The 288,358-nt window shown below is 44.0% G+C and overlaps 1 protein-coding gene across 2 annotated transcripts; it reads right to left on the bottom strand.

The window, feature by feature from the left end:
- Nucleotides 1-50,431: 50,431 nt before the first annotated feature.
- EXOC2 (exocyst complex component 2) lies at nucleotides 50,432-192,450 on the bottom strand (the record flags this gene model as incomplete). Of its 2 annotated transcripts, none has more annotated exons than XM_080710817.1 (27): nucleotides 50,432-50,525; nucleotides 53,279-53,338; nucleotides 56,089-56,150; nucleotides 60,114-60,236; nucleotides 62,693-62,748; nucleotides 92,206-92,347; nucleotides 99,796-99,912; nucleotides 104,494-104,560; nucleotides 106,195-106,256; nucleotides 107,011-107,070; nucleotides 107,723-107,803; nucleotides 111,807-111,868; nucleotides 113,177-113,298; nucleotides 115,109-115,266; nucleotides 115,673-115,738; nucleotides 125,743-125,867; nucleotides 132,376-132,501; nucleotides 148,725-148,843; nucleotides 152,420-152,522; nucleotides 153,278-153,359; nucleotides 153,496-153,641; nucleotides 162,181-162,261; nucleotides 171,946-172,070; nucleotides 173,604-173,717; nucleotides 185,890-186,016; nucleotides 189,352-189,528; nucleotides 192,333-192,450. In XM_080710817.1, 27 exons carry the CDS (start codon nucleotides 192,448-192,450, stop codon nucleotides 50,432-50,434), a joined length of 2,775 nt encoding a protein of 924 aa, XP_080566943.1. The 2 variants fall into 2 exon arrangements, with proteins under 2 accessions (XP_080566943.1, XP_080566942.1); XM_080710816.1 differs by having other exon boundaries at nucleotides 132,376-132,523; nucleotides 148,741-148,843.
- Nucleotides 192,451-288,358: the final 95,908 nt, after the last annotated feature.

Below are 288,358 nucleotides of genomic sequence, written 5' to 3'. Positions count from 1 at the left end.
GGGCCAGGGCCCCAGACAGAGGCTTGAGCAGAGCTGGACATTTGGCGCTGAGGTCTGAGAAAGCTCGTCTGGAAGCCAGCGCATGGGAGCCTTTGAAGCTGGTTCTGCTGGGCAGAAACCAGGACGCTCCCGCATCTGCGGTGTTGGGTGCATCTCTGCATCTTTCCTGGTGTCAGGAGGAGGTAGAAATGGCGGCGGGTGGGTTTCCTGGGAAGCGAGTGCCTCCTCTTTTCTGTGTGGAGGCCCCTCCATCCTGCCTCCGCCAAAGAGCTGTTTGTTATTGTGGCCCAGCTTCTGCCTCCTGCCCAGCCAATCGAGCGGGACCGGCCACTGGGGGCGGGGCCAAGTGCCCATCTTCCTGTGGTTGTTCAATAGAGCCACTGTAAAAACTCAGTTACATAAACTTGTAATATATTAGACACAAAAGGAACAAAAACACAATATACTCATGACCTCCTAAGATTTTTACTACATATTATTATCATCTCTGCCTCTTGCAATTTTTTCTTTTTTCCTCGGCACTGGGGACGGAACCCAGGGGCATTCTACCTCTAAGTGACACCCCAGCTCTATTTTTTATTCTTTATTTTTAAACAGGGTCTCACTGAGTTGCAAAAGGCCTCGCTAAATACCTGAGGCTGTCCGCGAACCATGATTCTCCTGTCTCAGCCTCCCGAATGCTGGGATTATGAACGTGTGCCACCATGCCTGAGTCTACATTTTTCATTTTAATTTTTTAATCAACACATAAAAAATATTGCTGGAGTTTTGTACAATGTCTCAGTACAGGTATCGCTGAATAATGTTATCAGAGTAAGCATATCTATCTTCTCCAATATTTGTCATTCAAAATCCTTGCTTCTAGCTTTTTGTTTATTTGTTTGTTTATTTTGTACTGGGGATTGAACCCAGGGCCATTGTACCTCTGAGTTTTACCCCCCTTAGCCTTTTTATTTTTATTTTTTTTAATTTGAAACAGTGTCACACTAAGTTGTTGAGGGTCTCACTACATTGCAGAGGCTGGTCTGGAATCTTTGATCCTCCTATCTCAGCCTCCTAAGTACTGAGATCACAGGACTGTGCCAGCACACCTGGCTCTTCTGGCTTTTTTGAAATATCTAGTGCATTATAATTATCCCTATTTCCCCTACTCATCAATAGCATCCTACAGAACTCATTTCTGCTAACTGTAACTTAATACCTCTTGACCAGCCTTTCTCCATGGCTCCCTCTCCTGCCCTGGCCCAGCCTCCGGTGACCACCAATTCTACTCTTGATTTAGAAGAGCATCTTTCTTAGATTCCACATAGACGTGAGAGCACGCGGTCCTTGTTTCTGTGCCCGGCTTATCCCACTCAGCGTACCATCCTCTGGCTCCATCCCTGTTGCAGAGAACAGCAGGATGCGGCCCTTTCTTTGCGGATGCTTGCCTACATCGTAGTGAGGGGATGCTCCGGTGGCAGCGGGTCTGCAGCTGGAGGCTGACCGTGGTTGGAGTGCTTACACCGCAGGATTCAGTCCACACCACAAATCAGGGCTTCCCCTCTTCCTCCGGCTGATAGCCGGTTGACAAGCCCTTATCAGTGGCACTGGCTTTGCTATTTCTCTCCTATTCTTCCTGCTTTAGCTGTTTTTGGCGTCCTAGGGTGGAGTTAGTACTCAGAGAAGGCAAGGGATGCTCAGTCTTGGGTGACACTGTAGCTCAGACTTGCCTTGGTGAACCCCATGGCCAGAGGCACCCAGTGCTGGCCAAGAACGAGTTCCAGGTGAGGGAGAAGAAAAGTCACTGGGCCCTTGGTTTGGGGACAGGAGGGGAGCTCACGTAGCGTCTGTCCTGCAGTCCCAGCCCAAGGGGCTGGTACTGGGGCTGGCCCGGTGACTGCGCTGTGTCCACTTTTGCCAGGGGGACAGTGGCCACCCCCGCACTTGCCTGTGTCTCACTGACCTGTCGCTTCAGCCCTCCTGCACACTTTCAGGCGAGTCTGCAGGTAGAGAGATGGCCATGTGTTCTGCCTGCTGCATGTCCTTTGGGGTGGCCCAGGAGGAGCAGGCCACCCACATGGCCAGCGCCCCTCACCAGTGAGAGTCTCCGAGCCCCTGGCCCTCCGTGAAGCCAGATTATCTGCCTGGATAAGAGCGGAGGGGTCTGACCTCCGATCACCTTCAGATTTCTTTCCAACGTGACTTCTCCTGCATCTGTGGCTTTGGCTTTGGGACATGGCATGTGATACCCAAAGAAGAACTCAGGCTCTTTCTCCATCGCCGCACACCACAAACACAAAAGAGGCTTAGAGGTGGAGGGCGTCTGTGTCCGCTGCCTGCTTCTGAGGCAGCGGAGGATGCCTGATCAGCAATGGTAGGAGGCTGCGCTTTTCTCTCCATAAAGTGAAGACTTGAATACAAGGTGCCCAGCTGCAGGCTTAGCCGACATGATGCCCAGGAAGCCTTTTGCACATTACTGAGCACAAAGGGATGCTCCATTAACTGTAGCCACATCTCCACATCACCCATCAGAGAAGGGGCAGCTGAGGAGGAACGTGGCCGTGTTAGTGTTGCTCCTTCGGGGTGTGGAGTGCTGCGTGGGTGCTCCTGTGAGCACCCTGCCACACAGTTGGGGTGAAATACACACCCAAATGAATTCCACGCTCGTGCTTCACGAGTCCCTGAGAGCCCCTAGAAGAGATGGCCGCGTCCCTGCAGGTCCCATGGTCCCCAAGAGAGGAGGGGCCAAGCTGGTCTCTCTTGTCTGATGGAGAGAGGGTCCCAGTGAGGTCAGAGGGCAGGAGAGGCTTGAGAGTCCAACAAACCACCCTCATAGGAGCTCTTAGGATACGTCATGCCTGTGTCTTCTGTTCCAGCCAAGCTTTCCTTTCTCCAAACCTAACACTTCAGCCTCATCAATAACAGGGCAGGGAAGCCAGGCATGGGGGCGCACACCCGTAATCCCAGCACTGGGGAGACTGAGACAGAGGATCGCAGGTTTATTAACAGCCTTAGCAACTTAGCGAGGTCCCTCAGCAACTTAGTGAGGCCCTGTCTCAAAATATATAAATCTATAAAAAATAGGGCTGGGGATGTAGCTCAGAGGTAGAATGTCCCTGGATTCAATTTCTAGTAATGCATACACACACACATGTCCCTGGGTTCAATTTCAACACACACACACACACACACACACACACACACACACACACACCGGGGAGAAATCAATGATAAGCAATATTAAAGCAAAAAGTGTGGCCCGTTTGGCAGGTTTGACCCCATTACACACGGCCCCATTAATTCACCTCATTGAGGATCTGGTCTGTTTATCCTTTTTCTCATGCATGTCTAGGCTTAAGAAAAGCTCCTTTGATATCACAGAAGTCACATAGAAATGAGGCCCTGAGTTGAGGGGCACACCCTTGCAGGGCAGTGATGGTCTCAGACCCGCGTCTTCATCGGTGATGGAGTGGACTGTGTCAACGTGGCCCCTCTCTCACATCCTGACCCCAACCCATCGAACAACAAACACAGTCCTGCAGGTGTCGTCGACTGCCCATACAGGGAGAGTCTGTCACCTCGCCTTTTCTAGACACTTCATTTCTTCCCCAGCAGTTAAAAAAAAAAAAAAAAAAAGTTCAGAAGACTGTGTCAGTGGCAGTCGCCTGTTTTGGAAGGTCTGCGACTGAAAATGAGCAGAAAAAAAAATGTTGTAACAGGTCTAATCTGTTGTTCTACATCTTTATTCCAATGATGTCGCCGTCTTAATTTAGGCATCTTAAATTTCAGTTAAAAAAAACGTGCAGAGGACCGTGTTAATGGAGGTCACCTGATTTGGAAGTTCTGACTGGAAATGAATGGGAAAATGTTTCCATGGGTCTAAGATGTTCTTCTACATTTTATTCCAATCATGTTGCTCTCTTAAATTCAACTGTTGTGTCACTATTAGTAATTGCGATTTCTCATTGAATTTCCATGCAAGATAGGGCTTGCCTGTAAACACGCATTGATATCAACAGCCGCCTATATTTAGTGAAAGAGATGCTATCTAAAAATTACAGAGAAGTGATTACATCGGTGTCCTCGGTTGATGAGTTAACCCACAAGAAAGAAATGGAGAAGAGAAAAAAAGACAACATCCTCAGAGTCACTGAGCAGCGACATGGCTGACACTCGCATGTGCCAATCCCTCATTCGCAGGTGTCTTCCCGGGACATGCGCAGTCTGGCCTCAGCGCCCTTTGGGGTGAAAAGGACCAGCAGTGGCATTACACTTTGTCCTCTGCACCCCGAGACAATGGTGATCTTCTTTACCTACTGTTTCATCTCGGAACCACAAACCACCAGCAGAGCTGGATGTTCTCAGGAAGGACAGGAGTGGGGTGAAATGTTCCCTTGGCTCCCCCAAAACCTAGGATCGGAGAAGAAGCTTCCTGCTACTAACCCAGGCCATCTTATCACTCTCCTAAAAAGGGAAACTGAGGCCAGAAAGGGCCTTCCCAGGGCAGCAGGTCTGTCCAAATTGAGGTTATTTAGGTCTTTGGCATCTCAGACGTGTTCATTCTCTTCAGATTATGGAGCACATTGAGTTTCTCCTAGCAGTTAAAGTGCCCCCAAAGAAACACAAGACAGCCTGCAAATATGAACCACGGCTGGGATTTTAAAAATCCTCGTAGCCACATTGAGAAGCAAAGAGAAATGAGTAGAATGAGTTTTAACAATATATTCTATATCATCCAATATTATTCTTATTCCATGTGTAATATGAAACAGTTATCGATGAGATATTTTACATTCTTATGTGTGCTGATTTGAGCATGTATTTTATACTCATTGCACAGCACAAGGCTGGCTGGCCGCATCTCAGGGGCTCAGTGGTCACCCGTGCTTGGAGAGCTGGTCTGTGAAGGGACAGAGGTAGCTCTAAGTCAAGAGTTGCAACCCTAGTTCTGATTCTTAGGAGTGTGTACGACTTGAAACAATTGCCCATCCTCCTCCAGTCCAGGTTTCTTTGGGCATAAAATAAGGACATGAATACCTATCCCACTGAGCATGCAAACTAGGAAATGCCATAAAGCCCAAGACATCTAAGGGTTAGGGTTAGGGCTAGGGCTAGGGCTAGGGTTAGGATTAGCATGTCACTGTCAGTAGGAATAGTATTGCTCATTAGCCAAATTTCTTCCAGAGGTTCTGGGAAATATATCTCTTTAGGACCACATGCTGGTGGAGAGCACCGGTGGTTAGTAACCTGGTTAAAACAAAACCACCCATGGAGAGCCTCTCAGGCAGCAGATGCTGGGCTTGGATATAGCGCCTTGATGTTTCAACAGATATGGCTTGAGGGGAGTGGGTGGGATGTGGACAGAAATACACCAAGAATTGTGTGCGTGTATGTTTGTATCACTGGCTCTCATGATGATGCGGAATTGCAATGCACTAATGAGAGTATAAATAACAAATAATCAATCAATAGACATAGCTCCTATGGAGAGGGGAACTTGGTACTTTCTGCATGTCTTTTCTGTAAACCTAAAACAGCTCTACAATATAAACTGTAGAAGAATTAAAATGACTTTGCAGTTGATTGCAATCAGTACCAGTGTTAGCCTCTCTCTGCTCCCGGCTTCCATGATATGAGGAACGGGGCCTGTGCATTTTCTCTCCACCCCTCCCTGCCGCTCTGCCCTGACCCTGGCCTCACATGGACTGAACACAAAATTTCCAAAAACCCTGAGGAAATAAATCTTTCTTCTTCTAAGTTGTGTGGTCAGTCGTTCCGGATTATATCAGTGAGAATGTTGACTAAGACACGCAGGAAGATGATACTCGTACCTGGCCTAAGCAGTTATTTTCTCAGCAGCAGGAGGCCTGGGGTTCCTTTGGCCATGACATGTGTCCAGATATCCATGAAAACACATAGTTCAAAGATGGCTGATCCCTAGTTGGTGTCCACTGCGCATTGGCTTTCTGGGTCCCATTCACTAGCCAAATGAGAGCCTCCCTCAGAGCCGTGGAGAGCAGCCACCACCCACCAATACCAGATGCATCTTTCCTAATGAGTTACAAGAACACGTGACAGAGGCAGCCAGAGCAGAGGTGGTACCCTATATTTACGTCCTGCCTACAGGGAAGGACAGCAGGAGAAAGGGAAGTTCCAGAGCAATGCTCAGCCCTGAGCTTCATCAAGATGGGGGTCACATCTAGTCACTACCTCCAACCACGCCTTCACAGGAGGCTTTGCAAAGAACTGAGAAGAGAACGTGGGTGTGACCACATCGACCAGAGGTTACACTCACATCCCAGCCCTGCAAGGGAAACGTCAAGCTGCCACACAGCAAATCAGGGGCTACCTCACCACGCTCTCGGGGCCATTACAGGACGTGGGATGAGGAGCTAGCTCTGGGTAATCGGTGATGACCTTCATTTCCATTGTATTTATTTTCCAGAAAAATTTCATTTTCATCTTCTCTGCCTAGCTCTATTATTTGTGAAAACCCAAAGAGCAGTAAATTAACACATTTATGAGAATTACATCTAGCAACTTCAGAACAGTGGCTAAATTGTTCAGACATTAATAATGAGTGGGCAGATGGACACCTATTTCATTTGTATGTTTGAATTATTTTATTAGCAACTGAACCCCACCAGAGACAATAACACAGACGGACAAGAGGGATGTGGAAAGAGGCTCATTATCATTAATCACTAGGGAAATTCAAACTGCAGTGAGTTCTGTGCTCTTATTAGAATGGCTAAAAGAAGAATAAAAGGAACAATCTGACATTACTGAGTGCTGAGGAGGAAACAGAGCAACTGGAACTCTCCTACATTGCTGGTGAGAGTGCAAAATGGTAAGCCAGGTTGGAAAATAGTTTGGCAGTTTCTTATGAAGTTAAACATACATGTCCTATCTGATCAAAATATCCTACTACCAAGAAAATTTAAATAAACCAAGAAAATTTAAATAAATCCTCACATAAGCAACACAAGCATCTTTTTTGGTACTGGGGATTGAATCCAGGGCAATCTACCTTCAAGCTACACCCCCAGCTCTTTTTATTCTTATTTTGGAACAAGGTCTCACTGAGTTGCTGAGAGCCTCGCTAAGCTGCTGAAGCTGGCTTTGAATCTGTGATCCTCCTGTCTCAGCCTCCTAAGTACTGGCATTACAAGTGTGTGCCACCATGTCCAAATGGCAGAGTGTTGTTTTTATTTTTTAAAGGAAATCAGTTCAGTTCACTTGTGCCCCACAAGAAACTGCAGGGACCCTTTATGTGTTTGTGCTACCCAATGTTTACGAAGTGGAATGACAAAGTATTTGCTCCAGCCCATGGGGCCATCATGGCTGTGCCGGGCAGCGAAGGCAGACACATGAAGACCATCAGGCCAGACTGCAGCAGAGAGGGCCAAGAGGCAGAGCGCGCCGTGACTCATCTTCCAGTCTATGCTCATTTTTTCATTTTCTGAAGGCTTGATCAACTGTCAGCTTCTAGGGGGAGAACGCCCAGGTCAGACACAGTTCTTCAGTTATTAGAAATGCCGTGTGGTTTCCCCAAATCCTTGGCCTTTACCACTGTCATAAACTGAAATATTAGAGGCGATTTGCCTGTACTCTGGCCTCATTTGTTTTTGATTAGAGCATGTTAGTAAGGGAAAGATTCGAGTCTCTATCACTTCAAGGTATTAATTGGTGTAGGCTTGAACAAATGGCACAGGGTGGATTGCCAGCCCTGGGGCTTAGATAGGGCAGAGTTGGGGCAGTCCATCAATCTGATCTGTGCCACCACCCCGTGCTCTGGGATCTTTGTAGGAACAGAACTTCAGAGAAGTTCCCTTAGAGACAGGCCCAGACTTTATCCTGCTCATGAACTGGGAATCCCTCCAGAAAGAACCCGGAGCTTCTGGCCTCTGGCCCAGCCCAGCACCAGTCCAGACTCCAGGCTCAGGAGATATCTGTTGCCTGAATAGTACTGGTAGCACTGCTGATGTTTGGGGTGGTCAAGGACGGAAACGCCAATTTCTGAGCCAGTCCCCGTCTGTTGACTTGCCCCTGACTAAGGTTTGGTTCTTTCCCTACATTGGTTTAATTGGTGGACTGTTGTGAATATTCACGAGAATGCGTTACGTTCCACTCCGCAAAGAATTCGAGAGCGCCAGGCTCAGAGCTGGGTGCAGGGAATAGAAGATGACGGAGACGTGGACTTCATTTTTTTTTTTTTTTTTTGGTGGTGGTACTGGGGTTCCTGGAAGTCCTTCTACCTCCGGGCTACACTCCCAGACCTATTTTTTACATTTTCATTTTGGAAACATGGGTCTCCTAAGCCAGCACGCGCGGCTGGCTTCGGACCTGCGCGATCCTCCTGTCTCCGCCTCCCAAGCGCGGGGATTACAAGCGTGCGCCACCACGCCCGGCTTCATTTTTTATTTATTTGTTTTTTAGTGTACATGCAACATAACATCTGCCAGCGAAACCATCTTTAAGTTGAGCAACATTAAGTAGATTCTCATGACTGAAGCGTCACCGCTGCCCATCTCAAGCCTTTGAATCTTCCCAAACAGAAACCCTGAACCCACTAAACGACTCCTCGCTCCCCCTTCCCCAGTCCCTGGAAACCCCCATGCTGTATTTTCTTTCTGTTCATTTGACTCCGTAGCCCCCTGTGAGTGAGATCACGCAGCATTTGTCCTTTCCGTGGCGGCTCTATTTGGCTTAGTAGATAAATCCTCCAGATTCACCCATGTTGTAGCATGCACCTGAACGTTCTCTCTTTTAGAGCTGAATAATATTCCACCGTGTGGATATGCTCTTTTGTTTATTCATGTGTCCACTGATGGACGCGTGGGTCGGCTCCACCTCTGGCTGCTGTGAACAGTGCTGCTATCATCACGGGGGCCCAAACCTCTCTGTCCCTGCTTTCAATTCCTTGGGGTGTGGACTCAGAGGCGGGCTAGCTGGATCACATGGCAATTCCGTTTTATCCCGAAGAACCTTTAGAGTGGTTTCCACCGTGGCCACTTCATTTTACACTCACACAATGCACTTTGCTGTTGTTAACGATGTGAGGAAGTGTAGAGTTATGATTTTAACCAGAGTCTACGCAAAGCAGAGATGGGTGTGGGGATCTCTGGGGTGCAGGACCGGAGCGCCAGCCTTTATGAATTTTCAGGGCAGACACCATCAAAGTGGGGCATCCTTAGTCCAATATTTTTTGGAGGGTGGGAGTGGGTACTAGGGATTAAAATTAGGGGCATTCTACCTCTGAGCTACACCCTCAGCCCTATTTTATTTATTTTTTTCTTTTGAAACAAGGTCTCACTAAGCGGCGAATGTTCTCACTAAGTTGCTGAGGTTGACCTCGAACCTGCGATCCTCCTGTCTTAGCCTCCCAAATATTGGGATTAGAGGCGTGTGCTACCATGCCCAGCTTAGTCCAATATTGAAAAAGGGCATTTTGGTCCATAGCAGTGGTAGAAAAGTGTACTCGGCCCCAGGTCCCTGGGGTGTGCACAGTGAGGAGCCCCTGCCTTCATTTCTCGGGGGACAGAGCGGCCAGTGATCCCCACACACAGCGAGATGTGGTGGGAGAGCTGTGACAGCTGGGACCTGGTCAGAGCTGAAACATTTGCTATTCCTTTGGGACAGCTCAAGCTTTTTCTCTTGGTAAGGACAGTAGATGTAGGAAAATCAAATAAAGAGGTGTTGAAATATGCAGCCATAAAACAAAGGAGTCCTGCCAGCTTGAATTCAGGCTGCCTCCAGGCTAAAATCCTAACAACATAAATAGCCATCCCTTACTGGCATTACTGATGGTACTCCTGATTCACTAAGACCTTGAGGATGATGCTACATCAGCATCCCATTTTATAGGTTTGATACAGAGAGGTCAAATAAGCCACCCATCATCACACGGGTTGTAAGAAGGAACTCGAAGCTGGGTGTGGTGCACACCTGCAATCCCAGTACTGGGAAGGCTGAGACGGGAGGATCGCAGGTTCAAGGACAGCCTAAGCAATTTAGCAGGATCATGTTTCCAAATAAAACGTGAAAGGGGCTGGGGAGTCACTCAGAGGTAGAACGCCCCTGGCTTCAATCCCCAGTACCTGGCTGCAGGCTTCATGAACTTTCTGTCCTCTCTGAACAGAAAAGAAAAGTGTGTTGGGCAACCAGGGTGCTTGTAGTGTGGCTATGAGTACAGATAAGAAATAAAGCCGAGCATGTTGGTGCACTCTTGTAATCCCAGTACTTGGGAGGCTGAGACAGGAAGATCCGGGTTCACAGCCAGCCTCAGCTACTTCGTGAGGCCCTCCGCAACTTAGTGAGACACTGGTTAAATACCCAACACCACACACACACACACACACACACACACACACACACGAAATAAACAAATAAGCATGCACATCTATGACTGGCCCAGGAGGTGGCTAACATTTTTCTGTGAAAGAGCGATCGCTGCCCCAGGAAAATTCTACATAGAGAAAATCAAGCGTACAGTGAGCCCGGGTTCAGGTGCGGCTGGCACATCAACTCCTTTTGGGTCGGTGGATTTGTTCATAACTATCTGATACCTTCTCAGGGCTACACACTACAGACCATGGAACCGTGCAAGAGGGTTTTTTTCCCCCAACAATGAAAAACTGCAAATTATTCTGATCTCCAAGCTATTGGTCTCATTTAAACATGATAGGCTGTTGGCAGCCTCGAGAATCATTTCAGTGCCTTACATTTCAAGTGCTTTGCAAATAGGCCTGCTCAAAGTGTAAATAAAATGATGTTTGAACCATTTATCATACTTCAGACGCATACCAGAGAACACAGGACAGTGCTGATCGCTGGACCCAATAGTTCTCAACTTCCCGCCAGTATTTTTTCTTCGGTGACCTGCCCACCACCACTCCCCTAGGAGTATTTGGAAACAAATTCTAGACACCATGCCAAAGGAACAAATCGATTTTGAAAGCACATATGTCTTGGAAAACATTCTTTTTCTTTAATATTTATATTTAATATTTATGTGAATCAATTAAGGATTGCATTAACTATCTATTATTTTGCATTGTTTTAGGTTCCTCTGAATTTACCAGGAAAAAAAAAAGAGCCCACATTTCTTGAGATAAATACATCTTACTGATCTAGTTGGATTGACAATCAGATTTTTTCCATGCATATTCATCATCCAAGAAAATAAATGGCCCAAAAGAGCATCACTCGATGTTAGAAAACATAGGAAATTTAATTTCCCAGGAGAGCCCTATCGATCTGCTGATAAGGGTGTGACAAGGCCACTCCCTGCCGGCGAGGGCGGTGGACGCTGAAGGAACTGAGGAGAGGGTGTTCAGCAGCTGCTCTGCAAAGACAGTGAGACGGGAGGACCCAGCCGGGCCACAGGCAATGCCCTGCCATCAATTTTGTAATAATCCGCGTTCTGTAGCCTGGAGCCTGTGACTTCCAGAACAATAATGCTTCTGGCACCTGTGCAGCACTTTCACTCAGCCAAACCTTTGCCGTCTCACAGTGCGTCTCTATTTACCTGCTCTGTGGATCGCAGGACAAAGCCCGTGAACACAACTGCGGTCCTCGGTAACACAGGAGCCCTTGGAATCAGACTCTCCTGTTTGTTTTTGTTTTGTTTGTTTAATTTTGGCACTGGAGATTGAACCCAGAGGCATTCTACTTCAGAGCTACATCTCCAGCCCTGTTTTATTTTTAATTTTGAAATAGGACCTTACTAAGTTGCGAAGGCTGGCCTCAAACTTGTCAGCCTCCTGTTTCAGCCTTCTGAGTAACAGGATTACAGGCAGGTTCCATTACACACGGCTCAGACTTCCCTGTTTGAATGGCTCCTGCTCCCCCTGCTGAAAATGGCCTTTCTTATCCCATTTTCACGGTGAACAACCTTTGCCCCAAACTCCAGGCCAGCAGAAGTGGTCTTCATCTTTCCTGGCTTGAGACTGGAGCCAGGCACATCACCAAGGTCTTGGAGAGGAGTGATTTGGCCCCGAGCGGCATTCCTGGGCTGGAGTTCAGTGGGGCGACCCCTGCACGAGAGCAGACACCCCACCCGGTCCCATCATTCCATCCCGTCCTCTTTCAGTCTATGTCATATTCCTCCAATCCCTTCCTGTCCATCCCATCCCATCCCATCCCATTCCATCCCACCCATCTCATCCATCCCATCATCCTATCCATCCCATCATCCCACCCATCTCATCCATCCCATCATCCCATCCATCCCATCATCCCACCCATCTCATCCATCCCATCATCCCATCCATCTCATCCATCCCATCATCCTATCCATCCCATCATCCCACCCATCTCATCCATCCCATCATCCCATCCATCCCATCATCCCACCCATCTCATCCATCCCATCATCCCATCCATCTCATCCATCCCATCCATCCCATCCATCCCATCCATCTCATCATCCCATCCATCCCATCATCCCATCCATCCCATCCATCTCATCATCCCATCCATCCCATCCATCCCATCATCCCATCATCCCATCCATCCCATCCATCCCATCCATCTCATCATCCCATCCATTCCATCATCCCATCCATCCCATCCATCCCATCATCCCATCCATCTCATCCATCCCATCATCCCATCCATCCCATCCCATCCATCCCATCATCCCATCCTTCCCATCATCCCATCGATCTCATCCATCCCATCATCCCATTCCATCCCATTCCATCCCATCCCACCCATCTCATCCATCCCATCATCCCATCCATCCCATCCATATCATCATCCCATCCCATCCATCCCATCATCCCATCCTTCCCATCATCCCATCCATCTCATCCATCCCATCATCCCATTCCATCCCATTCCATCCCATCCCACCCATCTCATCCATCCCATCATCCCATCCATATCATCATCCCATCCATCCCATCATCCCATCCATCCCATCATCCCGTCCCATCCCATCCCAACATTCTATCCTTTTTCCATAATAGAAGCATAAAAAATTTAAAGGCCTTGGTGTATCTGGATGTGCCAAGAGAAAGGGTGTGGGCCATGAAGGAAACACTGAATGCTATTCTGGTGCTTCTCTTGGGAAGAAATTTTGGCTGAGTGAGGCTGGACTCCTTGCGGGCCCCAGATGAAGTGGGGGGCCCAGAGGCCGGGGGTGCTGGGGAGGGTGGCACAGACCCGCCTGGGTGCAAGGCCAGAGAGAGAAAGTGTCTCTGCAGACAAGTTGGGCCGCAGTAAAAGGCTCCCCTGAGAGAGAACTCAGAGCAAACGCAGGAGCTTGAGCGAGAGGTCCAGGCAGACGGCGGGCGGGCAGCCAGAGACTAGAGAACCCGGGTTTGCTTTTCAATGAGCAGCTTGAAAAGGACCCCAAGGAGCCAGAAGGTCTAGGAAGGGAGTTGCGGGGATGACCTGAAGGAGGCGGCATGTGCACCTGTGGCCCAGCTGCTGGGGGAGAAGGCTGAGGACGGAGCGGCAGGGGAGCCCAGGGCTTCAAGGCCAGCCTGGGCAGCTATGGGGACAGAAAAAGAAGAAGGAGAAGGAGAAGGGAGAAGGAGGAAGAAGAAAAGGAAGAGGAGGAGGACAAGAGGAGAAAAAGGAGAAAGAGGAGAAAGAGGAAGGAAAGAAAGAAGGAAGAAAAAGGAAGGAAAAGAATAAAAAAGGAAAGACAAGAAAAAGAGCCAGGCATGGGTGGTGGCGCACGCTTGTAATTCCAGCATTTGGGAGGATCGCGGTTTGCAGACAGCCTCAGCTACTTACTGAGGCTCTTTGCAACTCAGTGAGACCCTGTTTCAAAATTAAAGAATAAAAAAATAGGGCTGGGGGTGCCTCTTGGAGGTAGAATGACCCTGGGTTCCATCCCCAGTACCGCAATAATAATAATAATAATAATAATAATAATAATAATAATAATAGAATAAAAAAATAGGGCTGGGGGTATAGCTCAGAGGTAGAATGCCTCTGGGTTCCATCCTCAGTACCGCAAAAAAAAAAAAAAAAAGAAAAGAAAGGAAAAAAAGAAAGAAAGAAAGAAAGAGAGAAAAAGATGGTGCTTGGAGCCCCCGCCCCATCCAGGCCCTCCTGCCCCCTCGGGGTGCAGGGACTGACCATGATGATGGGTCCAGGCACTGATATGGGGCTGGGCCTGAAAAATGAGGGAGAGCGGAATACTGAGGGTGTCTAGTGCAGGAGTGGTGTGGCCAGAGGGCAGGAGGGAACATGCAGCCTGGTCCTCTGCAGCGCTGGGCTGGCCCGAAGCCTGGGGAGGGGCCTCAGGAGGACAGCAATGGGGCGGGGCGGGAGGACGGAGCTGCCACTGAGTCCGGGGACCTTTAGCGTGCCAGCAGTTAGATAGAAGTCAGGGTGAGTGGGCGGTGAGCTGTGGACCTCGCCTGCTCTGGGACGGAAGCACTGTCCACGCAGCCTCTGTCCATGGGAGGATTCTGATGGTCAGAAAGCATCTCCTTTTCTTGAACTGAAATCCCCCTCTTCCCTACACATTCAGCCCACGGGGTTTAAATCATCTCTCCTTCCAACATGAAACCCGTCCCAATTGCCCAGACCATGATAGTGCCCAGGAACCACGCTCAAAGGCCCCTTGGTGCGTGGACCCATCACAGCGGCTGGCTTGGGTTTGGTCTCTGCGTTATTCCGTTATTCGACTGTGCGTGTCTCGACTCCCTGGTCTCATGGTGAAGCCTCTGTATCGCCTGGGTTCCGCAGCTTACAGGGCGGACGCCTGGGGCCGCCTCTTAAGTGGGGATGGTGGTGCTGGGTGCTTTTGCTCATGGGTCGTCAGGAGCAGTGAGGGAATCGGTGTGGTGCAAGGCCGTGGCAAGTGCTTGTCAAAGATTAATTCTGCAGCGGGGCAGGGTGGCGATGACTGTAACCCAGTACTTCAGAGGATCGCAGCTTTGAGGACAGCCGCAGTAACTTAGCGCTTAGGGAGACCCTGTCTGAAAAGTAAAGGCCGGGGTATGGCTCAGAAGTTAGAATGTCCCTGGGTTTTTGGTCATTAGTACTAAGGAGGAGGAAGAAGAGGAAGAGGAGGAGATAGAGGAGGAAGAGGAAGAGGAGGTGGAGGAGGAAAAGGAGGAGGAGAAGGAGGAGGAAAAGGAAAGGAGGAGGAAGAAGAGGAGGAAGAGGAAGAGGAGGAGGAGGAAGAGGAAGAGGAAGAGGAGGAGATGGAGGAGGAAGAGAAGTAGAAACAAAATCAAATAAACCAAAATGTTAGTTGTGAGCTGCAGCTGTATTTTTCTTTCTTTCTTTTTTCTACTTCGACCCACTGAACAAGCACTCCCCCAGGGCCTGCGATGCGGCCCGGGCAGCAGCTCTGTCCACAGGGACCCCGGCCCTCCTAGGGAGGGGGATGCTGGCGGAGCCCGGAGGGAGGTGCAGCCAGGCGCGGGGCCTTTGGGTGCCCAGGTGGACACTCTGCAAGACAGACTTCTCAGGAAATATTTGATGCATTGATTTTGTAACGTGCTCACCAAAATTTTGCTGAATGGATGTTGAGTGAGGTTTGAAATCAAAGACGAAACCACAAGGCCCGAGAGGAGGAAACGAGAGACGGGTCTAGAGAGGGTGAGGGCTGCGCAGGGCAGACGGTGGAAGAACAGCCACCCCGCTGGGCTCACAGTCTCCAGGCGTGGGGCGTGTGTGTGTGTGTGTGTGTGTGTGTGTGTGTGTGTGTGTGTGTGTGTGTGTTCTTCCTCTAGTTTTTCAGAGCTTGAAACAATAGGTTGGAGGGAGATTCAGCTGAATCACTGTAAATAAACAAAATGGAAAGTCCATCCCCATGACCCAATAACTTTGTTTTTTTGCGGGTTTATTATTATTCCTGTTTATGTGTGTGGTATTAAGGACTGAACCCAGGACGTTCTACTATTGAGCTATACCTCCAGCCCTTTTATTTTATTTCTTACTTATTTTGAGACAGGGTCTCTCTAAGTTACTGTGGCTGGCTGTGAACCTGTGATCCTCTTGTCTCACCCCAAATCCTGAGGTTACAAGTGTGTGGCACTGAGCCCAGTAGTGTGTGTGTGTGTGTGTGTGTGTGTGTGTGTGTGTGTGTGTGTGTGATGGGTGTAATGGGGATTAAACTCAGTAGCATTCTGCCTCCCAAGCTACACCCCTGCCCTTTTGATTTTGCTGTTTTGTTTTGAAACAAGATCTTGCTAGGTTGCTGAGAGTCTAACTACATTGCTGAGGCTGGTCTCAAACCTGCAACCCTTCTATCTCAGCCTCCCAAGTGCGTGTGCTGCCGTACCCATTGATCTATGGTTTTTAACTTTGGTGTTATAAAACGGAGTTTCTACCAGGCGTGGCGGTGTAAACTTGTAATCCCAGCATTTGGGAGGCTGAGACAGGAGGATTGTGGTTCAAGGACAGCCTCAGCTACTTAGTGTGGCCCTCTGCAACTCAGTGAAACCCTGTTTCAAAATAAAGAATAAAAAATAGGCCTGGAGGTGTTGCTCAGATGTAGAATGCCCCTGGGTTCCATTCCCAGTACTGCAGAAATAAAAAATAAATAAATAAAATTTAAAAAATAAAATAGAGTCTCTGGAATATGAGGTGATTTAAGAGTCATGCGGGGCGCCCAGCTGTGGGCCTTCCAGAAACTACCTTAGGAACGGTTCAAGAAATTGTTGGAAGGGAAATCCAGGCACAGAGGTTCACGGGTCCCTGAAAATAAAAATGGATTGGCCATGAAAAAAATATCTTGCCTATAATAAAAAGCACAGCACCCCGCTGGAGCTGGGATTCAGGTAGAAAAGCAGCAGTGGGCCAAGAAGGACGCCCCCTAGTGGCAGAGCATCCTGGGAGCATAGCCGGCCTTGCTAGGAGAGTGGCCACTACCCCGAGCAGTCAGGATGGATAGTCTTCTTCCAGCTCCAGAGCCCCGACTGGCTCACCAGCGTCACAGGAAGCCCGGGGCAGCAGATGTCTTTGGGATTCATACAGAAGCTGGATGTGGTCTCCGGAGCAGCTACCCCTCCAGGAATTTCCAAAGGAAGTGGTACCTGTCGCGTGCACTGGTAACCTGGAAACACTGGGATTGCTGTGAGCGTTCTGGAAGGCCAGGAAGGAGACTAAGGCATAGTCTGGGCGATCAGAGGAAAGGGAGACAAAGACGGACCATCGAGGGAAGCAGCAGCGGGCGGCCAGCCTGGCAGGGCCCTAGGAGCTGCCACCCCACCCGGCATGGCAGGGCCAGGGCTTCTAACCCTGGGCTCTGGCCGCTGAGGAAGCCCCTGTCTGCCAGGGGACCTGGCTCTGTGCCAAGGCACATTTTTTTTTAAAAAAAATGAAAATATTGAGGCTCTTGCCTCAGATTTTAATTCTTGTTTGTTCTTGGTAGTTCTAGACCTTCCAAACCTCCCCCTGTGATTTCCAGGCACCTGTTGGCAGGCCTCTGCCCAGCCCGATCCATCCGGTTGAAAAGGATGAGGGGTGGGGGAAACGCTTCTGAGAAAGGAGCTGAGGTAAAAGGCGGGGTAGCTCCTGGAGGGGAAGTAGAGGCAGATGGCGCCATTTGTGGCCACGGGGGAGGACCCTACACAGGACCCAACACAGCAGACATAAGGCCTGTTGCAGAAACTGGGTACTTCTAGAACACCGAACCCAGCCAGAAGAAGGGCTCTAGGCTTGGTGACAAGTTGCCCATGCGGCCTGTCCACTCCCCTCTTCCAGCCACTCCTGCTCATCTTCCGCTCTTTCTTGGAGTTTTCCGACTGAGACTGAGACGATCCTTTCCAAGAATCTCCGGAGTGACGGGGGGCTGGCGGGACCACCAGGGCCGCGGACAGGACGGCGCTGAGCACGCCCGCCGCTCTTCCTTTCACCTACTTAGTGACTGATGCAATGAAGACCAAAAAGCCCCCAAACCAAACAAAAACAACACAAAAGCCAACCCACAGTCCTCTGGAGGCTGCGTTCAGCCCGGGAGAGCGGGTGTCTGAGTGGAAAGAGTGATGCGGGCTCCTATTTGGCAGGAGGGAGGGCGGGAGGGAGGGAGGCGCGCCGCCTGACTCACTGGGAAGGAAGTGGTGTGTTTCCATCGCAGAGCTCAAAAACAAGGCGGCCTGAGGAACGCTTGCGTGTCGTTTGGCCTTTCCCTGTTGTGTTTGTGAAGTAAGGTGGGAATAAACTGTGGGGTTGCTTACTTGCAACCTCGTCTTTTACAAGAAACCAACCAGCCCCAGGTAGAACACAGGCAGGTGGCCGGGGTGGGTTGGAGGGCCGGGGAACCTGCCAGCGAGGGCAGGACGGAGGCCTGAGATGAGCTGTCTGCTCCCCAGCACCCCATTTTAAGAATGAGAACCTGGGGGGCATCCTCTATCTGCCCAGCTCTTCTCAACATAAGCCACTTCTTTCCCTAGACTGGTGCTGAGTGCCCAGGCCCAGAGGGGCGGCAGGGCCCGAGGGAGGGTCTCAAGATGGATTTGATGGAGGCACGCTCGGATAGTCCCAGCTACCCGGGAGGCTGAGGCAGGAGGGTCACTGGAGCCCCCGGAGTTAGGCCCTGTCTCCAAAGAAAAGAAAAGAGTAGGAAAGGGAAGTGAGAGAGAAAAGAGGAAGGAAGGAGGGAGGGAGGGAAGAAGCGGAAGGGAGGAAGGAAGGAAAAATAGAAGAAAGAGAGAGAGAGAGAGGAGAAGAGTCTGGCATGGTGGAACATGCCTGTAATCCCAGTTTTTGGGAGGCTGAGACTGGAGGATCGCAAGTTTAAAGCCAGCCTCAGCAATTTAGAAAGACCCTATTTACAAATAAAAATAAAAGCCGGGCGTGGTGGCGCATGCTTGTAATCCCAGCATTCGGGAGGCTGAGACCTGGAAGATCGCGGTTCGCGGACAGCCTCAGCTACTTAGTGAGGCCCTCCGCAACTTAGTGAGACCTGGTTTCAAAAATAAAGAATAAAAAATAGGGCAGGGGGTGTAGCTCGGAGGTCAAATGTCCTTGGGTTCCATTCCCAGACCCACAAAAAATAAAAAATAAAAAATAAAAAATAAGAAAAAAAATAAAATAGGACTGGGCATGCAGCTTGGAGGTAGAGACCCTGGGTTCAATCCCTAGCACAAAAAAAGGAGGAAGAGGAGGAGGAGAAGGAAGGAGGAGGAGGAAGAAGAGGAGGAAGAGTAAGAGGAGAAGGAGGAAGGAAGGAGGAGGAGAAGGAGGAAGGAGGAAGGAAGAAGGAGGAAGGAGGAAGGAGGAGGAGGAGGAGGAAGGAGGAGGAGGAAGAAGAGGAGGAAGAGTAAGAGGAGAAGGAGGAAGGAAGGAGGAGGAGAAGGAGGAAGGAAGAAGGAGGAAGGAGGAAGGAGGAGGAGGAGGAGGAAGGAGGAGGAGGAAGAAGAGGAGGAAGAGTAAGAGGAGAAGGAGGAAGGAAGGAGGAGGAGAAGGAGGAAGGAGGAAGGAAGAAGGAGGAAGGAGGAAGGAGGAGGAGGAGAAGGAAGGAGGAGGAGGAAGAAGAGGAGGAAGAGTAAGAGGAGAAGGAGGAAGGAAGGAGGAGGAGAAGGAGGAAGGAGGAAGGAAGAAGGAGGAAGGAGGAAGGAGGAGGAGGAGGAAGAGGAGGAGGAGAAGGAAGGAGGAGGAGGAAGAAGAGGAGGAAGAGTAAGAGGAGAAGGAGGAAGGAAGGAGGAGGAGAAGGAGGAAAGAGGAAGGAAGAAGGAGGAAGGAGGAAGGAGGAGGAGGAGGAAGAGGAGGAGGAGAAGGAAGGAGGATGAGGAAGAAGAGGAGGAAGAGTAAGAGGAGAAGGAGGAAGGAAGGAGGAGGAGAAGGAGGAAGGAGGAAGGAAGAAGGAGGAAGGAGGAAGGAGGAGGAGGAGGAAGAGGAGGAGGAGAAGGAAGGAGGAGGAGGAAGAAGAGGAGGAAGAGTAAGAGGAGAAGGAGGAAGGAAGGAGGAGGAGAAGGAGGAAGGAGGAAGGAAGAAGGAAGAAGGAGGAAGGAGGAGGAGGAGGAGGAGGAGGAGGAGGAGGAGGAGGAGGAAGGATTCGCACACAGAGGCTGTGTGAGCCCCCAGCACACGCCTCATCCCTCCAGAGCTGAGGTCCCTTCTTCTGAGTTGTGTCCACCTCCTGGAGGGGTGCTCACAGTTGCTGCCGCACGGGGTGAGGGCCATGTGGATGAGAGGTCCCTGCGACTGCCCGGGATGGACAGGGTGGATGTGACACCTTGGGAAGGCAGGGGGCTCTTGAGGCAGGATCTGGGATAAGAGAGAGCTGGGGCCAGGACATGGCGGGCTCCTCCGTCCTTCACAGGAAGGTCCCGACGCGTGCAGCCCCAGGGAGGAGCAGGCTGGCCTTGAAGCAAGAGATGGGGGGCTCATTTCTGTATTTAAACCAGTGGAAGGAAATGAGCCCTAGGAGAACGTGCCCGGAGACCAGCAGATACGGAGGAAGCGTGGCAGGCGGCGGGCGATCGGCTCACCTGCCTGGTGGCCACCAGGCGGCAAAACACCGGGAGAGGAAAATCCCCCATCTTCACAAGGAGGTTTACTGGAAAATCTTTTATTCAACAGAGCACAGCAATCTTGAAACCACCTTCTCATCATTCATATGTTGTTTTTAGAATCCGCTTTTGCTTGTCCACTGCCGTCCAGGCCTGAGCTCTAAGTTACACACCCCTAGCCCCCGTCCCCGTCCCCACCCCAGAGGTCACATAGCTCCGTTCCAGGCTGGAGGACATTCTTATCCATTCTGGGCCGACTTGAGTTTCTCTGAATCCCTCTGTTTGAATCCTAACCCCCTAGTGCCGGCAAATGTGACTGTATTTGGAGACCGTGTCTTTCGAGAGGTTAAAATGAGGCCTTTGGGGGTGGGCCTTAGCACACAGACATGCAGAGCAGAGCGAGAGGACACAGGGAGAAGATGCTCACCTACAGGCCAGGGAGATGCCTCAGGAGAAACCAACCAGCTTCCAGGACCATAAGAAATAAATTGTGTATGTGGTACTGGGGATCGAGTCCAGGGGCATTCTATCTCTGACCTACACTCCCAGCCCTCTTTGGTTTTGAAATAGGGTCTCATTCGGTGGCTGAGAGTCTCACCAAGTTGCTGAGGCTGTCCTTGAACCTGCGATCCTTCTGTCTTGGCCTCCCGAGTACCGGGATTACAAGCATGAGCACCAGGCCCGGCTAAGTAGCAGTTTTCTAAGCAGCCCAGTCTATGGTGCTTGTTATAGCAGCCAGAGCATACTAATACAACATTTTTCTAGAGTTTCTCTCTGTCTTCCCCACCAACACATTTGGAAATCACTAAGCCTGCATCCTTATTTTATAGTTGAGCCTCCCAGATCCCCAAGCTGGGTCACACAGCTCAAGACAGCTGATGACATGTCCTGAATCATCAGGAGGTGCCTGGCGCTGCCCTGCCTCCAGGGCCAGTCAGGAAGCATGGTGTGTCTGTTGCGAGGTGGTGAAGCGGTTGGTCCCTGGTGAGTTCCAGAAGCCAGGAAAGGGGGGGGGGGCGGCTGGAACGGAGCCCGAGGAGAAAGGGAAATAAGGTGATTTCAAGCGGATGGAGAAGACAGATGGGATGACCGCTGTTGGGCCCAACCTGACCTACGCCGACTTCCCCTACTTCACACCCTCATAGAGGAAGGGCCAGGATAAAGGTCCAAACTCAGAAAGGGGCCGTGGTGCTAGGGAGCAAAAGCTTTAGTGGAAAGGGCGGCGGTGTTACGAATGGGGCTGGCCGCGGAGCCCCCCTCCCCAGTCCACAGCATGGCTGGCCACGGAGATGGATCTGAAGCTGCGTTCCCCACGTGTCTCCAGGGGAGCCCCTTCCTTTGGGCCGTCAGATGAGCCCCTGTAAGGGGACAGTGAGCAGCTTGTCACAGCCTGCAATGGCTAAGGGTCATGCGGGATCCCAGCCAGAACGGGGATGTTCAGAGTACAAGGGTGGGCTTTGGGGGCTGCGTTCACTGGGGGGCTGAGGCCCCCACCTCTCGTCTCTCTGGTCCCTCATCAGAATGATCTATATTCCCAGTAGCGACTTCCAACACTGCCGTGGACCTGTGGTTGTTGTGGCTCTGCTGGGAAACCTCCCAGGGTCCCCTGTGGCCGAGTTAAGTGCAGCTTCCAGTAGGATTTGAAAACGGCTGATCTCCGGGAAGGGTCGGACACACAGCGGCCGCCTTTTGAAACACAGCTGGACTTGTCGCTGGCCCCGTTTCGCCTTGTGTGTCTTCAGGAGCAGAGCCCAACATGGCTGTGGGTCGGGGTGCTTGTTTCTTAGTCCTTCAAGTCATGCCCCCCCCACCACCACTGACCCTCCCTCCAACCTGGAGACGCAGGCGTTACTGCCCAGTTTCGAGACCAGGATACAGCTGCTCTGTGAGGCCTGTGGGTTAGCTGGGGCCGCCCACTGGGGAGCAGTAGAGATGGAAGCCACGCTCCGGTCAGACTCTCATACCACTTGTATCTTTTACCAGTTGAGATGTCGGTACAGTAGGGGTTTTTATTTTTTGTTTTGTGGTACTAGGGTTTGAACCCAGAGGCATGCTACCTCTGAGTTCTACCTCCAGTCCCTTTTTTTTTGTTTGTTTTATTATTTTTGTGTTTTGGAACAGGGTCTCACTAGGTGGCTGAGAGTTTTACTAAGTTGCTGAGGCTGTTCGTGTACCTGAGATCTTCCTGTCTCAGCCTCCCAAGTACTGGGATTGCAAGCGTGTGCCATCATGCCCGGCAACCATTTTCTTTTCTTTTCTTGCAATGTCTAATTTCCTGCAATGTCTAATTTTAGTATCAGGGTGATGTAGGGATTGGACAGTGAGTGGAAAATGTTCTCTCCTGTGTTCTGAAAGAGATCCTCTAGCTTTCTGATACTGTCACAAACACCTGAGCCGACCAAGTTATTTAGAAAAAAGGCTTATTTCGGCTCACAGTTTTTGGAGCTGCTGTCCATGATGAGTGGGCTCCATTGCTGCGGTCCTGTGGGCAGAGAAAACTGCTCATGGCTGAGAAGTGAAAGAGAGAGTGGAAAGGGCTGAGCTCCCACAATCCCCTTCAAGGGCACATCCCCAAAACACTAAGACTGCCCATCAGGCTACTCTCTCCAAAGACTAAGACTGCCCACTAGTCAGTCAGTCAGTCAGTCTCTCTCTCTCTCTCTCTCTCTCTCTCTCTCTCTCTCTCTCTTTCTCTCTCCTAGGAATTACTGAAATTGAAATCAGGGGTATTCACTGAACTACATCCCAGCCTTTTTTCCATTTTTAAAATTTGAAACAGGGTCTTACTAAGTTATACCATCCTGGCCTTGAAACTGTGATCCTCTTGTCTGAGCCTCCCAGATACGGAGATTGCAGGCATGTGCCAGCACGCCCAGATCCCACTTCTTAAGCTTTCTACCACTTTCCAGCAGTGCCAAGCTGGGGAACCAAGCCTTTAAACACATGGGCTTTCCAGCAACATTTCAAATCCAAACTATAGCAAGTTATATGTTCCAAAATAATATAATTAGTCTTTAAATGGTTAGAAGTTACTAGTAAAGACACCTAGGACTGGAGGATTTTAAACTAGAAGCCCAGCCAGGCATGGTGGCACGCACTTGTAATCCCAATACTTGGGAGGCTGAGACAAGAGGATTGCAGGTTCAAGGCCAACCTCAGCTACTTAGTGAGGCCCTCCACAACTTAGTGAAACCCTGTTTCAAAATAAAGAATAAAAAATAGGGCAGAGAGTGTAGCTCAGAGATAAGATGCACCTGGGTTCAATCCCCAGTACAAAAAAAATATTGTAATAACAGGATTATTGTAGTAACATTCCCTTGTTATCCTCTTTTTTTTTTTTTTTTGCGGGTCTGGGGGTGGAACCCAGGGGTATTTGACCTCTGAGCTATATTCTTTATTTGGAAACCTGGTCTCACTGAGTTGCCTCACTAAGTAGCCGAGGCTGTCCGCAAACCGCGATCCTCTGGTCTCAGCCTCCCGAATGCTGGGATTACAAGCGTGCCCGCCACGCCCGGCCCTTTTTATCCTTTTAATGACTAGAACCAGGAGTTCCCTCTTACCCTTGATACTCATCTTCTGTATCTTTTTTATATCTCTCTGGGTAGGGACTTAGGAATTTTACTAATTCTTGTGGAGAACCAGATTTTTAGCTTTACAATTTCTTTCCCTTTCGCCCTTCTTGTTTTTGATTTCGTTCATATTTGCCCTCCTACTTGGTGACTTCCTTGTGCTCTCTCTGGATTTAATTTTCTCTCTTTTCTTATTGAGGTGGAAGCTTCGAGTATCGACTGGAGATGTTTGCTGTTTTCTTGTGAAAGCCTTTATCATTTTTCCTGCCTTTCAACACAGCTGTAGATGTGTCCCACAAATTCTGATATATTGTATTTCTTTCACTTCAAAATACTTTCTAAGTTATCTTGTGATTTTTTATTTTGACCCAGGGGGATATTTAGAACTGTGTTGTTTAACTTCCAAATAGTTGGGCGCTTTCCAGCTATCTTTGTATTTGAGATTTCTAGTTTAATTCTTTTGGGGACAGAAAGCATACTTTGCATGAGTTCAGATATTTCAAACGTGTTAAGATTTATTTAATGGACTAGCCGAGCTTGCCTGATCTGTCTTGGTGAATTTCCCGCGTGCATTTGAAGATCGTGTGTACTGTGCTGTCTGGGGACGCGGCCCACGCATGTTGCTGAGGCGAAGAGCGTTGATGGCGGTGTTCAGGTGCTCTCTGTCTGTACTAGTTTTCTGTCTCTTCAATCAGTTGTTGATAAAGAAATGCTACAGGACCCTCCTAGATTGTAAATGTGGTTATTGCTCCTTTCGGTTTCATCATTTTTGTTTTATGTGAGTTGTGGGTTTCTAGTTGTTGTTGTTAGATATGTATTGATAGATATATATGATTACAGCCGGGCATGGTGGCACGTGCTTGTAACCCCAGCGCGTGGGAGGCTGAGACAGGAGGATCGCAGGTTCAAAGCCAGCTTCGGGTCCTTAGTGAGGCCTTCTGCAACTCAGGGAGACCCTGTTTCAAAATAAAGAATAAAAAAATAAGGCTGGGAGTGTAGCTCAGAGGTAGAATTCTCCTGGGTTCCATCCCAAGTTCCACACACACACACAAAAGATATATATTATTACTATGTCTTATTTATTTATTATTTGGTACTGGGGATTGAACCCAAAGGCCATTCTACCTCTGCGTTATAATTCCAGCCTGTTTGTTGTTTTTGCGGGTCTGGGGATGGGACCCAGGGGCTTTCTACCTCTGAATCTGGCTTTATTGTTGCTTTGAAACAAGGGTTCACTAAATTGCTGAGGCTGTCCTTGAACCTGTGACCCTCCTGTCTCAGTCTCCAGAGTACTGAGATTACAAGCATGCACCATCACGCCCGGCTTACCGTGACTTCTTTTTCTCTTTTTCTGTGGTCCTGGGGCATTCTACCTCTGAGCTACACCCCCAGCCCTATTTTTTTATTTTGAGACAGGGTCTCACTAAGATGCTGAGGGCCTCACTAAGTAGCTGAGGCTGGCCTCGAACCTGCGACCCTCCTCTCAGCCTCTCAAGCATGGATCCCTTTGTCATTGTGCAAAGCTCCTTTTAATTCCCAGTAACGGCCCTTGCTCTGAAGTTTGCGTTGTCTGAGATTAACAAAGACACTCACTCTGTCTTCTGGTTAGTGTCTGTATATTTCTTTATCTTTTTATTCTTTTTACTTTTATAAAAAAAAAATTTTTGGTGGTACCAGGGATCGAACCCATGGGACATTCTACCTCCGAACTACACCCTGTCCCTTTTTATTTCTTGCTTTGAAACAGGGTCTCACTAGGTTTCTGAGGGTCGCACTGAGTTCCTAAAGCTCTCCTTGTTCCTGCGATCCTGTCTCAGCCTCCTGAGTACCAGAATTGCAGGAAGCCTTGGGGATAGGAATTTGAAGTCTGGGAGGAGAAATGGGGAATGGGGTCTCAGCTCAGACCCCTTGCCACCTCCCATACACCCTGCCAGTGTTCGAGCAGACGCTCTCTTGGGGTGAAAACCCGGGAATGGCTCGCACGCACGCACCTATGGGCGGGAGGTGGAGAGGAATGCTTCCGAGAGAAAGAGCAGGGTGTGGTTTCAAGGAAGCCAGGGCGCAGTGGGGTCAGGGGCCGAGGGATCCTAGGAGGTAGGAAGCCTGTGACTTCACTTGGTGAAGTCAGTGGCCTCGCCTCGAGCGTATCCAGTGTTGCTAGAGTCTCCCAACAGCGGCCGTGAAGACACGGAGACAGGAGTGCAGCGCCAGCGTCTGAGAGCGAGTGACCAGGATTCGGAGGCAGCCAGGCTGGGGACAGTGTAACGCGTGGTGCAGCGAGTCGAAATGAGCAACAGAGAAGGAAACTTCCCTGAAGATGTCAAGATGTCCCAGGGCCTCATCAGGAAGGCGCGGGCATGATCCCACCGTTTGGAAGCTATCGGCCATCCCTGTGCGGGTAGTTCCAGGGAGCGGCCTTCAAAGCACGGGGCATCACGAAGCCAATTCACAGGTGCTGGAGTGCAGCTGCAGGTTTATGGAAAACATTTCTAAGAACATTAAACCCAGGAGCGAAGGAAAGTCACCGTGGTTAATGCAGCGTGCACTGCCCAGGCAGCAGAACGCTCCTTGCCCACAGCCCTCAGGGCAGACGAGCAGAGACCGCCGCTCGGAGGGAGACATGGTCTCGCCATGGTGACCCTTCCTGGTCACCTTCCCGTCCCCTCGCTGCATCTCCTCTTGGGGTTCCCCATTTTTCACACCCACCCGGGAGCCAGAGTGTTGGAAGCCTGGTTTTCAGCTCTTACAAGGTTGGATTCAAGGTCTGGAGCAGAGTCGAGGAGCCAAAGGGGTCAATGGAAACTGTCCAGCTTTCAGAGCATGGTTTAGGATCCGCTGACAGACAAAGAAAGCGGGTGATTTGGTGTTGACAAGATCCAGGAAAATTTAGGTGTTAGGATGTTTGGTAAATCTTTGAGGACGTCCAAATGGCGGGAATGAGGTGGATACGATGGCAGGAATCCCTGGAAACCTCCCCGTCTAATATCCTTCCAAGGAAAGGAGAGAAGTCAACCTGGCCAGTTAAGGAGAAGACAGAAGGGAGTTGGCTGGTTTGCAGAGCCCGCGCGGGTTGGTTGGGCTCACGGCCTATCAGTACGCGGCGGGGACTGTATGTGCTCACCCAAGTGCTCTTTACTCTCCAGGGCACATATTCCCAACTCTGCTGGCCGTGGTGCAGGTGTGAGGTGGGGCGAGGCGCTGAGCTCCGGCTGATGGATTGTGGGCAGGAGGGAACACACTGTATCCTGGGCAACGTGTCCAAATGGGGTGGGGAACTAGCCGATTCCCCAGGCTCCATGATGGGGAGCATGAGCTTACGGACAACCTCGTGCCCTGAGCCAAAATTTCACCAGAGAGACAGGTCCAATACTGTCCCAGCCCGGCTCGGAGAAGCCCTCCGTGCGAGCCTGTCCTTCCCAGTTTGCATCTGAGGATCAGGTGGAAAGTGTTCCAAAAGCCTCAGGATGGCCGCGTCCCCTGAGGGGAGCAAGGAGTCATCTCGGAGGGAGAACCTGCAGCGGGAGTGGGCGTACCCGGCCAGGATCACCGCACTGCACTTTCACGTGAGCGTAAAAGAAACATTTATTGGATCAAGTCACCACTATCGACATGCTGATAGAACGGTCAGATTTTCCTGGGTCAGGTTCAAAAACAGATGATAAATGGCCAAATCCAAGAAACCTCATATAAAAAAAGATAGGCAGGAGATGGGTGTGGTGACATATGCCTGGAATCCCAGTCCCTGGGAGGCTGAGACAGGAGGATTGCAGGTTTGAGGACAGCCTCAGCACCGGAGCAAGATTCTCCACAACCTAGGGAGACCTTGTTTCAAAATAAACACTTGAAAATAGGGCTGAGGATGTCGCTTGGAGGTAGAATGCCCCTGGGTTCCATCTCAGTGTCATCAAAGAAATAAAAAAAAAAAAACAAAACCAAAAAATGGGCAGGAGAGGGAGAGAAAGAAAAGGAAGGTGGTAGAAAAAATTAAGAATATTCAAGATGATGTGGGCCTTGATGGCAAAAAAGAAATGGGGAGAGAAGAAAAGGAACGTGGGGTGGAGGAGCTCAGCTCTAAGGCTCTGCAATGCTGCCAGCTGCCCAGCCTGCACAGCGGCCGCAGAAAGAAGGGAAGGGGCTGAATGCGATCTCACAGGCGTGCGCTGGCCGCGGAGTTCACCGGGGGCCACACGGTTGGTCTCTGAGTCACAGGGAAGTGGTGTGGTCGGGGACGGTGGGAAGGAATCAGAATGAGCCAGCCCACCAACCCACAGTTAGGAAGCCGCCGGCAGCACGTGGACGCCCGGCTCGCTCTGGACCAGCCCTTTATTTCTGGCCACCACGAGACTTTCTATATATGGCAGCCACCGACAAAGTGGCCCCTTGCTCCGAGGACCTGGGAGAATATCACCTGGGCTGCAGTGACATTCTGATCCAGGCCCGAGGTTGTCATCCACTGTCGTCGCAGAGCCTGGGGAAGCTGTCTGGATCCCGGTCTCAGCTGGGCAGCATTGAAGCGGTTACATTAAAGGCAGATGAGGGCCAGGTATGGGGGCGCACGCCTGGAATCACGGTCCTTGGGAATCTGAGGGAGGAGGATCGCAAGTTCGAGAGCAGCCTTGGGAACTCAGTGAGGCTCTCAGCAACCTAGCAAAATCTTCTTCCAAATAAAAAACAAATTTTAAATGCAATAGGGGTGTGACTCGGAGGTAGAATACCCCTGGGTGGGTGGGAGATGCTCAAGGGCTCTGGGATTGATTTCGTCAGAGTAGACAGAGATGAGCTGGGTAGGGATGGGCCTTCTTTAGCGAAGTTCCTAGAGCTAACTGGAAGAGCGTGACCGACATTCAGTCCCGACCTCCTTTTCAAATCCCCCTTTTTGCTATTCGGGGCTGGTTCCTATATCAGCCCCTTTCACTTTAAAGTTCTTTAGAGGAAGGACTGCTTAAGGCAGTGCTTGAACTTCTAACAGGCTGAAGAAAAATCGTCCTGAAATTTTTTATCCATTTATTCTGAAATCATTTTAGCCTTTTAGGAGAGTTTGCAAAGATCAGGGTGGCTCTACACCTTTGAACGGGTTCCCTTAATATTAAAATTTTATCTGAACAGGGTCCGGTGATCCGAACTGCGGAATGAATGCCGCTCAAGCAGATTCCTATTCCGATCCGCCTGGCGGTCTAATGAAAGCAACTGTCACGCCATCTGCAGGGAGCTGAGAGCCATCGGCAGCCACCAACGGACACTCACCAACACAGAAAGGTCGACAGAGAATTCATCGACACAGAGTGCCGAGTGCTGGCCGCCTCTTGAAGCTGCAGGTGCAGCGAAACTGGGTGGAGGGAGAAAATGGAGGGTCTTGGAACTGCACAGAGAGAGGGGGAGGGCCAGCACCCACCTGTCACCTCTGCTCCCTACCCCTCCCTCGCTCACCCCCAGCTGAGGGTGAAAGTATCAGCCGACCAACTCCACCGTGGGTTACTGTGGGGAAAGACCAGCTACCCGATAGAGCGATAATGGTTATGGGGCACTTTACAGTTTACAAACATTTTCATGAAATGACTAAAGGGTGCCCAGAATGTGTGACTCACTGGGGTGACTCCTAGAGCCCCGAGGAGCCTCTGTGGTGACCTGGCCCAACTCCACTCAGGACCGAACTCAGGCCCGGGGAGAGAAGCTGGAGGTTGCTGGGGCCGGGTCAGAGCTGAGGGGGGCAGCCCAGGTTCTGGCTTCCGAGCCCGGGTTTGTTCTACTGGAGATTTGAACTCTCATCAACGAAGGGCTACTGTTAGAAATGCATTTCTATATCCCTGCATTCGGGAGGCTGAGACATGAGGATCCCAGTTCTCGGCCAGACTCAGCTACTTAGTGAGGCCCTCTGCAACTCAGTGAAACCATGTTTCAAAATAAAGAATAAAAAATAGGGCTGGGGGTGTAGCTTGGAGGTAGAATGCCCCTGGGTTCTGTTCTGTTCCCAGTACCACAAAAAGAAAGAAAGAAAGAAAGAAAGAAAGAAAGAGGAAATTTCTATAGCGTCTTAAGAAAAGACACATGTTCAAAAGTGGCTCAGCAAAGCGATTTTAGTTTTTGCAAAAAGTGATGCTACTGTCAGTAAAGTCAGGCGGGCAACAACAGCGGGTGGGAACCCGCTGGCACTTTTATTCCCAACACAAAGCTCCTGTGCTGTGCTCCTATTGGTGGGAGCATCGTAGCCTTCACGCCATTGGCTGGAGGGGTTGCCAAAGGAGAGGTTGCTAGGGGAGGGGTTGACACCTGCAATTTCCAAAACCAATGCTAACTTCACAAAATGATAGTTTTACAAAATGGAGCTTAAGTCAAGCTATTCCTTTAATAGAAAAGATTTAATTATATTCTCACAGTGCCCAGTCCACGAGGTGAAACTCCCATCTAAGAACATAGAAATAAGTTGAATGTCCTTCACGGCGTCGCTTTGATTAAGAGTATCAGGTTGGAGCCCAAGAGAACTCAAGATACATCGAGGTCACTCAAAGCACCGAGCCAAAGAGGTGAAAATTTTGTTTTGAGCCAAGAAAGTTAAAGCATTTCTGTTTTTCTTTTCCTTTCTTTCTTTCTTTCTTTCTTTCTTTCTTTCTTTCTTTTTTTTTTTTGGCCGGGGGGATTTGTTTTGTACTGGAGATTGAACCCAGGGACATTCTACCTCTGCACTACACTACACCCCCAGCCCTTTTTAATTGTTTTGTTTTGAAAAGGGTCTCACTGAGTTGCTAAGAGTCTCACTAAAGTTGCAGAGGCTGTCCTTGAACCAGCAATCCTCCTGTCTCAGCCTCCTAAATACTGGGATCGCAAGGGTGTGCCACCACACGCAGCTCCATTCCTGGTTCTGGATTGTAGAACTTTAATCCTTTTATTCTTTCTAAAGCCACATGCCCAGGGCTGCTGGCCTGGAGAGTTTCTGACCCCCTGAACTTGCGTAGGAAGTGTGCAGCCTAAGGAGTTTTAGGGGGGGTCATTGTTTTTTGACGTGTTCTTTAAATGAGTATCTTTGTGTTCTTCAAATATTCAAAATTACTTGAGTTTCATCTGTGAGGTAAGTTATCAAAGGTATCATCTATTTTTATAAAGAAACGACTTTTTTTTTTCTGAATGAAAGCGATTTATGGGATTTTCTGACAAATGAAAAAGCATTGAGGTTTCCTGAAATGAAGCGGGAGTGGGTCTCGTCTGGCCTCCAGACAGCCTCCTCGGCGCTCAAGTCACAGCGGGGGCTGGGGAGAGACTTCTCAGGATCTGCCAGGGGGTTAGGGAGAAACCTGGGACCCATAAGAACAGGCTTAGGCTCATTCCTTGGTTCCAAACGGCGCGGCACTGGCCTGATCCCCACGGCTCCCCATCAGGACCTGGTTGGTGCTGGGAAGACAGCAGAGGCCGGGCCATTGCGAATGTCTACGGGACGTCAGCAGGCTTAATGGCGGGTGGTCGGCCAGGGAGACCCTCCCACCTCAGAGGATTTAGCTGGAGAAAGTACTGCAGACAAAGGCAAGTTGGATTTTTTTTTATTGAATCCCAATATTTATTTATGCATTGGTACTGAGGATGGAACCCAGGGGCCTTCTACCTCTGAGCTATACTTCCGGCCCTATTTATTTATTTACTTATTTATTTATTTTTGTGGTACTGGAGATGGAACCCAGGGGCATTCGACCTCCAAGCTACACCCCCAGCCCTATTTTTATTCTTTATTTTGAAACAAGGTTTCACCAAGTTGCAGAGGGCCTCACTAAGTAGCTGAGGCTGGACACGGACCTGTGATCCTCCTGTCTCAGCCTCCCAAATGCTGGGATTACAAGCGTGTGTCACCACTCCTGGCTTACTATTTCATTCTTTTGTTTTAAAACAAGGTCTCCCTAAGCTGCCAAAAGTCTCACCATTGTTGAGGCTGGTCTCCAACCTGTGATCCTCCTTTCTCAGCCTCCCAAGTATTGAGATTACAGGCATGCACCACCACACAGCGATTGGAGTTCTTCAAGGGGATCCATGGTATAACTCAGCCATTCAGAGTAACACTGAGTTGTATGGTGAAAACCAGCCATGTAACGCTGTTTAGGGGTAAAAGTCTAAAGTAGTGTGACTCAGTTCCCTTGTATTTTACAAAATGATTTTCAGGGCCTTTCTGAAAATTCAAGCAAATGAAAATCAAAAACACTATTTTGATATTCAGGCACCAGCGTGGTGAGCTACTGAGGATGTATAATTTATCTTCATAAACAACACACTGCCATATTGCCTTTGAAACAGAGCCCCCCAAAACCATGTCACCTGAAGCCTACCTACATCATCCCCAGCTGGCACAGAGAAGATAAGACTGTTTTCTTACACAGACCCAGTAAATACCATGATCGCAGCTACTCAAACTGATTTCTACATATCATCATGGCCCAAAACGTACTGAATCTTTCTAATTAAGCCCCAGATGACAGGGAGGGCAGGCTTCATTTGGATTCTAAGTTTCTATGTGAATTTATAACCAATGTCTCTCTGAAGACTCCCCTTCCTCTCTACGGGGAAGGTCCTGAGGTTCCCAGGCTGCAGGCTGGGGTGTTGAGTTGGTGCTCTGAGGTAAGAAGCTGGTCAGGAGAAGCTGGTACAGCCACGAGCAGAAAAAGCTCTACCCGGTCCCCAGCGGGTACATATGAAGCCAGCAATGGAGGCGTTTGCCTTACGGCTCAGCAGGTCTTGTTTTTTCTCTCATGATTTTCACGATCTAGTTTATGATCGTAGGTAAAGTGCTACTTTTCTCCCAGCCTCAGTTTCCTCTGTGGTAAAACCCAGATGTGAAAAATACTAATTCTAGCCGGGCATGGTGGCACACACTTGTAATCCCAGTACTTGGGAGGCTGAGACAAGAGGATCGCAGGTTCAAAGCCAGCCTTGGCAATTTATCGAGGCTCTCCGCAATAGAATGAGACTCTGTTTCAAAATTAAAAAAATAGGGCTCAGAGGTAGAGGTAGAATGCCCCTGGGTTCATTCCCTAGTAACACACACACACACACACACACACACACACACACACACACACTTAATTTTGTCTACTTCGGAAAGAATAAAACATCTTGTATACAAAGGCTCTTGGAAAAGCACCGTGAGCTCCACCTGAGAGGCGGAGTCGTGATCGGAGGTGGAGGGATGGGGCAGGTCCACCTGCAGACCTGCGGGCAGGGGCTGCTCTCTGCCCTGTGTGATGATATCTGCATTTTGTGTTCTGTGCAGCTGAATCATCTGCTTGTTATCATAAGAGCAAATAGCCCTCCTGTGCTAAGTGCAACAGCACCTCTCCCGTGATTACTGGAGACAAATTGGTTCAAGATAAATTCACATCTTGGGGGGAAATTGGTTTGGAGAAATCGCCCCTAAAAATTTAGGACAAAGATCTATCTGCCCAACAACCAAGTTTGAGCACATTTTCTAAACACTGGACTATGATGTAGCACTTTCCTCTTGCGTTTGCCGCAGAGCTGCTGTGCGCCCTCTCTCAGCAACCCTGGCCTCTGTGACCTGGCTCTGCAACCCAGAATCCCATGGAGTTTTATCCTGGGCCCTTCTCTCTTCTCATCCGATATAATCTCATCCGCCTTCTCCACGGCGTTGGCTACCATCTATGACGTGACTGTGGATTCTCCTGGTCCGTACAGCCATGGGGATCTCTGAACCATTGGTCCAATTTCTTCAAACCCAAGCAGACGTATCGGGGAATTGGGGAAAATAGTCTCACCCAAATCTTTCTGCTTTCTGTGGTTAAATTCCTTCCCTCTCTTTCTGTGACCATGGACTATGTGACGAAGGCAGACGGTTTTTTGTCTCCCTGGTGCTTGGACTGCCTCTCGGCAGAAAGCACATGTGACCACAAGTCTCCCCAATCCAGCAAGTGTCACCCACCCACCCAGGGCTGCCCCTCACTTCAGCTGGCGAGTTATTTTGATTTTCTCATGTGTAGAAGAGGGATGACAGCCTAGATCTGCTAAGGTTGTTGCGAGAAAAACTGCAAAAACAAGAAAACTCAACACAATGTCCGGCAAAGAGCGAGCGCTCAGTGTCACTGAGGTCCTAAGGGAGACCCCAGGTGACCTGGCAGAGACGCCGGGAAGGGCAGATGCTGGGGACCTCCGTCATGGGCGCCCAAGAGCCACCTGGGCCTCTCCTCCAGCTGCAGCACAATTGGATTGAGAGTCCAGGGGGATGCCAGTGCCCTGTATCGTTTGAGAACCATGTCCTTAGACAAAACTCCGGGATTATTCCCTTTCAAAGCAAAGTCAAAGCAAGTAACCGAGGCCCATCTTTCCCTGTCCTCGCCTCTCGCTGGTGTGGGTTTGTGGAGGAGCGGCTCCTGAGGAGGGCCAGCGAGGAAGGGGCCGCGAGGTCCCGAGGAGCTACAGCTTGGAACATCATCATTTGCATGTTGGGAAGCGACAGGAAGGAAATGGCTCCGTTCTTACACACCCTGGCATTTTGCAAGGGCTCTCTGATTAGAGACATACATTTTCAAAACCCATTTGTCACTCAAAATGTCACTGGGGATAATATCGTACCCATCAGCTCTAACATAATGGGATTTCATGTTGTGATTTGGTACTGTCAAACAGGGGATAATAAACCTTTTTTAAAAAAAGCGCCCTCTCTCTCTCTCTCTCTCTCTCTCTCTCTCTCTCTCTCTCTCTCTCTCTCTCTCTCTCGTTTTCTCATTCTCAAGAGAATCTCTTTTGAGCTTTTGAGGAGGCTCTGGGCTGAGAGCTCTGTGTGGTGACAGGCAGGATTGAAGTGGGGTTGGGGTGGGGCTCGAGCTCCAGGTAGCTGAGTTTCCTGTCTGGTTAGGATGGTGGGAGCTCTGAGAAGCAGAGGCAGAGAAGGCAGAGGGTCTCTTCGGATACCCACACTTCATGCCCATCCCAGACTGAGGTCCAGGTCTTCAGCTTGCTGAGTACAGGGACTGTTTATTGTAGAAATATCTTTTTTTTTTTTTTTTTTTGGTGGTACTGAGGTTCCTGGAAATCCTTCTACCTTCGGGCTACACTCCCAGACACCTATTTTTTATATTTTTATTTGAAAACAGGGTCTCTTATACCAGCGAGGCTGGCTTCGAAACTGTGCAATCCTCCTGTCTCTGCCTCCCAAGTGTGGGGATTACAAGTGTGCGCCACCATGCCCGGCTAGAAATAACTTATCTTAAAAAAATAAACAAAAACAAGGTGGGCGTGGTGGTGCATGCTTGTAATCATAGTACTTGGAAGGCTGAGACAGGAGGGTCACAGCTATTTAGTGAGGCCCTCCTCAGCTTAGTGAGACCCTGTTTCAAAATAAAGGATAAAAAATAGGGCTGGGGGTGTGGCGCAGAGGTAGATGCCCCTGGGTTCATTCCCAGCCCCACAAAACAACAACAGCGAGTGTTTGCATTTGTCTTCCTCGCTGTTCCTAATATAAGGGCTCGATTTCTTCTTTTGTTTTCCTTTGATCTATTTAGCCAGATTTTGTCCTCATTTCCCCTTTTTTCTCAAAAAAACCCCCACAAAACTTGATTTGATCTTTCTCATTGCATCTGTTTCCTAATTTCTTTTATTCATGTTTTCTTAATTTTTTCTTTGATCTCCTTCAAGATCATCATATTATTGTGCGTGTGCGTGTGTGCGTGTGTGCACGCGTGTATGTGTAGTGTAGTACTGGGGGTAGAACCCAGTGTTGTTCTACCACTGACCTACCCCCCCAGCCCTTTATATTTACTTATGTTTTAAGTTTTGAAACATGGTCTTGCTTAGTTTCCTCACGCTAGCCTTGAACCTGTGATCCTCTGTTTCAGCTTACCGGAGACAGGGATTACAGGTGTGCCCCACTGTGCTCAGTTGGGCTCATTTAAAAAAAAATTTTTTTTGGAGTTTGTTACCTAACTCATGTGCAACCTGTCCTTCTCTTTAGTATAAACAATGAAAGACACACACACACACACACACACACACACATTTCTCTCAAGCTGTTTAGTTGCATTCCACAGTTTAATGTGAATTTTATTTTATGTTTTTGTGTGTGTGGTGCTAGGGATTGAACCCAGTGGCATTCTATCTCCGAGCTACATCCTTAATCTGATTTTTTTTATTCTTTACTTTGAAACAGGCTCTCAAGTCTCACAGAGTTTCAGTAAGTAGTTGAGGCTGGCCATGAACCCCGTTCTTCCTGTCTCAGCCTCCCAAGTACTGGGATTGCAAGTGTGCACCACGCCCGTCTGAATTTTTATTTTTATTATTATTGTTCAGCTCTCAATTTTTGTAATTTTTGTGATGGTTTCCTTTTTGACTAGTGTGTTATTCAGAAGTCAGTTTTAAAATTTCCAAACCTAGACAGGGTTTTAAAAATTATCCTTTTGTTAACTGATTTTTACTGTAGTTTTATTGTAGTCAGAGAGTTGATACCAGTTATTTGGTATTTCTCAAGACTTGCTTTGTGGCTGGTGTGTAGCTGATTCTCTATTTAAAGGTTTCAGGGTTCAGTGGAGCATGGTGGCACAGGCCTGCGATCCCAGGACTTGGGGGCTGAGGCAGAGAGATGGCAGTTCCAAGTTTGTCTCAGCAACTCGAGTGAGGCCTTCCCCCACTTAGACCCAGTTTCAAAATTAAAAAAAAATTAAAAATGGGGTGAGGGGTTTAGCTCAGAGGTTGAAATGTCCATGAGTTCAGTGTCCAGTAAACACACACACACACACACACACACACACACACACACACACACACACAGAGTAATTCTGAGCCAGGATGGTCAACAGGTCCAAGAGAAGACTCCCTTGGTGGCCACTGGGGATAGCAGAGTGTGAGGATCTGATATTTATTGCTATTTAGAAGAAATAGTAGTTATTCTCTTTCAAGTTTAAAATTTTCATGATGTGCTTTCTTCTGAATATTAAAACCATATTGTAAAGTGTCATTTTAAGAATCCAAATATCTTTTTGGAAAAAAAAAACAACAATATCAAGAAACAACGGGCAAATCAAGCCTGCTCCTTTGTTAACAGTCTTCCTTGAAACTTATTTTGCAGCAGAAAACAATTGGCTTTGCTGAGTACCCGATTGAGTCTTCAAAATAATGCACACAATTCGTATGGGGAAAATAGACCCACAGAACAGAGATAATGATTTTCCAAAGGCCTCAGGAGCAAGTCAAACAGAAATCCAGCTCAGAACCATCACCCTCCAGTTTGCAGACTACCTACCTGCACATGTTCACCCTGGCTTGATACGGAACATTGCTTTTGGGAGTCACACCTAGGTCCACGGTATATATTCCTTTAAGTATTAAAACAACACAAGCCAGGCGTGTGGGTGCATGCCTATAATCCCAGTACTTGGGAGGCTGAGACAGGAGGATTGCAGGTTTGAGTAGCCGTGGCAACTTTGCAAGATTGTTAACAACCTAGTGAGATCCTGTTTCAAAATAAAAATGTTTTAAAAAGGGGTAGGGAGTGTAGCTCAGAGGTAGAATGCCCCTGGGTTCAATCCCCAGTACTGTGTGTGTGTATGTGGCACACACACACACACTCAAGTTAATTACCATTATGGATTGTAAGAATAAATACTTGGACTAACCAAGTGTGGTGGCACACACCTGTAATCCTGGTACTTGGGAAAGTGTGGTAGTGCACACCTGTAATCCCGGTACTTGGGAGGCTGAGACAGAAGGATCACAGGTTCCTCAGTAACTTGGTGAGAACCTTTTTGCAAAATAAAAAGTAAAAAGGGCTGGAGGAATAGCTCAGAGGTAGACTCTCCCTGGGTTTGATCCCAGTACCAGTACTTGGGAAAGTCTTCTTTGAGGCTTTACTGACTCAGTATATTTATAGAGTAACTGCTCTCTAGTACAAGCCTATTTTGAAAATTCCACGAGCTTTGCTTTTCTGCTTCTACAAGCAATAATCTGAGCTCTCTGTGTACCATCAGAGTCCAGCTGACTTAGCACATGGGTGGGGGGTAAACAGATGCAGAAGCTCAGTAAGCAACCAGCAGTGTGTGAGGGTGATGTGGGGGCTGATGGGAGAAACCTGCTCAGGACCTCTCCATTGCACTCTCTCTATCACTCATGTATTTTCTATTTCAATAACTTCTGCTCTTATTTCCTTTCTTTTACTTAGTTAGGCTTGGGATTTAATTTGCTCTGTTGACTTCTTACCATGAAACCTTGGATCACTGATTGTGGCTCCATTTTCTTTTCTGACAGAAACATGTATGGTTATAACTTTCCTCTAAGCACCCATTAGCTGCATCCCTCAAATTTTGCTGTTATTTTATTTTTCATTCAGTTCAAATATTTTCTAACTTCTTTGGAATTTTCCTCCTTGATTCATGGGTAATTTTTTTTTTTTTTTTTTTTTTTGCAGTACTGGGGATAGGACCCAGGGCCTCATGCGTGCCAGGCAAAGGCTCCCCACTGAGCATCACCCTAGCCTCTTGGCTTATCCAGAAGTGTGTTGTTTAATTTACAAATATTTAGTGATTCCCCCCCCCCCTAGATATTTGTCATTAGTTTCTAATTTTTCTCTCTGTGGTCAGAGAGGAAACTGATTTTATTCTTAACTTTTTGAAATCTGTTTTATGGTATGGCATGACATCTCTCCTGGTAAATGCATCATGAAACTTTTTAAAATGTACTTTTAAAAATGTACTGGGGATCGAACCCAGGGGCATTCTACCTTCAAGCTATACGCTCAGCCCTGTTTTTTATTCTTTATTTTGAAACAGGGTCTCACTAAGTTGCTGAGGGCCTCGCTAAGTAGCTGAGGCTGTCTGCGAACCTGTGATCCTCCTGTCTCAGCCTCCCAAGTACTGGGATTACAATCATGCACCACCACGCCTGGTGTAAGAGCACTGATCTTAAGAAACACCCCTCAGCTCACGTCTGTTTGATTCCATCAGGACCTGAAGACAAGCGCAGCTGGTATTTCCCATGCCCTTTTGCTTCCTGCTGGTGTCTGATGCCCACTGATGTCCCAGTCATCCTTTTCCCATCAGAAAGGACTGGATGCTGGCTTCCTACATTTGAGTAGTGGGCTACGCTTGAGTCTATGTGAGCTGGGGTCCTCAGTGTCAGCCTTTATATGTTTCTCTGCTTTCTAGAATTTTCATTATGTAAAATTTCAAATACATCAAAAGTGGAGACGACAAATACAATGAATCATCCTCTACCTGTAATACTGAATCAACAGTGATCGACCCAGGGCCTTCCTCACCTCATCTATAGCCTATATTTCTTCCTTACCCCCAGATTTTTTAAAAGTAAATTCCAGACATCTTATTACATTCCTCATGATGAGTTTAAAAAGAAAAACATATATACATCTGTAAGACAGTTCCTCAGTACACTAGAAGGTAGGGGGATTGGTTCCAGGGTCCCTCGTGGATACCCAAATCCAGACACTCTAGTCCCTTACATGAAATGGCATAGTCTTTGCACAGGACGTATACGCATTCTCCTGGATCCTGCGATCATATTTAGATTTCTTGTAATACCTCATACCATGTGAACGCACCCGGCAAAGGCTAAGCTATACACTGCACCAGCACGACAGGAGGTCAAACGATGCTCAGGGACTGAGGAAGAGAAGCTGAGGGGCTGTGGAACCCGAGAGGCTCGGGCAGGGAGCGCCTTCACATTCTCCCACCGGTGTGGCTTCAGCATCGCACTCCGTCTATGAACACTCGAGTTTCGCTCAAGTTTGGAACCTTCTGGATTTTGCTTTCTGAATATCTTCAATCTCTAGTTCCTTGAATCCCTGATATGAAACCAGGGGATGGAGAGAAGATATATTCTACTACTTTGTGTTTGAGGTTCAAAGCAAAATCGAGCGGGAAGTCCAGAGTTTCCATATACAGCCCACCTGTACGATGCGCAGACGCTCCGGTCCACACTCCCCGCCACGTGGTACACGTGGCAACCGCTCGACTTCCATGCGCACGTCATTATCTTCCACGTTCAGAGGGTACGGGATTCGTTCTTGGCGTTGTACGTTCTAAGAGCTTTGACAAATGTTTGGTGGCAGACACCCACCTCTGTGGGTGGAATCACGCAGAATGTTCAACTGCTGTAGAAATCCTGTGCTCTGTCCACGCCTCACCCCTAGTCCTTAAAAAGCATCGGTTTTCTTACGGTCCTCACAGGGTTGCTTTTCCAGGGTCTCATGCAGCTGGACTTACACGCGTGGCACTTGACCTGCACAGAAGGGCCCCCGTGTCTTTTCAAAGCTTGTGCTTCTCTTCAGCGCTCCACAGTTTATCCTTTTACTTTCTAAAGGGCATCTTGGCTGCTCTGAAATTTTGGCAACTATCAATGACTACGGTTTGTAAAAGGTCGTCACCACAGCTGAGGTCGTATAGATTTTCTCCTGGAGTACGTTCCTAGGAGTTTTGGAGTTTTCCCATGTTACATTTAGGATTTATGATCCATTTTGAATACGCTTTTGTGAAAGGGGAGAAGTCTGTGTCTAGGTTTACTTTTTGCACGCGGATGCCCCATTGTCCCGCATGATTGAAAGACTCTTTTCCCCGACGTATTCCTTGCCTTTGATCATTTGTCAGAGGTCATTTGACAGTGGCTCTGCTTCTGGGTTCTGTATTCTCTTCCATGGATTTGTTTACCTTATGTTTACTTGTTTAGGGGGCAATGCCATACTATCTGGGTTACTGTGGCTCTGTAGTGACATCTCCCATCACATGTGACCATGTCACTTATGATTTTAAAAATCATAACCACATAGCATGTTAACATCTAAATGATCAACAATAATCCCTTAGTATCATCAATATTGTCTAAGTGTTGATAAAACAATCACGTTTAATTCTGCCTTTATGCATTAGGAATTGAATCCAGGGGCATTCTATCTCCAAGCTACACCTGCATTCTTATTTTTTGGTGGTACTGGAGATTGAACTGAGGAGTCTTCTACCTCTGAGCTATACTTCCAGCCTCATCTTATTGTTTTGAAATGGGGTCTCACTAAGTCGCTGAGGGTCTCAGAAGTTGCTGAGGCTGGCCAGGAACCTACGATCCTCCTATCTCAGCCTCCCAGCTACTGGAATTACAAATATGCACCACCATGCCCAGCTTATATTTTAAATTGCTGAGGCTGACCTTGAACCTGTAATCCTCCTGTGTAAGCCTCCCACCTTGGTTTCCCAAGTACTAGGATTAAAAGCACGCACCACCATGCTTGCCCGGCTGATATATATATTTTAATTATTCAAGAATAATTTCTTGCCGGGTGTGGTGGCGCACGCTTGTAATCCCTGTGCTTGGGAGGCCGAGACAGGAGGATCGCGCAGGTTTGAAGCCAGCCACGCTGGCTTAAGAGACCCTGTTTCCAAAAATTTAAAATAGGTCTGGGAGTGTACCCCGGAGGTAGAAGGGCTTCCAGAAACCCCAGTACCACCAAAAAATAATAAAAAAAGAGTAATTTCTTGGTTTGATTCAGAATCCAAATAGCACCCATATAATACTATTGGTTGATGGATTTCCAAAGATATCCTCTGGACTTTCTCTTTTTAATTCTCATTTGGATTTTCCTTTTAATTTCTTCCTTGAAGAAATGTGATAGCTTGTTTTAGGGCATACTAAATCCAAAATTATTGGCACACCAATCCTTTTTCAGAAAAAAAATTACTCAGCATCCCCTGGGCACTACCACCACCCCCTTATTTTTTCTAAGTGCCTCCCTCAATTACACCCAAAACTACTACCACCCTCAGGATCGGTCCAGCAACACCAAGCCCTCCCCCAAAGGGCAGTATCATTGAATTTGGGAACCCAGGTGTTATAACTAGATACAGCACAGCCCCTTGAAGAGCTGATAAACTGCTCTTTGGAGTTGATTTCGCTGAGTCATGAGGATTGAAATCGCAGCAGTAGATGAATCCTTTGTAGATTTACCTGGCTGGCACCTGGTAGCTGGTAGGCTGTGCTGGAGGTGGATTCCTGAGGATGCAGCCATGGAGATTGTATTTGGTTCCTTCTCCCCTGGCTCCATCTCTGGCTTCCAACCTCTGTGATGTGAGGAACACAGCCCACGTGCTTTCCCTCTCTCTGTTCCCACCTCCATGCCCTGAATTCTTGGTCCCCGGCCTCATATTGTCACACCTGAAACTATAAGAAAATAAATCTTTCCTCTAAGTTACGTGGCCAGGTCTTTAGATTATGGCTATGAAAATACTGACCGGAATACCATGCATTAGAGTTTCTTGCGATATTGATTTCATGCAATGCCTCCTGACATGTCTTTCTGTTCTTTGTCCTTCTTACAGATGATTAAGGTTTGGATATCGGCTAGACTACTCTGCTGCTATATTCCAAGTTTTGTTTCTGCGGAGGCACGCAAGATGACTTCCTGAATGCTGGACTTGACTGGGCGTCTTTGGCAACCAAGGACAGAAAGTGAGTCCAGAAGCTCAGATGACCCTGATCACCGTCTACTATTTTCAATTTTTAAGGTTACAGTAAATGGTCATATCTTAGGGCAAACCTGAAGACTACGCACGCATAAGCATTCTTAGTGTTACGATTCAATAAAGCAAGCAGACAGTTCATCTGAACTTTCAGTTGTGATGGCAGACTGAAACCACACATTAACCTTAGCTCTACCTAAGCTCTACAAAAATGACAGTGCAGGGTATGAGTGTGTGTGTGAGTGTGTGTGTATGTGTGTGTGTGTGTGTGTGTGTGCATGTACTATGTGAAATATGTATACTGAATGTCTATGCACACAGTACGTGTGCTGTGCATGTAACATTTATACATACACAATACAGTTAAACATTTCCAAAAGGCATAATACACAAAGAAAAAGAGAATAGGAGAGGACATTATAGCTTGAAGAGTCTGACAACTCCCAAGTTTGATGGGTGAGTGGAAACGAATTCAGCAGATCTACCCAAGTTAGACCCTAAACTAGCAGTATTGAAAACACAGCTGCGAAGCCGGGCGTGGTGGCGCACACTTGTAATCCCAGTACTTGGGAGGCTGAGACAGGAGGATCGCAGGTTTGCAGCCAGCCTCAGTGACTTAGTGGGGTCCTCCGCAACTTAGTGAGACCTTATTTTAGAGTAAAGAATAAAAAATAGGGCTGTGGGTATAGCTCAGAGGTAGAATGCTCCTGGGTTCAATCCCTAGTACCGAAAAAATAAGTTAAAAAAAAAGCTGAGGACAGAGCTGGGATTATCACCAAATGATTAGAGCTGGGGAGTAGCTGAGTGGTAGCTAGGTGTTAGAGGGTTCACCCAGCAGGCATGAGGCTCTCTGGAGGGAGACAGAAGGTATCACAGGTCTCCTTTTCCCCACACAGCTGGGCACTGCCCCTGACCTTCCCACCTCACAGAAGCTAGAGCTTTCTTCTCCAGGAGGGCGAATTCAGAAAGTTGAGGAACAGCAGCTCCAGCCCTGAGCAGCGGTGCAGCCTGCCGAAGCTGACCCCTGGCCCTTCTTCCTCCGCTGGTGCTGACCGCTGCTACTTGGCATGAGATTAGAAGCACCTTATCTGGGGCTGAGGAATCTGACCCACATATCAGGTTGGGGATTCCTTGAAGTGCCTGGTGGTGAGCCCCACCCACCGCATGGAGCCCAGGAGTCCGGTCAGCTTTTGAGTTAACTAGGAGGACATGCCTGAAGTCCAAGGGAATGTAAAGAAAGCGCATGGCGTTTACGTGGGCATTGTGAGGTCTGACTGTGAGGTCTGGCCATGAGGTCATGCCGGAGGAGGACCGAGAACAGAGGAAGAAAGAAAGAGAAACATGAAACATCCTCTGACCATTGCCCTGCCCTGAGATGACCTGGGCACTACCCTACCAACCAGTGGCTCACAAACCACTCCTGTCTCCCCCCTTCCTTGCCCCATAAAAAGCCCCTGGCCTGTGAGGAGGTGGGCTTCCTGACTCTCCTGGGCTCTCTCCCTGGTCAGATGCCTTAGGTTTTATTCCTAAATTAAGCCTGTTTCTTGCTGTTGGGCCGTGCTTTCTTTGCCCTCATATACCCCAACAATTTTATTCCAACATACAGTCAGAAGAATAGAAAACTAGAGACTGTGCAGAAAGAAAACAAAACCCTATCAGATTATTATTGCTATTCCCAGAGAAATAAATAAGACCACAGACAAATGTTCAGAGAACAAAACAAAACAAACAAAAAAAACACCTTCTTGTAAGTTAAAAAAAAAGGCAGAAATGAAAAACTCAATAGAAAGATTGAATGGTAAATGTGAAGACATTTCTTAGAAAGCAGAATAAAGACAAAAAGATAGAAAATAAGAAGGAAAAGGTTTTTAAAAATATAAAGGACTAGGACGGTACTTCAAAAAAATTTCCTGGAATCTAAAGACGTTAGACTCACCAACAGGAATAAAAGGGAATCACACCCAGAATTGCATCATGAACTTTCAGAAAACCAGGAACAAAGGATTTGACACATTGAGAGAGAGAGAGAGAGAGAGAGAGAGAGACAGACAGACAGACAGACAGACAGACACACACACACTCACTAGAGGGCCACAGTGCGATGGGGCTTCTAAATTCAGAGAAAAAACAACTTCCAACCTAGAATTCCACATCTAGTAAATATATCAATAAAGATTTTCTTTCTTTTTTTGCGGTATTGGAGATGGGACCCAGGGGCATTCTACCTCTGAGCTGCACCCCCAGCCCTATCTTTTAGTCCTTTTTATGTTTGAAACAGTACCTCACTGAGTTGCAGAGGGCCTAAGTAGTAGCTGAGGCTGCCCACGAACCGCGATCCTCTGGTCTCTGCCTCCCAAATGCTGGGATTACAAGCGTGCTGCCCGGCAAGATTTTCTTCAGATATTAAAAAAAAAGCCCATCTTCCCATATACGCTTCTCTCAGGGAGCTACTAGAAGCTGAGTTCTACCAAGGGAGGGAGCCAACCCAGGAGGAAGAACGACGAGACCCTGAAGTGGCTGATCCAGCACAAAAGAGAAACAGGGGTGCTTCAGGCAGATGACTACAAAAGGGGTCCCACATGTGAGGCCGGCCAAGTGAGCACCCCAGCCCAGGCTGTGACAGCCTGAAAGCTGTGGGTGAGGATAAACTCGATCCAGTGTTTATATGTGCAAACATACTGCAGGGATCTTTGCACATTTTGGGGATAAAAACAACCTAGAGCCGGGCGTGGTGGCGCACGCTTGTAATCCCCGCGCTTGGGAGGAGGAGACAGGAGGATCGCGCAGGTTCGAAGCCAGCCGCGCTGTCTTAAGGAGACCCTGTTTCCAAATAAAAAGTGTAAAATAGGTCTGGGACTGTAGCCCGGAGGTAGAAGGGTTTCCAGGAACCCCAGGACCGCAAACAACAACAACAAAACAAAAACAAAAACAACCCCCAAAGAAACAACCTAGAGAGAAGACAAAAAGCGCAGGAGGAGAGCATCAGTTGAGCCCTGGCTTAGCACGGACTGGATAGGCACCGGCCTAATGATCTGGACACAGAATATGGATCTAGCACAAACGCACACATGGGAGGAAGGCCATGGCTTTTGGTAAACACCAAAAGAGGAAGATGAGCTCTCAGAACTAAGAGTGGACGGCTTCCAGGAGCAGGGGGCGAGACTGTCCTAAACCAACTCTTTGAAACCATTTGACTCTTTTTACGAATTCAATTGAAAAATATAAAGATGTTATCTGATATACCGACTAACATAATCGCATCAATAACATTCAGAACTATTTCCGGAGAAATTACTCAGTACCAGCTGCCGTGCTGGGACCCGAGTCTCCACACCAGGGTGGCCCAGGACTAGCTGTGGTGCATGAACTCTGGTACACACGAGTCGGGATGGACACAGGACGGCACAGTAAATGCCCCGTGGCCCTCTGACATCCGTATCTACCCAGTTCCAGGAGCCGGGTCCCTGTGCACGAGCATCTCTAACACTGCAACCAAGAGGCAGGGGTCGTAGTGGGAAGTGGTCAGACGCCAGGAGGAGAGCTTCTGTCTGTAGGGCAAGGGCGCTGCGATTCTTCAGGAAGGGGGAGCTCTTGAGAGAGCCCCACCGCAAGTGGGGGGAGCACTCGGAATGCCCAGTGAACTTTCCCAGTGCTCACCCTTTTGGCATCCAGACCCTTTGACCTCACCGACAGTCTGTTTCTTCTTGTTGTACTTCCTGTCCTTCTCAGGGACCAGATGACAGTTTTCTTCCCTGGCTTCCCTACTGGGCTATCATGTGACCTTTGGGACTTCTTCAGCGGTCGGGGCTGAGGCTGCAGTCCTGGTTTTCAGGACGGTGGTGCCTCGCTAGACGCTGTGCAGGCAGCTGGGTGGGAAGGATGCTCTCAAAGTGCATCAACATGACGTACACAGGTGAGAATATCAATGCCAACCTCAACATCATGTATGCGGGTGAGGGGGATGGGGCAGGAGTGGGGAAAGCTCACCAAGTGCTCCGTGCACGTACGCCACATCACTACGAACCTCAGGAAGTGAAGCTAGAACGCACCAGCAAATGCATAAAAACTGCCGACAAAATTTTAACACCACGAGGATATCAATGACGACCACAACGGTCAGTGGGATTGCGTTAAAACACCGAGGAACTTTGGTTTCCATTCTTTTGGGCAGATACTCAGAGGTGGTATTGCTGGATCATGTGGTAGGTTTGTTCCCATTCTTCTGAGGATCCTCCATGCTGTCTTCTGAAGTGGTTGCACTCATTTGCAGTCCCACCAACAACGTAGAAGAGTTCCCTCTTCTCCACATCCTCGCCTCTATGTCCACAGCTGCACAATTCAGCATTGCCAAACTATGGTACTAGCCAAGATGCCCATCAACAGATGAATAGATTATAAAACTATGGGGTATGTACACAATGGAGTTTTACTCAGCCATAAAGAAGAACAAAATTACACCATGTACAGGGAAATGGATGAAACTGGGGAGCATGCTAAGTGAGAGTAGTCAGTCACAAAAAGTAAGAAATCAAACGTTCTCCCTAATATGTAGAAGCTAGGGAGAAGAAAGGTCATAGCAGCAACTCTAGTTGAAGGAGAAACCAGAGATAAGCAAATAAGTTGACCTGAGGGGGATAGGAGGGTTTAGAGGGAAATTCCCTAGTGGATATGATGTGTATTCACGAACACATCAAAGTCAATCATTAAGCCAAACATGAGGAGGGAGGGAGGAGGGATTAGGGAAGGGATAATTGAGTGATGTGTGCATGTATGCCTCTACCATCCTATACCTCATTAAGATGTATGACTACAATGCACTAATAATAATAAAAAAAAGAGATAAACACACAACTGGCCCCGGGGCTCACCTTGCCGGGGGACATATGTGTGGGAGAAGGATGCTCCGACTGCCTATGTGATATCACTGGCCACACTGAGAACAGGTAACCCAAAGACCCGGGTCCTGTTCCTAAGGCATTTATTATGTATTTATAATCTGGTCAGGTGTACAAAAAGGCTTTCCAGGGATACATAAAACTCAAATGTGTGTGCTGATTTCATTTCTATTGTATATATGTTTGCACATATGTGTGTGTTTGCAATATATGTGTATGTATGTATATGTATACACACACACACACACACACACACACACAAATATTTAAAGCCAAGTGGGAACCATTACAATTGCTTCTCTGAGGAGCGATAATCTTTAGATTTTTGGACTAGTTTATAACTCCATATGCAGATCTTTATAATATCGATAGATAAATACTGAATGACAAAAATGTATGTACTACGTGTGATTGTTTTAAGCATATAAAATATGATACATGTGTGACCTGATTATTCTTATTGTAGAAACTCCATCTTGATTTAAAACTAGTTGAAATGTGTAACTTTACAGAAAACAAGTCTAAGTACTCTTGCACAACTTATAGACTATCCCACGGCCCATATACTAACCAGAAACACGCACTACTCCCTTGCACCCAAACCAGAATTAAAATGTAACCCCAGTGCAGAGGCAGGAAGGTTGGTGAGCGGGGCCTCTGGCGACGAGGCTTGTTTTGCAGTGGCTAAGTCATTTCCAGAACGTGCCACTTTCATGGTACATTGATATAGAGAGTCTTAGTAAAACCAAATTCTTTCTAATAGTCCTTGAGCATTTAAAGTGAGGCCAACCAGGCACGCGTTTTGGGTGAATCCAGGCTGACCCACACGGGCGCGGATCTGCTAAGACCAAAAGGTTCCCGTGGATGACCGCACTGGGAGCACCTCCTTCCTCCCCCTCGCTGCCTCTTGGTGTGACTTGCTCTGCAGCCTGGTATATCTCTCAAAATTTTTCTTATTCAGAATGTCATGTTCTTCTGTCTCCCCTTAACCACTAAATTCGTCTGCAACTCAAGTAGCTCTTGAAAGCCCCCTTTCTTCCAAGAACTTCCCCTGAGTTGGTGGCAGAGCCGTCCTTGAACTCCCTCATTCCGGTATTGGCTTTCTAGGCCGCTACCTACCATTCTCGGAGTTGTGAACACGCACGTGTGCCTGTGTGGCTGAAGTGTATTATCCTCTGGCACGTAGGCGATTTCCCTGAACTCTGGCCCCGTGGGAGGATGGCAGAAGTGTGTTAACTGAGAGGCAGTGCTGGGCAGTGCTGAGGCCGGGGAGCCAGACGGCAGCGCGTGGGAACACAGGCCCTGTTCCTCCCTAGTCCTCCAGCTTCTCTGGGGACAAAGGAGGTGACCCGGGCCGGACGGTTGCCATAAGCTTGTAGTGGTTAAATGGGGTGACGGAGTGCAAGGCCTCGCCCATGGCAGCCCCTAGTTAAGGACTTGCGGGACACCTGGTAAATACCTAGGAACAGTGACTCCATAAACACAGGGCCAACGAGAAACAAAGTGTTTATTTTGAGTGTTAAATAAGACATAAACAGTCATATCAATGCGGCTAATATTGAAATAAAGACACTTTGGGAAAAATGGCCTCCAAATCACGGTTCACAATGAAAACAGATTCTTTAAGGGTCGAATGCACTGTGCCCGATGTAACGCAAACATCCGGGCCTGCGGTCTCAGGATGTAGTTCACAGCATGCTGGATACAGGGCGAACACGCTCAGGAGAGACGACGTGCTACACGCTGCTTTATCGAGCACATTTGTAAAAGATTAAACCTTCACTTCCAGTTACTGTGAGTCCCCCCTCCACCGCCAGACACTAGACAAACACAACATTTACTTATTTTGAAAAGCGGAAACTGCATATGGCTACACCGTGCTCAAAATTACCTATGTTAAAAAGAACATCCATTTCGACAGTTGAGAAAGGGGATTCTATATTGCCCATAGAAACTTTTGAAGACACCTGCAAGCCAACTACACCCCGGGGCTGTGCTTGGCTTTTTGAAGCCGAGGCTAAGATGGAGTCAGGTTCGGGGAAGCAGCCTTGGGAGGTCAGGCTGACCTGAGTCAGCTCTGGGAAGTCTGCTCGGCGGTGAATCACTGCCTCTCACCCACGGGCTTCTCGAAGCTTCAGAAAACATAGGCTGTGCCAGAGAGCATCCTCTTAGTGAAAGATGTGGCTGGGAAGCTGACCTGGCATCAGGAGCACCAGCCAGGCCCCGGGATGGCTTGCTCTCTGGGTGACACTGAGGGCCGGCCGCCCTGGCAGCGCCCGTGAGCGAGGCACAGAGCCCAGGATCCACCACAGGTAACACATGGGTCCTCGGGAGCGGCAAAGCACCGACGCAGAGTGAAAACCAGCAGGTTAAAAAGAGTGGGCGAGAACAAGGAAATGATGTGGGAAAGGAGCTCAGGTTGAGCGCATTCAGCGCTATGAAAAATAAAAATCAGACAGGAAAACGCAGTCATATGAACGCTATGGGCATCCGGGCCACAAAACAATCTATCCCAATTATATCATTTTCTAAAAACTGCTGACCACAACTGTTCTCCAAAACCTACTTGAACCAAGAGATTCATGGCCATTTGCGTGAAATCAGGCTTCTAAGTACAGTTATATGGTTGTCAATAAACATCCAGAGAGATCTAAATAGAAGTTTCCGAATCTCCTCCTGTGTCCTGTGAACAGCCAGCATCAAAGTTTACTGAGACACTGACAGATACACGATTTCAGAGGCGCCACATGCTGTCTCTAAGCACCCCCCAAAGAAGCCCCTCTCCCTGCAACACTCACCACACCCTGTTTAAGTAGGAAAAGAAATGTTTTTTCAAAGTACATTAAAGAGTCATATAGGACCTACTCTAACAATAAATGGCAAAAATAAAATAAAATAAAATAAAATAAAATAGTGCTTGGGCTAAATAGGGCCATTTTGGTTGAAATAAAACAGGGACTTGACAACTTTCTAAACTACCAAGTCAAGAGGAAAAAAGGGAAGGAAAGAGAGGAGATGCAAACCCAGCGCTTCCTACAGTAGTATCTTGAGGGCACGCTCAGGGAGGGGAACGGCCTCGTGACGCGTCCTCTCGGGACTGCCCGCCTTGCAGGAATCTACGTCTTCACCATGGCCGGAGAAGCAGCTTGGAAGCAGGTGAGCTGCAGGTGCATGCCGCTCTTGAACGTGTTCAGCAGCTCTTCCAGCAACCTGCGGAGGACACAAGATGTCACGGCCTGACGGCGAGGCGTCCTGGCGACCGAGCAGAGGCGCCGGAGCCGACCTGCCCTTGCCTCTCGCTCGCTGTTTTTAGAAGAAAGCTGAAGAACTCAGTACCTGTGGATGCTTAGGATAGCAACAGAAACCACCCGACAAGGGAGCTAGTCAGGTGAATATATGGGTATGCATATCTATGTTGTTTTTTTGTAGTTCTGGGGATGGAACCCAGGGACCTCTACCTCCAGGATACACCTCTGACCTTTTTTTTTTTTTGTGGTACTGGGGTTCCTGGAAGCCCTTCTACCTCCGGGCTACACTCCCAGACCTATTTTTACATTTTTATTTGGAAACAGGGTCTCCTAAGCCAGCGCGCGCGGCTGGCTTCGAACCTGCGCGATCCTCCTGTCTCTGCCTCCCAAGCGCGGGGATGACAAGTGTGCACCACCACGCCCGGCTCACCTCTGACCTTTTTTATATTTTATTTTGAAACAGGGTCTCACTAAGTTGCTGAGCGCCTCACTAAGTAGCTGAGGCTGGTTTCGAACCTATTACAATCCTCCTGTCTCAGCCTCCCAAGTACTGGGATTATAAGTGTGTGCCACCACGCCTGGCTCGTATCTATGTTTATATTTAAACATTTCCTTCCTGCCCCACTCCCTGAGAATGGATTCCTCCCTAAAACAGAGTAATATTTGGGCCTATTCTTTTTTTTTTTTTTGGTGGTACTGGGGTTCCTGGAAACCCTTCTACCTCCAGGCTACACTCCCAGACCTATTTTATATTTTTATTTGGAAACAGGGTCTCTTAAGCCAGCGTGGCTGGCTTCAAACCTGCGCCATCCTCCTGTTTCCACCTCCCAAGTGTGGGGATCACAAGTGTGCGTCATTACGCCTGGCTTTGGGCCTATTCTTTTTAAAATTTATTTAAAAAATTGATAAATACCCAAATTTGCTTTTTGTCCTATGAATGTTGGCAAACATATATGGTAGTGTAAGAAGCCCCTCAATCAGGAGATAAAACAACCCCATCACCTCGATTTCCGTCACCTGCCATTTCCTTCTGCGGACCCGTTAGCTCTAGCTCCATCCCCAGAAACCTTTGCTTATTTGGGTTATTTTCTGTCCCTCTAATCTTCCCTTTTGTCTTCAACAAACCCTGGAGGGTGGACAACAAAACTAGCAAACTAAACAATGGAGAAGGCAGGGTTGGCTCAAGCTCCGCCGGAAAGCCATTCTGCTCCTCAGTGCTCAATCTGTGCACTCAACTGGCCTGAGCCATTCACAGACTTTTAAAGTCTGAAAAAACCTTAGGGCTCATCTGCTGCGGATGAAGTAACCCAAGAACTGGATTTAATGGTGCCGAGGTCAAGAGATTGTACCGTGATTGAACAATGCCCAGGATTACAGCGCTCTCCCCCTGGTGCATCTAAAATATAGTCCTGACCTGGGATCTTGTCAGGGTGTCTGCTCTTGACTCTCAAACGCACCCGACTTTGAGCCACGCTCAACGTGTTAAAAATAATACGGACTACTTCAATCTTTCATCGTATTTAAAGAAATGGATAGGGGTTGGAACAGATCCAGAGAGAGCACAAAGCTAGATAGGAAGGAAGCAGGAGGCTTCTGCGAGGGTTGCTGGTGTGGTTCTGGCGGCTCAGCCACCGCGCGAGGACTGTGCCTGACCCACACAGGTGGGAGCTGCTCTGCTCCCCCTCTGCCACGGCCGATTTGCTCTCAAACCATGTAACGCTCCTCCCTTTGTCCATCCCGGGTGCTTTCTCTGAGATCTGCTTTTCTACACCATTCCCCTGTGCTTGGTAATGGCACCCAGCACTGGGCATTACCCACAGTCCCCTGGTCAGATCACATGCAAAAGAGAGGAGGGGTGGACTTCAGCGCCCGCCGGGAAGGAGCAGAGGGCTGCACGGGTTCCCTCCACCGCGGTGAGCGAGGCCAGGCATTCATGAAAATGCACGGCCTAGGTTTTCTCTGGGGTCAGAATTCCCTGTTATGTGCAGTCAAGCTTCAACACAGGCTGAGATCATACGGTGGCAGTAGGAAACATACGTGATTTTATTATGCCAGATGAACAGGTCTAGTCTTTCTTAATATTTCGTAAAAAACCAAAGTGTACGTTATTGAGCTAGTAGTCAAATAGAAAAAAAAATCACCCTTACATTTTACTATGCTGTTCTCTTTATTAGATAATAATATGCCAGTAATATAATTTACTGAATAAGTCAAATAAGCTTTCTTGTTATATTTCTTGTACTAGTCAGTTAAGACTACAAAAGATGTACTTTCTAAACTATCCTAAGCCTACAAGAAAGATCTTACCTTATTCTGTCTCTTGGAAGCTAAGCAAGGGACCAGTAACATGACGTACCTATTCAGGGCTATCAAGGACTGCTTCTCCTTAAATCCAAGTCATTATTATTATTTTAATTTTTTAATTTTTCGGGTCTGGGATGGAACCCAGAGGCATTTGACCTCTGAGCTACACCCCCTGTCCAATTTTTTATTCTTTATTTTGAAACAGGGTCTCACTGAGTTGCGGAGAGTCTCACTAAGTAGCTGAAGCTGTCCGTGAACCGTGATCCCCCGTCTCAGCCTCCCAAAGGCTGGGATTACAAGCGTGCGCCACCATGCCCGGCTCATTATTATTATTATTTTTAAAGATTCTTTAGGTACAAAATCTTGTTCAGTGTACCCGATGGGCTCCCGTGGACAGCACGGGGAACTTACTTTTTATCCGCTCCACTGGCCAGCTGAGGCAGGGCTTCCAAAGCCTGTTTAAAGCTGGACCTGGAAAACAGAGGGTGACAAGTGAGGCCCCACAGTTCAGCTCACTGCTCTACGGGGGACTCATTGAGAGAACTGATAAAAAAAACCCAAAACATTATTAAGTATATCTTAACTATAAAGAGACCAACATTAGCCAGTGAAGCAAGTGGAAATATGAGAAAAAGTAAAAGTGAAAAACAAAAGAAAAAGTAAAAGTAAAAGTGAGGCGACGTTTACCCGACTGCACTCTGCAGGAGAAGGGCAGAAACACTGAACTGGGAAACGCGATGCAGCCCCAACGAAGGGAGCTGCCGGCAGCAGTCGAGAGTGGACACGTTTGGAAAATAAATTTTTTTTTTCTCAGAACAACAATAACAAAAAACCCATAGACAAACCAACTGGTATGAGAGGGAGGAAACTAAGAAGAAATGGGATGAGGTCTGTGATTACAGTACTGATGCGGAGAGGGCCTGATTTACAGTCAGCCCTTTGTAATAATGGACTATGATCTTTTCAGGATTTAGCTATGATCATGTAGAACACTGGTGAGAAAGCGGGAAGAGGTATCTATATTGAAAAATTCAACATCATGTGTTGACACGTAAAAAGATAAAAAGAGTGAATCTTAAAACCATCTATTGGGTACGTTTAAGTTTTACAGGCAATATCAGAAAAATTAGTGAACCAAATAGAAATCATCGGAGGGGAGGTTACCTGGTGCTAATAACATGTTCTGTTCCTTAATGCACAGGTGTGAATTTTTTAAATTTTATTTTTATTATTATTTTTTTCTTGGTGGTACTGGGGGTGGAACCCAGAGGCTTTTCTACCTCCGGGCTATACTCCCAGACCTATTTTCTATTTTATTTGGAAACAGGGTCTCACTAAGATGCTGAGAGCCTCACTAAGTAGCTGAGGCTGGCTTTGGACCCGTGCGATCCTCCTGTCTCAGCCTCCCAAGCCCGGGGATTACAAGCGTGTGCCACCACGCCCGGCTCAGGTGTGAATTTTTTTTATTTCTTCTTTTGTGACTAGTTGAGGTGAAGAATTAGATGTAACTGTTATTGATTTTAAGGTGGCCGATGACTTCGTATTGCAAAAACATTGTAATCAATGTACCAGGAAATGCATTTTTGAGCCATGTGTCTCAAGCTGGAGGCTGGTGTTAGAACGATATGAAAGGGTGAAAAGTCTGGCTCTCCTGTTTCCTGAAGCAGAGGGAACGTCCTGCCCTGATCTCCATCCATTTATTTCTTCCTCCTTTTTGTTTTTTTTTGGTATTAGGGACTACACCCAGGGATTTTCCTTTTCTTTGGTGGCACTGGGGTTCCTGGAAGCCCTTCTGCCTCCGGGCTACACTCCCAGACCTTTTATTTATATTTTTATTTGGAAACAGGGTCTCTTGAGCCAGCGAGGCTGGCTTCGAACCTGCGCGATCCTCCTGTCTCAGCCTCCCAAGTGCGGGGATTACAAGCATGCACCACCACGCCCGGCCTCACCCAGGGATCTTCTACCTCTGAGCTACACCCTCAGTGCTTTTCATGTTGAAACGTTATCTCACTAAGTTGCTGAGGGCCTGTCTAAGTTGCTGAGGCTAGCCTCGAACCTCCTGTCTCAGCCTTGCAAGAACTGGGATTGCAGGTATGTGCCACCGTGCGTGGCTTCTCAACTTACAAAGTGCTTCTCCATTAACGGAAAGAAATGTGATATTATTGTTCTTTATTGCCATTTTGACAATAATGGTGATAAAGATTTTTACTACTTATGATTTTTAGGGCACCAACAGTTTAAAAAAAACAGTTTAGGAAGCGACTTGATTCATTCTGTTATTTAATCCCCTCAAAGTTGCCTCGGCGCTATGCGGGTCGAGTATCCCCAGGTTAAGTTCCTGGGGCGAGACGGGGGCTCACACTGAGCCGGTATATGGATGGGTCCTCGCTGTCTTCTACACAGCACCGTGTGCAGAGAGTGACAGCGGAGGGAAGGAGTGGCCAAACGGGGAACGTGGGCCTCATTAAGAAACGGCTTCTGGTAAACAAGGACAAACAGGAAAGTCTTCTCAGTTGCAATGATGGCAGAGAGAAGGAGGGCATAAGTGACGCGCTCAAACGCTGGGCACCAGGGCAGAGTCTATCGCGGCATGGCGTCCGAGAGCGTCTGATGTGCACCCTGCCTGGCTTCTCAGGCATTCACGGCACAGCCCAGGACTTCCTAAGTGATTTTGTGAATGAGGTCAATATTTTTGTATGGGCAAATAGTCATTCTGTTTCAATTCTACAGTCAATGGTAGGAAATCCTGACTTTCATTCAAAACAGCTAAAAGTTATCATCAAATTTCCACTACAAAAATTTTGCAGAGAAACCACAAGGCTTCCTCTTACGCTGGTATTTACAACACTTGAACTGTCCTTCGTGTGTGCTATGAATAGACTAAGACTCGATTCTTTTCCTCCTCTTTGTTAAGAACTAGGTAATATTGTGCCATGTTATCTCAGAGAACAGCATTTCTCAGTAGTGAGGAGGACACAGAGAATGAAACTCTTTTCCTTTACATTGTGCTACAACGAAGTATACTTCAGGTCTTTGGCTCATAGTGGGAACATGCTTTTTAGTTTTTAGTTAAAAAAAAATTGGTCAGATATAAAATTTATCACAACACAAATTAATGAGCAGAAACTCTGATCAGTTATGGTTATGAAGATCACAATGCACCGGCCAGTGAACCTTTGTTTTGAATAAAGCACTCAGAACATGAGCATTTGCCATCTTACTTGCTTTCGGACGTCAGGTAAACAGCCACGGTGTCCCTCAAAGCACAGATTTCCAGTCTCGCCTAAAGATGAGAAAAATAAAATGTCAGCAGGAACAGGCACCAGCGATCAAATACCACACGAGTGCAGAGGGGAATAGGCTCCGGCCGGCGGCCTGCAGAGCAGGAAGAGCATCCTGCCACCCGGTGACGATTAATTGTGAATAGATGTTCTAAAATCAAGTCCAAAGAAACCGTCTACAGCAAAATGTGCCTGTACCGAAATTAACTGACAGTCAAGTGGAGCTAGATATCTTGATATATATATATAACAGGATAACAGGCAGTGGTTTTCTAGCAATCTGTGCTTACTGTCTGACTAGTAATGTGCCCTGTAGTCTGGTGCTGAGAAGAAGGAAACTCTGAAACACTGGTCCTGACCAAAGGGTCGCAGGCTTGCTTCCTTACCTCTGGGCCCTTCCAGGGATAGTGCCTTTATCAAAAAGCTAAACTAAGCTCCACAGAGGCAATACAAATTTCTATTAAAATCATGTTTTTTTTTTTTTTTTAAAAAGGAAATTGACAAGTTGATTCTAAAATTCAAATGGAAGTGCAAGAGATATGGGATAGCCAAAAGAATCTTCAAAAACAGTAACACATGCAGGGTGTGGTGGCGCACGCTTGTAATCCCCGCGCTTGGGAAGCAGAGACAAGAGGATCGCGCAGGTTTCCAAATAAAAAGTATAAAATAGGTCTGGGAGTGTAGCCCGGAGGTACCGGAGGTAGAAGGGCTTCCAGGAACCCCAGTACCACCAAAAAAAAAAAAAAAAAAAATAGCAACACATTGGGAGAATTAACTCGCTTTCCACTTTCAAACTTACTAGCAAGCTACATTAATCAAGTCAGCGTGGAGTAGCACACGCATAAACAGATAAATCAATCGAACAGAACAGAGAGCAGAAGTAAACCTCTTACGTCCGTCCGTCCGTCCGTCCGTCCATCCATCCATCCATCCATCCATCCATCCATCCATCCATCTATCTGCAGTACCAGGGATGGAACCCAGGGGCAGTCTACCTCCAAGTTATATTGCCAGTCCAATTTTTTATTCTTTATTTTGAAACTGGGTCTCACTGAGCTGCTAAGGGCCTAAGTAGTAGCTGAGGCTGTCTGTGAACCGTGATCCTCCTGTCTCAGCCTACCTCTTACATTTATTGATTTCAATAAGTGGAGAAAGGAGAATCTTTTTCACAAATAATGCTAGGGCAACTGGGTATTTGCATGCAAAAGAATGAAGCTGAATCCCTTCTTTAATACACAAAATTAGCTCAGATTAGATAACTAATCTTAAGAGAAAAGACAAAACAACTCTTAGAAGAAAATAGCAGTGAATCTTTGTGACCTTGGTTTTGGCCAAGCTGCTTAGAAATACTGTCAAAAGCACAAAGAGCCAAAGGAAAACAGGGGTTGATAAAAATTAAAACCTTTTGCACACCAAGTGGATACCATCAAGAAAACAAGAAGACTCACAGAACCAGAAACCACGTCACACTCACTATTATGGCTATAATCAATGAGATAGGTAATGAACAAGGCTTGCAAGGATGCAGAGGAACCGAAATGCATGTAAAATGATGGCGGGGATGTAAAACGGTGTGGCCATTTTGGAAGAGAGCCTGGCGTTTTCTCAGATTACACAGAGAATAAACATGCGATCTAGAGATTCCACTCCTAGGTATATACCCAAGAGACATAAACACATTTATCCACACATAAAATAGTACACAAAGGTTCACAGAGGCACTCTTTGTATTAGCTAAAAAGTGTGTGTGGGGGACTAAATGTGCATCATCTGAGAAACAGATAAATAAATTATTTATCTGTAAATATTTATACGATGGACTTCTCTTCATCCATAAAAAGGAATGAAGCGCTGGCCCACGGCACAGCGTGGATGAAACTTGAAACGGGATGCTCAGTGGAAGAGGCTGCTCCCCAAGTCCCTATTTGTATGATTCCATTTATACGACGTTTTCAGAATAGACAAAGCATAGGAGTAGAAAGCTGCTGGTGTGTGTAGCGGGGGCCTAGAGGACACTGTTGGAGTGACTGCTAGTGCGTGTGGGGTTTCTTTTTGGAGTGATTTGGCAGACTCTAAAAATTGATGATGGTGACGACTGGGCAATTCTCTGGATGCACTACAAATCCTGGAACTGTATGCCCTTTTTATACTGTCGGCAAATAATATAAATATTAAACAGTATAAATATTGTATGTGTTAAACAACATTAAATAATATAAATATTATACATATATGTGTGTGTGTGTATATATATATATATATATATATATATATATATATATATATACACACACACACGTATATACACATGAATATATTGGCATAAAACAAAAGAAATCTAACCTCAAACATTCACTTCCATGCACTGTAAGGAAGCATGACCTGACATACAAACCTGGTTTCCCTGAATTTAGAATTTAGAAATTCTGTAGAAAAGCCGGGCGTGGTGGCACATGCTTGTAATCTCAGCACCTGGGAAGCTGAGACAGGAGGACCTTTGCAACTCAGTGAGACCCTGTTTCAAAATACAGAATAAAAAGATAGGGTCTAGGGTATAGCTTAGAGATAGAATGTCCCTGGGTTCCATCTCCAGTACCGCCAAAAAAAAAAAAAAAAAAAAAAAAGAAATTCTGTAGAAAACCTAAACGAAGCTGATTTACATCACAGACAGATGACTCAGGTGATTTCTTATCTGTCTGGAAAGAGACTGTTCGGCCTCATTTTGCTTTTCAAAAGCCTGAGAAACCGGAGGGCAGAGCTAGGACAGTTTCTGTCTTGTTTATATTCTAGTATAGGCAAAACAAACAAACAAACAAACAAAATGATCCTGGGAAGAAAACATCACATGCACACAAAAGTAAGAACTTTTAGCTGAATATCTCAGGAGAAAGATTAAATCACTGTAAAACTAGTCTTACGGTAGAAATTTCACTCAATCAAAGTGACAGGGTATTTGAATTACCCTGTGAATTATGCCAATTATAAAATATACTTTTCCAATTGTACTGCCATAAAATATAATTATGCCAATTATAAAATATAAAAAACTACTTATATAATACATATGTGTACCACTGTGAATCTCGCTATGATGTATAATTATACTAGTCAACACTTAAGATAAAAGGGTGTATATGTAAAGATAAATGAAAGCATGTGTTAGATTTTAAAGCTAGAAAGGAAACGCATTCCCAAAGCTCCTAGTCCTCCAACAGTTCCCAGGTGGGAGGTCTCTCTCCCACTCTGCCTGCACACCTGAACTCCTGGCAGCGGCTTACTTGCACACCGAGAATCAACTGGTTTCTTTGGTGGTACTGGGGTTCCTGGAAGCCCTTCTACCTCCGGGCTACACTCCCAGACCTATTTTTACATTTTTTTTTTTTAAATTTGGAAACAGGGTCTCCTAAACCAGCGCGCGTGGCTGGCTTCGAACCTGCGCGATCCTCCTGTCTCTGCCTCCCAAGCGCGGGGATTACAAGCGTGCGCCACCACGCCCGGCATGAATCAACTGGTTTCTTTACAGCAGCTATATTTTGTTGTCATTATACATCTTAAATCCCCAGGACATACGCCTCTATGAGTACAAAGAAACAGCTCTTTTTCCTTTCTTTGAATACTGCATTGCACGTTTTGGAAAGACTTGTTAAAAATAAGTTGCTGAAAGCTTCCCATGAAACTGAATATAGTAAAGACAATAGAAAATAAAAACCACAGGATGTTCTGACGGAATTCTGCATTAGCTTCGCTTAGACGAGTCTTTAAGGTCTTGCTCTACTATCAAGGCTGAAGCAGAAACCCTGGAGCTCGCAGTGCACCATGGGTATGGATCACGGGAGGAAGGTGAGGTACATTTGCAATCAGTAGATTCGTTTAACAAATGTCTGGGTATCTTAAGATGGATGCCTAAAAAAGACAAGTGCATATTTTGAATAAAAGAGGAATTTTAACGTGGAACTCGAGGGTACCTGCAGCGCTCCATTTCGGCTGAAGGAGGAAGCACATTGCATCAGCCGACTGAGCTCTTCAGACACGGCTTCTACCACCTTGGACAGCACTCGAGGCACCAGGTCTTTGGAAATGGCGAACACCTGACGGAAGGTTGGAACGGAGAAGAAATGATGCGTCACGGGGCTTTTCCTGACCCGAGTTTGCTAGAACCAAAGCAACATGCGAAACAGCAACGAAAACCGAGAAGTTTTCCAAGTCTTTTTTTTTTTTTTTTTTTTTTAAATTTCTCTGCAGTACTGGATGGAGCCCGGGGGCATTCTACGTCCGAATGACACCCCGGCCCTATTTTTTATTCTTTATTTTGAAACAGGGTCTCACTGACTTGCAAAGGGCCTCGCTAAGTAGCTGAGGCTGGTCATGAACCTGGATCCTCCGGTCTCGGCCTCCCCAATGCTAGGATTACAAGCGTGCACCACCACACCCGGCTTACCGAAACATTTTACTCTAATTTATAAATTCAAGTAAAGCATATTTTCAGCTGGGTGCGGTGGCACATGACTGTAATTCTAGTACTTGGGAGGTTCAGACAAGAGGATAGCGGGTTCAAGACCAGAGTCAACAACTTAGCGCGAGAAAAAAAAGTCAATCATATTTTCTTTTTAGCTGTTCCGTTTCTTCAGATTGAGTTAGTAACAGTAGTTAAGCCTTGGGGCTAACCCAAACGTAACTTGAGTGCCCCAAGAATTTGGGTCACGTGGTCAAGAGTAAATATGATGAATAAAATTCTACTTTTAGCTCAACATGCTTGAAAGCAGAATTTTGGGATAATCTAAAAGGGAACTTGAAAGTTTAGGACTTATGAATAAATACTCTCACAGTTCCTGATAATGGAGATTAATAAAAGCCACCTGGTTAGGGACCACGGCAACCACTCAGGAATCCCACGTATTTTGTGACTCCTTTGCTTGGCTGCACAGGAGGGTTCCCACCCACTGAGAAGATGCCCCCTATAATCTAATTTCAAAGAAGGCTAACCAAAGGAACGCTTTTATCCTTTCGGTAAAATCACAAATATGGTTGCTCATTATAAGATCTAATGTGATTAATTCTGGCCTGAACTGAATCACGTAAAGACTTCATTTCTGCAGTGGCACCTATTCTACAGTTTGAGGCCTGAAATCTCGGTACTTGGGAGGCTGAGGCAGGAGGACCGCAGGTTCGTGGCCAACCTCAGCAAGGAGTGAAACTCACAAGTAGCGAAATTCAACCTAGCGAGACCCTGTTTCAAGAACAAAATAAAATAGGGCTGGGCGTGTAGCTTGGAGTAGAATACCTCTGTGTTCAATCCCCAGAACCCCCTACATACACAACACACACACACACACACACACACACACACACAGAAAAAACCAATTTATAAAGAAATTTATATGCTTCCCTTTTACTAAGAAGTGAAAACAATAACATATTATATCTGCTCTAGCTGCTTCAAACTTAGAGCCAAATTCAGAAGCCAAGTCCATGGTTTTTGTTTCCTGTGACCATGCTTCTGTTTTAGCCTTAGTTATCCTCCTTTTTCCTTTCCCAGTTTACCTTGACACCCTGAGATACTTCTGGGAGGTGGAGGGGTACAGACCTGGGCCACCTATGTGGGTCCCTGCAGCTGGGGAGGCGTCTGAGCAACGGTCGCGGTCGTTATCGAATGGCAGCCTCTCTGCTTTGCCCCATTTTATCTGGTTTCCCATCACGCTGCAAGCCGCAGCCACCCCGAAAGTGTTGGCAAAGCAGTGAGTAATGGGCTGTGAAATTACTGGCTGCCAGCGGTGTCACAGCGGTGACCACGGTGGCAGCTGCGGTACCCATGGTGGCGCCTCGACAGCCCTCAGCAGAAGCTGCCTTCCTGCGATGCCAACGCAGGATGCTAGCGTGAAGTTTCACACGATAACGTGTCCAGGGAGCGTGTGAACCAAAGCAGCGACCTCGGCGAGGACCTAAGTCCACAGGACTGTGAGGACAGCGTGCACCCGCTTCCTTCCAAGTGCAGCCTGCCCCGGGGGCTGTCCTTCCAACAAGCTTCTACTTTCCCGGAATCCTCCTCACTATGTGGGACCACGCTGCTATGCGGATGAAACACCAATGCTTATTTGGATTCTGGCTAACAAGAAAATAATGAATTATCTCCGGGCTACACTCCCAGACCTATTTTATATTTTTTTATTTGGAAACAGGGTCTCTTAAGCCAGCGAGGCTGGCTCCGAACCTGCATGATCCTCCTGTCTCCGCCTCCCAAGCGCGGGGATTACAAGCGTGCGCCACCACGCCCGGCTAAAAAACGGCCTTTTAATTTTATCCTGTCTTTAACTTTCAAATATTACTGACTTTAGTTTAAAGTAGCAGAGAAAATTATGTACCATTTCAGAAAAAAAAAGATTCAGTCACATACACATACACACATGAAAGCTGAGCTGTATTTTATTGATACCCCAAATACATTCTAAATGGGAGAAGAAAAAACACACTACCATAAAAATCAAACTGCCTCTTTTTTTTCTTTTCAGTTGTCCATATTTCTTAGGGCTGTCGGATGATAGCTTACCTCTGCGTGCACAGCAATTATATTCACCAGTGCTTCTTTTAAATAGTTTCTGACGCCTGAAATCAAGAGGAGGGAGGAAAAGGCATTTAGTGGAAACAGGCCAACCCCCCTCCCCGCCGCATCACAGCGCACAGAATTCTAGAGGCTGAGCTGAGCTACTGTGCTGGGGAGAAGCAGAAAGTAACACCACCACCGGCTATTTCCTTTTGAGAACCAAGTGAAAATGTGAAAATACTATTTCCATACAGGACACGTGTGCACCTGCACGCGTGCACACACACAGGTTAAGTTAGGAGTTTTCTTTCATTGGTTTTCATTTCTAACACCGTATGCTATTAACTGTTGGTCAGTCGGCTTCAAAATTAAAATTTAAAATGGGCTTCTATTTCTTCACATACATGTAAACAGTAACACAGAGGACAGAAGGAAGATGTTTAATAGTTTATCAAATGTGGGGCTGGCTGGGGACATAGCTCGGTGGTAAAGCATGCGTGAGGCCCTGAGTTCAATCCCCAGCAACACACACACACACACACACACACACACACACACACACACACACACACAGTTTATAAAATGTATGTTAACTATCTTTCATAGTATCACCTTACTTCCAAAGGTGAGTGTCAAACTATTATCCCGAATGACTATTTTGATCTTAAGAAATCACTGTGAGTGGAAACCTCTCCCTTAAACTTTACTGACTAGGATTCTGTAAAGGAAGTTAGAGATTAGACAAAATAAGAGATTTCGGATATAGGAACAGGATCAAAGGACACTGCCCTGCTCCACAGCAGCACCCTGAGATGGATAGGTACAGGGTCTGAGGTCACGTTTCTGGAGTCGAACTCCAGCTTCAACACCTGCTAGCTGTGACTTCTGGCGAAGACCGTGAGCCCCAGAGGACTCATCTGTCAAGGAGGAGAACTGCATCTCTCTCTCTCCAGCTCGCTCTCTCCCTCCCTCGTGAGGGCCCAGTGAGGACCAAATGAGAGGCTGCACGGGCAGGTCCTGGTATTCACGCGCTCCTTAGGAACAGTCATCATCTTTATCACTATGATTTGCAAGAAAAAGTACAAAAGCAACATGCTGCTGCTAAACTGCAATTCCAAAATGGCTACTTTCATGTGGAGGGACTATGTAGAATTCCTTCTTGAATTTACCACACACACAGAGAATCCTTCTGCCAGGGAACAGGGAAAATCCTCTTTGTGCAATCATGGATGCTAACAGTCATGACAGTACAGACAGGCTTCCCTCAGAATGTCATCCATGCTTCTGAATACTTAGAAAAGGTGACACAGGCACCGTGAACTATAATCCACTTTTTGAGTTGGTATTTGTACACTCAAAAGTGTACAACTGGCTTCTGAGTCAGTTATATACTCTGGTGTATAAGCAAGTGCGCTGGGCTTCTTTGAAGGAGCCAATTTCACACATATTTTTTAGGCCGTGAAGGCTCAGGTGTGGTTAATTCTATTTTGTGGATGGGATAGCTGAGTGAAGAATATTTGCATGTAATCCAATTACTAATGCATTCTTTCTGAGAAGAAGGATAGGGACGAGGAAAAGAGACTGCCAAAGGAATGAGGCTGGAGGACCTATGCAGCCTGTTATAGTGGAGGCGAAGCTGCTAACTTGGAGACCAAAGCAGCTTTCTTCCTGTCAGAGGAAAACCACATCACAGAGGGGCAGAGGGGCTCCCTGGGGCTGCGCCCTGCTACCGCCAAGGCACAGGGGCTGGTCTCCTCTGGCAGCCACTCTCTGGGCGGGTACTCCAGCGTGGGTGCAGGGGTCACGGCTGCGTATCTCTGACCGGAGTCTTAATCACAATCTCTTGGGCGACTCCCTTGTATATATTTACATACCCAATGCAGAAGTCACTAAAAATGTTAGCACAATATAGGTTAACAATGCCCCAAGGAACCAAAAGTTAAAAAAATTCAGTAGTGAATTTTTTCATCCCCAGTGAAAATCGGGGTCCTGTTAGTGTTAAGAAAAAGTGTCAGGGGTATGGATTCTCACGATGCTCCAACGCTGGTGTCCAGACACAGGAGGGCAGCTCTGAATTCTTAAATTTCTAAAGAGTAAAAGAAAAAAAAAATGGGGCCAGCCTGCTGACTAAAAAGCCCAAACTTTAACTTTGCATCAAATGATACGATGTCACGTGCTCGGTGACCTAAGTGAGGAGCTCGACTCCCCCTCTGACCTTAACAGGAGAAACATTTCCTGGCAAAAACCATTAGACTAAGCATTACCAATAAAACACCCTTTTGAAAGAACAAATCTAAATTAGTCAATACAATTCTAGAGACCTAGCTGTGAATACAAGCAAAGGCTACTTAAAAAAAAAGTATTTCTGGCAGAAAATTTGAAAAAAAAAATTGTCAAGCTTCCTATGTAGGTTGACCACAGGTTTTGCATGAATAATATATTTAAGAAGTGTGTAGTCTTAACCTTGGCTAAGAAAGAAAATTTTATATTTCTTGGAGATTTTTTTCTTTTCTTTGTGGTACTAGAAGTTGAACTCAGGGGCATTTTACCTCCAAGTGACATCCCCAATCCTTTTTATTTTAAAAATTTATTATTACTTTTTATTTTTATTTTTATTTTTCTGGTACTGGAGATTGAACCCAAAGGGCCATTCTACCTCCAAGCTACACTCCCGGCCTGATTTTTTTTTTAAATCTTATTTGGAAACAGAGTCTCACTAGGCTGCTGAGAGCCTTGCTAAGTTGCCAAGGCTAGCTTTGAAACTGTGATCCTCCTATCTCAGCCTTCCAAGTACTGGGAATTAGAAGGTAGCCATCATGCCCAGCTGAGATATTTTTTATGACTAGAAAAAATGGGGAAACATATGCCTCCCTCCAGAAACCCCCTCCACAAATAACTGTTTCAAAAGGTAGGTGGTAAGGTTAGAGAAAGAGAAGAAAAAAATGTATGGTCCCAGGGAAGGACAAATGCAGGGCTCCTTATGGTCAAGTAAGATTCCGTTGTGTGCACATCCCATAGTTTTATAATCCATGCATTTGTTGATGGACATCCTGGCTGGTCCCTTATCTGGCAATTGTGAATTGTGCGGCTATGGACATAGATATGCATGCGTTAGTTTGGTAGTTTGGGTCTCCATTCTTTTTGCTGGGTCATATGGTAGGTTCGTTCCCATTCTTCTGAGGATCCTCCATGTTATTTTCCAAAGTAGTTGCACTCATTTCAATCCCACCAACAATGTGTTAGAGTTCCCACTTCTCCACAAAAATGACATCATTTACTGGGAAATGGATGGGACTGGAGAACAGTACGCTAAGTGAGATTAATCAGTCACAAAGAGTAAGAAATCGGTGCTCTCCCTAACATGTGGAAGCTAGGGAGAAAATGGGCTGTAGGAGGAACTCTGGATGAAGAGGAAACTACAGATGAGCAAATAAGGCGACCAACTGAGAGTGACGGCCATGATGTACCTTCATAAACATATCAAAGTCAATCACTAAGCCAAACACGAGGAGGAGGGAGGGGGAGGGAACAGAGAGGGAACTGAAGGGCTAAGTGAGCAATGTGTGCATGGATGCCTCTACTGTCTGGTACTCCACCAAGGTATACAATGCACCAATAAAAAACCAACCAAACAAACAAAAAGAACAGGGCTCCTACTGCGGCTCTGCATGTCCAGCTGGTGAGGGTCAAAGAGTCAGAATGAACCCGAAGGTCTCTGAGGAAGGCACGCCAGCTTGACCAAGTGGCACTAGGCAAAGCACTAGTTGGAACCTCCCAAAGCAGCGTACGTGCCGACACTATGAGTTCATAAGATAAAACCTGAAATGTAAATCACTGATTGCCCCTCCCAAAGAGCGACCCACCGGATTAAACATGAAAATATGTTTTACTGCCTGTGGGAATGACGTTGTTGTTCTTCTAAGGGCGTGGCTGAAAGTTTCCACTCATTTGTTTAACGCAAATTTGCTGAGGCTCCGCTACACGGTGGACGTATTATCGGGTCCTTCAAGTAGGATATGCACACACCCCTAGAGGTAGGGGACCCTGGAGCGCTTAGATACGTTTCTATATTATGAAAGAACAGTCCTGAAGTCGGGGATAGAGACAGCCCAGGCAAGGGGCTGGAGACCAGGCTGCGCCTGTTTGGGAAATTGGTCAGATCCCAGGTTAGGAATTTGGATCCCTTTCTCTGTATACTCTGTAGGAGCCAGGTAGCAAGTGGCTTAACCAAGACTACCACACACCCTTCCTCCCCCCTCCTGCTGCGCCCATCCTTGGACAGCCAGGGCCCACAATGGTTTGCATCTACACCAAATATGCACCGGCTTCTTGCCTGTCGTTATCCCCTGAACAACACAGTGCAATGACTATCTGCGCTGCACGTTCTCTGTATTAGGTATGATAAGAAATCTAGAGATGACGTGAAGCAGATAGGAAGATGTAGTTTTATGCAAATTCTATGCTGGTGTCTATCAGGGATGTGAACATCCGTGGATTTGGATGTTCAGGGAAGATTCTGGAATCCCACATCCCCCCAGATGCCACGTGGCTACTGCATATGGAAGTCACTGCGAGGTGACTGAAACTAGACCAGGGTATGGGAATCCGAGGGTGGGTCTCGCCTGTGCCTCGTTGGTACTGACTGACCCAACCTTCTTGTTGAAGGCAATCACTTCCTTCAACGAAAAGGTTGGAGGAAGAGAGAAAGACAGAAACATGGAGGAAGACGTCAACTGAGAAGGACCCAGGTGCTGCCGGGGACCTGTCCATGCACCTGGCACAACACACGCCCCGCCTCGGAGTGGGAGGGAGAGCAGTGCAGGATCGTTTTCAGGACCTTGGTTGCCATTTCCAGGGGCAGGCCAGGATGTGACCTTTGGTGATGGCGCTGTCTCTGAAGGGCTGTGACTGTGTCAGAGGGAGCTCGCAGTAGTTAATTCGGGTGGTATAGGTTGCTATCTCTTCCCACTGCATTTGATTCTAATTTTAATATTATTAATAGCCATGCTTGATAATTACCTTTATTTTGGCACTGGGGCTTGGACCCAAGGGCATTCTACCTCTGAGCTACACCCTCAGTTTTATTTTATTTATTTTTTTTGGTGGTACTGGGGTTCCTAGAAACCCTTCTACCTCCGGCTACACTCCCAGACCTACTTTCTATATTTTTATTTGGAAACAGGGTCTCCTAAGCCAGCAAGGCTGGCTTCGCACCTGCGCGATCCTCCTGTCTCCACCTCCCAAGCGCAGGGATTACAAGCGTGCGCCATCACGCTTGGCTGCTTTATTGTTTATTTTGAAACACGGTCTTGCTAAGTTGCTGAGGCTGACTTTAAACCTGTAATCCTCCTGTCTTAGCCTCCCAAGTACTGGGATGACACACACCTGGCTTGATAATTACCTTTAAGTTCCTTGAGGTAGGTGACAGAGAGGGCGTTTAAGATCTAAATCCTGGCTTACTTATATAACTGCAGACCACTCGGCCCACCTTTTAGATGATTACCAACTCTGTCACACAGATCACAGTATCTGCTTCTCTAACGAAGCTGTTATGAAAATGCCCGTTTATCCCTTGTTCTTCAGTAGCTGAGTATCGGCCAGGCGCTAGGCACCACCCGGTGGCAGTGTCCCAAAGAGAGCAAAACAGATACGACCCACGGCCCTGTCAGCTTAGACCTCAGAGGAAAGGAGCATTTTGCCAGGTCTCAAGCAGGACACATATTTCAGGTGTTTACTTTTTATTTATTTATTTTTATTTTTTGTGGTACTAGGGATAGAATCCAGGGGCATTCTACCTCTGAGCTACACCCCAGCCCTATTTTTTATTCTTTATTTTGGAACAGGGTCTCACTGAGTTGCAGAGGGCCTCACTAAGTAGCTGAGGCTGGCCGCGAAGCGATCCCCCTGTCTCAGCTTCCAGAATGAATGCTGCGATTACAAGTGTGCGCCACCATGCCCAGCTCAGGTGTTTACTTTTTAGGTAAACACATCAACAGCTAGCTGAAAGGCATAAAGGCTAAAAAAAAAAAAAAATACACAACTTTACTTTTCTGAAACATGGTCTATACATTTGCATAATATAACCCATCAAGACTGTCACCTAGGCATAGGTGACGTTCCCACGAGTGGTCCAGGAATCACTTAACAGTTGAATCTGCATAAGAAGAGTCCATGAAGCCGGGCGTGGTGGCGCACCCTTGTAATCCAAGCATTCGGGAGGCTGAGACCCGGAGGATCGCCGTTCGCGGACAGCCTCAGCTACTTAGTGAGGCCCTCTCCAACTCAGTGAGACCCGGTTTCAAAATAAAGAATAAAAAATAGGGCAGGGGGTGTATCTCGGAGGTCAAATGCCCCTGGGTTCCATCCCCAGACCCGGAAAAAAAAAAAAAAAAAAAGAAGAAGAGTCCATGAAGCGACAGCAGAGCACCCAGCCAAGGCGTCATGGTATGCTAAGGGGAGAGATTTGTCTTTGACACAAGTGCTCACTTTACACTGAGTTCACACAAAGTTCTTTGGAAGCTGGAATCTCAGTGCAAGCCCGCCGTCACACTTTGCTCTGGCTTTGAACATCAAGTGGGAGTGAGATCGTGAAATGAGGAGGGCTGGGTGTCACAGGCTGGGGATGGTCACGGGGTGCGACCTGGGCTGGGACCCAGCGATGAGGACCCAGTGGGCCCAGGGCGCCTTAGACTGTGACCCTGAATGCACACGCTACACATTCATTAGTCACCTTAGGGCAAGTTTCTGAACTCGGATTTGAAACTTGCTCTTTGATAAAACAAAGGTAATATTTATAAATAAAATCTTTTTAAGAAGTGAAGGGCACATTTCCCCGACAGTGGGCAGCCAGGGAATGGGAGGTGCCACCAGCCCCACCCTGCTGACCACACGCACATGGACCGCCCAGCACATCCTCCTGGGGAACCGTGACCCTTTCTCCCACCGACGCGTCTTTACATGCATTTGTATGACTGCTTGATTAATATCTGTTCCCTCTACCGTACTATCAGGTCCATAAGCACCGGGATCATTTCCTTGACCTTTGTACCCTCAGGACCCACCACAGTGGCTTGCTGGCACACAGATGTTCAGACAACGTTCACTAATTAAAGAGTAAAAGGAGGCCAGACCACATCTGTCTTGCTCACTATTAAGCCCTTAGGACTGAACTGTCTAAATAAATCGGTAAGTAAATCATGACAGAAGAAATATGTTAGAAAAAAGAATCCATGTAAGAGCGCATAGTGTCCACAATCAAATGGCCCTGGAGCCACTTGCTAAAGCTGTAAGTGAAGTGCCTCTGTGCACGCAAGAGGGAGGAGTTCTCTGGCAAAGTGTCTCTCATTCACAGAAGGAAGGAAAACAGCGATAGTTTTCTTGAGACTGGGTGTCAGGATACATTTGAAAAACACAACTTGGATAAAGTACAGCAGAACAGAGTGCTCCTGAGGTTACGTCTATTTGCTTTCCAGATATGCTTTATTTTCCTAGGTCTATTCTTAGGCTTGTTCCAAATCATAAACCACTCAAGTACTGGCTGGATGCTCACTGTGTGCTAGATACTGGGAAGATGCTCAGACATATTATTATATAACACAGCAAACATGCACTGAACGTGTTAGGAAACCAGTGGCTATAAAACCACATGTGTGGGAGAGAGGCTCTTAGAGAAGGAACCATCAATGTGGACCGTGGCAGAGGAGAAAATAAGGCAAACGGACTTGCTTCTTAGAGTTGCCAACAAATTCTACATTATGATGATGTAGTAGTGAGTCCTGTTTTTAAAAAGGTTGCCCTTAGATAAACCCCCACAACTTTCCATACTATTTAAGTGAGGGAATGAGAAAGAGCTTCTAAGCATTTAAAATATGTCTCTTCTTTACTCTCTGAATATGAAATTAGAATGTGTCATGATATTTGACCAAGAAAGTGTCCCCACCCACACAGTATCAGCCCAGACTGTCACAGAGCTATTAATCTAGTGGCCCCGGGTGGAAATTCCCCATGGAGAAAACAAACCTCATCTCTCTCTGAGCAAGGACTTGTAGGCTGTTTCTTGTAGGGTGGGCTTCCTGGAAGTCAGCCGGCACAACACCACGGCTGAGGGTGAGGACCCGGTCCTTGTGCAGCAAATGTGGAAAGACGCCTTCTTGCTCTCGGTACAGTTGTGAGTGTCTCCTTTTACTCAGGCATGGAGGTCCCTGGAGTTTGGACCTGGCCCATTACTAAAATTATTTTTGGAGTGCCTATTATTACTGTAGGTGCCGGGGATACGATTGTGGCTAAACTGATAACACACACGGGGCCCTCCCTCCCTGAATGGAGCTTCCGTTCAAGTGGGAACATGCACAGATGTGATTCCACAAATGCCTGCCTTGCACGCCCGGGAGAGAGGAGCCTTCTACCATCCCCAAACAGAACAGTGACTGCACCACAGAAAATTATTCGGGTAAACAATAAAACCTGCCTTGGCAAAGACAAATCTCTTGTTTAATGAGACTCTGCAGCACCATTGGTAAAAAGGTGGCCCCATGATGTGTGGAAAGGGTATTAGCGTTCCCTTTGTGTCTGTCTCCTGAGTAATTCCCAACAATAACTTGTAGGAGGTAACGGACAGCCTTGTATTAGAATGGCTGGGGTTTAAATCTTAGCTGGAATATCAGATAATGCATTTAAGCCTCAAGGTCTTATTGTTTATTTGTTTTTAGTGTATGGGAAAAGGCTTTGTAAATTATAGGATGTGATATAGACAGATTTGACTCTTATTAATAATTTGGACAAATTACTAGGCAAACTGCTTAAGGCCACGTCCACATTAAGGGATAAAATACTGAACATTCTGGGTGAGCAAGCCATTTTTTCTGAGTTTTTGTTTTGAAAATTAAAAAGCTAGATGCCCACTGAAACTAAAAAATGCAAAGTGTAAACTTACATAATAATAAATAGTCCAATAAACTCTTCCTTTATCATTCTCCCCAGGAGAAACCATAATTGAAAGCTTGGTATATATTCTTTCAGATCTTTTCCTATGAATATAATTTTTTTTCTAAAAAATGAGATTACACTACATACTCTCTTTTTAACACTTATTTCCTTCCAGAATATTTCATATTCTTTAAAAAGTATTTTATTTTTGGGGGAATGTCAGGTTCTTAGCAAAACTGAGAAGAGAGAGATATCCATGTCCCCCCTGCTCCCACACCAGCACAGCCTCCCCATTATCTCCATGTCCCACCAGAATGAGACATGTGACAGAGGGATGTACCTACAAGGACATATTTAAACACCTGAACCTCCTGGCTCCTGGTAGGGATCACTTTTGGTGTTCTCCACTCTATAGGTGTAAGGAAACGGTACAATGACATGCATTCATCATTATAATATCTTACAGAGTATTTCCACTGCCCTCAAAATCCTTGGTGCGTACTCTGACTATTCATCCCTCTCTCTCCACTAAGCCCTGACGACCACTGGTCTGTTTTTCTTTTCACAGTTTCACCTTTCCCAGAATCCATACAGCTGGAATTCCAGCTGGCACTTTCCAGATTGGCTTCTTTCGCTTAGTAACATGCACTTGGGGCAACTCCCCATCTTTTCACAGCTGGGCAGCTTCTCTCTTTTTAGTGCTGAGCAATATCCCATTATTTTATTTATCTATTTACCTACTGAAAAACATCTTGGTTGCTTGCAAGTTATCAATAAAAGTGCTCTGAGCATCCACATCCTTACGCGTAGACCCAAGTTTTTAGCTCCTCCAGGTAACTACCAAAAAATGTCATTGCAGGATCTTATGGGAAGAAGAATTTTAGTTCTGTAAGAAACCGATAGTGGCTACACCATTGTGTGTTCATCATTTGGTGAGGTGGTGCCAACTTTCTAGACCTTTGTCATTCCAACAGATGTGGAGTGATAGCTCACTACTATTTTCATTAGCATTTCCCTGATGACGAGAGGTTTTGAGTATGTTTCCATATGCCGAGTTACTATCCTGAGATCTCCTTCGGCAAGGTGTTCATTCAGGTCTCTGGCCCATTTTTTATTGGGAGGTTTGATCTTCCAGGTACACATTTCTACCTTACGGCTCTCGGTGGCTTCCCAGCATTTTATAATGTGGTTGTGCCATGGTTTATTTGGCTATTCTCCTACTGTTGGAAAGTTATGTTATTTGCTATTATAATTCCTACTGCAGCGAACACAGACTCGTGTACTCTAACAGACTAATTTATGTATTCTTCCTGGAAGTAGAATTACTGAGTCCAAAGGCTTCCAGTCCTGTTAGATTCTGCCAAGCTATCACTAAAGAGGTCACAGAAAATTGTACTCCTACTTCTCCACGCGTTTTAATGTTAACTTATATTCCCTGAGTGCTATAATTAATAGACTCTGAGGCAGGTTCCTCCTCAATTATGATAATCCACTGGAAACGCTCTTAAGCAGGTATTTGACAAAATTTTCCATTAAGACAAAATAAAATTTTATGCAACATGCAAATGTGAAAGGAAATTTACTGAAAGTTACAGAAGACATAGACTTAATTTGGCTGTATAAAGAGTACACAAAAAAGAGTTGAAGAGGAAGAATGTTGTGTAATAACAGAAAACAATCTCTACACCACTTGAACCTACACCAAGAATGTGAACGTTTCCATGAAGTGTTTCCTGTCACAGCTGAGCAGACAATTCCTTGCACACAGGCCAGCCCTGCTCAGGGTACCTTGCCTAGTGTTGTTTTGAAACATGATATTCTTCAGTCGATACTACAAGAAATCAAACTCTGGAAACTCTGGGGATTACTGCCTACTTTATAAACCACATTTCCTGTTTTTAACCCCTATGCCCTAAATCAGTTATCACTCCTAGTCTACTGATAAAAATAGATTGAAAAATACTATAAATATCCCACAATGTACTTTTTAATTGTCAAACTGAAACGATACATGAAAGAACTCTGGGTTATTTTTTTCAAGGAAATTATTCAATCGTACTCTGAAAACACATCAAGAAGACTGCTTATTAAAAAAACAGTAACCAGAAACCATACTAATATTGACAGAAAAGATAGGCTCAAATATTTTTGCAACACAATTAGCTTTTGTTGGAAAAGAGTAAGGGTTGTAAGTCTTAGGTCTTCATGTTTTAAAGTATTCATTACCAAAGTGATACATGTCTTTTGCTATATCAAAGATATTTTATTTTAATAATAATAATAATAATAATAATTATTATTATTATATTATATAATTATATTATTATAAATATTATTATAAATATTATTAAATATATAATTATATTATATAATTATATTATATTATTATTATTATTATTATTATTATTATTATTATTATTATTATTTTGGTGGTACTGGGGTTCCTGGAAGCCCTTCTACCTCCGGGCTACACTCCCAGACCTATTTTTTTTAATACATATTTTTTTGAAACAGGGTCTCTTAACGCCAGTGCAGCTGGCTTCGAACCTGCGCGATTCTCCTGTCTCTGCCTCCCAAGTGTGGGGATTACAAGCGTGCGCCACCACGCCCGGCCTATATCAAAGATATTTTAAATGAGCATTTGAGGGCCGGATATCCTTAATGCGTAGCCTATGAATAACTTCAGCCTCTATGGCCTTCTATTTCCTTTCCAAGACCTTCTTCATTTTCTTTAGCCCATATCCTATGGATCAAGAGGATCTATCTGAATAGGAAACCTCATTCCTTTGAAAGTAGAAAATACCACCAGTGATGAAATGATTTTATTGCTTATTTTCCCCATCTGTGAAAAGGATTTACATTCTAAGGGTTCAGCACTCGTAACGAGCATGACCCCCCCACACTCATTTCAAAAGTTAAAGTCTGATGTGTTCTATAGACTATGAATTACATGGACATGTTACAGAATACAGGTTTAAAATGGCAAATCAGGCCGGGCGTGGTGGCGCACGCTTGCAATCCCCGCGCTTGGGAGGCGGAGACAGGAGGATCGCGCAGGTTCGAAGCCAGCCGCGCTGGCGTAAGAGACCCTGTTTCAAAAATATAAAATAGGTCTGGGAGTGTAGCCCGGAGGAAGGAGGGCTTCCAGGAACCCCAGTACCACCAAAAAAAAATAAAATAAAATAAAAAAAATAAAATGGCAAATCAGTTTCATAATTCGTAAACTTGAATAGTTAATTTAATGAAAACTGACAAACTTGTTTGTTTCAATTTAGTCTCCCCACCCCCACAAATTTTCATTACAAGGTGACTTTGGAAAAGTTAAAGTGACAGGAAAGTGGGCTTTATTCTCCATATGCAAATGCAAGAATCTGATTTCTACTGTGAAGTACACTTCTGCGCATACTGTTGCACAAACGTGTGGTGTGGGGCAATTGCTCAATTTTCAATGTCTCAGGGAGTCTTTTTTTTTTTTAAAAAAAATAAGGATGGTTTTACTGAAATGAAATCATGAATGCTTCATGAGAGAAAGAGGGCTGTGAGTCAGGTTATGTAGCTGTGTGGTCTCTGTGACAAAAGGAGCAAGCGATGGAAGCACTTCCACCTGTCAACGTCACAGACATGCCAGTGGTTCTAGTGTCTTACTGTGCGGCTGGCACAGACGTCTGGCTAGAAATACCACTGGGGCACAGGACAGGGAGTAAGGCACAGCCTCAGGCTCAGGACACGGCTCCCTATGCAAATGGGGACACCCAATCACACCAAAGGAAGGATTTTAAGTTAAAAACAAGTTTGAGTCTTAATAAAAACTGAAGGCAGAGAAAACTCTTGGGAAGCCAACAGTAACTGAAAGCTTAAAGGCTCATTTGCCTAGTAAGAAATCGGGGGGGAAATGCACAGCTCTCAGAAGCCTCATGTTTGCACATGACATACAGCTGTTCAGAGCAGTCAAACCACAGAGGGCTGCGTTTGCGCCCTGGAGAAACTGATGGCCAAGGAGAAAGGAAGGGCGGCCGCAGCGTTTCAGCACAGCCCCCAGTTCTTGGGCAAGCTCTCCACCTGCAGGATACTGCACCTGCCCGGCTGCACCAGGCCCTGGGGCTGGTGCCGAGGATGCCCACCACAGGCGCAGGAGTCAGGAGGAGCGAGGGCGGGCCAGGAGCGGGCCTCGCTGCATCACGGGGCTTCGCTCCTCTGACGCTAGAACGAAACCTTCATTCAAATATCGGAATTCTAAATTGCTTGTTATTTCTCTTGAGAATTCTACTTAGAATTACTCAGCGGCTCACTTAGCTTCGGTATGAATGCTTGCTCTCTTCTCACTCTATTAAAATGTGTTGCTAAGTGCCCTGGTCCACCTTCATGCAGATTCTCTATCCCCAAATAAATGCAACCCCTTTAGTCTTCCTGGTCCTCCTCTCATTCCTAAAAGGGACTGAGGAACGTGATAAGGCACCGTCTAGGAGGAGACATTTGTTTGTTTATTTCTTAGTTATTTTGCAGTGCTGGGAATGGAACCCAGGGGCATTCTACCTCTGAGGTACACTTCCAGCCCAATTTTTTATTCTTTGGTCTGAAACAGAGTTTCACTAAGTTGCGGAGGGCCTCATTAAGTAGCTGAGGCTCATTGTGAACTTGCCATCCTCCTGTCCCGGCCTTCCAAGTACTGGATTACAAGTGTACTGGATTACAAGTGTGTGCCGCCATGCCTGGCAGGGAGGAGACTTTAAGTTTACCAGATAAAAGCCGGGCGTGGTGGCACATGCTTGCAATCCCCGCACTTGGGAGGCGAGACAGGAGGATTGGGCAGTTGGCTTAAGAGACCTTGTTTCCAAGTAAAAAGTATAAAATAGGTCTGGGAGTGTAGCCCGGAAGTAGAAGGGTTTCCAGGAACCCCAGTACCACCAAAAAATAAAAATAAATAAATAAATAAATAAATAAATAAATTTACCGGATTATGAAAACCATAGGTTGATGAAATCGGAGCCTTCTTGATGGCTGCATGTGTATTTATATATAAATATTACATATAAGAACATGCATGATGTAAACATAGAATCTCTATTCTATATGAGTATCATGTTAATACTTTCTGTAAATTATAAAAAATATAACACAAATGTACAGAACACATTATGTATTCCTACATTATCAATAAAACAGAAAGCGAAGCAATAAAGAGAAAATAAAGCCTATTGCATGATCCTGTATAAGCTAGGTCATGCCAAAGTTTAAAAAATGGCTCTAAACTACCAGCACTGTACAACAACAGCCCGTGCACTTCTCAGTCATGCAATCTGCCCCGTGTAGGTCACAGGGTCTTGACCACTGTGGCCAGCTGGGTTTAGGTTCATGGAGGAGGCGCCATGGTAACACACACCCCACTCACAGATGTAGAGAACAGAGCAGGGAGAAGCAGGAGCCTGCCAGCTCTCCATGTTCTGACTACAGGTCACCTGGGCTACACCCTGGTGCCAGCTCTGGCTTCAGTGGTCAGGGTGGCAGAACTCTCTCTCCGAGACAGAAAGGGGACGGACTCTGGGGGCAGTAATGCAATCTGCAATTGTTTGTAGTAGAGTTTTACATTTTGTGTCTTTGAATTGAAATTAATTTGAAAGTTCACTTTACTCTGATACTGGTTCTCATACCTGAGGCGTCATTACACAGAGCAATGGGAATGTATTTGGAAGTGGGCCATACTGGGCGTCACTGAACTCAGTCACAACCATTCCAGTGTTAGGCTCTTTAGGTTTACAGTGTTTCCCACTCCCTTAATTTTTTTTTTTTTTTTTTTTGCGATACTGGGGATGGAATCCAGGGGCATTGTACCTCCAAGCTACACCCCAGCCCTATTTTTTATTCTTTATTTTGAAACAGGGTCTCATTGGGTTGCGAAGGGCCTCGCCAAGTAGCTGGGTCTGTCCGCAAACCGCAAACCACAATTCTCTGGCCTCTGCCTCCCGAATGCTGGGATTGCAAGCATGCACCACCATGCCTGACTTCCTTAAGTTTAACTCACACACAGTGAACTATGTAACCCCTATGTGTAGAACTTGATGACAATTTTTTACATTTGTGTACACACACACACACACACACACACACACACACACCACTCCATAGCCAGATCGAGGTATATAACCTCTCCTTCCAGCTGTCTCTGTTCTACTCCTTCCCTATCCAAAAACTAATCACGATTTCTACCTCTGTCTCCCAAGATCACTTGGGCTCACTCTCCCACAGATGGGACGCTGAGACTTTACAGACACAGTGGTATACATTTGTTGAGAGCTGGCTTCTCTTAACGTTATGTCTCTGAGAACAAGCAGGTTATTGCATGGGAAGGGGCTTGGTCATTCTCATTGCTGTATGAAATTTTGCTGTATGACCACACCCTGACTGGTCTATCCATTAAATCTGTTTCCAATTTTGAGCTATTTCGATCAGAGCTGTTATACTTGTTCATGTTTGCTGGTGAGCATAAACACCCATTTCTCTTAGGTCATCTACTGGACTAGAACTGGGTCACTGCAGACACGCATACAGACCCTTGGTGTGCCTGGCCAGTTTTCTAGTGGGGGAGAGAGCAGGAAGAACTGCGGCCCCAACAGAATGCAAGAGAGTAAGCCACAGCACAAACTAAAGGGCGCGGGAGGGAGGAGAGAGAGACCAAGAATATACACCGATTGTTCCTTTCATTAACACAACCCACCGTGGAATACAAGAATATTAATTTCTTTCATATTCATCATATTTAAAGTCTGTGAAGGTGGCTTTTTGTCATTTCATAAAACCTGTTATTAAAGTCCCTCAATACACAGACTTGCTAAAAGTGACAGGCCTTCTACATATAATTCTTAAAGCCCTTGTTACTATAATCTTAGGTTGTCATGCCATTTGCAACCAGAACTGACAGCAATTTCAAAAATGAAAAATGGGTTTTCAAGTATATCATATTTATGAATTTACTTTGGTTGTCATTGTCACTCAAACACTTTGATTATTAGTATGGTATTATCAGAAAGTTGAAGTAAATTGATAAAAAAATCCATCTTTCTTTTTTTGTGTGTGGTACTGGGGATAGAACCCAGGGGCCTTTTTCTTCTGTGCTACACCTCCAGACCTATTTTTTTTTTTTTATATTTTATTTGGAAACAGGGTCTCACTAAGTTACGGAGAGCCTCAATAAGCTGCTGAGGCTGGCTTCGAACCTGTGATCCTCTTGTCTCTGCCTACCAGTACTGGGATTATAAGTGTGTGCCACCATATTTCAAGTCCATATTTCAAGTAAATCTTGGGCAAGGTGAATGCATTCATCACCATTGTCTTTAATGTGTTCTGCCACACATAGAGTTCTTCAGTGAGGTTTCCTGCTCCAAATACATAAAACCCAGCCACAGATTGTGTTTTATTCCATATATACAATGTAAAGTTTAGGTACATACATTAATTACCTTGCTAATAAATTATATGTTTCTGGAAAATGTGGTCAGAAAGTTGGGGGGGGATTGATTTCAGATTTATCATATATATATTTCATCTGGATCTGAGTTTCCTCAACTATCCAAGGAAGGGGAGTGTTAGATCTCTCAGTTCCTTTCGGGCCTGTTAAGTTTCCCTTTTATTGTGGACTCTTAAGAGATACTGAAGACATGACTCTGAAGATACTCAGAAGTTCTCAACCTTGATGTTCAGAATAAATGACAATCAAAAGGCTCGCTCTCCAGGTGTTGTGAGTGCATTTAGGGGTTGGCTTTTGCTGCTTATTAAGAGAATGTGGTTAAGAAAGGCAGACAGGGGGGACTTCCGGGAAGATGGCGACCAAGAAAAACAGGGCTTAAGAGCCCCGCTAACAACAAATCTCCATTACCACAAAATCAGCGCCTTTCAAAGCCAGAAAACAACATCACCAGAGAAACAAAAAAAAATCACCAGGCTCCAGAGAGAAAGCGGACTGAGAACAGAGCCACAGAGGAGATCCTCACACCTGAGGACGTGGCCTCACGCCCGAGGACGCGGCAGCAGCGCCATACTGCCGGTGGCACCAGCGAATTCACGGGACGGCCACAGCAAGCCGAGGGGAGCTGCTGCGGAACAGCCAGGCGGGATTTCTCGGCGCAGAGGGCATCTAAAGCTCCCGGTGGCTGAGCTCAGCACACGCTGCAGGGATTCAGAGTGGAAATCAAAACCAAGAAAAAAAACGCCAGCCCCACAGCCGAGGGCGTAGCAGCGGCGCCATACTGCCACCAGCGGCAGCAGCACCGAATTCACCGAATTCAGTACAGCTACATCTGCGTACTCAAGAACAGTGAGTCAAATTGCGGGCCACAGCGGAGAAATCCCAGTACTGTACTCACTGGGACTTGACCCAGTGGGAGAGGGGCGGTGGCAGAGATATCACACCATAGGAGAACATGCAACCTGGCACCCCCCACAGTCTAAAGCAGCCTCTATCGACTCTCTGGGTTGGAGACTCTGTGATACAACCCAGTAAAGGAGTAGTGGGGTCTGAGATACTACTGACTCGAGATCCAGAGCACCTTAAGTGAAGTCATAGTGACCCAAGGGAAGAACCCAGAGAAGGCACAAACATCCGAAATCATGGGAAAGAGGAATAATACTGGAGCAATGAATGTGCACAACCCCACAACATCAGAACCTGATAAAACAGAAAATCAGAGATTTCTAGAAGATCAAATCAGGAAAATAACTGTAGAAATAATAGAGGTGCTTCGAAAAGAACTCAGAGAGAGCCAAAAAGAGATAAAGGATGCAATTAATGAAGTAAAGGCCTCAATTCAAAGCACAAACAACCGATTAGACCACATGGAGAACAGAATCTCGCTCTTAGAAGATGATCATTCCAAAAATGAACGCATAGTTTCTAATCTAGAAAAAAATATCCGACAGCAGGAATCTGATATTGAAGAAATATGGGCCCATTTTAAGAGAGCTAACCTACGAATAATTGGAATAGAGGAGGGAAAAGAAAGTGAAACCAAAGGGATCAACAATCTCTTCAAGGAAGTAATAGAAAATTTTCCAGACATAGAGCAAGAGGTCGATACACAGGTCCAGGAAACTTATAGAACTCCCTTTAGACAGGACCGGAGAAGAGGATCCCCACGCCACATAATTGTCAAAATGACCAATGTGGAAGCCAAGCAGAGAATCTTAAAGGCAACAAAAGCAAAGGGCCAAGTGACATTCAGAGGCAAACCAATTAGAATCACTCCAGACAGACTTCCCAAACCAAGTTATGAGAGCCAGAAGGGCTTGGAGTAACATATACCCAATTTTGAAAGAAAACAACTTCCAGCCAAAAATTTCCTACCCAGCAAAACTTTCTATCAAATTAGATGGAGAAATAAGAAGCTTCCATGACAAACAGAAACTGAAGGAATTTATGTCTTCAAAACCAGCACTAGAGAAAATACTCAAAGAGATTAACTACAAAGAAGAAATAGGTAACACACATCAGAACTAGAGAAACAAGATTTTCCATCCAACAGACAACTAAGATTGGTTATCTGTGGAGATTCATTATTTAGGTTAGTCTTTTACCTATCTCTAAAGGGTATTGTTTGCCTTTATTATTGTTAATTTTTAGGATTTCTAGTTGGAATATTAATATACCTTCAGATATAGCATTTGGAAATATTTTATCCCATTCTATTAGTAACTGTTAACTCTGTTTACATTGTCTTTGGATATACAATATGTTTTTTATTTTTTAGGGAGTTTGTATACTCTTCTGTTGCCTGTGCCATTGAAATCATAACCAAGAAATCACTGCCAATTTCAATGTTGTGAGGTTTTATGACCCAGATTTTCTCCTAAAAGTTTATAGTCTTAAGATTTATATCTAGGTCTTTTATCTATTTTGAGTTAATATTTGTATATGGGATTAGGTAAGGGTCCAATTTTATTCTTTTCCATGTAATTATTATTTTTCAACAATATTTAGTTAAAAGATTATTATTTCCACCACCAAATGTTCGTGGAAACCTTGTCAAAAATAACTTGACAATATAGGGAAGAATTTAGCTCTAGGCTTTTATTTAACTCCAATGGTTTATATATCTGCCTTTAGAATAGTACTACACTGTTTCAATTATTGTAGCTTTATATGGTTTGAAATCAGAAAATATATATCTTCTAGCTTTGTTCTTTTTCAAGATCGTTGTGGGTACCTAGAGTCCATATTCCATATTAGGATAGATTTTTTTTCTGAAAAATAAATATATAAATATATGATAGTTTCACCTAAAAAATAGAAAAAACAGATTCTCTGGTAAGAAAGAAAGCAAAAAGAAATATTGAAATGTTATCTTTAAGTCATTAAAAGCTTGGTATCAGACAAATGAAACTGTTATGTGAGATTATCATTTTTAATTTTTGATAAATTGCTATAATACTAGATGTCAATCACTAAGCCAAGCATGGGAGGGAGGGATAGGGAGAGAATGGGGTGGGGATCGGGTGGGGGCTGTCTGGGCAATGTGTGCATGTATGTCTACAAACGTATGTATCCCACTATGATGTATGAATACAGTGCACCAATTAAAAAAAAGAAAGGCAGACAGGTTAGTCCAAAAAATATTTTGTAGAGCGCCTTTGACCTCTGAGGTTCTATGCTAGTGTTGGAAAAGACACAGATGGCAATGGTATGCCTGACCTCGAAATAAGGAAAGATGAAATACAAAAAAAAAAGTTCTGTGGTTTGGTGTTCTTAATAAATGCTGTCAGATACTCAATGTGTAACAAAAGAAGAAGAAGAAAGTAAATTTGGGTAGCTTTCCCACTCCCTGAGCATGGGGCCCAGTTCCTGGTGCGCACCTGCTGCTTCGTTAGGAAGTGCAGGTGAGGTGGCTCCCAGGAGGCCCAGGGGCCAACAAGGGCCCAGGGAGGAGCCCACGCTGGGCAGGGGAGGCCCAGGAAGAGGCCTGGGCGGCCCACGGGGAGCTCCGGGCAGAGGAGGCTCCCAGCAGAGGAGGCAGGGGGTGTAGGAAAGGGAGGAGAGGGGCAGGGGGGCCCAAGTGAGGGAAAAGAGCCCTTGAAAGCGTCTTGAACGGGGGATTACAGGAGCCAACAACCAGATCTGTCCAAAGAAAACAACCTTAAAAAAGAAGGTCAAGCAACAGAGGCTTCAGGAGAACAGTTCCTACAACGTTTCTCTTTCAGTTCTAGTCACAATAAGAGCGCCTGAATGACACTGCTTTTGATGAAACGAAAAACCTATCTTTTATAAAGTGCCTTGCCAGAAATAAACGCACAGCTCTGCTAGGGTCCGAAGGAGAGGACAGGCCGAGCACACAGTTTTCAGTCCCGCTCTCAGAATTATTGTTCGCTTCCCAAAGTAGCAACCAGGAACCACAGCTTATCCCGCAAACACAGAGACGGGCACAAGTGAACACATGTACGTGTGTAGACAGCCAGGGACACACACGCGCACACGTGCGCGGCCTGTGGGTACCTGTGACCAGCACAAAGCGGCTTCTGAGGCTTCTCGTCAGCTTGTCGGCCCCGAGTCTCACTCCTGTTACTTTATCCTCTAGAACCTGTAAAGGAGCTAAACTATCCCGGCACACTTGGTGAAGACTTAAAATTCGGGAGGAGGGAAAGCATCCAGACCTCGGCGCTCGGCTGTGATGCGTGTTGTTAGGCTGAGAGCGAGCTGTCACGGCGCTCGTCCGTGTGGCCCACGGGCTCAACAGCACGCCATCCGCAGTGTCTGTCTGTCTCCCCTATCAGGCGAAGGGCGGGCGTATGAAAGCTGGCCCAGCTCTGCTACAACAGACGCCTTCTTCCTTCACACTAGGAGACTGAAACCTTCCAAACGTGAGCCGGGGCTTTTGTTTTGGGCGGTATCAGGGAACTGCTAGGCGACACTCCGTGAAAACGATGATTCGAATTTCAATGTTTGCCACACATTTTGAACGTTCTCAAAGATGGAGTTTAAAGGGGGATCTCAGCACGTCGCCCGGCACAGAGAGCCCTGTGGCGTGGCTGTCTAGACTGTGTATCCCCGTTCACGAGGAGTGGGCTGCCAGAAACTTGCAAAGACTCTTCAGGGTAGACCCCAGGTTAAAAAGACCCACACACGGCAGGCCCAACACCCTTTAAAAGTTTTCAGAGAGGACTGTTTAAGACAAATACCTATTAAACTTAGGGCTTATGTTAACTCCAAATGGAACCAAGTCCACAAAGAAATAATAAAAATGCCCGGGTTGGAGAAAAGAATGCCAAATGGGGGAATATATCCAAGCATGTTATTTATTACCTTGGTGTTTACTACCACTGAGCACAAGGCTGTAAAGTGTGGAAATGGGTTCTGGAGAGAGATCTATGATCAGACAAACAAAATCAGGTGAAGTGAAGGGGAAACCCCTATGCTTTCCACAGCCCCGTAGAGCTATACGTTCCACATATCGTAATACAGACAGAAAACGACTGGAGAGCACGCTTTTTCCAGTGCCTTTTTCGCTGGAAGAGGCCAAGCTAGAGGCCGCGATTAGAACCGTTCATCGGCTGTCCGACAGGCACGGTGATGTTTCAGAACAGCTCAGGGTGTGTTGACTTCTGAACAGACTCAATTATATCCCTGGAATACAAGACACACCAGGCAACATGACTGCTGCTCGGTCAGCTGTATCCCATGTGGCTTGTTCAATTATAGAAAAGGTGTTTGGATAAGACCTAGAGAGAAAGAGAGCAGTCACAGAAGCTGGGGGGTAGATGGCGAGGACAGAGATACTATGTGGGATAGTACGAGACTTGAGAGAGATGAAGATTTTTCTATTTCCTTTTCTCTCCTTTCCTTCAATGGTGGTCGCACTGGGACAGGGAAGCTAGAATAAGCAGAGGATGTGGCCCCACACGCCAGAGAACAAGGACACAGTGCGAGGCTGACCTTCAGGACCTCAAATCCCTCCCTGGGACTCAGTGGGCCAAGGGGCACACTTTAATTACTTAAAAACTACCAACAGTTATTAAAATGAATTAAACTGTCACATATGTTCACATCATGAATTCATAAAGATGATTTTAAACATCAAAATTATCTTGTTGATGGCCACTGGGAAATGCAAGGAAAATAATTCATTCTAAAAAGTGCTAAACAAAAAGCCGGGCATGGTGGTGCAGGCTTGTAATCCCAGCATTTGGGAGGCTGAGACAGGAGGATCGCACAGGTTCGAAGCCAGCCTCAGCTACTTAGTGAGACCCTGTTTCAAAATAAAGAATAAAAATAGGGCTGGGGATGTCTCTCAGAGGTAGAATACCCCCCGGGCTCCATTCCTAGTACTGCAATAAATAAATAAATAAATAAATAAATAAATAAATAAATAAATAAAGAAAGTTCTAAAAAGAATGGAGCATGGTCACTGCCCTTTCTGTATGAACTCTACTTCAGAGTAAACAAACAGTTGATGAATTTTTTTCAAACTTCTTCAGTGTTCTAGCTAACAATGATTAGCAATCTCTAATAAGAAGTAGATTATGGAAAAAATTACAAATGGTGTTGATACTGCTAGAAAAAAGTTTATGGTGAACTTTTAAAGGGTGAATAAGTTGATAATGTTTGAATACAATCTTTTTTTTTTTTTGCAGTACTGGGTATGGAACCCAGGGGCATTCTACCTCCAAGCTATACCCTCAGCCCTATTGTTTTCATTTTTATTTTTAAACAGAGTCTCACTGAGTTGCAGAGGGCCTCCTCATTAAGTAGCTGAGGCTGGCTTCAAACCTCTGCGATCCGCCTGTCAAAAGCCTTCCAAATGCTGGGATTACAAGTGTGAGCCACCACACCCGGAAGCAATCTTAAAATTACAAAGAGACCAGTGGAAGTAAGTTTATTAAACCTAACATTTAAAAAATTCCTTAGTCACAAGTTTATATGAAACACAAGGACAGAGGAATTTGTTAAATGATACCATGAGGGAGCCGGGCGTGATGGTGCACACCTGCAATCCCAGTATCGGGAGGCTGAGACAGGAGGAGCACAGGTTCACGGCCAGCCTCAGCAACTTAGTGAAGTCTCTGCAACTTAGTGAGACTCTGTTTCAAAATAAGAAATAGAACAGGGTTTGGAGCCCGGTGTGGTGGCACACACTTGTAATCTCAGTATTTGGGAGGCTGAGACAGGAGGATTGCGGTTTGAGAACAGTCTCAGCTACTACTTAGTGAGGCCTTATACAACTCAGTGAGACCCTGTATCAAAATAAAGAATAAAAAATTGGGCCGGGGGTGATGCTCGGAGGTAGCTTGCCCCTGGGTTCCATCCCCGGGACTCTAAACAAAACAAAAGACAAAAAACAAAAAACAAACAGGGCTGGAAGTGTAGCTCAGAAGTAGAGTATGAGAGCCGGTGTGGTGGTGCACACTTGTAATCCCAGTACTTGGGAGGCCGAGACAGGAGGATCGCAGGTTCACAGCCAGCCTCAGCTACTTAGTGAGGTCCGCCGCAACTTAGGAGACCCTGTTTCAACAAAATGAAAAAGAGGGCTGGGGGTGTAGCTTGGAAGTAGAATGTCCCTGGGTTCAAGGCCCAGTAACCACCCCCCTTTAAAAACAAGTAGAATGTAAAGAAATATACAGATCTAAGAACCTAATTAAGAAACTCGAGAGAGGACCCTAAAGAGTTAAAAAATTAGTTAAAAATAAACACTTAAATCTACTTAAGAGATAAATGAACCAAAAGAAGGAAACATATATATTGAGTGAACCATGGCTTGAGCAAACTAATGAGCTCCTGTAAGAATCTGAGCTATGAGCAGTTGATGAAACTAAGGAATTATTGTTCATTTTTTCCAGATCTGATAATGATATTATGATAGGTTATGTTTCTTAAAAAGTCATCAGTCTTTATCTGATTTGTGCATGGAAAAAATGATATAATATCTGAGATTTACTTCAAATTAATAGATCCTGGAGGTAGTGAGGAGTCCAAGGGCACTGATAACACACTACTGGCCAACCTGGTAATTGCTGAACTTGGCCAACAGGTCAATCAGGACTTGATATACTGTTATATTTTGCTTGGTGTCTGAAAATGTCTGCAATAAAAAGTTTTAGATTGCACATTGGTACATTAGCTTATCCTGATGCCAAACAGCATAGTTTACCACTATCAGTTTAATACACAATGAAATAAATGCTTTAAGCCATGCAATGAAGACATGCAATGAAGAAAATATGTGGGCCATGGGCCATCACAAGGTCAATAAATTTCATATTTAAGACTGTTGGAGCCAAAATTTAGCTTTATTGAAAAATGCTTGGCAGACAAAGAAATTATAACCAAATGTCCCAGAGCATTGTACAGATGTTTTTATAGCACTGAATCTAATCTGTTAAACTGCTCATAAATGAGATAATATCTTTTAAAAAGTGAGCTTATAGAGTGAAATTATAATAAAAAAAGATGACCGACTAGAATTATCCTCCTTTAGAAAAAAGTAAAATTGTCCTTTGCTTATAAACAGATGAAATACAAGACTATTAAAATCTACCTCACAATACTTTTTAGCTGAAACTCAGAACAGTCCTGGGATTACAAAAGTGTTTTTTTTTTTTAATTTCTTTTTTTCTTCCAGATGGAGTTGAGTCAAGGCAAAGGTTATTGACTTGGACATTTCTTCAAAGATGAAGTCCAACTAATTGGCATCTGTTCTGATCACAGGCAGAACTGATACAGAGATGAACTCTCTGGCCTAGAATGCGGAGCCTTGCGGGGTGGGAAGGTAGGCGGAGATGACCCCTTCACCCCTGCTAACACAGGCGCCGCTGCTAATTCAGGCAAGAGAACAGATCTTGAAAAGGTCCCAACAAGTGGCACCAGGAATATGATGTTCATAATGGCACCTTAAAAAGTTGGAAAGGTACTAACAGTCTTCACGTTTACGGTTTGGGTCTGAAGTGTCCCCGTGGGTGTGTGGTCAAGGCCGGGTGGCCAGCTCCTGCTGTCTCAGCGGGTGGAGTGACCTTTGAGAAGTGGGGCCTCCCTGTAGGAAGTCAGTCCCCAGGAGCGCCTTTGAAGGGCAGCCCCCAACACACACACCTCTCTCTTCTTCTGGCCACCATGGACTCGGCTGCTTTGCTTCACCATATCCTTTCGCCAAGACATACTGTGTCACCGCAGACCCAGGAATAATGGATCTGGACAAGCTTGGACTGAAATCTTGGGAACTGTGAGCCAAAATAAACCTTGAATCCTTTAGGTTGATTTTCCCAGGTATTTTGTCAAAACAACAGAAAGCGAACACAGAAAACTGGTACTGGAAATAAGGTCATTGCTGTGGCTATACCTGCCCTTGAGGTCTGGTCACAACTGGATTGAACCAGAACAGAACTGGCCACAAACTGAACAAAGTGGACAGAACCTGACTCATCAGATCTGGATAAAGCTGGTTTTATCTGGCTCTGACCGGTTGGACCTGGTTCAATACAGTTTGCTCTGGGTTTTTGTCCATCAGATCTAGATTGATACAGTTTCAACTAGCTTGATCTGGTTACAGACAGCTTCACCGGATATCACCCAACGCTATCTTGTTCAATCCAGTTCTGACTGGTTTGATCCAGTTCAGTCCAATTTTGACCTTATTTTTATTCCTAAAATTAAGTCATTAGTTATCTACAAGATTTGCAAAATTCAGCTTTTGGAGGTAAAACTCTCAAAATGAGCGGGGCATGGTGGCACACACTTGTAATTCCAGCATTTGGGAGGCAGCTGAGAGAGGAGGATTGTGATTCACGGACAGCCTCGGCTACTTGGTGAGGCCCTCTGCAACTTAGTGAGACTTTGTTTCAAAATAAAGAATAAAAAATAGGCCTAGGGGTGTAGATTAGCGGGTAGATGCCCCCGGGTTCCATCCTCAGTACTGAAAAAAAAAAAAAAAAGAAAATTCTAAAGATGATAATAAACTAATTAAAATTATTTTGGGCTGGGCGTGGTGGCGCACGCTTGTAATCCCCGCACTTGGGAGGCGGAGACAGGAGGATTGCACAGGTTCGAAGCCAGCCGCGCTGGCTTAAGAGACCCTGTTTCCAAATAAAATATAAAATAGGTCTGGGAGTGTAGCCCGGAGGCAGAAGGGTTTCCAGGAACCCCAGTACCACCAAAAAATAAATAAATAAATAAGTAAATAAGTAAATAAATAAATAAATAATTTTGGAAGATTAATAGTCAAATTATTTTGGTTATTTTTACTTTATGTGAGTCTCAAGTCAATTTTAAGCAAACTAAAAACATCACTAAATGACTTCACAAGACTGAGGTTCGACTGTACTTGTGAAGTTAAAACTACTCAAAGGACAGAGCTAAAAACAGTACATAAGATGAGAACACAGACAACTTCTTAGTAGTTTTAGAATCTGAGGCCGTCATTAAATTGATGGTGCTATGGTCTCATTTGCTTATGAAACAAAGTATATCTTAAAGAATAGAACTGAGCTAGGTTAAAAAAAAGCCACAGTGCTTAATGTCACGTAGCCAGTAGAATCTTAGTTTTGTGTAAAAAACTTGCATGCGGTTATAAAGTATTATTAAGATCAATCTTACGATTAAATATTTTTAGGCTCTAATCCTAATTCATGTCAGGTGCTTATACGAGCTCCATATCGTGGTTGAAAAAAAAATCTGAAAATAATACAGAAAGGACTCTGGGTATGCTAAATTAAAACATTAAAATGGAAGACTTCCTAGTTCTGTTACCAACTGGACACATGGAGACCTAAGAGCCTCGACCTGGCACCGCCCTCCACACCCTCCTCGCACTCTACTCAGTTCACAGTGAGACACTGTCCCAGGGTCCAGTGGTGACACTCATGGCATCTCAAGTCCTGGGACCCAACACTGCCCCCAGGGAGCACAAGACTTCCGGGAAGCCTCTTCTCCAAGGACACCTCTTAAAGAGGTAAAGTGAAGAGAAAGACCTGAGTTCTAACCCCAAAAGGAAATCTCCACTGTTCGTCAGTATCTAGGAAGTCTTACTGTTTGTTAGGAGATGCAGTAAGTCTCAGAGAGGGCTAGCCAAGAAAAAAAGACTTTCCCTGTCCAGGCGTGGTGATGCACACTTGTAATCCCAGCATTTGGGAGGCTGAGACTGGAGGATCGTGGCTCATGGACAGCCTCAGCTACTACTTAGTGAGGCAGAATGCCCCTGGGTTCCACCCCCAGTACTGCAAAAAATAAAAAAAAAATAAAAAATAAATAAATAAAGGAAAGAAAGAAAAAAAGAAAGGAAGAAAGACAGAAAGACAGACTTTCCCGGAATTGGCACCAACTAAATCCCATTTCTCATGGTCAACTGGAGTTTTTGATGAAAACGGAAACCAACCACCTTTTGTAGAGACTGAAACTTGGTCACTGATCCTAATGTGCTGCAGTAATTATTAAAATGATTATGTCATGTGTATTCCCATTCCCATAGAACAATCACAAAAATGTAGTGACCTTGAACACATACCCAATAATGTTAAGCATCACTTCACGGCTAACAGCTAATGCCTAATACGTGCTAATAATTGAAGGCAACGTGAATTTCAGCAACTCTACTTTATGGCTGGACAATATATTACTTGTTGCATGGTGAGGCTGAGAGTTGCTGATGTGTCAAATATGCTTAAGAGTTGTGTTTTAATTGAAATACAACTGTCCCCAATTTAAGGAGTGCGTGCAGCTGTCCTGTGAGAATTCACAGAAGAGAAGGAAATGCGTGCTTGCAAAGCTCCTTTCAATTTAGTAGGTATGAAGATCCAGAACACGAAACCATTGACTTTCCAACTAGAGAAATTCTGGAGAAGAGTCACTGCAAAACCAGACAGCCAAAGCTGGAGGATGAGCTGAGGCTGCATTGATGGGCCTCCCTTTGCATTCGCTCTGCGCATGCGCACAGAGCAGCTCCTGTGGCAGGCTGCGGTCAGACAAGAACAGGCAACTGCTTCCGGAGCACGAAGCCGGAAGCTCGGCCGCTGATCCAAAGGCAGGCGGAGGAGGCCAGGAGAGCTTCCGGGAGGAAGCAGCTCCTTGGAAGTCAGGAAGTGCGGGAGTGAGGCTGGGGTGGGCGTGGGAGCTGCTAGAGGGCACAAGGAGAGGGCGCTGGGCGAGCATCTCTGCTTGCCATCCATCCAAGCACAGCAAAGGCCTCAGCTCTGCCTAAGAAGAACGCGCTTAGCCAGGGGGAGAATAAAGGTTGAAAGCAGGGGGCCCACAAGATCCAATTTACGTTTTTAGAAGGTGAGCTTTTAAAAATGGCAGAAGTGGAAGCCAGTTGGGGAGAGGCCTTGGGGAGGTTGAGGCCTGGGCAGCACAGCCTTGTAGGTTTTACCATATGATGGGAAGATAGTCTGAGGATCTTAAATGGGGTTCTGGTGGGATCTGATGTGGACTTTAAAGGAATAGCTTTGAGTATGAACTGTAATCTACTCTGGGCACAGTAAAGTATGAACACAGAAAAGTAATGCAGTTTAAGGGGGGAAAGGATCTCAAATGTGGCCAGGTGGAAGAATAAGGCTTCAAAGGATGACAATAAATGCGATTCCAGAAAATGAAGTCACTGGACACACAAAATATTACTGATTCTGCTTTTTGAGTTACTATATATGGACATTATACAATAAAAGCCAAAGGTGTTTAAACAGTAAACAACGTTATCACCATCTAAAGCAAGCTTTATACAATACAAATAGAAGGGGGCTACAGTTTAAAAAATGAAGATTAAGCTGAACAACAATTCGCTGGTACATCTACATATATGTATCCAGAAAGACGGTCTAGTATAAGCCTGACATTCTATAAAAGGCCATTTCCACAGAAAAAAGTAAAATAGATAGCTTGGTTTTATGTATTCCATGTTATTTTATAAAAACCCAACTATCTGATTAATCAAAAAGTTTATCTGACTAAAAAAAACAATGGTTGTTTTTAAATATATGCTATGAAGTGATTTAAATGACTTTCAATTAATATCATAAAGACAATACCAGAACTGTATCCGTCATCCTTCTTGAAGTTGAATTTTCTTTGCTAAATTACTACAGTAACTGCACTCCTCCACATTTTCTTTCAATCCTTCACCTTTTTGGCATCAATAATGAGGTCTTACACAAAAGTTACCAGGTTTTTTAAATAAATTTTCTGATGGTGGTCACAAACTCATTGCATAAAACTGTCCCTCACGGTCATTTTATTAAAAAAAATATCATGGGAAGCGAGCATGCATTATTATTATAAACAGTTATAAGTACCATTAATAACTCCCTGGAAGTATAGAATAACTAAGTCATTGAATATTAATAATAAAGTGAGCTCAGTTGTAGACGGCTTTTCTAGCACGCACAAGTTCCTGGGTTGATCCCTAGCACCACAAAACAAAAGAGTATTGAATGACAAACTTTCCAGAAAATGGGTTTAGGCTAACAAAAAATTGAAATTAAAATTAAAATAAAACTAATCTCCCACCCTCAATAAGAATGAGAAATATGTAATAAAAGTAATTTTTAACTACATATTAATTCATAAAAGCACTATCCACCTCTATTACTCTAGCAGATGCACCACATTACCTTTAGAGAACGCCCGTGACTTTGCTCACCTGTTGGAGGGAGGCAGTCCTTCCAGTCAAAATAGCCTGCATAAATGCCAGGTTCCAAGGAGCCAACAATGGGATCTGCTTTCAGCTCAATGTAATTTTCAAAGAGTCTTTGGTCTAGTTCTTTCAGTGAGGCCATGCTAACCTAGAAGCACAGAATAAAGAGTATGAGTTGTCTATCTGAAGGAAAACTAAAATAATGTAAATAATCAATACTTCAGCATATTTTAAAAACCACTTACCAGTCCTCCTATAAAACTCAAGACTTATATCTACTCCAGTAATAAAGGTCACTCTTATCATAGCAATTTTATAGAATAAGAAATAACTCCTCGTAGACTATGGGTTATCTTTGAGAATACTACACCTTCATTTCTGTAAGCAGAACACAAAGGCATTATAAATACTATTATTATTTGGCTATAAAATGCCCACTAGAAAAACTCATGCATGAGGCAGAGCCTCCAGGCTTGGAGGTGGGGCACAGCCGGGGGGTGGGTCGCGGGGCGTGGCTGTCCGCATCTCTGCTTCCTGGGCACCACGGGGCTGAGGCGAGGGTGGCTTTTCCTCCTGCCAAGACCTGAAGCCCTGCCACCAGCAGTTTCTGCCTTGGAGCCTGCCAACCATGAACTGAAACCACTAAAGCTGTGAGCCAATAAACCTTTCTTCCTCTAACTTGTGCTTGTCAGGTACTTTAGTCACAGGAACAGAAAAGCTGACTAAAACCAATACTGAACTGCAATGGCCAATAAACAACAACACAGAGGGAAACATTTACATACTATAGCCATATTTCCCCATACTAATTGCTTCATTAGAAACTAAACCTGTTCCGACACTCTGCCCAAATGAAGCTCTGAGCGCCTTCCTCCAGTTACATCCCTGCCCGTGTGGCCTGGGAGAGGCGAGGTGTTGTAGGGCACGGCCAGGTCCCACGGCCACTCCACGGAGAGACCAGGCACGGGCTCATTCCCTCGTGGGCCAAACACAGGAGCGCAGGCACAAGTGGAGGCACAGCTCAGTCTAGGATCTGTGAGCTGTGGCTCCCGATGGGATGAGGATACTGGGACAGCTCCACGGGAGCGAGCCTGGTCTCGGTGGCTCGAAGGCCAAAGAGTTGCAAGAGGGCCCGGGGGTCTCTGCAGCGGCCAGCGGCCGGACTGCTTCTGCACTACCGGCCCAGGGCACACAGCTTCTCTCCAATGCCAGACCTGAGCTGAGAGCAAAAACAAGCATATTTCTAAGGGGGCCTGCCTGCTCCGGAGAGGAGCGCCATGCGAGCAGTGACATTCCGCTGCGCGAGATGCAAGCAGGAATCTGAACAGAAAAGTGGTTGACAGCTCTTACGGACTTCATGGAGACGAGACGCACCATTTCCAAAGCCAGTGGCACAGAAGATCAATCGATGGAATTGGTGGTCACCATGGAGACTGAAACGAAGCGTAAGAAAGAACAGAGTAAAGATGCAAAGAGAAAGGAGGAAGTGCCGGAGCCCGCCGGCAAGATTCCGGGTTCTGGAGTGAGGCGTGAGGATGAAGAGTTTTTAACCCTAACGTGGGGGAGCCGCCAGCCTGCTGTCTCTACTGGTCGACCCCTGTTCGTGGGTCAATATTTCCTACCGGTCGACAAGTATGCCTGGGTCAGCATTCTCTATCGCGTGGACACTCCTGGCCAACGCAGCTTCTGGGTCAATCTCGTCTTTATTGTGCCGATGCCGACTTTGTTTTTCCAGAAGTATTTATACACAGCTACAGGTCAATCAACATTCTCGTGCTACCACCACCGGAATACAATACAGACCAATACAAAACACACACATTACAGACAGGCCTATCAGTACCCTCGTGTCATCACCACCTGATCCTGTCTCAGATCTCTTTGAACTTTCCATAACCCCCAAACCTTGTTGACTCTGGGCGAAGGACAGTCAGCTGAGTCAGAGACACCAATCTAGGGGAAGGCCTTAACGGCTCCCAACAAGGAAGGAAGAGACTTTTAAGATAGATCCAGGTGCCCTGAATGGAAAAGACAGAAATTCAAGAAGAGATATATGAGCACTTACAGAAAAGCTAATAATTAAACAATAGTAGAAGAATATTTAATTGGGTCTAAGCTAGAGTTTACAGCCTGAATAGGTTTGCTGAGTTCCACGCTAGACTAAGCAAACATTCCACACACCTAGGCAGATAGTATAAAAGGTCCACATCTTAAAATAAAAAGAAAGAAATGGAGAGAAACTCTTTCAAGCTTGCAGATGAAAATAATACTTTACCTACAAAGTAGAGAGGCTCCGTAGGACATAAGATTTCTCACTTGCAACACTCGAGCCTTAAATTGCTGAAGCAGTATCTACAGGGCTAAAAGGACACTACCCAAGAATCTGTATTTACCCAAGATGTAGCTCTATTGACCAAGTCCAAGAAGCATTTGGGATGCGCAGACATGCAGAGTCAAGTAGACCAGCAGCTGGAGGGAGCAGTCGCGGGCAGTGACATTTGAATTCCCTTCCACCTTCCCCCAAGCTCTCTCTAATATCTATAAACATAAACCTAAATAGGTTATTAGAGGTACTCTTGGCCCATGAGTATAAGTCCTAAAAAAGACTACTCAAAAAGAGGGCTAAGCCAGGCGTGGTGGCGCATGCTTGTAATCCCCGTGCTTGGGAGGCGGAGACAGGAGGATCGCGCAGGTCGAAGCCAGCCGTGCTGACGTAAGAGACCCTGTTTCAAAAAAAAAAAAAAAAAGTATAAAATAGGTCTGGGAATGTAGCCGGGAGGTAGAAGGGCTTCCAGGAACCCCAGTACCACCAAAAAAGAAAAAAGAAAAAGAGAAAAAAAAGAGGGCTAAGGGTGTAGCTCAGTGATAGTGTGATAGTGAGTGCTTAGCATGCAGGAGCTTCTGAAAACATCCCCACATACAAAAAAGAAGAAAAAAGAGGAAAAGAAAAGAAAGAAAGAAACCTTCAATGCGAGGAAGCATTCAAAAGCTATTCATGAGAGCCTAGGATGAGGGAAATGCAATATAATAAAACTGTGGGTAGAAAAAAATTATAGCCATAAATGTTTAAAAGGAAAAGTTTAAAATTCACTTTCTTGTCAGCTGCTCATGGGACTTTCTAAAAAGCATACTTTATTTTAGGTTACAATGCAAGTCAGCAAATATGAAAAAAGAAATCAGTGTAATTTCTTGAATCTTATCAGATCATAACGGAATGAAATTAGAAATCAACAGACAGAAAAGCTATAGAAACTATATAAACATACAGAGACTGAACACTACACTTCTGAATGATGAATGGGTCACAGAAGAAATCAGGGGAGGAATTTAAAAATTCCTGGAATCAAACCAGAATGGAGGTACAACATACCAGAATCTCTGGGATTCTACAACAGCAGCCGGAAGAGTCAGGTTTACAGCTCTGAGCAGTTACATAAAAAATCAGAAAGATGCCAAATAAACAACCAAACGCTGCAGCTCAAGGTCCCAGAAAAATAAGAACAAATCAGTTACAAATCCAGCAAAAGGAAGGAGATAGTAAAGGGCAGAACCGTGACGGTTCTGTGTGCATGGGAGCACGCCTGACACGACTCCTCACATCAATGGCCAAGTTTCAGCCTCTACAAACAGAGGTTGGTTCCCACCGTCATCAAAAAGCTCTAACTGTTCATGAGAAATAGGATTGACTTGAAGTCATTCAGGGAAGTGTTTCTTTCTTGGCTGGCCCTCTTTGACACTTGCTTTTTTTGTGTGTGTGTGGTACTGGGGATGGAACCCAGGGGCATTCTACCTCCGAGCGACACTGCCAGCCCTATTTTTTTACTCTTTATTTTGAAACAGGGCCTTACTGAGTTGCAAAAGGGCCTCACTAAATAGCTGAGGCTGGCTTCGAACTTGCACAATCCTCCCGTCTCAGTCTCCTGAATGCTGGGATTACAAGCGTGCGCCACCGCACCTGGCTTACTTCTTTTAACAAACAGTAAGACTTCTTTGGTGCATCCTGGATACTAGCAAAAACAGTATAGATTTCCCATTTATTATTATTTTTTTATTAATTTTTTTGTGGTATTGAGGATTGAACCTAGGGACATTCTACATCTGAGCTACATCTCCAGCCCTATTTAATTTTTTTATTTGGAAACAGAGCCTTGCTAAGTTTCTAAGGACCATGCAAAGTCCTTAGACCTGCAATTCTCCCACCTTGCAATTCCAAGTACTGGAATTTTAAGCGTGTGCCACCATGCCCGGGTCTACTGACCTTTTTTTAAAAAAAATATTTCCCATTTAAAAGTTCAAATTTGCAATTTAAAAAAATCCTAGTAGTTGGGAGGCTGAGAGAGTACAGGACTTCGTGGAAGTTTCTTTTCCAAAGATATTCCTTAAAGAGGAAAAGGGTAAGAAAGAAGGCCTGTGCCCTATCCCAGTAGAAAATCTGAGGGACGATGAGAAGAACTTAGCTTCCAGCACCTTCTCCGTGAAGGTTACACCACTCCACAGTGGGTTAACATTTCCCTCACAAAAACCAAAACAAGGTTCTAGAGATGAAAGACCACCAGAGTAAAATGTCAATGGACAGCAAATCTCAGCAAGATTAGACACGACCAGGGACAGGAAGAATGAGAAAGCTGGAAAAATTATCCCTGATCAGTAGAGAGAATTAAAGATGGGGGTGAAAAAATACAGAAGAGATGGGGAGGGGGCCATCCTGTAGCTGAGCGGTCTTAGGGGACAGCGAGCCGTTCGCAAGGCAATCTGCTAAGGGCTGTCCAGGGCAGGAACCGCATCTCAGGAAGGAGGAGGATGCAGCCCACTTTGCTCCCTGAGGGGAGAAGGGACTGGGAGAGGCCACGAAAGACTTTCCACAGCAGGAGACACCTGATCTGGATGGCTTGGGAGGAGGATCAAGACCTTGTGGAGACTGACTTGCGAAGCTGGCCTTCAGAGAGACAGCACAGCACGGGCCACAGGTAAATGTCCTTCCAACAGAGCAGGGAAGCCGGTGCGGAATGAACATCTGGTGCAGGAGAAGCGAGCAGGAAAGAGGAGACAGCTGGAAGGATGGCAGGAGCTGGAGACAGAAGAGCCCCAGGAAGACTGCCAGCCCCAGCACCAGCCCGGGGAGGGCGGTGAGGAGCTGCGGAGGGTGGGAAGGGGAGGAAGACCGCATCAGGTGTCTCTGAACGCGCTGCCTACGCACTCTGGGGAGAACAAACTGGAGAGCAAAAGCATTCCCAGGTGAAACCGAGTCCTTGAGGAAGGTCCCACACGGCCGCCGTGGGAGTTGTACGAGGCAAAGGCTGAGCCTGGACAGGGAGAGCAAATAAAGGAAGTGGGGAAGGATCCAGAAGATGGCTCAGGGGCTGAGCAGAGAGGAGGACTGGGCGGGAACTGTCCGGAGGGGCAGGGTCAGGGGTACTGTCCATCGACAGACAAAATATAGCAAATGCAGTAAGATATACAACATAGGATACTGCATATCCATAGAAGAAAGAAGGAAATCCTGTCATCTGCAACAATGTGGAGAACAGTGCATTCAATAAGCCAGGTGCTTTTATAAAAGCAAGCACTGCGTGAAACACTTACATGTTGACTTTCTTATAGAAAGCCGATGATCTCATAGAAACTGAGTAGAAAGGTGGGCCAGCGGCTGTGGGGAGGGGAAAGATGATTGGAGAAAACAAATGTAGGGCCTGAAAGCTAGGAGAGATACATAGGTTAGAGGTGAAAATATCTGGGAACCAGACTCATTAGCACGGATAGAGTTGTGGGGCAGAGGAGGCCACCCAAGGAAACCATGCTCAGTATGAAGAAGAAACACACCAAACACATACCGGAGAACAGAACCACTAACGGGACGTGAAAGGTACTTATACGGACTGGATTTTATCTGCCGAGGCTCAACTAGAGAGGCGGCGATTTTACTCATTTAATCCTGGACTGGCTTTCAACCCGCAGTCCTCCTGTCTCAGCCTCCCAAGTACTAGAATTACAGAAATATACCAACATGCCTGGCTGTACTGTACAAGAAGGAACTTGTTCTCACGAAATAAAAATGCCAAAGAAGTGAAAACAGGAATGCACTCTGTTGATTGGTGTATGTCACTTTGGCCTCTGTAACACAGCATTCAGTGGTAATTCATAAGGTCCCAGTATGCAAATCATCTTGCAATGAACCTGTGATCTCCTGTCTCAGGCTCCCAAGTCCTGGGATTACAGGTGTGCACCACCATGTTCGGCCTCATCCTGCTTCTTAATGATAGAAACTGAAGCTACAGATAGTTCCTACTTATTACTTCACAAAAACCTAGAGAAAAAAAAATTCAAATGTATTGCTTCTGTTATATGCAATTCTTAATCATTTCATATATTTTTAAAATGATAAATAAAATTCCTCCCAAACTATATTCAGGTCACTCTTGCTGTATACAAAGGAAATGACCTTATTCTACAAATAGTAACTTTTTTTTATTATTCTAGGACAGCATCTAGTGATTTTAATACAAGAATTTCTGGATATAAACTAGACATTTGGCCCTACAGCCTAAGTCACCGCATTTCTCATCAGGATGATTAAGCTTTACAAAAAGGCAGGAAATCAAGACAGGGCCACCCACTCTGACATTTTCATTCTTTGAAGAAGAAAAAAATCCCAGTCTTGTTCATGAACTGGAACCCGTGCTTATAAAAAAAAAAAAAAAAAAGTATGTAATCCACTGAGAGTACACTTTGATTGGATGATTAACAAGATCATTATCTCTCTTGCTCTTTGCATGGAGAAAAGTGTACCAACATTAAAAAGTGCTGCTAGCATAGTTTTACTGAGAAATCTGATAAACCTTTGCCCGGGAACTAACCAACCTTCAATAACAAGGTTACTTCATTTTTCCCTTTTGTGCTTAAAAAAAATATATATATACACACACACACACACACACACATATGTGTATATACACACAAACACATACACACACAATAACATTTTTTTTTAAACCCCACCCCATCCATTTCTGCAGGATTCGTTTTGGCCCAACCTCTCTGTAACGCAGGTTCAGAGAGGAGAGCGTGTCCTCCGGGCGAGGAGTCAGGTGCTGCGAGCTGAGCGCAGGTGGGGATGCCGGTGCGCGCACGTGCAGAGGCCCACCCAGGACAGCAAAAGTGTCGCTGTGGTTATGCAGAAAGGAAGAGAGGGAGGAGGGGTGTGGATCGCCAGGAAGCAGCTTCACTGCAGGCTCAGGGTCTGCTGTTGGCTGTAGCTGAAAACTTTAACCTGAGGAGAGTCAAATCTGACACGATTCTCAAAGATGTGGGTTTTAGTCTCTCTCTCCTGCTTCCTCCCTTCGCTTTTGAAGCGCGGGAGTGGGGGGTAAACCCTCGGGCTTTGAGAAAGCTCTGCTCTGCAGAGAAGCAGTCTTGAGGTAGCCAGGATGAGGGATGAGAAGGAAGCGGGTCATTCAAAGACAGCGTGAGTCTGAGGGGGAAGGATGGGTACGGCCGCAAGGAGAGGCACCAGGAAATCAAAGCAAGGTGGGCCCACAAAACGGTCTGGACACGAAGCCGGGGAACAACCTCCTGTCCACTTAGCATCGGCCCATTTACCTGTGTGATTTTCTCAATCCCCTGGAAGTTGTGCTTTTCAAAATGATCTGCTATGTTCAGGAAGGTGCAGCGTTCTAGATAGCAGCAGTTACTCAGGACTATCAAAAGCCGCTGTTCCTAGAAACAAACAAAATATTTAGAAAATTCTATGATAGCAAACAGTGAATCGAACAGCTCTTATCGGTCATTAAGTTTAATCTTCATTTTATAATCTTTTTGCTTGGTAGCATCTATGTTCAATACTTTGAATCTATCTCACTTAACATCTATACTCAATACTTCAACATCTATATTCAATAGTGCTTTTCTTGGAGGCCTCTTTCCTACATCAACAGGGACAGAAATATAAAAAAAAAAAAATCCCACAACTCCGCTAGTTGCTCATGATTACAGGATACCCTAAAGAGTCTGCAGTCAAGTTGAGGGCGCTGCTGTGTGGTAGAACACTTGCCTACCAGGGGAAGGCCACCAAAAACAAAGACAGAAAGAATCAGTGTTTCCTTACATACTCTCCCATGCACAAAAAGGCTACACAAATGGCTGTTTTAAATCACTAAGTACATGAAATGTAGAAGCTATTAGGAAACAGTTTATAATATAATTTTCTATAACTGAAAGAGAATCATCCTGGCATATTATGTTTTGTCCCCAAAGCCTTTAAGAAGTCCCTGTGTGTGGAGGCCCAGCCTCCCTCCAGTGCAGAGTGAGGGTCCCGGAGGCCGAGTGACTTCCAAGGGGAAATGGTGAGGTGAGCCAAGGGGGGGGGCAGAGCCCGGATCACCGTGATATTCTCCAGGGCTCTGTCGGCCTAAAGCGATGTCTTACAAGCCAGACCCCAGTGTACTCATATACAATATCCTCTTACGGTTCCCAGGAACTATTTGTGTGAATAAAATTCCAGGAACAGCCCTGCCATGGCCACTGCGGCCCAGCGCACCTGCAGGTGTGAGGACGTTCAATGGAACAGCCCTGACTCATCTAGGGCCTTCCTCGCTTAGATCCTTGACTGAACGCAAGGCCACGCCGCCTTCCAGGAAAAGTCCTCGCCCACGGGTGGCTTGCTCTTTCTGCAGAGCAGCAGCACACTTTGCAACAAAGGGGACACATGAATTTATAATAGGAAATGTGGAAACAGACAGGTTCCTGCTCTTTGAGGAAGGCTGAACCCAAAGATGAACCTAGCCTTGGGACCCGATGGCCAAGCAAATCTTCCACTGTCTGGGAATTCCACTGAGCTCAGTCGAATGTCCAAAGAGCTTCTACATTGACTTCAAATGTGCCTCGCTTTATTCCTGGCAGCCTATAGCCTCGTCACTGATGTTTTTGGTCATCGACAAATATGAATGAAAGGCCAAGTAATTGTGTTAAAGTAATTCGAAACAAAAGAAAGGTTGCTAGTGGCCCTGAATTAATCTATGGATGGGAAATGGGACATAAAAAGGTTAATTGTGTAATATTAGTATAATTCCTTTTCCACATTTAGTGGATAAATGACCCAAGATGTGAGAAGGAAATCGGTGAGCTAGCCCCGGAGCTTGCACGGGAGAGGCCGGGGAGGGCAAGGCCGTCTGCCTTGGGCCCCCGAGCCTGACGTCAGCATTATTCAGTCTGTTTTTAGAGCATAAAGAATAAAGTACCCTAGACACTTCAGCAGCCACTCCAAGAAACTTGGCTCCTCGGCAACCTCCTCTTGGTTCTTGATTGCTTTTTCCTTTAAGTGTCAAAACTCCTTTACCTCGAAGACTCGGCAGCCGACACCCCTCCACCCTAGTAGTTGACACCTCCGGCCGGATTTCCCCCCAAATGTGCCATGTGTGGATCCTCTTCAAAAAACAGAGAAACTACTGAGAGACTTCAAGTCTCACTCTTAGTAAGTGTATTTTTTTTCTTAAATCTAACCAATCAGATGAAATAAAAGTGGCAAGGACAAATGAACACCACAGTCAAATTCGTACCCTGGGATGATGAATCAGAAGCTCATTGACACCTTAGAGGGAGCCATGTATTTGAAAGTAATAGCTCAAATGATGTAGGGCCGCGCCTGCAGGTGGAGGAAGGTGTCCTGATGGTACCTCTGGTACCCAGGAGCGCGCTGGCCTGGACGCCTGGGGTGTCCCGAGCAGATGCGGGGAGTGAGGCGAGCACTGGGATGCGAACGGGCGTTCTCCGACTCTAGAGCTACATCTCTTTCTTACCATAACTGCCTCCCTTCTGGATATGCCAAACCTACAAGTGTAGATCTGCCGTCTGAGAAGGCGGGCCAATCTAATGAGACCCCTTCCCACAGCGAACAACAGAGGAACTAAATTTGGTAACAAATAATTGTTGGAGAGTAAGACAGGGCAGTCAGAAGATGGGTAGACGAGGAGCAGGTGTGAAACACAGGTGGGGGGTGGGTGCTGAGGGGAAGTGGCCTGGGAGCCAACAGGGTGCTGAGGCCGAGGGGGGGAGGGGGAGGACAGCTGGGTGTTTCCCAGGAGGCAGGCTGTGGGAGATGGCACTGGCTCCCATACCCCACCCGTGACAGGGCAGGCTCAGAGCAGCACCCCACGTCCAGGGGCACACACACATCAGCTGCGGAATGCCTAAACAGGCACCAGGCGTAAGCAAAGAGAAAGGAAGGAGGCAGGACGCGGAGCCTTGGCTTTCAGACAGAGTTTAGAAGTTGCAGGGCACAAATCAGCTTGTTCTAAAAGCCCAGGACAAAGTGAGCATGGCCCGAGGGCTGGAGGCTCCTTCTTCCTTTCCAAGCTCTCTCTCCTGTTCAGCCCCCCCCCGCCCCCGAGCCCCCTTTCTTTCTAAGTCGATGGGGAAAGTCTGGCTTAACTCACTCGTGGGCTTCGGCAGCTCCTGGCACCTTCTTCTAGGATGACTGGCTGTCCTGGCGCCCACGGAGGTGGCCCCTGCACTCGGCATCTCCCCCAGCCCACCGTCCTTGGGCAGCCGGACTGCTCGGCATCCTTGGTTAATACTTCTTCCCACGAGTCCCGCGCACACTGCTCTCCTGAGATTGCCTTCTGGCTCTCCAATTACTTCTTTTCAGGAAACGCCAAGGCTTTCCTGCTGGCCACCCCTTAACTATTGGTACCCCCCAAATTATCTTTATATGCTTGCCACTCTCATTATTTTACTATTATAACATCTTCCAGAACCCCTACATGCTGCATCCTGACCGAGAAATAGTGCCCCGACCTTGTCCTGACCGGGCTGGCTGCAAGTTCCTCCACAGACCTGAACTTGAGCTGTGGTCTTGACCTCTGATGCTGAGGAAGCTCTTCGGGCTGTTGGTCAAAAGCGCCCAGAGAGCAACCAGGTTACGTAACATATGGAAACCGGCCGACCCTGAGCCAAGCGCTATAAACCATAATCTAAACTCCATCAGCCAGGCCGTGTGTGGACTCTCGCTCCCTACTCTGCTGAGAAGAGGCTCTTCAGCTCCTCCCTGGGTGAATGCCCCTAACAACTGCTTTGGACTGATCGCCCTGGCACACGGAGCTGCTGCTTTTAGAATCCCAACCGGCTCTGCCTCAGGATGACTTGGGCATAGCTCCCCGCAAGGACCCCCCACCACTGTTTGGGGGCGACTCCAGCTGCAAGTCTGGCTGGATGGGGAGGGCTGGTACTTTCTTAGTATTCTCGTCTGCTCACAGGCCTTCTGTGGCTTCTGCCTGGCCGAGTCACAGGTCTGTCTCTAGTGTTCTCTTGGGGATCCAGACAAGGACATCTGCCAGAAAAGTCACCCACTGGACAAATCCGCTCCCCAAACAAGCTTTCTTTGGAACCTGTTTATCTCAGTGCACAGCAATATTCTCTACCTGTCCCGCCAAGGAAATCAACTAAGAATAATATTTATAATTGCCCTGGGAAAGTACTGTTGAGTCAGGAGAATTAAAACTATCGCTAAAATAAAGCAGTCTAGCATATAATAAAGTATAAGGAGCTGGGCATAGAAAACCCATTATTTAGGAATTCCTACTTGTAGTAACTGTGGAAATAACATAGGTTAGAAAAACAAGACCATGTTTTTCCCCTCCTTGAGAATCACACACAACTGCAGCGTGCCATCATAAATCAGAGGAAGTGATTCTCTTTGCGGTAGCATGAGTTTGGGGTTTAACAGCTAAGTCTATCCACTTGATAATGAAAATATAACATGTACATTAAAAACATCCGTGCATCTGTAGTGTGCGTGCATGCGTGCGTGCGTGTGTGTGTGTGTGTGTGTGTGTGTGTGTTTGTGTTCGGGAACCTGTGTTCAAATAAAATGTGGAACTCAGAAACGAAGCAGAGAGAAGCAGAGAGCCTCTGGCTAAGGAGGAGAAAGACGTGAGGAAGACGCCCTTGTTTTCTGCATCCACCCCAGAAAATTAAGGCAACTTCCATGCAGTGAAAACTAGCAGCGCATCTATCTCCGAACACTCCAGGACCTAGAGACGCAGCCAGCGCTTGGGACCGCGTGCGTGTGCTCCAGATAAAGAGTGCTTGTGGGCAATGCCCCCCAATGACACTTTCCTCAAGTTTCGTGCAGTGTAACGCAGCCCCGAGTCCTCGCAGACGGGCAAGTAGGGCCTGGGCTACACAGCAGTTCCCCGTTCTAGATGCTGCGAAAACATTCAAGGAATTTAAAGTGGTTTATGAAATAGTCATTCAAGAGCTTTAAAATGTCATGCTTTATTGTCTATCTACTGTCCTACTTACAGAAGTCAAACTGAAGTCTTCGTGGATGCTTCCAAAAAGGTCAGGAGAAGAAACATCAACAGAAAGACTGAATATAGAAACAAGTAAAAGAAGAGTTAAAATTAAAGCACTGAAACTGAAAAATGCAATGAATGATGTGTAAATGTGACTTTAAACGTTTTGGCAAAAAAAAAAAAAAGCTTTCTATAAATTTTAGAAATACATTTAACAACTAATAGCTCCAAAAAGCACTGTGTACTACCAATTAAGATGGGCAATATGAAATCTGCTCTTCAGTCTTCTCAAATGTGGCTTCAAAGGGGGAAATGTCAAATGATACTCAAGTAACTAAGATGATCTTGTCTATCAGAATCTCCAGGAAGCTTCTTGAAACTTGCTTTCATGGTCACCCACTTACGGATGAGCTGAGTTAGGAAATCTGCTGCTAATCCACAAACAACTGGACCATAAGACGGGGGCAGAGAGAAGTGGGTGTCATCATAAACTCACTGATTAATTTCTAGATAAATATGATCATAATATATACTTCAAGCAGGATTTATTTTCTTTAAATTTAACTGATTGTAGAATTAATTGGAAGACTAATTCATATAGAAGAGTAAAATAATGAAAATATCAAATAATGTTAAGAGATGAGCTAATGATTTCTTAGCGTTTTCCATTAAACAGCATTTAAATAACACTAACTGACAAAGTATTTGACTAAATAGTGTAAAAGAGAAAGTTCAGGAAAACATTGCACTATATATTAGAATTCTGAGATGTATGAAACAGGAATTATAACAAAGAAACAAGAAAGACTTATTTCATTAATAATATCAAGGTTCTGATTAACAATACACATTTTCTGGCAGAATAACAAGCTAAACATATAAAATCAACTCATAGAAAATCTAGAAGAATTAAACACTTATTAGGTGAGAGATGATAATTTAATATCATTTAATTGAAAAGCAAAAACCAATTCTAGAATATAGACAAACATGGAAAATTCCCCAAGTGCTAATTTGAGAGTTAGGAGGCATTAATTTCAGTATTTTCTGCCACAGCACAAATTGTGGGTGCATAGAAGTTACCATGTCAGGTGTCATTCAGAAAAACTAGGTGTTAACAAATAGCATTTATTCTTCTGTCCTGTGTAACTACATTGTGAATGGATGGGTACAGAGATTTCTAAATGAAGATTAGGCTGCGTCCTCCGGCTCGGGCTTAGTCCCTACCAAGGGCCCTGGTGCAATTCCTGATCCCCAGAACCATAGAATTAAACAGAGGAGCTACACGTTTAAACTTCCCACCTAAGTTTTACTTTTAGATGCTTTTACGGCTGCATTCTAGTCTCACATCGTAACAGAATTCATGTCTAAGTGCCACGTACGCACACAGCACACGGCGCTTCCCCGCCCCACCTCCTCATTTCCCCTCTTCCCAATCTAAACCTGTCCTTTTGGATAATTAGTGAGTTAATTATATGTTCAACTGGCTCAATGTCTCTAATAAGGCTTAGATGGATTTAAAGGTAAAGAAATTCTACAAGGAATATAGGTCATATAAAACTTTGACTTCAATGGAAACAATCTACTTCTCTTACCTTAGGATAAGGTCAAAGATTTGGTCTTAGAATATAAGATCAAATATGACACTTGGCTGTACATTTTTAATTCCCTTACATACATCACTGAGATTAATTTCGCTTTTACTTACTGAGTAGTGTCTATATCAGCGTCAGGCTTGGTGCTCAGTTGTTCCAGGCAATATATAAAAACCTAAGTAAAAAATGACTAAGTTTCAGTGACATGAACACTAAGATATTCTCCTATTTGGACATTAAAATTATTTTACACAAATTAAAGTATAACTATATGTCTCATATGTAGTATGTTGTGGGTATATTAAGTGTGTGTGTGTGTGTGTGTGTGTGTGTATGTATGTGTGTGTGCGCATGTGTGTGTAATAGAAGTCTATACTTATCCATGCATACTAGGGAAGGGATAGAAAGTAAGAGCACCTATGCTTTGATTAATAAGGTCTTGAATATATTTTAGGAAAAAAAGCTCTTTTTTTTCTCTCACTTCTTCTCAATCGCTAACATGCTCAATTTTATTTGTACAATGTGCCTACAAAGTACAGATGCCAGTCAAAAAGCTTCACAGCTGGGAATGGAGGTCCTGGGTTCTATCCCTAACACCGCAAAACAAAACAAAACCCTTTATGTCCTAGATAAAATGTAAACAATTATTATTTAATTTACTCTTAGACCAAATGGAAATGTATTTTTGAGAACACAAAAAAGGAACATAATATAAATAAAATATTCGGGTATTATTAAAACAAGCGAAATATTAACCCTAAATGAAATATTATTCTATTTCTCTTACTACTGTAAACTATTATGAACATAGATGACGATTTTGAAAGGATCTGTGTTTAATATAGGCTACGCACATCTTACACACACGAGGGGTTAACTGCTAAATGTGAGGCCTGAGGCTTTTCGGTGCTGTTGCTTTCAAATATTACCTGCATGATGTTGACGCTTAGTTGGCAGACCTCCTCCTGGGTTTTAGGTTGTTGGAAGACCTATGGGGAAGAATTCTGATTAAGATTTTTGGAGCCGGGCGTGGTGGCGCACGCTTGTAATCCCAGCATTTGGGAGGCTGCGACTGGAGGATCGTGGTTCGCAGACAGCCTCAGCTACTTAGTGAGGCCCTCCGCAACTCAGTGAGACCCGGTTTCAAAATGATGAAAAAGAGGGCTGAGGGTGTAGTTCGAGAGTCAAATGCCCCTGGGTTCCATCCCCAGACCCACAAAGAAAAAAAAATTTTTTTGGACTTTACTGAGAAAGTAGAACTTCTGGTTCATGAAGTTGATATAGACAGTTAAATCATGGACAGCTATTTCAGGGGGTGGACGTCCTCACTATGAAGATGGCCCAGAGGGGCTTTTCAACCCATAACAATTCTGGGCCTACGCTGGTCGACAATACCCAGGCCAATTATTCCTTCTCCACAAAGTGTCACTATAAGAACTCTGCCCACCGCCCCGCACTCATCCCCAGCCCACCCCGGGACCAGAAATTGTCATGGCTATGTAGTTAAACTAAATGAAACACACAAGCAATAAGAAAAGAAGTTCTTGTATGGCAATGACTCAAAAATGTCCAACTGTGGTTCCCAGCGAAGGACTCCCTCGCAAGACTGGGAGGCAGAGGCGGATTTGAGCAGAAACTCACGCTGGCTTCTCCGGGCTTGCACTCGAGAACGCCCTTCAGGGACTGCAGGGAGTGCACGATGCACTGCTCAAACTGACACGGCTGAAGGGAAAGAACAATAGCTGAAATTCCAAACAAGCACCGGCTATGAAGACGTACCTCACCGACGCGAACACAGCCAAAGAACTCCAGACTTCCAAGACACTTGGAAGGGACAGAGATACAAATAATCTGACCAATAATCTTTTAGTCACTCAGTTTTACACGTAATATTTTTAAAATAGATGAATCCTAAGACTAGAAGAGAACTCAGATGTAACTAAAATTTTTCTTCACAATTCTATCTTCCGAGAGCCAAATGTTTATTTTGGTACTGGAGATTGAACACAGAGGGCATTTTACCTCCAAGCTAAACCCCCAGTTCTTTTACCTTTTTCTTTTTTTTTTTTTTAAATAGGGTCTCACTAAGTTGCCGAGGCTGACCTCAAACCTGCGATCTTCCTCTCTCAACCTCTCAGGTTCTGGGATTTCAGCATGGGCCACCATGCCTGGATCTATGAGCTTATATTTTAAATGGTACATCCCAGGTGTACTCTAGGATGAACTCAGCCTCCCAGATATCCTGTATCTCTGGCGCTATTCATCAGAATGTAATGTTAAGCCAGGTGTGGGAGTGCATGCCTGTGATCCCAGTGCTTAGGAGGCTGACACAGGAGGATCGCAGGTTCTCCTCAGCAACTTAGTGAGACTGATCGGACAGAAAAAATAAAATTGAGCCAGGCGTGGTGGCGCACACTTGTAATTCCTGCGCTTGGGAGGCTGAGACAAGAGGATTGCGCAGGTTCGAAGCCAGCCTCCACTGGCTTAAGAGACCCTGTTTGCAAATAAAAAATATAAAATAGGTCTAGGAGTGTAGCCTGGAGGGAAAAGGCCCCTGGGTTCCATCCCCAATACCACACACACAAAAATAAATAAAATAAATAAATAAATAAATAAATAAATAAAATTGAACTGGGGATGTAGTTCAGAGGTAGAATGCCCCCGAGTTCAATTCCCAGTAAAACAAACACACACACCCCTGCTAAAACTGACCACCTGGAGGATATACAGAATCTATAAATTGGCTAAGTCACTGTAGTCACTGTCTTACACATTAAGGCAGAAAATGAAAATCTGTCCAACCCATAAGTTTGACTGGCTTCTAACGGTACAGGCTTCTGCCTACACCTATGGTGTTATTCTAGGTGATGGGGACATGAGGGTGAGTAAAACAGTTCTCACTAAGTGTTTATTCCAGTCAGGAGACACCACCATCAAAGTCACAGTGAAAAATGTTTTTTTTTTTTTTAAAGCATGGAAATAGAATTGCAATTGTAAGTGATAATAAGCAGCACCATAGAGAAAACAAAGCAGGGGGTTGGAGACAAAGGGTCCTGGGGGGAAGCAGGCTCTAAGTAGGATTCGGAGCCCCAGAGACAGTGGGCATGTGGCAGCTGAGAGGCGCAGGGCTGGACGGGCCGCCCCGAGGAGAAGAGGGATGGGGACAGCGCGCTCTTGGAGGGGGACAGCACGCACAGAGGGGCAGGAAGAGCAGCACAGCACACGGGCTGTGAGCAAAGGGGCCACGTGCTAGTGAGGGGTGAAGTATGTAGGTGTAAGTCAAGGGGCACTGAGCCTGCCTGGGAAGGGTCTGCACTCAACCACCCGGCTCTGAGCAAGAAGCCTGGAGAAAGAATTTTTCCTCAACGAATGCAGCCAATTTCTAAAAGAAAAAAGTGATGGCTGTATACATTAAAAAAAAAAAAAAAGGACAAGTTTATTTTCTTGCAAAAAAGAGCCCCGACTTTACAAAAGCTGAAATAGTACCTTGGCTTCAATGCAACTTTACTGCTTTTTGAAACCACCAGAGGGCGCCATGAACAGAGGGTGAAATATGGATGGCATAGGAAATATTTAGTCAAAATGTTTGTTAGTGGCTAGCATGTGTGAGGGTTCAGTAGTCAGTGTGTTAAAAAAAATACTTTGTTATACCTACCTGCCTGAGAAGGCATAAAAATTTTAAGTGTTTAAATAAGGAGAAGGAGGAGGAGGAGGAGGAGGAGGAGGAGGAGGAGGAGGAGGAGGAGGAGGTGGTGGTCATCGTCCAAAATTCATAATTCAACTGTGGACAGTTAAATGTTAATTTTCATGTTTACTTAGATTTCCTATATTAAGATTTAAACTAGACTTTCTTAATTTCTGCATCTATATTAATATAATAATATAGGATAAGGAATACTAGCCAGCTCAGTGAGTCGTTTCAGTTGAATTTGAAGCAATGACAATCTACATAACTGCTCTTCTTTGCTATAAAGAAAGAAGTTGTACTGTCTCTACATATTGTCAGTGAATCACCCAACTCAGCTGACTATAAGAAGTTATCCCAAATCATCCCAGTTCCTCTGAAAGAAGGAAATTTTCAGAATTATCCAAAATGAAAAAAGGCAGAAACCATCTTCTACACTAGAAGAAAATAGGATACTCTCTGACAAGCTGTTTGGGGCAACTGAAGTGAAGTTCCGATTAAAGGCAAACTTGAGCGGAAGGATGGTCACGTGCAGCGAGGCTTGGAATTCATCTAACATGGTAAGAGAGGTTTCTCTCTCCCAGTCACATGGAAAGAACAAACACTTTTGTCTCAAACAAATGGGACTGGTACCATGGAGCTGTTAAGAAAACATACGTGATAGACCTTGATACTAATGGCTCACTGTATAAATTCTAAGAATTTTACACATGCATTAGGTTGAACTACTCAAAGCTGGAATCTAGATTTGTGCACTCAGCGTTGATTCAACTTTTCCCTTAAGAGAAGTCTGTGGCCAGCAGCTCAAACACGCGGGTCAGCATCATCAAGTTGGCTCACGCCTTCAGAGCCATCTGGCCAAGGTCTTGGCCGAGGCAAGATGTGCTCCTTCTCCCGGGTCCCTCACGCACACGGCCCACAAAGGGGTTTGCTGCTTTCTTCCCTATGCATACTTCTGTGGCTCAACATGAAATTAGATATCTTGGTTACAATTAATTGCACTAGGGAAGTCAAACGTTAAAACCAGACACAAACAAGTTTCCCTGGCAACCATCCCAAGTCATTCTCACAGAGGCCTATCTCCAGTGATCACACAACCCAACAGTCCTGCTAGAGGGCACCTGTCAGGAAAACGTGCTTCGGGCCGACCACGTTCGCTGGACACACAGACTTGGAGACGCTCTAAAACAATGTTCCTCATGTGGCTGGAGACGAAACTTTTTTGTTTGTTTGTTTGTTTTAAACAAAGAACCTTGGCCACTGAGACTCTATTTTTCTCAAACTAAACACAGAACTTTTTTGTTCCCCTTTGCACAAAATTAGCCTGAGACAAGTATCATGAACCAAGCAGGAAAGTGACTTGGTGTCCAATGTGTGCACATCCACTTCATCTGCGCTGAGTTACTCAGTGGGACGTGGTCCAGTGGTCCCTTTGAACCTGTCCTTCAAGTTTGCTATGGTAACTAGGATAGCGTTGTATGAAGGAGTTCCAAGATGCAGTAAGGACTAATGTGAGCTAAGGAATTACCATGGTGGCCCCATTTATTACAAGCATTAACTAAACAAATCAAGATTTTTTAGATAGTGTGTCCAGTGTTTTGCAGTTTACAAAGTGCTTTAGCCCAGGCATCTCATTTCATCCTAACCCACAACACCATGGAGGAGCATTCTGCTCCTTCTTTCTGAAGTAAGACGTAAGAGTGATGCGTGGCTTCTTTAGGATCGGCTCAGGCTCTGCGTCGGATGCAGGGCATCTTCCTCCACCCCAGCACTCTCTGACTATACTACACTGTGAGCCTCAAGCACAAGCCGCAGATGTAATTTTGGATTTTCCACTAACCACCATATTAAAAGAATTTTACTTATTGTTAAATGTGATTTGCATTAAGCAAGATGACTGAGAAACTTTAAGAAAGTTTTTATTTTCAGAAAACTAATGAGAGTTGCAATGTAGTCGGCACATGCACCTTATTAATAAACTATTTATTTCTAACACAATAAACAATAAATATAATGACTAATGATGGAAAAAAATCTTACCAGGGAAGTCAGTCCTTCATTATCTACAACCCAGTCTTCTTTTTCAGCTAACCTCTTGATTTCTACAAAGAAAACAAGCACACAGTCCTCTTTATTTCAATGATCTCACTAAACTTTGTAGAGATAAAAAAATATCCATAATGGGTATTATTTTTAATTGCTTTGTACAGGCGAAAGTGGGGTAGAACAGATTTCAGTAGACTTAAGGACTCAAATGTGTATTTTTCCACTGGATTTTTCTACACTATCAATGTAAATTAAAACAATTTTAACTACATACCCTGATTTGGAGACTTCTAGGATAGGTTTAACAATAATTTAAAATAATGACTGATGATTGAGTATTTTTGATAAAACTAGACATGTATAAAATATGCCCTAGAATATATGTGCCTTAAATTTCCGAGGAACCATTTGGATTCCGTTTGACTCCCATACATTCTTGAAAACAGCAGCATGATCCTCAGTGGTTGAAGGAGTGCCACCTTCAAGGGAAGGAGAGCGGCTCCATCTCCCTGGACCCCATCTCCTTTGCATTTACAGCATCTCAGCGACCATTCTGTACCCGTGTGATCGCCCAGAGTGGCAAAGTAATGGCTGGTGTCATTCATAACAACGTTCTTGACTGTCTTTGAAAATGTTCAATATCCGAAAGGCAACCTTATAAAGATTACCCTTGGGAGTCGGGTGTGGTGGCACACACTTTGAAATCTCAACCTTTGGGAGGCTGAGCTGGGGAGCACAGGTTCATGGACAGCCACAGCTACTTAGTGAGGTCCTTTGTAACTCATTGAGACCCTGTTACAAAATAAGGAATTAAAAGTAGAGGTAGGGGTGTCGCTCAGAGCTAGAATAACCCTGGGGTCCATCCCCAGCACCGCAAAATATAAAAAATAAAGATTATTCTTATTGTTTTTTGCGACTCCTTGTGGAAAACTTGCAATTTCTAAGAAGTATAAAGAGAATAGGAAGTTTCCTTAATTTCCAGTACCCATGGAACCAATACTAATGGTCTTTCCTCAGATTTTACATTGTTTTTTCTAAAAATAATTTAAAATATACACATAGTTGTTTTAAAATTGTATCCATGCTTTATATACATTTTATATCCTATGTTTTCTACTTAATATCTGCCATAAAAATGCTGTTACATTCTTAAATATTGTGGTCTTGCATCACAACTAACCTGATTTGAAAAGATACTGAAAAGGAAAAAAATTTCTATTCAACAGCTGAAAATGAAGCAAACTGATTACACCAGTTTCTCTAAGAGTAGTTTTCTCTTATTTTCGAGGATGCAGAAGCTGGAAGGAGGTCACACATTCAGACAGCTCCTGTCTAGTCATGCTCATGATTTCTCTCCCACACACCTTCTGCTGTATGTTGTAGTGTGACCATTACACATCGCACACGGAGATCCAAAATGAGATCCTGGATCGTCTGCAACACGTCATTAGGAATTTCTAGGGCCGTCAGGGATTCGTAGGTCAGCCTGGGGAGCAGACACAAGTGAGCAGACGGGACACCGGAGTCCCCCAACCGTCCCGTAATGAAGCCCCATGGAGCCCACACGCTACAGCGCCAGGTCAGGAACAGGGAGAAGAGGGAGGCAACAGGGGCTATGATAGAAGAATAACGTGATGACACTAAGCCGGACGTGGTGGTGCACACTTGTAATCCCAGCATTTGGGAGGCCAGGACAGGAGAATCGAGGTTCATGGACAGCCTCGGCTACTCGGTGAGACCCTGTTTCAAAATAAATAATAAAAAATAGGGCTGGAGGTATAGATGGAGGTAGAATGGCCCTGGGTTCCATCCCCAGTACCGCAAAAAAAAAAAATCATCATCATCATCATCATCATCATCATCATCATCATCATCAGAGTTTAGCAACAGGAAAGATGCTCTGTATACAGCATGGCATTCTTTTTCCTACCAACTGAACACTGGGATGTTTAAGAGCTCTGTTGGTCAATGTTAAATGGCAACCAGTGGAGTCAACAGGACAGAGAAGAAAACAAGTAGAACTTCTCCTTCATGGAATGCATTCAACATCATGTCCTATCCTGGCGTGGTGGTGCACTCTTGTCATCCCAGCATTTGGGAGGCTGAGACAGGAGAATCACGGTTCGTAGCCAACCTCAGCTATTACTGAGGCCCTCTGCAACTCAGTGAGACCCTGTTTCAAAAAGAATAAAAAATAGGGTTGGGGGTACAGCTCGGAGGTAGAATGCCCCTGGGTTCAATCCATAGTACTGGAAAAAAAATCACGTCTTATACTGAGGAGGTCTTTTCCTTTATTTTTCAAGAAGCATATATATGCTAGATGTCCATCAACAGATGAATGGATTGCAAAATTCTGGAAAATACACACAATGGATCTACTCAGCAATAGAGAAGAACAAAATTATGCCATTCATAAGAAGATGGAAAGACCTGGAGAGCATTATGTTCAGTGAGATTTGCAAAGCACAGGAGGACAAGAAACATATGTTTTCTCTAATATGCTCGAGCTAGGGAGAATGTGGGGTGCCAGAGGGACTCCAGATAAAGGAGGGGACCCTCAGTGGAGCCAGGAGGAAGGGCAGGGGCAGGAAGACTGAGGTTCATTAAGGGAAATGCTACCTGCGACTATGTGTATACAGGTGAATATACCATTGTACATCTGCATATACTATACTATATACTGCGTATACTGGTGAATATACCATTGTATATCTGCATATCCTATACTATATACTGTGTATACAGATGAATATACCATTGTATATATGCATATACTATACTATATACTGCGTATACAGGTGAATACACCATTGTCAATCTGGACACTCGGTATTGGGAGGGAGGGAAATGGAGAGGTGGGTGGTCACCAAGTACTGTGTGCAGGTATGTCATTGTCAACATGACCTACATTATGATGTAAGACTATAAAGCGCCAATTAAAAAGCATATATATACATATAATATGATTTTTAAAATTTAAGATATTTTTAGATGTGATATATTTAATATATAAAGTATATTTCTCTATATACATATATATATCTATGTATGTAGATTGTATATGTATGTAAAGAATATGTGGTGGGATGCTAGGATGAAGCCCAGGCACATTTTACTTCTAAGTTACACCCCCCCAGCCCTTTTTATGTTTTGTTTGGAGACAGGGTCCCTCATGGTTACCTTAGATTGGCCTCAAGCCTGCGATCCTTCTGTCTCAGCCTCCCAAGTGGGATTCTAGGCGTGAGCCACCAGGCCCAGCTATCTCCACCTTTTGCTGGGCCTGCGTCCATACTTACCTTACAGTCTGGATGACGTGGGCAAGCCACTGTCCGGAGAGCTCGGACTTCACCTCCCAGCCTCCATACTGCCTCCCTCCTCCCTCTCGGATGCTCAGTGGGAGCAAAGCTCCACGGATCAGCTTCACAAGCGAGTGCATTATTTCCTGGATCATCTTCTAGAAAATGGACGAGGGAAACCGCATGAACGCAGAGAGGAGCAAATGAGGCGACCTCACTGAGGGTGAGGGGAGTGGGGAAGAGGAAAATGCCCTAATGCACACGATATACCTTCACGAACCTAAAAAGTCAATCACTAAGTCAAACATGAGCAGGAGGGAGGGGAGGAAGGGGCGGGAACTGGGGAAGGGTTGAGTGACGTGTGCGTGTGTGCCTCTACCATCTTGTACCCCATTAAGATGTAGGACTACAATGCACCAATAAAGAAATGTCATCCATCTGGTCGAATTAGAGAAAAGACTGAGCCTGGCTGATAACAAATACTTTGAGTGTTCTATCTTCTCATAACTTCAGGTGAAGAAATCCTACCCTGGGAACGAGTCCACGGAAGTCACCTTGACTCACCTTGAAATCGTTTTGCCTTTGACGTACGTTCTTTGATCTTTCAATCTGGCCTGACTTCTCAGCAGTCTGAAAATTTTTTAAACAAAATAAAACATATCAGCTGTCTCCTAGAAAGCAATCTATGAAAAGAAATGCTTCGGCAGCTATACACGAGGACATGAAATATAACTTGCATGGATGGAATACTTAAATAATTTTTTTTTCTGATGAATTAGAAATCCTTTCTTATTCCAATAGAAAGTTATTTATCTTTCTAAAACCTTTGGGAATAATCCCATAAAAAAAAAAACCCCTAAGAATTAAGTTAAAACTACCAGGTATCTAGGTGAATTTCATATGCCATTTTCATCAATAATACGATGTCTAGCGATAAAGTATCATATCCATTTTGACATCAAATCTCATTAACTAGGTGAGAAATAAAAGAGTAAACTTGGAATTAATGTACAGTAATCCTATAGTATCCATGCTATTTTTTTTACTTTTTTGGTAAATACTTATAAACATAAGCATTATGTATATTGTTTTATTTTTCAAAAATTAAAAATTCACTTTCAGGAATTTTTACAGAGTAATTTAGGAGAGAATACATTCCACTATCCAAAATAAGTTTTTTTCTGTTTACTAATAAAGCTCAATTATTCTTGACTTAATAATGTAAAAAAGAAGATGTTGATTAAAAGGGAGAGCTATTTAATTATATTTCAGTTACCTTTTTAATTAAAGATTTTTCTAATAATTACAAATTATTCTGTAAAATTTCATGGGAGGGCAAGCTTAGGAAACTTTTCCAATAATAAAGCAATAGCAAATTATACTCTATAAAAGAATTCTGGCATTTCACTGACATGATGTAACCATTATCCCTTAAAATATTCAAGTGTTATTGGTTAAGGTTAAAGATGAATCAAGAGACCTTTTAGGTTAAGAACAGTCACATTATCAATGTTCATGATTTTGGCTTCAGGTTTACTTTAAAATATACTTTATGCCGGGTGTGGTGGCGCACGCTTGTAATCCCTGCGCTTGGGAGGCAGAGACAGGAGAATCGTGCAGGTTCGGAGCCAGCCGCGCTGGCTTAAGAGACCCTGTTTCCAAAAAAAAAAAAAAAATATAGAAATAGGTCTAGGAGTGTAGCCCGGAGGTAGAAGGGCTTCCAGGAACCCCAGAACCACCAAATAAATAAATAAATAAATAAATAAATAAATAAATAAATAAATATACTTTATATGTAGATACATATATGTGTGTATATGTTTTATATATAAGCTAGGGAAATAGTGCATAGAGTTTATATAAAAACATTCTTGATATCAATGAGTCAAAGAAGGACTAGAGTGTTGGTTGTTGTCAACAAAATTATCAGTCACAACTGGTAAAAAGTGTTCAGCACACACATAAAGAGACCATTCAAACTCTAATGATAATCACTTTTTACATTTTATAATTAATGTTTCTTTTCCTTGTTTTTTTTGTGGTGCTGGGGATTGAACCCAGGGGCATTCTACCTCCCAGCTACACCCTCAGCCTGATTTTTTAGTCTTTAATTTGAAAGAGTCTCACTAAGTTACAGAAGGCCTCACTAAGCAGTTGAGGCTGGCCATGAACCCAGATCCTCCTGTCCCAGCCTCCCAGGGACTGGGATTTCAAGTGTGCGCCACCACACTCGTCTCTTTTTTTCCCTTTGAAGAAACTCATTTTTGCTTTGAAATGGTTAAAGTTATGCAAACAACTAAACCCCAAATCCACTTCCATCGTCTTTGAAATGTCAAATCCACTGACCAACAACACTTCAATTTCTTAGTACAGCTGGATGAATTTCCCCCTTCCTTTGTAAGAAGAAGGAGAAGTAATTGAAATATTTTAAGGCATCTAGTGAGGAGGAGGAGTGAGAAGCCAGCCTGGAGCAGGTATATTTAGAAAACCCAACAAACTCAACCAAAAGGCTTAGAGAACTGATCAACAAATTCAGCAAGGTATCTGGATACAAAATCAATCTTAAAAAATCAGAAGCTTTCCTGTACACCAACCATAAATCCACTGAAAAAGAAATTCAGAAAACACTTCCACTCAGGATCTCCCACAAAAAAATCAAATACCTAGGAATAAACTTGACCAAGGAGGTAAAAGATCTCTACAAAGAAAATTATAAAACACTGAAAAAAGAAATCGAAGAAGATCTTAGAAGATGGAAAGACCTTCCATGTTCATGGATTGGCAGAATAAATATCATTAAAATGGCCATCCTCCCAAAAGTGATCTACAGATTTAATGCAATGCCCATTAAACTACCAAGATCATTCCTCACAGACATAGAAAAATCAGTCCTTAAATTTATCTGGAATAACAAAAAGCCCAGAATAGCCAAGGTAGTTCTCAGCAACAAAAACCACGCAGGAGGAATCACAATACCTGACTTTAAACTATACTACAAAGCCATTGTAATAAAAACAGCATGGTACTGGCAAAAGAACAGATATATAGACCAATGGAGCAGAATAGAAGACCCAGAAACAAGTCCACACACTTTCAGCCAATTGATTTTTGACAAAGAGGCCAAAAACATACACTGGAAAAAAGATAGCCTCTTCAACAAATGGTGTTGGCAAAACTGGTTAACCATATGCAGAAAATTGGATGTTAATCCCACTTTTTCACCCTGCACAAAAGTCAACTCACGATGGATCAAAGACTTGGAAATTAAACCAGAGACTTTGAAGTTCCTTGAAGAGGGCATAGGTCCAACACTACAACACATAGGCACAGACAAACATTTCCTCAACAAGACCCCAAAAGCACAACAAATTAAAAGGAGAATCAATACGTGGGATTGCATGAAACTGAAGAGCTTCTGTTCAGCAAAGGAAACTATCAAGAATCTCAATCGAGAGCCAACAGAATGGGAGAAGATTTTTGCCACCTACACCACTGATAGAGGACTAATATCTAGAATATATAGAGAACTCAAGAAACTCAACACTAAGAAAACAAAGCATCCAATAACAAAATGGGCAAATGAACTAAATAGACACTTCACAAAAGAAGAAATTCAAATGGCCAATAAATGCATGAAAAAATGCTCAACGTCACTGGAAATCAGAGAGATGCAAATCAAAACTACCCTGAGATTCCACCTAACTCCAACTAGAATGGCCATCATTCAAAACACAAACAACAACAGATGCTGGCGAGGATGTGGAGAAGTGGGAACTCTAAGACATTGTTGGTGGGATTGCAAATTAGTGCAACCACTTTGGAAAACAGTATGGAGACTCCTCAGAAGAATGGGAACAAATCTACCATTTGATCCAGCAATACCACTGTTGGGTATCTACCCAAAAGAAAAGAAACCAAACTACCAAACTAATGCATGTGTATCTATGTTCATAGCTGCACAATTCACCATAGCCAAACTATGGAACCAGCCAAGATGTCCATCAACAGATGAATGGATTACAAAACTGTGGGATATGTACACAATGGAATTTTACTCAGCCATCAAAAAAAAAAAAAACTCAATTACATCATTTTCAGGGAAATGGATGGAACTGGAGGACATTATGCTAAGTGAGATTAGTCAGGCACAAAAAATAAGAAATCAGATGCTTTCCCTAATATGTGAGAGTTAGGGAGAAAAGAGGAGCAAACAAGACAACCTAAAGGAGGAGAAATGAGGGGGGAAGAGGAAAATCTCTAAAGCTCACAATGTACTTAAACATATCGAAGTCAATCACTAAGCCAAGCAAGGGAGGGAGGGACGGGGAGGGAATGGGGTGGGATTTGGGTAGGGGTTAAATCAGCGATGAGTACATGTTTGTACACACGTTTTTTTACCCCAGTAAGTTGTATGAATATAATGCACCAATAAAAAAAAAATTTTTAAAAAGAAAATGTCAAGAAAAGCAAAAAACAAACAAACAAACAAACAAAAAAAACCAACAAAATTGCAAAGCTGAACGAACACCTGTAATCCCTGTGCTTGGGAGGCAGAGACAGGAGGATCACGCAGGTTCCAAGCCAGCTGTGCTGGCTTAAGAGACCCTGTTTCCAAATAAAAATATAAAAAAAAAAATAGGTCTGGGAGTGTAGCCCGGAGGTAGAAGGGCTTCCAGGAACCCCAGTACCACCAAAATTGCACTGCTGGGTTGTCAAGCTTGCGTGAGGCTGAGTTCCATCCGCAGAAACTCCCCTTCTCCCTCAAATCACACTGCTGGTGACACAGGGCCTCAGGGTAGAAAAACAAACACCTGCCCAGCACACAAGGGGCTTCAGCGCTCTCTGACTGTGGCGGTCGGTCTGCTTAGCCTCGGACATGATTTTTTGACTCCATTCTCTCCTGCTAACACAACCCCAGGTTTCAAGTGTTTCTCCCTTCTGCCTCCCAAATGGTATCTCTGGCCCAGCTGTCTCGTGTGAAACCCAGATTTGAATCTCCAATCCCCTGCTCACTGTCTCTGCTTGAGATTCTCTGGGGAACCTCAAGTCCCACGCCTTAGAAATACTTAAGCCTTTTGGGCTCTGCGGTGGCAAGCCTGCTCCTCCGGGAGCCTGGTCCAACGCTCCACCTGCCCTCGCCTCTCTTGACTCATCCACTGGTAAGACCAATCAACACTGGTCCAAAATAGGAAGCACACCTGCCAATTCTCTCCAACTCACTGGTAAAACCTTTCATCCCAACCTACACTCTTGCCTGCACCACCTCATGGGTGTGCTGCTGGGCTCCGTGACAGCTGACCTTGAACGGGGATAGGGAACAGAGTGATCTCAGCACTGGAAGCGGGCTCCGCCTGCAGCTCCAGCCTCAGCCTCTCGGGACGCATGCAGGCCTGCGCTGGGCACCCCGCTCAATACACCAGACTCCTGTGCTCAGGGTCCAGCGCACGGGCCCCTGCGGCCCTGCGTGGCCATCTCCTGCGTCATCTCTGCAGAGACCTCCCCTCCTCCATAGCCCACCACAGATATTCTTTACCTTTTGGCCCTATTGGGTTCTCTCGCTACTGGTCCCAGAGTTAAGTATTTTTTTTTAACCATTTATTTTGGTTCTGTCTCTCTAGGAAGGGAAAAGAACAGTTTACCCTAGTTATTGTTTCATGTATATGATATGCTTTAGAATATATGTGTGCACATATATTGTATTCACATATATGCCTGTGTTGCATGTATACACCCGTTTGCCAGGTGTATACTGTGTGTATCATATATGTGTGTACACATGTATGTCTATATTGTGTGTGTATACATGTGTAAGTGTACGTGTGTGAGCATATAGTACCTGGCATACAGAGGGCTTACAGAGTATTCAATAAAAAAGAGCCAGGCATGGTGGCACAAGCCTATTGCAGTACTTGGGAAACTGAGACAGGAGAATCACAGGTTCAAGGTCAGCCTCAACAACTTAGTGAGACTCTGTTTCAAAAAAAGAAAAAGGAAATAGAGCTGGAGGTGTTGCTCAGTGGTAGAATGCCCCCTGGGTTCAATCCCCAGTGACACACACACACACACACACACACGAAAATAAAAAAAGAAAAAAGAAAAAGATCCATAGTTAAGAAGGATCACATTAAGAGCCCAGGGGTAGCTCAGTGAGTGCTTGCCTTGCATGCATGGGGCCCTGGGTTCGGGCTTCCACCACCACCAATAAGAAAACAGACACCAAGATTATACCTGCCGGGCGTGGCGGCACACGCTTGTAATCTCAGCATTCGGGAGGCTGAGACAGGACTGCAGTTCATGGACAGCCTCCGCTACTGAGTGAGGCCCTTTGTAACTCAGTGAGACCCTGTTTCAAAAAATTAATGAATAAAAATAGTGATGGGAGTGTTTCTCGGAGGTAGAATGCCCCGGGTTCCATCTCCAGTATTGAAAAAAAAAAAAAAAAAGTATCCAATTCAGGCTATGCTTTGTCAGAGTACTGCTGTGCTAGCACACGTTAGTAATCCCAGCATTCAGGAGGCTGAGACAGGAGGATCGCGGTTCGAAGAAAGCCTCAGCTAGTGAGGCCTTTTGCAACTCAGTGAGATCCTGGTCCAAATTAAAGAATTAAAGGCTGCGGTGTAGCTCAGAGGTAGAATGCCCCTGGGTTTCATCCCCAGTAACGTGGAAAAAAAAAAAAAAAAGAATGCTTTTGTCCATAAAACAGGTGCTCATGAAAGTATGATGACATCCACTGGACACTAATTTTATAAATTTCGGGGACTTATCTCCAAATCTGTGCAAAGGAGAGGCAAGAGGGGGGTCAGGCCAAGGCCCACTGCTTGCAGTGGTGGCTGAAAGGGCAAGTACTTGACGTTTTAGTTTGGCGAAAAGCTGAACATCCCCAACACAGGGAACTGCCATTTTTTTTAATGCCCTACATTAAAAAAAAAAAAAAAAGATCTAATTTTGGATCCTATGGGACATTTTAATATACCTGAGTTATCTGACTTTTTTCAAGTGTTGATTCCTAATATTCAACAATTATTGGGATGCTTTAAAGATTTTATTCAAGAATACAGTGGCTACATTTAAAACCTATCTAAAGGTGAGATATTAATCTATTATTAACCTTTTCGTTAACTAAAAACCTTAACTCTTTCCTGCATACACAGACCAAAACTACTTTGTGGTAAGACCAACGGCTCGATTTCACTGTTTTGATTCACAGAAGCTACTTCACATGGGCTGAACTGGTTTGAAGAACTGACTTGTTCTTCAAACTGTTGGAAACTTCATCAAAATCTTTAACGGATGGATGGACTCTTAATAAAACAAGATAGTCCTAGAACAATAAAAGGGAGAGATTTTGTGTAATTGGTGCTGAGAAACTAGAAAGCTCTCACACGAGATTAATCCAGTGAGTCCTAACTTTTCAGTTTTAAGGGCATAATAATTATCTCAATTATTAATGTTGCTCACTTAAAGTTTTTAGAGGTGTTCCACATGTGGGATGATGGAACAGAACAGGTTAAACACCAATGATCAGAAACCCCAGAACTCTTCCCAGCAGCAACTTGATTACGTTTCTGGATTTCATTTATAGCCTCCGAGGGGCGGACCTACTTCCCAAGCCCTCCTCTCCGTCTGGCTTTCCTTTGGTGTCCTCTGAGTGCTACAAATAGAGGGAAAACCCTTTAAAAACATGCTTACCTCTGTAGAGTGAATTATACTTCATAACGCTTACTATAAATTTTGAAGGAATGCTAATGAACCTCAACAGGCAGGGATGACAGGCACATCCAAGCCAGTGGAATAAGGAAAATAATTTTTATTTCAACAACAATACTGCTCATGAGACCTGAAGTAGGTCGTTTATTTTTTTCAACTCCCACCACATGTTTCATTTATATTTTCACTATAGCTAGGTAGAACCTTTGTAAGGAAAGAAAATATATGCCCCTTTCATGAAGATCCTAGATCAAAAACTCTTAGGAGTTTTATGAGTCTAAGAAGTAAAGCAAACTGCTGTCCAAGCGGGGTGGGCCACTTCTAAGGACTGATCCAAATGGGCTGAAAAAACAGCAGCAAAAAATAACAAGCCTCAAATCCGTTTCCTAGGGGACGACTTCTTTCTTTGAAATGTTTTTATTGGTGCATCATAATCAGACATCAGAGCGAGGGGCAGTCATACAACAGGCACCCAGGTGTTGGTGCGTCCCCAGGGAAAGGTACGGCTTCTTTAGGGGGTTAATCCACCTTGCCGTCATACGGATCTACTCATCAGTCCAGGACTTTTTTTAGTGCTACTCAATTCTGTTCACTGAATATTGATTATAAACCAGGGCAATGGGATTTTAAGCACTGGAATAATTTTTTTCCCACCTTGGGACACTGGGGAGAAAAACCTAGGACCTCTCACATTCTAGAGGTAAAGGCTCCAGCCAGTGGGTGACAGCCACGAGGTGTAAGCGACAGGCACTCGATCCCTGAGAAAACTCTGGAGCGCGGTCGGGTGCAACACAGTACAGGGTGAAAGCGCCCGCCTCTCACAGCCACACACACGCTGGTCCAGAGGCGGAGCCCACTGGGGAGGAAGCGCTGGTCCCAGCTCTCCTCTGCTCCGGCGCAGGTCAAGAGGCCCAACGTCTGTTCCCAGTGGGCAGCACACATTTTCCCAGGTGAGAAGTGTGGACAGACAAACCCATTTGTGACATGCAGGGAACGAGAGACACGTGGATAAGGTCTTTGCAGGACACCCGCACAACTGGCAACTGGCGTCCAAGCTTTCTCCTGCTAAGCCAGCAGCGAGCAAGAACGCGTCTACAAAAGCCAGCCAAGCCCTGCTTCACTGCACGGAGGAAGGGCTCCCTCGGGAGGGTCCACTTGCCGGTGAGTTTTTGCAAAACCACATGAGACATAAGAAAGGCAGAAAGTTAGGTATTGCTTTAGTATTATAAATTTACTTATAAAGCAAATAGTACACTGCTGAGATTTTAAAAATACAAAATGCTTTGGTGAGTCCTATTTAAGCGATGTACTTTTCTACGCCAAGGAGCTGCTTTGCGGGCACTCTGGCTTTTCATGAAGTAACTGTCTAGGTAGAGATAACCTGTCAATCTAGGAGCTAAAAGATCAGGGGAGCTAGGAGGTTTAAAAGAAAATAGATTGTAGGCAAAGAAAATTTAAGGATACAAAGAAATAAATCCCGTCCAGAGCACAAATTCTATTTCCTTAAGAGCACTGTGAAACCTGGCGTGATGGCACGCATTTGTAATCCCAGCATTTGGGAGGCTGAGACAAGAGGATTGCGGTTCGAGGACAGCCTCAGCTACTTAATGAGGCCCTCAGCAACTCAGTGAGACCCTGTTTCAAAATAAAGAATAACAAATAGGGCTGGGGGTGTAGCTTGTTTGCCCCGTGGAGACTGGAAACAGAGCCTGTCTCAAGCTCACTCAACCTGCACTCCAGGAGCCAGAGGCCTTCCGTGGGGGATCAGAAGCGAGACCATAAAGTGCCGGGTCTGATTTCCACGTGTGAAATGCTAAAGTTAACGTCACAACTTTAGGTTCTGGTTTCCCACAGGACAGGTGTTCCTTGACTTCCAGTGGCGTTATATCCTGATGAACCCAGCACAGATGAGAATATCCTCGGTCGAAAATGCATTGCACACATACAGCCTGTGCAACATTGCAACCAAGCCACAGAGGACCTGTGGAGTGCGGGCTGTCCTCCCTAGGAATCCGGGAGATGCCACTCACTGCTACCAACCAGGCTCGTGGGAGCTACGACTCCAGCGCCTGTCACTAGCCGGGGACGCTATCGAGTTCAAGTATGGTTTCACACCATTGTAGAGTTGAACCGCGGTAAGTTGGGGACATCTGCATATCATGATTAAGACATTAAGTCAATGTGTGACTCGTTACCAAGTACTCTTATAAAAAATCCTGCAGGCTAAACAGGAGGGCCAGATTACATGAGCTTTGCATGTGTTCCCACTAAGAAATTCCCTATTTATGTGGATGACTTTAGACCTGTGGATAAGCTGCAAACATCTTTCCTGTTTTATTTTTATTTTTTTATTTTTATTTTTGGTGGTACTGGGGTTCCTGGAAGCCCTTCTACCTCTGGGCTACACTCCCAGATCTATTTTTTATACTTTTTTATTTGGAAACAGGGTCTCTTAAGCCAGCGTGTCTGGCTTCAAACCTGCGCGATCCTCCTGTTTCCGCCTCCCAAGCGTGGGGATTCCAAGCGTGCGCCACCACGCCCGGCCATCTTTCCTGTTTTATCAGTCCTTCAGTCTACCAGACAATAATGCTGCCCACAATTTGGCCTCTCTGAATGGCAAATACTCAATCCTTGAAAGTTCTTTATTTTCTTATTTGTCTTTCTCATTTAATCCTTATAATCACTTGTTGAAATAGATGCCCTTACCCTTCTCTTAGAGATGAGAAAACTGATTCCCAGGGCCCTCAGGTAACAGGCTCTGGGTCATACCATGACTAATATTAGGGTCTGTAGTAATTTTGACTCATGAGTAATATCAAGGTATTGGGCTGCTAAAAGTTTAAAAAAATCACTTGAAAATCTAAAATGTTTGAGACCATAAATTCACAGTGCCTTGGCTCCACCTATGGTCAAATCTGTGTACATACCTCGCTGAAGAGGCTCCCATTAGCATATGAAATCCAGAGTTTCCAGAAGTTGGGTAGCTGACTCAAAACAAGCTTGGTCAACTTGTCAACAAATGCCACTCTGTGGGGAGTTTTATATCTCCATGCTAAGGGAGAAAAGAAGAAAATGCTGTGAATATCCCTGCTGAATCATGAATGAAAACCTATTCGAAAGTATTACTACCCCCCACTACCACGCTGTGTCTAAAACTCAAACACACAGAAGTCGCCCAAATATGGGTAGAAACTCGAGTTGGCCCAGTTTGGCTGTGGAGTTTTCATTTCCCGTCACAGCAGTTTTTCCTTTTCCACATCATCCCTCCTGGGCACAGCAATCGCCAGGGGTCCCCACTTTTCTTGCACCTTCTAAAGTGGCACCGTTGGCATCGGCCCAGAGTGGGGGTCAACCAGGCTCAGGCAGGGCCCCAGCCAGGAGGGCTTGAGAGGAGGGCGCTGGGGCTGTCCAACCTTGCCCATAGGACAGTGTATTTCTTTCAAAAATCATGTCTCTTATCAACAACGAAAGGCCAAGGGAGGGGCTGCTCTGGAGCTAATGATGAAATTCAGGTCCCGTTTCAACCTGCTGGCAATGTCATTATACACCCCAGACGGCAACAAATTCAGTCACGAATCCAGCTACCATAGAGAAATCTATTCAAGTACAAGCACCTAATGAATAGCTCTTTCCATAATAGAGAAATTTAAGAAAATATGGAAACTTCTTTGGTGATATGTCTTTTAATGCAGTGACTGCTATAAACGGGGAATAAGGTCTTGGGTTTCTTTGGGGAAGATTAAGTTCTTGAAGCTAGGTGCTATGATGTACACCTGTAATCCTAGTACTTGGGAGGCTGAGGTAGGAGGATTATGGGTGCAAGGCCCTCTGCAACTTAGTGAGGCCCTGTTTAAAAAAAAAAAATAGGATTGAGGGTGAGGGTTAGCTCAGAGGTAGCATGCCCCTGGGTTGGATATGCAGTACCATGAAAAAAATAAGAAGAAATTCTTGGGAATAGAAACATATGCAGAAACTTAAGAGACATCTGGCCATTTCTGGGCTCTCCCTTTCTTTGTCTGAGGGACTCTCACCTCCTGCCTCTCCTGTGGGTTAGGATTCCTCCCTGCTTCCTGGCACAACCCGCCACCTCACAGCAGCCAGAAGGAGCAGTGGGGCCAGGATCTCACTGAGACTCAGCAACCTCAAAGACACGGCAGACCCAGACAGGGATTCCATAAACCCTGAAGCAGCCCTAGCTTCCGTTCAAAAGACACCGAGGCCAAAATGCGCTGCTCTTACTGATTCCAGTGAGAGAGGTATGGATTTTATTACTTAAAAATATCTAGTACTTTCCCAATACTTGGGAGGCTGAGGCAGGAGGTTGAGGCAGGTTCGAAGCCAGCCTCAGCTACTTAGTGAGACCCTGTTTCCAAATAAAACATAAAATAGGTCTGGGAGGATAGCCCGGAGGTAGAACGTCCCTGGGTTCTAGCCCAGTACCACACGCACACAAAAATCTAGTAAATTTCTAGCTTGATAATACAGGGCTAGAAAACAAAACTTAAACGATACATATTGGAAGCAGCAAACTCCCTGCCCGACCCCTATTTGCCTGCCTCAGGCCCAGCCACAAGGACCCACTGTTGCTGGCTCTTTGGGCTTCTTGGCTAGAAGCTTTTTTTTTTTAAATATGCAAACATAAATATGTACCTTCCCCCTTTCAACTGTCCTTTAAGTTTTTTACACAAATAAAAGCATAGTAAATGCCTTCTTCTTCTTTTTTTTTTTTTTTTTTTTTTTTTTTTTGGTGGTACTGGGGTTCCTGGAAGTCCTTCTACCTCCGGGCTACACTCCCAGACCTATTTTTACATTTTTATTTGGAAACAGGGTCTCCTAAGCCAGCACGCGCGGCTGGCTTTGAACCTGCGCGATCCTCCTGTCTCCGCCTTCCAAGCTTGGGGATTACAAGCGTGTGCCACCACGCCCGGCCAAATGCCTACTTTTGACGCCTGGCTTTTTCCAGGGGACAGTGAGTGGTTCCTGGAGTCTTTCCATAGTCAGACCTAACACACTTCCTCTTTCTCCTGCAGATTCAGAGGATGCAGTGTTTTCTACTATGGAGGTGTTGTAATTAACACATTCTCTCCTCACAGACAAGACTGCGTTCAGTCTTCTGCAGTTAAGATGAATGCTTGAACTCCACCTGTGTACCTATACTACTGTGTACTGTGCATGTACAAAATAAATTCTAGATGAAGAACTGTGTGGCCAAAGGGTACATGCAGTTGAATTTTGTGTGTGTGTGTGTAAGGGGGCATTGGGGATTGAACCAGGGGCATTCTACCTCCAACTACACGCCCAGCCTTATTTTAATTTTGAAACTGAGTCTCACTAGACTAATGAGAGTCTATTTGCAGAGGCTGCCCTTGAACCTGCGATCCTCCGGTATCGGCCTCCCCAGTACCGGGATTAAAAGCGCGTACCACCCCGCCCGGCCTAATGCCCCTATAATTTTGAGAAATGTACTGCGTGGCCCTCTTTTGGACACTTTCACTGGCTGCATGTGAAAGTGGCAGTTTATTATCTCACGACTGAACAACCCAGACACACAAAGCCCCAAAACTAAACAGCAAGCACCGAGCTTCTGCAGGGCTGGTGCTGCTGTCGTGGGTCCTTCCTGCTGCCGTTAGAGAATGAAGCTGAGCACCTACTCCTGTGCACAAGGACCAAAGACGCGTCCTGTTTGGAAGGACACACCCTTAGGGTCTTTTTTTTTTTTTTTGGTGGTACTGGGGGTGGAATCCAGAGGCTTTCAACCTCCGGGCTATACTCCCAGACCCATTTTATGTTTTATTTGAAAACAGGGTCTCACTAAGTTGCTGAAGCCTCACTCAGGAGCTGAGGCTGGCTCGAACCTGTGCGATCCTCCCGTCTCAGCCTCCCGAGCGCAGGGATTACAAGCGTGTGCCACCACGCCTGGCTCCTTAGGGCCTCTTTATTTCTTAGGCAGATCAGCCCTGTCACCATGTTGTAGGGGAAAGCTCTAAACTCATTTTAAAGGATGCAAGGCACGATTCTTTATTTAAGGGCACACTATAAATTCTTATTTACTGAGCCAATATTCACTGAACATCAACTGTGTGCTCACCACGTGGCCACATCAAAGGTCTGTCTGAATTGTTCTCCTGCTAATGCCGTGCAAATGCTCGCGGAACTTACAGCCTAACGGGACGAGCAGGGAAATACAGCCCGCAAGCAGGCCGAGGAGAGAGGAGTGGCTTTCATCTGACCAATGTTTCTCTGGTCACAAAGTTGAGAATGAGCCTGTTCAAGTTTATGCACATCCACAGTTTAGTATTCCTTCACTATGTTCAAATTTCAAGTAATAACTTTAGGGAAATTAAACTTATTTCACTTCTACTTCTAGCATGATGGTGTAAAATGAATTAAACTTATCATCCAGCTATAAATGACCAAAACCCCAGACTCTATCAAGTAGCTGCTCCCTCCTTCTCCTCTTCCTTTTTTTTTTTTTTTTCCCCCCTGTACTGGGTATGGAAACCAGGGGCATTCTTCCTCTGAGTTACACCCCCAGGCCTATTTTTTATTTTTTATTTTGAAACAGGGTCTCACTGAGTTGCAAAGGGCCTCACTAAGTAGCTGAAGCTGGCCGCCAACTGTGGTCCTCCTGTCTCAGCCTCCCGAATGCTGGGATTACAAGCGTGCGCCACCACGCCTGGCTAGTAGCTGTTTTCTGATGTTGGCAGGAGGCAGCACAGGTCTGTGAGCCCTCAGGTTGGGGACACATGCAATAAGCCCATCAGTCGCCCTGGATTTCTGCCTGCAGATGCTTTCAAGACAACAGAGGCAAAGGATGAGGAATAAAAACAAAATTCAGTGGTCTGAGTTAGAAAGATGGAGATCAAAGTTTAAGAAGGCTGAGGTGACTGGAAATTATGGGGAGTGGAGGGTGTGGCTATGTAGAAGAAGAACATAAGCTCAAGAAACCTGCACAGAGGTTTCCTTAGGTTTCTGCTGAGGCCAAGCGTACCTACAGTGACATTTCATAAAACCAGGCAAAGACCAACCGGAGGATTCCCAGCTCAACCATTCCCAGAGATCATGCAGGGCACGCTAATGTTCTGGCTCCCAATAGCCAGGCTATGGCACAGCCTCAGGCAGGAAGAATTACCTGGGCCAGGCACAGGGGGCCTGAGGGATACGAGCCCTGAAGGGAACCTAGAATGAAGCTGCTCTCGAGCTGTTCTATGGAGTCTGAGCAGGCCTGGAAGGGATTAGACTGAGCTAGATGGAAACGCCTGCTAAAACAAAGGCAAGCTCTCTTTAAAGGAAGACCACAGAACCCAGACACTCAACATGGAACACTGATAGTGCGTGAGAAACCACCAAACTGTGATAAGACATGCCCCAAGCAAGATAACGGGAACCACAGCCAGGGGCAGAAGAAAAATATGTCAACGGTAACAGAGCAAGAAATGATACAGGCAATGCAATTAACAGACACGAAGAGCTGGTCAAATAAAGGCATGCGTGAAAACAGTGAGGAGAGCAGGGGGATATTAAAAAGATCAGCCAGCCTGTAGATCAGCAGTAGGACACATGCTTGGCCCTGGGTTCAATTTCCAGCACCCCAAACAATAACTAAATAAAGCCCAAACAGAACTTCTACAGATGAAAAATATCACGGCTCAATTTTTCAGGTTAGACATGAATAAAAAAATCAAAAAAGTTGAAAATGACTCTGCTATGATGAAGCAGAGAGCAGAAAATGTGAGAAGGTAAAAGAGAAACAAGAAGAGACCTCAGTACTATGCGGACTAATCTACAGTCTACACACAGCGCTGCGGTCCCGGAGAGGAAGCGGAGCGCTAGAGCATTTGAGAAAAGAATGGCTGGAAATTTTTCCAAATTTAATAAATATTGCCAAAATTGGGTAAAGTAAGCCTGAGAAGCTTGGTACAATTTGGGTGGGATGAATTTCTTTCTTTCTTTTTTTTTGGGGGGGGGTGGTACTGGAGGTGGAACCCAGGGGCTTTTCTACCTCTGGGCTACACTCCCAGACCTATTTCTATTTTATTTGGAAACAGGGTCTCACTAAGTTGCTGAGAGCCTCACTAAGTAGCTGAGGCTGGCTCTGAACCCGTGCATTCCTCCTGTCTCAGCCTCCCAAGCGCGGGGATTACAAGTGTGCGCCACCACGCCCGGCTTTGGGCGGGATGGATTTGAATGATTCGGGATGAGGACATTCTTTACAGCCAGCCTTCATTAAGCATCAGGCCATCTCCGAGAGTCCATGGCGGTATGTTTTCTTTCACATGTGGAAACTAGAGAGAAAATATTAATCAAAAGGGGCTTCAGTTAAATGAGGAGAGAGACCAGTAGACAGTGGAAGGGGCTTGGGGGAAAGCCGTGGAGAGGAAGAAACAAGGCTGGAGGAAGGGAAGTGCCTGCACGCCGGGATCCCCCCAGTGTCACTCACACAGGGAGGGAGGAGGGGGCCCGGGTGGAGGCCGCGGGGAGCACACAGACTATGAATGCACCGCTTTGATCTCACTATGTTATGTAATTATAATGCGCCAATAAAAATATTAAACATGAGTTTAAAATAGCGAAATCATTTAAAGTATGGTTTGTAATTGATCTAAGCGTGTTAGTACAATGGGAGCTCGTGAACTTAAGGACCAGGAAGGAGTTGGCGCAGGGCTTTTAGGCCTGATATGCCTAGTGCCCTATTAAGGGAAGGAAATGCTTCTTAAAACTCAGAGCAGCTGCACGCCAGGGCCAGAGAGCGGAGCGTATTTACCGAGTGGCCCCTTCGGGACAAGCACCCCGAGGGCGGAAGCACAGAGTCCTGGCCTCAGTCCACACTGGAGTCAGACGGGAAGCAAGAGGGGGGCAGAGGAAGGCGCACCAGCCACCGCGGAGTCCCGCACGCACACAACGAGGCCTCACATTTTAAAGTGTTCTTAACGTGGGCATTCATATTTATTAATGGAACCTTAGGAAAATTCTCTAGTACTTGTAAAAAGTAATAGAAAACATTTAAAAATAAACCTTAGAGGTATTTGAATTTGATATAAAGCAAGGCATTTGTATGACCCTATTTGGATTTCTTCTGTTACTGGTCCTAAACAACCAGTGACTAACGTCCTAACTCAGCACATGCGTGTATTAAACATCAGACATTTTGAGGCTCGTCTAGGTAAAGAGACAATGGGTTAATATCCACGTTGGAAAGATGAGAAAGGTAACACGGTTATGCGATACCTCATCTTAAAAATGGTTAGAAGTAATTTTGCAGCTAATTAACACCTACTTCCTTCCAAACCATGTTTCCATCTCATTAAGTGGCACTGCTCTACCTTGAGATGTAATTATGTACTGTAATCAGGCTCCGCTGCTGCACAGTTACTTAGTAAGCCCAAGAAATGGCAGTTGGCGGTATTCAGAACCAGTTACATCGCTAATCAGGGAATTTTCCAAGAGAAGGAAGAAAGTTTGAAGTCACATGGGTACAAATTCAAAAGACCAGGTAAGAGAGAGAGAGAGAGAGACAGACAGACAGACAGACAGGGAGGGAGGGAGGGAGGGACACCTACTGTCATCGCGACCGGACTGAAAGCTGCTGCCCCTCTTCAGTGAGGCCGTCTGACCGAGATGGCCCAACAGGGAGGGACGCATGTCGTTATCAAGATCCAGCATGGGACTGTGTAGGCTTGGGTTACCTGCAAGAGAAAGGGGGGATTCCTATGTAACCAAGATATTCTTACTTCACTGATATACTGCACTGCTTCTCAGAGACAACTGTTCCACTTTTTAAATTTTTTTATTTTTTTGCGATACTGGGGATGGAACCCAGGGGCATTCGACCTCCGAGCTACACCCCCAGCCCTATTTTTTATTCTTCTTTTTTTTTTTTGTGGTACTGGGGTTCCTGGAAGCCCTTCGTCCTCCGGGCTACACTCCCAGACCTATTTTTACATTTTTATTTGGAAACAGGGTCTCCTAAGCCAGCGCGCGCGGCTGGCTTCGAACCTGCGCGATCATCCTGTCTCTGCCTCCCAAGCGTGGGGATTACAAGCGTGCGCCACCACGCCCGGCTTTATTCTTCATTTTGAAAGAGGGTCTCACCGAGTTGCAAAGGGCCTCACTAAGCAGCTGAGGCTGGCCTCAAACCTGTGATCTTCCTGTCTCAACCTCCCAAATGCTGGGATTCCGAGCGTGCGCCACCATGCCTGGCTCACAATTTATTTCTAAGCTCCTAAACTCCATTCTTTCTTTCTTTGGGAGGTAGGATTTGCTTCCCTATTTTTATTCCTGATACCAGATGTGAAGGGAGGGAGGGAGGAAAGGAAATAAAGAAATGGAACTCCACAGTACTAACGGAGTTTGTCTGCACATTGGCTTCCAGTGACAAAATGCTTTGCCGCTGTGCAGAAGAGCCTGTGGACGCCATTCTAAGCTCTTCAGCTGAGCATTCAAAGACCTCCAAAATAAGCGGAGCTCAACCAACATTCACAGAATCTGGGAGGACACTTAAATATCCTCTGTACAGAAACTTACGGCTGGGCGTGGTGGTGCACACCTGCCGTCCCGGCACTCGGGCGGCTGAGGCAGGAGGACTCCTGAGCCCACGGTGCGACCGGCCTGAGCTCTGGTTTGCCTCCAGAACCGAGGGGGCCTCACATGTCCTCGCCTGCTTTGCTATAAGAATAAGGCAATGATTTTATGCCACCAAAAAAAAAAAAAATGCCAGCCACCCAACTACCTTTAACAGGTATTCAGCGAGCATATCCCATGTACCTGGGGTTGTAGGTCCTGAGAAGATGGGCCCACGATTGATAAACAACTGATCAGCAAGGGGTAAGGCCTTTCTCTAGAGGACTTTCCCTTCTTGTGGTAGAGGCAGAAAATCAACCAACCAACAACAAAGCTCCAGTGTGAGTGCCATGCAGAAAATCTAAAGGATCTACAGAGCAGAGAGACTGGGCGCCAGAGAAGGCCCGATGGCCAGCCCCTTGCTCTCACAAGGCTCTGTACCTGACGCTCGAACAGTTAACTTCTAGGGTAGGTTTTGTAGAAATAGAAAGGATTGGATAGATTTTGTAGTGGAATACAATTTTTATTGGAGACTTTTTTCTGTGTGTGTGTGTGTGTTGCTGAGGATTGAGCCCAGGGACATTCTACCCCCAAGCTACGTGCCCAGCCCTATTTTTTTTTATTCTTTATTTTTTGAAATAGGGTCTCACTAAATTGCAGAGGGCCTCACTAAGTAGCTGAGGCTGTCTGCGACCCGCGATCCTCCTGTCTCACCCTCCCAAGTACTAGGATTACAAGTGTGTGCTATCATGCCTGGATTTTTTTCAATGTATTTTACAAATTATAAGACTGCTTTAATTAATTAATTTTGTGGTACTAGGGATTGAACCCAGGGGCATTCTACCTTCAAGCTAAATCCCAGCCCTATTTTATTCTTAATTTTGAAACAGGGTCTCACTAAGTAGCTGAGGCTTGCTGCAAACCTGCGATCCTCCTGTCTCAGCCTCCCAAGTACTAGGATTATAAGCGTGGGCTACCACGCCTGGCTGAGCCTGCGTGAATTTAAAATGCCACATATTGCTTTTGTAGGTTTTAAGACTACAAATTTTAAACTAAAAAAAAAAAAAACATTTCTTAGTTTCCTGAAAAACACACTGTGTATATTCAGCATACATAAGACAATTATTATTACTTAAGTAGATCCTCAGAAAGTGTCTCTCCCCCAAACTGGTATTTTGACAACATTAATTTAAATGGTTTAAACCTGTATCATTGCTGTACTTAGAGAAAATCTTGAATTTTGAAACTGTTAAAAAGTTAAAAGATTGGTTTAGCTTTTCTCTTAACAACAGAAACTGTATTAAGATTATGGGTAAGTTCTATCAGAAACCCCCAAATCCCAAGCCCTACAAAAAAAATCCCACCATCAGTTTTCTGTAGTCTCAGAGAAAGAAAATTAAACATGAATTAATTTCCTCACTGGTCGCTAGTTGTACCAGCACGGGAGACAGGCATCTGGTGAGGGAGGTGGCATCTGTGAGCTGCGCAGGTGCTGAGTGGCCAGAAGAGGGAGCTGCTCCCCTGCGCACTGGCCAAGGGGCCCGCGCACGGCGGCCTGACCCAGGGCTGTCTCTCTCTCCCTGACGCGATTCTCCTTTTCTCTTCCAATACATTATTTTACAGGGAATTAGGGGAGCTATGCTTTGAAAAGAAAACTGCCGCAGACTTTTGAAATACTGGTTTGTTCTCAGTTATTTACTATCAAGCGTCAAAAAAAGAGAATCTTGATACTCCCTTTGTGGACTTCGAACTATTTGACCTGATATTTTTACTCCACCAAATAATTACAAAGTGGTTGTGACGAGAAGTAAGCATCACCATGAGAGAACAAAACTGTAAAATATAAAATCAGCTAACGGTTTTTGTTTTATGTATTTAGTTAGTTATTATGTCTGCTGGGGGAGGGTACTCAGGCCTGAACCCAGGGGCATCCTGCCTCTGAGATACACCTCAGTTCTATTTTATTTTTTATCTTGGAACAGGTTTTCACGTTTGCAGAGGGCCTCGTTATTAGTAGCTGAGGCTGGCTTCTAAACTGTGGTCCTCCTGTCTCAGGCTCCCAAACACTGTGATAACAGGTTTTTTAATATTCCACTAGAAGCTGGGTATGGTGGTGCGTGTCTATAATCCCAATACTTGGGAGTCTGAGACTGGAGGATTGCAGGTTCGAGGACAGCCTCAGCAAGTAATGAGACTCTTAGCAACTTAGCTAGACCCTGCTTCAAAAATAAAAATAAAATAGGGGGCCGGGGGTATAACTGGGATGTAGAACTGGGTTCAATCCCCAGTGCCAAACAAAGCCACTAAATATCAGCTTATTTTCTTGATTGTTTTACCTTACATGACAGCAATATCTCATGTGCATAAGAGAGACATCGAAAGCTTCAACTAAATGAAGTTACTTTGCATATTTTCCCCGAGAATCTAACTTGTCTGCCGCTGAGAGCCAGCTGGGGACCCTGTTCAGCTCCACTTATAAAACTTTGATTTTTACTAGAATACTGGCTTGCAATGGGACCATTTGTAGGTGACAGAAGATATACTTTTTTTTTTTTAAATAGTGCTTGCTTCTCATTTTCAAACTCACACTGCATTAAGATGGATTCTGACAGGTCAATTGTTTTCTTGTCAGCACATTTTCTCTAGGAACTATTCCCACAATTTGAGAGGAGAAATGAAAAATTTTTTTTTTCAGTGTTGGGGATCAAACCTACAGCTTCTTGCATGCTCGCCAAGTGCTCTACCACTGAATTATAGCCCCAGCAACTGGAAATTTTTTAAAAGCCTTTCGTCAATTGGGAAGTTATTATTTCTCGCCTTAATAAAAAGGTGGTATGTTGTGCACTCAACTGGGCCAATGCTAATTAATTATTCCCAATATCAGAAATAGGGGCAGTGGTTGTGTAGGGCTCTATAGCAGCTCAGAGACACAGGTCTATGCTGTGAAAGAGAGCTCTAAAAAAATTAGTGCCTTAAGCCATGGGATTTGTAGAATCTTTTTCAGCAGTGAAATTCTGCTTAAAGTTAGTCTCTGCACACACAGAACAAATGGGGAGACGCCGCCTTCAAAGGAAACTGTATCCCCCAAACATTAAAGGCAACGAAAAAGCAACAGCAAAAATTTTATGAGACGTTTATAATATTTGTTATGGACTTCACTGCTTGCTGTTTTAAAGACACAACAGTAAGCAATAAATATTCGCAAATGAATGAGTGCTTGTCAAGTCAAAATTATTTCATTACAATCCGTCAAGGTTTTTCTGAAGAATAATGACAGGGCAAAGATTACCCTGGAGACAAAATTTCAAACTGGCACAAGGCTCGAGAGCATGAGAAATCATCAGTATAGTATTTTAGTTCTAAAATTCTACCATGTGGTGTTTATAGGAAAAATGTACTAACAAAATTCTAGAAGTAAATGTACCTATGCTCTAGTTATTACCTTTTAACTTCTACAAACTAGTGTTCGAGTTACAATTTTAACAATATAAATCACACATTTTTATCTATAAATGGAAGAAAACATTTCTTTAGGTATTTAACATTAAGACACAAATATACAACTACTCTTCTTAATTAATGACAGGCAAGAGCCAATCTTATTTCTCCAATTAAATAAAATTTCTATAACTTATGCCAGCAACATTCTGAAAAGAATTGTTTTCTAATTGCGAGTATGAAGATACATTTGACAAATTGTAAACAAACATAACATTAGGGAATTATTTTTTGAAAACTTTTATAAATACAGAAGAGAAATTTTGTTGTAAGAAGAGAAAGGCAGCCAGAAAACTTCATTTTTAGAAGCTGCAGAAGCTATTTTCTTTAGAACACCTATGAAATAATCCTCGTCAATTTAAAATATTTCATGATTTGATAATAAAGTCTGTCTACTAGTGTATATGAGGCCCCAGGGTTCCACCCCCAGCACCACCACCAAAAACAAAACAAAACAACATAAAAAAAACAAATGGAAACATTTGCTAAGATTTCCAATAACTGTGATATTTCTATTAGATAAATATCTCGGCTTTATGCTAATCTATAGATCTGGAAAGACTTCCAGAAAAGCTCACAAACTTGAGGATTTATACTAAAACTCTGAATCCTGAAACAACCAGTTTCAAAAGAACAGATAAGACTTGAAGAAGACTTTATGGCGAATGCTTATTCCACCTAGAACTCCCTGAGACTTCCAGGAAACCGTGTCAAGCGTCAGTCCAGGCCTTTCAACTCAGGCTGTGCGCGGGTTTTCCCTATTTTAAATGCAAATCGCAATCAGTATTTGTTTAACGGGCTCTGGACAGCATGACGGGCAGAAGAGACTTTCTTGGAGCCGGCCTGCAGATGGGGAGCCAGGTGGATACGTTCGCTGTGCTCTCTCATCCTTCAGACCCGGTACTGCGAGCTTTCTCACAGTCTACAGTAGACGGATCTGTAGCCCCCGGACTCTCAGAAGGGCAGCCGACTTCCTCGCCGCCCCTAGACACCTTTGAACACATTTTCCTGCGCACAGCGGGCCCTCGTCCTGTGCGGCAGCCCGACCACCCACTGTTGCTTGCTGACCAAACACGCGGGGCCGGGAGCCTCCACAGACGCAGGCAGGATGGGATTCCTTTCAAGCACACCACACCACACCACACCACACGGAAGAATTTCCATGCCAGAGCCGAGGTGGGGGTGGGCGTATCAAGGCAGAATTACAAATTCCTCATGAATTAGACCTGTGTCAACAGATAAAAATGCTTTTTGATCTTCTGATCCTCTCTCTCTCTCTCTCTCTCTCTCTCTCTCTATATATATATATATATATATATATATATATTTATATTTATATTTATATTTATATATACATATATATATTTAAAGCTGCAACAGGGACATTTCCTCAATTTAAAGGGAATCATTTAATCCAAATTAAACCAAGAGAGTCATAGTTAATACATCCTGGTTAATTCACTCTGCTTCGTACCGACCTTAGCAGGTTCCGGGCCACATTTCTGGTGTGTATTTGAACATCATTCATAATAATAGTTCAGAAAAGAAAACGTATTTTAAAAGCAAAACTATAGGTGTAAACATACAAGAAGCATGTCTGAACTAACTGGATATGGGCAAGAACATCGTATTTTAATCACGTAAAGTGGATAAGGAAAAAACCAAAATTATGTGTGCATTTATTCAGTTCCTATACTTTTTAGCAGGTATATGCAGATTATGTAAAAAAAAATCACGCCTAGGATACATAAGTAAAAGAAGTTTGATTAGAGAATTACAATCCTGGCAACGTTGGATATTTTTCAAGTAAGTTCCTGGGAATGCTAGCATCCCATGTGTACTTGACATTCATTGTCAACATTTTCTTTCTACTGAGGAGAGACGAAGGGGTTAGACGTGAAATGACTCCCAGCTGCAAGGAGTCTTCTGCCAGATGTGCAGTAAGCCAGGGCGGTGGAGAGGAGCCAGCTGCCAGGGCAACCCACTCAAGGCCCTTCCCGTCGCCTTTGGGGCCTGTCTGATCTAAAGGAGATCACTCACCGTAGGTGAAGAGAACCTACTACAAAGTGGGCGATACTAGAGGCCCTAATCCCACTCTTCCCTGGGACATTCGACAGCTGCTCTTTTACTAACGCAGGATTCAAAACATTATTTCAAAAGTAAATCAAATCCTCCAATTCTAAGATACTGACTTTAGGGGCGGAAGGGTCTAAATTACCAGGACTCATTATTAGTCTTAACTTGAATTCGGAGGGTAAAAATTGTCCTTTCAAATTATATTTTAAAACAATCTACAATCATTGTGTGTGTGTTTTTTAAATAGCCTGTGGATCTACCTTCTGGCAATTAAAACTGTTTATACAAACTTTAGCAGAAAATAAATTTTGACAATGAATGCCAAGCATAAAAAATACAGTGACCATTTCTAATGGGGTGCATTTTAAATCTAATTCATGGAATATTAGGTCTCGCCAGGGCTTTTTTCTCTTTTGAAAAAACAAAAAAGGACAAAAGAGAAAGGAAGCCCAGACCTTGCCCTGCCGTGCGGAGGCCCATCTTGGTTCCAGTCATAAACGTGTACTTGGGCTCTGTCGCTTTTCCTTTCCTGACTCTGCTCTCCTCTGTATCCCAGTCAAGCTTCCAGATCCTAAAGCAGGTAGGCAAAATCCCACTGGGCATTTCATCTTCCTAGGCCGATTTTAAAAAGACTGTGTGGTCACAGTGTGCCAAAGAACAAGCACTCAGGTGAAGCTACTGGCAGAAGTCGCCGGCTGACACAGCCCGCAGGTTGCATGCCTGGTGCTGGCAGGGACTTAGGTGCGAGAGACCCATAGAAAACAACCTGATGTCTTACATCTGTACTTACTGCAACTATGCCTCTCCTTTTTTTTTTTTTTTCCTTTTAAACCAACCTTTACCATTCCAGATTCATGCTATAATAAATATTCAGGAAACTTAATCTGTAGAAAATCAACTCCATAAAAGAAAATATCTAGTATATGGCCTCATTATGATTGCTTTAACATAAAAATTATAATTAAAAATATTTAATATGCGTATAACATCCTGCTATTGTTTTTAACTATGGTAATATTTTATAGTTTTACAGAAAACTCAGTGAATCTGATGGCAGCTATAATTTAATCTAGCATCTAGGAAGTCTACTTAACTCTGTATTAGGGTTATATTAGAATTATATATCAACCATTAATAAAAATATACATATACATAAAATATGTACAGAAAGGTCATAGGTATATATTTAAATATAAAAATTTGGTTGTTATACTGTACATTTAATAAAATTTATACTGTAAACTTTACAAAACTGTAAGTCAATTTCAATGGTATAATTTATGTCTATATTTTATGAGCTTCCGTTGAAAATATGTACATATTAAGTTCTCTGGAGAAGCAATATTTTAATTTTTTCAGCAGGCATTTAACAATTTAATGTTTGAAATAATTAAAAAATAGATATTTAAAATAGCCTCTAATAGTTTTCTACCTACAATAAATCTACCCTTCTGAAGGTTCAGAATAAACAATTCAGGTGTGATATACTGTCTCCAAGTTTTCAAAGAAAACTTGATTCTTGTATAAATGTCTTCCCTTCTGTTCTGTGACTATTTTTAAGGATTCACTGCTTGCTCAAGTTATGGACCCTATTCTCAATGTCTCTTATCGGGACCCAATTCTAAGATGTCCTTTTGGGAAGCTGTAATAAAGTACATATTTGGAAGAGGGTACTAAGTCGGGCGTGGTGGCACACACCTGAAATCCCACCTGGGAGGTTGAGCCGGGGATCACAAGACTGAGGCCGGCCTCAGCGACTCCGGGAGTCTCTCAGCAACTGAGCCAGACCCTGTTTCAAACTAAAAAGGTCTGGGGGTGTAGCTAGGAGGTAGCATGGCCCTCGAGAAGAGAACAATTACCATGTGAACTAATGACTTTTCCCACAAGTTATTAGACATAGCCAGTCTCTATCTGAAGAGTTAAATTCATTTTCAGAACAAAGAGAAAAATACCTTTGAAAGCCACCTTTAAAAATCCTGTTTGAGAATGCCAGTAGGGGGTTAACCAAAGGCTTTTCCTGGCAGGAAACCTGAAGGCTTACTCTAATTTTGGACCTATTTCACAGGAATTTCAAGAAACAAATGATAATTCTTGCAAGGCAGTTAAGAACGTGTGCAACGATTCAGGGCCCAGGGCTGCTCTGAGCGCAGCAAAGGGGCCGGCAGCAAAATGGTTACCCAGTGCAGGCTGGAAAAACACTGCAGTCAAACTCATCCATCAGCATGGAAGCTTTCAAACTGGCTCTTTTAAACGTTCACCTTAGAAACCAGAAGCTCGCGTCTGGGCCTCAGTGTCAGGGCCCGGAAGACGGGAGGGACATCTGGGGCAAGTGCCAGGTGCGCTTCAGGTGCAGGGCGACCTCCTGCTCCGCGGCCTCGGTGGTAACCTGAAGACCAACATCTGCTAGGGTCGCTGTATATTATTACTGTAAAAACTGGAATCCGGAGAAGGGTCTAATGCCGTCCTCACAGGAATAGCCACCTTACAGCCAGCTCTGCCGCCAAAGGCTTCGTCGACAAGGGAGCCTTTCTTAGAAAAAGGCAGCTTTGTACGTAGGTCTGCCACCTCTGAAAATCCATCACCATCTCTGCTCGTGAAATGTTCTCTGAAGACAGGACTAGATGCGATGAACACTTCCCCCACGCCGCCACGCACAGACGTTTAACATATATGCATCTGTTCACGGAAACGTCTTGGATTCGTGCAGGATGACCAGCTAGCGTTACTTAAAAAGACACAAAGGATTCTTTTCCTGCTGGACATATTTATAATTCACCCACTTAAAACTGGGTTTTATTTCACAAAAACAGTCCCAATTCATACCCATTGCTCTGCCTCATGGTTTACTTAAACAATTTTTTTTCTTAAACCGTTTTTTCTCCAGTGTTAACTGCCCAAGTACAGTTATCATCAAAGAGCTTAAAATATACTTTCTTTACATTTGGAAAGTAAAAAGATTTCATTCTGACAGCAGGCTCTGGGGAAGACGCTAGTAAAATCAGTGTGGCTTTACGACAAAGTGCTAGATGAAATACTGGCACTGCCATTTGGGGGGAAAGCATTTCTTTTTTTTTTTTTTCCTTTTCTTTATTTTTTTGGTGGTACTTGGGGTGGAACCCAGGGGCTTTCTACCTCTGGGCTATACTCCCAGACCTACTTTTATACTTTATTTGGAAACAGGGTCTAAGTTGCTGAGAGCCGCACTCAGAAGCTGAGACTGGCTCTGAACCTGTGCGATCCTCCTGTCTCAGCCTCCCAAGCGTGGTGATTACAAGCGTGCGCCACACGCCTGGCGGGGGTAAGCATTTCTAAGCCATATCTGACAGAACATTAACTGCCTATTCAAAAGCTCGAGCCTTCAGCGGACAGCTACGGGCAACTGGCAAGCAAACAAGCAAACACTCTGAGCAGCGAGCTCAGGTGGAGACACACTGGCCCTGCCTCTCTCCGTCCCCAAAGTCCTTGCAGCTCTGGTGGGCCAGAGCCGGCCTTTGCCATTGCACCCTGATATTTCCTGGGATCCTTTAGACCACTGGAAGCTCTCTCGTTCACCTCTGTTTTTCTCAACTCACTGATTCTCAGAGCATTTATCTACACTGCATATATAGTTTTAGAGGTAATTCATTCACACAGGGGTCACTTGTATAAGCAAAAGAGCATCAAAAGTAACACAGAGAGAAGTGGCTCACCTGGCTTAGTTTCCGGCAGCCTGCTTCAGGAGTTACCTACCAAACGTCAGCTTACCTCGCCTGCCGGGCAAATGCCGATGTGCTTTGACATCACGCCCCAAAATCCTATCTGATCAAATATCTGCCCAACGATGTACCACGAGAAGGTGCTGTATGACTTCTTTTCGGAACTGAATAGCCAGGAAGGGGCTGCTGGGCACTCTAGTGGGATGGAATCAAAACCCCTGCTAATTCCTCCCATGCTCAAGACGTAGAGCGTGGGTCTGTCGCCTGGCTTCTTCAAGAAGAATGGACCTCAAGTTGTCTACTGAACTAGACAATTTCCCTGGTTTCTTCCAATAGAAAGGCCGGATGATATTTGGTGGATTTCCCTATTACCTTACATTTATATTATATATAATTAGGAAAATCATCATAAAAGAGCCATCTTCAACAATAGTTATAAATTACATAAATGAAAAAAACTCATGCTTATTCCCAGAAAATTTATCATTAAGGCAAATATCTTACATAAAAGCACCTACACAAACATATGCATACAGCATAAATAATTATAGCCCTGTATAAATGTAAGTAAGTATGAATTAAAGAGATAACATGTGTCCAGTGACACATACAGATATTAATGATGATGGACAAAAATGTTGAAGTGCAAATTGGTCAAAGTGGAACGTGCTGCGCCAATGGCTGATTTTTTTTCCACTCTAGAAAACAGATACGCTGCCTATATCTCTGGAATGCCTACCATTTGTCTTGGTAAAAATATAGGATAAAAAGTGATGGAACCAAGCTAGCTGTGGGGGCACACGCTTGTAATCCCAGCATTTGGGAGGCTGAGACAGGAGGATCGCAGTCCCTGGACAACCTCACCTACTTACTGAGGCCCTGTGCAGTGCAGTGAGACCCTGTCTCAAACATGAAGAAGAAAAAAATAGGGCTGGGGGTGTAGTCTGGAGGCAGAATGCCCCTGAGTTCCATCCCCAGTACTGAAAAAAATAAAAAAATAAAAAAGTGATGGTATCAATGCACTTTAAACAGAGGAGGAGAAAGTAAACTGCTTCTGATTTTGAGAGTGAACTGAATATTTAACATTGAGAAATTATTGGCAATATGTCAAGCACTAATAGTAGCATTTTGATGACAGTTTTTAAAGAGTCCTTACCTCTGAAAATTATATTCTGAATTAATTATGAGTGAAATGATGTGAACTACTTCAAAATCATCCAGAATGAGGATGGGGAAAGAAATAGTTGAAGATGAAAAAAAAAAAAAAGATTGGCTATGAGTTGGTCACTGCTGAGGGTAAGGTAGGCGCATGGGAGATCATTCCACTGTCTTTTTGGCTTTGAAATGTCTGGGGGGCTGGAAGGGTAAATAAGCGGTACAGCACTTGCCTAAGTATATGCAAGACCCTGAATTCAGTTTCCTGCACAGTGCAAAAAATAAATAAGAATAAGCTGTGTGTGTGTGTGTGTGTGTGTGTGTGTGTGTGTGTGTGTGTGCGCGCGCGCGCCTTTGAACACCTTTGCCTGGAATTCTCCAAAGTGAAAATAATTAAACTGCCTCCGACTGGAGGTCAAATGGCCACATTAATCTCCCAATCAAGAGGCTCTTATGCTAAGGTTATCTACATTATTTATATTAGTCATATGTACTGACAATGTAAAAGGGCACAGCTGAGCATGCTCTGAATGTCAAAGGCAAAATTACGTTAATGAATTTAGGAAGTCTACGCTGCCCAGTCATGAAATCTGTAGAGTAAACGCAAAGCCAGTAAAGGCGCTGTGCATTTCTTTCAAGGCGAAGACCACCTAACTGAGGCGGCTGGGAGGGGAGGGAGGAAGAGGGAGGCCTGATGTACATTCACAGACACAGCAAAGTCAACCACGAAGCCAACATGAGACGGAGCGAGGGAGGGGAGGGGCGGGACCTGGGGAAGGGCTCAATGAGTGGCGTGCGCATGCCTGCCTCTACCATCCTGTACCCCATCAAGATGGATGACTACAATGCACCAATAAAGAAAAAATTAAAAAAAAAAAAAAAAAGGCCAACTTAGGAAAGTAACTTTGGGTAAAGCGTGCCGGTAACACGTGGGTCTGCTTCATGTCCGTACTCTTCTTATTTGACAGGTGATGAGCAAATTCTACAACAAGCTTACTCTGAGGGGAAGATAAAATGTCGCTGATGCCCATCCTCCTTTGTCTTCAAGAGTCAGACCTTTGATGATGGGATATTCCTTATCAGATATGGAAGAGATATGATAATAACATGCGTGAAAATTTCTGGAACTTTTTCCAATTTCATAAAGTGTATATATTGTCTTTTATATGTAACACACACATCCCAGAAATTCAAATATTTTTATACCAAATTATGTATTTAGATTGTTTCTTACAAGCCTACATAGGAGATCCTGTGTCAGACCACATGGCCTCTGTGTAATTCTGCAAATGCGGCCACATTTATCATGTCTTTAGTGGAGAGAGATGGCATTTACTGAGCACCTAGGAGGTGCATGTAGTATTTCTCCACACCTGTCTAGGGAGTCATGTAGGTTCAGCTGAGACATTACCATCTCTAGGAAATTTCCTTGTATTCCCCCAACCAACCAAAGTATTCCTGTAATATGATTTTATAAAATTCTGTACTCTTCACACAATACTTTTTATAATTATAATTAAACATACATGATTTAAAAAATCATATATCCAGCCAGGTGTGGTGCACACTTGTAATCCCAGTACTTGAGAGGCTGAGACAGGAGGATCGCAGGTTCACGGCCAGCTTCAGCTACTTAGTGAGGCCCTCCGCAACTTAGTGAGACCCTATTTCAAAAGAGAGAATGAAAAATAGGGCTGGGGGTATAGCTTGGAGGTAGAATGCCCCTGGGTTCAATTCCCAGTACTACAAAAAAAAAAAAAATCATATATCAGTGAAACCCTGTTTCAAAATAAAGAATAAAAAAATAGGGCTGGGGGTATAGCTCGAAGGTAGAATGCCTCTGGGTTCCATCCCCAGTACTGCAAAAACAAAAACAAACAAACAAAAACAACATATGTCCATAAGAGCAGGCCATAAGCTCCAAGAGGCCTGCTCACTACTGCACTTGCAGCGTCTAGCACGCAGATGACCAGCCCAGGTTGAGCGGACTCACCTGGGAGCACACAACAGCATGGACTCTTCCTCCACAGTCTAACACAACTAATAGGGAGGGGGCAGAGGGCAGGAACTGAAGGTGTTCAAAACACCGTAGGGATTTGGGTGTGCGCTCAAATCTGAGAGCCTACTGAACAGAACAGACGCAAAAATTACCAGCTGAATAACAGAGACATTAATATGTTAACACAATTAAATATCCTCACAAGCCGGGAGTGGTGGTGCACGCTTGTAATCCCAACATTTGGGAGGCTGAGACACGAGGATCGTGGTTCCAAGACAGCCTCGGCTACTTAGTGAGGCCATTTGCAACTCAGTGAGAATCTATTTCAAAAGAAAGGATAAAAAACAGGGCTGCGGGTGTAGCTTGGAGGCAGAATGCCCCTGGGTTCCAGCCTCAGTACTACAAAGAAATAAATAAACAAATTAATAAGTAAATATTTGTTCCCAGAGACTAAAGACAATGTATATCATTTGCTGTCATTTTCCCTTGCTACAAAATAATTAGTGATATTAATAGGAATTTTGATACGGCATCAATAGAGAGATACTGGTGTTTTCTGAACATAGGACAGAATCAAAACTGAAAAGTTCTCAAATCTGAGCCAATTAACTCACGACAAAACTCTGCCATGAAGAGACGCCTCTCTGCTGTCTTCCCAGGAGGGTTCTAGGTTACCTCACCCAGCGCCCTGGGCCTGCCCAGCCCCACACCCGCCTTCACAGCACCCACTCAGGGCCCAGACCAGCAGCAGCTGCTCCAGGCTCAGTGCGCAGGACACCTGGCTCTTACCTCACACTCATTATCGCGAGGCCCACACCCTGCTCTCAGGTTTCCCCGGGACCTGTGGGTGCCCTCAGCCTCCTCTGCTCAGCCTCCTCTGCTCAGCCTCCTCTGCTCAGCCTCCTCTGCAGGATCCCCGTCTCCCGCTGGCTCCGCAGGAGTCTGTTCTTGGTTTTCTCTTCTCATCTTGAATGAACCCATCAACTCCCAGGGACCATCTGTGCGCAGACCACACCCAAATCCCTCCCACCCCTTTCCCCCCACAGTATTCACAGAAAATGTTGATTCCATCCCGTCATCAAATGGAAACTGCACCTTCAAAAACAAGAAACTCTCTAAACCTAGCTACTTGGTGGTCATCTTTATCTCGACTTGCAAGTCCGACAATTTCAAATCCACCCGCTCAAGAGAACAGGCCAGGGGGTGGGGGGGTGTTGATCATTTCCCCCTCTCAGTCTCCTAACTCAAGAACTACCCCAAGACACCTGGCAGTCAGCCCTCCTCCCTCCTCGCTCTTCCAAGACCCAGGTCTGTCCGCTCTACTTTCTAAACAGCCCTGGAACCTACACACCTCGCCCTTCTGCTGCCTCTACCCTAGTGAGATGCCAGAATTGTTCCGCCAGCCTCCTAACCAGCTTCCCCACTCAGGTCTTTTGTCTCTTTCATCCATTCTCCACATGGAAGCCAGGCCACCATCTTGTAAAAAAATAAGTCTGATCATTCCTTTCCCTGGCTGGAAGTCCTTCTGCTGCCCCGCTACCCTCTGGGTAAAGAGTGACCCTCAAGGCAGCGATGGTGTCCTTTATCTGACTCATCCCAGTTCCAGACTCACCTCCGCAGCCTGAGTCGCATTCTTTGCTGAGGCCACACAGAAGCTGGTGGCTTTCCCTGGCTCAAAACCCTCTGCTCTTCATAGAATGATCTTACCTCATTCCTTCTCTATTTTAACTCACTAATAGATAGCCCCAGCGATTTTTGGTTTTTTAATGCTAGAGATTGCACCAGGGGCATTCTACCTCTGAGCCACACCCCCAACCTTTATAAAATTTGTAACAGGGTTAAGTTTCTGAGGCTGGCTTTGAACCTACGGCCTCCTGTCTCAGCTTGCCAACTACTGGGATGTGCATTTTATCATGTCCAGCTAGCCTTCGGGTTTCAAAATAGATGTTATTTCTTTCAGAGCTTAGACTATCACTTCCCTGACCTCAAACCCCTGAACTAGGTTCTGTTCCTAAGTACTATCTATCACAGCACTCTGAATATCCCCATCTTAGAAAGCAGTTTACTGTAGTTTTCTAATCTGTCTCCTCCACGATGCTGATGTTGCAGTCCTGAATGACCCGGATCTTGTCCATGGCACTGACCACTAACAGTATCTATAGGATAGAAGGCACTCAATACATACGCCACGTGTTGATGGCAGGACCATACAAATAAAAGCCAACACAGCCGCATGCAGGTGCAGCTTCAGCTCCTCTCTTCAAGCCCACCCCAGGGTCTTGGCCTAAGTTCTTCCCTCTCTCAGGCTGCAGTGGGCCTGTAAGCCACTTCCAGCTCTCAGCTAATATGGCGCATTCCTGAAATAGCTTTCAAGCCAGCCACCCAAGCACCATCCTCAGTTACTCCCCTTTGGAATACCCTGCTATTTTTTTTTTCTCTTTTTCTTTTTATCACTCATCTCTGGTTTCCCTTTGGTTAGTTACACGTTTGACGTCTTTTCCTTCCTCTACCGGTGAACCCCAGGAGGCAGGGCCTGGGTCTGCCTATCCAGCTCCTTGTGTCTGCCTGGTTGGCAGCGGCACCCAACATATACTTGATGAAACAATGAGTGGGCTTAGCATTTATCCGGGACTGACGGTCCTTTCTACTGCATTGTGTTGCCTCCGGTGAACTTTTAACTGTTTTCCACAACAAACCTTCCACGGTACTGTTCATCGATCACAAAAGCAGGCAGATTAGTAGAGTTCTGTTGCCCACGCCGAAGTACAATGCTAACTAGTGGACAGAGAGCCGTGAAAAACGACGACGACAAAGAGCTGAGTATGGATATCGAGAAAATTAGGTCATCGCACCCTTGACCACTGAACATCCCCCAGAGGCATCAGAGGGAATGAAGGAGCCGCACGTGGGCAGAAGGGAACCTTGCCTTTCTGGTGTTTCACGTGGCTCTCCTTGCAGTTGTGCATGAGCTGAAGGATCCACTTGTGCTGGGCTCCGATACACTGCCACGCAGGGTCTCCAGGAGCATGAAGGTCAGACAGATACCTGAAAAAGCAAGTCCCAGGCCTTCCCTGTTAGGTGGCAAAAGGAAAAGCCTGAACATTTTTAAACCATTCCCCTTTCTTTAAGAAAAACTAAAGCCAGATCAGTTGAGCAAAGCACTGGGTAGTATTAGTCTTTAACAACCAGTTCTCAATAAAGTATATGCAAATTTATTTCATTCAATAATAATGTTCAAAACAGTTTCCTTGGTAATTAGTTCTTTGTAGAATGACAACTAAAAAGACAAAGACAACCTGACAACGACCAGGTATTCCTACTGACTTGCTGAGGACTTTTCTTGGTATTTGTAGTTAGTTTTCCGAGGGTTTCTACTTAGTTGGGAGTCATCATATTAAACACAGGTGAGAACCAGCTGTTTTAAAAATTCTTAGTGATGTAAAGTACCGCCACTAGATGGCAGTGTGACACCATTTACTAAGAGTTGCTAAATCCTGGGCCCTGAAACCAAAGGCTGCGATTCTTATGTAAGAAGAGATTTGGTGACACCCTCTCAAGTCTAAACTAATTTCTGACTGAGAAAACATCGATAACTGAGAATATGCAGTGCAGATGGGTGTTTTCTTAGTTCTTAAACAGTTAGCACATTTAAAGCCTTTCTGCCTAAATTACTAAGATCCATGTTAAAAATTAAAAGATGTCAGTTGAAATTTTTTCTGTCAAATATTATTCAAGATGTGGCCCTCAACCTTCATATAACAGATAAATATAACAAGTTAGATCCAACTAAATCAACCCCAAAAGACTGTTCAAATGAACTTGTTGTCTTAAAATTCTTCTTCAACCATGAACTGCCCTTGTGTCTCGGGTTTGTGGCCAGTGGTTGATGTTCATCAGCGGTCACAGGCAGTGACCTCCGGCCAAATATGAGTGATAAGGGACACGCCCGATGCTCCCATCCCGGTTTCTTTGGCAGCAGGTGCTTATTACTCAGACGTCTCAATTAGCAGCTAACGAGGGGAGAAACAAATCTATGTTGTAATAAGTTAGCAACAAGTAAGATGCTGAGAACTCCGACATGGAGCTTAAGGGCCGCACAAGCCAGCAGGGAGCTGTGTTTTGAGATCTGACCCACAGCACAAGGAACACTGGAGGCAGGGCTCACAGTGACGGGCTGCCTGCCCAGAGGCACAGTATTTTAACGTTAGAATTAAACATATCAGCTCTTTGCTGGTGTGATTTTTTTTTTTTTTTAACCATGACCAGGAAAAGGATACGATGACTTGGGAGAGAGTAAACAGAGCTGTATTTCTTGCTGGAGCTAGCTCATTCCCTACCAGATGGAGCCAGAATGAGGAGTGAAAATGGTCGGGAAGTCTTGAGATAAAATAGAGAATAAAAGGCAAGAGAGGGAGAATCGGATTTTCATTTCTCCATGCACGGCACGATCGTGTGAGGCTCTGCTAAGGCCATGGCTTTTGTGGAAGATAAAGCTCTCTCCATCCCCTCCTGGTGCTCACAGTATCTATCAACAGCCATTAGATACTTGACCTGGTTCTCACCTTATTTTTCTACTCATTAATGGCTAACAATTTAATCTAAGAAGGTAATCAAATTACTCAGTCTTCTCAAAGCATCAGAAATAAAATAACGATTAAAAAATAAGTGAACTACTGCCGACATTCTTGTTATTTTCTCTTTAAAATGACAGGAGAAAAAAAGCAATGAAATAGCCCATTTCTTAAAGCATCTTTTTTTTTTTACACTACCATCTTTTAACTGAGATTCAGTTAAGATGACTCAGTCACGTGAACTTCACAGTTGTTTTTCTTATAGATGACGATTAACCCATAAGGAAACGGCACACTCAGTACAATTTAACATAATAAACACCTACGTGACTCCGCTGCGCATGCGCAGTGGAGCGGCGGAGCACGCAGAGGCAGGAGTCGCGGCCCTGGCCGCTCACTGCCGCGGTCCTGGACCACACGCTCCGTCCGCCCTGCGGAACTCTGTTTCTTTAAACGTGGAAAATAAAGCAGTGGGGTAACTAGCATGTCCTTTATTTCCAGCCTTAGATGTCCACAGCTCTACAGGCCAGGAAAGTCCCCTGCATACATTCCTTCCTTCTGGCGGTCTTGGAGGAACGCGAAAGCAAGCGTAGGCTTTGAAAGCAGGCAGACAGGTGTCCTCCTAGCTGGATGGGCTGGGCCAGCGTTCCTGGCTTTGCACGTAGCCCTTGGTTAGAGAGAAAACAGACGGGGCCTCCCCAGCACAGTGCCTGGCTCAGTGCACAGAATCCGTAGTGGTAGAGATCAGCCTGACTGCTCTCCTGACCGCCCTGCCTGCCGAAACCCGCCTTCCTCCTGGGCTAGCATCTGTGCTTGCTACCAGTGCCGGGGCCCAGCCGCCCACCATCCTCCTCATCACTAGGACAAGGTCTGAATGGACACCTTCAGCTCCTCTACCACGACTCTCATATCCGCTTTCAGCCAGACCCTTGTTCCAGGCCTGGAGATTATTTTCAACGACCACATGGTGACCGTAGCCAAATGCATAAATAATATATATGTGTCTGCTATCATCTTATACCTACTGCATATTCAACCAACTTCCCTAAAGAGAAGTCATGAACGTGTGGAAAAAATAACAGCTTATGCTGAGAAAAGAGGCCACAGCAAGAGAATCCCAGCAGAAAATAAAACTGATATTTTTAAATTACAGATACAAAAATCTCAGGGTATATGGTTTGTCTCCAAATCCGGATAGAAGTGGCACATGTACAAAATTTCTGACTACTTTTTATGTGGCAGGTACTGCGTTAAATCTTCAAGTGTATTCTTATCTTTGCAACTACCCTGAGAAACGGGTCATATTTCTCATACCCATTCTACAGATGAAGAAACCGAAAAAGAGAACTCTAAGGTGCCCACAATGAACAGCAAGCTCCCATCAGAAGATCCTGCTTCCTTCCACGGCCTTTTCTTTGTACCCTCATGTGTCCATCTCTTTTACTATTTATTATTGATACTGTGTGGAGCCACAGAACACTCCAGCGGCCCGAGGAAGTCCCCACCCCAGGCAGGGAGTCCCGAGCCTGTGGATTTCCAACACCCAGTGAGGTTTTTTTAACCCACAGGAAGAAGCAATGAAGCTACTTTTCCTTCTGCCAAACTAGCAGGATTGTCTTGCCTTTAAAAAGTGAGTACTCCAGGACCACTCCCACGTCATTAGTATTCAAAAGAGCTTTCTGTTGGGTATGGTGGTGCACACCTGTAGTCCCAGCAACTCAGGAGGCCAAGGCAGAAGGATCAAAGGTTTGAGGTCAGCCTCGGCAACTTAGCAAAACCTCGACTTAAAATTAAAAAATAAAAAGGGCTGGGGATGGAGCTCCGTGGTAGAGCATCCCATAGTTCAATCCCCAATACTACAAAAAAAAAAAAAAAAAAAAAGGAATTTTGGTGTCCTATATCAAATATCTCTACACTTCAGCCATTCGTCTTCCCTTTCTCCAATTTATCTATTGCACTTAATTTCTCCCAATTTAGCTTTATAGGTAATATGCTCCATGTAACACCAAACAAACATACATGATTCATCAAATTCTTGCGCAAGTGTTACCTTATATAGCGCTTTTGGTCGTGTAAGGTTGATGGTGTCTCGAGCAACTTGTCCAGAAGTAACTCTTGCAAAGCTTCAATTCGTGTTTCTACTTCAGCATAATCTATTTTTTTTAAAAAAAGAATATACAATACTTACGGGGCTGAAATTTAAAAGCAAGCTTCAGAAAGCAGAGCAGTAGCTGTTTGAGACTAAGAAGGTCCCTTCGTAGAGACCTTTGTGAATTGGTTTAAACGAGCTATCTTGAGGACGTGCATGAGCCTGTGAATTTGTGAGAATCTGCCGACCTGGAACATTTGCCTGTGTATTTCATTGAATATAAATTTTACTACAATAAAGAAACAAATTATGGTTTGAGGACTTTCAGATTTCACTGTGAAGAAACTCGGTGACATTTCTCTTAACTGATAAGGTTTTAACCACAGGCATTTTAAGCTTGCCTTATTTTCTTTAACTCGGATATTGAAAATGATTTCAAAGGGTGTTGGGCTTCCTTAAGATTAAGGTTAGAATATAAATTATATTGTTTTCTGTGAATGGGGAAGAGACTGAAATGCAGGTTTCCATGTGTATTAAATACCTCTCGCTGCTTTTTTTCTGGAGAGAAAGATTTTTAACAGCTTTGTGGTTAATAGCAAAGAACGTTTGAAACCAACTTACCATCGCGGTTGCTCATGATAACTACATCTAAGTAAGAAAATGCCTAATGCTATTTTTGAGAGAATTGTTTTACATTTTACAGAGGACACCACATAAACAAATGTAAAATGCATGTAACATTCTTTGCGGACTGAACAAATTACACATTCTTCCTGTCAGAGGAACGTAGAAGATGTAAAAGTAATAAGCAAACCTTACATTTCTTGAAAACTTGCACCTCCGTCTTCCCAAAGAGTGATTTGGCCTTTTCATAATCATTAATAACCACATCATAATCACCCTTTAAAATAAAGAAACATTTGCGAACCAGTCATTAAGCATCATGAAGACATTTGGCTAACATTAAAAAAAGATCTTAAATCTTTAAAGTTTATGACACCTCTAACCGTCCGTACATAAATAAATGTGTACTCTACCTTCTGCATATTCCTTTCAATACTGAGAGGGAGATTGAAGAGAAACTTAAATCGCTGGAGCACGTTGAGTGCGTTTCTGGTGGAATCTGCCTTGTCCTTCCGACCTAACACTTCTTGAAATAATGTGTCTGCAGTGTTACTCGCTCCTATTTTAAAGAGAGAAAAAGAAACTTAAAAGCTCATTTTAACCAGAAAATGTGCAACTAAACACCAGAAGCAAAATGTTGGACCGTGATTGCAGTTTTACAGTAAAACTCGATAGACTGCTTTTTAAAAGTCAGCTCTTCAGAGATCTGTGATGATTTACTAAAATAAAATTTCCATCTTGCCTACTGTCTTTTCATACATTGAGAGTGGTATCCAATTAGATAGAACTATACTGAGCGCGCTCAAGTTAAGTTCTCCATCAGCAATCTGTATCTGTTTTAGTTACTGTTCTAAATTTTCTAGCAATTATGAGTCCTTAAGTTGGGCCATTACTTTAGACGACAAGGGTAAAACACACATTCATGTATGTACACACATGTGTACACTAGTTAAAGTCCGTGGATTCAGTATCTACATATGGGGTAATAAAACAATGAAAATGGTTTTAATAAAAGTTATTCAAGAGAAATACTTTTAAACTTATCCTATTTCTTGACAAAATTATATCCTTATTTAGCAGGCACAAAAATTACAGAAACAACTTAAGTGACAAACTTTATTAATAGAGTATCATTAATATTTCTTTAATTGACTAATTCTTAGGAAATTATACATATGCAGGACATTTCCTAACTTTCCCCCTTCCAAAAAAAGACTTCAAATTATATATATATATCTCAGTAATGAAAGAGCTGCTTTATCTAAAGTAAAATTTTCTATCTACAGAAACGGTTTAAGTTTTTTCAACTTGTGAATTATTTTTAATTAGCCACGAGGAAAGAGGAGAGAAAGGATAAACTGTTTTGGGCTGTTTGATCGCTGCTTGTAAAAAGTTTCTACATTATCTGGTCTAGTGACTATACTTTAAGCAGAGATGAAGAAATCACCTCAGTCTCAGTGGGTGGCTTGCCTGTCATAGCCTCTGCTCCACACGGTGGGTGGCCTGATCGTGTTAAAAGTCGCCTTTGTAACATGATTGTTTTATCTAAATAATGTTTAAATTCTGTTGAAATTTTAAAGGCCCGATATAAAAACTATGTTTGGTCAGGATAGCTGTTTTCACCACATGTCATTTAATGTAGACTACTAAATTTCTATTATAAGAGGAGGAAAAATATATTCTCTTCTCGCCACCAAACCACATAACGAAGGCTAAACGAACATTTGAAAGCTGATCGGGGTTAAAACTTTTTTTCTTCAAGGAAAATTATTTTAAAATATTTGCTTATCATTTTAAAAACATAAACTTCATGAGCTGAGGCTTCATAAATGAATAGATATGTAAATGAGACTGAGTATTTTTTAAAAGTTACCCACATGTGGGGTTTAGATGTTAAATCACCAAGCCCTGTGTGTGTGTGTGTGTGTGTGTGTGTGTGTGTGTGTGTGAGCGCGCATGCACGTGTGTACTCTGAGCACACATGCAATAAAAGAATTTGGAGCAAAGAGTAGAAGTATTCAGAATTAGATTTTTCTTATTTTATTTTGAAAGTAATCAAAAATACCAACTCATAATTTTAACTCCTTTGAAAAGTATGAAAAGAAGTACCGTGAGAAAGCATAATTAAATACAAACATTTCTGCAGAAAATGTTATAGGCAAAAATCATAAACTACAAAATTATACTTTATATAGAAATGTAGGGATTTATAGAGAGAAGATTTAAATGTATGTGACACTGAGAGACTGTATGGACAACTTCTGTCAGTAAATGATTATTCTGCCGTGAACTTTACTGCATTCACAATAAAAGTGTAGTTCATGGCTCTGAGAACAAGATGATACATGCAGGAGCTAGACATACGAGAGCCGTGAAACTCAGTCTTGTAGAGCAGATAAAAAGCAGCAGCAGCAGCTCATGCAATGCACCATCTTTCTTCTTGAGGGCAAAACAAAAATACTAAACCAAAGGGGTGCCGACGCCATGGCTAAGGGCCACCAGCGGAGCGCCTGCAGGCACCCAGTAAACCCCCCACGGGTGTGAACCCACACACACCGCCCTCCACTCGCTCACCAAGAATACCCGATGTGAAGGCAGCTGGCCAGGGCCTGAACATTCAGTGTGTGACCACAGAATAAATCTAAGCCGCAGGACCATGGGAACCTCGACTTGGGACCTGTGAGCCACTGACCGGGCCCTGGTTCTAGACTGGTAACTCCTTCTTTTCCCTTTACTCAGGAATGGTCTCCCCACCAGCAGCATGACCATCCCTGTCTCATTTACACACAAGTCCCAGGAACTAACAGCGATGGAACGACGTCCCCGCTGCCACCCGTGTGCTGGGCCACCAGCCGTCAGCAGTCCCCGCGGGGAAGTGTGGTTGTTGTTTTTTTTTTTTAAAGCCACTTTCACATTGCACGCCAACGCCCCACTCTTACCTGCCCACTGACCTATCCTTAACACACACGGGAAATTCCTACTTGTGCCAGGAACTCCAGTCACATAGAAAATCCAGTCCTGTGCTTCGAACACTATCTTATGTAAGTTCAAGATATATTTAAAGTAAACACTATGCTTTTTCTTATTTCCAAGTGAACTTGTGGGTCCCCTGCTTAGAACCGACACTAGAGACCTAGAAGAGACCTTTACTCTGCGTTCCCCTGGGTCACAATCGCAGGCTCAGGGAGCAGGACAGAGGAGACCCCACCGAGATTCCTCCCACAAATAGGCAGGCTGAGTGAGGCTAGAAAACAGAAACGTTAGGGCACCTGGAAGAATGCTCTAAAACGTGTGCACAAACGCAGGGAAATCATGAGCACAGAGGGAGACCTGACGTGTGTCTCCATTTCAACAGATTCTAGAAATGACCACAGAGGCAGCGGCTCAACATAATGATAAAACGCGAGTAGCGCTGCAGACAAGATTTAATGCTTGTCTACAACCCCACGCCTGACACTGGCATAATACAGCTCTACAGAGAGCACACGACACTCGTATCTTGGGGTCATGTTGGTTGCGGTGGCACGCACCTGGAATTCCAGCAACTCAGGAGGCTGAGGTAGAAGGATTGCAAGTTTGAGGCCAGCCCCAAGACCCTGTGTCAAAGGACTGGAAGTTGGGCGCAGTGGCACACACCTCTAATCCTAGTCCTTGGGGGCTGAGATGGGAGGATCGCAGGTTGGAGGACAGCATCTGCGGGTTAGCAAGATCCAGTTTCAAGATTTAAAGGGGGGGGTGCTGGGGTATGGGTTGGAAGTAGGAAGCCCCTGGGTTCAATCTCCAGTACCACAATGAATGAGTAAATGAATGAAGGGCTGGAAGTATAGCTCAGTGGTAGGGGGCCTCTGGCTTTAATCGCCAGTACCAAAATTAATCATGAAATAAGAAAAAGCATCCTTCCCTTACTAAGCTCCTCTGATGGCTGTACTGTCCAAGCTACAACCTCTGAGAAGTAAAGCACAAGCTCTATCTTTATATTCCTGGGATGAAACAAAAATATGCTCAGTGAATGTTTATAGAGCAAGAACTAAAAAAAATCAGCCTATCGAATCAATGAACAGAACAGTGTACTTATACCCAGGGAGTTAGCACAGCGCGTCTGTACAGGAGGGCCTCGCTTTGTGCAGTGTGGGGGACACGTCACGCACGGGCTGAAACCCAGCAAAGCCATCTTAGCAATCAATGGTAAAATCACTGAGAACCCCCAGCTTTCAATGGCTCCCCTTAGCCAGGCACGAGGGTAAGCGACCGATTAGCTCCGGCAGCCTGTGTTCCAAAGCTGGGACGCTCATCGGGTCAGGTGGAATGAATGCAATCCCGACTCAGGATGCGTTGATGAGGGTGTGACTTCATCCTAAATCAAGGTGCGTTTCTGCAGTTTTCCATGACTTCTAAGAAAGTTTTGATAAAACACTGAAACTTACCATTAGTTATAAATGAATCACATTTAAAAAGTATAGAATAAATATTAATTAGTACACTACAATTTAAAATTTGAGAAACAATGACAATTACAGCCCTTTATTTCGTTTTAGAATTTACCAAGAATTCTAGTTTGCTGTTTTGGGTTGGTTTTTTTTTTTTTTTTCCTTAAAATTTACAATATGTATCAAACATGTCTCTATGCTTTGACAAATTATCATTTCCTTTCTAAGTGTGTAAGTCAGTTTCCCACATTCTATCTTTGGTGCTTTCAATCTCGTGAAGCATCTCTGGGGCACTTGCATGCATCGCCTCCTCTGGGTCATATCGCTTTCTTTATAAACATCTCTATCATGTATATTGGTCAGATCACCTTCGCCAAGTCCCTCTAGAGGCACATCTCTGGTTTCCAATGGCAACGGGCCCACATTCCCACCCCTAGCTATCTTTAATACCTTTGCGTAGGACGGATCTGAATTTCACTTATGGCCGGCTGATACATTTTCATCTTTTGGGTCAATCCCCTTTTGATTATACATTTTTTAAAATGTCTGATAGGAGATGAGGAGGAAGCATAGCCACACGCTTTGCTGTCTGAGCTGGATCTGAAGACCGGGTGCGATGGCCAGCCACGGATGGGCCTGGCAGCAGGAGGCGCGACGTGGCTGCATACTGCTCATCCTGAGCAGCTGCTAATCACACGGTGAGAGATGGCTAAGGAGCTGCCAGGGAAGGTTATACTTCACACGGCTACCATGAGCACACTGTGGGAAATGAAATCTGAACTGTGTTGTTTAACTGGACTGTGCTACCCACACACTTCAACGACTGCCTGTAGTCTACAGTACAAGTTTAGAACCAGATTTCTGGATATATTTTTCCAGTTCTGCCACTTATTATTTATGATTTTATACAGCTACTTTAATGTCCTGGGCTTCAGGGTTTGTTTTTTTTTTTAATCATTAAAATGGAGATAAGGGAACAAATCTCATAGGGTTGTTAGGAGGACTGCATACACATTGACTCTTTAAAACAAAATCTGATTTTTAGCAGGCACTGCCTAAGTGTTGTTGCTATTATCGACATAACTACTACAAATACTTAAGCTGCACTGTCTAATCCTTTAGCTCCCCACGACCTAGGACTGCTGCCACTTAGAGTTAATGCTAGAGTTTGGATCTTCAATGGCCCCCAAAGGCCCATGGGTTCAAGGCTTGGTTACCAGCCTGTGATGCTACTGTGAGGAGGTGGAACCGTCAGAGGCGGGGCCTCAGGAGAGGAGGTCAGGTAATTGGGGGAATGCCCCTGATGGAGAAGTGAGGACCTTCGCCCCTTCCTCTTTTTCTTCTTGCTTCTCAGCTGCCATAAAGCAAAGGTAGAACACCTGAGTACCACAAAATTAAATTAATTATAATTTTAAACTCAGGGTTGCTGATGAAGCTCAGTGGTAGAGTGGGACCTAGCTTACCTAAGGCCCTAGGTTTGGTCCCAGTATCTGGGGAGACGAATTCAATTCTTCAGTTATTCTAGCCATATTTCAAGGGCTCAGTGGCCGTATTTCTTCACTGCAGAAGTTCTACTGGATAGTGCTGTTCTTAGATAAGTATATGTGATGTAAATATATTAACATTCATCACTGGCTTGAAATCAAGATGAAATTAGTAAATTAAGGGAAACAAGAGAAATATGTCAATAACAAACAAAAACCAATTTTAATAAAATGAATCAAGACTGATGAATTTTGAAAAAAAAAAATTGGCAGAGTTCCTTGTTATCCCTTAGAAACTTAAAGGGAGTAAAACTGCCTAAATTAAAAAGATAAACACTCTCACTTTAAATAAGGAGAGAAAACTCCATTGCAAATAACATATTCCTATATTGAGATAAAAGCATCAGTAATTAAGCAAACCAAATTATACTTACACACATTTATTCTTTAAAAAAAAAAAACTTAAATGTTCAATAGTCCCCCCTGGTGATTTTTCTTGCTGTCGGCTCTGTGTTTCGCCAGCTCTACAGCGCGGGCCCTGGAGGTCCAGGACGGGCCCGTCACGGCAGAGCACGCTCTTGCAACACTCGCGTCACCTCCCTTCCGGCTTCCCTCCCAGGCTGTCTCCGCCAAAGTTAAATAAACGTTTGTCACGCTGACCTGAACTAGCAAAACCTCCCCTCAGATAGCGAACATCCACCTCATGTTGATTAAAAATGTTTCTACAAAGAGGGCTCTAAGAAAAAATTTTACATTCAAAAGTCCTGAGGGTCTTATAGGGAAGTAACCATTTATGTTGGCAAGCTTGACTTTATCCAAAAAGAGTCAGGTTCAGTAGGGAGTTAATATGACAGATTTCTAGAAAAAGTTAATGGTTAGAAAAGAAAATAAGTAAAACCATTTCCCTTACGATCTTCAATACTATAATTCCCAAGGAAGGTTTCCTAAACTATAGTTTAAGAGAAAAAAATTGTCATCACATGATGCTAAGCGTAACAGACGAAAGGAACCTTAGTATATTCCGAACACTAACCAGTATCTCCTTTACTGATCTAATGGTATATATACTCAGCTATTCTTACAAGTCACCTTCTAAAAGTTACTGAAATCACCTCAGATTTTTTTTTGTATAGATATCATAGTTTGATGACAAATTCTATGTTGCAAGTAACATTCCTCAGTAGAAAATATCCTTCTAAAACCTTAAAATGTCTGACTCTGCCAATTTAAAAAGAGCTCCAGTAACTATTTGTTCAGGTAAATTAATAATATATTCTTTTTTGCGGTACTGGGGATGGAATCCAGGGGTATTCTATCTCTGAGCTTACACCACCAGCCCTATTTTTTTTTTTTTAATTCTTTATTTTGAAACAAGGTGTCACTGAGTTGCAAAGGGCCTCACTAAGTAGGCGAGACTGTCCACAAACCGCGATCCTCCGGTCTTAGCCTCCCAAATGCTGGGATTACAAGTGTGCAACACCACACCCTGGCATATATTTATTTTTAACAAAATTAGTAACTCGGTTCTCAGACACGAAAGCAAGACAAAAATCTCAAGGCAAATAATAATAATAATAATAATAATAGCAAAAGTGATCAGAGGAAAAAATTTTAAAATGCTACAAAATTTTTAAAAATTAGAATGAAATCCAAGTTTTGTACTTCTACAATTAAGGCGAAAGCGCTCCCTCCTAAGCAGAACCTAGGGAGAGAATGGGACACAGGAGGAACTCCAGACAGAAGAAGAGAAACCTCAGTCCCAAGGGAGGGACCTACCCGAGAGAGAGGAGATGGAGGAGGAAGACTGGAAGGGGAAACACCTCAATGGACATGACGTACGTACACACATGTCAACACCAATCACTCCGTTGAGCACGGCAAGGTGGGAGGGAGTGGAGTGGGAACTAGTGGAGAACGCAAAAAATACTGTGTGTGCGCCACTACCACCCTGAACTCATCAAGATGTATGATTACAATGCACCGATTTTAAAAATAATTTTACAACCAAGGAAAGCCCACTCCAAATTGAAGCTGCTACCACTGATGCTTCAATCTCGCCCTATCCCTCCATCCTGGGAACTGGACTCAGGAACACTTTACTGCTGAGTTATAGCCCAGCCCTTTTAATTTTTTACTTTGAGATGGGTCTTGATAATTTGCCGACGCTAGCCCCCAACTTTTGATCTCCCTGCCTTCACTGGAATTACAGGCATGCGCCACTGCACCCAGCTAAAGCTTCTTTCTAGCAAATACTTTCTTAGTTCCCCAGGTTTATGAACAGATGCTTACATAAAGGATCAGAAAGTTCTGCTCATGGTACTAAATTAAGCCAGAAATACAAAACTAGCTTCATGGCACAGTACTGCATTCACAGGATCTTTAAAGAGCTAAGGTGAGGCCTTCCCATCTTTCTTCTTAACCTTGCTTTATGAGGAAATCATATCCTATATGACATGACATTTTACAACAAGAACATTCCTGTGGCATCGCTATGCCTATCAAATGTTCACGACATGTATAAAACAGGAAAACTTACTCTTAAGATACTCATATTGTAGTAAGGACTAATTTAGCAGTGAGTTTATTGGAAATCAGTAGGATGAGTACCTAGGACCCAAGATGTCAGAAAAAGGAAAAAAGAGGGGCGATGGGAGATGGGACCCAAAACTTTGCATGCATCGTTTTCTCCTGGGCCTACAATTTTTACACAATGTCTCAGAATTGACACACTCAGACAGCTGCCCCTGAATTCTTTTTGGAAAATTGCAAGCATCTGTCATTCTAGTAGCTGAGGTTACCTGCATTAAACGCCAGTGGACATCTGAAGTTTGCTCCTGCAGGGTTTTGGTCAATGACAGTACTAGATATCGATTTCAGGGCTAGAAATTTCTTTCTTTAACGATGCTATTTATATACTAGTCTGTGTTAAGGTAGCAAATTTTATTTCTTAAGAAGTCAAATGGCTTATTTTCAAATTCTAATTTTCCATAAATAAAATGCAAATGGAACCAGCATGCTCATTTTCAATGTTTTTATTCCCCTTTATGTTCATTAAATCAATGCTATTTAGAAAGGATTACTGAAATGAAACTTACTACCACCTTGCCCCGTGAAATAAGGTCCAAGAACTATACTGAAGCTTGTTATAAAGTCCATAAATAGTTTGGGGTGGTAGAACAAAACTTACTGTTCAAAACACTCTCCAGTTTCTGCGTCATGGATCCTTCTACTTTTTCCGTTCCGTCTGCTTCTAGTTTTTGATGGATGGCTGGGAAAGAAAAAAAAAAATGTAGTTAGAGTGCTGGCCATTATTAATAGGTGGGAAATACATTATATCAAAATGACATTTTTTAAATGGCTTTTTAAAATGGTCATTGCAGCTTTTACTGCTGGAAAGGAGCAAAAAAATGCTCAGCAGATGCCACCTAAGCGATCCACAGCTTAATGTTATTAGAACAGTACATGATACATGCAATCAATCACGTGACCTTCAAAACTGAGTGATGAAAGCTGCTGAATAAAAGAGAAAGGGGTAAAAGGAAAGTGAGATTATAGGCATCACACATCTTATTCCTAAGGCCTTTGACATTCGATCACAGCAACGTCATTCTGACCACTCAGCTTCATCATTTGCAAAACAGAAATCCTACTATTTGTAGTCTGAAAACCTCAAAAAAATTTAATCTAATCACTGGGCTATAATGGAACAAACAAACAAAAAAGGAATATATATGTGTATATATAATATTCTAATCACCATAAATCATTTCCTGAAGATTCCCAGAGGTATCTAGCAACATCTACCAAATACGCCAACTCTGGATGTATAAATCACATGGGAGCTTTTTTGCTTGTATTGATTAGGTCTCTCTGATTCCAATAAAGATTATTAGAGAACTTGAAGGGGGTCAGGGGTCTTCGGGACCAATGGAGGGGGGTCGGCGCAGGAAAGACCCAAGGCCAGCCATCGGAGATAAGCAAGCAAGCAAGCAAAAGCTTTATTAAGACAGCCCAGCTCCCTTTTATTATCAGGCAGCTGGGAGGAGGGGGCTTCCGCTCACAGCGGAAGATCGCACAGAGTATGGGGCATTTACTGACTGGATGGTTCATACCCCAGGGGGTGTGTTATCAGGGGACTGGTTGTTGGGCATCCCGTGGCCCCTTTGGCTGGCTATGAGGTATCCAGCACAATCCGGAAGGGAAGCCGGAGAGGCGCCATCTTTGGCATGACTGGGCTGCTTATCCTAACAGAACTGTTTGTAAAATATGTATATTTAATTTAAGTAGTTTTTAAATTTATTTTATTTGTGCATTGCAATTATATATCATGGTTGATATATTATAGATTGCGGGTTCAAGGTCAGTGCACATTAACTTAGCAAGACCCTGTTCCAAAACAAAAATAATACATAATATCTGAGACTATAATGTACCAAAAAGTATTAAAACGAATAATAAAAATAAAATAAGGCTGGGGGTACATCACAGAGTTGTAGAAGGCTCCTGGGTTCAATCTCTAGTAACACAAGAAAAAAAAAACTATTAACTATTAAAGAGAGGAAGTTTTATTCGTTTTGTTTTGGTTTTGGTTTTTGTGGTACTGGGGGTAGAACCCGAAGGCTTTCTACCTCCAGGCTATACTCCCAGACCTATTTTATACTTTGTTTAGAAACAGGGTCTCACTACGTTGCTGAGAGCCTCACTAAGTAGCTGAGGCTGGCTTCGAACCTGCGCGATCCTCCTGTCTCAGCCTCCCAAGCCCTGGGATTACAAGCGTGCGCCACCACGCCCAACTAAAGAGAGGAAGTTTTAAACAGAGAGAATCAGGCTTATGTGGGTGAAAAACTATGAAAAATTATAAAACAAAATGAACAAATATAAATTTATATTCAAAATTATGACATAATAAAGTAATAATAGCACAGCAAACATTAAGCTGTGACGATATGCTATGCTCTGTAAACTTCTTGTATACATTTATCATCTTGTAAGAAGACATATAATTTGCTCTGGTGAAAACCCAAACACAAGATGTTACCTCCATAGCTTTTCACGGCTGGTGCCCTCAAATGAACAGCACGCTTACATATTAGTTATTCTCCAACATTCAAATCGTGAGCTAGACCTCTTTCTTACAAGGAACTTGGAGATTCTGCTTTTATCTACCAGTCACAGGTAGCAGACTTATGCTTTTAAAAATAAAATAAAATAAAATAAAATAAAATAAAATAAAAGCAAATACATAAACCCGTCTGTCTCTGCTGGTTTGTGTGTCCATGTTGCATTTCTTTCATGAGACCTCAACTCATTTTCAATTTCTCTCAACTCATTGAGAAAATTCTCAGCCGAATCCAGTGCTCAGGCACTCTACAAACACATTCTGGACACCTTATAACATCTATTTCTCTGCTCTTTTTCATTTTTTTTTTTTTACCCCATTCTTGTTCTCTTTAAAGCCTTTTTCTTGTAAAGCCACTTCAAGTTTTGTTTGAAATTCTAAAATGAAAAGACTGCTCCTCTGTTGAAGAAACCCATTTGTAGCAAAAGAAATACATTTGGAAAAAGTCAGTCATTGCACTTTAAATAGTCTTGGTTGATCATGGGTAAAGAGAAAATAATTTCTTTACTACGTCAAGTTTAGATGATGTGGTGACGGTGACACAGAATGTTGCCATATATCGAAGCTGAAATTTAAGTTCGACTTACAAAGTTGAATGGAAAACAACTTCCTTCTCTATCTTTGAGAGAAGGAGATAAACTATGCTCAAGTATTAAATAGCTAAATTAGAAAGACTTCCAAGCTTTATGTAAGCAAATCTGTTCACACCACTTAAATGCTGTAATTTCCTGACAATCTTGGTTGCTCAAGAACCCTTGGCCCAGGGTGCAGTTTTACCGAGCAGGCTCCACGTGTGGTTGGTGCTGGGCAAAAAGACGTTACATCTTATCCCTGTCTTCAATATTATTTTCGAAGTCAAAATTAGCATTAAAGGAAATCATGTGGCCACATTTTCTGATGCTGACATAACCCACTGCATATCAGCAGGTCAAGATGAGGTGACCCTGGTCCTCCGGCTCAGATTTCAGCCCTTTCTGCTGACAGAGAAACTTCCTCCTAGCCATCTCTACCACAGCAGAGCCAGTGTCAAGCTGTCGGCCAAGCATGAGGACCCTGAGACACCAGGATCTGATAAAGGCAATCCTATTTTCCAGAAAATTAAACCAAATAACCCAGTGTCTGGTTCACTTGACCTTTTATTTTCTCTGAAAACATTTTTAAATAGAATAACTCAATAAGCAAGTTGGTACATGATCACAGGGTTGTTATTGTTTTTATCTACTAAAACTTAAATATGTGAAAGAGTTGAACATCTTAAGTTTATATTTGGGAAACAAAAATGGTATTTAGAACAGTGCTATTTGGAGAAAAAAGCAGTTATACAAAATTGCCTAGTGATTCCCTGGAAGTTGATCATATTATTTCACTTGAATAAAAAATGTGGATATCGAACTTGGAATTCCAATTTAAAAAAATCAAAATATCTGTTCATGAGCTGGGCATGGTGGTGCACTCTTGTAATCCCAGTACTTAGGAGGCTGAGACAAGAAGATGGCAGGTTCAAAGCCAGCCTCGGGTACTGGTGAGGCCCTCAACAACTTAGTGAATTTCAAAATAAAGAATAAAATAGGATGAGGGTGTAGGCATAGCATGGAGGTGGAATGCCAGAGTTCAACCCCAAGTCACTCACACACACACACACACACACACACTTTTTATATAAAAGCTCTTCTTGAAAGAGGCATAAAGGAATGATCAGGTGTCCTGCACCTGCACTATATGTTAATGTTCTCCTATGTATTTAAGCCATATCAGAGAACGACAAACTATTTCTAAGAATGACTGGACAGCAAATATTTTGTACAGTCACTATCACAGATTCATCATATTTTTTAAGCAACCTTTGAAAAATATAGCCATGCTCAGCTCCTGGCCTGTATAAAGATAGGTGTGGCCTAATACAGCTAGCATACTAGCCTGAGGGTTATGACTTCCTAAACAGAAAATGGAAAAAAGGTTAAATGGTATTCCTTATCAACTTAAATTGATAAATTTATAACATTTAGTTCCTTCATTTTTGGCTTAGAAAGTGATTTTTTATGACAAACAAGAATTGTAAATTAAAAAACTAAAAATAATATGCCATACCAATTTTTTTTAATGGGGAAAATAAAAACATTCATTGTAGCTTTTAAAACAAAAGATTTATTTATTTATTTATTTATTTATTTATTTATTTATTTATTTATTTATTTTTGATGGTACTGGGGTTCCTGGAAGCCCTTCTATCTCCGGGCTACATTCCCAGACCTATTTTTACATTTTTATTTGGAAACAGGGTCTCCTAAGCCAGCGTGCAGCTGGCTTCGAACCTGCGCGATCCTCCTGTCTCTGCCTCCCAAGCGCGGGGATTACAAGCGTGCGCAACCACGCCCGGCTAAAACAAAAGTTTTTAAAATATATTTGTAAAATATAATGTTGACGATGAAAACGTACCTCGTGGAACCTAAATCTCTAAGCAGTCAGTGACTTAGATTCAGGACATAGAAAGCAAACATTTAGAAAAATGAGACAAAAACTAAGCAAATCAACAATCTTAATATAAAAAAAAGAAAAGCTTTCAAAAATTGGAGATATGGGTCTATAGACTTCAAAGGCTATCAAGTGTAGGTAAGATGATTGAGAAGCAGATCTATGTTCCAGTATACTCTCTACATCTGAAGAGATGTCTGTCTGTCTGTCTCTCTCTCTCCCTCCCTCTCTCCTTCTCCCTCTCTATTCTTTTTAAATTAAAAGCAAAACCAGTTTACCTTCTAAGCATTTAAGTAGAAATAAAGACAAATAATTTATCTATATATAAAAGAATTAATCTGGCTCAGACTTTCTTCTGTACAAAATACTACGAGGCACCAGATCAATGTCTTCAGAAAATACTTCTCTCGCAGCCCAGTGGTTGTTTATATACAAAGTCAGGAGACATTTCTAGACATTTAAGAATTCAAAAGATACAGCACTGCTCAAAATTAAAAAAAAAAAAAACTTTTAAGAAAGAGTAAATATAAAGGCATTGAAGACAAGCACTAAACCCAATTAAATGTTTAGTGAATTTCATATAACTGTGGTGAAATTAAACGCAAAAGACATAAACCTAAGTCATACTGAAATATAAAAAACCTACAATAAGTTGTGTAACTTCAAATCAATTTAAAATCAGAAACAAAAACCACAGAAAATAAATATGTGCTAAACTGTTGTTACATACAACAGAAGTCAAAAGATAATCTATAAAAGAATTTTAAAACATTTCTCCCTCCTTAGCAGCTGCCCTAATATTTAATCCCACCAACAATGTATAAGGAGGTCAGCGTTGAGGTTCTTCACAATATTGGGAAGGAAACCACCGTAGAATCCAGGTGTATCGCTCCTGGTGTCTCCATAGAAACTCAGGTCAGAATATCATACTGAAATATGCACATTGATGCTTATAGCAGCATAATTCACAATACTGAATTATGAAACCAACCTAGGTGTCCACGGACAGATGAATGGATCTCAAATCTGTGCTATATACACACAGTGGAATTGTTACTAGGACATACAAAAGAATAAAATTATATGATCTATATAGGAAAATGGATGGAACTGGAGAATATTATGCTAAGTCAGATTATCCAGTCTAAGAAAGTAAAGGGTCATAGGCCGGGCGTGGTGGCACACACTTGTAATCCCCGTGCTTGGGAGGCGGAGACAGGAGGATCACGCAGGTTCGAAGCCAGTGCTCTGGCTTAAGAGACCCTGTTTCCAAATAAAAAAGTATAAAAAATAGGTCTGGGAGTGTAGCCCGGAGATAGAAGGACTTCCAGGAACCCCAGTACCACCAAAAAAAGAAAAAAGAAAAAAAGAAAAAGAAAGTAAAGGGACACAGGTTTGCTTTCTCTCACATGTGGAAGCTAGAGAAATGGGAAAGCAGAAAGGATTCCAGATAAAGGAGGAAAAAACCCCAAGAGTGCGATGGAGGGAGTCAAGGGGAAGTAAGTGCAGAAGAAAGGTGACTTGATGGAAAAAACCCAGTTCAAATAATATGCACATATATGGAATTATCAACGCCAGTCTAAGTGGAGGAAGCGAAGTGGATCAGGAGGAAAAGTCACCATGTGCTGTATGTCGGTATGCTCCTATCACGCAAAACCTCATTATGCTATATAATTACAATGCACCAATAAATGTATACTTAAAAAAAAAACTTGCTAGGCATGGTGGCGCACACTTGTAATCCCAGAACATAGGAGGCTGAGACAGGAAAATAGCAGGTTCACAGCCAGCCTCATTTACTTAGTGAGGCTCTCTGTTACTTAATGAGACCCTGTTTCAAAATAAAGAATAAAAAACAGGGCTGGGGTATAGCTTAGAGGTAGAATGCCCTGGGTTCAATCCCTAGGGTATTAAAAAAAATTCCTCCCCCCCCCCCAAAAAAAATCTCCCAAATCCACAAACAATATGGCTTATATAGAAAAGGAATAAAAATAAAGAAAAGCAATAATAGAATATGACCACAGAATAAAAATTTTGATTATGATAAATGTAAATGGCTTAAATTCTTTTACTAAAAGGCAAAGGCGACCTGGGTGGTTCTTGAAAGACTGAGACAGGAGGATCTCAGCAACTTAGCGAGATTCTCAGCAATCAAGCAAGACCCTGTTTCAAAACAAAAAATAAAAAGGGCTCAAGATATAGCTCAGAGATAGGAGGCTCCTAGGTTCAATTTCCAGCACCATGTGGGGTAAGGGGAAAATAAAAGACAAAAGGCTTTCAGAATGGTACTTAAAAAACAAAATTCCTACCACAAGATGCTTACAAGACATAGGCCAAAACCAAAATTTCTGAAAGTTCACAAAGGATTTCATGGATAGGGCTGGGATGCAGCTCAGTCATAGAATCCTTGCCTAGCATGTACAAGGCCCTCCGTTTAATCCCCAGCAGCACACCAAAAAAATTATAAATGTTTACAAAAGGGTATAAAGTATAAACATTACATTATTTTGCAGTTAGGAATTTAGTAATGCTACACACACACACACACACACACACACACACACACACATGCGCGCGCTTTACCCTGGATTCCTGGGAGATAATCTCACAGCTCTTGGAACCTTCTGTCTCGTACAAATGTCTCTGTTAACCTGGGGGCCCTGGTTCACACCACATGGTCTAACAATGTGGTTTATGGTAAGGGTGCTGGGTCACTCAGTATCACCTCAACCTCTCAAGAGGCTGGAGACCAAGATCAGTCATGAAGGCCAGTGACCAACTGTCGTAGCATCTTTTGCTGCTATAACCAAATTATCCGGCAAGCACAATTTAGAGGAAGAAAGGTTTCTTGGCTTACAGTTTCAGATGTCAAGTGGTCCATGGATGCCTGGCTCTGAGGCAGAAACCACAGAAGGAGGGCACAGGCTGCCCTTGGTTATGGTGGCTGGAGGTAGAGAAAGAGAGGGGAGAGAGAGGGCTCCAGGGACATATTTAGTCCCCAAGACCACACCCCCAGTGACCTGCCTCCTTCAGGATGCTGGTCCTACCTCCACACCTTCCTGAATCGAGGATTAAGTTCTCATCACAGCTGCTTTCCCACATCTAAACCATAACGTCATATCTGTGAGATGAAGAGCCAAAAAGACTGAAGAGTTGCTGGGCGTTATCTTTGGTGAATTTTAAGATGCCACTGTTATTGCTAGGGCAATACCAATTTATTAAATGAGATACATAAATTTAATGTATGCGTGTGCGTGTGCACACACACACACAAGAAAAAAAAAACTTCTCAAAATATGCCAAGAATGAAATCATTTATAAAATAAAAGCCATAAAGAAACATGCATGTGCATGCACAGGGTCTGAGGGTAGAGAAAAAACGAGTCAAATGTGCATTTTTGCTAAGTGAAATAATTTACTACAATTATTTTTAGAAATGACTTGTATAGCCACTAAGCACATAAATAACCATAATTTACTTGACAACATGAAACTGTTCACATGTGCTTAGGTCTCTCTTACTGATGTAATGAGAGTAACTATTGACAACTTAGGAAGAAATCAAGAGAAAGCGAAGCACAACGTCGAAAAACACAGAGCGTTTACCCCAGGAGGGCAGCTGGTCGCTCTGTTCACTGCAGGGTATTCACATTTTACCCCTTCAAAATCCTACCCTCTGCCTGGAAGGAAAGGCTGCGTCAGACAGATATCTTTTGAGGAGGGAGTTTTTTGATGTTTGTTTGTTTGTTTGTTGTGGTGCTGGGGACTGAAACCAGGAACTGTCTGCCACTGGGCTAAATCCCTATCCCTTTTTTAATGTATTTTGCGACAGGGTCATAAGAACTTGCCCAGCTGGCTTTGAACTTGTGATCCTCCTGCCTTAGCTAGAGTACAGGTGAACACCACTGCACCTGGCTTGGGAAAGCAGAGAGCGCAGGGCTAAAAAACAATAAACGATGTCTGTACTTTTAGAATATAAGTTAATTTTATGCTGGGCGTGGTGGGCACGCTTGTAATCCCAGCATTCGGGAGGCTGAGACTGGAGGATCGCGGTTCACGGACAGCCTCAGCTACTCAGTGAGGCCCTCTGCAACTTAGTGAGACCCTGTTTCGAAACAAAGAATAAAAAGTAGGGCAGGGGGTGTAGCTCGGAGGTCGAATGCCCCTGACTGCCATCCCCAAACATGAGAAGAAAAAAAAAATATATATATATATATAAAATTTTAAAATGTTGTCTTTCTGATTTGAAGACGGTGCAGTCTCTTAATATACAGTTACATATTCCTTTATCTTTTAAGAGCTAGTTTGCATGGCACGGTGGCACATGCCTATAATCCCAGTGCATGGGAGGCAGAGACAAGAGGATCATAGATTCAAGGCTAGCCTCAGCAACTTAGCGAGGAACTGTTTCAAGGCATTAAGTAAAATAGAGTTTACGATGTAGAATGTAGAGGTAGAATGTACTGAGTTCACTCTCCAGTACCACAAATATTAAGGAAAGAGCTGGTTTAACTTTTATTAAACTACTTTATTTTTCATTAAATAATAACTAAATTTTTACTAACTCAAGGTAGTTAACAAGAACCTACCCAGTATCTTTCACTGAAACATACATTTCTCAGCCGGGCGTGGTGGCGCACGCTTGTAATCCCAGCATTCGGGAAGCTGAGACAGGATCACTGTTTGTGGACAGCCTCAGCTACTTAGTGAGGCCCATTGCAACTCAGTGAGACCTTGTTTCAAAATAAAGAATAAAAAATAGGGCCAGGGGTGTAGCTCGGAGGTAGAATGCCTCTGGTTCCATCTTTAGTACTGGGAAAAACAAAAACAAAAAAACAAAAAAAAAACCCATACATTTCTATTTAATACAATTTCCCTCACACATGAATACGACAGCAGACATGGGTCGCTAACTGAGGGCTGGTGGGGTGATGGCCAAAAAGAATAGTGCCTTATCAGCAGTCCTTTCCACACCAAACATACAATGGGCTGGCCACATTTACAGAATTACGCACACATGTAAGACTCGATGGCTGTAAAAGGATTTTAAGAATTTCAGAATGCTGCCCCTTGGGATTTAATTTCTTATCAGCCCCAAAGACAGAGCATCATGGAGAGGTGAAGGCGTCTCCCGTTTCACACATGTAAGATGGGTCAACAAAGCCTCAGAGACAAATATTTAAAGTACAGGCGTACTTCAAAGAGATTCCAGCCTAGTCTGCAACAAATATTTATGGTACATTTTAGATCTCTACTTTTATAAATACAGACCGAATGTCGCACCCTGTAAACACTCTGCTGGTGCAGTGTCTGGTTTCCATGGTGGAAGCTCCCAGCAGATGGCTCCCAGGATCACCTTACCTGAGAGGGCATCTTGTGCTTCAAAGAATGTACTAAGGCCCCCTTTCACGTAGGCCAGGCTGCCCTCACTCTTCTTGTTGGCCTGCCTCTTGAGGTTGCTGACTGCCATTTTGAGCTGCTCAAAACTGAAATGGAAGAAAGAGACCCAATGTCTGAGATTCTCCTAACGAGCGGAAAAACGAAATAAAGAAGTTGATGCATCAAGTGTAAACTACCAAGAATGCTGAAACTTAATCTTAAGAGGCCTACAGTTTAACACGTAACTACATGGAAACAAAGAGCTTGCAATTTTTTTTTTTTACCTCGATCGAAACCTTTTATTTTAGAATGCTTAAATTAAAACAGCCACAGAGAGTTTTGTAGCCCTTAAATGGTAACTCAAAATACACCAGGCTCTTAGGAATAGCAAGAATATGTGTAGATATTTTTACAATCCTTATTTAACATACATAATTTGCCAGATAAAGGGCTTTGACTATCATCTACCTAATAGAAAGACATAGCTCCTGCAGGTATGGGCGAGTGTTTCGGAGGTGGACTCCTCTGTGTACTTACTCAAATGTTTTGCAGCACTAAGCACAGTGCTAACCTTACCACATCAGTACACGGCCTGCTGCCCTCATAATAAAATTACATAAAGTCTGTGAGTCAACTCACAAGTTCACGAACTGAGAAGACCATAATATCTCTATAGAGCAAGCAGAGGGAAAGACATATTCAACTTCTGAAATTCAAAAGTTTTAGTTCCATTTGAGTTTATAAAAACCTGTTTATAAAATTCTGAATATATTCTTGAGAACCACGGTGACCCTACACAGAAACAGATCAATTCTGAGTTACAATAGAAAAAGCACATCTGTAATGTAAAATGAGAACCATTTTCTACAATGAAATATTTCAGATATTTGCTTTAAGATTTGTCAGACCAAGCTTTTTTTTTTTTTAAATACCAGCTTTTCCTCGTGTTTTCTAGCAATGGTTTTCACTCTAATAAGTGAATGGAAAAATTTATATTAAGGTATATCTTAATGAGTTGACTTACCGAGAATACAAATTTTAATCAATAAACCATTCACTTATCCAAATGTTTTTGCTAAATGTAACTTTTAGACCAATCTTGTAAAGAAGTTACGAATCTGCTCTTATAGAGAGTAGATAAAATGTAATTAGCAGACAAAAATGAATACTTTAACTTGGATATAGGTCTGTCTGTTTGGGGGCTAATTTTAAGCCGAGCATTTACATACTGATTCCTCTGCCTTTGTTCTATGGTCAGGAAATTCAGCATGTTTTGTATTTTACACTAGAACTGAATTTTTCTTAGTTATCTGAGTAGGGAGATCTATGACACATGCTCACAACAGTTTAGGTCCTGAGCTAAGACTCTCCAAAATTTTAATGAATTGCACAAATAAATGAAACATCTTGAAACGTAAAATTATGGTAGAGAGTAGGAGCCTCTAATAAATTCATTTTACAAATAAGAAAAGAAATGCCCTGAGATGTTCGTGGAGTCACCAGAGTCAAAGAACTCATAGACTTAAAACTATGTTTAGCACTTGCAGAGCCAGACCTAAATTAAAGTTTCTGTACAGTCCCATTCTTAGCAGCTGAGCGAAGCCCTGCATGGTGTGGGCTGACACCCACTGACCACTAACCTGGTGGTGGAGTGGTTCTCTATGAGATACCAAGCAGCTGAGAAATTCTCACTTGTGAAGTCAGCGCTCATTCCATGGAATAGCATTTCTAAGTCCTTCTGGGAATATTTACTTCTACAGAGAAAAAGATTTAAAATCGATTATGACTCTTACTGCTACAATAATGTGACAGGCATGACTGGGTGCCAAGGTAGTATAATAAATCTCAATAAAAATGATTATAATTATAGGTAAGTTATCAAGAACACTTGCATATATGTATGAAATATATTTCCTTTATCATGGCTGACTTTTCTATCATGCAAACTTTGTGTGTATAAGAAACAGAATTAGTTGAAATATAGAAATTATATCAATAAAATATGATATTTAAAAGAGGATTTCAAACAAAGTTGAGTTGGAGTGCTTATAAAATATATCAAAATATACAATCATTCCCTACCCAATGGATAAAAATCAAGACTTGGATACAGTGAAGCTTCAAAGCATTAAATCATTTTATTAAAATGATTTTTAAAGACCTACCGGAAAGTTGCTTTAAGTCACCTTAATGCCAAAGATATCATCAGAATATTAACAAAACCACCTCTAACTATACAACACTCATATTTACATGTCTGTGTCTAAGACAATCTTAAGAAAACCTTGCAATAACACCAGGCTGTACAGTATCTGCAGCACTCTATCTTGCCTACATTTTTAAAATGACTTCTCAATCAGTTCATTTAGATATTCGCTCAAGCACTAATTAAATATCTATTATAGGTCAGGCTCCATGCTGAGACACCAGATGTGGCTCAGAGCAAACACACAAGGGGCCGCCCGGTTCCCCACGTATGTCCCCACAGCCCCACGGCCGGCTCAAACCTCATGGCCTTGCCTGGCAGAATAAAGTCCAAGCTCCAGATTCAAGCATCTTTATGAACTTACGTCTTGGAACTCGTTTCTGCCACCTCAACCCTCAACCCCAAAGCTCCCACGACCTCTACCGGATTACACTCTCCCATACACACCATGATCATTTTCACTCTGTTCCTCTGATTTGCTGTCCCCTCTCCGTGAATCATACCCTGACAGCACTGGGCAAGTCCAAGTCATGGGGTTTAAACAGGACACGTTATTCCTAAAGCCCAAGAGCTCTGAAATGGATTTGGTGAGGAAACTGCCCCTGCCACTGAAGAGAACAGGATCAAGCCCAGCAATGGCGCTCTTAATTTTTTCTTTCTTTTTTTTCTTTTCTTTCTTTTCTTTCTTTCTTTCTTTCTTTCTTTCTTTCTTTCTTTCTTTCTTTTTCTTTTTCTTTAATTCTTTTTTTTTTTACAGTCCTGGGGATGGAACCCAGGGGCATTCTACCTCCAATCTACACCCTCAGCCCTATTTTTTATTTTTTTATTTTGAATCAGGGTCTCACTGAGCTGCGAAGGGCCTCACTAAGTAGCTCAGGCTGGCCGCGAACTGCACTCCTCCTGTCTCAGCCTCTGGAATGTTAGGATAATGTGTGCTTGCCACCACGCCCGGTAGAACTTTGCATTCTTATGAGCTTATTTTAGTGTGGGTCTTTTGTGCTGGTTCTGCTACTTATTTACTAAGAAAATCCTGTTGTCCTGGAACTTTTGCTCATTTTACCTATTTGTACCCCAGGACTGTAATGTAGAACTTCAGGGGAATACAATGACCGACTGGGGACTTGGGCTGGCTAAGCCTCGATGTGCTGAGCCGTAGCTCAGCAGCCCTTCCTGGGCTTCTCGACCTCTCTGTGAAAGGACGTGGGGCTTTGTCTAAACACGGTCTGCCACAGTGTGAGAGGGATGTCCTTGGAGGGATGCAGACCACGTTTTTTTCAACCTTGCGTCTGTAGATGGGCATTCTATATAGTGCCTGACACCTCACTGGCGTAGAAAGCTAACTAATCCAAACAGAACCAAAAAACCCTGCTAAGTTGTCTAAAATTAACTGAAGCCCCACTAGTAAGGGTGTATGAAGTATTTAACTATAAAAAGTCTCATCTAACAAGAATCAACTAGAAAGGAATGTATTAAAGATTCAGCTAAGAAAAGTAAAGCAGCACAGTAAGCAACGAGGCTGAGCATCTTTACCCCCACTGAGCCCTGCAGAGCTGGGGTGTGGCTCTGTCCCCGCCCTTCCCTTCCTCAGAGCAGAAGACAAGAGCCGGCATGGTGGCGCACACTTGGGTAATCCTATTACTTGGGAGGCTGAGACAGGAGGGCTGCGCAGGTTCGAAGCCAGCCTCAGCTACTTAGTGAGGCTCTCAGCAACTTCGTGAGACCCTGTTTCCAAATAAAATATAAAATAGGGCTGGGAGTGTAGCGCAGAAAGTGCCTGGGTTCTATCCCCAGTACCACACACACACAAAAAAAGCAGAAGACAAAAGGGATTGTTGGAGTTAAGAAAGCCCATGAGGGTCTGCGGTGTTACTCGGTGGTAGAGCACTTGCCCGACACGGGGCAAGGCCCTGAGTTCAAGCCCTAACACGATAAAAACAAAAGAGAGAGAGAAGAAATGACTTCAAAAAAATGACACGTATCACAATGAGATCAAGTAAGGCAAAAAAATGCAGAAACAGAACTAAAAATACAGCAGTTATACGCCAAAGAAAGATGAGTAAGCTTCAACAATTCCCCTAAGTTTGACAGCTAAACCCTGCTTAACAGAGTTGGGTTAAAAAAATATTTTTAAATGGGATAATGTAATGTATATAATACATATTTTAAAAAGCTTTAGTCCTAAACAATAAAGTACTTCAATTGCTGGTACTGAAAGATGTAATATCATAAGCTCTCGTGGGTTTGAGGCCAGCCTTGCAACTTAGAGAGATGCTCTGTCAAAATAAAAAAATAAAAAGGGCTGGGAGGATAACTCAGTGGTAGAGTACCCCTGGGTTCAATCGCGCGCACGCGCGCGCGCTCGCGCGCACACACACACACACACACACACACACACACACACACATTGATTTCCATTGTATCAAAAGATAAAATTCTAGCCGGGCGTGGTGGCGCATGCTTGTAATCCCCGTGCTTGGGAGGCAGAGACAGGAGGATCGTGCTGGTTTGAAGCCAGCCTTGCTGGCTTAAGAGACTCTGTTTCCACATAAAAATGTTAAAAAATAGGTCTGGGAGTGTATCCCGGAGGTAGAAGGGCTTCCAGAAACCCCAGTACCACCAAAAAAAAAAAAAAAAAAAAGATAAAATTCTAAGGTCTAATGAAGACTCTAGGAAAAAAAAAACTGTTAAGAAACCCTCCTTGCCAGGCCTGGTGGTGCGCACCTGTAATCTCAGTACTTGGAAAAGCTGAGGATCACAGGTTTGACGCCAGCCTTAGCAACTTGGTTTTGTAGTGTCAAAATAAAAATTAAAATAGAGCTGAGGGCAAAGCTCACAGGTAGAACACTCTGGGTTGAATCCCCAGTAGAAAGAAAGAAAAGAGAGAAAGACAGGGACACTCTCCTACCCCAGAGGAGTCTCTCCATATTGGCCTCGACCTCAGAAAGAGCAGGAATGGGTCCGGCCATGCTGGTCGCAGCGCAAACCCAACGGCGAAGATCCAGCCCTGTGTGGTGAGGCCCCCGGAGGCTCCGCACCCTCATCCCTTGAATCGTGTCACACCGAGCACTGGTAGGATGAGCGCGGGAGGAAGGGCAGATCAGAGCTGAGGTCGGCCTTGATGTGGATGGAGAAGAGACGGCGTGTCCTGCCACGCGGAGACACGAGGCATCCGCCACCCACCTCCTGGCACCATGCTTCAGGCTCCTACGGAGCAGGCAGAATTCCAAAGTGCTCAATCTCTTGGTCCAAATACCCACAGCCTCATAATCACCCCTAACACTGAGTTAATTCTGCAGGCATTTCTTATTAAAGGCATTAAAACTCCTTCTCCAATCTTAACTCTAACTATTCAAATTAGAAGAAAAGTGCTGAGACCTAAAGTGGGTGTTGACATCCAAGAATAAGACTGAAGCTATTTTCAAGATGGTGATATTCCAATATAGAGGTGTAGGTGGTTTTGTCTAAATCACATCATTAAGTCCAGGACTATCCTTGCATAGACCGGCAGACCTGCTGTCAGCCAATGCTGCTGGCCAGTGACCCAAAGGTCACCCTGTCTGCTAGCAGAATCCCGGGCAGCCCAGCACTCATCCCCCCACTGGGAGGTCGCCCATCCCAAGCCAGCCATGGCTGCCGCTTTCACCTGGCTCTTTACTGAGTGAGCCTGGGGTGACCAGGGCTGTCTAAGGAAAGGTCCAATGGAGCCTTTCTGGGAAAGGTCTCCAGACTTTTAAGAAAGAGAACCCACAAGAAAAAGGATTTTTCTGTCTCTGGACATCCCTGGGTCTACTTTCAACACCAGGATTTGCTAAAGCCATTCTGCAATTATAAAGAAAACCAGTTTTATGCTAAGGGCAGCAGAACAGCAAAACCAGGCTCCTCAGATCTCAGAGAAGGCCAAGTCACTGCCTCAACCAGGCTTGGAGTCCGTCATCACTGGACTTTGCCTATTATGAAAGAGAAAAAAAAAAGTCCTTTTTGTGTGAGCCAGCTGGATTTGCAATTTCTGTTACCTGTAGCTGAAGGCATCCTAAATTTGATATCCTATCCGTACAAATATGTTTAAACATACTAATCTTTAATGCATATGGCTGAAAGCGTGATATAGATCATTTGAAGAAGAGAGAGAGAGAGAGGGGAGAGAGAGAGAGAGAGAGAGAGAGAGAGAGAGAGAGAGAGAGAGAGAGAGAGAGAGAGGGAGAATATGAATGATGATGCCAAGAATCACTGAGGCCGTGTTGGGGACAGATGCAGAAGTACAGATGACTCACCCGCGTGCTGACCACAGGAGGCGGAGAGGAGCAGCCAAGTTTCCCCTCCATGGCTGCTTGCTCTCTCTGGGGATGTTACTTACCGGGTTCCAATTATCCCTGAGGATAATAGGATCATCACAAGCTCCCTCTTAGGAATGTTTTGAGGACTAAAGAAAAAAAAATGCTTCTAGAATACTTAGCACACAATAGATGATCAAAAGTGTTACCTGCTGTCCCATTATTCTTTATACTTAGTTTTTCAAAGTTCATTATAATTAAAATTATGATTTATAATTATTAAAATTTCCTAAGTATCATTATAATTTTGATTACTTTTGTAAGTATCCTTTCAGCTGACTCTGATCACAAGCGAGCTAAATATTTCCACATTACAGGTGAGTAAATACTCAAAGAGACTACAAATTTATACTCAAGACTTGACCCCTTTCTGTCAAAGAACTAGAGAATCAGAGAGAGGAAATAAAACCACAATTAGAAGTAGATGGAGGTAAGAATGCAGGGGAAGGGTGGAAGGGTCAGGTTGCTTCAGAATGAAGAAAGATGCCAAGGACCCAATAGGGAAGGAAGACACCATTCACAAAGCTGACGAGGAACAGACCGCTGGAACCCCAGCGTCTGCTCAGGACGACTGGGTTTCAGACGCGAGCCTCCCAAGCGAAACGATGCCGCAGCAAGTCATAACAAGATCTACGCTGTGTGATCCAAACTAAGTCTGCACTTCCAGTCTGGATTTAAGAGACCGAAGCCAACGTATACTCTACTACGAAAACCCGTGAAATATTTTCATCAAGAAACCAAAACACAGTTTGCAGTCGCTGACAACTCTTGCCACCCCTAATAAATGGTTCCCATTAGATGGCAGTGTAAACTCAGAGTTAGAGTTTCAAAAGGGTTGGCCCAAGCACACAGATGAAGGAGATGAGAAGATGAGACGTGATATGAACAGGAATGCTCTTAGCATGTCAGCATTTGCTTTCCAGTATGGTCTGCTCATACTGGAAATGACCCACGGTGGGAACGTCCTAGCCACCCCACGCGCCCACCGGGAGGCCTGGCTGGAGTTGGGAACTCGGCCTGGCCATCGGAGGGAATGCGTTTCCTTGATTTGGCCGGCGGGAGACGGGGTGGGCTAGCACAGTGAAAGTGGGTTTATGTAATTCTTTGAGTGTGTGTATGTTATCCTCGTTTCTTTTGGCTTTAAATTTTTAGCAACACTGTTTACACTCTGTTATATTAAATATTATGAGTTTGCTTTGGTTGTTTCTTTTTCTTTTTAATCTGACACCGTTTCTATCACAGTCCACAAATCCACTCTGACAAAATTCTAAAAGGTGAATTCATCCAAGACTCTTCTCTCCTGAGCTCCTACTAGGAATTCTTTTGCTGTCACTTCTCCTTTTCTAAAAGTAGCTTTCTAAATGTAGTGGGTACATTGGTTGTTTTATTTTTTTCTTTCCGTTAGAAAGCTGAACTGATGAGAAGAAAATCAGGTAAGTATTGCCCATTAAGACCTATGTAGAAATAAAATAGACATTAGTGGTACATCAGCTGAGTACTCTAGACAGCCTTTCTCGTGTGATAGTAATTCACAAATAAAAAGGTAGAAGTCACATAGAAACAGGAGCAAAGTTCCATCTTTCTGTCCCCACTCCTAGAGGTGTTCTGTCTCCAAAACATTACTTATAAATATTCTCTTGTTAGACAAGTGTGTATTCCTGCCAAGAAACAAGATCCAGTGAAGGTTTCCACTTAATGCAAATCTGTTTTTATCTTCTTTTTCAGTTTAAATGGTTTGTCTTCCTTAGAACTGAAGCCATGCAGAGAATATATATATATATGTGTGTGACAATCAACATAGTAAACCAGATATACAGACCTTTTACAAGCAAATCCTCGTCTCAATTCAAAGTGAAGTTATTTTTTTCTGAGCAATTAGTAACATTTTTATAAGGATCACGGCACCATGTGTGCAAAGACAGAAGTTAACAAATTTTGGAATATGGAGCTCTAGAACAGTCAAAGGCGGCCAATAAATGCCAGTTGTTAAACTTGTGGACTGAGAGTTGACGGCACCCACGCTAGGTCCCACCAATAAAATATTTATTAAACTCTGACTCACACCAAAAAGCAAGAAGGAAATTGTATTGTTTTGCCTCTAGCTTGTCTTTTCATATTCAGATGTACCGACCACAACACCACAGGCCTCCCCTTAGTCCCATTTTGTACACTGGCTGTCAGCTGCAGAAAATTTCCATAAACATTCACACTGCAATTACCAGGAGCTGATTCATCTCCAAAGGCAGCCTCCCCACTTTAATCTGATAATTCATCAGGACCACAGTTGAGTACTTTATAATAAGCACTCAGAATTCTCCAAACCTTCTTAATTAATATCTGTTAGCCAACAAATATTAAAATCCTGTTGTTCCTTATTCAATTAATTTTTAAAAAGGTCCTCTTCAGCCTTTTAGTGATTAAAAAGCCCCAAATAACATTAAAAAAAAAACAAATAAAAGATGGTAAAAGTTCTAATCTGACTATGAAACCCTTCTCCACAGAGGCAGAAGTTTTTATCTAAAAAGCATTAAGTGAGTTAGAAAAACAAAACCCACACCAATATTTTACAATTTGCCTTTCTGTTCCTTTTCTCTTTCTCTAAAACCAACATTATCTGGGCTGGGGTGTAGATCAGCGGTAAAATGCACACTTGGCATGCACAAAGGCTCTGGGTTCTATTTCTTGCACCTCCATCAAAAAGAGAAAAAAAAAAGTAAGATTTCTCTCTCTGATGTCAAAATACAAATAGCTTTCTTGGGAGTAACTTTATTCAAGAAGAAGAAGGAGGAGGAGGAGGAGGAGGAGGAGGAGGAGGAGGAGGAGGAGGAGGAGGAGGAAGAGGAGAAGAAGAAGAAGAAGAAGAAGAAGAAGAAGAAGAAGAAGAAGAAGAAGAAGAAGAAGAAGGTGAAGAAGGAGGAGGAGGAAGAGGAGGAGGAGGAGGAGGAGGAGGAGGAGGAGGAGGGAGGGAAGGAAGGAAGGAAGGAAGGAAGGAAGGAAGGAAGGAAGGAAGGAAGGAAGGAAACGAAACCTGAAGAAGAAAAAAAGCATTTTTCTGGCCAAAAACCTTCTCTCTTGGTTCCTATACTCACTCTTCCTATATTGATACTTCATTTTCTTGCTTCCTGGCACCTTCGCTGTTTGGACATTAAAAAAATAAATAAAAATTGCCAAAGCCTCTTACACCAAAATATTACCGGATGCCCTTTCCCTGTCCAGAGGGCCCTCCGGGTGCTCTCTGATGCTATGGGGATGTCGGCCTTCTCTGTAGCTGACTAGGGCACGTCTGTTGGAGAGCCAGCAAGGAGTGCGGCTGCTGGTGACGGAGGCATCCTGCCCAAGAAGCCTGCAGCAGGAAGGAGTAGGGGCCCTGGCCCTTCTAAGCTTGTCTGTTGTGTCTCTCCCCGGATTTTCCTCTGAGCTGGTTTGGAAATCTTATTGGTTCTCTCATTAACTGATGAATTAAATAAGAGTCTTTGGTGTCTATTCATTTTATATTTGTTTGAGAGTCATTATTTTACCCTTTCTTTTCCAGAACTGGGGATGGAACTCAGAGGCATCCTACATCCAAGCTGCACCCCGAACCCTATTTTTTTTGTAGTACTGCGGATGTAACCCAGGGGCATTCTACCTTTGAGCTACACCCCCAGCCCTATTTTTTATTCTGTATTTTGAAATAAAGTCTCACTAAGTTGCAGAGGGCCTCACTAAGTAGCTAAGGCTCTGATCCTCCTATCTCAGCCTCCCAAGTACTGGGCTTATATAAGCCTGAGCCACCAAGCCTGGCTAATTTACCCTTTCAGAAGTATTATATAATATAAATTGTATTATAATATAATATATAGTATATATTATATATAATATAATATGTATATTATATAATATATATTTGGCAGCATTTGGCAGTATTGGGGATTGAACCCAGGGTCAAATAGGACTCCCAGTCCTATTTTTTCTTCTTTATTTTGAACAGGGTCTCACTAAGTTGTAGAGGACCTCACTAAGTAGCTGAGGCTGGTCTGCAATCCTTCTGTCTCTGCCTTCCAAGTACTATGATTACAAGTTTGGGCCACTACACACAGCAATATATGTTATTTAATATTTGTTCATAGCTGAGTAAATATTACTGAAACTTAAGAAATAAAAGAAAAATGTGTTGCCATCCCCATTTAATACTTCCAGAGTAAAGGTGCATATATTAAGATTTTAATGCAACTTAGTAACCTATGTGCTAAATAATTAAAAAGTGATTCTTAGGCAAGTATGATGGTGCATGCCTGTAATCCTAGTACTTGGGAGAGAGGTTGGAGACCAGCCTCAGCAACTTAGCGAGGACTTCGGTAACCTAGTGAGACCCTGCTTCAAAAATAAAAATTAAAATAGGGCTGGCAGTTTAGCTCAGTCACGATGCCCCTGGGTTCAATCCCCAGTACCCGCCTCCTCCCCCCTCACCACAAAAAAAAAGTGATTCTTAGGCCAGGAAGTGGCACTCACCTATAGCCAGACCTACTTGGGAGGCAGAAGCCCAAGGATTGCTTCATCCCGGGAGTTCAAGGCTAGCCTGAGCCACCGTGACACCTGTCTTTTCCTAAGTAGCAGGGCAATGAAGAGTATACTGATAGGTCGGGTCCCTCCCTTCCCCCACGGGACCCCACAGCGGACACAGGTGGCGGAACCCAGAAGCCAGAGCAGAAACATCATGAGACTTCAGGTGTCACGAGACTCCAGACATCGCAAGGCTGACTCCAGAGGTCGCAAGACTGCAGAGAGGACTGGCCAGCCCCACCCTAGGATCCAGCTAAATACCATCAGTTCCTCTCTGACCACGTGACTCTGCCAACCGACCGGGATTGCCGCCGACTCCGCTGACCACGTGGCTCTGCTGCTCAGTCACCGGTCCCTTCCCCCACAGTTGGCAGACCTCCCCGAAGGTGCCAGTTAATTAAAGACGCCTGGTCTCACACAATAACTTGGCTGGTGTCTGCCTCCTTCGCACCCCCCAACCCCCCAGCTCAATTTCAATGTTATGTATACATCCAAGAAGAGCAGAGCATCACAGTAATGATGGCTACCATTTATTATGCACCTGCTGTGTTCGACATGTAGACCTGCACTTGTTCAACGCACCTTGCGGCAACCCTAAGTAGCAGCTACTCCAGCCTGCACCTGAGGAGACCGAGGCAGAGAAGCTGGGGAACGTGCTCCAGTGCATCCTGCCGGTGGGCGGGTCTACAGCCCACAGCCACGCCAAGGGGGCTGGGACCCAACGAGACTGCTTCCCACAGAAGCCAAGGGAGTTTTAAGCCAGCTGAGCACGTTCAGTGCTGTTACTCCTGGCTGCTCTTACCAACCTTACCTGAGGATGACCCTAAAAGAATGAAGGAAAAGCACCACCAGAGACAGACAGCTCAAGCCAAACGAGCATCCTGAGAGCAATGGCAGAGAAGTAAGCTGAAGGGGGAGAGGGAGAGAGGGCAAGTGAGGGAGGGCTGGCTGCTAAAGTCAAGGTGGAGGACATCGGCTCTGTAACAATGAACGGCCAACTGAATCCGGGCTTGGCTCGTGGAGTGAGGCTCCTGCAGACACTGTGCGGTCCTCCCGAGCTCCTTTGGCCGGGCACAAAGCTGCCTCTTGGTCTAGGAGGCGCGGTCAGAAAGGTCCTTCTGTTCTATACTTCTGCAGCGGCCTTGGAGAGAAGCTGGTTCTCAGGGGTGTAGAGGCTGACCACTACAGGGTTTACTCTCAACTGCAAAGTCTATCCATTCCGCAAAATGTGCTAAAACACATCCCCAGATATTATCATTCTTTCCTGGACTGTCTTGATGTTTAAACTCTTAATTTATAGGTCACTAAAATCCATAAGACAGCTCCAAAGCAACCCCATAATGCCAGAGTGCCTCAAAGATATTACCTAGGGACAGTCCCAGCTCACCAACAGCAGCCAAGCCCCAGGGCTTTTCAACACTCATAGGTCCCCCAATAAACGCCCTGCCTCCCTCTCAGGGGTAAAGCTAAGAGTGAAAACACAGCTTGCTATCTGAATTACTAATGATCTGCAAGTGTAGGCCTGAAGGTTAAATGTTTGCAGATTAGTAAAGAATTTTCCCTACTCCTAGAAAAACTTAAAACCTAAATGTGGTCATAGCATTAACGGAACTAATTTGTCACCTTCCCTGAGTGTTTATAAAGCCATGCTCACTAAATAACTCCATAATGAGAATCACTAAGGCCAGAAAATCAATTAGATATAATTAATGTTACATGAGTTATTTAAATAAGATATAAACATAGGCCGGTCATGGTGGCGCACGCTTGTGATCCCCGTGCTTGGGAAGTGGAGACAGGAGGATCGCGCAGGTTCAAAGCCAGCCGCGCTGGCTTAAGAGACCCTGTTTCCAAAATAAAAAGTATAAAAAGTAGGTCTGGGAGTGTAGCCCGGAGGTAGAAGGGCTTCCAGGGACCCCAGTACCACAAAAAAAAAAAAAAAAAAAATACCCAGTTGAGGATTAAGAAAACAAAACTCCAGACTTGGTTACAAAACACCTTGAGAGACATCATTTACCTGGCACAGTTCTGATAACTAAAGTTAAATATGTCTGGGTTAAGAAAAAAATGTAAGCAGGGATTATAAACAAAATGAAAAACCTTTTTGGACCTAATTATTCTAAATATTTCTAGAAAAATCAAGCAAATGGATAGATTACAAATTCTATTTTGACTTCAAATACCACCTAAATTTTTTTTTAAGTGCTGGCAATTAAATCCATGATCATTCTACCCCTGAGCTACACCTCCAGCCCATTTTATTGTTTATTTTGAAACAGGGTGTCACTAAGTTGCTGAGGCTGACTGCAGATCAGTGATCCTCCTGTCTCAGCCTCCCGAGTACATGGATTACAAGCACGTGCCACTGCCCTGCTCCATCTAAATATTTAAACTTCCCGATTCCAGATAACATGTCAACGGTCACATCACTAAAAGTATTAGTTAGTGGTTGGGGATACAGCTCAGTGGCAAAAAGCTTGTGTAAGGCCCTGGGTTCAATCCCCAGTCCGTCCCTCCCTCCCTCCCTCCCTTCCTCCTTCCCTCTCCCCCTCCCCCCCCTCTCTCTCACACACACACACACACACACACACTCTCTCTCTACACATTCTAGTTATTAAAATGTCATTTTTTTTCTTTTGCACAAATGCAAACTTGAAAAACACTAAAGAGGCAAGCAGTTTTGACAAAAGCTTTAACTAACTGTAACATTAACCCTAGCAAAGCTGACCAAGCTTCAGAAATCACGCCTACTGTTTTGCTTTGAGGACTCTGGAATTTGAGTATCCTTGAGTACATAAAACTCTTAGCGACTGGAGAACAGACAACCAAAGGCAAGATGGTACTCACTTTTCAATTTCAATGCCGAGAGGATTCGCAGGACGAAGGGACAAGGGCGGAATGCCTTTATTCCTGTCGGTGCGCATGTCATAATAGTTCATTTCATCAACCCACACCGCAGACTGATCCAAAATGCCTATAACAATGAGGAACCCAGGCTTAATAAAATAAAGACTCTCCGCAGGCACATGCTAACTCTTACTGTGTTGCTTTACTTTTTAAAGACCGAAGACAAAATCCCTAACAGAACATTTTTAAGAAATGAAAAGGCATTACAGCTTGAAATTTTTAAATAGCTAGTGGCTTAATTAAAAATACTAAGAATCTAGCCGGGCGTGGTGGTGCACGCTTGTAATCCCCGCGCTTGGGAGGCGGAGACAGGAGGATCGCGCAGGTTCGAAGCCAGCTGCGCTGGCTTAAGAGACCCTGTTTCCAAACAAAAAAGTATAAAAATAAGTCTGGGAGTGTAGCCCAGAGGTAGAAGGGCTTCCAGGAACCCCAGTACCACCAAAAAATTAAAAAATAAAAAATACTAAGAATCTATAAAAAGGCAAAAGTAGCAACTCTTGGTTTGTGGTTTCATTGTACATTATTGAGCAGAGAAGACAAATTAGGCCCCTGAGAAAATGTTCTGCAAAAACAAGTGCATTTTATGAAGAGTAAATACTATAATTATTTAATTTATACATGGTTAAATATTACTGATTAAATTGTAATACAATTTAGAAAGTTTATGTATGAAATACAATCACATGGTCTATATTATCTACTTATTCATGAGAATATTCTGAAATTATACAAGCCTTCAAAAAATAACTGGGGAATGCAGAGACACAAGATATTCAAGTTAAGTAGTGGTTCAATGAAAATCTTCTTATGACTGCTAAAAGTACATTGTATACACACACACTACATTTAATATTGTGAGATTCTTCTGAGTTCTACAAGCTACCTAGAGACATTCAAATGTAAATGAAATCCTAATGTTTTCTAAGTGGTTCTCAAAACTCTCAAAACATGCCTTTCGCTTTCTTTTCTTCCATGGACACGCACACGTTGCCATGGACACGCACACGTTGCCATGGACACACACACGTTGTTGAGAAACCTCACGCAGGAACAACATGCTCCTTACAATTCTTCACTCTTTTTACTCTGATCAATGCTGAAAATTTTCTGAGTGAGAAAAACAGCAGGGTGTGTTTCAATAATATGTTGAACTCAATTTGGTAAATTCAGTAAGACATTCAATAATTTAGCCAGCCAAGTACTTCCAAAGAATGCACGGCTTGTGGCATGGAAACAACTCCATTATACAGGAGGAACTGGCTGGGTGTGGGCACTGTGAACCAAATAATACTTTTGAAAATAGCATCTTCCTCTTCCTTTATGTGGCCACGCTCTTTATCAACTCAGCACAGGTTTCACCAGTCACACACACACACACACACACACACACACACACACACACACACACACGCTTATGTACATGTGCACACGTGCCTACAAACGCACACACACGGGACCTCAAGGTGTAACAGAAGAGCCAGGGAGCACAAAGCAGGTGCTCACCTCTCTAAGGGAGTGACTCCTGGAAAGGGCTTTTAATACCAGGTAACTTGCAGCTATACACCCTTGTAAACCTACTAATTCTGTGCCCACAGTTCTGCCAGGACGCAAAGGGGCTGTCTGAAGATATGCTCAAGTCCGCTTTCTGTGGGGCTCAGGTCTAGAAACCTTTATTATGCCTATTAGGTGCTAGGTGTTTCAGAATAAAAATAGTACTTTCTCCTAAGTTTTCTTTATCTGCTATAAAAATAGGTTGTAAGACGATGCTGGACTTTTATCAAAATATTTTGTTCCTCCAGAAAACTAAAACAGGTTCCTGCTTTAATTTCACAGTTCAGTCTTTAAAGAAACTAAGTAAATAAGTAAATAAAAATAGGAGTATTTTATTTATACGCATTACATGTATGGATGGCTACAAAGCCAACTATAAATTTTCCTTAAATATCCTAAATTTTTATTTATTAAAATATATTGATTTGTGAAGGATAATGATATAGAAAGGTTTTATGCTTTAAGATAAAAAACAGCTGGGCATGGTGGCACATGCCTGTAATCCCAGTACTGGGGACACTGAAACAGGAGGATTGAAGGTTTGAGACTGGCCTTAGAACTTAGCGAGGTTCTCAGCAACCTAGCAAAATCCTGTTTCAAAATTTAAAAATGGGTGGAGGTATAGCTCAGAGGTAGAATGCCCCTGGTTCAATTCCTAGTTCATACACACACACATACACACAAAATGACAGAAAACAAAACATGTTTGCAACACTGCTTTTGACCATTACAGACTTAATTGTGTCTATGATATCCCTACACTACACAAATATTTGTGTATTTGTGTATGACAGTACAGGTTCTTAAAGAGGAATCTGATACTCTTATTTTAGTGGAAGAGATGGACAGGTGCATAAGTAACAATAAGAACAGCAATTTAACATTACCAATTTGTTGTGCAAGGAACTCTGCTGAGCACTTTACGTTCACTTGTGTTCTAACTTATCCAGTAGTATGAGGTTGGTAATATTACCATTCCCTTTCTACCCACAAAGAAACTAGGCTCTGATGTTATGTAGCCGGTGGTATCAAGAGCTCGTGTTGAGGCGCAGAGCCTGGCTCCTCAGACCAAGTTCTTAACCACCGCTCACGCAGGAAGCAAGGGTAAGTGCATAAACACGGCACGCGTGAAGAACCATGGGCAGAGTGACTAAAACGAACGTGGAGGACTAAACGCGGATCCAAGCCAGGCAAGATCTCATCAAGGCCTGGAAGGACAGGAGAGATGGAGGGATGAAGGAATATAATTTAGAAAATGCTTTTGCTAATTTAGCCAAGAGAAGCTGCTTCACCCAGAACCTTAACTGTTTTCGCAGCCTACACGCGGCATTCCACCGGAAGTGCTGGCACACATCTATAATCCCAGTACTTGGGAGGCTGAGACGGGAGGATCGCAGGTTCAAAGACAGCTTCAACAAGTGGTGATTCTCTCAACCTAGTGAGCCTCTGCTTCAAAATAAACATAAAACAGGGCTCACTGAGGGTGCAGCTCGGAGGCAGAATGGCCTGGGGATAAATCCCCAGTACCACACACAAAAAAGCAAGATTACTATATTCACTTTTAAGAAACCAAACTGGCATTATCAAAATGTAAAAAGAATATATTTTGTTAATAATTTAGAACCACATTTCTCTTGTGATTGCTGTACTTAGGTTACTGACCATGAGCTCGGCAAAGGCCTTCCCAAAAGTAATACTAACCACACCAAAGTCCCGTTCCTACCATCCACAGGCAGAACCCAACTTAATGACATAGGAGAGCAGGCAAGCTGCGTCCCGATCTCCTAGCTTTAAACAGAAAGACACAAATTGATCTTTTTTTTCCTTTAGGATAGTCATTCTAATTTTTACCGATTTTTTCAGGCTTGAGTAGTTTGAAGGAGACTGTGGAGGTCCCCTTGCCACCCGTCTTGGTGGTGACGATAATGTCCCCTTTGTCGTTCTTGGCTTGTCCCACGCGACACACTATTTTACTTGCAGATATCCATTCTGCTGTCAGGAGGCAATTGTGGCCACAAATGGTCAAACCTGAAAATAAAGGCATACATGTAATGAAAGCTCGAAAGAACGACGAGAAGACCTGAAATGTGGCCATAACGTGAAAAAGGAATCTAGAACTAGAGTTCCCTGGCTCAAGTCATTTTTACTATTTTATATGTCCACTGTTATTTGCGAGCATATTGCTATCTCTGTTGGTTTTCCCCCCAATCTGTATTTCTCTAATATTTAAGGTTTCTTTTAGACCATATTTAAGTTTCTCCCAACATCATCAGAATTAGAAAATAATGGATTGTAATTATGTCCAGTCAATCTAGAGTTCTTAGATTAAGAGAATCTCAAATTATTCTTAGGAACTTTAGAAGAGAAATAACTACCGGTGTTAAAAGTTTAATTACTGATATAGGATTTATAAGTGTAGTGATAAGCTAGGTGTGCCAGTGCTCCCTTGTAACCCCAGTACTTGAGAGCATGAGACAGGAGAATCGCAAGTTCGCGGCCAGCCTCAGCAACTTAGTGAGACTCTCAGCAACTCTGTGAGACCCTACTTCAAAATGAAAATAAAATAGGACTGGGGTGTAGTTCAGAGGTAGAACTCCCCTGCATTCAATCCCTAGCACCAAAAAAAAAAAAAAAGATTTTTGATTTTAAATATTAACTTTTCAGAAAATAGAATAACAATAAATGTCAGAGCATTGTGTAAAAATACAAATAGTGTCCTCATTTTTAAAAAAATGTCATTCTAATGTAAGTTTCCTACTAGAGAACTATTCTATAATTAAAATTGAGGGATGAGAGATTTCAGATACTCTATCAACATGTCTTAAAAACAGATTCACATAAAGAAACAAATATCTATTAAGAGACAAGGCAGCACAAACTACACCTAGAATAATAGTTTATTCATCTGCTCATTGCTGTTCAAGTTTCCTCTGATTTAATATCTCATCTGCATTTTTACTCCAAAGATTAATAATTAGGAAATAATTTAAACACAGATCCTAACAGATCATTTTGAACATCACAGAACAAAAATAAGAACATAGACAGAACCCACATCTTCGCTTCTTAAGCGTATCTTTTGCTAACATATTGAAAGCTATAAAAGAAATCTGCTTCACGAAATATAATAGCATGTTTAAAAAAAAGTAACTTGTAGAATTCCAAGGAAAGTACTTTTTATAGTGTTTTACTTGGCTGGTGTAGATATCATCTGAGTTAAAAACACTTAAAATTATTTAGCAGGTTAAGTTTGCTTTTTTAAAAAATGGTTTCTTGGCAATGCATGAAGCAGGTTGAAAGCTGAACTAGCAAGGTTTATGAAAGTAATATACACTTGGTCAAATAAGAATAGCTTGCCTGAAGCTAAAACAAGATTAAAATTTACATAGACTAGCAACTGTCATGTTTTGGCACTTACAACGACTGCCAGTTAAAATTTTAGACATAACCTCCATCTATGGTATATTTCCATGCGTTCTGTGGATTTTTTTTCTACTTGTGTAAAGAAATATCTGAATTGAGTTGTGTCAAAAAATGAGACATAGGATTAGATAAGACTATCTTTGCAAGAATAAATTTAGGTGATGTTTAGTAAAGAGTCAAAAAATATAGCTAGAGAACACAATATAAAATAAGAAGAACTGAATTTAAAGAATACTAGCAAGCCAGGCATGGTGTCCCACACTTGTAATCCCAGTATGTGGGAAGCTAGCTGAGAAAGGAGGATCACAGGTTCAAGCCAGCCTCAGCAACTTAGTGAGGCCCTCTGAAACAGTGAGACTCTGTTTCCAAATAAAAAATAAAATAGGGTTGGGGCGACAACTCGGGTAGAATGTCTCTGCGTTCAATCCCCAGTACTACAAATAATAATAATAAATAATAATAGCAAAAGGAATTGGCTAGTAAGTACAAAACTCAGTAAATACAGTGCTGAGCTCCAATTCACTTTCTCTTTTTAAGGAATTTTCCAGATAGCTAAAAAGCAACATATTAACCAGAAGCTATAATGTAGAAAAGTAAGTTTCAATTCATAATCTCCAGGACTTCATCAGTGGGTCCCTGGTCAGTTAAGTACAGAGTCAGGAGAGTGCCTGAGTCTGAAATAAATTTATGTAGGAAGTCAGTATATATATTCAGGAGCACGTACTGAGGTCTTTTCCCCCCTCGTTTGGAATGCATTTCTATATCCCCTTGTGGAATTCACAGACAAATAATTGTACTGACCATAAAAGTGCATCTAAAATGGGCTCTCTACCTGGCTCTTCCTGACACCCATATCTATCTATCTATCTATCTATCTATCTATCTATATAGATATAGATTTTTTTTCTTTTTTTTTGGGGGGGGGTTACTGGGAATGGAACCCTTCTACCTCCAGGCTACACTCCCAGACCTATTTTATATATTTTTTTTATTTGGAAACAGGGTCTCTTACTTAAGCCAGCGCGGCTGGCTTCAAACCTGCGGGATCTTCCTGTCTCCACCTCCCAAGCACGGGGATTACAAGCGTGTGCCACCACACCCAGCTGTATTTTTAAAAATAATGTTTAGTCTCTATCTGTAGCACCTCAGTAGGAGATGAAGGGAGAAACAGAGGCAAACTTCAGCTGTGGAAACCTTTCTGAAAGATCTGAAAGCCATTACAGACGAGATTTGATAAAATAATGATTTTTCACAGAAAAACAAATATCCTTTCGTTTTTATACACCTCATTCTATCAAGATCATCATGTTGGTTTCCTACTGGCTTGACTCTTTCATAATAACCTATCTGGCTCCAATAACACAACCTAACACTCCGTTCAGCCCAGCGCTCGGCGTCCCTGCGCTTACCTATGAGGTCAGTGGGGCCGGTCCCCAGGTTTTCTCCTCTAATTGTGACCTTGGTCCAGGGTATCCCTTCATTGGGAGAGATGCCTGTAACAAGGGGGGGTTGTCTGGATCGAGACATTGTGCTTTGTGCAACGAGTTGGTGACCCAGTTACAGGTGGACTCTGTTAAAAGAAAGAAAAAATCATTAGTGACGATGGAGATAAGTGCGAACTAGAAATACAGGAACATTCGACATTCAGGACCAGACTAAAAACACACCGTTCTGAACTCTTGAGCTATCATTTAGCCACCAGCCAATATCTACTGAGTACTAAGTTTACTAAGAATGTTAGTACAGTAAGAAGGATCAGAGTAATAGGAAACCAAGCCCTCAATTCTAGGAACTTTCAATATAATGGCAAACAGAACCTAATGTCATTAGTTCCATGCCTATGTCTGCTGGGAACTATTCTATTCTTCTACTCTCAAAGCTGTCTAAAGAAAATATTCTGATTAATTATACACATAAAAATTAAAAATTAAAATACACTTATATTCCCATAGATGTATTGAATTTCACTTTATTTTTTATTCTATGTCATACAGCAACTTGATGTGTGTGTGTGTGTGTGTGTGTGTGTGTGTGTGTGTGTGTGTGTGTGTACTGGGGACTGAACTGAACTGTTCCCTTCTCTAAGACAGTCCCTCTGCTCTTCTTCACCTGTGCTTCTGCTACAAAACCGTAATAGTCACTGTGTTCAATCTGAGACACTGTCGAATCACCCCAACAGTTCACCAATAAATGGGTATTACAGAATATTATTTAGCATTATAAAGGAATGAACTGCTGATATATATGCCACGAAATAGGTGAACCTTAAGAACATTATGTTAATTGCCATGGCTAAATACAGAATGCGTTCCTGGGAAGCTCAGAGCTGATGTAGTCAAGCCATGAGAGTTGTCCTCTCTTGGGTGGTTCAATCCATCGTGACGGACGTATCCAGGTGGTCACCTCCTCAGCAGGTGGGGTGTGGCTGGGGAAGGTGGTCCCGGGGGTGTGGCCTCAGGGGCTGGGCTTTGGCCTTTGACCCTCCTGCCCCTTGTGCTTTCTGCTTCTGGCCTCCATGATGCAGGAGCAGAGTCTGGCTCTCTCCCTCTCTCTGCTTGCTTCCGCTGCCTGTCCTGAAACCTGAAACCCACAGGTGTAACCGGCCTCATCCCAAGATGAAACTCCTGAGATCTCAAAAAAAAAAAAAAAAATCAAAACAAAACTATAAGCAAATAAGTCCTCCTTCTTCTAAGCTGTGTGGTCGGTTGTTCTGGTTTACAGCACTGCAAAATTTGACTGAGACACTAACTAAAATAAACCAGTTATGAAAGACCGCATAGTCTATGATTCCATTTACATACAAATATCTGGAAATAGACAGATCTACAGGGACAGAAAGTAGATTAGTGGTGGCCGAGGACTGGGGAGAGGAGAGGAGATTGGAAGGAACAGGAAGCAGCGAGTGCTCATGAAAAAGACGACAGACCGCTTAGATTAACAAACACCATAACACGACATGGAAAACATATTAAGGCAAGACTGGATAATTAACCCGCCCCATTGATTAAGGCCTAGAAATCAATTCTCAACAAAGAAAATTTTTTCCTTCAATCGGCATGAAAAATTAAGCCCTCACAGTTTAATTCCCTTGCTAACACTATGAAGTTGCAACCTCTCTTTTACTGCACAAATTGGATAAGCATGTGGTTTTATTGGGTTACTTCCAGAATCTGGTCTAGATCACATAAAGAACCAAATTTTGAATTAGAAATATTCGGCAGGCCTGGCTTACAGAAAAACAGTGGGATGACCACTTCATAAAAACAAGTAATTTCCACTGACATTAATGGCACAGAAAAAATGGTTGGTAGAAATAGCAGAGCGTCAGCGATCCTTGGGAATTGTGATCTTTGCTGACCAGAAGAGGACAGGCCAGCATGCACACAATCAGAGCCAAGAGAGGCTTGATCCAACTACCATCTAGTCCTCTCACCCAAAGAAACCAACCCGGAGATGTCAAACCACTTTAGCACGGGCACCCAGCTTTATTAGTCAGAAAACAAACCAGACTGTCAGTTTTCTGACGTAGAAGAGTCGATTATCAGCCCTTCTCTTGTATCACCCTGTGTCCTACGAGCTTGTCTGTATATGGAATAACTCAGCTGCTCAGAACCCTGGTTGTCTCTCAGACCTGGGGTTCTGGCTCATTCTGGTGTGAAATGGAAGTGAAGTTGGACTATGTCTGGTCCCAAAGAAGGCCAAAGTAAATGATGACTAGCCCAGGGCACGTCCAGTGTAGTCCCGGGGTTCCATTTTGCAGTCATTTGTAGAGGGTCATAATCTTATCTGCGTTACCTCCAACATAATGCCTGGTTAACAAAAAGATGATGTCTAGGCCACTACAGATAGTCATGAATTGAGAAGTCTGATCTAATTTGAAGAGTTCAGGTTTGTTTAAGACACACAAATCAAGAGATGGCTGAAAACACAGCACGTAAAGCTGGGTGCAGAGGCACAAGCCTGAAAACCTAGTACTTGGGAGGCTGAAACAAGAGGATCACAGGCTCAAGGATAGTCTCAGCAATTTAGCAAGACCCTGTTTCAAAATAAAAAATAAAAAGGACTAAAGATGTAGCTCAGGGGTACAATGCCCCTGGCTTCAATCCCCAGTTTAAAAAAAAAAAAAAAAAGCCCAGCATGTATTATACTGGTGCACACACAAAAAATAAGACACATTGTCATTGTCTGACACAAAGTGTTACCTGTAAATACCTAAATAAGGACAAATCATTATCTCAGGAAAAGCAGTAAGCTATTTCACTTAGAAATATAAGAATATCTACTCTATACTGCAGCATACATAAGACAGTGTTGCCACAGAGTACATGCTCAGTAATTATTGTAGAATAAATTACAGAAAGATCTCTCAACCCACTTCCAATCAAAAACAAACTGCACTATAGGTAATGCTTTTATGTTAAAAGTCACAAATAAATAACTTGTTGTCACTCTCAGAAAAGAATCTAAAGCTGGGCATAGTAGTGCACACCTGTAATCTCAGTACTTGGGAGGCTGAGACAGAAGGATCACAGGTTCAATACCAGCCTTAGCAACTTAGTAAAACCCTGTTTCCAAATAAAAAATAAAATAGAGCTGGGAGTATAAATGGAAAGCCCCTAGGTTAAATCCCTACTGCTACCAAAAAAAAAAAAAAAAAAAAAAAAAGGATCTAAGCAAACAGAATTTAAAGTCTGAATGTTTAGTTTCACAACTCATGTCAGACTCAACAATATTTTTAAAAGAAAACACTCTCATTTCTTATTAAGTGTCAACAGATTTTCCAAATGTAAAAAAAAAAAAAAATGGTCTTTGAAAATCTGTCATAAGACCTTTTTTACTGGAAAAGGCTAACAAAAATTTGACTTTCCTGTCATAAACCTAATTTATTTAATTAAAACAATATACAGACAGCTTTTTAGTTACATACGCACTTAAAGCAATGAAGAAAAAGCTACGGAATAATTAGTCAGAGCACCTCTCCTAAAAGTACGCACACACGCTAATTTTATCTTTCAAACGCACAGGGACTAAAAAAGCCAAAGTCACTATTATTATTCATGTTAGGAAGCTTGTGGCAGATACAGAATCAGCTGCTTCTATTAGGCAATGCACAGTAACAATCACAAGGGCAAAATTTTGCAGCTGATCAAATTATAAAGTCTAACTATCAAAGAACTTACCAAAAATTCCACATATATGCGCTGGTATATAAAGATAACTTGGAAACTATTACATTTTTACTTTTCGTCTGAGAACCACACCATGTGCTTAAGTCCTTCCAAATAGCAAACAGGGTTATGAATTTGCTAAAAAAATAAATCATAGTTCTAATGTGCTCCAGATTCATGTTAATTTACCAAGTATTTTTCAACTGCTTAACCTGAATGGGGCTAAATGGAACTAGGAGGATCTTTATAGGAATTAGCCAGCTAATAAATACTGGCCTGATTTCTTTTAATATTAGTCATCTATTTACTGGATAAATGTACACTCAAGAGCTATTAAAATAATAGGGCATGGCTGTCATGTAGACGAACCCGTATGACTTCAAGCCAGTTGTATTCAGGAGGACCATAAAAACCTTGCTGAGACATCCATTTTGTGGTATAAAGAAGCACTTTAATACATTTTGTACTGATTCATTTTCTGTAGGTAAGGTGAAACTTACAGGCAAAGTGTTTCCTTGCTTTTCAGGAGTTAGTGTCTCCCTAAAAGAAATGGAATCTGCACTAACTTACAGCACTGGGATTACAAGCGTGCCACCACGCCCAGCCGAGAAGGAAGACTTTTAAACTCCGTAACTAATGTCTAACTATAGAAATGGGTACTTCTTAAGCTTTTCGCGGTTAAACTGAAAAACTATAGTAAAAACATGTTATTCGTCTTAAATTGTCTGCATGTATTATAAAATGCTATATTACTAGAGCAATCTGAATTTTTAAGACATGTTTAGATGACCTAATGGTTTTTCTGTAATAGCAATAAATCGCTACAAGTTGGTGAAGAAAGCGAGTAGAGGCGTAAACACCCTTCCTCCGACCAAAAGTTACATGGCACTAAGCTAGAAAACTTGCGAAAGATACTTTGTTAATGAATTAGCAAAAGTAAACCATAATAATTCACCATAGTCCAAAATGTATAAACTGTTATTTTTTTTTTTTTAATTTCCTCTGGTCTTACTAAATACATAAAAAGGAAAACACAGAAAGACAGGCTAGGGGAAGAAGAAAAGAAAATGAGATAGGTAGAAAGACAATAACTTGAAAATTCATATTTAATTTAAGAAAAAATTGGAAGAGATGCCTCTCAAACAAGTAAGGCATATCTGTGTTATCTGTGTTATAGTACAAACCCTGCAGATCTTAGATTTTTTTGTTAAATCATTCATTTGCCATTTTTATATTGTATTTGAATTCTACAAAAATACTGAGAGAAGGAACTTTTTTTTTGGGGGGGGTGGAACCCAGAGGCTTTCTACCTCTGGGCTATACTCCCAGACCTTTTTTATATTTTATTTGGAAACAGGGTCTCACTAAGTTGCTGAGAGCCATAGTAAGTAGCTGAGGCTGGCTACAAACCTGTGTGATCCTCCTGTCTCAGCCTCCCAAGTGCAGGGATTACAAGCCTGCACCACCACGCCCAGCTCAAGAAGGAACATTTTTAAATGGCCTATCTTACAGATCTGAAAATACCCACCAAAATAAAATATTCACACACTTGTGTGTGTAACTCACAGGTCAGAAAGTTAATAGTTTCACAGATTTTAAACCCTAACACTAAAAAGGGTGTGAATTAATAATTTTCATACTGTTGAGATACTTTTGAACTACTTACTATTCCCTGCATTATAACCCTGATAGTAGTGGTAAATCAGAACCTGTTGAAACTGGAAATTACCTTAATGAGCCAGCAAGTTCAAGTGACTCGCTTAGCTAGGCCCAAAGTTCCTGTATTACTTCGATAGCAGCATAGACGGAATCAGCAAAACAAATTAATAAGTTTTACTGTTTTATCACCAAAACTAATAGAAAATTATTCATTACTTGTTAAAATACAGTTATAGGAATGTACTGAGCATGCAAAATTAATAGCTGCCAAGCTCATAGAGGTTTATAGCATAAGGCATTAAAAACTAAATTAAGAATTTTTTTTTTTTTTTTTTTTTTTTTTTTTTTTTTTTTGGTGGTACTGGGGTTCCTGGAAACCCTTCTACCTCCGGGTTACACTCCCAGACCTATTTTATATTTTTTATTTGGAAACAGGGTCTCTTAAGCCAGTGAGGCTGACTTCGAACCAGCGCCATCCTCCTGTCTCTGCCTCCCAAGCGCAGGGATTACAAGCGTGCGCCACCACGCCAGGCCTAAACTAAGATTTAATGTGAAAGAATATGAACTATCTGATAAGTCGGGTCCCTCCCCTCCCCCATGTGCTCTTGCAGCGGGAACAGGAGGCGGAACCCCGGAAGCCAGAAGCGGAGATATCGCGAGACTCTAGATGCCACAAGACTAAAGAGGTCGCGAGGGAATCAGCATGCCTATAAAACATCAGTACCTCCCATCTGCCACATGACTCAGCCGGCGATCAGGACTATGTGCAGCTCTCCAGATGCGTTGGCCGGTCAGTCTCTTCCCCGTAGGCCGGCTGACTCCCGGAGGGTGCCGGGTCCGAATAAAGCAGCGGTCTCTGATAACCCGCTTGGTGTTTTTACCTCCCTCCTAAACTCCCTAACTCTATTTTCAACCTTTCACTATCACGTGAGATTGTTCATTGCTATACTGGCCTTTTATAACACTGCTTCCTTTTTCTCAAAATACTAAAGCATCAAAAATTACTTCCTGAGTGGAGTAATGAAATACTTTGGGAGGGGGGAGTGGAAAAACTAAATAAAAAAGTTTATTAAAAAGTTAGTCCAAGCCGGGCGTGGTGGTGCACGCTTGTAATCCCCGCGCTTGGGAGGCGGAGACAGGAGGATCGCGCAGGTTCGAAGCCAGCTGCGCTGGCATAAGAGACCCTGTTTCAAAAATATAAAATAGGTCTGGGAGTGTAGCCCGGAGGAAGAAGGGCTTCCAGGAACCCCAGTACCACCAAAAAAAAAAAAAAAGTTAGTCCAGCCGGACGTGGTGGCGCACACTTGTAATCCCCACACTTGGGAGGCAGAGACAGGAGGATCGCGCAGGTCCGAAGCCAGCCTTGCTGGCTTAAGAGACCCTTTTTCCAAATAAAAATATAAAATAGGTCTGGGAGTGTAGCCTGGAGAAGGTCCCCGGGTTCCATCCCCAGTACCACCAAAAAAAAAAAAAAAAAGTTACTCCAAAACAATACCTTGGTCCTCATAAGCTTAACTATTTCTATATGAAAAATAAACCTGAAAAAATAACCAATTCAAACTATAGATGATAAAACCAAAACCATATACAGTTAGCCTTTGACCAATGGTTATAAATACCAACCTCTGCACAGTTGAAAATCTGTGTATAACTTTCAGCTTTCCGCAACAGCAACAGGTGATTGCACAAGTACAATGCAATTCTACTCAAATTTCTCTCCAGGTGACTACAGGAGTGCAATACAGTTCTACACAAACTACTCTCAACTATAAACAGTGCCATGCACGATCTGCCTGTAAGTATGTACGTTTTGATAAATTTTAACTAAGTAATCCATAGATACTTTATGGTTCTGATAAAACAGATGACTTTACATGTGTCACATATATTCCTTTTATCTTAATTTCTTCATATTTCTAGGCTATGAGGTTATTCTATGAAATTTTTCAAACTCTTACAGTCTCCACAGGGCAAAGAATGTGCATATAAGTGGACCTACACAGTTGTTAGTAACAGCAAATGATATACTGATCTCTCTTCTGACAAAACACAGTTATTTAATAATGAAAGCCTGATGCGCACAAGTGCTAAATACCTTACATTTTTCAGACACAGGGAGCTCTCTAAGTGAAACAAAGTCTCTCAGAAATGTTTACTCTTAAAACAGAAAATTCCCATTTTTCACAGTAGCATTTTAAAATAAAATACTGATAACATTGTTTCAGGGCTCAGAGGTATTTGTATTTATTTTGTTACAATCCCCCTTCCAAGAGGGGAGGGAAGTTGAGTACTTGAGTAAGAAAACCATCTTAACTGTCAAACCAATAAGAAAAAGATGAACTATTCAACTATTTCACCAATGGTTTAAGTAGTAATTTTGCAAAAGCTCTCAATATACACCCTACACAACCCAATGGGGGTGCAGACTCTCAATTAATTCAGGATCTGTTTCAGTTTTGAAAAGATCCTAAGCTTTTTAAAAAAATTCAGGCTGGTTGAATTTTTACAAGGCAGGAATAAAGTATTGAAGAGAGACATCTTCAAAAACCAAAACAAGATGAAGAGTATGGCTCAAAATACTGCATAAGGTGGGCACTGCAGGTGATCGGAACCACCACTGCCTAGCCTTGAGCTGCCTGCGGACACCAGCACAGTGGATATGCGGGTGACGGGAAATAAACATCAGTTTCTTAAAAAAATATATTGCATAAGGCCTTTGTGGGATTTATTTGCTGTCCCTTGAAAAACTGCAGAAGCTTCTGATTATCTGCCAGACTTGGCCATGCTCTCTGGGTCTCGGCCCATGATTTCTTTTGAATAGACACTACATCGGTCTCTGTACTCAAGCTCGCTTTTCCACTTAGATTTGCTTCCACTAGCACCTCTAGCCCACGTCTGCCATTCTTTCCACAGTGCTCTTGAGGGTCTTCAAAGCTGGCAGATGAACAGGCAGCCAAGGCCGACACCGGCCCGGCGGAGCACCCTCCCGTGGCTCTGGACAGGCTCCCCAGGCTCTGGACATGGCTCCTCGGGCTCTGGACAGGCTCTCCAGGCTCTCGACAGGCTCCATGGGCTCCAGACAGGCTTCCCAGGCTCCGGACAGGCTCCCAAGGCTATGGACATGGCTTCCCAGGCTCTGGGCATGGCTCCCCGGGCTCCAGACAGGCTCCCCGGGCTCCGGACAGGCTCCCCGGGCTCTGGACATGGCTCCTGAGCTCTCGACAGGCTCCCTGGGCTTTTCGACAGGCTCCCCGAGGCTCCTGCTGCCATGGGTGAGGAGCACTGCAGGCCTGCAGATGATCCTAGCAAGAAACCAAGATGCCACAGGGTGGTGGGAGGCAGCTAGTGGTCACCAGGCAGGGCGGTCCAGGGAGGGGGACTCCTAGAGCTGCATACCTTTCCGGTCCCTGCAGTGCGGCCCCTCACTCTCCCTCTGGCCCCCAGGCGGGCAGCAACTGGGTTCTGACTGACCTGCCCGCAGGTCCAAGGCAAGCATCCCTGCCCATCCCCACCTGCCCTCCACTGCCTCTTAAAGAAGGCTTCAGGGTTCTCACTCTTGATTAAAAGGATAGGTTGTCCATTAAGAAACTTCTGAACATTCTACACGGTATAAAGATAAAAGCGTCATTCCTAACTAGCCCCTTTTAACTTTTGGAACATACATGGGTACTGTCTTCAGTCAAGACACATACGGAGATATCGTTACATGTGTCTTACCAAAACTGTAGCATGCCAGGCATACACTTTACAACTTGATTTTTACACATAAAATCTATAATGGGCCATTACAGATTGGTAAACACAAATCTACATCATTTTTATGGCTACTGATTTTTACTGTATGGATGTATATCAGTCATTTAATTACTCCACAACTGACATGTAGATAATTTCCAATTTTTCCTACCATAATATACACAACATGTACTGACTTCTCTTCGGCAGAAGGCAGCAATTACTTCGGGGCATGGTGGCACATGCCTATCATCCCAGTACTTAGGAGGCTGAGACAAGAGGATGGCAGGTTCAAGGCCAGCCTCAGCAATTTAGCAAGATCCTGTTTCAAAATTAAAAGGGCTGGGGGTGTAGTCAGAGGCAGAATGCTGCTGGATTCAATCCCCAGGCTCCCCCTCCTCCCAAAAACATACCTCTGTTAAGAATATTAACCCTGTTTTCCTGTAAATATTTTACTTAGGTTGTCATTTGGCTTCTCTTATGATTTCTGTAGAAAATACTGACTCTCTGTATGTCAAACCTGTCGGCCTTTTGCTTGCTACTTCCGGTCATGCCCGGTGTGAAATGCTCCCGCACAACCTGACCCTCCCCACAGTTGTTCTTGCCTGGACAGCCCACCACGGGAGGTTCGGTCAGCCCGATTCAAGCTACATGCTGGACCTTTCCAACCGCAAACACAGGGGTCTCCCAGCGGCCCGCGACCAGCATGGCTCTCACCAGAGGAAGAGCCTGGGGTAAACGCTACTGGGCCTGATCAGAGGTGTCCTGCATGAAAGAGGTTCCTTCTGGGGATGAACCTTGCAGGCGGCGGGCACTGTCACACTCACCACAGCTGCCGGTGCTGTGGGGCAGGAGAGGTCACTCGACCACACTGGGACACCGTGTGGACTCTTACTCCTGGACTACGAATGAGTCCTGAATCTCAGCCCATTCACAGAGCGCGTGCGAGGCATCGACTCGGTCCAGCCGGATCCCGGTCGTCAGGGAGTGACTGAGTGTGGTTTCAGTTCTTTTTCAGAACCCACATTTGCCCATCCATCCCTTGGGACTTCTTCTCAGGTACCTCTAAGTTTCCATACTCCACGGACACAAAAAAGGGAATGTGGCATAATTCTCTTACTCTCTACTTCTCCAACTCTATTACTGTGTCTACTTCCATTTTTTCTTTCTTGAATATTACACCTGTCTACTTATATTACTTATCTGTTACAGAGTCCCTTAGACCTTTCAAATATAATCATAGTTGTTTTAAATTCCTGGTTGGCCAGATAGTGAAGCACACCTGTAATCCCAGTTCTTGAGAGGCAAGACAAAAGGATCTCAAGGTCAAGGCCAGCCTCAGCAATTTAGCAAGCGCCTCATCAACCTAGCGAGACTCTATTTCAAAATAAATAAGGCTGCAAGTGTAGCTTGGTGGTAGAATGTCTCTGGGTCTAACCCCTAGCACCACAAAAAACAAAATATTCCTGCTTTGCTACTTCTCGCATCCCTGCCATCTCTGAGTGTGGTTCTGATGCTTGCTCTGTTTGTTTAAGCTGTGTTGTTAGTCTTTTAGGATGTCTTGTAATTTTTTGTTGAAAGCTGGGCATAAAAGCAACCCAATACAGGGTTCCTTCTGCTCCTGGCTTAGACGTTGGCCCAGTCTGATCCTCTGTACGTCTCTCTATACGTCTCTCTACATCTGGGGGCAGCAGTCTGTCCTGTGACATTTTCTCTGATGGATATAAGAAAAGTTGTTGATTTCCTATTTCATCAGCTTTTCCTTATTGGGAGAACAGGAGCAGTAACCTCCAAGCACTTTACATGCCAGAACAAAAAAATGCAAGAGGCTTCTTAAGATAGTTTCATCACTAAGTTGCATAGCAATAACACTAAGAAAGAAGCCCTTACAATTTGCCCGAGTTTTAGCGTATAAGGATAATCTAAAAATGAAAGTTTTTTTAGCAGAACATCCATGCAGTAAAGTAAAACTGAGAAACATGGGCCCTTTGCTCTAGAATTCATATTTACTGAAGAACAGGAGCAGATTAACAGACAACAATGTAATTTTATTTGTATTGGTTAGTTTTCCATTTAAAGGTACAACATACTCCATACCAGTGTAAGACTTTGGCCAACACAGCAGTTAAGCTGAGAAACTGCAGCACTATAGTGGCCTATGCTTATTTATTCTGAAATGTAAAACAAGCATTTTACATTTTTGTAACGCAAGGAGGGGTAAGGAGGAACAGAAACTTTTCTAGTTTTACAGTTTTTGAGAACTTTGTTTGCAAAAGTACAATATAATACAACCAGGCCTCATCGACTACATGTCATTAGTAATAAGGTATTCTCCATAAATAAAACTTCCAAATAAGGTAGGGCTTATACTTTAAAATTAAAAGAAAAATACTGAGTAATGTTTAACTATTTTGGCAGGGATCTTCCCGTTCTGTGTTTGCCAGTAGCACCCGGAACATCACTTGCCTTTAAAAATTCACTCAGGGCAATGATGAAGTCAGTAAGGCCCGCGCTGCAGTGTGCATGCGCTGGGTTCTTCCTTCAGACAGCAGTGTTTTATGCTCTCGCTGCTCAGCGTCACCTCGGGTAATGTCAGATTCCTACTGCTTCCTAAATCGGGCAAACAACAGGACAGGAACACCAAACCACCTCCGCAGGCAGGACGGCTCCTCACCTGTGGATCCTGAACCTTGCACTGCTCCCTCATGGCCACCGTCTCTCCAACTGTGTGTGTCAGCTGGAGCTCAATTCAGTTCTCCAGCTCTCCAAGGGCAGGAGTCCAGAGGGCCTGGGAGCTCGAGGTCCTCAGGCCCTCAGCCTCCCACAGGGGAGGTGTCCAGAGGGCCCGGGAGCTCGAGGTCCTCAGGCCCTCAGCCTTCCCCGGTGCAGGGAGCTCCCAGGTCCTAACATCCGCAGCCTCCCTCCAGTCAGGCGCCCCAGCTCCCCTTGCTCCTGCTTTGGCGCCAAGGCTCTCCACCGCGACCCTATCACAGTCTGGCAAGGCCATTTTTGATATGAGGACTGACATGCGCACTGCAAGATGCTCAACAGCAGACTCAGCCTCCACCCACTCCTGACCCTGACGACCAGACACACCTCTGGACGGTTCCAAAGGTCTCCATCCCAGGAGCAGGGGAGTGCCCCCAGTCGAGAACCACTGCTCCAGGGATCAGAATATGCTCAGAAATCGGGGTGCTTGACATAACACTGCCTCTGCCGGGATCTACAGCCCCACTGGCAAGAGTGAGGGGCAGGGCCTGGGTCTCGGCATATGCCTGGGAGACTCGGCTGCCCTGCCCCTCTCACGCACAGCCTTCCTACCATGACCTCCTAAGTCCTACTTATGTTTACCTCGGTCACAGGAAGAAGCCTGAGCCCCTGCATAAACAGGCTAAGCCCTGTGTAGCTCGACTGTCCCCTTCCTGACCCTTCTCTAAAATAAGAACAGGCGGACTCGCAGAGGGCTTCTGGTGGTGAATCTCACCACTCGGACATCTGCCTTGGCCTCTAGGCTCACACAGGTGAGTGTGAGGTCAATCAATGGCGAGAAGTGTATTTACACAAGCTAGTGAGAGTGGTTCCCTGCACCTCCTAACCCCAAAACGGGAAACTGAGAGCTATCATCACTTTTATTATCAACTCTTACATCCCAATGCTGGGCTCAAACAGTAACAGAACCAACAAACTCGGTGCTAGAAATTACGTAAAAAAATGGCAAATTGATCATAATTCACATGCAATTAGTCCAATTTGAATCATTATAATTGAACAGATAACTCTAAGGTCAAAATGAGTTTTTTAAGCCAGGATAATTACTGAACAAGTGGTCCCCCCCCAAAAAAGCTAAAGACTGCTGACATGATTACTTCCTTTCCCTTCATAATTCTGTAAAAAAAAAAAAAAAAAGACAGAATTTGTTTAGCTTTGGAAGTAAGTTATTTATTTATTCTTTTTCGCTGGATAGAATTTCGGTCATGTTTAAAAAAAAATACCTTGAACAAAATGTGAGTACTTTTCAAAGTAAAAAGGAGTCTGGGGCTCACAGTGGGTGGGTAGTTAGCTCCCTGCTCAGCTTTTCAGTGTGACTCTGAGTGCACCCTGAGAGATACTGACGGGCACTAGGGACGCCATCATTAATACAAAGTGAGCTGTTCTCCACAGGCTGGAGAGCACCAGTACCACCACGCCTGGCTTAATATTTTTAATTTTTTTTTTATACTGGGAATTGAGCCAAGGAACATTCTACCTCTGAGCTACACCTCTGGCCCTATTTTTAATTCTCTATTTTTTTGAAACAGGTTCTCACTAAGTTGTCAAAAGCCTCACTAAGTAGCTGAGGCTGGCTGCAAACCGCGATCCTCCTGTCTCCGCCTCCCAAGTGCAGGGATTACAAGCGTGCTCCACTACGCCCGGCAAAATGTAGACATTTTTATAGCAAGAAGGGCCTCCCAAACAGCAAGAAAATGACTTTCAGCAAATTGGTAAGGTCCCACCAGGTGTGGTGGCGCATGCCTGCTATCCCAGTACTTGGGAGGCGGAGTCAGGAAGATCACAGGTTGGTGGCCAGCCTTAGCAACCCAGCAAGACTGTTTCAAAATTAAAAAAAAAAGAAAAATATTAAAAAGGGCTGGGGTATAGGTTTGCAGTAGAATGTTCTGGGTTCAATCCAAAGGAAGAAACTTGAATAGAAAACTTAAACTTAAAATGCTAGGTGGTTTTATTAACGGGCAGATTTAGCAGAGATTAAAAGGCTAGTCCAAAGTCACAGCTGGCAGCCAGAAATGGTGACACATGTCTGTAGTCACAGCTACTTAGGAGGCTGAGGCAGAAGGGTCAGGGCCAGCCTGGACCACATCTTGAAAAAACAAACAACTCACAATTGTTAAGTAGCAGAATTGGGATTCAAAACTGTGCCCAGTTCTATACAATTCTGATTTTCCCAAGGATTTTTTCTTTGATTTTCTATTATGGAAAGCATAAACAGACATAAAAGAAGACAAGATTAATATATTTTCATGTTTCCAGCGTCTAGCCCAGCATTTTGCCTCCTGTTCAACCATCCCACCCCTAAACACATTTTTGTTATTTGTGAAGGCATTCTTTAAAACAGACTCCAGCTATCAGACCATTTCATCCGTAAGTACTGTGGTCTGTACTCTACAAAGACTCTGTACCCAGTCCCACTTCAATTTTTCCATAGTATCTCAAAAATTACTTGCTTTGGATACAACAAATGCTATTAAAAAAAATAAAAAGGTAAATCAGCCGGGCGTGGTGGCACACGCTTGTAATCCCAGCATTTGGGAGGCTGAGACAGGAGGATCTCGGTTCTCAGACAGCCTCAGCTACTTAGTGAGGCCCTCTGCAACTCAGTGAGACCCTGTTTCAAAATAAAGAATAAAAAATCAGGCGGGGGAGGGGGGTAGCTCAGAGGTAGAATGCCCCTGGGTCCCATTCCCAATACCGCATAAATAAATAAATAAATAAAATAACAGAAAAGCTACCTTTACACAAAGAGACGCCTGATAAATGTAGAGGAAAGTCCAATTCCACAGGACAGTGCAGGGAGGGGACATAGGGAAGCGGGACCCTTAGAGAATTGGCATTTCTGTTTTGGGTGATTTTAATTTTGGACCTGCTCCTTTCTCCAGTAAGTCAATTATCTTAAAGAGATAATAACTACTAACAATGACCTCTACATTAAAGAAAAATGGGGTTAAGAAACTCTTGTACCAAGCTTCCTGATGGACAGGCTTCCTCAGGGCCAGGGCGAGGACTATCAGTGTCTTCTTTTTGACTCCTGGCATCTAACACAGTGCCCAGCACTCAGGGAGACCCCGCGGAGCCGCCCACATCTGAGAATGCATGCGCGCTCTGGTCTGACTCTTCTTTAGGATCCTCAGCCCCAAAGCCAGAGAAATTTCAGCCAGAAGAAACCTTGAGGTGTGACCTCCAGGAGGGATGTCGGCTAGATCTGTCCTACTGCAGGACTACGGCCATTCCTTGATTCTGTACTGTGCCCCACACAGCTTCTTAAACCAATATAGCTGTGCCACAAAAAGTAGCACAGAAACTGAGAGTCCATTCAAAGTGGTCACTCGCCCCTTGACGGCCTCTTGATGCTCAATAGAGATCACGCCACAGCAAAGAGCTGAGGGTGTCCAAGTTAGCTACGAAGCTCCGAGCACAACCGTTCGTTTCTTTGGGTCACCTCTACAACAAGTTCAGACGGGACATCTGATGATAAAGCCCACGAGCTGAAAAGACTGATAACCTGTTACGACTTCCAGAATCACCTAAAACCCGCACTTCTATCAGAAAGGTCTAAATCCGTGAGGCAGTGTGTCCTATTTCCCAAAGAAAAGCTTTAAAAGTTTAAACCAGAGCTGGGTGGGGTGGCGCAAGCTTGTAATCCCAGTACTTGGGTGGCTGAGACAGAAGGATTGAGGGTTCACAGGTTCACAGCCAGCCTCGGCTACTTAGTGAGACCCTCCACAACTTAGTGAGAACCTGTTCCAAAATAAGGCTTAAAAAAACAGGGCTGGGGCTGTAGTTGGGAGGTAGAATGCCCCCTGGGTTCAATCCCCAGTGCTGCAAAAAAAAAAAAAAAGCAAAAAAAAAAAAACCCAGTTTAAATAAAAATGAAATCTACCCCTTCATAAATCTCTGAATTAGACTCTTATTTTTCAACCATTCTTTATTCCCATAAGGACAAAGCCAAAACTTTGGTTTGCTTTTTCAATTTAAAATATCCACATATAACAAGACGGAGGGCTAGTGCTGAGAATTATAAAAAGACTCCTCCCTCCCAGTTCTAAATAATTAAAAGTACAAATAAAAGTAATAAAAGTAATTTTTCTAGCCAGGTGTGGTGGTGCATGCTTGTAATCCCCACGCTTGGGAGGCGGAGACAGGAGGATCGCGCAGGTTCGAAGCCAGCCTCGCTGGTTTAAGATTCCCTGTTTCCAAATAAAATATAAAAAATATAAAAAATAGGTCTGGGAGTATAGCCCGGAGGTAGAAGGGTTCCATCCCCAGTACCAAAAAAGAAAAAAATAAAGTAATTTTTCTTAGATTTAATGACAAACTTGTCCTCAACAGAAACACATGTTGGTATACTGGTACCTGGCCCTGCGGATGCTCACCCGGGCTGGACTACCATCTCAGTGCCATTCCAGCTTTGTGACCATGGAGCCAAAGCTGGAACGTTTTCCTGTTCACTGAATACTCTTGGAGAATTCAGCCCAGTAAAAGATAAGGGGGGATCTGGCTCCATCAGTTTACCCTTTAGAGGTCTACATCAGATGGTAACCAATCGGTTGGCAGGGCTGGCACCTCAGTGCTGGGCGACTGGCACACACAGCCCACTGTGGCACTGCCATCAAACACGGCCTAGAGGACTTCACAGCTCCCAGCGTCCAAATTACAAGTTCCTTTCTATTTCGATTATTTGACTATGACCATCATTGGTCAGTATTTTATTTTTATATAAAGAACTTTACTTCTTTGGTAATGTCACCAAGTAATAACTAAAACCATGCCTATGTTTTACCACAACTGAAATAAAATGCCTCATATTGTACGAATGAACGTATATGAATGTTCTAAATAAATAAATATATCCATAGACACAGAATGGAGATTAGTGGTGGCTACAGGGAGCAGCAGTAGAAAAGGGCTGATAATGGGTCCAAGGTTTTCTTTGGAGTGATGAAAATAAACTGGAATTTCAGAGTGGCAACGGCCACACAACTTTGTGAATATACTAACTGTGCTTCAGAATTCTTGTATTATCACCGCAAATACACAACCAAAAAATGAACACACACACAAAATAAGATAATAAATTTTTAAAAGTTTTATAAGCATCCAATGCTACTAAACTCCTGAAGTCTGAGTCCAGACGAGATGAAGCTGAGGAAAACTCTGCCATTACTGGAACCACACAGGGAGGACGAGGCTTTATCCCCTGCTGGATGGAAACTGAGCTCTCTTTTGTACTGAGGCTGGGGCTGAAGTAAGGGCGGGGGCAGTGACAGCAATACGCTACCTGCCCCTTTGGAGGATGTCCGTGGCCTAGACTTTCCAGTTCTCCCTGAACAGCCCATCAATAGCCCAACAGGACCACTGGGAAGGCAGACGGGTGACAAAGCTGAGCAACCAAGCCCAGGTGATGCTAAAAGTGTCCAGATGTTTATTCAAATAACAAAACACTTGACCATCTCAAACAAAAATGTTCGGAAAAGAGAGAACAAAATCAAAAAAATATTACTAAGCTATTTATAATGAAAAAATTATTAGAGAAAGATACTGTCCTAAACTTACACTATAACATAAAAACGAAGTTTCATTGGACTCCAACTGCCAAATCTTCATGATGAAATAAGCCAACACCACTGCTGACAACCACGGTAACTACAGTAACCACGCACGCCAAGGTCCATGTCGATTTTTCAAAAAGGTCAGGGAGTCAACTTAAGTTGTCTAATTTTATTAGAACTGTTAAACGTGACATGCCACCTCGCTCGGGATCCTCGCTCGGGCACAGCTGGATTAATCCGATTCAAATTTCGTATAACGGCTTTCCCAATTTCCGCAAATGCACCCACGTTGCCTCTTATCGTACAAGTTCTGCTTTACTTCTCTAGTTCTAACTTGAAAGAAGCGTCTTCAAGGCCAAGTGTCTGGACCCAGTGAAAGCAAAGGATGGGGCACTCCGCAGTCTGGACCCAGTGAAAGCAAAGGATGGGGCACTCCGCAGTGCCATTAAGGTCCCTGAGCCACAGGGGATGAAACAGGCAGATGCTTTGCACAGCGCTGCCTGAGTCCAGGGAGGCGGAGGGCCGGCGCCGCAGCTGCGAGGGACTGGAGCTGCTGGCTGCGGAATCAGGCTTAGGAGAAACCCTGGGCACAATTCCGGCATCCGAAATAAATTAAAGTAAACAGTATTGCTCTCTCTCATCCACCCTGTTAGCAGCCTCTCGGCTGAGCTGGAGACCACACACTCAGACCACACAGCGCCAGCTGAACCCGCTCGCAGGCAACATCTACAAGCTGTCACTCGGCAGAGGAGGGAAGGGCTGGGGGGCAGGGTCCCCCAACACAGCTGGGGAGAGTGCAGCGAGGGGCGGGGAGCTGAGCAGGGAAGGGAGCCATAAACTTCCCTGAGCAAACAAGCCTGCCGTGGCCTTGTGTCGTCTTGACCTGCTCTCCCCTGTACCAATTTGGTAGTAGATGAAGGATTGACAAAGCATCCATTTAACATCAATTAACCTCCTACCCTTCACAGGTCAAAAGAGAAAATTACCAGTATAAGAGCATTCCGTTAACATAAAGGGAAAGGGCCACATTTTCTGGTAATTTATAATGTAGACTTCAAAAAACTGCACCGTCTTTAAAAAATTAGCTCAGTTTTCATCCATCTGCCTCTTGCTTGAATGAAGCACATGGAGGTAAATTTAAAGTGTTTTTGCAAGACAAATCAGAAAATTTAAATTTTATAATTTTCCAAAATATTCACGGGTAGAATAGAAGACAGTAAATTGTTGTTTTTACACATAACCTCAGACAAAAATACACAGAAAAATTAAGTAGTGGCAGTAATATTAAGAATAAGGAAAAAAATGAAACCACAACCAATGAAGAGCTTCAGAACCACAAAAGCAATATTTTTACTATTTAGTGAAGAAGAGTGTTGCTGATTTTAACAGCAGACAAGAAATCTGAATAAAACAAGAGGCTTGGCTCAGCTACAGAGAAAATGTAAGTTCTGACTCACTGAAGCCTTGGAGGATCTGTACCAAATAGTGTGGTTAAAGCACTATTTTCTTAAAAGATCATGCATAAAAAAGAGCATGTTTTCCCTAAAAGACACCCTCCTCCCAAAACAAAATACTCCCAGAAGTCCACCCCATGCTGGCCACGCTGCTCACACCGGCGGCAGCAGCAGCCCTGGGAACAAGGACAAGGGTGGCCTCACCACAGCCCCTTCTACCCAAGGACGCCGCGCCCCCCATGCACACAGCTCTGAGCACTAGGCTGCCCTTAACCAAACCACAGAATTCAGTCGGCCTCGAGGCCAACCCGACCTCCCCTAGAGCCCACTGCTCCCCACAAGGCTGAGCTACACCCAAAGGAATCTCCCGGAGATGCTGGAAAAGGGGTTCAAAGGCGCAGTTTTCCTTCCTTCCCTTCTCAAGCCTGGCCTCCACTCTTCCTGAACACCATCAAGGTCAAGTTACATCAGCACTGCCCCAGTAGGCCAAGCTTCAGAAACAAGGTCCTTAATTCTGTGGTCCAGCTTTCTAACTCAATCATCTTTCTCCCTGCTCCAATGCAAAATCATGGTAAACAAAAACACAATCATGTACAAACCTGAGAGGACCCAGGGAGGCCAAGCTCTATAGGGATAGGACGCCACAATGGGTCCTAAGAGGATTCATGGTCTCAGAAGGGACATTACAGAAAGGGAAGATTGAAAACATAAGCGATAATGCATCTTGCCCTCCCCTACACACACACACACACACACACACACACACACACACACACACACACCCCAGACTTCTTTCCCTTTACTTCTACAAACGAAAAATAATTGAAATAAATATTATCCATGGTTGTTTGTTTGTTTGTTTGTTTAGTGGTACTGGGGTTTCTGGAAACCCTTCTACCTCCGAGCTACACTCCCAGACCTATTTTATACTTTTATTTGGAAACAGGGTCTCTTAAGCCAGTTAGGCTGGCTTCGAGCCTGTGCGATCATCCTGTTTCTGCCTCCCAAGCATGGGGATTATAAGCGTGTGCCACCACACTCGGCTTTATCCATGGTTTTAAATAAAAGCACATGCCAGGCATGGTGGTACATGTCTGTAATCCCAGGATTTGGGAGGCTGAGACAGGAGGACCACAGGTTTAAGGCCAGCCTCAGCAATTTAGTGAGACCCTGTTTCAAAATAAAAAATAAAAATAGGGCTACGGGTGTACCTTGAAGGTAGAATGCCCTTGGGTTCAACCTCCAATACCAAAATTAAATAAACAAGCAAATAAATAGATAGGTAAAAGACCCTGGCCCGAAATGAAAATTACAAAAAAATTTAAAAACACCAGGGGTGTAGCTCAATGGTAAAGTTCCCCCTGGGCTCAATCCCCAGTACAGGAAGAGGAGGAGGAGGAGGAGGAGGAGGAGGAGGAGGAGGAGGAGGACGACGACGACAAGGACGAGGAGAACGAGGGGGACGAAGAGGAGGAAGAGGAGGAGGAGGAGAAGGATGATGAGGAGGAAGAGGAGGAGAAGGACAAGGAGGAAGAGGACGAGGACGAGGAGGAAGAGGAGGAAGAGGACGAGGACGAGGACGAGGAGGACGACGAGGAGAAGGAGGAGGACAAGGATGAGGATGAGGAGTACAAGGAGGAGGAGGAGGAGGAAGATGAGGAGGAGGGGGGGATGAAGAGGAGGACGAGGACGAGGAGGAGGAGGAAGAAGAGGAGAAGGACAAGGAGGAGAAGGAGGAGGACGACGAGGATGAGGATGAGGAGGAAGAGGAGGAGAAGGACAAAGAGGAGGAGGAGGAGGAGGAAGAGGAAGAGGAGGAGGAGGACGAGGACGAGGAGGACGACGAGGAGGAGGAGAAGGAAGAGGACAAGGATGAGGACGAGGAGTACAAGGAGGAGGAGGAGGAGGAAGAGGAGGAAGAAGAGGACAAGGAGGAAGAGGAGGAGGACGAGGACGAGGAGGAAGAAGAGGAGAAGGACAAGGACGAGGAAGAAGAGGAGGACGAGGATGGGGACAAGGATGAGGACGAGGACTCCTTTATTCCCCAGAAACTATAAAGTCCCTACCTCAGCAGCTAGGCCTCTTCCTAGCGGGCAATGACATTCACTAGGCTGCAGAGCACGAGTTGAGACCTAAATGCGGCTAGTCCTCTTAGGTCACGCCACCAGACACTGATGACATGGCAAAAAAACACAAATCGAGCGTGGTGGTGCGCACCTGTAATCCCAGCACTCGGAGGCTGAGGCCGGAGGAACGAAGGTTCAAGGGCAGCCTCAGCAACTTAATGACACCCTGCTTCAACTTAAAAAAAATAAAAAGGAATGGGGCTGTAGCTCAGAAGTATAATGCTCCTGGGTTCAACCCCACCCCCGCACCATACCAGGAAAAATAATTGGGGAGTATGAGACAGGAGGACTGAAGGTTCGAGACCAACCTCAGCAATTTGGCAAGACCTGGTTTCAAAATAAAAAATAAAATAGGGCTGGGGAATGTATCTTGGAGGTAGAAGGCCCCTGAATATAAATACACAGATTTGTGCAAATCCATCCCCTGCATCCACCTCTCCCCTCAAAACACACACCAAAATCCCAAAGATATACGACTCAATGGAAGAAGAAAGGAGAGGCAGTTTCACATTTTAGATATATTAAAGTTTTCTTTTTTTGTGGGTCTTGGGATGGAACCCAGAGGCATATGACCTCCAAGCTACACCCCCAGCCCTATTTTTATTCTTTATTTTGAAACAGGGTCTCACTAAGTTGCAGGGGGCCTCACTAAGTAGCTGAGGCTGTCTGTGAACTGTAATCCTCCTGTCTCAGCCTCCTAAATGCTGGGATTACAAGCGTGAGCCACCAGGTCCAGCCTCACATTTTAGGTATATTAAAAATTCTAATATTTTAGAAAATGTGATTTTTCAGAAAAACGCTTTTCAGCTGGGTTTCCCTGATCGCAGAAAGTCAGATCCTCTGGACAAGAGAGAAGTCAGGGCAGAGTAAAACTTGTTTCTGTCTCTGTTAGTCCACTGAGGAGATTCGGGATGAAAACGGAGAACGATCACCCAGAACCTCAGATGATAGGACTGGCCTGTTACACCTCAGAAATACAGAAATGCACATGAACTGGGACTGTTTAAAGGAAATGCCTTGCCACCTGCTCAGACAAACCAAATACCTCTCAAGCACCACACCCAGGAAACAACAGGGGAAGAACCCAAGCCCTGGAGGTGAAGGCCAGCCTCCAGGAGAGTCTTGGTGCAGAACCAGATAGCAGTGGCCTGGGGAGAGCAGGAGCTGACCCAGAACTATGCAAGGCAGGCAGCGAAGGAGGGCGAGAAACTTTGTAACTGGGGAAAGTGAAACAATGGGATGATTTTTTTTTTTTTTTCCAGATCTGGGGATGGAACTCAGGGGCATTCAACCTCCGAGCTACACCCCCTGCCCTATTTTTTATTCTTTATTTTGAAACTGGTCTCACTGAGTTGCACAGGGCCTCACTAAGCAGCTGAGGCTGTCCGCGAACCGCGATTCTCCGGTCCTGAATGCTGGGATTACAAGCGTGCACCACCATGCAGGGCTTGGGATGATGATTCTTTCTTACTGCAGTTGTACTTCTGGTTCACTTTACTGTTGCTCTTTTCCTGGTACGGTAAGTAGGCAAGCTGACCGGTTCACGGTTGGGGAGTTCCACCCTGCTCCCCGAGGCTGCAGCACCCCCTGCCCCAGGAGCTGGTTCCCCTGTGAGCCTCTCAGTCTCTGCCCTTCCCACATCTCTGCCAGGAATCAGTCCCTGTATTAAAGCCTCCTCCTTTGAACCATCTGGCATGAATTGGGGTTCCTGCTGAGACCCTGACTTACACACCATGTCATTCACACAGGGCTTTCATTAAAATTAAAGCTAAATAATCTTGGCTTTTTGTCTTATCCTTTCTAATACAATGAAAATTAAATCACTTGCCCTCCAAAATCACAGATCTTTAAAACTGGAAAAGGGCTTTTAAAAAGTCCTCCAAGCTCGCAGATTCCGTTTTGAAATAAAAAATACAAGGGCTGGGGGGCGTAGCTTAGAGGTAGCATGCCTCTGGGTTCCACCTCTAGTACAAACAAACAAAACCATCCCGTGACTAAGGGCCAGCCATACCCACAACAGTTCCACAGGCAGCAGCAAGAGGAGAGCCCATGACCCCGCACACCTGTCCCTGAGTGCTTACGTGTGCACATGTGCCTGGTGCTGTTTTAGGTGCTCCCCGGATCCAGCCGGGGGAGCGGACATTCTCAAAAGCTAAAATCCAGGCTTCCCAAGTCTAGGTGGCCAGTGTTTTTCATTATTAGCACCAAAATGTACTATATGTGGGAAAAAGTAAGTAAAAGGAATTGCTAAACCCCAAAATAAAGCAAACTGAATGGTCTACCCCATTCAAAAATATTATCAACAGTATCGGATTAAAGAATGGTCATTCAGGAAGCTTTGGAGCTGGCCAAGAATAATTTCCCCGATTTTAAAAACTGCCTAACAAATCGGTTCCAAATTCTCCTGCCTGACTTTCAAGGCATTCCACAATCCAAAATCTACTCACTGAAGTATTAGCGATTATCAAAAGCGATTAGCCTTTTGATTCAGCCAACAGCTATAGCAGTCGAGCTACAGCTAATATTACAGCAGGAATTCACTTGTACGTCTTATTAGAGGAACAGCATTGGCCTTAGTTACCAATTAGCCCTCAACTGCTCTAATCACCTTAATTATCTTAAGTGTATTAACAGCTCTAGAGTTGGCTGTTGTCTTAATCCACTAAGCAGCAGCCTCCAGGCCTGCGCTCCTGGTGGGCGGCCTGATGTTCGCGTGCCTTCCCCCGCCCCCCATCGCCCGCCATGCTCTGACCCCCTCAAAGCCTTCTTGGTCTAACCCCAAAGAATCTTTCCCTTCCCTGAGCTCCTCCTGCGCTTGCACTCAGTACCGCAGAGCTGAGTTCCATGCTGCCTATAACTGCAAGGACAAAAATGCCCATTCTGCACCCAGGTTAATATTATTTTATTATTTTAATGTGCTTTTATTGGCTCACTGTAATTATACATCATGAGACTTTTCAAAGTGATACAAAAATACAAGCACACATCACTTGGTGGTTTCCCTTCATATGCCACCTCTCATCTTGGAGGATACTTTCTGCTCTGAAGATTTCCAACACGGCAAACCCTACAACCACTTGGCGCTTGTCATATCCCTGTGCTGTGCTAGGGGCTATGACTATTGTTGGTGTTGATGTGCTTGCCAAAAGACCAAGTTCTCGCTTTGATATTCAAATACAATGCACCAACACAAGTATAAAAGTAATTAAATAATAAAAAATAAAAGAAGAAAGCCAGGAGTGGTGGCGCACACTAGGATCTGGGAGGCTGTGACAGGAGGACCCCAGGTTTCCGCCAGCTTCAGCAGCTTAGAGAGGGGCTCAGCCGTTCAGTGTAGCTCAGAAGTAGAACACTCTTCAAGTGAAATAGGGAGACGCTTCACAAAGAAGAAACATAAATGGCCAATAAATATATGAAAAATCTTCAATATCATTAGTAATCAGAGAGATGCAAATCAAAACTACTCTGAGATTTCACCTAAGCCCAATTATAATAGCAATCATTAAAAACACAAACAATAATAAATGTTGGTGAGGATGTGGGGAAAGAAGAAGGAACTCTGATATACTATTGGTGGAATTACAAATTAGTGCAACCACTTTGAAAAATAGTGTGGGGGATACTCAGAAAATTGGAATGAGCCTACTGATAGGCAGGGTCCCTCCCTTCCCCCACGGGACCCCGCAGCAGGGACAGGAGGCGGAACCCCAGAAGCCAGAAGCAGAGATGTCAGGAGACTCCAGACATAGCGAGACAGACGCCAGGTGCCACGAGACTCTGGATGTCCTGTGAGAATCGGCATTCCCACGCTGCTAGCTCCTCCCCAACACCCCCTGTATAAATATCTGTACTTCCTCTCTGACCGCACGACTCTGCCAACCGGCCAAGACTCTGCTTACCTGTGGCTCAGCTGCTCGGTCATCCGTCCCTTCCCCTACAGTCAGCAGACCCCGCCTGAAGGTGCCGGTGGATTAAAGAGGCCTCTAATAACTTGGCTGGTGTTGCCTCCTTCGCGACCCCCAACTCAATTTCAATGTTACACCTACCATATGATCCACTCCTGGGTATTTACCCAAAAGAATGGAACAAACTACCATAGCAATACATGTATATCTATGTTTATAGCTGTACAGTTCATAATCGCCATACTATGGGACCAGCTGAGATGTCTATCAACAGACGAGTGGATCACAAAACTACGGGACACATATTCACAATGAAATTCTACTTAGTCATAAAGAACCAAATTATATCACTTGCAGGGAAATGGATGGCACTGGAGAATATTATGCTAAGTAAGAGTAGTCAGTCATAACAAAGTGAAGGGCCAGATATTTTCCCTCATAGGTGGAAGACAGGGGGGAAAGGGACACAGAAGGAACTCCAGAAAAGGAGAAGAAAACTTAACAGAGTGAAGGAGGGACCTAACTGAGGGGGGTGAGGGGGAGGACTTGAAGAGGGAAGCACTCAATGGACATGACGTACACACAAAAACTTATCAAAGCCAATCACCGTGCTGAGTGCAGGAAGGCGGGGAGGGAGAGGGAGCGGGGTGGGAACTGGGGGAGGGCTCAAGGAGAGCTGTGTGCAGTATGCCTCTATCCCCCGAACGGCATCAACATGTATGATTACAATGCACCAATTAAAATAAATAAATAAATAAGTAAATAAATGAATGAATGAAGTAGAACAGCCTTGGGTTCAATCCCCAGGATCAAACATAAATAAATAAAGGGGGAGAGAAGCCAGGCACAGTGGTCCACACCTATCATCCCAATACTTGGCTGAGACAAGAGACCCACCAGTTCGAGGCCACCCTCGACAATTTAGCAAGACTCTTTCAAAATAAAAAAAGGCTGGGGGTGTAGCTCAGAGGTAGAATACCCCTGGGTTACCACAAAAAAGCAAAAGAAGAAAAAAAGAGAGAATCTAGTTTTATAAAGCCTTTGAAAACATCAAAAAGAAAACTGCGGCCCAAGGAGGCTAATAAACTTAGCCAGAGCTACCAGCAGGCCAATGGTAGTCCAAGGGCCAGTGAATGGTTGCTTTGACTCCTAAGTCAAAATGAAATAAAATTGTATTTCAGTCAGTGGTTGCTTTAACTCCTAAGCCAAAATAATTTTCAACTGAGATTCAAGAATGCCTATGGGTGTGTCCACAGCTTCAAGATTCACTATTTCTCTACAATGAATTTAAGTCTGTATATTTGTATCAATAATTATTTTTAATTAACATAAACATAATCCAAACATATCATTAGAAGTGGACGCTCCTACCATACAATTCCAGCAGGCAATCGGGAGTTCAGGAGCACAATCCCCAGGCTCTGAGGTTATCCAACATTTCAACATACTGCTTAGCAGAATGTCATTTCCCATCTTTGTCCATTTCAAAATAGCCCCTATTCAACACCAGCCTAAAACCCATCCATTCAATAACCTACTCTGTGAGCTGGGCGTGGTGGCGTACTCTTGTAATCCCAGTACTTGGGAGGCTAAGACAGAAGGACCTCTCAGGTTCCCAGCCAGCCTCAGCTACTTAGTGAGGTCCTCTACAACTTAGTGAGACTCTGTTTGCAAATAAAGAATAAAAAATAGGGCTGGGGGCCTAGCTCAGAGATAGAATGCCCCTGGGTTCAATCCTCAGTACCAAAATAAATAAATAAATAAATAAATAAATAAATAAATAACCTGTTCTGTGGTAGGTGCTGTATTAGGAATCATGGCTAGATTAAGACAAGCAAACGGAGCCAGGCCTGGCATTTGCCTGTTACCCCGGTTCACAGAAGGTTGAGTTGGGAGGACTTTGGGCTAAGAAGATCCCTACAAGGAGGTGAGCAATATAGTGAGATCATGGCTTAAAAGAAAGAAAGAGCGAAAGAAAAACAGACTAAAGTACAGAACGGCTTAATTACAGGTGAAAAAATAACTGAGAGTCAACTCTGTAACAGCACTGACTGTACAACCTAATCCTGCTGCTGCCTGGCACTTTTAACTGTTCCAGATCCTTTGTCAAATGTATGAGGCACCAATTTCATTTTCTGAAAGACATGCAAATAATGGACTCTCAAATATTTGTGGAACGAATGGAAATTTAGCCTAGCAGGTTTTGATACCCAGTACAGGAACCTGAATGTTTTCCAAGAAAAGAAATAATTGTTTTCTAAAACTTCTAAGACTCAGCCGGGCGTGGTGGCGCACGCTTGTAATCCCCGCACTTGGGAGGCAGAGACAGGAGGATCGCGCAGGTTGGAAGCCAGCCACATGTGTTGGCTTAGGAGACCTTGTTTCCAAATAAAAATGTAAAAATAGGTCTGGGAGTGTAGCCCGGAGGTAGAAGGGCTTCCAGGAACCCCAGTACCACCAATAAATAAATAAATAAATAAATAAATAAATAAATAAATAAATACATCTTCTAAGACTCGTTCCAAGTTAAACTGGGGGAATTCTCTGCTCCCCTGCTTAAAACGATTAAGCTTCGACTTACTCACACGAAGAAGACATTTAAGCACACATCATCATCTTTCTCTCACCACCCTGTGAATGATCAACTGTTTGCACACAGGTCATCCTGGGGCAGATTTGGCTTTCAGTTCTTTTATTGTTAAAGGAGTCAGTTACACAAACACTGGGCCAGCATCTGCTAACATTTCTAAACAAAATATTATTATACCCTAGAAGACGGAGCCACATAAATCTCAGCAATAGTTTCTCAATTATAGTGCACCCTAAGTCATTTGACTTAAAATGCGATTGACTTAGATATTTAGAAATATATGAGTCTATGTCTTGTCGGTTTTTTTTTTTTTTTGAAGTCTACTCACAAATCCGTAAGGATGCTACGCTTAAACAAATTTAGCTGTACCGACTACGTGTCATGCTTTAACACACTAAAAGGAGCTCGATGCACCACTTAAAGCCAGGTCCTCTCAAGAATGGTTTCTTGGGACTAAGAAACGGGCGATGTGCAAAATCTTGCAATACCAGGTCACACATCACCAGGCTTTGAGGAGGCTGGGCTGCAGGCCTGGCGTCTCCCCGCACGGTCTCGTCGGTAGCTACAACGCTGGGTGATGCCTGGACCTCAGGCTCGAGGCTCCGTCACTCTGAGCCGTCGGTAAAATGGGAGAATTACAAAGTTTCTTCTACCCCATGTAAGGACCCCACCGGTGGGCGCCGGCAAACGCCACCGTCAGCGACAGCTCCGGGCGGCCCTAGACAGATGCTGCCGACCCCGGTCAACAGGCCAAACCGCTTTTTGGGAGGGACTCGGAGGCCGGGCAGAGTGACAGCCACCTGGCGCTCGGGGGCGGCCCGGATCGCATCCGGAGCCCCGGCCCCGCGGCAGGTGCCCAGGGCGGGCGGGCCCGGCCTCCGCGCGGTGTGTGCCGCGGCGCGCCCTCGGCCGAGCCCTCCGGGCTCCCACACCTACCTCGGGCCCGTGTGTGGCCGCCGCACTGACCGGAAGGCCAGCGATCCTCTCCCGGAGCTCCGGGGCCTCCGCGGCCCCACAGCCGGCGCCGCACTTCCGCACTCCCGCACTTCCGCCCGCCGCGAGCGCCGAGCGCGTGGATCCGCCGCGCAGTCGAGCGCCGAGTCCTCGATGGGCGGAGTCTATGGGGAACCCAGAGCCCGGCACAGGGCGCTGCAGGGCATTGCCCCGGCGCTGGCCGCAGCTTCAGTGATTGTGACTCTGGTCTGCCTTGAGTTTCCTGGGACCCAGCTGCCTTCCTAGATGTGATTTGACCTTTTGTTTAAGCAGGCTTTCTGGGACTGTGGGGGACGCTACAACCTCCAAGGGCATGCCAGGTGCACCCTTCAGCTCGGTGTCTTCTGGTCTTGTCAAGAGGCTGTGGGTTGAGCCGAGCACGGTGATACGTGTCTGTAATCCCAGTCCTTGGGAGGCTGAGACAGGAGGATCGCGGTTCGCGGACAGCCTCGGCTACTTAGTGAGTCCCTTGGCAATTCAGTGAGACCCTGTTTCAAAATAAAGAATAAAAAAATTAGCTCGGAAGTAGAATGCCCCTGGGTGCTACTCCCAGTACTGGGGAGGGGGGATACATAAAATAGGGCTCAGGGTGTAGCTCGGAGGTAGAATGCCCCTGAGATCAAACCCAGCCACACACACACACACACACACACACACACACACACACACACAGGCCTATAGGTCCACGGTTCAGAATGGTGGGCCCTGGGTCAGGGAGCAGCACCTTGTCAAACAGCTATACTGAGTCAGAGCACCAACTTGTGAGCCTCCTATCTCAGCCCCCAAAGTAGAGATTACAGGTGTGTGCCTGAGGTTACAGTTGTGGTGGTGGCACACACTTGTAATCTCAGTGCTTTGCAGTCTGAGACAGGAGGCTCACAAGTCTGTGGCCAGCCTCAACAACATAGAGAGGCCCTCTGCAGCTTGGCCAGACTCTGTTTCCAAACAAAAAATTTAAAGTGGCTGGGGGTGTAGCTCAGAGGCAAAATGCCCCTGGATTGAATCACCAGTACTGAAATAAAAGAATCACTGTGTCCTCGGGATCAACTGCAGACATGGACCCAACTCTCCTAAAGTAGGTCCCTTTATTCCCCAGTAAATGGTGAGCAGACACCACTGTGAGGAGTCAGACAGAACGAAGCCCCCTGGTAGATGGTAGCAGAGGGTGTCAGTCCCCTGTCCACACCCCATCAACTGAAGGCTGCTCTGGAAACACCTTCCTTGTGTCTGAGGACTTCCTCTTTGGAATGAGCCAGCAGAAGCACTGGGGAGCTTACTCAGCCGGGAGCAAGCCTCTACCAATGGCTGCGAGGAGTTGGTGTGTAAACCCGCCAGGAGGCTGGCGCTGGGTGAGTAGCTCTGGGCGGGTGGCTGGGAGGCATGTTGTCCATTGTCTTGCTGAATCCCCAAGGAGGCCGTGACCAGCTGCCCTCAGCAGAGGACTCCTAGCACACTTTGTGTGGCTTCTCCACTACCCTGCAGCTGTCCCCATGTCACTACCCAAGTCAAATACTAGTTCTAAAAACCTGGCCTCCATGACAACTTCTGAGAAAACAAGCCAAGATTGTCATTACTGTACGACAATCCATGCTTATTACGGTTCAAATAGCATCGTGCACTGAATTGCACTCAGGACATGCACTGGGGGCCATACTCTTTAAGGGTTTCCTCAAAGAGTACGGACTCTCTGAGTCATGGAACTTAGCATGACTTCATGTATCTCCCTTTTGCCAGAGGATGCCCAAGGGTTGCGTCAATATACAATAACTTGACTGCCCTTGGAATCATCCATTTTAAAAGCGTAAGAGAAAGGCTCATTAAATGCAGATCGGAGACTTGGCAACAGAGGTTGAGAGGAAACAAAGTCAGAAATCCCTGGCAGCGGTACATCCTCCTTCACAGTGAAACCAGACCCTTTGGGTCTCAATGACAATGCCATTTCTCAGGTTGGACAACCCTGCCATTAACGCAGGATGTATGGGTCTTGAGAACTCACGAATATTTCCTGGATGAAAAAAAAAACAGACAAAAAATACCATATTCATTAAAAAGAAAACTCAAAAGAGGAAAGAGAGTCTTTTGTTAACATAAAGAATATTAGCGCTGTTTTCCTTCTCTTTTTCTTAAGTGTCTGGGCCTACTCTGAAGCCAGCTAGCAAACATGAGTGCAGTGTATACAGAAGTTGGCAGGAAATAAAATCAATTAAACCTAAAATTGCAATGGTAGCTGTTGGAGCAATTATATATGGTGGGTGGTATAGCTTTGTGTTTTTGATTCTGTGTCAGATTTCATTGGGCCTAGCGAGAAAGAATAACTCTGAGGCATGAAATCCCTTTGGAAACAGTCTTAGGAAACACTCTGAGAGTCACAGTTCTCCGTTCTTTCGATACTTTATTTATGTCTTCACTTTACATGGAATCAACACCCTAAGTGTTCTGTACTGCATGGTATATCAGTTTGAAATGGACCATAATTAGTATACAATCTAACCCTATGATTATAATTTGCCATATCTTAACAATCCATTTTACCAACGATTGACAATTGGTAAACTGTTAACTCACAGACTCTAAACTTCTTGCTGACAGACTTCTGCCTTATTTATAGCCGTGGATACTATAGAGCCGTACATTACAGTTATTGGATACACAAGTCAGACCACAGAGTGATAGCGTTAACCCTAATGTGTAAATTGATTATCACCTCTTGTTTACTTTTGGTTTGTCTCCTCTTACTAGAATATACATTAAGGGAATCGGTTCTGCTTATCATCGCAGTACTCAGGAGGATGAGGGTCACAGGTTCGTGGCCAGCCTCAGCAACTTATGCCCTCTGCGACTTAGGGAGACCCTGGAGCAAACTAATAAATAAGGCTGGGGCATAGCTCAGAGGTAGAATGCCCTTGAGTTCAAACCCTAGTACCACACAAAACAATAATAATAACAACAACAACAAATTAACTATGATCACAAGGATGCTTGACATCTTGCAGGGCTGCAGCAATGACACACTCTCAGCAATTCCTGGACCATTCTTCTTGCTTAAGGAAGCCCTTTGCTTCATTTTGTCTTTACTCTTTGCCTTCAGTATTACGCGCTCCTAGCAGTTGAGAACCTTGTCTTAACTCTCCTGTGTTTCTAGTTTATGTGGACTTAACTATCTCCATTTTTTGGTTGTTGTTCTTGGCGCCAGAGCTCTCTCTGCATATGAAACGTCCTCAACAGAGTTGACTGTCTCCAATCAGTTTTGCAGCAAAATGGAGGGCTGTGGTTTTTCTGTTTACTTGCAATTTGCATATCTCAATTTCAAAAATTGTAAATAAAGCTGGCTCAGCAGAAGGGGTATGGTGTTACGACGGTGTTCCGCCAACCATATGGCCGTCGCTGCCTTCCCAGTACGATACTGCAGATGTGTGTAACACCTGTGTTTATATCTGGGTGGCTCTGGCAAGAGGACGTGTCTGTAGGTGGTCCAGAAGGGAAAGGAGAAATTGAGGAAAGGCGCTCGCTATTGGAGAGATCTGAGAGTCCCGTAACCTGGAAAAAAGGAACCAGGTTGGAATGTAAAAATGGTTTGCCTTAGCAACCCACCAGGGGACTCTCCCATCTCTGCCAGCTCAATCTAATTCTGTGATTTTTGTGTGGATAGGAGTTAATACCTCTCTCTGTTCTAAATGAAGGATTTTCAAATGAATATAAAATATAATTTTAAGTTGCTAGCAAGAGTTGATTTTTCTGGGATATTTTGGGGGGTGGCAAGGTTATCCTATTGTTACGAACCTGTTTCCAAATAGAAAATAAAATAGGACTGGGGGTGTAGCTCAGAGGTAGGATGTCCCTGGGTTCAATCCCCAGCACGCCACAGAAAGAAAAAAAAAAAGAAACAGTCTTGTTAAGTTAGTAGGCGTCTCACTAAATGGAGTCTCCATAAATATGGGTTTCTCGACTTTTGTGCTTGGTAGTGTTCTCCAAAATTGTGAGCTCAGAGGTGGGCCCCTCACTGGGATTGACCATAGATGGTGAGGACAAGCGTCAGTCTGCACAAGCCATGACATCTTTACTACTCTACTCTCCAGAGTTGTGCTCTGTTCAGTTAGGATGTTCATATCCTCAAATATTTGTACTAAACCTGCAGGAAGCTGCCTTTTGTCTGTTCATCCTAAATTTAAAAAAAAATTTTTAATATACTGAGAATTAAACCCAGGAGTGTTCTGTCTCTGAGCTATACCCTCAGCCCTATTTTACATTTTCTTTTGAAACATGTCTCACTGAGTTGCTGTAGGTCTCACCAAGTTGCAGAGGCTGGCTTCAAACCTGCGATCCTTCTGTCTCAGCCTCCTGAGATCTGGGATTACAGGCTTCACCACTACTCACAGCTTGTCCGTTCACGTTTAATAAAATAGGACTGGGAGTGTAGCTCGGAGGTAGGATGGCCCTGGGTTCAACCCCCCTGCACCGCACAGGAAAAAAAAAAGAAAGAGAATCTTGTTAAGTGAATGGGGAGTCTCACTAAATTGGGTCTCCACTGTACTAAAGATAAGGATCACTTGCAGAATTTCCAGTCAAAGACAGCTGGATGGTGGTGTACAACTGTATTCCCTGTCCTTGGGAGGCTGAGACAGGTTCCAGCCAGCCTTAAACACCTTAGCAAGACCCTGTTTCAAAATCAAAAGAGAAAAATAAATAGGACCTGGAGTTGTAGCTTGGAGGTAGAATGCCCCTGGGTTCCATCTCCAATAACGAAGAAGAAGAAGAAGAAGAAGAAGAAGAAGAAGAAGAAGAAGAAGAAGAAGAAGAAGAAGAAGAAGAAGAAGAGGAGGAGGAGGAGGAGGAGGAGGAGGAGGAGGAGGAGGAGGAGGAGGAGGAGGAGGAGGAGGAGGAGGAGGAGGAGGAGGGAGAGATAATTTCCAAACTACATTTTATCCAGCACATGGCCAATTAATTTGGGTAGTAATTTCTTCATCCCTAGTGAAAAACACAATGTTTAACAGTGAAATACCCCAAATGATAAACAGAAACATTCTTTGCCCCAAAGAAAAGCAAAGTATTGACTATAGGACTATCTGTTAAAAGAAAAATGGCATTGGGAATCCGGATACTGCATGGTATCAAACCTGATCATTCAAAATCTCTCTCTCTCTCTCTCTCTCTCTCTCTCTCTCTCTCTCTCTCTCTTGTACTGGGGATTCTACCTCTGAGCAACACACCCAGCCCTATCTTTATTCTTTATTTTGAAACAGGGTCTCACTGAGTTGCAAAGGGCCTCGCTAAGTAGCTGAGGCTGTCCAATCCTCCCGTCTCAGCCTCCCGAGTGCTGGGATTACGAGCGAGGACCACCAAGCCTGGCTCATTCAACTTCTAGAGTGTTCCATGTATCTCATTTTTAAAACAAGGTGGAAGCCACATTCGGTGGTTACATACCTGTGATCTCAGCACTTGGGAGGCTGAGATAGGATCACAGGTTTGAGGCCAGCCTCAGAAATTTAGCAAGACTAACCTCAGCAATTTATAAAAAAAAAAAAAAAAAAAAAAAAAAGAGTCCGGGCGTGGTGGTGCAGGGCTGTAATCCCAGCATTTCAGAGGCTGAGACCGGAGGATCACAGTTCACAGACAGCCTCAGCTACTTAGTGAAGGCCCTTTGCACCTTAGTGAGACCCTGTTTCAAAATAAAGAATAAAAATATAGGGCTGGGGGTGTAGCTCAGAGGTAGAATGCCCCTGGGTTCCAACCCCATACTGCTAAATGAATAAATAAACAGGAAGGAAGGCAGGCGGACAGGCAGGCTGGGGGTACAGCCTAGAGGTAGAATGCCCCAGGGTTAATCCCCAGTACTAAATAAATACATACAGAAAGCATGGTGGCTGGATGGGAGAAATCTTAAAGCCCCATGAACTCTGCAACTCCCTGTATGTGATTTTCAGTAAACCATCATTCTGCAGGGAATTGGGCTGAGCTGCAGGGCTCTCTCTTCAGGCGACCTGATGTGGCCCTCTGCGCCCAATAGAACATACAGGTGGCATTTGGTGGGAGTTTTCCAAATAAGTCTGCATGCCAGTGGTAGCGGATTGTAGTGATTGCTCTGCTATTCCATTAAAGAATTTTTCCTCCCCCTTACTTTGTTCTTTGGATGTGTTACCACTAAGACAATTTATTTTAAAAAGAACTTCAACTTTTTTCTCTTTCTTTCTTTCTTTCTTTCTTTCTTTCTTTCTTCTTCTTTCTTTCTTTCTTTGCGGTTCTGGGGATGGAACCCAGGGGCATTCTACCTCTGAGCTACACTCCCAGCCTTATTTTGTATTCCTTATTTTGAAAAGGCTCTCTCTAAGTAATTGAGGCTGTCCGCAAACTGCGATCCTCCGGTCTCAGCCTCCCAAATGCTAAGATTATAAATGTGCACCACCACGCCTGGCTTGAACTTCAATTTTTATTCTTCTGTCCTGAAACGCTTCCACGTCTTCCCAAAAGCCCCTGCCCTGTGAGCCAATTACTTACTTACTTGCTTTTTTTTCTTTCTTCAGCTAGAGTACAGTGGTAGAAAAACAAAGCATGGTAGGTTAGCTGTGTAAAGTAATAAAAAAGAAAACAATATAATGTTAAGTATGTGAGGTACATTTTCAATTTTGCATTTATATTGAATTTCTACTTTTCCATTATGTAATCCCTTCCCCTAAGTGTGGGCACATTTTTTCAGATCCTGGATATATGAGTCTGTGTTGATTTGCATTATTATTGTGTTTTATATCTAATATGTATTACATATATTTTATATATAATATATGCACACACAAATATATGCATATAATGCATATATATATATATATATATATATATATATATATATTTTTTTTTTTTTTTGGTAGTACTGGGAAGTGAATTCAGGAGTATTCTACCTCTGAGCTATACCAGCAGCCCAATTCTTTCTTTTTTCCTTTCTTTTTTTCCAGTACTGGAGATGGAACCCAGGGGCATTCTACCTCCAAGCTTCACACCCAGTTCTATTTTTTAGTCTTTATTTTGAAACAGGGTCTCACTAAATTGCAGAGGGCCTCACTAAGTAGCTGAGGCTAGCCTAGAACCTGCGATCCTCTTGTCTCAGCCTCCCAAGTCCTGGGATTGCAAGCACCACACCCAGCTAGTGAGATATCCTCTGATGACTGGTAAGCCTTTCTGCAGATTTCATTTTGTGAAAGAAAATGTTAGTGTTTTCTGTTGGTTCCTTCACTTCGCTTTACGTTTGTTCATGTCATTTTATGTTTGGGATATGCTTAAATATAATGGTTACTGCTATTAAAACCCTCCCTCCTATTTGCAACTTTGTATCGCACTTTCAGATTGCACTTAGAACACTTTCAATTGCAGTTAGAACCCTTTCAGAGGGAGGTCCTCATTCTTTGGCAGAATCAGTTTGACTAGAGCGGAGACTGTTTCCTTAGTTACTGTGCTGACTTGCTTTGAAGGGCCAGCCAATCTTCTCCCAGTGTCACCTGGAAAAAAGGCGTAGCCATGGAGACACAAGGCATGATGTTGTTTAATAGCCAGGAAAAAAAAATATTAAACACCGTCAGCTCTCTAGACCCCTCCTCTATATAAATATTCTAAGAACGACTAACTCCACGTTTGGCAGCGATTTTCCTAGTGAATATAATCGCAAGCTGGAAACTCGAGGATGTCAAGGAGAATGTTACTCAAAGAAAGAAAGGAATAAAACACATCCTCCTGCCCTTGGCGGTGGGGTTGGGGATGCTGTACGAGAAATAAAATATAAATTAATTCCCCAAGAATTCAGGATGCCGCGGTAGAAAGAGAGGAGTCAGCTTCCCACGTTCCCACATCAAACAGGAGAGCCTTTTGCCTATGCAGTTCATTTTCTGAATTTACAGGATTTTCCTGTTGCTTTCCTTTCTTGATTTATAGCGCAATAATTCTTTCCTTTAAAGATGTCACAGAAACCTGTTGTTTAGCCAAACCTAGAGGCAGTGCAATTCTGGAAAGCCCTTGCAAAAAAGATTTAAAAAAAATTTTTTTTTTGCACGAACCGTCTAGTCACTAATTCAGGGACATCTGTCCTGTATACATTGCGGCAGGTCAAGCTCAGCTTTTTTCGGTTTCAAAAATATTGACACAATGCTTCCCATATGCATTCTTTTTTTTCCCCTACAACTCATCTCTTCCCTCCTATAGATTAAGCTAATCTACCATTAAGATAAAGACATAATAAACTGAGCGCAAAGTGTGTACAGTGGCGCGCCCTGTAATCCCAGTACCTGGGAGGCTGAGACAGAATTGCTGATTCAAGACCAGCCTCAACGATTTAGTGAGACCCTGTTTCAAAATAAAAGGGCTGGAAGGGTCTCATGGAGGAAGAATGCCCTTAGGTCAATTCCCCAGTACCAAAAATAAATAAATAAATAAAGACATAATAACTGTGGTAGTAATTGCAATATTAATTTTCCAAGGGGGGGAAAAACGTATTTTAGCTAGCAGGAAGTGAGAAAAAGAAATTTAAAAAATCATTTTGTTTTCCTTTTAATGGTATCCCAGGCTTGTGTGGCCAGTGCTTATAATTAGGGCTGATACAGATCAGTTGCCTAAGATAATCTGTTGGGGGGAAAAAAAACTTAAACAGAAGAAACTAACTACTAAAACTCTGAGAATCCGCCTATTTTCTAACATGTCTACATCAGCTACTTTTGAGTGTGACCAAGCAAATCACAGTCCTCTCAGTTGGTTTATGCGTAACCATGACCACGGGATAAGTATTTGAGGGTGGAAATTGTCTCGGGCACAGGGCTACTGTCAAAACTAATTGCTTAACAATGCAAGCATGAACGAAGTTTCTACTTTAAAATGTCAGTCGCTGCACATGCTATTAATGTTTGTTTATTTATTTTTATTTTTTGTGGTGCTGGGGGTTGAATCCAGGAGCATTTTACCTCCAACCTACACCACCAGAACTTTTCATTTTTTATTTTAAAACAGGCTCTCGCTAGGTTTCTGAGAGTCTTGTTAAGTTGCTGAGGCTGTCCTCAACCTGAAATCCTCCTGCCTCAGCCTCCCAAGTAGTGGGATTACAAACGTGTGCCACAATACCCAGCATATTTTGATTTCTTAATGTGAATTTATCTATATTAAAAAATTTATGTTACTCTATATGTGTGCATTTGCATGTGTATTATTGAGACCTTTACCAAAAGATAGGAATTTGGAATTTCACATGAGGATAAATATATTATGAACTATATATTATGTTGATTGTTTTTGGAAAATGACAATAGCAAATTATTCAAATGTGTTTTAACACTATATACTGTCTCTATCACTATGAGCTACATTGTAATATGGGGCTATAATTCACCAATAAAAATATTAAAAACTGTATGTATATCCTGATTAGGAATCCAATGAATATATATATATATATATATATATATATATATATATGTTTTAAAGTGATCAGACATGTTAAATATTTCATGATATTTAATAAACTTAAATAATTTATAATACTGACCTTCCTTATAAATACAATTATAAAATTCAAATAGTTCTTTCATAGAATTGATGCCTTCTACTTTATCTAATAAAATTTCATATATATGTGTATGTGTGTGTGTATATATATATATATATATATATATATATGCTATAAAGTATCAACAAAATCAAATTAGCTTTTTTTTCTTTTCTTTAATACTGGAGCTTGAACCCAGGGCATTCTACCTCTAAGCTACACCCCACCAACCCTACTTTATTTTTTTTATTTTGAAACAGGGTCTTGCTAGGCTGCTGAGTCTTACTATTTGCTGAGGATATCCTTGAACCTGGGATCCTCCTGTCTCAGCCTCCCAAGTACTGAAATTACAATTGTGAACTACCACATTTGGCTCAAATTAACTTTTATAAACCTATGAGACGTGTATGTGTGCGTGCGTGTGGTGTGACTCAGAACTGAACATTGAACCTGGGGCATTCTACCACTGAGCCACATCCCCAGTCTTTTCTAAAAATTTTTCTATTGAGACAGGGTCTTGCTAAATTACTGTGTGCTGACCTCAAATCTACAAGCAAGACTGTCCTCTCAACCTCCCAAGTGCTGTGACTACAGGCACCCACCATGGCACCCAGAGGAGCTCTTATTTTCTTTGAGTGAACCTTTCTTATTGTAGGAGCATTTTGTGAAGTAAAAGCATAGTATTTAATGAATCATTTTTCTATAAAATCTCAACAATTCATTTATTGAAATATGAAATAGGAATTCTGATCAGTGACTAAGCTGCCCTATTGTCCTCTCAACATATTCATAATACTATGAATAATATTGTTACTAATATTGATACTTAAAAATAGCCTTCAATTTTTAAGAAACACTTAGAAATTAAGGCCTTCCTGCATGCCCTTCAGCCTATGGGAGTCCAGGAGTTAACATCACTGGCTACTGCCACCCCCCAAATTTATTTCTGGCCCGGATAGACACAATGCACACAGAGATGCTAATGGCTGCTGTCCAGGAGCAGCCAGCGGGTGGCGGCCACTGGAACAGTCTGCAAAATCGCAGCAAGCATTCCAGTCTACGGGTGAGGGCAGGAGATAGCAAATTCTTCTTTCTTTTGCATAAAAATTCGTATTTAACTCTGAGGAATTGAGTAGTATTCCTGTGCCTTTTATTTCCTGAAGGTCATACTTTGATATTACAAGAAAAAAAGTTGTTGCCAAATCAAAACTGGCTGAAAACAGGCCAGTTTGAACTAATACCCGATCTCACCCTGCCCTCCAAAACAGAGTGGAATTCTAGAGAGAACAAAACTGAGATGACAAGTTCCTCCATCTTCTCCTTTCTTCCTCTTTCTAGTCTTTCTTTTTTTTTTTTTTGGTTATGGTGGTACTGGGGTTCCTGGAAGTCCTCCGGGCTATACTCCCAGACCTATTTTATATTTTTTTAATTTGGAAACAGGGTCTCTTAAGCCAGCGAGGCTGGCTTCGAACCTGCACCCATTCTTTTTTTTTTTTTTTTAAAGAACAAAATGTCTTGAGAAAATTATAAGTTCTTTCTTCTGAATAATGACAAGTGCCCACCACGGCTCACCACACATAAGCACACTCACATACACAAATGCGCATGTGCATACACAATCAGTGTATACAGAACATGAACATGACCCACATCCACACACTCATGCCCACCCACGGTCCCATGCACAGCTGCACACATGCATATTTACACATCCACATGCCTGTGCACACAGGACGCGTGCACACCTACACGTATGCGTACACCCCACACGCGTGCACACCTACAAGTATGCGTACACCCCCACATGTATGAATGCACACACGTGCACACATATAGTCAGCCACACAGACACAATGCATACGTAAATGCATGTACGGGCATCTAGACCCATCTACACAGGCACCCACGTACACTATCAAGAAAAGGGCTTTAGGAAATATAGGTGATAGCTACAAAAATAACAAATAACAAGAAAAGAAAAGATTGACAACTTTGGCTGAATCTGGAGGTAGCGAGTACTGAGAAGAGCTGTACTGGGTTCTCGGGGCCTCGGATAGTGGGGTCTCAGGAGTCAAGGCAGAAGCGGGTCTGGGGGCTCGAGGTCTTTGTATATTTAGATTCTAATCGTTTAGTCTTAGCCTTATTTTCGCCCACTACCTTGCATCATCCAGCCCCATCAGTCATAGTTTAAATATTTATTTCCCAACATCTCTCTTTGATCTTTTCTGTAAAATAATGAAGTCTTCAGTAGAATTCCATGCTAAAAAAAAATAAATGCTGACGGTGCTGTTCTAATTTTTTTTTTAATTCTCTGATTAACACGTTGCTCTTTTGCGGCTGAACCACTCATCACGGAGAGATTGTTCGCTGGTACTCTGCTTTCAGCGGCTCCTCAGATTGTTCAAGGAGTGTGTAACTGGAGAATTGCATTTGGGAGGGTTTGGGCTTTCTAGCCGCAAGGCGTCAGTTTGCACTGACCCACTCTTAGGCCTGGAGGTCTGTTAGGATTTTTTTACTCTCATAGTTACGTTACCTCTGTTGCTTCTATTACCAAGAAAATGTTCAGAAGAACCAACTTACTTTCTCAAGGAAAAGAAAGCAGGAGCCTGGTTTATTTTGCCTTATGATTTCGATAAACTAATCCAAATCAGGTGAGTGGTCGGTTGTTTACAGCTGAATGTCAGATGGAGAAAGCCGAGACATAGATCCAATAATTCCATTATCCAACGTTGCACAGAGACCCCGGTTTGCTGTCCAAGTCGTTAAATTTCAAGAGAAAGCAAAGATGGGGAGAGAGTTCATACCTGCACTTTTGTGTCTTGTCTGGTTTGGCACTGACCATTTGGCAGCCTGGTTTCTTCTCAGGATGCCTGTCCTCTGTAATAGAAGCCCTACAGCCCGGGTTTTGCATTTTTATTAGGCGTAGTTTTGAAATTTTAGGGATTAATATCTTTGGGGTTTGGGGGGACAGTGCCCAAATTCAGCTGTGAATTCTGTCCGTGTCCATGGGCAAATTGCAAAAAGGACTCAGAAGGGATATCTCTTTGTTGACTCCAAATGCAGCTCTTAGCTACACCCAGGAAAGGGTAAGTCACAAGACGCGAGTTTTGCTCCTGTTTACTCTGGGAAATACATTTCTTTGTAAAGCCTTTGAGAGTTGCTATTTGACACCAGAGTGGAGAAGGGGGTGGGGAAGCAACTGACAGCCATGCCAGGAAACCCTAGCAAAGTGGAAAATACCAAGAATATGTCATTTTTACTTTCATCTGTTCAGATTCATCTACAAAAGCCCAGGTATCTCAAGGGATTATATCTAGGTACCATTTATTTCTTTAAGATAGAACTTAACATAAGAAGATGGACACAGTGAGAAACCAGGTCACTTCTGGGGGAAAAAAAATGATGTGGTTGTGTGTAGTGTGATTTTCTTTTAACATCCTATTTTCTTTTCTTTTTTTTTTTTAATTCAGTAATAATACCTTTAACATGTTAAAAAAAAAAAAGCGTGGTTACAAACCATTATAGCAGAGTACCTTGGAAAAATATTTCACATTGAATCCGGAAATGGATCTCAGAGAAGGTCTATCTCAATTGCCTACATTTTATAGGCGCTGATAAAGGACCAGAGAGGAGGAATCACCTGCCCAAAGTCACTGAGACTTTAGAGCTGGGACTAAAACCCTAGTCTTCAGCTTATTCCTAACTTCTATTCCTCTTTGTTTTCGACCATCCACCAGAAATATTGTATTAAATTTAGCATTTAAGTCTAACTTCTTCAGTTCAGGAAATGCAATACAGGGATTTCAGCTGGCAGGTGAGAATGGACTAGCATTCTATTTTTTTAAAGGCTTAATGAAAAGCCAAACTGTGAAATAAAATATATTTGAATTTATCCAGCCAGTGAATGTTTTCTAAGCGTGCATGCCTGTCAATGATTGTTTTCTGCACAAAATTAAATATTCAGCACGGCCATTCGAGATAAAGTATCTTCTTTATTTTAATTATATTTCCTAAGATTTATATTTCATCCTCTTATTATGTTTTATCTTAAAAGAAATTAGGCTGCTGGGCATGGTAGTACATGCTTATAATCCTAGTACTTGGGAGGCTGAGACAGGAAGATTGCGAGTTCAAAGCCAGCTTGGGCAATTTAGTGAGATTCTCAGCAAACTAGTGAGACGCTGTTTCCAAATAAGAAATAAAATCAGGCTTGGGGTGTAGCTTGGAGGTAAAATACCTCTGGGTTTAATCCCTAGTACAAATAAAATAAAACACTAATTCTTAAAAAAATAGGCTGATTTTCTTTACAACTTTTCTTAATATACTTTTTAGACAAGTTGTCTTCAGAGAATTATGAATCTCAATTATGGATGTTGAAATATACTTTGTAGTCTATGAAGAACTCTATAGACATAAAATATCACCATTATTATATGCACAGTCTTATGTAGAACCGGAATCACATGAAACTTATATTTATTATTCAGCTCACCTATGTTTATTTGAAATAAGTACTTCGGTCATGCAATATCTGAGTAATCTAAGCAGACTTTTCCCCTTATTAATTCCTTTAATTTTAAGACAAGATACTGGGGATTGGGAATGAAGCTCAGTAGCATAGTACATGCTTAGCATGCACAAGGCCCTAGGTTCAAGGCCCCAGAAATCCCCCCACAAAAAGAAAAAATATTTAAAAAGCCCTATTCATAAATTATAGTATAGCATTATAAGATTTTTACTCAAGAAGTCAGACTTTACTCAAGAAGTCAGACTAACTTTACTCAAGAAGTCAGACTAACTCTGTTAAGCAAAAATGCTTTCCACCACTCTGTTTTTCTTTTTAATAAATTTCATGCAAAATGTATCAGATGTTAACAATTCCCTCTCTCTCTGTGTGTGTGTGTGTGTGTGTGTGTGTGTGTGTCCTTTCACCTTTCAGCTTGGAAGTCAAAGATACAAACATCCAGAATGAAATCAAAAGTTGGTTTAAAGGTGTAAAATCTCTATGCCTGGTATATAAGTGTAATTTTTGCCAAAAGTGTGCTTTAGGGCAAGCCCATTGAGATGGAGCCCTTTCTGAATGTCAGGCAATACAGAACTTACTGCAGCGGCAAATGATTAGAACAACATGGTTTTAGCATCTTGAGAAAATTAAAAAATTCACGGACAGCCTTCATTTTCCTAAAGGGGGAAAAAATGCTTCTGCAACATGGGCATTCTGTAATTTGTAAGTAACCCTAGTGCTGTTGTATGGTGAAACAAATTTTATTTTATTTTTATATGGAAAGTGACAGAATTAGAACCGAATCGTTTTATGATGATCTGGATATGAGGCAGTGGACGATTTGCATTGCACCAAGTAATTTTTAATGGTCCCTCCTATTGGTCTTATTTTTGCCATAGTAACTAAGCACATCACCCGAGGAGAAAACTCACAAATAATCTCTCTCAGCTATAATTACTCTCTCTCTCTCTCTCTCTCTCTCTCTCTCTATATATATATATATATATATATATATATATATATCAACTTGTCTTTCTAGTTTCACAGAGGAAGCAGGCATCTCTGATGGCTTATATTTAGCTGCAATTTTTAGAAGCAGGACTACAAAGTCAAAACCTGGTGTTGTCTTCTGCTGTGTGTCTGCGTGTGACGGGGGTGGGATGGGGTGGGGAGCTGGCTTTTCTTCTCCCTGCTGGACTTTGAAATTGAAACACGGCACTGTTGAGAAAATGCATGAAAATATGACCCGCTGCATTCCAGGAAAATAAATAAGCAAGGCCACCCAAATTTTCAATTAGTGCTCCTGCGGAAGGCAGGAAATGTCAGAAGATCCCTCCAAGGCGCCCTAGGCTGGGCTGTGGAGCGGGACTGGGACAGGAAGCCGGAGAGGGGACCGCAGGGGCAGTGTGAAGATGGCCCGTCTCCAAGGAAAACTGCAAACTAATAGGCTAGTGCCGGCCGGCTTCCAGCATCATCTCGCTCTTTTTTTGACCCAGGGAGCTACTGAGCTTCAACATCGGACGAAGCTTCATGGCAAAGTGACACTTCACTGTTCTTGTGGCATTTTCTATTTTATCTGAGCAGCCTTCTAAACATTCTCAGGGGCTCCCCACCCTGTGGAGTGTTGGCCACCTGAAAGAGCAATATCCCGGTGAAAATTACCAGATGCTTTAAGAGTTCTCAGTGTCAGGCTGAAGAATCGATTGTTTCCCATGGCAAATAGCCCTGTGGTTCCCCTCAACCCCGGGGGGAAGCCACTAAGTGTGTGAGACAAAGAGGTACTGAGGAGAGTCTTCCTGTCCCAAAGAGAATGCCAGTTTTCTCCAAATCGGCCAAAGGCAGAAGAATCTCCTCCATTCCTGATGCGGGAATACAAAGGGAGTGTTTAGAGACTCCTTTCCTATCTTGAGTTTCTCTGAAATGTCCAAATCGCGAGTTTGAAGGTAATACTTGGAAGCCCAAGAGAAGACAAGAAGAGCAATTCTTCAGGGACCCTGTACAGCGAGACTCCTTCTCTCTGGTTCTTCAATTTCCTTTCTGTTTCTCTTCTGACATTCCCACTACGGCGTTTGGAACTTTCCAACCCATAACGTTGAAATTGTTTAAGAGAGGAGAGAGGAAAGGGCCTGGGTTTCCAGCAGCGTGTTGTTATTTCTATTTACAAAATAGACAGCCTCAATTATTCGGGTGAATTTTGTTTTACTCTTGGATCTAATTGTTTTAAATTTGTAAAATGAGGCTAACTTTTTTTTTAAAGTTAAACGTTTTTAAAAAAGTTTTCTTCGCAGTTCATTGATAAACAAAAAGCAATCTTCTCATTCTATTTAGTCCTACAACCAAGAACTAAAATAATTGAGGCACTACTATGGGCTACCGTGGTTAGGACAGAAAACTCACAAATAATCTCTCTGAGCTATAATTACTTTACTATATGCAGGCAGGAAAAAATGGCATGGGTAATTAGAAGATAAATATTCGTCACTTCAGCTAAAGATTGTGAGATTCAGATTGTTCTTTGTAATTATTTAAATAATAACTGTATTTGTGGTAATTGCAGGAGGTTTTTGAGTGGCTTATCCCTCCACAAAGATAAAGTAAACGGAAACAAAAGCATTCGTTGTATATTTCCTTTGCGCTGGTTTGTTCTACTTGAAAGTATTTTCTTGGCAAATTAACTATTTTCATAGGTCAGAAAGCCCACCATTTCCCTTTCAGAGTAAAATTAGAAATTTCATTTTTTTCTGCATCATACTGTGGCATTTCCTACGATTGAATTCTAAAGGTTTGAGAATGTGTTCTTTACCTAGTTTTCCCATACAAAATAAAGAGCAGGAAAACAAAATTCTTTGCATTTGCAATCATTTCAAAATATACAAGCTGAGGACAGTGGTACATTCCAGTAATCCCCGTACTGAGATGGCTGAGACAGGACAGTCACAGCTTCAAGGCTAGTCTCAGCAATTTGGCGAGACTCTGTTTCAAAATAAAAAGGGCTGGGGGTGTGACTAAGAGGTAAACTGCCCCTGGGTTCAATCTCTAGTACCACAAAACAAAAAAATAAAAATAAACACACATACACATACATATGCATGCCTTTAGTAGGTTACACAATTTCCAGCCACAGGGAAGTCAAGAACTCTATCTTATTGTAATATATGCTCTCAATCAGTCAGGTATGGTGGCGCATGCCTGCGATTCCAGTACTTGAGAGGCTGAGATCGAAGGATCACAGGTTCGTGGCCAGCCTCAGCAATTTAGAGAGGCCCTCAGCAACTTAAGTGAGTGAGATCCTGTTTCAAAATAAAAAATTAAAAGAGGGCTGGGGTTGTAACTCAGAGGTATAATGTCCTTGGGTTCAATTTCTAGTAACACACACACACACACACACACACACACACACACACACACACACACATCGGGCAGTGCTGGCCCCAAGAAAAATCCCAGGGAGGAGCAGTCTACCTGTCGGCATTGTAGCCTGCCTCCTCCTCAGCCCAGGGAGGGGCATTTTCACTTGTCCCCTGGCCTTCCCCTCTACCACCACATCCATAGCTCTTATGTTTTCTAGCACCTTCCAGCAATGGGACCTGCTTCCAAGAAATTATCTAATGAATTCACACTAATGTGTCAGTTCTTCATAGGGTCTAATTATTTATTCAACAAATGTGTCCAAGCACTCTATTTTGTGAGGTCTCTGAGAAACAAGATTCCAAAATAAATAACCATAAAGCATTGCTTTGGGCTCCATGTCAGAGCTGGAAGCAACCTTGACACCCTACAGACCAAACCCCTGATTTTATAGCTGAGAAAGTTAAGGCCGAGCATAAGCCAATTGACGTGACCACATTTCCACTAACACTCATTAGAAACCCGCTATTCTATCTGGTTGCTCTTCCTGGATTGCTTCAGTATCCAAATCACTCTCGCATGTTATGGTAGATGAAATTGTTATTGAAATAGTCACTGCCCTTCCTACGGGCTTCTCCCTCAGAGGGAATTTTACACCCTCATTTACTGATGTCAGTTTTGGCAATAGACTCGTTTTGGCACTGGGATAACTGGCCATCTGCCATTATTTTGCCTGTTTCGGGACATCCCATTGTTCTGGAAAAAAGACCTCTTCTTCAGCCACGATCCGGGGATAATGGATCCACAGAATGTAGTCACAGCCATAATGAATATGACAGGAATGAGTGATAAATTTTTATAGTTATGAGCTCCTGAGATTTCACACTTGCTTGTTATTGCAGCCGAACACAGCCTCAGCAGACTGATCTATTGAATGCTGCCAAACAGAGCAGCTATCCACTCTGGTCTGTACAGTTCAACCCTTAATCAAGACCATTATGAACATCACAATTCTAATTTTATTTACTTATGTATTTATTTATTTATTTTCAGTTCTAGGGATCAAACCCAGAGCCTCATATATGCTACACAATGTTTTACCATTGAACTATAGTAATCCAAAATGTGTGTGTGTGTGTGTGTGTGTGTGTGTGTGTGTGTGTGTGTGTGTGATGGGAGTGCCCACTCATCTGTTCCAGGCTTCATGGAATGGTCTGGCCTTCTTGGAGGCCAGGCTTGAGAGTAGAAAAGCCTACCTGGAGACCATGGATGGCACTGCTCAGATGGCCAGGTTCCCACACACCTTGGGGAGCTTTCATTTGCCAGAGTTATGATGGCACCAGCTTAGTTGTCTCTGAAGGAAAAATTCTTCAGAAAAATAGGAGGAGGATGTGCTTTCTCTTTTTGATAACTCCGGATGGCTTCCACCTAAGACATGTGTCCTTGGTGGTAAAAATCAGAAAAGAGTAAAAGAGTCAGGACATAGATTAGAACGTGAGACATTTATGAGAAAGCGGAAAAGCAGAGCTTACCCAGCTTTAGGGATCCAGCAAGTCCTCTTGGAGGCGGATTTTCTTTGAATAAGGAATAGAAATTTGACATTCTGGGATAGCAGGAAATGGACAATGTGCACTCCACTCCAGGTTCCTTATAAACCAGATTCATTGTGATAGGAAGGCCTAGACCACAAGCTAGGGGATGCAGCTCAGTGGTAAGATGCTGGCTCGGCTTCAGTCCCTTGCCCTGAACAAAAAGAAAAGCTCTAATATGTTTTAAAAATATTTGTGGTTCAGTTTTCATGACTTCCTCCAGGAACACAGGCCTTTTCCTAAAGAACAAAACCTTCACCTAAACAGTTTAGTTGTTAACCACGCCATTACTAGATTAGGACAATTGTTGTGTCTTTCAGGGGAAGAACAGGTTTCTCTGAATCCCAGTGCAGGTGTCTACCCAATCTTTGATCTCCCACTGCTTTGTGCTATTCATGAATTAGGGTGGTTTCTCTGCATATATCTAGATTCTGTATCCTGAACACCAGGCTAGTCAAGGGCGAGGTGTCTGTTTTGCTTAACTGTTATCCTGAAATTTGGCACAGTTTCCGACATAAATAAGCATACAACAAATACCTAATGAAGAATAAATTCTTTTTTTTCTTTTTCTTTTTTTTTTTTCAGTACTGGGAATGGAACCCAGGGGCATTCTACCTCTGATCTACACTCCCAGCCCCCGTTTTTTTTTTTCTTTATTTTGAATAAAACAGGGTCTCATTGTCGTACACAAAGGGCCTCACTAAGTATGGAGGCTGTCCACGAACCGTGATCCTCCCATCTCAGCCTCCCAAATGCTGGGATTACAAGCGTGCATCACCACACCGGCTTGTGAATAAATTCTTAATAATAATAAACAACATCAGTCCTCCCCATCTTTCATGTGTGGAAAATATGCCTACTTTATAAAGCAGAGAATTATACAAGTGTCTTTCACATGCAGGGGGGAAATCAGAATCGCTGTCAAGATTTGCCTAACACCTGTCTCTTTTATTTATTTTTCTTTAAAAAAATTTTTTTGGTGGTACTGAGGATGGAACCCAGGGGCCTTCTACCTCCAGGCTATACTCCCAGACCTATTTTATATTTTTATTTGGGAACAGGGTCTCACCAAGTTGCTGATAACCATGTGCCCCTTTCTGAATCCAAAAGTGGGTAAAACATTTTAAAAATTAGCCAACTCAATCTGTAATTGTTCTCTGAAATTGATTCACCAATCATTTCTAAGATAAGGGCCATGATTTACACGTAATAGTCACAACAACCTGGGTTTTTTCTTTCTCTCCCAGCTCTCTTGGGGGTCTGTGGATGCTTCTTAAACGTGGAGCTATGAGCCTCAGACACCAGGTACAGATATCCACAGGAAGAATGTGCTGTTCTGAGAGGATCTTTTCAGGGTAATATCCAGCTGGTAGGAATTATCGGGGTCATGACAATATAAAACACACACACACACACACACACACACACACAAAAAAAAAAAAAACACGCCAGTTAGAATGCTATCTATGACTGCCTAGTATGATGTATTTTTTTGTTAAGAGGTAACTAATTTATCAGCACAAATATAGCTAAGATTGATATATATAAACAAAATAAACGCACACTGTATATAGAGAGGAGTCTCATTGCTGTCGTCATAGGAGGCAGTGGAGAGACCCATAAACAATGGAAAATGGGTTTTGGGAATCCAAGAGGCGGCTCTTTAGATCCTCGCCCTGCCTTGTGTCGCCGTGGGCAAACCAACCACGCTGAGCTTCAGTGTATCTGATGTGCCTAACGGACGTCATATTTTCTCCTTCCCAGTATTCTGGTGCTTGGTATGAAGCAAATGCTCCTTCAGTATTTGATTCCTTCTCTCCTTTCTCCTCCTGGATATGCACTTAGCATGGAGCAGAACATGACACATTACCCCTGCTTTCTATTATTACTGTCCTTGGCAAATACAAAGTATTGAATTTATTGTTCCTTCCACCTGCAAGGCAAAGGGCTCAGTGATAATTGTCTGGAGGAGCATCTAGGGCTTTATTTTTCTACCCATCTAGGGCTTTCTTTTATTCTTTTATTTATTTTTATTGTTTCTTTATTTATTATTTTCTTTTTATTTTTATCCTCATTCTTCTCCTTCTCCTCCTCCTCCTTCTCCTCCTCCTCCTCCTCCTCCTTCTCCTCCTCCTCCTCCTCCTCCTCCTTTTTTCTTCTTAGCACTATACCTCCTCCCTCCCACCATCCTCTTGATGAAACACACACCCAAACCATAGTCTATTTAGAGGTCGTGCACATGGCCGTCTTCAATAGAGCAGCCCACTCGGTATTTAAGTTTGTCACCGTTCTCCTTAGAGGGAATGAGAGGGAAAATGAATTTAATTTAGTATAAAAAATAAACACTTCTGGGCGCTGGAAAGGTCTGTGGTGTTTTAAGAGCTGTTATCATTAATCAGTCAAGCGTGTTTACCCAGACCCGGGATTGCTTATGAAACCGAGCCGCACGCCCGGAGCGCTTCAATGAGAGACGGCCACCAGCATCCGAGGCAAAGGGTGCGTGTTCACGGTAATCGTTACACATCCTGACGGGCTCATGAATGTGGCCTCTTTCACAGTGTGTTTTTCATGGCTAAAAGGAAGTGAGATAAAACATAACCAGGAGTCTTGAAAAGCCCTGCTCGGACGATCGTTACCTCGTGGCTCTCCGGTGTGGGCCAACACCGTTTTGCTTTCTAATGGTCTGTCCCATTCTACTTTCGAAAGGCGACATCTTCTGCATGAGTTCTCTTTACTCAAGTTGTAAAAACTGCCAGGGTAATTATTATCATCAGTGAATTATCACTGCATAAAAGGGAGCGTGCATCTGCGCGGGGAAGGAAGATTATTCAGGAGTGAACAAGGCCAGGAGACAGATGTAGAGCTTCTATAGTCTAACCTGGAACGGGTGGGATTCTGGGTGGGGGGAGATCTTATGAGCACACCACTTCAGAATGCTCCTTTAGTGTTTCCAAAAAGCCTTCTTAGGACCAGCCCCCCCCCCCATAAAAAAGCCCAATATAGAAAATATAAAACCGTGGGTGACATGTACCTGTACTCCCAGCAAATGGGAGTGAGGAGGTAGGAGAATCACAAATTAGAAGTCAGCCTCAGCAACTTAGTGAGACCCTGTATCAAAATGAAATATAAAAAGGGCTGGGGATATAGCTCAGTGGTAAACCCCCCACTCTGGGTTAAGTCACCAGTTCTACATGTAAAAATAAACAAATAAAATAATAGGTAAAAATGACTGAGATGTAGAGGAGTGTCAAACCACTCGCCTAGCGTACAGGTTCAGTCTTCAGTACTGGAAAAGAAAGAAAGAAAAAAGCAAGCAAGCAAGGAAGGAAGGAAAGAGGGAGGGAGAAAACAAAATCAGGCAGTGGAAACGCAAAACCTTAAAAAGAATCCATTTCAGCCGAGCATGGTAGCATACACCTGTAATCCTAGTACTTTGGAAACTGAGATGGGAGGATCACAGGTTCGAGGCCAGTTTCAGCAACTTAAGATCCTCAGCATCTTGGTGTAACCCTGCTTCAAAATATAAAATAAAATAAAATAAGGCTGGGGGTGTGGCTTGGAAATAGAATGTCCCTGGGTTCAACTCCCAGTACAAAAAAAAAAAAAAAAAAGAGCCAGGCATGGTGACACATGCTTGTAATCCCAGCATTCGGGAGGCTGAGACAGGAGGATCAGGGTTTGCGGACAGCCTCAGCTACTTAATGAAGCCCTTTGCAGCTCAGTGAGACCCTGTTTCAAAATAAAGAATAAAAAAAGGGCTGGGGGTATCACTTAGAGGTAGAATGCCCCTGGGTTCCATCCCCAGTACCACATAAAAAAAAAAAAAAGCAGTTTCCTTGAATTTTCATACCTCATTTATTCAATAAATATTTACCGAGTTCTCTTTTTTTCTTTGATAATTCTTTTTTTAAACAAATTTTTTAATTGAACATAAATGGTATACATTTAAACTATATTTGGTGCCCCCCCCCGCCTCCGTTTTCCCTTCCTCCCTCCCACCAATGGTTATCCAGGTTAACCATGTCATATTCATAATTTTACATATATTCAGATGTAGACCCTCATTAATCAAGATCAGCCTTCCTTGTCTCCTATCTTTCCATTCAAACTTTGCTGATATTTCCCCTCCATTATCTGGAGTCCCACTGGTATCCTCTGTGTTTCCTAGTTTGGGCATATTAGAGGAAACATATGTACCTTCTTCTGTGCTTGGTTGACCTCCACCAAGTTCTCTTTATGTGCTTGACACAGTTCTAAACTAGGGGCCATTCGACAAACAAAGCAAAATGCCTTCCTCCCCATGTGGAACAGCTCTTCTAGAGAGATGGCAGTCATTAACAAGCGCCTACTGACCATCGTAGCCAATGCCAACAAGCGCCTACTGACCATCGTAGCCAATGCCAAAGCGTTCGCCCTGGATGGGCGTGTATGTCTGTTTACAGGGGGCGCTCAGGGACACTCTCTGAAGGGGATAACACGCGAGCAAGTTGTGACCGGTCACGGTTTGGGCGGGGAGAGTTCAAGGCAGACAGGAGCAGGAAGTGCGAGGGCTCAGATGAGTAGGATCTAGACCAATCACAGCAGCCCATGTGGCAATACCACAAAGATGGCTGTGGAGAGTGGTGGGAGCATGGCCGATGGGGCGTGCAGGGAGCAGGTCAGGCCCGGCCTGTCGGCTGTGTGCTGGGGAGTTTGGGTGATTTGGAGGATGATGAGGAGCCACGGAAGGTGGCGGGCGGGAGAGTGGTCTCCCATGATTCATTGTTTATCAAGATTTGGTTATGGGTTTGCAGTGATCTGGAAGCTGGCTGGGGGGCCATTTGTCAGATCTGCGGCTCCCCATGGCGTTGGCTCCGGAGAAGCAGCCACGTGTGAGTTCTGCTGTGTAGACAGAACAAAGGGGTCTGCTGATGAAGGAAGCTGGGGAAGATGAAAATAAAAAATAAAAAAGAGTACGTCAAAATACAACGGCGTCACACCCGACAGGAAGGGTTTTGGAGTCAGTCCTTCCTAGCTGTGTAAGTTTGAGTAAATTACTTAACTTGTCTCTGTTCATCTTAAAAAAAAATGAAGATGATAATAGGCTTTCCTTCCTTTTTCTTTGTTTCTGTTGCTGTTCAGGTGGGTTTTACCATGTTGCTCAGGCTGGTCGCAAACTTGTGGGCTCGACTGATCTTCCCACCTCAGTCTCCCAAGTAGCTGGGTCTACAGGCATGCACCACCACGCCTGGCGATGAGAACACTCATAGAATCTCTGTCACTGCTGGGCGTGGTGGCTCATGCTTATAATCCCAGCATTTGGGAGGCTGAGACAGGACGATTGTGGTTAAAGGACAGCCTCAGCTACTTAATGAGGCCCTCTGCAACTCAGTGAGATCCTGTTTCAAAATAAAGAATAAAAAATAGGGCTTGGGTAGCTCGGAGGTAGAACGCCCCTAAGTTCCATTCCCAGTACTGCAAAATCTAAAAAAAAAAAAAAAAAAAAAAAAAAAAAAAAGAATCTCTTTCATTTGGGGTCTTACGAGATTTAGATATGTGCATAGATGTGTTATGGTTTGGCTATGGCTTAAGGGTGTCCACCAAAGCTCATGTGTGAATTTTGTGGGTCCCTAAAGTGACAACATTGAAAGGTGGCAAGACATTTTTGTGGTCCTGGGGATTGAACCCAGGGGCATTTTACCTCTAAGCTACACCCCCAGGCCTATTTTGTCTTATTTTTATTTTGAAACAAGGGCTCACTAAGTTGCTGAGGCTGGCTTCAAACCTGTGATCCTCCTTGTCTCAGCCTCTGAAGTACTTTGATTACAGGCATGTGCCACCACGCCCAGCTCTGGTGGTGAGGTTTTTAAGAGGTGGGTCTAGGGGAGGTGGTTCGGAGTAAGTTTTGGGGAAACTATCAGGGAACTGGTTTGGAGGTGTTTAAATTTAAGTGTTCGCTACATTTTTCAGCAGGGGTGTTGAGCTGGACATAGAAAGATGGAGGTCTCAGGAAAAGGTCAGAGCTGGAGGTACAGACTTGATCTTAGAATCCAAGATACCAGAAGAGATCGTGAGCACCAAGAGGCTGGAGAAAGGAGGAAGGAAGAGTCAGTCAGGAGAGTTACAAGAAAGAGACAGCAGCATGGGAGAAGAGAAGAATCTACTTTCTAAGAGAAATGGTGCTCCAAGAAAGAGGTGTAAGCTGCCTATGGTGGCCCACACCTGTAATCCCAGGACTAGGGAGGCTGAGACGGGAGGATGGCAGGTTCCCGGCCAGCCTCAGCAGTTCAGCAAGGCCCTCTACAACTTAGTGAGACCCTGATTCAAAATAAAAAAATAACAAAATAAAATAGGGCTTGTGGTATAGCTCAGAAGTAGAATGCCCTTGGGTTCAATCTCTAGCACCAAAAAAAAAAAAAAAAAAAAAAAGCTTAGAGGGATTGTTCAATATTTCATGGTAAATGGTAAAATTTAGACTGTAACCTAGCCATTTGGCAGAGCCCAACTCAACAGCTCTGCCGTCCAGTAAGGACCAACTCTTCTGCTTGGGAGAGGTCCTTAATCTTTTATAAAGTGAAGCTTCCTCTTAACCTTGAACATCCCAGTGGCTTCTTCCAAGGACATGTATGTGGAAGGTGTGCACATTTGTATTTATTAGAAGAAATGCCGGGCGTGGTGGCGCACGCTTGTAATCCCCGCGCTTGGGAGGCAGAAACAGGAGGATCGCGCAGGTTTGAAGCCAGCCCCGCGCGCTGGATTAGGAGACCCTGTTTCCAAATAAAAAAATGTAAAAATAGGTCTGGGAGTGTAGCCCGGAGGTAGAAGGGCTTCCAGGAACCCCAGTACCAACACCAAAAAAAATAAAAAATAAAAAAAAAGAAGAAAGACACCTAATGAATGCAAGGCGTGGCTCTAAGGAAGAGCCAAGCTCTGAAACATGCTAATGACAGGTGTCCTGCGTTTCAAAACGATATGTAGCCCGAGAGTGCCCCCATAATTTACATGCATGTAAATTAACTCAGCCACAAAATAAAAAAGACAAATAAATAAGGGGGAGGGGTTAGGGAATGTAAATTAGAGGTAGAATGCCTCTGTATTCAATACCCTGTACCAAAAAAAGGAAGAGGAAAGAAAGAAAAAATGGAAGATATAGGAAGAAAGAAAGAAAGAAAGAAAGAAAGAAAGAAAGAAAGATGTGATCATTCAAGGTTGCTTTCCACAAACCAAGGAAGCAGGTTTGGAGGCTCGTCCATGGAACCTGGTAAGCACAATCAACTGGCAGGTTGAACAGAGGGGTCCACCTCTTGGTCTCATGGCAAGAGCAGAGCTCACCATGTGGAGTGAGCCCTGGAGAACAGGGAGGTCAACAGTACAGAGCGTTCATTGCAAAGGCAGCTGCCCGGCCGCCTTCACTGTCTGTCTGGGCTTCTGCAGGCTCCAGCACGCACCGCCTTTGTTCCAATGCCGGTACTGCCCTTAGGCTGGCGGGGTCTTCAGCTCCTTCCCAACTCTTCCAGGAAGGGACAGGGATCAGAGTGATGGTTCTCTTGCTTAACGCTGGCCAGGCCGAATGACACACTTGCCTAAATTTGCACACCTTGGCACAAAGGGATTTGGAGGTGTACATGGGTAGTGGAAGGATCCTGTGTCCCAAAGCCCATCAACAGATTATGGACTTTGAGTAACAGAAGGGTTACCTGCCTTCCTAATGATCATAGTGTGCTTAAATGCATATGCAAAGTAGACGAGCCAGCTGTCATAGCAACGCAGAACAGTTGGACAAATCCCGTAATTTTGGAAGTCGTCACCAATGTTCCTGTTGATGGTTTGGTTTGTGGCACTGGGGATTAAATCCAGGGGTGCTCTACCTCTGAGCTGCATCCTTCGCCCCCCTTTTTTTTGTGTGGTACTGGAGATGGAACCCAGGGGCATTCTACCTCCAAGCTCCACCCCAGCCCTATTTTTTTTTTATTCTTTATTTTGAAACAGGGTCTCACTAAGTTGCAGAGGCCTTACTAAGAAGCTGAGGCTGTCCATAAACCAAGATTCCCCTGTCTCAGCCTCCCAAGTACTGGCATTACAAGCATGTGACATCACACCCTGCTCCTTAGCCCTTTTTTAAAATTTTTGTTTGGAAACAGGCTCTTGCTAGGTTGCTGAAAATCTCACTAAGTTACTAAGGCTGTCTTTGAATCTGAACCTAGGTGAATTTTTCCTCCTGTCTCAGCCTCCCAAGTATTGAGATTATAGGTAGACACCACCATACCTGGCTGACAAAATACATATATATATATATGTATGTATGTATACATATTCTGATGATAAAATATATATATGATAAACAACATATATGTTTTTAAGTCTGATGATAGTCTACCAATATTGATATAATGGACAATTAATAACAAGAGTGAGATTTTCTTTGTATGTATTGTAATATTAAATAATTTTTTCATAGGCAGTGACAAATGAGTTATGGTGGCGCACACCTGTAAGTCCCAGGAGGAAGAGGCAGGAGGATCACTTGAACCCAGAAGTTTGAGGCCAACCTGGACAACACAGAGAGACCCCCATCTCAAAAGGAAAGAGAGAGAGAGGGAAATAAAGAAAAGGAGAAGAGAAGAAAAAGGTGCCTTTTACAGGTAGGCTGGCAATAGTGATTAATACACCAAATTTGGGGGTTGGAATTATATTGAATTCTATTATTCAGACGTGTGTGTGTGTGTGTGTGTGTGTGTGTGTGTGTGTGTGTAGGGGACTGGGGATTAAAACCACGGAGTTCTATCTCTGAACTGCACCCTGAGATCCTGCTGTCTCAGCCTCCCGTGTACAGGGATTATAGGCACCTGCCACCCCGGATCTTGCTTTTTGCAGACTTCTGAAACGCGCTGTTGCTCTGGCGCTCCAAGCATCAGCCACTAGAGGGCGCTCACTAAGCCTTTCCATGAATTTGGACCCATCCTTCAAGACAGGGTCCTACGTAGAGAAATGTTGAGTGGAATTTAAACAAATTTTGCTTCATAATAATTATTGTTTATTTGTGGCTATCTAACTCCTAGGTAGAAGATTGAATGGTAATGATTAAATACCTAAACCGGGAGAGTTTTCTCATTTGAATACTTCTCTTGTAAAAGCCTGCTTAAAAAAAAAGTTGAACATTTTTCAACTTTGGCAAAGATGTTAAGTTCTTGAAATCTGTAGAGGTTAAAAAAAAAGGAGGTCAAAATGCAAAATGAAATAATGACATTCTGACAGGAACCCTTCTGCCGGGTTCCATCTGTAATTAACCAGCCATAGTGGGAAATGATTACATAGTCTTGGACTTGCCATTTCTCTGTGGAAATAAAGCCGAGGGGAAGGCCTTTCTTACCAGCCTGTTTTCTGATTTTAAACATTCAACAAGCTCCCAGCCAAGGAATGCGCTTTCCTTCCTTTTTGCTGCTTTTCTGTGGTTCTTTATGATTGTGTGTAGACTATATGGTGGTTCTGCCTGGCTCTGCCTGCAGTTTCCAGACCCTTGCGGTTTCCTCTACAGCTGCGGGTGTTCCTCATGTGAAGCCACAGGTCACTTCACAATCGCAGGACCGAGTTTGACAACTAGGATTTTAGCCACTGTCCTGTGGCATTTTCTGAGCCACAACGGACTCCATACTTTACACCCAGATACTTCAAAATTGCTACCATCGGATGCCTGAAATATTCCTTTGTTTTGCTTTCCTTAGGGATCCTAGGTCAGTCTTTATCAATGTTATGGAAAGTTAGTGTAAGCCCATCTCACAAATATTCTTCACAAATACTTTCATTGAAAGTAAGATCAGGAGAATGAGGATTTGGCCTCCCCCTGGAGTTTTGTGTGTCCTCTCCTACCGCCTAGCTGCTGGGGACATGATTCAAGATTCCCAGTGGACGCCTGAAACCGTGGATAGTAGCAAACCCTATGTTAGGATTAGATACAGAGTATTTTCCTGAAGAGCTCATGCTTTAATACTCAGAATTGATGCAATTAAGTCATAAGGGTTGTGATCTCAGCAGTGGATGAGTCCATTTGTAATGGGTTTACTGGGTGGTAACCTAGGCAGGTGGGGAGTGACTCGAGAACCTGGGTTCCTGGGGTGTGGCCTTAGGGATTGTGCTGTTTTGTCTTCGAAACCCCTTGATAGCTGGAACTCTTGCTTCTGGCCTCCATGATAAGAAATCAGAGCTTGCTCTCTCCCTCTTGCTTCTTCCTGCCTCCCTGCCCTGAGATCTGCAGACCTGGGCCTCATGTGGACTGAACCCACAATCTCCAAGAAAACCATGAGCAAAGAAATCTTCCTTCCTCTAAGTTGCGTGGTCAGTTGTTGTGGATTCTAGTAGTGAGAATACTGATCGAGACACTCTACATACACTTCTTTTTTCCATATACTTATATTCCCTCTCATCCTTACGATGTCTAAATTAGGCATGCTTTTATAGGATAAATTTTTTTTTTGCGGCATTAGATATCGAACCTAGGGGCACTCTACCTCCAAGCTACATCCCCAGGGTCTCACTAAGTTACAAAGGGCCTCACTAAGTAGCTGAGACTGACTTTGAACCTGTGATCCTCCTGTCTCAGTCTCCCAAGTACTGGGATTACAAGCATGCTCTACCACGCTCGGCTACAAGATAAATATTCAAATGAGAAAACTCTCCCACTTTAGGTATCTAATCATTGATATTCGATCTTCTACCTAGGAGAGAGGTAGCCACAAGTAAACAAATATTATTATGAAGCCTATTATCATCATTATGATGCCTAAATTAGGCATCGTAAGAGATTAACAACAATAACTTATTGAAGGTCTCAGCCACCTTAGCATATGATTTTTCTCCTTCCTTATTCAGTCAGAAACTTTTAGTTTTCACTTAAGAAAAGCACTTTGTAGTTTTTCTTTGGCATATCCGTATTGCCAGCATCACTACTTTTGCCTGGGGGCAATATTAGGTTAAAAAAAAAAGGTTTTATTGAACCTAAGCAGTGAAATACAATAGTCAATCAGATAATAGAGATGGCTTCTAAGACAGGTGGGTAGCATATACAGGGTGGATACTCTGCACAAATAGATGATTCATGTTTCAGGCTGGATGGAGTAAGATGATGCAAGAATTCACACAACACAGGATGGCATGCCATTTTAATCTTATGAATTGTTTATTTATGGAGCCTTCCTATTTATTATTTCTGAACTGAGATTGACCACAGGTTACCGAAGCCTCAGAAAGGAAATTTCTGGATAAGGGAGGAACTGCTTTTGAAGCAAATGATGGAGCCCTTGGCTAGGTTCTCACTGAGAGCAGAGGAGCTCAGACTTCAGCTTGTGTCAGAATCTTCTGTCTCCTGAAGTCCTCGATGAAACCCAGATTGCTGGTCCCCACCCGCAGAGTTTCTGACTCAGTCGGTCTGGGGAACAGGAGAGAATTTGTATGTCTAACCAGTGTGAAGGTGGTGCTGATGTTCTTGGCTTGGGAATCAAGTTTTGAGTCCCACAGGTTTAGAACATTACGAGTTCCATCAGCAAGCAGAAAATGACGTGCCTAGCAGCGTGGCGGAGTTCAATGCAGACCAAGAAGGCTCTGGGTGGGCTCACGTTTTGGCTAGCCTACTTATGGGAAAAGAGGCCTTATTAGAGGCCATGTTCATTGAGCTCTGAGCCAAGGAAAACATGTAATGCCCGTCCATTTAATGGGACCCCTGGGAGTGGAGAGAGGACAGCAAGGAGACAGTCAAGCTGTTTGTTTAGAGCTGAGTATTCTGTCATTTGGCATTGATCTCATGTGGTGTGTGTGTGTGTGTGTGTGTGTGAGAGAGAGAGAGAGAGAGAGAGAGAGAGAGAGAGAGAGAGAGAGAGAGAGAGAGAGAAGAAGGATCCTGGGTATTGAACCCAGCGGCATTCTACCTCCGAGCTATGTCCAGCCCTATTTTATTTTTTATGTTCAAACAGAGTCTTACTAAGTTGCTGAGGGCCTTGCTACCTTGCTCAATCTGACCTCAAACTTGCAATCCTCCTGTCTCAGCCTCATATGTACTAGGATTATAGGGGTGTGCTGCCACGCCCGGCTTCCCGTGTGCTATTAATACTATGATGGTGTTTAAAGTATGAATGATTAACCACTTGCTATTTAACAAGAGAAGTGTTTGCCTTAATGGTATCTTCAAGAGAAGCACTCATTTCTCCATTTCCTTTTTGGCTTTGAACAGCAAGCAGGGACAAATAGGAAGACAGATGGTCCGTCCCCAAGGACCTATGCCAGTCTCCTGCAGGCCACCTCAGCTCTCCCCAAGCAGAGCCTGCCTGGCCCTCTCTTGCTCAGCCCGGGCTCCTGCGTGCTGTGCCTGAACTAAATCAGGTTCTGCATAAGCTCTAGACTATTTTCAACCTGGTTGATCATCCATCTTTTGGAAGAGCCTTGCACGCATAGCTTTTAAGCTGATACCTAAAAACGGGTGTACATGTTCCCTGCCCTGTGCTAGGGACATGAGAAGGCACAGGCTCGGTCCAGCACTTGCAGGAAGAGCGATTCCAGAATTACCAACACCGTAAGATCTTGTGCCAGGTCACCTCTGCTGTGTGGTGATGAATGGTCCCCGTGCATGCACCCCAACCCTAGGTTGCAGGCATCTCTCTGGTCCTCTCCCGGAAAGCTTTCTCCAAAGCAGAGTATCCTTCTCAGCCAGTGGTTAGAGGTGCTTAGAGTTAGCCCAATTTGTTCCAACATCCCAGATGTGGAACATCTGTAAAAACTGAACTTGAAGACAGGCATGGCGGTGCACGCCTGTAATCCCAGTACCTGGGGGCTGAGTCAGGAGAATCGTAGGTTTGAGACCAGCCCCAGCAACTTAGTGAGACACTCTGCAGCTTAGCGAGACCCTGTTTCAAAACATAAATAAAAATAGGGCTGGAGGGGGGTGTTGCGCAGAGGTAGAATGCTCCTGAGTTCAATCCCACACAAAGCCAAAATGACAGAAGAAAACCTGAAATTGAGCAATGGTATCACTGATAGTAACCTTGAAATGATATTTGAGTATTTATTATGTTCAGAGACGTGAGCACCTGGAACTTCATGGGTGCTCCTGGGAACATCTCTCATCACTGGGGGAAGGTGTCCATGCATACACCCCCTGCCTTTCAGTCCTTTGGAGGGACAGTTCTCCTCCAAAGACATTAAGCATTAGGGTCTGTCCTCAGAGGCTTCCTGGGAGACTCAGCCACAGTTGCCCCAAGAGGCAGCAGCTCAGTCATGCCTCCCCCCGGCTCATTCGCCTGCTCCTTCCCTTTCAAAGAGACTGCCCACACCTGGGTCTTTTCTCAGGCTCTGCAAAAATGGAGAAAAGTCAAGGCTAAGACACCAAATATTTGATATTGCTCAAATGAGGAATAAGGGAATACAAAATTCACACCCAGTTTCAAGACATACAGTCCTCCCTCCCTCCCTTCTCTCCTTCTTTCCTTCCCTCCCTCCGCTCCTCGCCCTCTCCCCCTTTCTCCCTCCTTCTTTTCTCTCTTTTGTGATACTAGAGATTGAACCCAGTGACGTTCGACCTCTGAACCACACACCCAGCCCTGTTCGTTCATTCATTCATTTTGCGGTACTGGGGATGGAACCCAGGGGCATTCTATCTCCCAGCTACACCCCCAGCCCTATTTTTTAGTCTTTATTTTGAAACAGGGTCTCACCGAGTTGTGAAGGGCCTCACTAAGTAGCTGAGGCTGGCTGTGAACTCGATCCTCCTGTCTCAGCCTCCCAGATGCTGGGATCACAAGCTTGTGCCACCACGCCCGGCTTAAATTTTTTAATTTTGAGGCATCTAAGAGCCACGTTTTCTAAAGCAAAAAGTGCTGGGCAAGATTAGTGGTTGTTTTTGTTTTTGCTCTTTTGTGGTACGGGGCATTGAACCCAGGGGCATTTTACCTCTGAGCTACACCTCTAGCCCTACTTTTTTTTTTTTTTTTTTTTTTTGGTGATACTGGGGGTGGAACCCAGAGGTTTTCTACCTATGGCCTATACTCCCAGACCTATTTTATTGGGAAACAGGGTCTCACTAAGTTGCTGAGAGCCTCACTAAGTAGCTGAGGCTGGCTTTGAACCCGTGCAACCCTATCTCAGCCTCCCAAGTGCGGAGATTATAAGTGTGCGCCAGCACGCCTGGCTAGCCCTACTTTTTATTTTTTATTTTGAAATTGTTTCTCACCAATTTGCAAGAGGCCTCACTAAGTAGCTGAGGCTCTCTATGCCACCACACCTGGCTAAATTCGTTTTAACAATATATTTTCTTTGGCCAAACACACCCATTATATTTATTAGCATGTAATCTATATAGAAATTGGCATTCTTTCCCCCTACTTATCCTTAATAATCCATCTTCCTCCTTTCTCCTCCCACTCCCAACCCTCCCATCACTATTCTGCATTTTTAAAAATCACCTCTCAGGACCGTTAACTCCTGGAGAATCCCTCCACCCTCATCCATCCCACCAACCCTATTTTTATTTTTTTTTTAGTACTGGGGATTGGACCCAGGGGCATTCTACCTCTGAGCTACACCCCAGCCCTATATTTTATTCTTTATTTTGAAACAGCATCTCACTGCTGTGGAAGGCCTTGTTAAGTAGCTGAGGCTGGCTGCAAACCTGAGATCCTCCTGTACCAGCTGCCTGCCCAAGAGGCAGGGTAGCTCTTTAAGAACAGTGTGGGGCAGGGATGGTACACACGGCTCTCACTTTTCTTTCCATGGGGGAAAAGACTTGCTCTGTGTTCTGATGGTGTCATTACTTCCTGCACATCTGGACCTCTAACCTCTCCACTGAAATTCCTAATCGGCAACTTCCGAACGGCCGAACCTCGTGGGCCACTGTGAGCTCTTATGCATAGATGTGCCTTCTGTATTTGACGACAACACTTTTGGTCTCTGACTCTCACCTCTGTCTTGATTCTGTCTGGTACTATACCTACCAACCTCTTTGACCATTCTTCATTTTCTTGTCTAAATCACTAAAGTGTGGCTTTTCTGTTCATTTTGTTTTACACATGTTCTACTAATTTGGACTATTTATCTTCAGTTGTCTTATTTTATTTTATTTTATTTTATTTTATTTTATTTTATTTTATTTTATTTTATTTTATTTTATTGTGTGTTACTGGAGGATTGAATCCACAGACATTCTACCTCTGAGCTATACCCCAGCCCTACTTTTTAAAACTTTTATTTTTTCAGTAATGGGGATGAAACCCAGGGGCATTCTACCACCAATCTACACCCCCAGCCCTACTTTTTATTCTTTATTTTGAAACAGGATCTCACTGAGCTGCAACGGGCCTCAATAAGTAGCTGGGGGTGTCTGCAAACCTGGATCCTCCTGTCTCAGCTTCCTTAATTCTGGGATTACAATCGTGCGCCACCATGCCCGGCAAAACATTTTTAATTTTGGAACAGGGTCTCACTAAGTTGCTGAGGTTGGCAGTGAACCTGCTATTCTCCTGTCTCAGCCTCCCAAGTACTGGGATTACAAATGTGCACCATCAAGCCCAGTGACGATGGGGATATTTCTGATTATTCTAGAACAAATATTTTATTTGCGCTGAGCATGGTGCCACACACTTGTAATCCCAGTACTTGAGGGGCTGAGACAGAAGGATTGTAGCAATTTAGTGAGATGCCGTTTCAAGATAAAAAACCAAACAGGGCTGAGTATGTAGCTTAGAGGTAGAAGCCCCTGGGTTCAAGGCCCAGTACCACAAAAACAGAAACAAACAAGCAAAAAGAAATATCTCCATCCTTTTCACCTGGAGTCTGTCATACACAGGCCAGGCAGTCTTCCAGGTTCCCAAACAAGGTCACTATTGAGTGATTTTGTGTGTCTCTGTCTTCCTATATTATCTGGTAGCTTTAATTCCTCTCCTGAGTCTTCACTTTCTTTGTTTATGTCTCCTTCCTTCTCCTCTTTTTCTTTTCTCCATGCAAACAAATGTTTGTATTAGTTGTTTGGACTCTCCCCACCTGTAAAGCATGATGTCTTTCTATTTTACTCATGACTGAGTTCCTTGGCAAAGTGCTTTATGGAAGTGCAGGGAATAGAAACAGCCCATAAAAATCGAAGGAGTTGTGAAAACAAACAGTTTCCATCTCCCCCAAGACAGGCAAATCTTTTCATGACATCCCTGGGAGCGCAGAACGAAGGGCAGATTCAGAAGCTTTTTATGATAGCATGGTTCAGGATATCGGATGAACGACAGTTATTTCATTTTGAAAATGAAATGCGTCCCAGGAAAATCTTCCGATGTCCAACTGCACAAAGACCAATACGACTCGATGCAGGACTATATCGTTTTCATTTTTCTTTCCTGTTATGCGCCATGGGTCCTGTGCCATACACGTGGCAGAATACAAAGAAGCACCGCGTTGGCTCTGAAAACAGCTCACCCAATACATTCAAAGTTATTGTCATTTCCCTCGTCAAAGATGACATTGTTGGAGCGAGTGTATATAAACTCTCTTTCCTGCTGAGTCGACCACGTGGAGAAACGCTTATTTTGTTTTTTCTTATAAGAATAAAATCGCAATCTTTCAACGGAACATGTTGATTATGCCATCTGGCACGTAATTTCTATGCTTAAATTAAGCTGAGAAATCAATTCAGCGTTGAAAGATATTATCCGTTTAACATTTTTTTCCACCTCCAAGCAATTTGAGAAAGTAGGGCAAAAAAAAAAAGTTGTTTTCATTTCTAAGTATGTGAATTATCTAAGTCTTGAATATTTTCTTCCACGCAGGAGGAAAATTATAATTTATAAGTAGATCGCCTAGGATCCACTGGGATTTCTTGTCCTGAAACTATGCCAAGATGATGTTGTCTGACCGGAATCAGTCCTGGAAGGCCTGGTGATTGTCACTTGAAGATTAGAAGCAGTTCATGGACGCTGTGATAAAGACGGGTGCAGAGACCTCACCTAAGAAGTAGTTTACGTTGTATTTGAATTTGTTTCTTGGGTGGTGCTGGGGATCGAACTCGGGGCCTCCTGCGTGGAAAGCATGCGCTTTAGCACTTAATTACATACACCCCGCGCACTCAGACCCTTCTTTGTTAAGCAGCTTGTGGGTTCAGGTTATCGCCAATAGTAAAGGCACAAATAAGTGAGTTGAAGGCTCACAGATTGGGTGGCACCTAGGTTACCTAGCAAAGCTAAGTCAGTAGCAAGTGGGGAGAATCTAGAAGAGAGTAGATGTGTGTGTGTGTGTGTGTGTGTGTGTGTGTGTGTGTGTGTTTCTGGGGATTGAACTCAGAGGCATCCCACCTCTGAGCTACACCCGTGGCCTTTTCATGTATTTATTTATTTTTTTAAAATAGGATCTTGTAAAATTGCTGAAGGCCTTGCTAAGTTGCGGAGGCTGGCTTCGAACCTTCAGTCCTCCTGACTCAGCCTCCCAAACCCTGGGATTACAGGCGTGCTCCACCAGGCCCAGCTGGATGCGAATACTCTTGAATTAGAAAAAGTCGGGCTGCTTCGATGGGATTCCTACGATATTTTCTTTTCTTCTCTCCGACTGCACTTGCAGGTGTGTAAATCAATGTGCAGTCGCAGAACAACTTCCGGGGCGGGGGGAGCATAACCCAGGAGGAGCTTTTGATTCTCCCATGTCTGCAAGACAGTGGTGTGGGTTCCTGAGGGCTGATTCCAGGAAAGCTCAGGCAGGTGCAACAAATTAAAAGAAAGAACTCTGAATCAAAGGTTCATATGGTAAAATAGGGAAAAGATAAAAATTAGAATTTCTGCATTCATTTTCTCCCCCTCATCATCTCCCCCCCCCTTTCTTCCATCACCACTCCTAAAGAATTGAACCCAGGGACATTCTGCCCCTGAGCTCTATCCCCAGCCTTACTTTATTATTATTTTTCTGTAAAACAGGATCTTACTAAGTGGCTGAAGGCCTCTCTAAATTGCCAAACCTGGCCTCGAACTTACATCCTCCTGTCTCAGCCTCCCAAGTACTGGGATTGCAGTTATGTGCTACTATGTCAGGAAGGTTTTGCCATTTAAGTAGTAATTTTTTTTTTTTTAGTTAATAAAGAATGGGAAATTCCATTTTGGAGAGCAGGGGTTTGTCCAGAAATCAACCATCTGGCGTCTCAGAAAAACACAGGTCTCCTCGTGTTTGGTTTTTGATGTCCACCTGCCTGTTGATATCATAACACACCTGTTGACTGCCTGGGGTGTGGGGGAGGAAAGAAAACCCAGGTTCTTTTGCAGCAAAGGAAATCTATGAAACACGTGTAAGCATCCCAGAAAGTCCAGATTCTTTTTTTTTTTTTTAACTCTTATAGGAGATTGAATTCAGGGGCATTTTACTTCTGAGCTACACCTCCAGCCCTATTTTATTTTATTTTTTTAAATTTTGAAACACGGTCTCACTAAGTTGCTGAGGGCCTCTAAATTGCCAAGGCTGGATTTTTAAAACCTGCAATCCTCCTGTCTCAGCCTCCCGAGTACCAGGATGACAGGAATGTGCCACCATGTCCGGCAATACAGCCCAGCTTCTAACAGCACTGGGTCTGCAATATATTTGGAAGGAAAGATTCTTTATCTTTTTGCTGCAAGAAATTTGCAGGCGAATGGGGACACTTTGCGTGGTGCTCGGCTTTCGAAACACATCTGGATCGTGTCCTGTACAATCAAAGGGACACAGGGCATCATAGGAGAGGCCTCACTGGAGGGAGATCAACGGCTCTGGAACTGGGTCCCCTGATGAGAAATGAATGCCACATCCCATGGTGGTGGCCCACACTTGTAATCCAGTACTTGGGAGGCTGAGACAGGAGGATCACAGGTAAAGGCCAGCCTCAGCTACTTAGTGAGGTCCTTTGCAACTCAGTGAGACCCTGTTTCAAAATAAATAAAGAATAAAAAATAGGGCTGGTGGTGTAGCTCAGAGGTAGAATGACCCTGGGTTAAAGCCACATCACACTTTCCCAGGCCACCATGATTGGCAAACACTCTCTCACCACAGCACTCACTTCTAAACTGCTTGAAGTCTTGGGCACTCGGGCAGTCTGTCTTGGATCCTGGCAGTGGTGCTTTTCTCCTGCGCTGCTCCCTGTGTCTCAGTGCCTGAAATGCAGGGTGCAAGAGCCGGGGCAGGGGAGCCGCCTGACTCAGGTTGCGCTCCGCCGTCCTGAGCCGGAAGCTTGCGCTCTGTTACTCTGGCCTGCAACACCAGGGCAGGGCTCCCGAGAAGGCCTTTGCATTGCACTTGGGTGGCAAAGGATTCCCTGCTCTAGTACCTCAGAACTGAGAGAGAGAGAGAGAGAGAGAGAGAGAGAGAGAGAGAGAGGAGGGAGGAGAGAGAGGAGAGAGATCAGCCAAGAAAGTAGAAAAGCTCAAAGGTTCATCAACCAGAAAAGATGAAATTGGCAGTTTGATATTATTATTATTATTATTATTATTATTATTATTATTACTTCGCAGTACTGGGGATTGAACCCAGGGCCATTTTACCTTCGAGCTACACCCCCGGTCCAATTTTTTTATTCTTTATTTTGAAACAGGGTCTCACTAAGTTGAGGTGGGCCTTACCAGTTGGAAACTTGCGATCCTCCTGTCTCAGCCTCCCAAGTACTGGGATTACAGGCTTGCGCCACCACCCCTGGCTTTCTGTTTGTTTGTTTCTAAGTGTACTTTTATTAGTGCAGCGTGGTCTTGTGTTACTATGCCCTGAGGACGTAGGAGCACACAGCATTTGGTGAGCTCCCCTCCCTCTGCCCTCCCCTTCCTCATACATGGGATCGAGACTGGGATCGGTAATTTCACATCCGTGCATAATGTGCATAATGTCTGCCGAGGTGTTTCCTTCATGGAATCTCTCTCACTCCTTCTCCTAAACCCCCTCCACTGTTCCTCTGAGGTCTCTCCTCCATTTTCTGAAGTTCGTCTGGTGTCCTGATTACTGTCTAGCCCCCACATAGGACCGTTCACTTCCTGCGACTGGCTGATCTCAGGTCACATAATCTTCTCCAGGTCCTTCCGTTTTCTCTGCACATGACATAATTCCCTTTTTTATTGCCGAGTAGAATACCATTAAGTGTATAGATTCTATAATTTTCAGAGAGGGAACACCACTCCTGCTGGAAGATACCTCTTTCTTTCTTTCTCTTTCTTTCTTTCTTTCTTTCTTTCTTTCTTTCTTTCTTTCTTTCTTTCTTTCTGGTACTGGAGATGGAACCCAGGGACATTCTATCTCCAAGCTACTCCCCCCAGCCCTATTTATTTATTTATTTTTGCGGGTCTGGGGATGGAACCCAGGGGCATTCGACCTCCGAGCTACACCCCCTGCCCCTATTTTTTATTCTTTGTTTTGAAACTGGGTTTCACTGAGTTGCAGAGGGCCTCACTAAGTAGCTGAGGCTGTCAGTGAACCGCAACCCGCAGGTCTCAGCCTCCCGAATGCTGGGATTACAAGCGTGCACCACCACGCCCGGCTTATTTTTTATTCTTTATTTTAAAACAGGGTCTCACTGAGTTGCAAAGGGCCTCACTAAGTTCCTGAGGCTGCCCTCGAACCACGATCCTCCAGCCTCAGCCTCCCAAATGCTGGGATTACAAGTGTGTGCCACCACGCCCAGCTTGAATTCCATTAAGTATACAGATTCTATAATTCTCAGAGAAGGAACTACCACTCCTGCTGGAAGACACCTGTTTCTGAAATGTTTCCGAACGAGCCGCCTATTTAGCACACCTGGGAAAGAATTTTTGCTGATTGCAGCTCCTCTGAGCAGGGAATCCCCCAGTCCTGACACCTCCCTGACCCAGCCCCGCTGAACCCATGTGGCCACCAAGGGGCTGCTGGAGTTTTTCAGTTTGTTCAAACAGAAACATATGGAAAATTCTGAAGGGCAAGCAATTCAGTTAAGAAGATGGATGGTAGGGCTATGAAGTCTGAAGTCAATTTGCTCCGAGTCTTCCCTGTGGCTTAGGGCCCTGGTGATGCCCCTGGGCTGAGCGCTCCTGACCACCGTTGTTGACCAGCTTTAACTGCTAGAAGATACAACAGGAACAGGAAGAAGCCAGGAAATGGATGGCCCACATTTTCAAGGCCGGGGAGAGCTGTGAACTGAAGAATTTCTAATAAGACGCTGCCTCTCACACAATTTGAACTCCCTACCTTTGCAATATGAAATGTACATTTTTATATACAATTTCCATGGCAGTTTATAGGTGTTAAATTAGGAGCAGGAGTGTGGGACAAGGTGCACAGCTAATGTAACAGCCACAGAGTTCAGACAAAGTGTTCCTTTTTTTAAAAAAAAAATATATTATATATATATATATATATATATTATCTGGGTGTCTGCAAAATTTCATGTAAATCAGTCTTAATTTATGATATGTTTGGGCTCTTTCATAAAATAGTCGGGCTAGACTATTTCTACATTTTGGCTATAAAATGCCCCATATATTGGGGGTACTTATTGCATTTTTAAATATGTGGAATGATTCAGTTAGTACCAGTGCTCAGAAGAAGAAACACCCCAGAGGGAGAAACCTAGCTGTTCACCAATTTCCCCCAAAACATTTCTAACACCCGCGTGTCAGTCACAGGATTACAGGTGAGCATCACCAGGCCCAGTTGAAAGACCACTTTTTGGTGTGTTGAAGCAGGCTTGCTGGGCATGGTGGTGTAAGTTTGTAATTCCAGTACTTGGGAGTCTCAGACAGGAGGCTTACAGATTCGTGGCCAGCCTCAGCATCTTAGTGAGGCCCTATGCAACATAGTGAGACCGTTTCAAAATGAAGAATAAAAATTAGGGAGCCGGGCGTGGTGGCGCACACTTGCAATCCCAGCATTCGGGAGGCTGAGACAGGAGGATGCAGGTTCGCGGACAGCCTCAGCTACTTAGTGAGGCTCCTTGCAACCCAGTGAGACCTGGTTTCAAAATAAAGAATTAAAAATAGGGCTGGGGGTGTAGCTCGGAGATAGAATGCTCCTGGGTTTCATCCCCAGTACCACCAATAAATAAATAAATAAATAATAAAATATAGGGTTTGGGGTATAGCTTGGAAGTAGAATGCCCCTGGGTTTAATCCCTAGTATTATGAAGAAGAGGAGGAGGAGCAGGAGGAAGAGGAGGCAGAGGAAGTGGGGGAGGAGGAAGAGGAGGAGGAAGAGGAAGAGAAAAGGAGGAAGAGGAAGAGAAAGAAGAGGGAGAGGAGGAAGAAGAGAAGGAAGAAGAGGAGGAGGCAGCGCTCCAGGTTTGGTTTAATGCTACACTGTTACCATCTTGAAATGCTTAACACTTTTGTCTTTGAACTTGGGCTGTGTAAACCCCAGTCCCAGAGGACGATGGGGCAGGCAGGTGAGCAGAAGACACAAAGCGTATTGTTCCTGGTTCCCTGAGAGCTCAAAGCGCCGGCGGCCCGAGGTGTGCGGAGATTCCAGCACATGTCAGGTCTGTGACTTGGAGTCGGAGGAACCCGGGGTGGTGGCACAGAGATACCTTGGAAGGCCTCCTCTGAGAAGCCTGTGAGTGCGTGTGCGCGAGCGCGCGCACGTCCTTGTTTTCACAGGACCATTTCACCGTCCAGACCACCCATCTCTCTCACGAAGCAGAGCCTGTCCCCTGACCACAAGGTTAACATTACTGGGGCTTCTGCGCTCCTGTTGACACGGGCTAAGAGAGATCTATGATGCGTTATTTGGATTTAGGATTCTCAAAACTCATTTCTTTCCCACATTCCAAGAGGATTTCTGCCCTGAAAAAATTTAAAAAAAAAGAAAATGGGGGAGGGGAGATAAAGAAGAAACCAGCAAGTTCTAGTGTTTTGATTCAAACATAATCCCTCATATCCTGGCTGGGCACCCCTCCCCCTCAAAAAAAAAAAAAAAAAGACAGTTGTTTTCCAAAGGAAAATATCAGTTAAGACGTACCAGGCCACTAAAAGAGACCTTTAAAAAGTCATCTGGCCTCCTGGCGGGACCACACTCGGAGCGAGGCCACAATCTCCCCCTGTCTTTTACATCTCCGCTGTGTTTTTGGAGTGGTTAATCATAATAAACGAGATAAGGGAATCCAGGTGCACTGCCGGTCACGCGGGCTCGGACTGCGGCTCCTCGTGGTGGGTGTCGGCCAATTCGCAGAACAAAGCTGCCCACGTTTTATAAGTCATATTGGGAGAAGCGAAGCGTGGTGGCCCCCCCACCCCCCCAGCACGTGCGTCTGTTTATTCTTGTCCGCATTATGCCCCTGCACGCAGCTCCTCGGAAGTGCAGAATTCTGGTAAGTTCCAGCTGGTGTTTCACCTGTGGGGACGTAGGGGGCAAAAGAAAAACCTTTACGGAACTTGAAAATCAACTCGACGCTCTTAGAAGTATTTTGAGCTGGGCGTGGTGGCGCACGCTTGTAATCCCAGCATTTGGGAGGTTGAGACCAGAGGATCGCGGTTTGAGGACAGCCTCAGCTACTTAGGGAGGTCCTTTGCAACTCAGTGAGACCCTGTTTCAAAATAAATAATAAAAAATAGGGCCAGGCAAAGTGGTGCAGGCTTGTAATCCCAGCATTTGGGAGGCTGAGACAGGAGGATCGTGGTTGGCGGACAGCCTCAGCTACTTAGTGAGGCCCTGTGCAACTCAGTGAGACCCAGTTTCAAAATAAAGAATAAAAAATAGGGCAGGGGCTGTAGCTTGGAGGTTAAATGCCCCTGGGTTCCATCTCCAGACCCGCAAAAAAAAAAAAAAAAAAGAAAAAAAAAGGGTTGGGGGTGTAGCTTGGAGGTTGAATGCCCCTGGATTCCATCCCCAGTACTGGGGGGAAGGGGAGAGGGATTTAGAACTAACACTCCACTGGTAATACTATGTGAATTTTGTTTGTTAAATACCTATCAAAAAAAAAAAGGAAAACAAAACAAAAAAAACACTGGTTTGTCCTAATTAGGGTAATAAATAGCTATAATTAAAATGAGCAGCCGGGCGTGGTGGTGCACGCTTGTAATCCCAGTACTTAGGAGGCTGAGACAGGAGGATGGCAGGTTCATGGCCAGCTTCAGCTACTTAGTGAGGTCCTGTTTCAAAATAATGAATAAAACAGCACTGGGGGTGTAGCTCGAAGGTAGAATGCTCCTGAGTTTAATCCTAGTACTGCCAAAAAAATAAAATAAAATAAGTAAAAAAGATAATGCCGAAAATTAAATCATTTGATTCTTGGGCAGGTCGGAGCTATTTCCATGTGTAGCGCAGGTGGTCCTGGGCATGCGGCGGGGCTGGGGTCTTGGTCTGGGTGGGGGGACCCACGCTTAGCTCAGCGCTCGTGGTCATCAGTAGCATGTCCAGCGCCTCCTACCCTGATTCCAACTGCCCGGTGTGGTTTCTATAATGAGCAGGTACCGCTCAAACACCAGCGAGTAAATCTCTCATTAGAAGAATGGAGCAGGACTTAAGGTTCAAGCATTTAAAATGGGGCAGAAAAGAAAAGGAAAAAAATAAAAACCCAGGATCTGCAACGTAACCTAAGAAAGGCGGTCGCTAAGGAATTTCTGGATCGCTGGGCTAGCCCTGGGTTCCTTTCTCCGGGGAGTTCGAGTTGAAACCTTGTAGGGGGTTTGTCAAGATCTATTGGAAATAAGGAATGTTTCTATGATGCTTGATTCAAAAAGTGAGCTGCTGGAGCCAGGCTTGGTGGTGCATGCCTGTAATCCGGGTACTTGGGAGGTTGAGCCGGAAGATCTTAGGTTCGAGGCCAGCCCCAACCACTTAGGGAAACCCTCGGCAACTTAGCAAGACTCTGTTTTGAAAATAAAGACATAGATAAATAAACAATAAATAAATAAAAGGGCTGGGGGTGTAGTTTGGATGTTATCATGCTGAAAGTTCCTCCAGGTGGAAACAATGTCAGATCTTGAGACAGGAATAAATCTGTTGTGGTTTGGAGAATAACCAAGAGGTTGCTATAGTTATTTTAAGTATATGATTGTATGGAGGTGGATTTTTTTTTGCAGTGCTGAGGATTGAGTCCAGGGCCTTGTGCATGCTAGACACGTGCGCTACCACTGAGCTGCATCCCCAGCTGTACAGGAAAGTGATATTTCTCTTAGTTTACAGTTATTCTCTGGGATATTAGGTCTGAGGCTCTGTATTACATTTTAATTTTAAGTTGTTTGGTACTGGAAATTGAGCCAGAGGCATTCTACCTCCAAGCTATACTCCCATCCCTTTTCAATTTTTTTTGTTTGGAAACAGTGTCTTTGCTGGGTTACTAAGAGCATACACTGCAGAAGCTGTCCGCGGACCTGCAGTCCTCCTGACGCAGCCTCCTAAGTACTAGGATTGCAGGCGTGTATTACCACTGTGCCTGGCTGTGAATTCTATTTTAAGCGAATCTAACTAAAATGGCCAATTGCAACATCTATTTTGATTTCTCCGAATACTCAAAGGAGAAAGTATTAGCTTTAATGTTCCAGTGGCTGGTATTTCTCTCTTAACTGTGGATTGTCAGAAACAATTATTAATAAAGTGCCATTTGGCTATATTACAAATGTAGAATGACTCAGAACACACCACAAGGTTTTTGACATTTGAATGGTCTCTTTGGGATTGTTATAGGGGGAAGCTGAATACATATTTTGCTAAAGGGCCACGGCCGCAGATAGTTTGCATTTCCAATTTCAGGATTGTTTTCGGATTGGAACATTAAAATGTTTTGATCATTTGGGTGCCTGAGTTTGGTTTTTGAAAGCTTGCGAGTCATCTCCGGCTGGTCCTGATGATTAGAAAGGTCAGCTGTTAGAAATTGACGGCAGATCGAGGTCGATGACCGAGCTGAGCTTTGGCTAATCCAACAGGCCATGGTTCGGTATTGCCTCTGATTTATTTATTGATTGATTTTTGCAAATGATGGTGAGGCAGGGGAGGAGGGAGATTATGGAAATGACATGAAAGTGTGACCCCCCCACAATGACATTAGACACCCAGATATTTCGACACATTCGCTGTGCTTTTGATGGGCAAGAACGATTCTTTCCTAAATTGAGATTCCCCTTGCTGTTTTGACTTGGGTTTCACTTCAGCAAAGTCATTTTATATGAAACTAGAAGAAATCTATGGAAAGAATGCATGTATAATTCAGAAAACAAAAAATAAAATAAAATGAATCCCCATGTACCCACCATCTGGCATTATGGCAGATGGCCTGGGTACCATTGAAGTCTCTGGTCTTTTGTGTATTTTTTTATTTACTTTTTTTTTGGTGCTGGAATTGAACCCAGGGACATTCTACCTCCAAGCTATACCTCTCAGCCCTATTATATTTTGGGGGATTGAAACAGGGTCTCCCTGAGTTGCTGAGGGCCTCGCCAAGTTGCTGAGGCTGACCGTAAACCTGCAATCTTCCTATCTCAGCCTCCCAAATATTGGGATTACAGGCATGTGCCACCATGCTCTTGTGTTTTTTATTCTTAATTTAATTTTTTATTATCACTCTCACCTGGCTGGAAATTATCACCATTTCCCAGTTTATATTTCTATTCTCAAATATAATCTTCTAGCCCATTCAGGTCCCGTCTTGGTCTCCTCTCTCCCAGTGGGTGGTCCCTTACCATCCCGGTTCTGGGCGCTCTGCTGGGCACAGACCCTTAGTCCAGCTCTGCCTCCAGGGCCTGCTGCTTTCTCCTGTGGACAAGAGCTTTCTTGCTCTGGCTTCTGAGGAATTCTTGTACTTTCTGCCAACTTGATTGTGCAGCACACTCCATTTCCCTCCCCTTCCGTATTTTCTTTTGTGATGCGCCAGAAGTGGTTTCTGTGATCAGCTAGTTTACCGTATATTCAATTTTCAAATCACACGCTTTCAGAATAATAACCGGTTCTGAGAAGAATAACTGGTAACAGCGTTGGCCTCTTACTCTGCGTACACTTTTTTTTTTTTTTTTTAACACTGCATGGCTCCAGACATTTCATGACAAGCGAGGAGGAGGAAACCCCCAGCTTTAGGGCAGCAACCTCAGCTGGATAGTCTTGGCTCTATAACAAGGAAAACCGAGGGGGTTTTAAACAACGCTAGAGTCGGTCAAGGGGGTGCACGCTTGCAATCCCAGTACTTGGGAGGCCGAGACAGGAGGATCGAGGTTCGAGGCCAGCCTCAGCTACTTAGGCCCTTTACAACTTAGACCCTGTTTCAAAATAAAGAATAAAAAAATAGGGCTGGGTGTGTAGCTCAGAGGTAAAATGCCCCTAGGTTCAATCTCCAGTACCGCAAAAATAAAATACAATAAAGCTAGACTGTGGCAGAAGGGCTGAAAGAAGAGGGTTTAAGTAGTACTAAGACCAAGTAAGTACCTGTATTGGGGAAGCTGAGACAAGAGAATACAAGTTGGAGGCCAGCCTCATCGACTTAAGGAGAAAACCAACAACCTAGTGAGACCGTTTCAAAACAAAACGTTAAAAAAGGGCTAGGAATGTTAAAAAAAAAAAGGCTAGAAATATAACTCAGAGGTGGAGTGTCTTGGGGTTGAATCCCCAGTAACAAAACCCAAAACAAAGATCAAATGAACCCAAAAGTAGCCAGGTCTGGTGGCGCATGCTTGTAATCCCAGCATTCGGGAGGCTGAGACAGGAGGACCAGGGTTCACGGCCAGCCTCAGCTACTTAGTGAGGCCCTTTGCAACTCAGTGAGACCCTGTTTCAAAATAAAAAATAAAAAATAGGAAAATAGGGCTGGGGATGTAGCTCAGAGGTAGAATGCCCCTGGGTTCCATACCCAGTACTGAAAAAAATAAAAATAAAAAAGTAATTATTTATTTTTATTTATTTTTTATTTTTTTATTTATTTTTATTTTTTGGTGGTACTGGGGTTCCTGGAAGCCCTTTTACCTCCAGGGTACACTCCCAGAACTATTTTTACATTTTTATTTGGAAACAGGGTCTCTTACGCCAGCGCGGCTGGCTTCGAACCTGCGCGATCCTCCTGTCTCCGCCTCCCAAGCGCGGGGATTACAAGCGTGCGCCACCACGCCCGGCTAACTAGGGACATTTTAACTCTGAGTTACACCCCCCTCAGCCCTGTTTTTATTTTTATTTTGAAACAGGGTCTCACTAGGTTAATGAGAGTCTCACTACCTTAGGACTTACTGAGGCTGTCCTGAACCTGCGATCCTTCTGTCTCAGCCTTCTAAGTACTGGGATTATAGGCCCGCACCACCGCGCCCAGCTTACATTGATTTCTTCTGTAGATTCTTGATTTTATCAGTAAGACGTTTCTTTGGGATATCTAAAATAGTTAATGGGGCTGGGGCTCAGTATTGGAGCATTTGCCTGGCATGCGCCAGGTTCTGGGATCAATCATCAGTACCTCAAAAACAAATGAATAAAATAGTGTAAATAATGAGGGCAAGTGTTTTTGGTGATCTAACTTAAAATAAGGTCTGAGCTTGATGAGCTAGCAGAATATGTTAGGTGGTTCTCGTATCAATCTCATATAATATGAGTTCTAAACACAGTAGTATCAAAAGAAGCTGTGTATAAGTCAAGATTAAGTTTCTGCTGGTGGAAGTATAAATTTATACAGCCATTTGGACAATTTTTTTTTATGTCCTAAACATACTTATACCAACTCTTAGCTAGTTTCCATCAGAAATGAGTACTTATGTCCATCAAAAGCTATGTACCAGAATACTGATGGCAGTTTTTTTTTTCAAAGTCACCCCAAACTAGAGTCAGCCCAAATGTCAAAAATAGGAAAATAAAGGCTGGGCGTGGTGGCGCACGCTTGTAATCCCGCGCTTGGGAGGCTGAGACAGAAGGATCACGCAGGTTCGAAGCCAGAGACCCTGTTTCTAAATAAAATATAAAATAGGTCTGGGACTGTAGCCTGGAGGTAGGAGGCCCCTGGGTTCCTTCCCTAGTACCACCAAAAAAAAAAAAAAAGGAAAATAAACTGTGGTATGTTTATACAATGGAATACTACACAGAAGTAAAAAAATAAAAATAAAAAAGACACACTGATGACATATATAACAACATGTTGAACAAAAGAAGCCAGATACAGCTAGGTATGCTGGCATATGCTGTGATCCCAGCACTTGGGAGGCTGAGACAGAGGGTCACAAGTTCGAGCACAGCGTCAGCAATTTAGTGAGGCTCTCAGTGACTTAGTGAGATTCTATTTCCAAATAAAAAACAAAATAGGGCTGGGAGGTGTAGCTTGGAGGTAGAATACCCCTGGGTTTAATACCTAGCAATACACACACACACACACACACACACACACACACACACACACAAAGTTACCACAGGGTGCTGTGTATATTGCAAGAACAGGCAAAGCTCCTCCATGACAGCAGAGGTCAGAGGATGTTTCTTCATATGTGAGGTTCAGGGTAGTGGCAGCTGAGTAAATGCACAATAGAATCTTTGTGGGTGCTGAAAACATTCTCTCTCATGACTTTGATGGTGAATGCACGCGTAGGAATTTATAAAGCAGTGTACATGTGCTCTTTATATAAGTTACACACGATTTAAAAAGAGAATTAAGACTTTTCATTTAGTGCGTATGTCCTCAGAGATGGAGCTTCTCATGGACATTAGCGATGGGACGTAAGAATGTAAAAGTTGGTGATCTTTTTTGAATGTGGTAGGTCCTGACTTCTAATCTTTCTTCAGAGAGGTTCCATTCCACCTACTAGGAAATTGGCTATAGAAGTGACCAAAGAGAATCAACATTTTTTTTTTCCAAAGAAAGTTTGGGGTTTTGCTCATATAGCCGGGCAATTATTATTTGAGGTCATCAAATTCCATACACAGAAGAGAGAAACTTACAAGGCACGGGTGTTTACAGGTTAGTTTCCTTAACTTTAGATAAATCTGAGGATGTGTCCCTGGTGGAGCCTGATTTTCCAAAGGATGATTTTCTAAGGGGCATGCCAAAATGAGCTGGCTGCAGAGGTATTTCCATGAAATTGAAGAGTTCATCTTATTGATACGTTACTTCAGTTCTCTCATTTAGACAAAATATGTAGGTATTGGTATAGTTACTATGGAGCTGTTCTTGTGATGATTGAATTTCTTAAGGTCATTCTTAGTTCATGACTGACAAACTACGTCACACAGTTTAGTTCTCATTTATTTATTTATTTTGGTACTGGGGATTGAGCCTCGAGTCATCCTATCTCTGAGCTACACCGCAGTCCTATTTTATTTTTTATTTGGAAACAGAATCGCAGTAAGTTGCTGAAGAGCTCGCTAAATTGTTGAGGCTGGCGTGGAACCCGGGGTTCTCCTGTCTGAGCCTCTCAAGCCCTGTGGTTACAGGTGTGCACCCCCACACCTGGCTAGTTCTACTTTAAAATGCATTTTAGTATATGCTAAGCTGCTGAACACATATGCTTTCCCTGTGGGTTAGGTGGCAATTGTTATTCAGGACCTTTAGCAACTGAATCTATATATCCATCCTGGCTGCCTTTCAGTTTTCTAAAATGCATATTAATCAGGAAAATCGGGAAAATAAATTAAAAAATGCTTATCCAACGTATCCTTCCTGAAGTCCATGCCCCTGTATCTACTGGGAATTATGCTATCATATTTCATAAGCAATTCTGATTTATCATCTCTCTAGCCAAACCCCTTATCTTCTTCCACATTTAAAACTGGCACCCTCAGGAAGACAGTGACCCAAACCATGAGAGAGGTCAATCAGTGTCTCCCTCCACATTCTAACAGACAAAAGGCCTTTATCTCCTTATCTCTCTGTTATCATCTCTCCACTTCATCCTCCACAAAGTCTTGGTGATGATCTTTCTAAAACACAGAGCTGATCATATTACATCTGTGAAAAATACCGTGGTGTCTTGGGTCACATTCAAACCTCCTAGCACGCTGGGGGACTTGGTTGCCTGGCTCCTGCCTTCCTGACAGCTTTATTTCTCGTCAGATCTCTTCCCCGTGCACGAATAATGCTCCAGCCACTGCAGGCTTCCTGCAGTAACCTTTGCTGGCTGATGTAAACCACTGGATGTGTGGTTCTCTTGAATGTTCTTTCCATCGGCTGGCCACCATCTGCCGATATAATCTATCAAAACTGAAAATGACCTCTTGCTCCAATTCATTTAACCCACTCATTTTCCTTCCTCCCTATGCTTTTCAACGTCAATGCAGTAGTCTCGCTTTGTCCACAGGGAATATGTTCTAAGACCATCAACCCCCAGGGGATGCCTGAAATGGCAGACAGAACAAAACTCTATGTATGCTTTGTTTCTCTTATATATGTAAGTCTATGATAAAGTTTAATTTATAAATTAGGTATAGGAAGAATGTAATGATAATAACTAATAATAGAACAATTTTAACAATGTACTGTAATAAAACTGCCAGCTCTTTCATTTGGGGGCCATTATTAAGTAAAATGAGGGTTAAACACAAGCATTGTGATATGGTGATAGTTGATCTGGTAACTAACATAGTTACTAGGTGACTAACAGGCGGGTAGCATATATACTATGGATACACTGGATACAGGAATGATTCATGTCCTAGGTTCTCTTGAATCCATCTTTCTTTCTTTCTTCTTTCTTCTTTCTTCTTCTTTCTTTCATACTGGAGATTGAACCCAGGGCTCAATCTATCTCCGGCCTATGCCCCCAGCACTACTGCATTTATTTATTTTTTCTAAACAGGTTCTCATTAGGTTGATGAAAATCTCCCTGTCTGCTGAGGCTGTCCTTGAACCTACAGTCCTCCTGTCTCAGCCTCAAAAGTACTGGCATTACCAGCCTGTGCCACCATGCCCGGCTCATTTTGCATATTTAAGATGAATGAAAACCTTCAGATCGGGGCTTAGATTAAGGGCTTTGGCTTGTCAACTGTTGCTTTGTTATGTAGCTATTGCTGGTGTTAGACATTTGCATTTGATTATATTTGACTGACTCTAATGTCTAACTCTATTTTTGACAGGGAAACCTAAAAGAGGAAAAAAAAAAAAGTCTTCCTTGATTCTTTGTGAAACACTCAGGGCAACTTCTTTTTCCACACACATCAAAATCTTGCTTTTAAATTAGTAAAGAGTCCTTAGCAGGCGGGAGAGCCAACTTTCTGTCATTCTCTATTACACAAGGGGAAATGGGAATGAGAAGAAAGGAACGTCCTGAGAACACCGCAAGCCAGCCACTCTACCCATCTCTTCCCGTGGACTCATTATGGCTTTTGGGGACCTTTCAATCATGTAATCGATAAAATTCAGAGATTCTTAAAACTAAACCTTCTTTTTAGAGGAAAAACAACAACACACAAAACTGACACTACTGCCTACAAATACATTTCTTTCTTTATGATGTCTTGGAGTTTCCCCCCGTAACTTAGAGAGCAAAATATTAAGCTCTTGGTATGTTGTGGCAAAAGGTCAGATCATATGTCTATTTTAAAAATCTTTTTTTTTTGTTTTTACTATCAGTCATTTGAAATGAATCAAACAGCTGGCTCACTGCTTGAGGAACACTTGTTGTATGGGGAAACTGACCCCAAAGCCAGCAGCCACCAGCTTGCTGAGGATTTACTTTGAACCTTTAATGGTAAGTGACAAAGTCCTCATGTTGAAGAGTCCTCAGGCTTAACCTGGGAAAGAGGGAAAGGAGAGGGAGGGAGGGAGGGAGGGAGGGAGGGAGAATATGAATATATTGTCCAAATTTTTCTTTGTTTTCATGTCACATAAGGTCACTAACAGATGTCCACATTTCTTCTTGCCTGAATAGAAAAAAAAACCTTATTCATGAACGTCAATATCATTTAACAGCAAAAGCCATCTAATTACACTATTCAATAAACATGTAACAAGACACAGACATTTTCAACTAAGAGAGGACTTTCCAGAGAGTCTACCTTTTAGAAATTTAGTAGTTAAATTAGTTAAAAATTTTTTTTCTTGTACAACATCTGGTGAACAGTCTCTAATTTCTAAAGTTTGAGAATGCAAAGCCGCTGCACAAATTCATTGCTATGAACGATTTGCCAGTTGTTTACCTTAATGCCAATCTTGTCCCCCTACCAGAAAAAAAAATATTTCAAAGGCGTTTTCTTATTTAAGAAAAAAAAAAAAAACAGCAAATTCGGGTTTCTGGACATAAAGTGAATGCCATTCTGCTCACCGGCTGTTACCTATGTTTTAAGATGTAACCATTCTTTTGGTGGAGTAGAATCATTCATATTGTGTGGAAAAACGATTTTAATGGCCTTACCTTCAATTTGCCGCACCATCCATATAGGCAGCGTGCTGGGAGAGGGAAACGCGGACAGTAGAGCTCTCAGCTCATCTCAGCTCAGAGCTTCAATTTTCTCTTCTTGGCTGGGGGTGATGGCATACACCTGTCATCTCAGTGCTTGAGAGGCTGAGACAGGAGGATCCCAAGTTCGAGACCAGCCTCGGCAACTTAAGCAAGACTCTCAACAACCCAGCCAGGCCCTGTTTCAAAAACAAAAAATAAAAAGGGCTGGGGGTGTAGCTCAAAGGTCGAATGCTCCTGGGTCAATCCCTAGAACGACAACAAAAAGAAATCCTTCTCTGTGCTGGTAGTTTGAGAGAGATTCATATGAGTGAGTAATCTTATGAGTTGGTAAAACAAGCAAACAGACAAACAAAATAAATCTACCAGCCCAGAAGAGTCCCTAGTTCATTTTGTGCTTGTCAGCAGGGAGGAACAGACAGACTGAAGTCATTAGGTTGTTCTGTATTTTAATCTACTTTCCAAAGGTCCCCTCCTGTCAAAGTTTTTTTTTTTTTAAGGTTTTATGGCTGAGTTAAATTACATGCCTGGTTTACCATGACAATATCGGGCTAACTGTTGCTTTGAAATACAGAACAAGAGTCATTGGCATATTTCAGAAATATTGTCATATTTCAAAGTCAAAGCTTGGGTCTTAGAGCCTCACCTTGCATCGATTAGGTGTCTTTCTCCTAAGAAACACAAAGTGTCCACACCTTCCACATTCATGCCCTTGAAAAAAATCACTTGAATGCTCACGGATAAGGTGAAGCTTTAAATTATGGATGAAAAAATAAAGATTAAAAATATCTTGCAATTAGCCGGGCGTGGTGGCACACGCTTGTAATCCCCGTGCTTGGGAGGCGGAGACAGGAGGATCGCGCAGGTTCGAAGCCAGCTGTGCTGGCTTAAGAGACCCTGTTTCCAAATTAAAATATAAAACAGGTCTGGGAGTGTAGCCCTGAGGTAGAAGGGCTTCCAGGAACCCCAGTACCACCAAAACAAAACAAAACAAAACACAAAAAAACACAAAAAACCTCTTGCAAGTAGAAAAGTTGGGCCTTACCGGAAGGCAAAGCGCTTTAGTTGGAAGAAAGTTGGGCAATGCCAAATGACTAGATTGTTGTCTACATTTTGCCATTTGCTGTCAGATGTTGAGCAATTCCTCTATTATTTTTTTCTTCTCTCTCCCTTTACTTTTTGTTCTGGGGACTGAAGGGCACATGCTATTTGGTGGAGCCGCAGCCTTCAAATGTGTCTTATCTTTTCTTGTGCCTTAATTTTTCCAAATTGCTTTCAGGATCAGCTTGCTAAGTTTTGTAAAATCCTGTTAGAACGTTCACTGAAATAGCTTTTCATTTACACTTGAAATAAGAGAGAATGATAGCCTTATGATTTTGAGTCTTTTCATCCATGAATATAGTATAGCTTTATATTTATTTGGGTCTTTTTGCCTGTTAATGATATCTGGTAAGCACTGACTCCCCCAAAAAACTTTTACAACTATTTATTTATTTATTTATTTGGTGGTACTGGGGTTTCTGGAAACCCTCCTACCTCAGGGCTACACTCCCAGACCTATTTTTATATTTTTATTTGAAAACAGGATCTCTTAAGCCAGCACGGCTGGCTTCGAACCTGCGCGATCCTCCTGTCTCTGCCTCCTAAGGATGGGTGTTTACAAGTGTGCGCCACCACACCCAGCTCACTCTTACAACTTTTATAAAAAATAATTTTATTGGTGCAATTGATTATACACCATAGTGTATTTGTCACCACAGTGATTCATTCATATATGCACACAGCATGTTTTTTTTTTTTTCCTGACATCATCCTACTTCCCCCCACTTCCCTCCCAGTACATGTTAGTAAGGTTGTTAGTGACATAATACTAATATAATACTCTGGTCATTTATACAGGGACATAATTCTCTGGTTATTTTCCTTCCTCAAGACTCCCTTTTGTCCCTCTCCTCTCTCCCTGATCACTCTCCACTGTTCTACTTGTCTCACTTATTGTCATGAAATTCCTTTTGTTTTTTATTTTCTCTCTAGATTGTACATGAGAGAAATTTGTGACTCTTGATTTTCTGAGACCAGCTGATGGTCTCCCTCTACAACTTCTTTTGGACATACAGCCGTGCCAGTTCTGGTTTTTGCTGCTATTAAAATGGGACATCATTTCTCCTTTCCATTTAAAAAATTTTTTGAGAATTAGTCTTCCTATGTTGCCTGGAGTTAACATATTAAGTTGATCTAAAGTTTGGTTGCATTTGAATTTAGGAACAACTTTCTTATTGGTTCTGATAATCTCTCTGTAGATTCTCTTGGGTCTTTATGAGGCAATGCATTTATCTTTTTCAATAATTGACCCTCTTTTCTCTTTTTTTTATTGTTGCTGGGGATTGAATCCAGGTGATTTACATGTAAACATGCCCCTTGCAAACTTTATTTTTATTTTTTATTCTTTTTGGTGGTACTGGGGTTTCTGAAAACCCTTCTACCTCCAGGCTACACTCCCAGATACCTATTTTTTATATTTTTATTTGGAAACAGGGTCTCTTGAGCCAGCACAGCTGGCTTTGAACCTGCACGATCCTCCTGTCTCCGCCTCCCAAGCATGGGGATTACAAGCGTGCGCCACCACGCCTGGCAGCAAACTTTATTTGTTATTATTAGAGCCTCACTAAGTTGTTGAGGCTCACCCTGGACTTTAATCCTCCTGCCTCAGCCTTGCTAGTATTTGGGCTTACAGGGGTATTATTTATTTCTCTTGTTGTATCATGTGATTAAGGCTTTTAGTCCAACATTGAAGAGAAGTAATGATAGAGACCGTCTTTGCCTTATTTCTGATTTTAACAACAAGGCTTGTACATTTTTGTTGCTACACATGATTTTTGGCCCACTTTTAGTAATTTCTATCAATGAAAAGATATGTTTATTACTAGATATACAAAGCTCTTTATATTTGTAGTTGTTTGTGAGTGCTCAATTTTGGTGATGGCTTTCTCTGCATCTGTTTAGGATGACAGCCAGGTGTGGCGATGCATGCCTCTAGCTCAGAGTTTTAGAAGGTTATTATCACCTGTGACGTGGTAAGAGTTTCTAAAAGTGTAACATACTAAGACTTATTAGTCATTTTAACCTTCAATATCAATTAACTATTGAGATACTTTAATTATTTTTTAAACAAATTTCAGGGTTTTTTTTTTTATATTGGGATTGAACCCAGGCATTCTATGACTGAACCAAATACCAGATTCCTTCCTTCCTTCCATCCTTCCTTCTTTCCTTCCTTCCTTCCTCCCTCCCTCCCTCCCTCCCTCCCTCCCTCCCTCCCTCCCTCCCTCTCTCCTTCCCTTCCTGGGCCTTACTAAGTTGCCTGGGCTGGTCGCTGAGGAGCTCCTGAGTTGCTGAGATTACAGGAGGGTGTGCACTAGCGGGTCAGAAGGGTTACTCTTTTGATTCTTGAAATTCATATTTGAATAGAAGAGGAATACAATAGTGTGCCATTGGGAAAGAATTGTGGGAAGGGGAAGGGAGGGAGAGAGGAAAGGGAAATGACAGAAGAAGAGACAAGGTGCCGGGAACAGGGTCTCCCTAAGTTGCAGAGACTGGCCTTGAATCTGTGATCCTCCTATCTCAGCCTCCCAAGTGCTAGACTATAGCTGTGTACCACCACGCCTGGCTCTATACTGTTTTTAAAAATATTTGTAGGAAAAGTGTGAAAATAATCTGCCATGGGTCTGTTGCTAAAGTTAAGCTGGTTTGATAAAGAGGATCTGACGCGATGGACCTGGAAAACCCGTGGCTTCATTTTATAATGGGAGCTTTGAAAATAGTAGCATTCCTCGAAATTTTTCTTTGATCTGTGCTGAGTTTTCGCTTAAGCATTGTAGGCTCACCAGGCATGCTTGCTTTTGCCGAAAAGTACTCACTAGCTCTAAGTTCAGCAAGACAATTACAGAGAAGGCAGAATCCGCAACAGTCAGGGCAAATGCCTGTCATGGTTAAGTGGGGTTATTTTTGTGCCCATGGCCCAGCTTGGTTTTAGGATATATACATGTGATTGAGGAGAGGTGCTGGAGCCTCTCCCGGTCCATAGGCACGATTGGTGTGGACAGCATTGTGCGAGGTGTGCCTCTTCAACTTTGTTAGGATATCAGCGTGTTACCCGTATGACCTCCTCTGTTTGCCTCTTATAAGCTTGAAAGTAAGTGGAGAATACATTTTCAAGGAGATAATAATACAAGTCTGCCTGGGATGAATAGTATAATAGAAGCAAAAACCTTTATAATAGAAGCAGCGTAACTTTAGCGGCAGATCCATGGCAGATTATTTTCACACTTTTCTTATAAGTCTTTTTTAAAATAGTATAGAGCAAGGTGTGGTGGTGCACAGCTGTGGTCCAGTGCTTGGGAGGCTGAGCCAGGAGAACATAGAGCCTTCATAAGTAAGGCGATCTTGTCATTTATGGTAGCACATTAATGTTACCAAAGATGTCCACAGTCGAATCCCTGAAACCTGGGAATGTGGTATCTTACTGGGCAAAGGGTAATTAAGGTTGCAGATGCTATCAACTGACCCACAGGTAGGAGATTATCTTGTATTATCTGGATGGGCCCAATGTAATCATGGGGACACTTAAAAGTATAAGAGAGAGGCATACAAATCAGAGAGAGAGAGACAGACAGACAGACAGACAGACTATAAAATAAGGCCAAACAGGTAAAACATTGCTGTCTCTAAAGATAAAGAGAGGAGGCCAAGAGCCCAGGAATTCATTTAATGGCTTTTAAAAGACGGAGAAGATGCAAAGATGAATCTCCCCCCCACCCCCGGGCCTCCCAAAAGAAAAGTAGCCTGCTGACAGCTTGAGTCTTAGCCCAACAAGACCCATGTTAGACTTCTAGCCTCCTGAACTATGGGATGATAACTGTGTGTGGTTTAAAATCATTATGATTGGAGTCAGGTGTGGCGGTGCACACTCGTAATCCCAGTACTTGGGAGGCTGAGACGGGAGGGTCACAGGTTCATGGCCAGTCTCAGCAACTTATGGAAACTTTCAGCAACTGGGTGAGACCCCATGTTTCAAAATACAAGATCAAAAGGGATGGAGGTATAGCTTGAAGGTTGAATGTCTCTGGGTTCAATTCCCAGGACACCACTACCATAAAAATAAAAGAAAAAGGAAACGAAATATTAAGAGTGAGAAAATCAGGTGGTCGCTGGTGCAAGCTGTTTGGCTGGCTTGGCTATTTGTTGATGCCGCGTGGATAAAAGTGTGGCAGGGCTTTCTGAACCCGAAAGTCCTTTACATTTGGAGAAAATGTGTCTTCTCTGGTCACCTATAATTTCAGACTTCTGGGGGAAAACTCTGCTCTCAGCTGGCGTTTGAGTTTCTAGTTTTTGCTGTGCTGTTTTGTGACACAAATTGTTCTGATCGAGTCTGTACCCTTGTGAGGTGCACACGCAGGCGTGATGGGACACACTTGCCCGTGAGAGTGCCCAGCCAGACCTCGCTCTACTCAGAGCCTGTTTATCTTTGGCAAAAGGCGACTTCCTGTTCCAGAGAAAAACGATTTAAAAAGGATTGTAAAATGGGCTCCCGAGACCCCTCGAATGGCAAATAGCTTTTAAAAGACAACACTTTAATGGGGCTATGAGGAACCAAGTCAAAAACAAAAGTATTGAATATCCCTTTAAATGTATATGAGTTTAAAGAGCAAGAAGGGAATCGATTTGGCAAGGTTTCCTAGGGATTTTTATAGAATTTGAGATGCTTGGACATTTTCTACCTATATGCCCACCCACAACTGCAAAATTTTATACATTTTATGAATGACCCAGGGAGATAACCAACATGATACTGTGCAAATCCAAACAGCATGTAGCTTCTGCGTGGCGGGGCCTGCTGGAAATATTTATCTCTTTTATAAGCTGCTCTCTGAGGATGGAGGAGGCAGAATGATGGCAGATGGGGGGAGGAGGAAGGAGAGAGAGAAAACCATATTCCAGGGCTGTATCATCATGGCTCTTCCAGTCCTCATGTTGGCCTACAAACACGACTGTTTGCTGCTCAAGTAGAATCATCTATTTTTATTTTCCTGTTCTATCCTAAAACCAGTGCAGTAAATTGTTGGTTTCATACCCAAGTTTCTTAGGAAGGAAAGAGGAGTTGCTACAGACAGTGTAACCTATAGCTCAAGCATGTATCAGCCTTGTCAATGGCCACACAGCGATTAACCCCAGCGGCATCCTCCCCCTGTGTTTTACGAAGGATAAAGCTCTATGTTTTAAGCCGGGCATGGTGGCGCATGCCTGTCATCTCAGTACTTAGGATGCTGAGACAGACAGGAGGATCTCAGGTTTGAGGACAGCCTCAGCACCGTGCAAGAAGACTCTCGGCAATCTAGCAAGATCTTATTTCAAGGCAAAATTGAAAAAGAGCCAGAGGTGTAGCTTGGAGGGCGAATGCCCTTGAGTTCAATCCATCAATGCAAAAAAAAAAAAAAAAAAAAAAGAAAGCTATATATTTTGCTTTCATGGCTATCACTTCCTTAAGCAGCAAGTAGAGTTCGTAGGCTGAGACAGGAGGACTACGGTTCGCAGCCAGCCTCAGCTTTAGTGAGGCCCTCTGCAACTTAATGAGACCCTGTTTCAAAATAAAGAATAAGCCAGGCGTGGTGGCGCACGCTTGTAATCCCCGCGCTTGGGAGGCGGAGACAGGAGGATCGCATAGGTTCGAAGCCAGCCATGCTAGCTTAAGAGACCCTGTTTCCAAATAAAAAAATATATAAAAAAAAAGTTTTGGGAGTGTAGCCTGGAGGTAGAAGGGTTTCCAGGAACCCCAGTACCACCAAAGAAAGAAAGGAAGGAAGGAAGAAAGAAAGAAAGAATAAAAAATAGGGCTGGGGTTGTAGCTCAGAGGTAGGATGTTCCTTGATTCTATTCCCAGTACTGCATAAATACATACATACATACATACATACATACATACATACATACATACAATAGGCTGGAGGTGGTGCTCAGAGGCAGAACATCTGAGCTGGTGGCGAGAGAAGATGAGGCTCGCTGCACATCCACTCAGCAATGCGAGGGACAACACAAGCTGGTTCGTAAGATACTACATTTTACAGGCCTGTAGATACTCCATGTGACGCTTTGAGCAGAAACTTTAGAAGTATTTTAGTGCCACACAGCCTCCCAGTGTCCCAGCAACAGAACTTTGAGCTGGGCACATAGCTGGCTGAACCAAATGCAGGCTTTATTCCTGGCCTCCATGGTAACGAGGCCAGGCATGGCCACTTAAGTTAGACATAAGGAGGTGTGAAGGAAAGCAGGGGTCCTACACCCGTATTTTGCCCTTAAAGGGAAAGGACGTATTTCCGTCTCTCCCTGCTGCCCTCCTTCCCTTAGTTTCTCCCAGGCCTTGAATGTGGGCACATGAGGCAGCCCTTTGGGCAGAGCAAAAGTCAATGCAGAAGTAACCTGAGCCCCTAGAAACTTTATGGGGTGGAACCGCACGCCATGCTTTGGGGTCTTTGTCAATATAGCTGAACCTACAGTCTGACTAGTAGGTGCAGAAAGTCAGTTCCATGTAACCCTGAGGCCAGAAAGGCAGAGGGCGGTGTGTGTTTTACATCTGGGCTAATCCGGTGCTTGGCGTTCTCTGTTGTGTCCAGCTTCCTCACAACTCTGCGGAACCCTCAGATGGTTCCGTTTTGATATTTCAAGTTAACATCATGGAAGTGAGAGTTCCTGTTTCAGTAGGAAGAGACAAAAGGACTGAGCGCTCGACTCCGAGGATGGGGGTGGTTTGGGCTGAATACAGCTTGAACCAGGGGAAGACACTCAAGATAACTTCCCGTGAGACTAGAGGACACCTTTCAACTGGATGAAGTCTTGAGCTAGTGCGTCCCCAGATGTGGGCCTTTGAATGTCCATTTGAACACCTGGTGGTGGAGGGATATGTGTAATCTAGCCTACTTACAATCAGAATAGATAAAATAGCTCAGATTTGCTTAACATAGTCAATGGGAGATTAAAGTCGGTTGCAAATTTACTCTGGGTGACTTTGTGATGTTTATGCTCACATTAGTTTACAATTTAAGAGTGGGGATCCTGGCTTTGTTTGGGGCTTGCTTCTTGGCCAGAGGCAAGGAGCACCATTAGCCTGCCTCCTGAGGCTGGTCCCTGGCCAGCTAATAGCAGGGTCTGCCCCCAAAGGGACCCCCCAAAAAGACCCAGAAGCTGAACTCCACAAAAGAACCAAGGCTCCTCCGTCTGGCTGCACTATGCAAATGACCTCTCCTGAGCGCCCTTCTCTGCGCTTTTTTAATTTAGAGAAAGGACATCGGTATTACAAATTGTGTTGCATTTTATCAAGGGCTGTGACTTTTAGGAACTTTGTGTCCAAGCACGAAAGAGCTTCGGAAGGATCCCGACAATGTTACAGACATTGGTGTCTGTAACAAGGTTTGTACTTAGTAGGTGTGTGTGGAGTAAATGAGCCCATAATTGACTTGGACCTGACCATCACTGCTGAGTTGCTACATTAAGTATCCCAGACCTTCAGTAACTGTGTGCTTACTAGAGACTGGGACCCTGCAGTCACTAATACTGTTCAAGTTCTCCTCTCTTTCCTCTCCTCTCCTGTGTTCTCCGTTCTCCTCTCTCTTCTTCTTCCTCCTCCTCTTCCACTACTACCACCACTACTACCACCACCATCACTACCACTACCACCACCTCCTCCTCCTCCTCCTCCTCCTCCTCCTCCTCCTCCTCCTCCTCCTCCTCCTCCTCCTCCTCCTCTTCTTCTTCTTCTTCTTCTTCTTCTTCTTCTTCTTCTTCTTCTTCTTCTTCTTCTCCTCCTCCTCCTCCTCCTCCTCCTCCTCTTCCTCCTCCTCCTCCTCCTCCTCCTCCTCCTCTTCCTCCTCCTCCTCCTCCTCCTCCTCCTCCTTCTCCTCCTTCTTCTTCTTCCCTCCTCTCCTTCTCCTCTCTCTCTCTCCCTCCCTCTCTCCCAGATTCAGAGAGATTCCGTCTCCTGCCCTCTGCCCCGATTCGCCTTTTCTCTGTGGATCAGTGTGTACACTCATGGGTTCCGCAGTAATTCTTCCACGCATATGTGCTTCATTAGTATGTACAATGCTATCTGAGCCAAAATAATATACAAGCTGTCTGAAAAGTCTGGAAACAGGACAAACTCATTTCAAATAGTTTATTAGTTACCATTTTCAAATAATATACTTTAATACATTTTTCTTCAAACTTCAGACACCTTTTTTTAGGCAAAGTAAACCTAAGAGCAATAGGCTCAGTCTACAGTATGAAAAAATTTACAGTAAATATACGATTTCCCTGATGGTTCCAGACTAGTTAGACATTCTATAGCATATCATTATAAATTTGTTTCAGATTAGCAACAGAATCATTGCTTTAAATTTTAAGATACTTCATTTCATCTGAAAGCTGTCTGGATGTTGAAAAAATATGTTGAATATGTCCTTTTTTTAAAAAAAATGTAAATAGCATACTGCTTAAAAGTAAGATTTTTATGCATTTGAAGCATTTTTGCACATCTTGAAATTGATAAGTGTCCCCACACGTTTATTTAAAATCCTTTGTCATGGATTTGTCAAAAGAGAACAAGAGTTCCAACATTTATTTTCAAGTGTCCACTTGCAGTATGTCCTGAGTTAAAATCTAAAGACTGAAGTTTGGTCTCAGTCCACACTTTACCCTGCAAAACATATTTTAAATGGAGAAAAGAATAAATTGGAGGTAAGAAACAGGGAAAGTGCCTAATATTCTCCACGAACAATCTGTCTTTGCAATATCCCAAGAAGCCAGTGAGTTCCACATGCTCTATAAACTCACTTTACGGGGGAACTTAATGGGTTGGATTTGCAGCAAGTTAAATGAAAAAATTTTTTTTTTTTTAAACCGATGTAGTTTTCACAGGCTAACGCCTTTCACTGCCTGAGCAAAACCATCTTGGCTTCGAAGCGCCGGGGTACGTTTCACCAACAGCCTTGTGTCAAAGGACCCTGAATTCAGAAACCGAGGCTGCCTTCAGATCTTTACTTTGGGGGTGGTGTCATAAACAAATCTGAGTTTGGTTCTCACAGCTTGCCCTGATCTCGTCCCAACCTTTGATGTATTTATGTCCAAGTTCAAGGATTCTGTGAGAAGCTCTCAACGTTTTCTTCGTCCTTCTGTGACACACGGGTGAGAGGCTGTGCCGCTAGCTACCCTGATCCCAGTTTGGCCCTGATGTTTCAGAAAAGAATCTTTCTCTGGGAGTCCCTTTGGATAAAAGCTTTGTCTTGTGTCTGTGATGTCCCTGTCCCTGAGGCCTGGACATCCCCACCTTCGGGTCTGTTCCCAGTCTGCTGAGGCCCTCAGGCACGATGTGAAGGCCTACCTGTATTGTCCAGGGTCCATCTCCCTGTCTCCATCTCTCCTCTCTTCCCTGGCCAGGACTGCAGTTATTCCTCTGAAAATAACCCTATTTTCTAAAAAAAAAAAAAAAAAAAAAAAATCCAATAAATTCATTAGTTCTAAAAACAACAACAACAAAAAAGCAAACCAACTCAACAATACAAGCCTTGTGTCTGTAAGCCTATCATCTTACTACCCGAGAGGTAGTCAGAGCATGCTCAGAGGGCTGACCCTTTGCAAGGTCATGTCCCTGAGGGGTACCATGCTTGGCAAATTGGAGATCTCAGGAAAAAAAGAATATTATGGAAACATTAATAGAAATGGCAGCAACTCAGCAAACAATCAAATAAACAAAAACAAAGTCAAACAAATTTGGAGGCCGGGAAGAATGGTACACACCTGTGATCTCAGTATTTGGGAGGTTGGGACAGGGGGATCACAGGTAGGAGGCCAGTCTGGGCTACTTCATAGCCAGTCTGGGCTATTAAAAAAACATATATAAAGGGTTGTGGGGTATAGCTCAGAGATAGAATGCCCCTAGGTTCAATTCCTAGTTTTGCACGCAGAAAAAATATTTTTTTTGGATAAATTTGTTTCTAAAACATCCTAAGTTTGTTCACATAGAAACCTGCTTGCAGAGTTCATTCTTCTCCTGAACCACTCTTTCCCTTTGGGGTGTAGAGTTGGGCCCTGTTTTCTCTTGAGGCTGACTCACTTACAAATTTTAGTTGTACAGCCGGCACCTCTTAAAAAGTTTTTGAAGAGGCCCTTACTAGCTCGAATTGTAATATATTTTATACTTACATTTTCCTCTGGCATTGTCTACATAAGCCTCAGGGGGGAAAATGCTTATATATCCTTCTGACCTTTTAATAAATTATAGCTGGGCTTAGAGACACATTTTTCTCTGCACCTAGTTTTCCAGCCTGATGTATTGAGACAATGGAGCAAATAAATTCCCTTTGTTTGCATCATCTGAGATACCTGCCAACACGTGTGTGTGCACATGTGTGCACGTGTGTGCGCATGTGTGCACGTGTGTGCGCATGTGTGCACGTGTGCGCGCGTGTGTGCACGTGTGCATGTGTGTACGCGTGCGCGCCCGTGTGCACGTGTGTGTACGTGTGTGCGCCCGTGTGTGCCCGTGTGCACGTGTGTGCGCCCGTGTGTGCGCACACACGTGTGCCGAGAGCCGGCCGTGATAACAAGGGGTTTCTGTTTGGACTGACAGATTCCTATAGACTGAGAAATGTCAGTCTGCAACATAAAACCTGATTATCTCAAGATGCGCGGAATGTTAACTCCTCACGGTGACAGAGAGCATTATAATTTAAAAATATACAGTGTAACGTTTGACTTGACTAACTCCTTTGATATACCCCATACATTCTTGTCACCGATTTCCCTCTCTTTCCTTCCTTTCTCCCCTCTCTCCCTTTTCTTCTCTTTCTTCTCCTCCTCCCTCTTCTCTTTTTCTCTCTTCCTTCTCTCCTTCCTTTCTTCCTCTCTCCTTTCTCCTTCCCGTCCTGTATCAGAAGTTGAACCCCCAGTCCTTTTATTTTTATTTTAAAATAGGGCCTTGCTAAGTTGCTGATGGTCTCACTAAGTTGCCGAGGCTGGCCTTGAACCTGTATTCCTCCTGACTCAACCTCCCAAGTACTGGGATTACAGGTGTGTGCCACCACATCTGGCTCTCTTTCTTCTTCCTAATATAAACACGCTTACGTTATGAAAGAAAATTGCACGCAAGAATATGGTTCATATCCTCAGTTGCCTAAGAAATGGTTTAGGATGTTATGTTAGTCAGCTCACCGTTACTGTTAACAAGTGCCTGAATGATCAATCTACAGAGAAAAAAGGTTCATTTTGGCTCACAGTTTTGGAGGTTTTAGGTTGGCCCTAAACCTCCAAACCTAAACATGTTAGGTTGGCCCTGTTGCTTTGGGACTGTGGCAGAATAGCGAAACACATATGTTTGGCAGAAACACATGGTAGGAGAAAATGGTGGGAAATCAAAGAAGAAAAGAAGAATCGGAGGTCCCACAATCTCTTTTAAGGGCATGCCCCCACGGACCTAAAATCTCTTACTAGGTTCCACTTCTTAAAGTTTCCAACATCTTCCAAGGGTGCCAAGCTGGGGACCAAGCATTTGGGGGAAGATTCTGGATTCAAACTATAGCAGATATCATAAAATGTAACAATTCTCATATAAGATAATCTATGACATGGCTGGTGAGAGCCCCGAAGATTCTGTGACAGTAAGTCCATATGCATACTGAGGAAGGCAAGATGATTTCCATTGGTAAGAAACAGGAAGGTCACACAGAGAAAGGAGGGGGAGCTAGGCATTTAGATTTGAAGAGGGTTATTATTTATTTTTGACATTAGGGATTGAACCTGGGCCTCATGCAGGCACATTCTCTACCACTGAACGACATCCCCAGTCTTTGTGTGTGTGTGTGTGTGGGGGGGTACTGGGGATTGAACCCAGAGGCATTTTACCTCTGAGATACCACCCCTGTCCTTTAAAAAAATTTTTTTTTTGAAACATGGTCTCTCTGTGTTGCTGAGATTGGCCTCAAACCTATAATCCAAGAGGGATTTCAGGCATGTGCCACTGGTATTACAGGCATGTGCACCACACCTGGCTCCCAGTCCTTTTTAAATTTTATTCAGAGACAGGGTCTTGCTAAGTTCCTTAGGCTGGACTTAAGCTTGAAATCTCCCTGCCTCGGCCTGCTTATTATGTTTTTAATAGACGAGATGCCCAAAGGAATATGTTAAAGGTAAGTAATGTTTAGTTTCATTAGCATCTGAGGAAAACAGAGATAGAGAGATAGAGATAGATAGATAGATAGAGAGAGAGAGAGAGAGAGAGAGAGAGAGAGAGAACGAACTAGGGTGCGTCCTAGTTATAATCTTGCACTGAGTAGTGACGCATTGGTCAATGATGAACTACATGTGTGTCAGCAACCCCATAGGATTATATCACTCAGCGCATCGTGGCCATCTTAGCTTGTTTAAATATACCCCATGATGTCCACACAATGTTGCAGTCATCTAACATACACTATTATTAAGTGGCACATGGCTGTGCCTACCTGGAGGGGGACTCTAGGCTTTTTAATGACGCTTATGCCCAACATTACTTTTCTTTTTAAAACATTTATAATAACTCAAATTCAGGATTTTCTTGAAAAATCACTCCCAAGCTAGATGTTATCTACACTGAAATTATGTAATTATTTGTGAAAATAGAGAAATTGGAGCTTCACTTTTCTTCTTCTTCTTCTTCTTCTTCTTCTTCTTCTTCTTCTTCTTCTTCTTCTTCTTCTTCTTCTCTTCTCTTCTCTTCTCTCACTTTCTCTTTCTCTCTTTCTCTTTCTTTCTCTACTGGGGATGGAACCCAGAGGCATTCTACCTCTGAGCTACATGCCTAGATCTATTTTATTTTGAAACAGGGTCTCATTAAGTTGCTGAGGCTGACTGTGAACCTGTGATTCTCCTGTCTCAGCCTCCTAAGTGCTGGGATTACCGGCATGCGTCACCACATCCTGCTCATGGTTTTCTTTCTAGTCCTTGGGATCTACTTGATTTTTGTCTCTTCATTGTAGGCCTGGAAACAATTTTTAAAAATGTTTTTGGCAGAGGTATAGAACTCAGAGACCATCTACCTCCAAGCTACACCTCGCCCTTATTTATTTATTTATTTATTTATTTATTTATTTATTTATTTATTTAAACAGGGTCTCACTAAGTTGCTGTGGATCTAAGTTGCTGAGGCTGGCCTTCCACTTACAATTCTCCTGTCCCAGCTTCCCAAGTACAGGGATTACAGGGATGCCCTGCTTGGGAATCACTTTGAATTTGGGTTCTGTCATCTAGCAGATATGCCATTGCAAACAGCTGTGTCTTATGAGACTTTCCTCCAGGTTGACAGCAACTGGCTTGTTGGTGCAAACATCTAATTAGACTTTCCTCCAGCCTGTAAGTCTCTGCAAGTCGAACATAGTATGAAGATCTTACTGCCCGTGTTCCTCGATCTCGGCGTTCACTGACTTTTCAAAACTTACATGAACTCCTTTGGTTGTATACATTTTTTATTTAGTGTAACCAAGTTATCTATAAATGCCACCATTGTATTTAGGTCCTGGTACAAAATACACCAGTCTAAGGCTCTAAAATGCATGGTCTTACCCTTTCTTGTATAAAAATAAGGATGCTTGTCTCCAGTGTTCAGTCCTCTTTTTGTTCAACATGTCTTCTCAGATATGATTAAAAGTGGTGGTTATATCAAAAATAGCAATAAAAGCCCCTCAGGGAAGGATTTCCAGGCTCTCTCAGTTGCCTATACTGCCCCACAAATGAGTTTTTTCTGGGTCTACATTCTTGGTGCTATAATCCAAAAGACCTGACCACACAGTTTAAAAGAAGAAAGATTTATTTGCTCATTCTTTTTCCTTCCAAAATTTAGGATTCAGTCCATATGAGGCCAGGATCTGGGATCTTGGGATATGGTGGTGGAAAGTAAAGAGAGAGAGAGAGCAAGGTTCTGTTCTCACAGCATGGAGGCCAAAAGTGAGAGAGAGAGAGGGAGAGAGAGAGAGAGAGAGAGAGAGAGAGAGAGAGAGAGAGAAGAAGAAGAAGAAGAAGAAGAAGAAGAAGAAGAAGAAGAAGAAGAAGAAGAAGAAGGAAAAGGAGGAGGAGGAGGAGGAGGAGGAGGAGGAGGAGGAGACGACGATGACGATGACAAACTAGGGGGCTCAAAGGCCAAAGCACAGTCCCTAAGGTCACACCCCCAAGGGCCCAGCTTGTCCAGCCACACTCCACCTGCCTAGGTTACCATCCAGCAAATCTATTACAAA

This window comes from Muscardinus avellanarius, assembly GCF_963383645.1.
Source record: "Muscardinus avellanarius genome assembly, chromosome: 14".
NCBI lineage: Eukaryota > Metazoa > Chordata > Mammalia > Rodentia > Gliridae > Muscardinus > Muscardinus avellanarius.
This window is presented reverse-complemented; position numbering and strand designations above follow the sequence as displayed.